At 38.2% G+C, this 288,358-nt stretch overlaps 7 protein-coding genes and 2 long non-coding RNA genes across 17 annotated transcripts; 3 read left to right on the top strand and 6 right to left on the bottom strand.

The window, feature by feature from the left end:
• Positions 1-3,201: 3,201 nt before the first annotated feature.
• LOC118280365 (uncharacterized) lies at positions 3,202-36,154 on the bottom strand. The gene is made up of 20 exons (XM_050702225.1): positions 35,973-36,154; positions 35,809-35,897; positions 32,573-33,795; positions 31,818-32,049; positions 29,990-30,146; positions 29,171-29,268; positions 27,560-27,675; positions 26,681-26,892; positions 25,446-25,958; positions 24,522-24,704; positions 15,149-15,365; positions 14,131-14,300; positions 13,594-13,750; positions 12,342-12,874; positions 11,791-11,938; positions 6,109-6,384; positions 5,103-5,272; positions 4,824-4,980; positions 3,868-4,400; positions 3,202-3,446 (listed from the first exon to the last, which is right to left on the bottom strand). The coding sequence occupies exons 1-20, from the start codon at positions 36,057-36,059 to the stop codon at positions 3,297-3,299; spliced, it is 5,421 nt and encodes a 1,806-aa protein (XP_050558182.1). The 5' UTR covers positions 36,060-36,154; the 3' UTR covers positions 3,202-3,296.
• A 328-nt stretch (positions 36,155-36,482) lies between these two features.
• On the top strand, positions 36,483-40,884 carry LOC118280508 (gastrula zinc finger protein XlCGF57.1-like). Its single transcript, XM_050702180.1, has 6 exons — positions 36,483-36,777; positions 37,120-37,258; positions 37,748-37,795; positions 38,210-38,266; positions 38,915-39,064; positions 39,510-40,884. The coding sequence occupies exons 1-6, from the start codon at positions 36,640-36,642 to the stop codon at positions 40,721-40,723; spliced, it is 1,746 nt and encodes a 581-aa protein (XP_050558137.1). The 5' UTR covers positions 36,483-36,639; the 3' UTR covers positions 40,724-40,884.
• A 2,649-nt stretch (positions 40,885-43,533) lies between these two features.
• On the top strand, positions 43,534-44,737 carry LOC118280398 (uncharacterized). The gene is made up of 3 exons (XR_007706661.1): positions 43,534-43,666; positions 43,880-44,075; positions 44,644-44,737. It is a non-coding gene; the product is annotated as an uncharacterized LOC118280398 (long non-coding RNA).
• Positions 44,738-51,111: 6,374 nt separating this feature from the next.
• Positions 51,112-71,320, top strand: LOC118280405 (zinc finger protein OZF-like). Its single transcript, XM_035600407.2, has 4 exons — positions 51,112-51,401; positions 67,422-67,605; positions 68,186-68,357; positions 69,482-71,320. Exons 1-4 carry the CDS (start codon positions 51,247-51,249, stop codon positions 70,477-70,479), a joined length of 1,509 nt encoding a protein of 502 aa, XP_035456300.2. The 5' UTR covers positions 51,112-51,246; the 3' UTR covers positions 70,480-71,320.
• LOC118280406 (leukocyte surface antigen CD53-like) lies at positions 52,873-62,924 on the bottom strand. Of its 2 annotated transcripts, none has more exons than XM_035600408.2 (5): positions 62,756-62,924; positions 60,456-60,638; positions 55,765-55,923; positions 54,877-55,086; positions 52,873-53,121 (listed from the first exon to the last, which is right to left on the bottom strand). In XM_035600408.2, the coding sequence occupies exons 1-5, from the start codon at positions 62,873-62,875 to the stop codon at positions 53,059-53,061; spliced, it is 735 nt and encodes a 244-aa protein (XP_035456301.2). In that variant the 5' UTR covers positions 62,876-62,924; the 3' UTR covers positions 52,873-53,058. The 2 variants fall into 2 exon arrangements, with proteins under 2 accessions (XP_035456301.2, XP_035456302.2); XM_035600409.2 differs by lacking the exon at positions 62,756-62,924 and adding an exon at positions 61,453-61,581.
• Positions 58,855-60,449, bottom strand: LOC126912038 (uncharacterized). Its single transcript, XR_007706653.1, has 2 exons — positions 59,222-60,449; positions 58,855-59,113 (listed from the first exon to the last, which is right to left on the bottom strand). It is a non-coding gene; the product is annotated as an uncharacterized LOC126912038 (long non-coding RNA).
• A 9,072-nt stretch (positions 71,321-80,392) lies between the features above and the next one.
• Positions 80,393-85,817, bottom strand: LOC118280307 (putative transmembrane protein 183BP). 2 transcript variants are annotated; one of them, XM_050702213.1, is made up of 3 exons: positions 84,097-84,189; positions 81,430-82,100; positions 80,393-80,850 (listed from the first exon to the last, which is right to left on the bottom strand). In XM_050702213.1, the coding sequence occupies exons 2-3, from the start codon at positions 82,021-82,023 to the stop codon at positions 80,557-80,559; spliced, it is 888 nt and encodes a 295-aa protein (XP_050558170.1). In that variant the 5' UTR covers positions 82,024-82,100; positions 84,097-84,189; the 3' UTR covers positions 80,393-80,556. The 2 variants fall into 2 exon arrangements, with proteins under 2 accessions (XP_050558170.1, XP_035456164.2); XM_035600271.2 differs by lacking the exon at positions 84,097-84,189 and adding an exon at positions 85,544-85,817 and having other exon boundaries at positions 80,394-80,850.
• Positions 85,818-89,919: 4,102 nt separating this feature from the next.
• On the bottom strand, positions 89,920-275,926 carry LOC118280272 (fasciclin-3). Of its 7 annotated transcripts, none has more exons than XM_050702189.1 (15): positions 275,678-275,926; positions 208,372-208,577; positions 112,323-112,419; positions 111,348-111,429; positions 109,443-109,566; positions 108,266-108,388; positions 107,240-107,431; positions 106,419-106,609; positions 105,539-105,680; positions 104,741-104,782; positions 101,916-102,029; positions 93,985-94,018; positions 93,612-93,662; positions 91,822-91,960; positions 90,434-91,205 (listed from the first exon to the last, which is right to left on the bottom strand). In XM_050702189.1, the coding sequence occupies exons 2-15, from the start codon at positions 208,421-208,423 to the stop codon at positions 91,059-91,061; spliced, it is 1,530 nt and encodes a 509-aa protein (XP_050558146.1). In that variant the 5' UTR covers positions 208,424-208,577; positions 275,678-275,926; the 3' UTR covers positions 90,434-91,058. The 7 variants fall into 7 exon arrangements, with proteins under 7 accessions (XP_050558148.1, XP_050558146.1, XP_050558147.1 ...); XM_050702190.1 differs by having other exon boundaries at positions 91,822-91,957; XM_050702191.1 differs by lacking the exon at positions 104,741-104,782 and having other exon boundaries at positions 89,920-91,205.
• Positions 228,282-232,789, bottom strand: LOC118273998 (uncharacterized). Its single transcript, XM_050702223.1, has 4 exons — positions 232,222-232,789; positions 232,168-232,178; positions 231,198-232,048; positions 228,282-229,385 (listed from the first exon to the last, which is right to left on the bottom strand). Exons 1-3 carry the CDS (start codon positions 232,556-232,558, stop codon positions 231,200-231,202), a joined length of 1,197 nt encoding a protein of 398 aa, XP_050558180.1. The 5' UTR covers positions 232,559-232,789; the 3' UTR covers positions 228,282-229,385; positions 231,198-231,199.
• Positions 275,927-288,358: the final 12,432 nt, after the last annotated feature.

The raw sequence follows: 288,358 nt of genomic DNA, 5'->3' as shown, positions 1-288,358 counted from the left end.
GGGCCATTCATTAAAGAATTGAGCATTTACCATTGACAAGGGTGCGGGAGCGGTGTTAAATTTCATTGTGCGTTTCAATTATTATAACTTAACTGTTACGATTAAATTAATATTGGAATTTATTTAATCGAAAAACTCAAAAAATCTTAGATGTAAAATGATAAAATGTGACTCCACACTAGGTGGGGGAGGTTCATTACCAATTGTGACAAGGACGGGGAGGGGGTCAAAAATCATGAAATTTTTAACGTAATTCATGTACCCCCAAAAGCTATCATCAAGTCTTAATTTTTTCATAATTTAGCATTTGTATTAAATTCCTTTAAGTAATATCAATTCCTGAAATCTGAGAAGTGAATGGGATGTTTCCATAGTCCTACACAGCTTGGAACAAAAAATTATTATAGGGTAATGACTAATTTTTATTTTAATGTCAGTCTTGTAGATTTAAAAAAAATATTAGACACGTATTTTTCATTTTCTTACAGAGACAAATACTTTCGAAGATGTATCGATTTGAAATTTCACGTGACAAAACTTCGAGGTACGTCTTATAAGTAGTAATGACGTATTTGCCCCCGCTCCTAAACTTTGATTCGTTTTTATCTATTAACTAGTATTGTTATCTTATACGACAAAATAAAAAAATACGTACCTAACTGACGGACTAAATAGAATTTTCATTTTCATACCTCGTCATCATCCCTATTATTACCTATTCAACAATATGTAGTTTCAAATATATTATGTACTATTTGTATATTTCTACACAATTCCAAAGATGCTATTCAAAAGAATTGAGCATTAACCAATTGACAATTCATTGTGCCTAAACATCTTAGTCGATTATCATAAATATTGGAAACGATTTAGTCGATTTTCAACTCGATGTAGCATTCGATTATTTTGGACAAAAAATGTTATAATCAGAACCGAATATGCATTACTTTTTTTACATTTGATGGGTCGACGTTTGGCCGCTATCTCGCCTGATGGTAAGTGATGATGCGGCCTACGATGGAGCACGTCTGCCCATAAGCAACCTATTCACTCGGGCTTTGAAGACACCCAGGTTATACCCATCAGGAAACACAGACTCCGGAATATTTATTTATTTTCGAGTCCTATGTAAAAGGGACACCTAAAGTTGTTACCTAAATATATCTAACAAATTTCTAAGTCCAGCACTGGGCGTGGGATTAAAATCTACACATATAAGGCAACTACATATTATCTTACATAATCGACTACATTAAAAACTGGTGTTCTTTTCAAATTGTATAGAAGAATTGGAAATATTATGAAAATTGTATTACATACTAATACCACTTCACTAAAAGACAGTCCACTGCTGGACTATGAGCCTCCTCTACATAAGAGGGGTTTGCTATAATCCCCACACTTGTCAGACTGGTTGGGGATCGCTGTTTAAAAGGTTCATGTTTATCCAACTACCCCTTTGATACCATTGGTGATTAGTAGTAATACAATTTTCCAGATTGAATACAAATACACATTACTTAGTGGTTTTTGGCTAAAAATATATGCATCTCTTTCTAACGGTGGTAACGTGTCCTACGTACTACGCCCGGCACTTGTCTAGTTTTACTTAGGGATAATACGACTCTGTCTCTTTCTTACTTTTACAAAATAATAATCAGAGGAAAAGAGATAGATATATTGTTTAGCCAAATCACAAATTTCAGGGATGATGATGTTTATATATGATAATTTCTCTGACAAAATCGGTGATTATTCATGCCAAATCACCATCCCCATTTTCCAAAAAAGTGTCTACATACATACATACAACTACAAAATACAATAGCATTAAAATTATTTGTCATGGATTCTAAATCACGACTATCACCACATTTGGTTGATGATCACCACTCTGCCAGTTGCGGTGATTAACGCGAAAACAACAACAATACGTTGTTATAAGCTAGGAAGACTATAATCAGTGCTTTGGACTGGCAAAGTGGTTAAATAACCAAGTATAAGGTGTTCTAAAAGTATCTGCCACGGCTTTAATGGGAGGTAGTGTTGTGTTTGAAGATTACAATAGTGAAGAAATTTCGTACCCCGGACCAGCTAATTCAATTTGAGAACATAAAGAAGTTAAATAAACATTGACTCTACTCTGCATAAAGTGGTTCACAAATACGCACGATGCGACAGAGACAGTGAAAGAGATAGCTCTTTCATAACAAACTTATACGTAGATTTTTTGTATGAAAAAGAAATACTCATAATCAATAATTTATATTCACTATTGTAATCTTCAAACACAACACTACCTCCCATTAAAGCCGTGGCAGATACTTTTAAAACACCTTATAAATAGACAATTTGAGTTATTGGTGTTTTAACCAAGGCTAGCGATTAGAAGTTTCACCTATACTAGCTACATAATATGTACTAAATACATATAAATGTACTCTTTCATCGTTTTTAAACATTTTAGCCATTTTCGGTTATTATTTTATAAATCCCCAATTTTGAAAACAGCACACACTTTGTAAGTCGACTTCAGGGACATGCTGTATAATTTCACGCTTTTTTTTATTCCTTCAAGGAGTTAATCTAAAGTAATTTCCATTCACAAGCCCTATGATAACGATCACAGCCTTCATTCAATTTCATCATCATTAATCACCATGTATGGTTAAACCATTTTATTAGAATCATGAATATGAGCCTCTAGCATGGCTTGAAACTAGTCGAGTTCCTCGTCAAACAGTTACGTGAGTAAGCCGATAACATAATAATTAACATAAACATTTCACATATTAATCGAATAACCCATCTTAAATTGCATTGTATTGAGTTTGGCTTTATATTCCGTACTCTGAATGCTATTGTAACAGCTACGATTGGGGTTGTATAGTTTTCACATTGAATAAATCGTCGGCTTATTGCAAGAAGTAATTATGTGACATATCCACTATTCTTAGATAAACGGTATTTTAGTTTGAATTAGGTATTGGTTGGTTGTCGATTTGCCAATTAATATTATCCTAAATATAACTTGATGAAATTTGTTTTTGCATTTTGTAGAATGTGTCAAAATAAGTCAAACAAATAGATAAAACCGTATTGAATGATTTTTTGCAGTTAATGATTTCTTGCAATAAGCCGACGAAATATTGAGATTTTATTAGATTGAAATTGCATTGACATTGAGATTGGTTTCAAGAATAAACGCCTTGATACACTTGGTGATTAATTCCACACAAAAAACACAAAGTGGTGATTAAAAATAAATAAATTTTACAACAATGGTGATTAATGATTTATCCCTCTATCGGATCGGACGGATCATAGTCCATGTCTCCGCAGTATTCGGCTAGGAAGTCTAGGAATAGAGTGAACTTGCCTGTGGAGGATCGAGACCACCGCGCTGATACTGACTTCATACATGTTGATAGACTCTCTAGGACGCTCTGTGGGAGAAAGAAAATATATTTATATGCATAATCATCATCATCATTTGCATGGATGAAATAATTAAAGATTAAAAAAGCAACGTCACGCCTTTTATCCCCGAAGGGGTAGGCAGAGGTGCACATTACGGCACGTAATGCCGCTATACAATGTACGCCCACTTTTCACCATTTGTGTTATAAGTCCCATGTAATAGGGGGTGCCATATACTGGACACAATTCCAGACTCCGTGCTACCACTGAGAAATTTTGCCCAGTAATACTTTGCCCGACCCGGGAATCGAACCCGAGACACCTTGTCCGGCAGTCGCATTTGCGACCACTCGACTAACGAGGCAGTCCACTAATAATTTCTACATAAACAAACAAAACCTCCCATGAATCGAACCCTTTACATAAAAAATACAAAAAAATACGTACCTGAGACCAATCCTGTCTATAAACAGCCAAGCACTGCTCAGTAAGCGAGTCTTCGCTCAAATAATCATGTTTCAACAGAAAAACTAAAACAGTAGCCATCGCCTCCCAAACATCGACACTCTTCCCATCACTGAGCAACATTATATTCCTCGGACACAAGATTCTATCGAAAAACTCTAAATTCACATCACTATCGTCACCCTCTTGGCCTTGACTACCCGACTTTTGGGGCAAACTCTCCGAGTTTTGCTGCAATTTCTCCGAGTCTTGTAACAAATTCTCCGAGTTCGGTTGCACATTCTCCGAGTTTGGGTTTAGTATGACGATTTTAGTGGGGACTTCCTCGTCGCTTATAGGCGTTGGGGCGCGTTCTTCGTCTTCGAAGTTTCGGAATTGTGGTGATAGTTCCTCTCGCCTCTCCGGGAGGGTTATTTCTTGAGGAGGAGACCTCTTTCTGTCCGGACAACACACGTTCCATATTGCGTGGAGTTTCAATAGAAATGACTCGTTCACTTCCTTCGGTTTTCTGCTTACTGTGGAAAAGAAGATATGGTTTATTTTAATATAATAGTAAGTAAATAATAATTACGCTACTGGTCGACTCCTATTTTTATATTTTTAAATGTTATTCGTATTTCATATGTAATATTTAAAAACATAATTTTAGATAATAATAAATAAATCACACACACAACGTCACGCCTTTTATCCCCGAAAGGGTAGGCAGAAGTGCACATTACGGCACGTATTGCCGCTATACAATGTACACCCACTTTTCACCATTTGTGTTATAAGTCCCATGTAATAGGGGGTGAACCTATTGCCATATACTGGACACAATTCCAGACTCCGTGCTACTACTGAGAAATTTTTCGAAAAACCAAAAAATGCCCAGTAATACTTAAACATGGTAAGTTTTAAGTACTTACTAATGATAAAACATTATTTAGACTCACCGTAGACGACACAGAGGTCGACACTGAGCTGCAGTATGGCGCGCTGCGTGGGGGGGCGGACGAACATGTTCCCCCCCCCGCACGCCGCCGCGCAGCTCGACAACACGAGGGGGAGGCAGGGGGACTCCGCCCCTTCTAGCAGGAGGCATACTTGCTCCTGGGGGGTGCATTATTAGAATTATATGACAGGTTTGTTATAATCTTGACGAGTGACAATCATGGGGATTAATTCTGTGTCTTAAGGCAAGGTATGGGGATTATCATGTTAAGAACACATACCTTCAAATTAATGACACAGGCGGCCGCGCTAACATGCTGAGCCGAGAACTGAGCCCCCGGCGTGGTCATAGCGCTGACATCCACTGAGTTCTTGTGACACGTGGTGATTCCTAAATCACCGAGAGCGACCAGCGTCTTTACTTCAGATTCTATATCTTTGCAGAGGACCGCTGTGGAAGAAAATATTTAATTAACATTTTTAGAACAGAAAAATATAAAATTAACATTAACATAATTTTATCACCGAAAACTGCCTCGTTGGTCGAGTGGTTGTAAGTGCGATTGCCGGACAAGGGGTCTCGGGTTCGATTCCCGATTCGGGCAAAGTATTACTGGTTTTTTTAAAAAAATCTCAGTAGTAGCACGGAGTCTGGAATTGTGCCCAGTATTTGGCAATAGGCTCACCCCCTATTACATGGGACTTATAACACAAATGGTGAAAAGTGAGTGTACATTGTATAGCAGCATTGTGTCGTAATGTGCACCTCTGCCTACCCCTTCGAGATTAAAAAGCGTGACGTTACTTTTTTTACAGCCAAAACTTTGTAATACATAAATTCCCAATCGTTAAAAGGGTCGGCAATGTACTTGTAACGCCTCTAGTGTTGCGGGTGTACATGGGCGTCGTTTGCTTACCATCAGGTGGTCCGTCTGCCCTTACTAAATATTAATTATCTCAGTTAGTGAGTGAGTTTGCAAATGTTACGCAATCACATTAAAACTACACTAACAATGTATTAGATTTTTAGTTTTAATTCCGCTTATACATATATTTTTCCTCCACGGAGCATTCTCTCTCCTTTCTTCTTTATCTATAAGCGGAATTAAAACTAAACATCTAATGTATTGTTAGAGTTATAAGTTTTTAAACTGACATGGTCACTAACACTTATTACGGGATATTTACCATGTTTATTATTTTTGATGAGTTGAGATCACGGATTAACTGGTAAATATCCCGTAATAAGTTGTAATAATAGTATCGTTAGAGTATCCCCGGTCTCACCGTGCGTGGTCCAGTTGTCGTGCAGCCACTTGGCGAGTTTGGTGGTGGCGGCGCGCACCACCAGCGCCACCAGCGGGGGGGGCGCCGCCGCCAGCAGCGCCGCCACGGCCGCCTCGCCGCGCCGCCGGGCGGAGCCGCGCCCCGCCTCCAGGGCCGCGCTCCGCAGGAGTTGGAGGTGCGCGGCGTATATCTGCTGCGCCGCCGGTACGAGACAAGCCACACACACAACATATATATGTACTGACTGCCTCGTTGGTCGACTGGTCGCTAGTACAACTGCAAGGCAAGGAGACTCGAGTGCGATTCCCGTGATGTGAGAGAGCGGTTACAGGTAACCTAGCATCAGACAGCGAAAATGACAAGATTTGAAATTAATATTTTATATAAGTTGTACCTTATTTTAGAACCGACGAACTAATATTTTTGCACCTCTCCCTATACTCTCAGAAAATGTAATGACATTTATAAGAAACATGACATTGATATATTTGCAAGTAAAATACATGTATTTAAAAGAGCCATTTATAGTTTACCCAATCTTTAGTTTTTATAATGTTTGTACTTAATTTCTAATTTCATTGCCATTGCCTTTAATTTCTTAATTTTTTAAATTGTTTTTTTTTATACTTATTGCTTGAACGGTCTAAAAATAATGTTGAGCCTACCTTTAATTTAAGAGCATACACTTTTCCCATATTTTTAAGATTATCTGTATGTATCTTAGTTGGTAAGCCTTAATAAATAAATAAATAAATATAGAGGAGAAGAGTATGGAGTATAAGTGTGGGAGAGCCATGCTTCGGCACTGCTGGGCCGGCTCGACCGGAGTGATACCACGGCCGAGCAGAAAACCGACGTGTAACAACGCTCGCGTTGAGTGAGCGAAGTTACCGGAGGCTCTCACCACATTACAGGTTACCACTTCCCCTATCTTCCCAATCCCTGAATCCCCAACAATCCTTAAATTCCTTACCCTCATAGGTCCGGCGACGAACTTGTAACTCTTCTGGTGTCCACTGACGGTGGCGATTGCTTACCATCAGATGATACATCTGCTCGTTTACCGGCTTATACCATACAAAAAATAACAGAAACTTACTAAGGTTTTTGAAATATTCTTCTCATATAAGCCATTGTATTTTTGTTTTCTTTAATGTACTTTATTTTGATTAAACAGAATAGAGGAGGTTTCTAGAGCCACTTGAAACCACTTTTTAGTGATAATTTTATGTGTGATCTTTAGGGTGAAAATAAAACCATGATTCATTTTAAAATTTGTTTTATTATAACTACACGCAAAAGCGATGTACATTTATTCTGCTTCGGACTTCGTTTTACAACGTTTAATTAACAGTACAACTGATTACAACGTAATAATATTTACAAATAACATCACACAACGAAATCTAAAATCGACTATTAAACTTAGTCGATTTAACAAACAGATCCATGAGAAAAACATACATAATATAATAAAAATTCGTATTTATTCGAGAAATGTAATAAATATACTTAAAATTTAATTTAATTACACATTTTAAATGAGAAACAATTTTATTATAAGTAACACTAAACACAACATATTTAAAATCTTCGTAAATTTATGTTTTTGTAAATGCAACGTAACAATTCAATACATATTTTAGCTGCATTCTTATTTCTATACAATAATTGCGTTTTTCATATAATCACATTAACTATTAAACCATAAAAGGCATGTTAGAGTGTGGTAAACTGTGATGTTTGATCATTCAACCTCGCTACATCCTTGTTGACTGGACATCTACACTACATGAGCTGTTTATTTGCACACTCGATAGCATACTGGATAATTTATTTATTTAATATTATTGTACTTAGTTTTTAAATTATATACAGTCTATATATTTACATAAATTTGGCAGTAATTTACAATAAATTCTAGGATTGTGATTTGGGGCATTGGATGATACAAGGGGGCCATCCATTAATTACGTCACACGTTAAGGGGGGAGGGGGTCGACGAAGTGTGACTTTATGTGACAAGGGGGCGGGAGGGGTCTTAGATTTCGTGACGTCACATTTCAATTATTATAATTTAACTGTTAAAACACGAACTTGGAATTTATTATTATCGAAAAACTCAAAAAATCCTAGATGTAAAATTATAACACGTGACATCACACTAGGGAGGGGGAGGTCTCACAAATGTGACCAATTGTGACAAGGACGGGGGAGGGGTCAAAAATCATGAAATTTGTGTGACGTAATTTATAGATGGCCCCCGAAAGCTACAATCACTCAAGTCTTAATTTTTTTCGTAATTTAGCATTTGTATTAAATTCCTTTAAGTAGTATCAATTCCTGGAATCATATTCATGAGAAGGAATACTAGGGATGTTTTCATAGTCTCACAAAAAAAGGTGAGCTTGGAACAAAAAATAATAATAGGGTAGATGACTAATTTTTATTTTAATGTCCGTCTTGTAGATTATTTTAAAACATTAGACACGTATTTTTTATTTTCTTACGGAAACAAATACTTTCGACGATATATCGATTTAAAATTTGCGTGAAATCACTTCTAGGTACATTTTATACGTAGAAATGACGTAGTGCTCCCACTCCTAAACTTTAACATTTTATCTAAGTATTGTTATCTTATATGACAAAATAAAAAAATACGTGTCTAATATTGTTTCATTACCTAACTGACGGACTAAATAGATTTTTAATTTTCATACCCCGTCATCATCCCTATTATCTATCCAACAATATGTAGTTTGAAATATAAAATGTACTATTTGTATATTCCTACACAATTTTTCAAGATGCTATTCAAAAGAATTGAGCATTAACCAATTGACAATTCATTGTGCCTAAACATCTTAGTCGATTATCATTAATATTGGAAACGATTTAGTCGATTTTCAACTCGATGTAGCATTCGATTATTTTGGACAAACATTTTTATAATCTGAACCGAATATGCATTACTTTTTTTACATTTGATGGGTCGACGTTTGGCCGCTATCTCGCCTGATGGTAAGTGATGATGCGGCCTACGGTGGAGCACGTCTGCCCATAAGCAACCTATTCACTCGGGCTTTGAAGACATCCAGGTTATACCCATCAGGAAACACAGACTCCGGAATATTTATTTATTTTCGAGTCCTATGTAAAAGAGGATACCTAAAGTCGTTACCTAAATATACCTAACGAATTTCTAAGTCCAGCACTGGGCGTGGGATTACAAACTACACATATAAGGCAACTACATATCTTACATAATCGACTACATTAAAAAACTGGTGTTCTTTTCAAATTGTATAGAAGAATTGGAAATATTGTAAAAAATTTATTACATACTAATACCATGTCTGAAGAGACAGTGCACTGCTGGACTATTAGCCTTCTATACATAAGAGGGGATTTGCTATAATCCCCACACTTGTCAGACTGGTTGGGGATCGCTGTTTAAAAGGTTTATGTTTATCCAACCACCCCTAAATCATTTCTCAACTAAGAATTACTTAGCGTGAGGGAGCACCTAAATTAACCGCTTACTTATACTGTTAGGTGTCACTTATAGATTGGTGAAACCCAAAACGTCGTAAGTGTCTCCTATCTTAACTTAGGGGTTGCTTAAAACTTAGGAGAGTTTGTTGAAAGCGGGCATTAATGTCTTTAATTATGTATGCATGTTGTGTAATGTATTTTGACTTTGACTTATGTTAAAAGTACCCGTAATTTATGATTGTAAGCTCCAGAACAGGTTGAAACTAGACGAGAATGTATAGTTTTTGACACCATTGGTGATTAGTAGTAATACAATTTTCCAGATTGAATACAAATACACATTACTTAGTGGTTTTTGGCTAAAAATATATGCATCTCTTTCTAACGGTGGTAACGTGTCCTACGTACTACGCCCGGCACTTGTCTAGTATTTCTTAGGGATAATACGACTCTGTCTCTTTCTTACTTTTACAAAATAATAATCAGAGGAAAAGAGATAGATATATTGTTTAGCCAAATCACAAATTTCAGGGATGATGATTTTTATATCTGGTAATTTCTCTGACAAAATCGGTGATTATTCATGCCAAATCACCATCCCCATTTTCCAAAAAAGTGTCTACATACATACATACATACAACTACAAAATACAATAGCATTAAAATTATTTGTCATGGATTCTAAATCACGACTATCACCACATTTGGTTGGTAATCACCACTCTGCCAGTTGCGGTGATTAACGCGAAAACAACAACAATACGTTGTTATAAGCTAGGAAGACTATAATCAGTGCTTTGGACTGGCAAAGTGGTTAAATAACCAAGTATAAGGTGTTCTAAAAGTATCTGCCACGGCTTTAATGGGAGGTAGTGTTGTGTTTGAACATTACAATAGTGAAGAAATTTCGTACCCCGGACCAGTTAATTCAATTTGAGAACATAAAGAAGTTAAATAAACATTGACTCTACTCTGCATAAAGTGGTTCACAAATACGCACGATGCGACAGAGACAGTGAAAGAGATAGCTCTTTCATAACAAACTCATACGTAGATTTTTTGTATGAAAAAAATACTCATAATCAATAATTTATATTCACTATTGTAATCTTCAAACACAACACTACCTCCCATTAAAGCCGTGGCAGATACTTTTAGAACACCATATTTAGACAATTTGAGTTATTGGTGTTTTAACCAAGGCTGGCGATTACAAATTCCACCTAGACTAGCTAGATAATATGTACTAAATACATATAAATGTACTCTTTCATCGTTTTTAAACATTTCAGCCATTTTCGGTTATTATTTTATTAATCCCCATTTTGAAAACAGCACACACTTTGGAAGTCGACTTCAGGACATGCTGTATAATTTCACGACTTTTTTATTCCTTCAAGGAGTAATCTAAAGTTATTTCCATTCACAAGCCCTATGATAACGATCACAGCCTTCATTCAATTTCATCATCATTAATCACCATGTATGGTTAAACCATTTTATTAGAATCACCACATATTTATTTTATTTTGATAAAGTAAAAATATGGCGAATATGAATCACCTACGGTAATAAAAGTCACGCAACACAACAGATTTTTTATAATAACTATCGTGAGACATACTAAATTAACTAAAAATCACAGTTTACTCGCGTACATTAATGGAGAAAAGCTCTACTAGTTTCGAGTACCAGTAGGCTGCGCGACGTCGTCGCGTCTGCGCACGCTGCTCATAATGAAGAGTCCCTCTGTGACTCGAAACTAGTAGAGCTTTTCTCCATTAATTTACGTGACTAAACCGTGATTTTTAGTTAACAATAGATTTTAATCAAATGGTGATTAAAACATTCAGAATGATGATTAACATAAACATGTTACATATTAATCGAATGACCCATCTTGAGTTGCAACACTAGCGCCCATTGCATCGTATTGCGTGGATATTGAATGAACTAAATGGTATTGAGTTTGGCTTTATATTCCGTACTCTGAATGCTATTGTAACAGCTACGATTGGGGTTGTATAGTTTTGACATTGAATCATTATTGAGATATTATTGCATTGACATTGATATTAGTTTCAAGACTAAACGCCTTGATACACTCGGTGATTAATTCCACACAAAAAAACAAAGTGGTGATTAAAAATAAATAAATTTTACAACAATGGTGATTAATGATTTATCCCTCTATCGGATCGGACGGATCATAGTCCATGTCTCCGCAGTATTCGGCTAGGAAGTCTAGGAATAGAGTGAACTTGCCTGTGGAGGATCGAGACCACCGCGCTGATACTGACTTCATACATGTTGATAGGCTCTCTAGGACGCTCTGTGGGAGAAAGAAAATATTTTATGTATACTCATTTCAACATCATTTGCATGATGCCAATAAAAAAGTTGAAAAAGCAAATCCTCCGCTAACGTCGGTCACCGGTGACCACCACGGCGTTCCTAACCCCTAAAGACCGGCAACGCACTTGTAACGCCTCTAGTGTTTCAAGTATCTATATGCGGTGGCAATTGCTTACTATCAGATGATCCTTCTACTTATTTACCAGCTTATACCATACAAAAGTACCTTTGTACTGTAATTACTTATAGGGAACTATCCTATTACTAAAAACCAGCCCCCATATACTTTAATTTTCTATTAATAATAATTTCTACATGAACAAACTAAATCTCCCATGAATCGAACGCTTCACATAAAAACATCAAAAAAAAATACGTACCTGAGACCAATCCTGTCTATAAACAGCCAAGCACTGCTCAGTAAGCGAGTCTTCGCTCAAATAATCATGTTTCAACAAAAACACTAAAACAGTAGCCATCGCCTCCCAAACATCGACACTCTTCCCATCACTGAGCAACATTATATTCCTCGGACACAAGATTCTATCGAAAAACTCCAAATTCACATCACTATCGTCACCCTCTTGGCCTTGACTACCCGACTTTTGCGGCAAACTCTCCGAGTTTTGCTGCAATTTCTCCGAGTCTTGTAACAAATTCTCCGAGTTCGGTTGCAAATTCTCCGAGTTTGGGTTTAGTATGACGATTTTAGTGGGGACTTCCTCGTCACTTATGGGCGTTGGGGCGCGTTCTTCGTCTTCGAAGTTTCGGAATTGTGGTGATAGTTCCTCTCGCCTCTCCGGGAGGGTTATTTCTTGAGGAGGAGACCTCTTTCTGTCCGGACAACACACGTTCCATATTGCGTGGAGTTTCAATAAAAATGACTCGTTGACTTCCTTCGGTTTTCTGCTTACTGTGGAAACAAATATATAATTAAATGTTAATATAATAGTAAGTAAATAATAATTACGCTACTGGTCGGTTCCTATTTTTATATTTTCAAATATTTCTTTTTTTTTGGATTTTATAAGTGATAATTGAAAATATAATTTTAAATAAATATATGATTATAATAATGAATGTTCAACAAGTTTTAAAACTTACGAGTAGACATAGTTATATAACAAACTAGGTAAACGCGCTAGTCTCCGAAACTATCGAGGAAGTTGAAGACTATAAAATATCACGCTACGATCAATGGGAGCCGAGCAGCGAGCAAGTATTAGATAATTTTATAAATGCGAAAGATTGTGACGTATTGGTATGTATGTTTGTTACTCAATAACATCAAAACGGTTGAAGAGATCGGGATGAAATTCGAAACAGGGGTAGATTATGGTCTGGCGATACCTATGGCAGAAGCTAGTTTAGATTATAAATAACTAGCTACTTTCGTGCGGTTACACCCGCTCTGCTTGGCTCCTATTGGTCATAGCGTGATGTTTTATAGCCTATAGCCTTCCTCGATAAATGCACTATTCAATACAAAAAGAATTATTCAAATCGGACCAGCAGTTCTGGAGATTAGCGCATTCAAACAAATAATCAAACAAACTCTTCAGCTTTATAATATTATAGATTTAGAAAGTATAGATTTACAGAAATAAATATCATTTATCATTTATAACTCACCGAAGACGACACAGAGGTCGACACTGAGCTGCAGTATGGCGCGCTGCGTGGGGGGGCGGACGAACATGTTCCCCCCCCCGCACGCCGCCGCGCAGCTCGACAACACGAGGGGGAGGCAGGGGGACTCCGCCCCTTCTAGCAGGAGGCATACTTGCTCCTGGGGGGATACATTATCAGAATTACATGTCATAATCTTGGCAAGTGACAAGCATGGGGATTATTGGTATTAATACACCCGCAGGAAGAATGGGGATAAAGACCAGGCATCAACACGTGCTCATTTGTCTTCGTACGAAGATCTTGGTCACTCTTCCCGCAGATGTCGCAAGAAAATACTTAGTATAAGTTCACACTTGATAGAGACCGGGCAGCAGATACTCTGAGATCTCCAACCCGTCTGCCAAGTGTGGGGATTATGATAAATTTCGTATAGATGAGCCTCATAGTCCATTAATGAACTGCCACGATATTTCCAACACGCCTGCCAAAAGTGGGGATTAAGACAAGTATGGGGATTATCATGTTAATGACACATACCTTCAAATTAATGACACAGGCGGCCGCGCTAACATGCTGAGCCGAGAACTGAGCCCCCGGCGTGGTCATAGCGCTGACATCCACTGAGTTCTTGTGACACGTGGTGATTCCTAAATCACCGAGAGCGACCAGCGTCTTTACTTCAGATTCTATATCTTTGCAGAGGACCGCTGTGGAAGAAAATATTAAATTAACATTTTTAGAACAGAAAAATATAAAATTAACATTAACATAATTTTATCACCGAAAACTGCCTCGTTGGTCGAGTGGTTGTAAGTGCGATCGCCGGACAAGGGGTCTCGGGTTCGATTCCCGGGTCAGAAAAAGTAAAGCTGGGCATTATTCGGATTTTCGAAAAATTTCTTTCGAGTCTGGAATTGTGTCCAGTATATGGCAATAGGCTCACCCCCTATTACATGGGACTTATAACACACATGGTGAAAAGTGTGTGTACATTGTATAGCGGCATTACATGCCGTAATGTGCACCTCTGCCTACCCCTTCGGGATTAAAAGGCGTGACGATACTTTTTTACAGCCAAAACTTTCTAATACATAAATTTCCAATCGTTAAAAGGGTCGGCAATGCACTTGTAACGCCTCTAGTGTTGCGGGTGTCCATGGGCGTCGTTTGCTTACCATCAGGTAATCCGTCTGCCCTTCCTAAATATTAATTATCTCAGTTAGTGTGAGTTTGCAAATGTTACGCAATCACATCAAAACTACACTAACAATACATTCGATTTTTAGTTTTAATTCCGCTTATACATATATTTTTCCTCCACGGAGCATTCTCTCTCCTTTCTTCTTTATCTATAAGCGGAATTAAAACTAAACATCTAATGTATTGTTAGAGTTATAAGTTTTTAAACTGACATGGTCACTAACACTATTATTAGAACTTATTACGGGATATTTACCATGTTTATTATTTTTGATGAGTTGAGATCACGGATTAACTGGTAAATATCCCGTAATAAGTTGTAATAATAGTATCGTTAGAGTATCCCCGGTCTCACCGTGCGTGGTCCAGTTGTCGTGCAGCCACTTGGCGAGTTTGGTGGTGGCGGCGCGCACCACCAGCGCCACCAGCGGGGGGGGCGCCGCCGCCAGCAGCGCCGCCACGGCCGCCTCGCCGCGCCGCCGGACGGAGCCGCGCCCCGCCTCCAGGGCCGCGCTGCGCAGGAGTTGGAGGTGCGCGGCGTATATCTGCTGCGCCGCCGGTACGAGACCAGCCTGGAACGAGGATAAAAATGCGTGGCAACATGTTGGTCCGGCTCCACTGGACACTCGCTCACACTAGACAATGCTCTAATACAATCACTAGTTACACGTAAACTTAAGGAAGCGTTCTCATAATTGATAGGTATCGAATCGCATCACTACATTGACACGACTCTCGACAATACACACATACGCACGAATAGCTGCGGAAATTATGACAAAATGAACTTGATACTTTGAAAGTTTGAATATTTTCTTACTTTCTTTCTTAATATTTTTTATTTTGTTTAGTGCGTGCGTAGACTCAAATGTTTTGTGTTATCTGATGTTCAATTCAATTCTACTGGATGTAACTTACGGACGACAAGAGCCAAGTGTGCCGAATTTGGGCTCGGATTATTCGATTGGTGTCATTTTCATAGTTTTCGGAAAGTAAGCGTTCGAAATCAAAAATCAAATGGTGCCAACGCAAAACTAACTTTTTACATGCTTTTATTTAGTTTCATATGTAAAGAATGTATGTATGTGTGTTTGTTTGTTTGTATGTTTCTATGTTACCAACCTCTTCCAACTCGATTTTTACCCATTTTAAACGGACCGATTTCGTTCAAACTTTGTAGACTTATCAAGGACCGGTGGCAAATTAATACCTCGTAGAAATTAATCGAGGATCTAGAATCCCTGACATGGACTCCTAACAACCCAGCTGAACCTGAAGAGATTTGAATATACTTTCTTAAGAAAAGATATTCAGCGTGATGATCATAACAATACTAAATTTTCCGCCGACTGTTAGTATTAATATTAAAATTATTGTTAGTATTAATATTACGGACCCAAAAACCATAAAAAAACTGTCAAAAAACCTTTTTTGGCGCTATCTAGGAATTTAATTTTCACTCCGTATTCGATATTAGCGACCTCAAAAATCACAACAATGACACTCATGTCGAAAAATTAATATATTTATGTCGGCGCCATCTTGAACTTGATTTTCACTTTATATTCGCTATAAGCGACCCCAATAACCATGAAAATGACACCCATGATGGAAAGTTGGCAAATCTTGTCGGCGCCATCTTAGATTTTAATTTTGACTCCATATTCGATACAAGCGACCCCAAAAACCATGAAAATGACACCCATGATGGAAAGTTGGCAAATCTTGTCGGCGCCATCTTGGATTTTAATTTTGACTCCATATTCGATACAAGCGACCCCAAAAACCATGAGAATGACACCCATAATGGAAAGTTAGCAAATCTTGTCGACGCCATCTTGGATTTTGATTTTGACTCCATATTCGCTATAAACAACCCCAAAAACCATGAAAATGACACCTATGATGGAAAGTTGGCAAATCTTGTCGGCGCCACCTTGGATTTTGATTTTGACTCCATATTCGCTATATACAACCCCAATAACCATGAAAATGACACTCATGATGGTTGGCAAATCTTGTCGGCGCCATCTTGGATTTTGATTTTGACTCCATATTCGCTATAAACAACCCCAATAACCATGAAAATGACACCCATGATGGAAAGTTGGCAAATCTTGTCGGCGCCATCTTGGATTTTGATTTTGACTCCATATTCGCTATAAACAACCCCAAAAACCATGAAAATGACACCCATGATGGAAAGTTGGCAAATCTTGTCGGCGCCATCTTGGATTTTGATTTAACCTCATGTTCAAAATAATATAACGAAACATTCTATATTCAGTAAAATAAAAAATATCTTACCTTGTAACTTGACAAGGTAAGACAGCTCGTACAGAATGTTTTATAATATCAAGATTGGTTTGTGAAGTATAATATCAAATATTTTGTACTCGTACAGCGATCTTTTTCAAGGCCATTTTTTGTAACAGGCGACAGCGTCCACTCACGACAGCGCTCGAGCGCAGACTGAAATTTCATTTGACATTTTCTATCCAATAAATCTAAATAGTAAACAAATAAAATAACCCTTATTGCTACGCTTTAAAGTTGATGTCTGACAGCAAAATAGGAGAAAAAATTAAACGGGAACTTTTATTTATTTCCGAGACAATTTGTAATATTTTCGTATTTTTTTCCAATAGTATAATTTTTGATTATGTCTGCTTCCCCGGGATATTTTTTGAGATTCAGAATTATGCGTGTAGTAGCAGTAAAATGTTCCTAAACTCAACCCTTTTTTGTCAATTTTGTGTGAAGAGTAAAGAAAAATCGTGTTTGCAATAATAAAATATAACTTTTTTCACATTACAAATCAATATTTTTGGAGATAAAGAAGTGATCTATCTATTGTAAATGTTAATTATGTTCAGTTAAGTTTCTTTTGGTCGTAATATGTACCGAAAAATAGCTTATTTATGTCAGATTTGAGAACGCGTCCTTAAAGTATAAATTTATTCCAATGTAGTCTAGGGATCCTGTGGCAACAAGCAGTTATTTTTTTTTATTTGAAAAATTTAATTAAAGATTATTTTTTATTTGTATAGAAGCATTACTTCAAAATTATAAGTGTACATATGTGGGCACTATGTTTGAAACGGTGCTTTTTTATTTTATATTCTTTACAAATTGGTTTTATAGTCCCATTAGTTTTGACGCTGTATTGTCGTTATATTGTTCTCACATATATAATTATACAATAGGTAAATGATCAAATAATGTATAAGAGAAATTGTATAAAAACTTTTTTTCTTAAAGAGTAACAATGGAGTTTCTTGCTCGTTCTTCTCCATTCGAAGCTACACTTTGGAACGAGCGCCTAGCTTCACTGACAGACTGACTGACGGACAATTCAATTTGACGTTTTAAAAGTGCCTTATTTAGGATTAATTGAAATAAATGCTTTGACTTTGACTTTGACGAAGTGTTATGGTGATTTAGGGAACAGAGAGTAAAGTTCCCTAAGTAAAGCAGTATCCTCCGACCAGGCGGTGATCGTGTCTGGCAGCTTTCTGCCCAACTGTAGTTCGTTGGGATTGTCTATCCATGTTTATTCGCATGTACTCTTGTAACGCTTAGCGTTTTGTAGGTAGATAAAATAAACTTAATCGCCACTGTAACGTTAGTGGTTACAGTGGGTAGATAGAAATTAAATGAAAAATAATTTTAGTTAGAATTTTTATATTAGGGTAGGTAGGTAGGTAGTTGTCGGTTGAGCCGGGAGTGAGTCCGAATATCGAGCGTAACGAATTCTAGTTCGCCGTTAGAACACCACTATCCTGGTCAGTAGCCGGTAGTGAGGGTAGGTCGCTCGCAGCTCTGCAGTAGTCTAGCCGTCGGTGATGCAGGGTAGGCCCGCTGACTTCGGCGTGAAGGTCACGGAGGTCACGAGGTCCAGCAGACTCGGATAGTAGCGAAGTAGAAGTGGAAGATGGAGGGTAGTCGGTTGGATGGTAGATGTAGGTAGATGATGAAAGCGGAGATTGTAGGTAGGTGCTTGAACCGTAGATTGTAGGTAGGTGCTGAAAGTAGCTGCTGGAAGGTAGCTGATGGAAGGTAGCTGATGGAATCCGGTAGGTAGATACTGGAAGGTAGCTGCTGGAAGGTAGCTGATGGAAGGTAGCTGATGGAAGGTAGCTGATGGAAGGTAGCTGATGGAACCCTGGAATTCGGTAATTGTCCGTCTTAGAAGGTGTCCGAATCCTTGCCTTGACTGCAACATCCCGATCCCACTAACACGGTCTACCAAAAGGGAAGCAGTGCTCTAGCATTAAGCAGCTATCGAGATGAGGCAGTCCAGGCAGCGTGGTACAATAGCAAAAGAAGTTACTTTAATGATTTGCAGAATTAATTAAATTGAAGTTAACAAAAATTAAAAGTATTAAAAATAATTAAAACATGTAGGTAGATTACACATTACTACGGTAGAATTAAAAATATTAGAACAAAGAGAATGTATGACCTAAGTCAACCGTCAATTTAGATTAACGGGGTATTTAGATATTTAGATGACAATATAGCAATTAGGTACTATATTAGCCCTTTAAACACATAACAACACAAAACATTACTAAATTACTTTTAAACATAAACTACTGGTATAAACATTATTAGACACATCTATGAACAAAGAACAATGGAAAATAGCAAATCATGCAGCGATTAGGTAGCTAATAAGCAGTAAGGATTTGTTTTGCAACACTCACCCGATCTGGGGTTACACTGAATTTAATAGTAATAAGCACTTGGTAGAAATTGAGGTACGGATAATTGTTTGATTTTATAAATTAAAATAATTGTAATTCGCGACACTGTTACGGTAGGTGACTTTCTTCTGTCGCGGTTGCGTGGTAGTTCGGGATGATTCTAGTCGGTTGCCTAATATAGCTTCTCGCCGGCGCCAGGGAATACTAAGTACTAGCGCGGCGAGTCGCAGTCTAGGTGGAGGGGATCGTGCCGAACCGGCTACCGTGGCGCGGTAGGTAGCTATCGCAGCGCGCGGCGCGCGGGTATTTAGGTATTTTTTTTGTAATGATTATTTTTTTCTGTTTAGACAGGGTAGGTGTGAAATTTATTATTTCTTTGTTAGAAAATAACGTGCAACGTTACAGTACCCCCCTTTTTAGCGTAGGATTTTCCCTAGAGAAAATCCGCTGCCTTCGCTCTTGCTAACAACTGACCTGAGTTACTCTTTCATTCATCTTCATTCATAATCCAATCATCCCTCACTTTTCATTATTCCTAACATTAACTAGCCGACATCACATTTGACATCTGTGCGTCAGCGTCCTTTCGACCTGAGTATTCTGTTTGTAGTGCACAGAACACTCACTCAGTTCAGTTATGGCTGATAGAAGATTAAGCTGTAATAGAGCGATTACTAACTACACATGACTACTAATTGATAGATTGAAGATTAGGAAAGATAAATAAATAAGTTATGTTTGTGATTAAGGCTTATTTATAGAGTAATCAACCGCTCTTGCAAAGGCTTATTTAAGGAGTTGCACCGCTCCGTAGAATACCAAAGGTGTAGGGCCTTTAGCATACATAACCGTAGGGATCTATGGGGTAGAACCATGATCAAGTTTTATTTATGACCATCGGTGTAGGGCCGATAGTCATAGTATATTTAATATGATAGTAATACAATGAATGGGGTAGGCCATCATCATATAAACTATTGGGGTAGACCAATAGATGTAGAATAGAAAAGGAATAGCCATGTGTAGTAGTAGTGAGTGGGTATAGAATTTAGTGTATATGTAGGTAGTTTTAGTTAAATTTAAAATTTTATTTAAAAATGTGTATATTTAGCTATAATATAATCCACGTAGTTTTAGTTATAAACATTTTAGTATTTAGTAGCTATTTTTAATAGTTTAAAAAGATTTCAATAGTTTAAAAGTATTATCCACGTAGTTTTAGTTATAAAAATTTTAGTATTTAGTTGCTATTTTTGATAGTTTAAAAAGATTTCGATAGTTTAAAAGTATTTAGTTGATAGTTTAAAATATTTAGTTTACTTTAGTCAATAGTTTAAAATATTTAGTCTGTTTGTTATTTACATAGCTGTTGTTACTCCTAATAAAAAAATTAATTTAGTTATAAGAAGGTAAAGTAGAAGATAGTCTGTTTCCGAAGTTCGACAACCGAACCACCAGCACCGCCACGAACAGTAACTTCATAGTCGTGTTCAGCTTTTTGTAGCGATATAAATTCAGTAGGGTAAGTCATGATAAAATTTTTGTTAAAAAACCGCAGCGAAATGTGTGTTGCAAAACGAAAAAGAAAATCTAAAAAGGCACAATATAAATAGGTAACACAATTTAAAACACAAATTATGCAAAATCAACAGAAAATCAGTCTACCAATGTGTGAAATAAAAAATTATTACAATAAAAAAATTTGAAGGTAGGTGTAGAAAATTCACAATTGGTATCCTGTGATTGAGAAATAATCTTAACACTACTGTTAGAAAGCCAACACCACAAAAACCACAAAATGAATAGCTTACCAAAACTCTATACGGCTCGATATTCTACCTAATTGGGCGCCATTGTAACGAAAAACACTAAACCACTAAGGTTTAGTAGGTAGTAGAAAATTAAACTTAAACGCCACTGTAACGTTAGTGGTTACAGTGGGTAGATAGAAATATAAAATGAAAAAATATTTTAGTTAGAATTTTTATATTCGGGTAGGTAGGTAGGTAGTTGTCGGTTGAGCCGGGAGTGAGTCCGAATATCGAGCGTAACGAATTCTAGTTCGCCGTTAGAACACCACTATCCTGGTCAGTAGCCGGTAGAGAGGGTAGGTCGCTCGCAGCTCCGCAGTAGTCCAGCCGTCGGTGATGCAGGGTAGGCCCGCTGTCTTCGACGTGAAGGTCGCGAAGGTCACGAGGTCCAGCAGACTCGGATAGTAGTGAAGAGATAGTGGAAGATGGAAGGTAGTCGGTTGAATGGTAGATGTAGGTAGATGATGAAAGCGGAGATTGTAGGTAGGTGCTTGAACCGTAGATTGTAGGTAGGTGCTGAGAGTAGCTGCTGGAAGGTAGCTGATGGAAGGTAGCTGATGGAATCCGGTAGGTAGATACTGGAAGGTAGCTGCTGGAAGGTAGCTGATGGAAGGTAGCTGATGGAAGGTAGCTGATGGAAGGTAGCTGATGGAACCCTGGAATTCGGTAATTGTCCGTCTTAGAAGGTGTCCGAATCCTTGCCTTGACTGCAACATCCCGATCCCACTAACACGGTCTACCAAAAGGGAAGCAGTGCTCTAGCATTAAGCAGCTATCGAGATGAGGCAGTCCAGGCAGCGTGGTACAATAGCAAAGGAAGTTACTTTAATGATTTGCAGAATTAATTAAATTGAAGTTAACAAAAATTAAAATAATTAAAACATGTAGGTAGATTACACATTACTACGGTAGAATTAAAATATTAGAACAAAGAGAATGTATGACCTAAGTCAACCGTCAATTTAGATTAACGGGTATTTAGATATTTAGATGACAATATAGCAATTAGGTACTATATTAGCCCTTTAAACACATAACAACACAAAACATTACTAAATTACTTTTAAACATAAACTACTGGTATAAACATTATTAGACACATCTATGAACAAAGAACAATGGAAAATAGCAAATCATGCAGCGATTAGGTAGCTAATAAGCAGTAAGGATTTGTTTTGCAACACTCACCCGATCTGGGGTTACACTGAATTTAATAGTAATAAGCACTTGGTAGAAATTGAGGTACGGATAATTGTTTGATTTTATAAATTAAAATAATTGTAATTCGCGACACTGTTACGGTAGGTGACTTTCTTCTGTCGCGGTTGCGTGGTAGTTCGGGATGATTCTAGTCGGTTGCCTAATATAGCTTCTCGCCGGCGCCAGGGAATACTAAGTACTAGCGCGGCGAGTCGCAGTCTAGGTGGAGGGGATCGTGCCAAACCGGCTACCGTGGCGCGGTAGGTAGCTATCGCAGCGCGCGGCGCGCGGGTATTTAGGTATTTTTTGTAATGATTAGTTGTTTTTCTGTTTAGACAGGGTAGGTGTGAAATTTATTATTTCTTTGTTAGAAAATAACGTGCAACGTTACACTCTTCACATGTGCGATGTATGGTTTATGACGTCATCCGTTGATTTGTTCGTCGATAGTCTATGTGCGACTTCTGTCATCTGTCACTTGTCAGAGTGTCGCCACAGTGATACATATATGTATTACTTATTTATTTTATTTTACACTATATGTACATTGGTTATACAAAGGTGGACTTAATGCCAATTTGGCATTTTCTACCAGTCAACCTTGGGGAGATGTAGAGAGACAACACTAGGTATAACTACAAGTTATATAACATACAGTAGGTAGTACTAGTAAATAGTAGTAACATACAGTAGGTGTAGTACTGATTGCCTCGTTAGCCGAGTGGTTACAAGTGGACTAGAGTTCGATTCCCGCGTCGAACAATATACTGCTAGGTTTACATTTTTCGAAAATTTCTCAGTTAGCACGACGGAGTCTCTTTTTTTAGGAAGGAAACCATCCGACTACTTCTCCCACCTTGGACGAGGCGAAAAGGAGTGTCAGACTCTTACTGACTAAAAACCACCCCGTTCCTACTCCTGCTTTTCGAGCCGGAGCCCTGGTAAACCCGCTAGATAGTCCGCAGCTCCGGATCAGGTATCAGCCCTACTGGGCCCCATCTGTGGTGGTCTGATGGCTCTTTGAGCACGCACGGGTCTGGTTCTGGTCGGGCGGCAGATCCACACTTACGATGACTAAAGCTCGTCCCACCACACACTAATCTGACACAGCAGCGAAGATGAAAAGACCACCTTACCCCCATAACACCGGAGCTGCGGACTACCTAGCGGGTTTACCGGGGCTCCGGCTCGACAAGCAGGAGTAGGAACGGAGTGGTTTTTAGTCAGTAAGAGTCTGACACTCCCTCTCGCCTCGCCCGGGCGTGAGAAGTCATTGGATGAATCCTCAAAAAAAAAAGGTAACATAGGCCATTCTCTTCAATTCAAAAAGAGGATGCAAAACCTGGTCCCACCTTCCAATAGCTATGTGTGTTACATCATTGGATAGCTAATTTTGAGCTGAATAAAATTTACTATGGCGCCAAGTTCCAAATCTTACTGCCACACTCAGAGTGGCTCATTAAATTAGTCCTAATAAATCGCTATCTCACCTGATGGTAAGTGATGATGCGGCCTACGGTGGAGCACGTCTGTCCATAAGCAACCTATTCACTCGGGCTTTGAAGACACCCAGGTTATACCCATCAGGAAACACAGACTCCGGCAAGGAGTTCCACTCCCTAGCAGTTCGCACAAGGAAGCTTGAAGCGAAGCGCTTCGTGCGAGTGGGTGGGATATCTACTATGAAGCGGTGACGCCTCGCCGATTGTCTTGTGGTTCGATGATGGAAAGACTAGGGGGAATCAAGTTGTACAATTCCCCCGCACACTCTCCGAAATGTATCCGGTAAAAAACGGAAAGGCTTGCGACCTTGCGCCTGTGTTCAAGGCTTTGAAGCCGGGCCTCCACAAGCGCATCATCGTTGATGAGCTTCTTGGCACGCCTTTCAATGTGTTCGAGCGCATCTAGCTGGTATTTAGCCGAGCCGTCCCAAAGGTGAGAACAGTACTCCATACATGACCGAACCTGCGCTTAAAAAACCCCAAATAAACACAAAGTTTGAACTAACCTGATCCCCCTGATAATTAGCGACCATCTTAGCCACAGCCCTGCTGGCCCTCTCGCGCACCTCCGTGAGAGTGTGGGCGGATAGTTCCCTCACACACGCCGAGGTAACGCGTTCGATTACCAGCTCGAGCACACGGCGAGTGGACGACGGTTGGCTCTTTAGTAACTCTTCTTCTAGGCGTGCCTGTAATTTAAACATTAATAATTTAATAACAATAATAAGAGAATTAAATTAATAATTCGACTGCACGGTTATTGCGGTGGCTGGGCAACTGGCTGCCGCGCTACGGGTAGCGGGTTCGATTCCCGCACGGAGCAACTCTTTGTGTGATCCACAAATTGTTGTGTCGGGTCTGGGTGTCGTGTGTATGTGAACTTGTATGTTTGTAAACGCACCCACGGCACAGGAGAAACTCTAAATGTGGGGCAACGTTTTAAAAACAAATGTTTGATCGAGACCTCGGTAATTAAACTTAGAACCTAGACTGTGTTTTTTATGGTATAAGCCGGTAAACGAGCAAACGGATCACCTGATGGTAAGCAATCGCCGCCGCCCATGAACACTTGAAACACCAGAGGCGTTACAAGTGCGTTGCCGGCCTTTTGGGTTTAGGAATTTAAGGATTGTTGGGGGATCGGGGATTGGGAAGATTGGGAAGGGGGGAATTGGGCCTCAGGCTGGGCTTATTACACGTAGCAAATCAAGATTAAAAAAAAAACATTGCCCCACCATTTTCTCCTGTATCGTGGGTGCGTTTACAAACATACAAGTTCACATACACATGACACCCAGACCCGAAACAACAATTTGTGTAACACACAAAGAGTTGCTTCATACGGGAATCGAACCCGCGACGTTGCACACCGTACCAAACGTAGCATACATTGATATTTACTCCCAAAAAACTATTAAAAAAGAACTAACCTGCAATTCCTTTTCCTTATTCTTGATCCGATCCTCAGGATTTAAAGTTAAGCTGACCGGAGTGATATGTCGATAACTGGCCATATCCTTTTGATCCTGAGACACTCTACATGTCGATAACAACACGTTCAAATCCCTCAAATGCGGGCACAACTCTATTATAACCGATTCATCGACTAACTCACAAGTATCGATAAGCAAATCGCTCCCACCACTAACGTTTAGTCGATTCTCATAGAACAAATCCTGAGGAAAATGCGGTAAATCGAATAACCAACCGAGAATCGATTTTAAATATATTATAGTGTTCTTTTTTAACGTAGTGTTGTTTATTTTTAGTCGATTCGTGTGTATTTCGAATAGGATTTTTAGTAAGTTTTGGTAGTATGTTATTCGTAGTGATGTGTAGTCTAGCATCGATAGATAGTGGACTATCCACGGTAAAGATATCGATAGTCGACCGTTTTCTAACGCGTTCTTTAGTATACCTAGCAGGTCTATGGCTGGTTGGCTCTGTAAAAAAGAAAATATATTATTTAGCTATGGGTGTTATACTTTAGAAGGGGTAAGCAGAGGTGGGGTTGTTGTAGTAGTTTCATTTTTGTTTGTCAATTGATAAATGATTGTAGTTGAATATTTTAATAATATAATTTATTTTGTCGTATTTGGGGATCGAACCCAAGACTCTGTGTTGAGTTTATACATAAAATTACATTTATGTAGTTGGTACATTTTCAATTCTTTTTTTTATTAAAATTTTAGGTCATGGACACATTTAATATGTATAAACCTTCGCCCAATTTTGGACTATGTCTAATCGGGAATCGAACCCAGAAGTCTATCCTACTAACATTCGGAGCTGCGGATACCTAGCGGGTTATTGGGGCTCCGACTCATTGAGTAGGAGATCAAAAAAATATATTACAACAAACTTTGTATTACTCGGGAATCGAACCCAAAAACCTTTCCTTCGAAATCGAACTTAAAAGCCTATCCTGCAAACATTACAACCACCTTTAGACAGAGGCAATAATTACAAAATAAAAACACAATATTGCCAACACAAAAAAATCAAAACCTACCATACCAAACCAAAAAAAAACTATTTTTTTTATAATGTCCCGCCATTAATCCCCTAAGGGATAGGCAGAGGTGCACATTACGGCACGTAATGCCAATGCACACCCACATTTCACAATTTATGTTGTAAGTCCCATGTAATAGATTATACTCACATAATTCCTCAAAGCTAAATCGTTAGCCAAAACCTTTTCTTTGGGCGTCGCATAGTTCACTTCTCTGCTGATCACCTTTGTCACTGCATTCTTATTCGTAGCGTCTATCGTGAACTGGGTGTACGGTAGAGACGCTAGAAAACCTAGGAATTTCGCTAGAAGACCTAGTTTCTTTGATAGAGCTAGGTATTCTTTTGTGATTTCGATGTTTGCTGTAAAAAAATAAATAGTTTTTTATTAATAAAACTATAAGTGCTTCTCCACAAGAGATATGCTATGCAGCTATGCTACGAAGATGTATTAGATAAGCTGTGAAACTATGTGACTTTTCCATTTATACCCGCCTATGTAGCTGTGCGACGAAGATGCGCAGCTCGAGTATGTCAATGTATCTGAGAGTAGGGAAGCCATGGCATAGCACATCCATAGGACGCAGATTTCTATATAATAAAACATAGCTTAGCATTGTCTGTCTCTACCAGGGCTAAGCTATGTGTGCTAATGAATATGAGGGCGTGTAAGTCAAGGCAGCTACTCGACAACAAGCAACCTGATTCGATAGCACATCTCTGGTAAAAAATGTTCCGTAATGGTTTGGTTAAACTTGGACCCGGTCTATACCAAATACTTTTTTTATTGAATTTTTTACTTTTTTTTATAAAGGATTCAGGACTCCAGACTCTACAACTACTGGTTCGATTTAAATAATACTTTTTTGTGCTAGATAGTCCATTTATCGAGGAAGGCTATTTCTATAAAACATCACGCTACGATCACTAGGAATCGAGTAGCGAGTTATTCTTATTAAATATTCCTGAATTCAGCGCGTTCAAACAAACAAACTCTTCAGCTTTATAATATTAGTATAGATGTACTTACAATTCCCTCTATCATCCGATGTGATATGCGTGCCGTCTAGAACACATATTTCCGAAGCTATGGCGTCTCTCAGATGTACGCGAAACGATTCATTCTCAGCGTTTATTATGAAATCTCTGGAACAAAACAAAATTATCATTAATATACGAATAAAAAAATACAGTAGATTACAATATAATAATGTCACCACCCCTACTCTTCCGGTGAGTGTCGTATACCCGAATAAGACATCACATATTTAACAGACTAGATAGCAGTACTGTATGATAAACCTGAGCGCTTACTCTTGAAACCAATTTGAATTCAATAAAATCTCAATAATGATTCAATGCCAAAACTATATACATAACTCCAATCGTAGCAATAGCATTCAGAGTACGGAATATAAAGACAAACTCAATACCATTTAGTTCATTCAATATCTACGCAATACGGATATAATGGGCGCTAGTGTTGCAACTCAAGAGTACGATATACAGTAGAGTCCGTTTATAATGACATCGAAAGGAATTGACAAACACGTCATAATAAGCGGACGTCTTACAAAGCGTTATGTATAAATGAAAATCTTTTTTATGTAAATATGTATGTATTAAGTATTTTAATACAGAAACATAGTATATTTGCATATGTGTAAGACCATATTAAACCAACGCCAAATTCCTTCGCGAGACATGAGTTAGATTCTCCATTTTCTAATCTGCAGATTATTGCACCTTTCTCCTCAATTGTAAATGCTTTGCGACGTTGAGATGACATTTTTTCCACAATAACAAACGAAAAAACAATGCGTAACCTTCAACTGTCAATTACTCACTGAGATTCAAAACAAAAACTAGGCACGTGCCGAACGTCGTCGGGAATTAACGAACATTATTGAAGGTAAAGAATCGTGCCGGTCATTATAACCGGACATAATTTATTAAAAATGGGTCATATAAAGCGGCATGTCACTGTAAGGGAAGTCATTATATCCGACTTTTTTATAAAGAATTTTATATGAAAACCAAACTTCGTCATGCAATTACGTTATAATAACCGGTTGGTCAATATAGGCGGAGTCATAATAAACGGATTCTTCTGTACTTATAAAAATGACTTATACCTAATTTATATAAGAGTAGGAGAGCCACGCTTCGGCACGAACGGGCCGGCTCGACCGAAGTGATACCACGGCCGAGCAGAAAACCGACGTGAAACAACGCTTTTTTTTTGAGGGAGGTAAATCATTCTATGACTTCTCCCGCCTTGGGCGAGGCGAGAGGGAGTGTCAAACTCTTACTGGCTAAAACCACCCCGTTCCTACTCCTGCTTTTCGAGCCGGAGCCCCGGTAACCCGCTAGGTAGTCCGCAGCTCCGGATCAGGTTAAACAACGCTTGCATTGTATTTCGTTGTGTGAGTGAGGTTACCGGAGGCCCAATTACCCTCCTTCCCAATCCCCGATTCTCCAACAACCCTTAAATTCCTAACCCCCAAAAGTCACCGCACTTGTAACGCCTCTAGTGTTTCAAGTGTCCATGGGCGGCGGCGATTGCTTACCATCAGGTGACCCATCTGCTCGTTTACCGGCTTATACCATAAAAATGTTGAATTTAATGTATAATACTTACTTGTAAAACATTTCCTGTTGGCTGAACTGGGGTAGTCGATGTGATTCGGGCGCGGTGGGGCAAGTCAAACGACGCTGTAGCTTGCTTAGCTTCGATTCCTGTGTTAAATGGATAAGGATAGATTTTATTCATGTAGTTTTATGGTAAACCCCGAGACCATTTGTTCGGCAGCCGCACTTGCGACCACTCGACCCAGGAGGCAGTGGATTTCACGATTGCCAGGTTCGGCAAAGTATTACCGGGCTTTATTCGAATTTTCTAAAGATTTCAGTAGTAGTATGGAGTCTGGAATTGTGTCCAGTATATGGCAATAGGCTCACCCTCTATTACATGGGACTTATAACACATATGGTGAAAAGTGGGTGTACATTGTATAGCGATATTACGTGCCGTAATGTGCACCTCTGCCTACCCCTTCGGGGATAAAAGGTGTGACGTTGCATTGTATTTTTATGGTAAACTACCCTTTTTTGAGGGGGGAAGATCATCCAATCCCGCTTTAAGTGAGGCGAGAGGGAGTGTCAGACTCTTACTGACTAAACACCACCCCGTTCCTACTCCTGCATAAAGCCGGAGCCCCGGTAACTCCTGTGTCGTGGGTGCGTTTACAAACATACAAGTTCACATGCACATGACACCCAGACAAGAAACAACAATTTGTATATCAAACAGACTTGCTCCATGCGGGAATCGAACCCGCTACACGTTGCACGGCAGCCATTTGCCAGCTACCTCGCCAACCGTGCAGTCAAACTGAAAAGCTTTACCCCTTTTTTATTTTAAAAGTCGGTTAATAAGAAACAATAACATATCCCCCACCTGTTTGCTAGCAGGCAAGCAGTGTTGGTACATGTGTGAGGTGAACAGATTGGCCAAGTGAGCGAGGTTGCAGGGCCCCGCCCCCGTACACAGGAGGGCCTTCACTCGGCCACGGAGGGACGAACGCGACCCTCCCGACTGGGTGTCTTGGTACCATCTGAAATTATGATTTAAAATTAAAATAGGCATGATTCCTACTAGTCAAATTCAATACTTTTTTAGAAACGTCAAAGACGATATTTCTATTATGACGTCATAAGTTTTAGACGTCAAATCATAGAAATTTAGCTAGAAAAAATCGAAAATTAAGTAGTTCATCAAATTTATGAATGAGAGTGTGATTATTTTTGAATATTTTTTTGTATTGAAAAGTTGTAATAATTTATTTTTGACCCAGTTATCATCCCTATTGTACTCATGTCTAAATGGTTCTTTTCCACCAGAGATGTGCTATGCTACGTTGCTGTGGATGCGTTTGGCTTCCAACAATCGTATTTATTGGTACATATAGCTTAGCAGTGGTGGAAACGGACTCGGTTATGTAAGCTGTTCTTTTTTTAACCCCCGACGCAAAAAAAGGTGTGTTATAAGTTTGACGTGTCTGTCTGTCTGTCTGTCTCTGGCATCATAACTCCCGAACGGATGCAGTGATTTCAATTTAGTTTTTTTCGTATGAAAGGGGACTTATGTGCGAGTGTTTTTAGACATGTTTGATGAAAATCGGTTGAGCCGTTTTAAAGTTATGGGCGGTGAAAGTGGGGAGATTAGCCGAAGGTTTGCAAATATACTGGGATGGGGTCTCAAATTAAACCGCACTGAAAGAAGATATTTAAAAATATTATTTTTTCGTATTAACAAAAATAAAAAATTAAATAAAAAATAAAAAAAATTAAAATTGAATTAAAAATTTAATAACAAAAATATAAAATTTTTAATTTAACGTTTTATTATAAACAAAAAATCTTGCACCAATGTAATCTTTAGCCTACTTATAGAAACAAAAACTAGTAATTAATAAGTCAAAAAAAAAATGCGAACGAGCTTGACCTTAGATGTAATCTTTACCTTAACAAGAATCGAAATTATAGTAAGTATATGTAATATACTAAACCTAACTTAACCTAACCTACCTATAAAAAGTATAAAATAAAAAATTAAATTAAAAATTTAAAAAACCCCGACATAAAAATTTATTTCCCTTTAAAAAGTAAAAAATAATAAAAGAAACTTAATCTTAAAGTACCTAAGAATGTACTAATAATTCTAAAAAAAAAATACGTCGCGTTGGGGGACCGCATGAATACGGACTGCACACCGCCGCCCGCGCTGCTATATTTCTATTTTCTGCGTTATAGTTAAGTACTTAAACATCAATTTACTTTAATGTTAACAACAAGCATGTGATACTTATGAACAAAACAAATCGAAGAGAAGTAAGAAATAATTAGGAGCGGTCCCCCAACGCGACGTATTTTTTTTTAGAATTATTAGTACATTCTTAGGTACTTTAAGATTAAGTTTCTTTTATTATTTTTTACTTTTTAAAGGGAAATTAATTTTTATGTCGGGGGTTTTTTAAATTTTTAATATATGGAAAGATGCTTGTTATGGACGACTTCCCTACTATCGATATATTCCTCGTACAGCTAGGTACATAACATAGTATCAGTGGAAACGTTCACATAGTTTCACAGCTTAGCTATTACATCTTCGCAGTATAGCTACATAGCTCATCTCTGTTGGAAAAGCACCCTAAGAGGATCTAAACAAATGATCAACTTTAAACACAGAAAACAACTACATAATTAAAATATTTTAAACAACTTACCTCCAAATCTCATAAAACATGTCCCTTTGCTTCTTAAAAGTTTGGAAGCTGAGCATCGAAGGGAAATTGTCAATATTGTCAGTCTCCGAGTTGAAACACACCACGCCGTTGGACTGGGACTCGCTCTGTCTCGACTTGTCCTGATTGTTCTCGGCCTCACACCGGAGCCCGTAGCAGTTTAGTAAGAATTTCGCTAAGTCCGGGTAAAAACTTCGCACTTTTTTGTTTTCACCTGTAAAGAGGAAATATTGAGTGTGTTATTGATTGAATGGTTATGAGAGCGCGTGTTTGATTTCTGGGTTGGGTATATGGTCGATGGAATCGTTGGTCAAGTGGTCGCAAGTACGACTGCCGGACAAGAGGTCTTGGTTTCGATTCCCGCATTCGGGCAAAATGTTATTGGGCTTTTTTCGGTTTTCGAAAAATTTCTCAGTCTGGATCGATACGCCTTTTATCCCCGAAGTGGTAGGCAGAGGTGCACATTACGGCACGTAATGCCGCTATACAATGTACACACACTTTTCACCATTTGTGTTATAAGTCCCATGTAATAGGGGTGAGCCTATTGCTATATACCGGACACCTCCAGACTCCGTGCAAATTCAAGTCCGTGCAAAATCTTCTAAAAACCGAAAAAGCTCAGTAATACTTTGCCCGACCCGGGAATCGAACCCGAGACCAACGAGGCAGTCGAGGTACACATCGAATAACGTTTAAGGAGACATTTATAACATTAAATAGAAATGTCTACATACCCAAAGTCTTCAACGAGCTCTTATCAAGAATAACTTCCAATATAACTCGCTGGTGCCAAAGTGACTTCACCGCAAAGTACGTACTATTATGTATAGTCTTTAGCAAATACCCCATGTCATTCTCTTTCAACTTATTTTGAGCTAACACAAAGTCATCTTCAAACTGCTTCGATATCAGAATCGATATCAAAAAATATATCTCCGTATTCAAACTTAGTATTAAATTATTTGTCATTAATATCTCATATATTTCTACTAGTAAATCCAGCTTGTCTTTACACATTATCTTGGTAACATCACTTTTGATGAAACTCTGGCTTTTTTCTATTGAGTTTTTCTGAGTAATTTTTATTTGCGGTGTAGCTATGACTTTCTGCGGTGAAGCTGTGTTAAGTATATTAAATTTCTCCATCAATTTATGGCGTTCCTGCTTCAAAAAGTTCCTTTCAGCTTCAAAGCTATTTGTTTCTTTAACTTGTATGCGTTGCTGTTTAAAAACTGAATTCTCTTCAACTAAAGACGGTGAAGTTTGTATCGATTCCACACTGAAACTGTTTAGAGAAATGCTTTTCTGTGACTTGTCTATGTTGGTGGGTTTAATCCGTCGCTTCTCAGACCTTAAAGAACTAGCTTTTCTAGCACCTATCTCCGGAAACATCTCCGAGTTAGTCAAGTCCAACTCCGGTTTACTATCATCATTCTCTATTGAACTTCTCCCTTTCTTCTTTTTACTACTCTTTGTAACATTCACCATATAATCTCCTAAACAGCTCTTCTCTTGAGATCTTGAGTGACGATGACTCAACCTCGGAGTGTCACACCGTTCATAATGTTCTTTGACAAAGCTTCGTGGAGTTACCGGACTACTGACTGACAAATTAGGGTAATCGGACGGTTTCATGCCATTTTTCATTGGTGTACTAGATAGAATTAGTCTGTCTACTCCAGTGCTAAGTCTTGATTCATCTGATGAAGCGGATTGGTTGATGGATTTGTCTTCGTTAAACAGTTTTGTTTTAACTCTCCTGCCGGTTCTCTTACGGTCCTTGCTTGGAGATTCATGGCTCCGTTGCCTATCAGTTTTGACTGATAGACTGTCCATTGTTCGGTCTTCGCTGGTAGGGTCACTGATGGACCTCCGGTGCTTGCGTCTGGTACTGAGAAGCTTCTCCGGAGTGCTGTGTTGGAGTATTTGTACTGCATTGCTGTTTGTTTGTAGGATGCTGGAAGAAGAGAAGATTTATAGAATATAATATGAAGGGAGTTTATTTATTCCAGACTAAGCATTGTTTTATAGTCAAACAACTGAGATAGAGAACCTTTTGAGATACCCTCTAAATGGAAATATTCTTATTAATGGAATTTATCAAAATTCTATCTTAGGGGATACATATGTCATAACAACTACCTGCATGCTAAATTCCAGCCCAATCCATTCAGTGATTTGGGCTGTGCGTTGATGGATTATGTCGAGTAAGTAGTCAACTCGGACCACATACCTACGGCCCATTTGGGACGAGTTGCAGAAAATAAAATAAAATAATATTTTTAGTGGTCAACTCGTCCCACGTCACTACCACAATGAGATAAGGTACAGTCAGTAGCAAAAGGGTTAGTGTGGAAATAATAAAGTTCTATTACTTTGTTGAAAACAAAAGATTTTCTAGGAACTTCATTCTATTCATAAATCCGACCTGTTATCATTTACTTCATTGTTTAAGCCACATGTTTACTATTCTTACTAATTTTAGATTACATATGAATTTATGCGATTGCAAAAAAAACCGTAATACATTATTTAACCGACATAAAAAGAGGTTCTTACTTCGTAAGGATTTTTTAATATAAAATAATCTATGAACAAAACGAAAGTAAAGAAAAAATTTTGTTTAATCTTGTGTTGCTAACTGTACCAAACATTGATAAAGTTTAAAGATTCATACAAAAAAAAAGTGGGACGAGTTGACCACTAAAAACTTAATTTATTTTTAATTTCCCCAACTCGTCCCAAATGGGCCGTAGGTATGTGGTCCGAGTTGACTACTTACTCATCATGTCATATGTCAGTCAGTAAAATAAATAAATCTTTCTCATTTAATTTTGTTTATTTATGTATAACATTATAAGTCAGCCAGTTTCTGCCAGCAGCTCTGCCCCATTCGAACTAGGACAAACATCCAAACATACAAACTTTCACATTTACAATATGAGTGTGATTCTATAACAATGAACAATTATTATATAGCTCAATGGGTACAGACAATAAAAAGTGGACTACGCCCTTGCTCAAGGTCCAATCTATCTTTGTATGTAATTGCAAAACCCAATGAACCGCATTTTAACCTTGAAAGGGTTACAGACAGACAGAACTATTATTAAACTATTTAATTCTAAACTATAGCATTTAATGTTGTCGTTTTTTATATATTGATCTGCGATCAGTTGCTAGACTATTATCAGATGAATCACTTATATTATTAGGTGTAGTTTTAACTTTTTCACACTTGACATTGTCGAATACTTCAATGACCAGTAGATATTGAAGTGTTGTTTTTTAAAGTGGTCTATTTCCGAACCTACTGTTGAAATAAGATGATAATAATATGAAACGTTGTATATTACTTAAACAAAATTTATGACGTGCTTTTACGGGGATGACGAACTATTGGCAACCATGTCAGTGACAGCACGCAGCACAATATTTTGGTCACGTCATTGCTTACAAAATCTGTCCTATGCCTCCAGTTCAGCATGAATTTTGCTTAGCAAACTACTAAAAAAATTAATGATTATTTTGATAGCACTGTTTATGGCACGTTCGCCATCACTGTCTTTATACATTAAAAAAAAATCTAAAACCAGCTGTTTACTATTTTCACAAAACTGAAATGTTCTAGATCTATCTAGGTAATTCTATATCCATCATTAGCCTTAAAAAACAATCTAAACTGGGAATCAAACCAATGCCTTCATATTTTATCAGTTACGCTAACAACCAAGAGCCTATTGTTGATAAATAAATACCATGGTATTTAATTTTTTTTGACTTGATTACCAAACCATATTGTAACCAAAAATACCACATTTACAGGGATTCGTGTATTAACTAATTCATATCTAACCTTCATAGAGGTTGTGGCGTGTCAATGAACCTAAATATATCGACCTAGTGCCCCAAAAATAAAAGATTCTTTTGTTGCAAAATCTAATGTTTACAAAATTTCAAAGTGACTTACCTATCGGTTTGGGTCCTCAAAAAAGATAAAAAACACGTCACAAAATCATTCTTGTTACAGCAATTCAATATACAGTCTTCAGATATGTCCTGAAAACAGAAATAACATGAAAATACTGCAAAAATATGCTACGATTTTCGTTTAGTTTTAGGTTATGATTTTACCTCTAAAGATTCGTCGTTTAGCCACTTTATTAATAACTTCGAGTCTAGTTTTCCCGTAAGGACACTTTCTATTATTGTTTCAGGCATTTTGATGTTTTAACATAGAATTAAAACGATTTTTCAAGAAAATATTGATTTTTGGCAGCTGCGCGCTCAAACTTCAACAGAGGTGCCATATTTTTATTGTTGCCATAGTAAATATTTGCTTACGTCAAACTAGGGATGAGCTATAAGCATAGAGTAATAGTAACAAATTAAAGAAATGAGAAAAATAGTTGTTTATCAAAAGATAAAATTAGTTTCACGATAAACTATTCTTGTAGTACATTTTTTCACTGTTAATAAAATACTTTTAATCGATTACTTGAAAAAGACGAGTAAGTTCAGTTAGTAACTTTCAAACAGTACATCACTACAACTGTCAAATACTTTCAACACGCAACCAAGAGAAACAAACTCGTCGAAATCTCGAATTTCTACTAAAACTCACCACTTACTTCACTAAACTCATACAAAAACGCTATACAAAATTCGAGTTACGTGTTAATCGAGAATACATAGTAATGGCTTCCTTTCTATTGTTATATTTTTGCGGTACCAAAATGCATTTAGTTTAATGAAGTTGTAACGTAAACTAAATAAATATGAATTAAATATTGCTGGCAAAATGTCTGTGATATGGAATACTAGTGGCTTATGTCGTTGCTGCCATGCCGAGGGAGATTTCAAGGGTTTAAATGAATATTCAAACGAGATAACTGGAGATGATTGTTATGTTTTGTTAAAAGACACGTTTGATATTATTGTGAGTTAAATATCTATTGTTATTATTCGTTACGAATGAGAAAAATACGCTATAAATATTTTCCTTGAGTACTCTAATTCAAATAAATGATATAACTTCGAATTTGACATGTATTTCATAAACTTAACTTTCGATACCTAAAACAAGTGATTTTAATAATATTTCTACTAACATTAGAAGTTGAGACGGGATATTTACCATGTTTATCTATGTTTATGAGTTTCCGATATTTCGGCACTGTTGCAAGCGCCATGATCATGGTAAATATCCCGTCTCAAGTTCTAATATAAGTGTTAGTGACCATGTCAGTTTAAAAACTTATATTTCTATTCCACAACACAGCTCCATCCTCTACCAAACTCCAGGATCCTGGTATGCAGTGTATGTGGTCCTCGGCTGAAGGATGCTGTGCAATTTAAGAAGCAGGTGCAACAATGTGAAGATAAACTGAGGGAGTTTGTCTATGGATGTGGGTTTAAAGGTATTATCACTAAATTAACTATTTGTACTACCTCTTTGGTCAAGTGGTTGCAAGTGTGATTGCTGGGCAATGGGTCTCAGGTTCGGATCCCGAGTCGGGCAAAGAATTGCTGAAGATTTTTTGATTTTTCAGTAATTTCTCAGTAGTAGCATGGCATTGTTGTTTCGGTTGTCGGTGTTATGTGTATGTGAAATTGTATGTTTGTAAACACACCCATGATACAGGATAAAATCCTAGTGTAGGGCAACTTTTCAAAAAAATACCTACTAAACCAATTGGAATATTAAGCTATTACTACCTAAAGAAAATAATTTTTCGAAAAACTGAAAAACGCTACTTTGTTTGACCCTGATAATAGCTAGTTTGGCCGATCTAGAAAACAAAGTTGTTACTTGCATGGTAATGGCAGTTGAGATTCTACAATGAAGCTTTAAAAATTCCAAAACAATTCAAATTTCAATACATCTTTGTTTTTCTTTTTACTTCCAGAGGCTGATATTCTACAGAAAGATATAAAAGACGAATTTGTACAAGATGGTGAGCTATTTATTTATTTAGGTAATTAATAGAAATTATTTTCTGTGTATAGGGTGACTGGTAATTAGTAAAGAATATTTAAACACATGGTTGTACTCATGATTGCAGACAACTTTCCCAAAGAAACACTTGTATACTCATTAGTTATATTTTTATCATCAGAATAACAAAACAACAAAATAATACCAGTCTCCCTATATAAATTATAACTTTTGTGAGACATATTAAATTAATTATTATGTATTTCGGCTTGCTCATGAATATGAGCTTCTAGCATGGCTTGAAACTAGTTGAGTTCCTTCAAACAGTTACATGAGTAAGCTGATAACATAATAATATTTTTTTTGTATCATCAATTTGCTTGACAGGTGTTCTTGCAATGGAATCCTAATATGATTTTATTTTATTTTTCAGAACTGAAAGAAGAATCAGTTCATGATACTGAAGACAGACTGGACATTAAATATGATGGTAAGAGACACAACATATTTTTAAATTATTTTTTTATGGTATAAGCCGGTAATCAAGCACACTGATCACCTGATGGTAAGCTATTGCGGCCGCCAATGGACACCCGAAACACCAGAGGCGTTACAAGTGCGTTGCCGGCCTTTTGGGGGTTAGAAATTTAAGGGTTTGTTCGGGAATCCGGTTTAGAAAGATTGGGAAGGGGGGTAATTGGGCCTCCGGTAACCTCACTCACACAACACAAGCGTTATGTCACGTCAGTGTACTGCTCGGCCGTGGTATCACTCCGGTCGAGCCGGCCCATTCGTGCCGAAGCATGGCTCTCCCACGATTTACACTACCTACTCAGTTGTACCTCTCTTCAGCTGTGTCCATATTCCGTCTAATATAGTAGTACTAACATAGTAGTTGACTGCACGGTTGGCGCGGTGGCTAGGCAACTGGCTGCCCTGCAACGTGTAGCGGGTTCGATTCCCGCACGGAGCAACTCTTTGTGTGATCCACAAATTGTTGTTTCGGGTCTGGGTGTCATGTGCATGTGAACTTGTATGTTTGTAAACGCACCCACGACACAGGAGAAAACCCTAATGTGGGGCAACGTTTTATAAAAAAAACAAAAAGAAAAAAACAAATATGATGATGACTTTTCAGAAACCAGACTCCCAGAAATAGAGGTGCTGATCCAGCCTATAGAAGATGATGACCAGCCCCTCTCCGTGCTGAGGAGTAGCAGAGCCAGGTCTGAGGAGAGTGATGTGGAACCTGACGCTGATTGGACAGCACCGCCGGAGTTGAGTGATGGTGAGGATTTTGTATTTATAATTGTTTGACGAAGTTGCTCAATTAGTTTCGAGCTACAACCGGGGCCTATGGTGTTTTTAACAAGTGTATTTACTTGTTAAAAATATTTTAATTAATAAACCGGGGCCGGGCCTATAAATATGAGATGATGAATCCCAACGACCAGTAACGCACTTGTATGTATGAGGCTGTCGGTAGAGGGCGCCTTAGACGTTCGTATAGAAACCAGATTGGCGATATTTTAAAGAAGGGCCAAATTAAAAGTGCCCTTAACTGACGAGCATACATGAAAAGACTGTTGATGAAGCGAAAGAAGTATGTAAGATTCGTAGCAATTGGCGTTCCATTGTCTCTGCCTACCCCCATGGGAGACAGGCGTGAAGTTATGTTTGTATGTAGTCAAGTACAAAAATCAAGTAATTGACAAAATTAATTCACATTTCAGATGAACAACAGAAGCATAAGAGCCAAAAAACAAAAAAGTACGCTTGCTCAATATGTGACAAGAAATTTTCATACAACGGCTCGTTTGAGGTCCATATGAAAGCTCACAACGGTGAGAAAACTTTCAATTGCCACATTTGTGGCTCATCGCACACTAATAACAAGGAATTAACCAAACATATAGCAAAACAACATATAGTAGACAACCAATACCCATGCCATATATGTGAGAAATCATTTGACAAACCCCGTCTTCTAAAAAAACATTTAAAAACACATTTTGAAGAGAAATTCAAGTGTACGGAGTGCCAAAAAGAGTTTCAACGGAAGAAAGGTTTAAAAGAACATATGAAAACTCATACCGGTGAGAGGAAATATAGTTGTACTATATGTAACAAGGCCTTCGGTCACAATCAGACACTGAAGTCCCACATGTATACTCACACCGGAGAGAAACCGTATGTCTGTGATGTGTGTGGGAGACGGTTCCCTCAACGGACTCATCTGAAAAGACATATCTATATTATTCACACCGGAATCAAACCGCACAGCTGCAATGTGTGTAATAAACAGTTTTCTAGCAAAAGCTACCTCGCTATACATGAAAGGCAGCATACCGGTGAGAAACCGTACTCATGTGAGGTTTGTAAAAAAGATTTCACAGCGTACACAACCTTGAAAGTCCACATGAGAGTCCACACTGGTTTTAAACCGTACTCCTGTGGTTTTTGCAGCAGACAATTCGCTCAAATGGCAAGTTTTAAACTTCACCAACGCACTCATACCGGTGAAAAGCCTTTTTCTTGTAAGATTTGTAAGAAACCGTTTTCTGATAATGGGTATTTGAAAATACATATGCGGGTTCATTCAGGGGAGAAGCCTTTTAGCTGTGATGTGTGTAAACGGTGTTTTAGGGAGACGGGGCAACTAAAGAGACATATGAGGATACACACTGGTATTAAACCGTATACTTGCAAGATATGTAATAAACAAATAGGTAATTTGTCGAAACATATGCGTGTTCACACTGATGACAAACCATTTTCTTGTAATGTATGTCAGAAACAGTTCTCAATAAATGGGAATTTGAAACTGCACATGCGTATTCACACTGGGGAAAAGCCGTTTGCGTGTGAGTTGTGTAACAGTCAGTTCACACAGAGCAGTGGGTTGAAACGGCATCGGTGTACGCATGGTAAGGATTTAGGTTCTTAATTGTGTAGAATACAGGGCCGTATTTAAGGCAGGGGCATAGCTAGCGCCGTTTCTACCAATGTCAATCTTTATTTCTTTATTATTACTATTATAAAGCTGAAGAGTTTGTTTGTTTGTTTGAACGCGCTAATCTCCGGAACTACTGGTCCGATTTCAATATTTTTTTTGTGTTAAATAGTGCATTTATCGAGGAAGGCTTTAGGCTATAAAAGATCATGCTATGACCAATAGGAGCCAAGCAGAGTGGGTGAAACCGCGCAGAAGTAGCTAATTGTAAATAAAGAGGTAACATTAGCGAAAAATTAAATAATAATTTCTTCCACAATATTCTAAATCATATTTTTAAAGGATAAAAGATAATATATAAAATATAAATCACTAGAAATACAATAAAATTGCTTAAAGTCTGTTTCTTTAATAATTATTGTTATTCCAATTAAAATAATTAATTGAACAAGTTGAACTTATAATAGTATTTATTACCGATGTTAAGACTTTCAAACACCCTCTATACCACGTAAAGACTTATTCAAACACCCTGTATATAAAATAAAATGTACTTAATTATAATTATAGCAAGTTGATATAATATGTATTTTTATTATAACTTTCGTGAGACATACTAAATTAATTATTATGTTATAGACTTACTCACGTAACTGTTTGACGAGGAACTCGACTAGTTTCAAGCCATGCTAGATCATGTTCATGAGCGCGTCGCGCTGCTACTCAGTAGCAGCCTCTAGCATGGCTTGAAACTAGCCGAGTTCCTCGTCAAACCGTTACGTGGGTAATGCCCGAATACTCAAACGCTACTCAATTTTAAGACGCTCTCAAATGTAGTTGTGTCAGTATCAATTCTTTATAAATTGACAGAGATAGCACGATATTTAAGTACAACTTAAAATTGGGTAGCGTTTGAGTATTCGGGCGTAAGCCAATAACATAATAATTAATATGTATTTTTATAAGCAAATGTTAATTTATTTTATAGTACATAATAATAAATGAAAATAGTGAGCAGGGCCGTATTTAGAGGCAAACTAGGCAAGTGTAGGGCGCCAGGTAACAGGGGGCGCCGTGAAACGCGCGTGCCCAACCCATATTGTTGCGGGCGCCAAAAAAATAAGAGGCCCTATGAGGTGCTAACCTAGCGTTCAATCCGCCTCTGCTCACCACAGGTCTTAGTGCGAGTTTATTTTACGCTTAACGAAATCTAAACGTTAATGACTTAAGCGTTCTGTACCCTTAATGCATTTCGGAGAGTATGTGGGGGAATTGCACAACTTGATTCCCCCTAGTCCTTGCCATCACCGAACCACAAGACAATCGGTGAGGCGTCACCGCTTGATGGTAGATATCCCACCCTCTCGCACGAAGCGCTTCGCTTCAAGCTTCCTTGTGCGAACTGCTAGGGAGTGGAACTCCTTGCCGGAGTCTGTGTTTCCTGGTGGGTATAACCTGAGTGTATTCAAAGCCCGAGTGAATAGGTTACTTATGGGCAGACGTGCTCCATCGTAGGCCGCATCATCCATCCAGTAGACACCATCAGGTGTGATAGCGGCCAAACGTCGACCCATCAAATGTAAAAAATAATAATAATTAAAAAAAAATACAAGTTTGCTCTACGTTTTAAGTAATGGAAACGATTGTGCGTTCGCTCTGATTGGTTGGTTTATTCGAGCCGGCAAATTAGATCGTCGAACGCGCTCTCGTTTCGATTAATAATAGTAAAGCAAAGTCATACTAAGGGTACTGTCAAAGTCAAAGTCAAAATTATTTATTTCAAATAGACCGGGAAGGCACTTTTGAACGTCAAAGCAAATATTACAATATTAAAAAAAAGCAAAATGTCTGTCTGTCTGTCTGTCGGTCAGTCCTCTAGTTGCTCTATTTGCTCGTTCCAAAGTGTAGATTCCTATGGAGAAGAACGAGCAAGAAACTCCATAGGTTACTCTTTTTCAATCAGGCGACTGATTGGCCTGCTCCAATGAACCAACCAATCAGAGGGCCAAATGTGGTAACAATTTGATTGCACGGTTGGTGCGGTAGCTAGGCGACTGGCTACCATGCAACGTGTCGCGGGTTCGATTCCCGCACGGAACAACTCTTTATGTGATCCACAGATTGTTGTTCCAGGTCTGGGTGTCATGTGTATGTGAACTTGTATGTTTGTAAACGCACCCACGACACAGGAGAAAATCCTAATAAGGGGCAACGTTTTTATAAAAAAAAACGTAAAACAAACTCGCACTAATCTCTGAGATCTCACGCTACAGTAGCACCATCTGCTGAGCAAAAAAGAAGTTATTGAACTGTAATGTATACCTGTAAGTTAAAATACTAATTAAGTGAAATAAATTATTTTAATTAATATTTTGTAGTTTGGTATTTTGAATCTTTTCCACCGCTGCTCTTCCGGTGGGTGTCGTATACCCGTCTAAGGGACTACACATTTGACAGAGACCGTGCAGCAGCGCTCTCTGATAAACCTGAACCTTTTGGGCTACAATCTCCAACCCGCGTGACTCATCCGCGCGCGCCTCAAAGAGCCATCAGACCACCCAGTAGGGCTGATGGCTGATCCGGAGCTGCGGACTACCTAGCGGGTTTACCAGGGCTCCGGTTCGACAAGCAGGAGTAGGAACGCGGTGGTTTTTAGTCAGTAAGAGTCAGACACTCCCTCTCGCCTCGCCCAAGGCGGAAAAAGTCATTGGATGACTTTACCCCCTCAAAAAAACAAAAAAGGCGCACTCTGTCCACTTCCTCACACATGACTTGTCTTCCAGATTTGCCTAAAAATCTTTATAGGTAGTATAATTTTGTTCAGTTAATTTCAAAGTGAAATTAAGCATATCGTGCGCAGACGCTTTCGCTGAAACAATGTGGGTAGCCAACGTTATATCAACATGAAAAATGAATTTTTAATTATTCTTTTATATTGTAAGTTTTAAGTCTTCAGTTTTTTATGGTATAAGTCGGCAAACGAGCGGACGGATCACCTGATGGTAAGCAATCAGTGCAGCCCATGGACATCTGCAAAATTAGGGGAATTAAAAGTTGCTGAGAACCGCAAAGGTTACCGTGGCTCCAACTTAAAGCCATCATTTGTCCTCTAAAAAGTATGAATTCAATAATTTCTTATCCTTTTTTTAGTATACCTAGCATTATCGGAGAACAATATTACGAATACTAATTCAAATAAAACTAAAGAGTTAGGTTATGAAGAGGACGTTTCAAAGAATTACTTAAATAATGAAATACAAGAAGTATGGCGGAAATATTTAATTGAATCAGAAGAATATATGCGGGCCAAAACAAAAACGACGACCAACCGACCTGTAACGCTACCGTAAGTATTATTTTTATGTAATAAGCCGGTTAACGAGCCCCCGCCCATGGACACCCGAAACACTAGAGGCGTTACCGACAAGTGTGGGAGAGCATTTAATGGGTCTCTCGCCTGATGGTAAGTGATGATGCGGCCTACGATGGAGCACGTCTGCCCATAATCAACCTATTCACTCAGGCTTTGAAGACACCCAGGTTATACCCACAAGAATCACAGACTCCGACAAGGAGTTTTACTTCCTAGCAGTCCGCACAAGGAAGCTTGAGCACGAATGCGGGCTTCGGCACGAATGGGCCAGCTTGACCGGAGTGATACCACGGCCTCACAGAAAACCGACCTGAAACAACTTGTGTTTCGTTGCTTGAATGAGGTTACAAGAGGCCCAATTACCCCCCATTCCCAATCCTCGACTCCCCAACAACCCTTTAATTCTTAACCCCGAAAACTTTACCCCCACTTGTAACTCCTCGTGTTTCGGGTGTCCCTTGGCGGCGTAGATTGCTCACCATCAGGTGATCCGTCTGCTCGTATACCGCCTTATACGATAAAAAAAATACTATTCTTTCAGCATGTCATCATCTACTGGAAGCTCTTCCAATATAATTCTAAAAGATTTACCTTCAATAAAAAGTACTACAAAATTGGTAAATGTAACTAAAATACATTTGTCAAAAAATACGAATTCAAGTAAAATGCAAGAAAATAAATTGATACGAGGAACTAACAACACTTTAAACATGTGAGTATCAACATCATCAATATCATCAACAGGCGCTGTGGCTGGGTAACCGGCTGCCGCATAACGTTAAGCTGGTTCGATTCCCGCACGGAGCAACCCTTTGGGCGTCATGTGTATATGAATTTGTATGTTTGTAAATGCATCCACGACACTGGAGAAAATCCTAGTGCGGGCCACGTTTTTTTTAAGAAAAAAAAAAGGAAAGTTAGTGACGATGCATGTGGACAAATTAATATATTAGTGCAGTTCTTCTCAGAGTAGTCGGATAGGAAATGCCGGTCTCATCTAGCTATTTGAAATATTGACGTGTAAAAGAGTTACATTGTAACCTATTTGCAAAATAAATATCATTGTATTTATACAGTGCTCGTCGTGCACCAGCTCCAGGCGATGATGAAGAGGACGCTATCACAGCACGATACGAACGCTTCCGCGAACCCTACTGGGAAGACGGACACTGGGTGTTTGAAAGGTGCGCCTTGTCCTGCAAAGTTATTTATTTCAAATAGAAGAGGGAAGGGGTTTCTATATAAAGGTGCTCCCACACAGCAGTTATATAACGTTATACAACAATGTGTTTAAACAAATTATAACAGTAATTGTAGAGTATGTTACACGCTATTGCAAATGTTATATTGTTACACATTGTTGTATAACGTTATATAACTGCTGTGTGGGAGCACCTTAAGGCGCATGTTCGGCCCTATATGGAATACTGCTCTCATCTTGGGGCAGGGGCACCCCAGTACCAGCTTCATCCTCTGGACCGCGTTCAGCGGCGTGCGGCTCGGATTGTTGAATGTCAAGAAGTTGCAAACCGACTTGACACTTTGGCAATGCATAGAGATAGCAGGTAGCTTCGTTGTGCATTTTCTATCGCTTATACCACGGAGCTTCCACCTGCCGCTTCTTTTCGCCATCGACCTACACGACAGCATTTCCATCCCCATCATATAGATGGTTGGCAGGCCACAACTGTGCGCTTCTCGCGAAACTTTCTGCCTCGCACAGCAAAACTGTGGAATGAGCTGTCGTCGGCGGTATTTCCGACGATACGATCTTCAAACCTTCAAGAAAAGAGCGTACTCCTTTTTAGCGCATGCACATTTGAAACACCAGAGACGTTACAAGTGCGTTGCCGGCCTCTTGGGGGTTAGGAATTTAAGGGTTGTTGGGGAATCGGGGATTAGGAAGATTGGGAAGGGGGAATTGGGCCTTCGGTAACCTCACTCACATAACAAAACACAACGCAAGCGTTGTTTCACGTTAGTTTACGGTAAGACCGTGGTATCACTCCGGTCGAGCCGGCCCAGCAGTGCCGAAGCATCGCTCTCTCACACTTGTAACGTCGCGTGTCGTCATAACAACAATATTATCTTTTTAGAACACCGTCCACATCGGCTGGAGCAACTGCACGAGTAAATTGTAAGTTAAAAATATTCATTTATTATTATTTCGGTTATTACGATTAATTACACATTATTTATAACATAAAAATACCTTAAAAAATTAATAAAACTAACTTAAAACTAAAATAAAGAAAAGAAAATTAAAAATAAAATAAAAATTCTCGTTAAGCGTCGAAGTACTCGTCCGCATCGCTGTCACTGGGGAACGTTTTTTTACATTTAATGGGTCGACGTTTGGCCGCTATCTCTCCTGATGGTAAGTGATGATGCGGCCTACGATGGAGTACGTCTGCCCATAAGCAACCTATTCACTCGGGCTTTGAAGACACCCAGGTTATACCCATCAGGAAACACAGGCTCCGGCAAGGAGTTCCACTCCCTAGCAGTTCGCACAAGGAAGATGAAGAAGAAGACGTTTCCAGAAGACTGGCCGCATTGCCACGTTGAATGGCAATGTGTATCTTCTGACCGAAGAAATAGCCAGCCAGCTAAAAATATTTAATTAAAATATGTAGTTACCAGAGCCGTATTGCCCCTACAGCAGACTAAAGTGCCTAGGGCGCCAGGTCACAGAGGGCGCCAATAGATGAGCGTGCTCATCCTATATAGGGTGACTGGTAATTAGTGAACGATATTTAAACACGTGATTGTACTCATGATTACAAACAACTTTCCCAAAGAAACTTTTTTTGTATACTCATTCATTAGTTAGTTAAATTTTTATTACCGAAGCATCCCACACTTAAACAGACAATATAAATATTTTTATATAAAAATTTGATTTGCAGTCGCAACTACAGACCCCAGGGATTGTGATCCATTTTGTTCACACTATTTCAAGAAGTGAGTAAATCTTACTATATTTATTCCATATATTTATTTAAAATACTCTAAAATTATATTTTTAAACGTTACTTTTAAAATACAACAAATAAAATAACATTACTTAAACATATAAAAATAGGAGCCGACCAGTAGCGGGAGCATGGTTCAAGCTACCGGTGGTTAGGGCTCCAGAGACAGAACCCTCCTCATAATACGTGCCGTTTCAAGGAGCCTTCTGTATCAAGCCCTTGATCCATCCGCTCAACGCCAGCCTCCTAAGATGGATGTCGACTCCGCCGCCCATGGACACTTGAAACACCAGAGGCGTTACAAGTGCGTTGCCGGCCTATTTGGGTATAGGGAATTTAAGGGTTGTTGGGGAATCGGGGATTGGGAAGATTGGGAAGGGAGGAATTGGACCTCCGGTAACCTCAATCACACAACGCAAGCGTTGTTTCACGTCGGTTTTCTATGAGGCCGTGGTATCACACCGGTCGAGCTGGCCCATTCGTGCCGAAGCATGGCTCTCCCACACTTAATTCACCACTGATTATAACCATGAATTAAATCTGTTTTAGATACGGTACAATTTGCTGTCATCGATACACTGTGATTGAGCGAACGAACGAGTACATGACATTTTCGAACATGTGTGAAATGTATAAATACAATTGTATGCAATACACAAAGCGTAAGTTATATAAGTTTTTAAACTGACATGGTCACTAACACTAGAATTGGAATTTAAAACGGGATATTTGTACCATGTTTTTCAATTATTATAAGTTTCCGATATTTCGGCACTGTTGCAAGCGCCATGATCACGGATAAACTGGAGTAAATGCGGGTGAATGTTTACGAACAGACAAATCGGTCTACCCTCTTTCTAGTTCGTTTTAATTAAATTCGAAATATCGGAAACTCATAAAAATTTAAAAACATGGTAAATATCCCGTTTTAAGTTCCAATTCTACAAAGCGTAAGTACCCTTTTTATACAACGTTATGCGTGTGTGTGTGTGTGTGAACAACTCAATTCTGAAGCAGATATCTTCAATTACTGACTGCCTCATTGGTCGAGTGGTCGCAAGTGCGTCCGATTCCCAAGTCGGGCATAGTATTACTGAGCAATTTTCGGTTTTTCGAATATTTCTCAGTAGTAACACGGAGTCTGAAATTGTGCCCAGTATATGTATAGCAATAGGCTCACCCCCTATTACATGGTACTTAAAACACAAATGGTGAAAAGTGGGTGTATTGTGTAAAGCGGCATTACGTGTCGTAATGTGCACCTTTGGCTACCCCTTCGGGGATAAAAGGCGTGATGACGTTGCATATCTTCAACCAGTTTTGAGCTTTTTATACCCTTTTTGTAAGTCTTCTCTGTCAGTGCCTTGAAAGATGCTACGGTGTCCTTACTTCGCCTAACGCAGTTACGAATCGAAGACAATCGGCGAGGCATCACCGCTTCATGGTAGATATCCCACCCACTCGCACGAAGCGCTTCGCTTCAAGCTTCCTTGTGCGAACTGCTAGGGAGTGGAACTCCTTGCCGGAGTCTGTGTTTCCTGATGGGTATAACTTGGGTGTCTTCAAGGCCCGAGTGAATAGGTTGCTTATGGGCAGACGTGCTCCACCGTAGGCCGCATCATCACTTACCATCAGGTGAGATAGCGGTCAAACGTCGACCCATTAAATGTAAAAAAAAATGCATGGTGATTACCGGGCACAGGAGTTTCGGGAGGTACCTGTTTCTGATTGGGCGAGAGGAAACGCCTTGTTGTCGTCACCGCCCGGAAGACACGGTGGAGCATACGGTGGCGGTGTGCCCTGCATGGGCTGAGCACCGCCGTGTCCTCAGAGATCTGGTCGGCGACGGCGACCTCTCACGTCCGATTTTTTTTTAAACGTTGCCCCACACTAGTATTTTCTCCTGTGTCGTGGGTGCGTTTACAAACATACAAGTTCACATAAACATGACACCCAGACCCGAACAATTTGTGGATCACACAAAGAGTTGTTCCGTGCGGGAATTGAACCGTGCAATCTGGCTCAGATTATGGAGTTAATTATATATTTTTTATATATTTTCAGGACCACGTAAGTAAAATGGCATTGTCTATTTATTTCTTAACTTTTATGTGCGTTGCATGCACGCTGCTCATGACGAAGAGTCCCTCTGTGACTCGAAACTAGTAGAGCTTTTCTCCATTAATAATACGTAAGTAATCTGGGATTTTTTGTTAAAGTATAGATTATGTTCCAACTCAAAAGCCTACAATCCAAATAGTTTAAACTCTAGGCTTTTTAGTTACCACAGATTAAATACATAGTGACTGCCTTGTTGGCCGAAAGATTGCAAGTGTGATTTCCGGGCAAGGGGTCTCGGGTTCGATTCCCGGGTCGGGCCAAGTATTACTGGGCCTTTTTCGGTTTAATGTGCACCTCTGTCTAACCCTTCGGGGATTAAAGACGTTATAAAAAAAGATTAAATACAATAAACTACACTTTGGAACGAGCAAATAGAGCAACTAGAGGACTGACCGACAGACAGACGTTATTAATATTATTATATTTGCTTTGACGTTCAAATGTGCCTTTCTGGTCCAGGGGGCCTACTCCGGTTCTTGAATCCGAAGTTTCGTTTAATCTTCGGCCGTAGGTTTAATTGATTTACTAATAGAATTACTTGAAATAACGTTTTATTTTTAATTTCATATCAAAACCTATTTATTTATCTTCATTTCATTCACGAAAGTTCGCAATAAATAGAATTGTAGTATGCAATCTGCGAAGTTTCGGACGAAACTTCGTTTTTCGTTGAATTAGAGTAGGCCCCCTGGTCTATTTGAAATACATAAATAATTTTGACTTTGACTTTGAAAATATTTTCAGAATGGCATCCCATACATAAAGGAATGTGTTTCAAATTGGAATCAATGCATTCAGGAAACATAAACAATGTGGTTCTCAGAAAAAGACAATACGATCGGACACAAGACATATCATAACTAATTACCACTGATAGGAATAATAATAATAATAAAGCCATTTATTCCATATCTCCAATGTAATTATTATATGTCATCGGCTTACTCACGTAACTGTTTGACGAGGAACTCGACTAGTTACAAGCCATGCTAGAGGCTTATATATTTACTAGCGGACCCGACAGACGTTGTCCTGTCTACACGTCTTTAATTTGAAAATTTTAAACTTTTTTTAATAAGCTAAAACATTCTGGACTTTTTTGATGAAAATTGTTATTCAAATGTTATGACAATATCTAACGTCATTAATATTTGACATTGCGATGGTAGCGCCGTCTGTCGGATCCAATGTAAAACATTCCAAAATCAACAACTACTAATAAATTAAAAACTAATTAAAAAAACATTGTCCAGCGGATAAAGTAATGTGAATCTAAACCATTCTCAGATCCCCTTGAACACACACAAAAAAGTTCATCAAAATCGGTCCACTCGTTTAAGAGAAGTTCAGTGACATACACACGTACAGAAGAATTATAATATAAAGATGAGCAGCATTCCGCGACATTTCTTTTTCCCCCTGGTCCTTTCCATCGTGTGGACTCTATGTTCCACCTACTACTACTACTTGTAACTGCTGGACAAGGGATCTTGGGTTCGATTCCCGGGTCGGGCAAAGTAATACAGGGCTTTTTTCGGGTCTTTTTAAATTTCTTAGTAGTAACACGGAGTCTAGAATTATATACGACAATAGGCTTACCCCCAATTACATGGTAATTATACAAATTGTGAAAAGTGGGTGTACATTGTATAGCGGCATTACGTGCCGTAATGTGCACCTCTGCCTACCCGTTCGGAGATAAAAGGTGTGACGTTGCGAATTAATCAAAATCGGCGCCAGTCGTGCTGAAAAAGCGAGTGAAATTGCTGGCAGAAGTAAATTAATACAAGAATATTAAAGTGTCAAATCAATAATTATGCTTCATTTTAGTAATTTTTTCCGATCAATACAATATTATTTTTTTGACCAATCTATAATGACCTTGAACACAAACAAATCTATATTCATATATGGCAACACTGGCCATAGCTGTCAAACGAGTACTTATACTGTGAAAAATGTCTGAATTTCGTTTCGCTATTTATGGCTTGCCGAAAATTATATTTATTGTGTGAATTATAGAAAATGTGAAGTGTATTGTTAAAAATATGGCTTTTGAGTACGTTGTGGTGAAACAAGAAATTGAGGACGTTACTGAAGATGGTGATGAAAAGGCTGATTCTTCGGAGACACTAGATTCCAGGGGACTGCCTCAGTCCGTGAATATTAAATTGGAAATAGAAGTGCCACCGCTTGCTATCAGGTAAATTATATTAATATAAATAATATTTAAAAAATACGAATAAAAATTTTCTGTAGACTATAATAATTTTCGTCTGACCAAAATATTGCCTTTGCCGGCAATTTTTTTTTAATAAATTAGCCGCGCAACTCTACATTTTTCTTAATTTTTTTTTACGGCAAATAAAATAAAAGATTATAATTTGAAAATAACAATATTACCGTTCCATAGTTTTGGTAGTAAATTCTCAAAGATATTAATTGCGTATATTATGTAGGTGTATTAGAATAAATCCTATAAGAATTTAATAATCAAATAAATATAAATATTAATTCGTGTTGGCCACTGGGTTAATCACTAAAAACCTCGACATCCATTTAAAGAGGCTGGTGTTAGGCGGATGATTAACGGCTTGATGCAGAAGGCAGATCTCTTGGCAACGGTACACTTTGTTTGGATTTTAAATATTAGAACATAATGCGGGATATTTACCATGTTTATTTATGTCTACGAGTTTCTCTCTCATACCAAATTCATATCAAATTAATATTTATCTTATATATATATAGAAAAAATTAAATTTGTAGGACATATTGTTCAATAGAATTGGTTTGTTTTATAAAACTGATTGAGAAAGGGAGACCTATGGAGTTTCTTGCTCGTTCTTCGCCATAGAAATCTACACTTATTTTGTTGTGGACTATAGGTATGCATCATAAATACAGGTCTTAAATAATTAAAATAAGTTCAGCTATGTCCCACCGTTGAGGCATACAATAATAAAATAGAAATCAGTATTTAAAACACAATTAGTCATACTAGTCTCGATAGATTATTAAAATATTCCAAATATAAAAATAGAATTGTCTTTCCAACTGCGTTTCAATAATATTCTCCACTTGGGAACCTTTCCATCCTAATGGCCATTGGTTCTTCATTATAAATAATATATAACTAATTTAAAACATTACAATAATTAATTTATAACATGGCTCAACTGGAGTTATACCAAGGCCTCACAGAAAACCGACGTGAAACAACGCTTGTGTTGTGTGAGTGATGTTACCTGAGGTCCAATTACATCCCTTCCTAATCCCTGCTAACTCCCAACAGGCCAGCAAAACACTTAATGCCTCTGGTGTTTCTGGTGTCAATGAGCGACGGCGATTGCGTACCATCAAGTGATCTGTTTACTTGTTTACCGGGTTAATCGGATATTTTCGAACCTTGCTTTTTATCTCACGGAAAGTGGGCGAAGCTACTGGCAAAAGGAAGAGGAAGGTTCAGTATATGATAATTAAAATCTTTCTTCGCCTTTGAATATCTGTATACTTCGAAACAAGAGCAGTAGAGCACATTCAGTTAGATTGGTTGGTTTATTTGTTTCGATTACTTTAAATGTCAAGCACACTCATACTAAGGGTACTGCAAATATTATCAGGCATATCTATCATAATAGGGTCAATAGGCATAAAACAAATACATTATACTTAAAAAAGATAATTTATTATAATTATAACATAATTAAAATAAGTACTTATTAACTAAAATTATGGCAAATTAACTTTAAATATTATTAAATAAATTAAACGTTTTGAGATGGCGTCGATGAGTTTATCATTTGTCCTTTTGTTTTAAAAGGTTACATGATAAAATTGTGTTTTATTTTATTTTTAATTTATACAGTCCTTCGCCCCCTTATCTGACAGCACATGAACAGGCCGAAGATGACACAGATGCACTGGAAAAGATAAAAAATATATAATTAATACCATGTACCAATAGTTAGTGCTTACTACCTAATACCTAATATATGGCATTTAGATTCTCACCCTATTTAGGCTACTATAAAGAGCTTGAAAAGTATCTGCCACGGCTTTAATCAGGGGTAGTGTTTAAAGCCGTGGCAGATAATTAGAACACCTTATTATTTAGACTACTTCAAAAAGTTAAATATTAGAATTTTTTCCTGACCGTTTAAAAATGCATAATTTCAAAAGCAAAAATCATAACGTGAAACATCTACTTTTTCGTGCGGAGATTCGGACTTGCGATAAGTTGCCACCCACTTACTGCGCCAATTGACAACTCCGTCAGTTTCCCATGAAAAATTTAAGATGAAGCAGAAAATTCCGGCTAACCCGATCGCCAAAAGCGGTGTTTAGGAGCCATCATGCAACTCATAACATAACTGGTGAAGGCATTACATTTAGTATTAGCTAACCTTGCAGACTTCGTACCACCTTCAAAGTTTTTTCTCGTATTTTATACATTTCCTGGACTTCCATTAATAATTCAAGACTTCTTCTTTCATTAATCAATTTGGTCTCTAGCTGTTCTCCAGTTTCAGCGAGACTAACGAACAACAATTGATTTTTATATAATAGAGATGTAGCACTGATGCCCGATCTCTATTAAATATGCAGTCCCTTAAGAAACCACGCAGACGACCTTAACCCGCTAGGTTGTCTGGGGCTCCGATTCGAACTAGGACTAGGAACGGGGTGGTGTTTAGTCAGCAAGAGTATATAAAACTCTCTCTCGACTCATCCAAGACAGGAGATGTTACTTGATGATCTTCAAGTCTTATAATAAAGTCGCATGATGTGAAACAGTGAGAAATAAGTTATGTAGTGTTATTATATATAACATAACTATCATTCAATATATTTACGGTTACATAATTAACTCAGCTTCGTTTATCTCCGTATTAAATTTCATCGCGAACGGTCCAGCGGTTTATGCGTGAAAGCGTGACAGACTGACAAACTGTTATTTTTACAGTTATGTTAAAATGTTTCGTGCGGACGTTTTTAGTTGTTACGTTTTTATGAATTATGGATTCTTTAAAAATATTGTTCATAGTTATAGAATGTTCATGACCTTTGTAAGGCTTGCGAGATGCCGAAGCCTTTTTCCACCAGGGATGTGCTATGCTACGTCGCTGTGGATGCGTTCGGCTTCCACCAACCATATTCATTAGTACACATAGCTTAGCACTGGCGGAAATGGACTTAGCTAAGCTATGTTTTATATGGAAAGATGCGTGCTAGGGATGTGTGCTATAGATGGCTTCGAAAATATTGCTACATCATATTCTCGAGCTGATTTTCCTACTAACTACTACGTAACTGTTTGACGACGATCTCGACACTCGCCGCCTCGTGTGTCGCGGAATACTGCTGAACGAGTCTCTAGCATTGCTTGAAACTAGTCGAGTTCCTCGTCGAACAGTTACGTGACTCAGCCGAAGAACATTATAATTAACTAGCTGCTTCCGCGCGGTTTCATCCGCTCTGCTTGGTTCCTATTGATCATAGCAAGATGTATTATAACCTATAACCTTCCTCGATAAATGGACTATCCAACACAAAAAGAATTATCCAAATCGGGCCAGTAGTTCTGGAGATTAGCGCGTTCAAACAAACAAACTCTTCAGCTTTATAATATTAGTATAGTATGTATAGATAAAAAAAAAGATGAATAGAGAACTCACTTCGACAATGATGACCACGACCAAGACTCCTCCGATAGCTTCCCCAAAGGTGTCGAAGTAGTCGCTCAGCTTGTCAGTGCAGCCTCCAAACGCGTTGGTGCTGTCACACTGCAACGGAGTCTCCGCTTCCGGATGGGGGCAGCAAGACACTGGGATTGGGCGACCTGCTGCTACATACGAGGAGGTACCGTTTGTACCGCAACATTGGAACTGAAATTTAAAAGGAGCATGGTTAATAGGTATTCATAGTTCAGTAAACACGGTTTAAGGCATTAACCGCCGAGAAAAAACTGTTGAAGGCAAATCTTCCGCTAAGTGGTCAACAGTGTGCGGGTCTGCGGGCGGGGAATAAGGGTAGCTCGCCGCCCGACCAGATCCAATCCTGTACGTGAGGCGCGTCGCGTTCCGCGCGCGCCTCAAAGAGTCATCAAACCACCACAGATGGGGCCCAGTAGGACTGATGCCTGATCCGGAGCCGCGGACTACCTAGCGGGTTACCGGGGCTCCGGCTCGAAAAGCAGGAGTAGGAACGGGGTGGTGTTTAGTCAGTAAGAGTCTGACACTCCCTCTTGCCTCACACAAGACAGAAAAAGCCATTGAATGACTTTCCCCCTTCAAAAAAAAGGGCCGGCAATACATTTATAACTTGTAACGCCTCTTCTGCTCTGCTCATAAGTATCGCTCATTGCTTACCATCAGGAGATCAGGGGCCTTAGTCTGCTATTACAATTGTGTCAGAATGGTCGATCACTGAGCAGTGCAAGAGGGATGGAGCTATACAACCTACATAGCTCCGTCTCTCTTGCACTGCTCAATGATCGACCATTCTGACACGATTGTAATAGCAGACTAAGGCCCCTGCATGCTCGTTTAATAACAAATACTAACCAGCATCTCCAACCCATTGAAAACTGGATCCAGATCCCTATTCTTGAACGCAGTGTCCAGCCATTTCGATATGGTATCCATGGTATGTCCCAGGAATGAGAATATCACCACTGTGATATAGATCTTCAGGGCTGCCAGTATCGCCATGCAGGCTGCGTACTGGAAACAGAAGGTATTTCGTTATAGAGACGGCATATCAACCAATTCTAAGGAATGTTTTCTGTTAATAAGCTCCTACATAACACGTTTCACGTCAATATTTTAAAATTATAAGGTACTAGCAAACCCGGCGAACTCCGTTTCACCACTAATAATTTTCCCTGTTTACCTGCTATTCTCTTGAATTTTTCCAAACTTTTCTTTGCTATAAACCTCACGGAGCCCGAGACCTTTCCAACGAATGCAAAACCGCGGAAATCGGTTCGTGCGTTCTGGAGTTATAGCGTCAGGAAGGAAAATCCGACTTATTTTTATATAACTATTAGAAATAACTATCTTGTATATCTACTCTCACAAAAAACACTAAAACAAACAGGTCACGGTCTCTTTTAAAGTCTAAACAACTCGTATCGTCACGCCTTTTATCCCCGAAGGGAAGCAGAGGTGCACATCAGGGCACTCAATGCCATTGTACAGTGTACACCCACTTTTCAGCATTAGTGTTATAATTTACTAGCTACTTCCGCGCGGTTTCACCCGCTCTGCTTAGCTCCTATTGGTCATAGCGTGATGTTTTATAGCCTATAGCCTTCCTCGATAAATGCACTATTCAACACAAAAAGAATTATTCAAATCGGACCAATAGTTCCGGAGATTAGCGCGTTCAAACAAACAAACAAACAAACAAACTCTTCAGCTTTATAATATTAGTATAGATAGTATAGATTTCCATGCGTTGCGTTGCATTCGTCTATTTCAAAATTAACGATATTTAGCAGTGTTAAAATGTATCTTAACAGCTATCTTTACCACAGCATTTAAACCGTTCTGTTCCGCCTCTAATTCGAGCTATATGCATGTCGAATTTCATCACAATCGGGTTAGCGGTTTGCGCGTGGGAGCGTACCAAACTAACAGATTAATTAATTAATTATTATTAAATGCTGTACTTGTATTTTGGATTTGTATTCTAATGTCCGTCGGATTGTTGATTAAAATAAAACATTAGACACGTATTTTTTATTTTCTTACGGAAACAAATACTTTCGAAGATATATTGCTAGGCTTCTAGGTACATTTTATACGTAGAATAGACGTATTTTCTCCCACTCCTAAACTTTGATTCGTTTTATCTAAGTATAATCATACATCACATCTTAAATGACAAAATAAAAAAATACGTGTCTAATATTTTTGCATTACCTAACTGACGGACTAATTAGATTTCTAATTTTCATACCCGTCATTATCCTTATTATGGCTTTATTAAGTGGTGATCTATAAACGAAAGTTATCTTTTGGTATTTTCTAAGTCGAGCAAAGTGTTATTGGCTTTTAAAGTCCGGCTTTTGAGTTCCGTATACAAATTCCCCTATGATTGCAATCTTAATGCTGACATAATTGGTATTACTTTTTGATTAAAAGATAGCTAAGTATGTGTTATCACCAATAATCTTTAATTAAGACTGTAAATGACTTTACAAAACTAATTAACAATGATTTCATGTTTTTGTAATTAAAAGTGGCTTTATAAAGGTCTTATGTGATACCAGTAAGTCTACAGCTAGTCTCAGGGATAAAACGCTCTATACATACATACATACATATCGTCCCGCCTCTAATCCCTGAAGAGGTAGGCAGAGATGCACACTATATCACGTAATGCCACTGTACAATGTACACCCACTTTTTCACAATTTATGTTGTAAGTACCATATAATAGGTGGTGAGCCTATTGTCATATGCATAAAGCGCTCCATAATTTCTAAGAAATAATTTAATTTCTTTAATATAAGAGGGTCGGAATTGTGTCCAGTATATGGCTATAGACTCATCCCTTATTACATGGGACTTATAACACAAATGGTGAAAAGTGTGTGTACATTGTATAGCGGCATTACGTGTCGTAATGTGCACCTCTGCCTACCCCTTCGGTTTTGGGATAAAAAGCGTGACGTTGACGTCGCATAATTGAGCGTCTGACGACGATAGTGATGTACAGTACTCTCAACGGATCTTGGCAGGTCTGAAATACGTGCAGAAGGCTCCACAATAAGTGTAAAGGGTCAATTGTATTTAGAAATGGTCAATCTCTAGCCTAGATCGCCGCCCCCGCACCTCGCATCATGCCACCATTTGATTCTAAAAAATACTTATTGCGCAGCTTTCTGCACGTAGTTCAGACCTGCCAAGATGAGTCGAGAGTACTGTACAGGACTTAACTCGTAACTAGCGCCACCTACTGAACGCAAATCGACGTCTGATATGGAAATAGGGATGATGACGGGGTATGAAAGTAAAAAATCTAAATAGTTGGTCAGTTAGGTAATGAAAAATTATTTATTTTGTCATATAAGATAACAATACTTAGGTAAAATTAATCAATGTCTAGGAGTTGTACTTATTATTCTGTGGTAGGGGCATTACGTATAAAATATACTTAAAAGTGATGGCATGTGATATTTCACATCGATATATCTTCGAAAGTATTTGTTTCCGTAAGAAAATAATGAATACGTGTGTAATGTTTTAAAATAATCTACAAGACGGACATTAAAATAATCATCTACATTATTGGGTAACGAAAAATTTCTAACATCAAATTTTATAGGTATCAAAAGCGGGAAAATATTTTTAGATATAAAATACACAGTATTCCTGAATGTTATCAACTGATAAGTTTAACTGTTTATTTACTCAGTGCTTTCGAGTAAGCCTTATCGCAATAGATAATGGTAATCTCCAAATATCGACTAATGTAGAAGGTTTTGTATTTGTGATTCATTCTTGTACTCATTGGTACATTGTAAACCAAGTTTCAATTGAAACTAGGTACACAAGTACGTGTGTCGCCTGCACAGTCAACCTCGCTACATCATTGTTGACTGGACATCTACACTACATGAGCTGCTGTTTACATGTGAACATTAGCTCATGACGATACCTAAGTACGTGTGTCGCCTGGACAGTCAACCTCGCTACATCCTTGTTGACTGGACATCTACACTACATGAGCTGCTGTTTACATGTGAACATTAGCTCATGACGATACCTAAGTACGTGTGTCGCCTGGACAGTCAACCTCGCTACATCCTTGTTGACTGGACATCTACACTACATGAGCTGCTGTTTACATGTGAACATTAGCTCATGACGATACCTAAGTACGTGTGTCGCCTGGACAGTCAACCTCGCTACATCCTTGTTGACTGGACATCTACACTACATGAGCTGCTGTTTACATGTGAACATTAGCTCATGACGATTCCTAAGTACGTGTGTCGCCTGGACAGTCAACCTCGCTACATCCTTGTTGACTGGACATCTACACTACATGAGCTGCTGTTTACATGTGAACATTAGCTCATGACGATACCTAAGTACGTGTGTCGCCTGGACAGTCAACCTCGCTACATCCTTGTTGACTGGACATCTACACTACATGAGCTGCTGTTTACATGTGAACATTAGCTCATGACGATACCTAAGTACGTGTGTCGCCTGGACAGTCAACCTCGCTACATCCTTGTTGACTGGACATCTACACTACATGAGCTGCTGTTTACATGTGAACATTAGCTCATGACGATACCTAAGTACGTGTGTCGCCTGGACAGTCAACCTCGCTACATCCTTGTTGACTGGACATCTACACTACATGAGCTGCTGTTTACATGTGAACATTAGCTCATGACGATACCTAAGTACGTGTGTCGCCTGGACAGTCAACCTACATGAATCACTGTTTATCTGTAAATAGCTCTTGACAGGCATTGAGTACATATGTCACTTGGATTGAAGAATGTACTTTACGTACTTGTTGACTGGACATTGAGACCTCTCGATGAGAGCCTATCTGCGTTATGGAATTTCAATAGGTCTGCTTGACCGGGGAAGTATCATTTAAGTGTGGGAGAGCCATGCTTCGGCACGAATGGGCCGGCTCGACCGGAGTGATACCACGACCACGTTAACGTATGTCCATGATTCCCTAATCCTCAACAACCCTTTAATTCCTAACCCCAAAAGGTCGGCAACGCACTTGTAACGCCTATGGTGTTTCACGTGTCCATGGGCGGCGGCGAATGCTTACCGTCAATGCCCAATCCACTATTTGATATTAATAGCACCATAGATTTTTTGCAAAACTTTTAATAGTGAAATTAAACAGATTCCTATATGGTCGACAACGCGTTTGTAATACCTCTCATTTATGTTATAAATCCCGTGTAATAAGTGGTGAGCCTATTGTCATATACCGGGCACATTTACAGGCTCCGTGCCACTATTGAGAAAATTCCGAATAACCGAAAAAAACGCATTAATACTTTGCTCGACCTCGGAGTCGAAACCAAGATCTCTTGCCCGCAATCGCAGTTGCAACCACTCGGCCAACAAGGCAGTCAGGTGGGCAGGTTATTTAAAGCATTAACCGCCGAAAGAAAACTGTTGAAGGCAAATTCTCCGCTAAGTGTTTAACGTGTCCACCCACTTTCAAAATATTGTTTCAAAAACATAATATAGTAACTTACGAAACCCAGCATGCACTTGGACTCCCTGATGGCGCCGCAGCAAGCGCAGAACGCTATCACGAAGACGATGCATCCTAGCACGATGACGGAGATGGTCAGGACCCTGATGTCAATGATCTGGTAGAAGTCATTCAGGTTGACGTGCACTGCTGTTCCCAGGCCGATGATTGCTAGACCGGCGAGCTGGAAATGGAAAAAGTTAGAAGTTAGAATTGTGTACTAAAAATGCCTGGTGTAGAATGCACGGTTAGTGCGGTGGCTGGGTAACTGGCTGCCGCGCTACGGGTAGCGGGTTCGATTCCCGCACGGAGCAACTCTTTGTGTGATCCACAAATTGTTGTTTCGGGTCTGGGTGTCATGTGTATGTGAACTTGTATGTTTGTAAACGCACCCACGACACAGGAGAAAATACTAATGTGGGGCAACGTTTTTTTAAAATGAAAAAAAAATGAAAAAAATAAAAGAATAAAGGTAGGGGACGTTCAAAGGGCTATTGCATAAGAACTAAATGAGAAGTAGTTTTTACCAATAATGTACCTAGATGAATCACACATTTATGTTACTTTGCGTTATGTATGGTTTCAAAAGTGGGGAGAGCCATGCTTCGGCACGAACGGGACGGCTCGACCGGAGTAATACCACGGCCGAGCAGAAAACCGACGTGAAACAATGCTTGCGTTGTATGAATGAGGTTACCGACGGCCCAATTATCCCCTTTTCTTAATCTTCCCAATTCCGATTCTCCAACAATCCTTAAATTCGTAACCCTCAAAAGCTCGGCAACGCACTTGTAACGCCTCTGGTGTTTCAAGTGTCCATGGGCGGCGGCGATTGCTTACCATCAGGTTATCAGTCTGCTCGTTTACTGGCTTATACCATAAAAAATATGAAAAAACAAATGTATCTTGAAATTCTCTTTTGAAACGTCCATAGGTACAGCTATGTGGTCGATCCAAAGTAGAAGATTTGTACGCAAAAGAAGAAGTAAGAAACCTACCAATAACATGAAATCACATAAACACCTTCCCTTACACCCATGGCCCACACAAATTGCACCGCCTCCATACATTTTAAACGAACTTTAGTAACTTGTATAATGCTTATACGTCCGCGCTTGACGACGGTCAGCGAAGAACTGACTTTATTGGAGAATAAGTGAATCTGAAGAAGGTGCTTAAAAAAACTATCTACTATCAAAGTACTTTCAATTTTCAAATGAATTTCAATGTTCCTAGAAACCTTAACAATGACTCGAGTCACAAATGTATGATGCAGCTACATAGCTTAGTATTAAAGGCTACATAGTTTCACAACTTAGCTATCACGTCTTCGTAGCTTGGCTATACAGCACATTTCTGGTAGAAAAGCATCTTAACACCAACATCCGATTTATAAAAAAATATCGGAAGAGAAGTAGATCTTACAAAGTTAGATTAGATGTCTATACTAGACTAAAATGATCATGAAGGCGGATGGAGAATTCGGAGCTGCGGACAACCTAACGGGTTTACCGGGGCTCCGGCTCGAAGCGGGAGTAAGAACGGGGTGGTGTTTTATCAGTAAAAGTCTGACACTCTAGCTTCGCCCAGAGCGGGAGGAGTCTTGAATGATTCTGCCCTCTTATGAAGAATAATTAAAAATGAAAAGACCATTTCTCAGAAACAAAAAATAGAAAATTATGCCAGTAGAGAGACCTATTGCCAGCAGTAGGTGAATCTGGGCTGACATATTTTTTTTTATATTGGTAATAGGTAGGCGTTTTTGCACTATCTCGCCTGGTGGTAAGCAATGATGCGGCCTACAAGCACGCCTACATAAACAACCTGTTCACTTAAGACTTGAAGATACGACATTAAATGTGGGAGAGCCATGCTTCGGCATGAATGGGCCGGCTCGACTGGAGTGATACCACGGCCGAGCAGAAAACCGAAGTGAAACAACGCTTGCGTTGTATGAGTGAGGTTACCGGAGGCCCAATTACTCTCCTCCCCAATCTTTCCAATCCCCGATTCCCCAACAACTCTTAAATTCCTAACCCCCAAAAGGCCGGCAACGCACTTGTAACGTCTCTGGTGTTTTATGGACGGCGGCAATTGCTTACCATCAGGTGATCCGATAGCACGTTTACCCGCTTATACCATAAAAAGAACACTGTAATAATGATGTAGAGGCTAAACGTAAAACGGGACAAGCCCGCCACAATCTCCCATACCGTTGCAACTCCTGTAAGCCAGGATCTACAGTAGATATAACCATGAAAACACCAAACTAAACATAATATAAATGACAAACAAACTTACAGCAAAAACGATGTTGACTATAATCAACACATATTTGACGATAAATTCCGCTAGGCAGCACATCCTGACTTCGTTCACTTTTCTACGCAAAAACGTTTGAGTCTGGTCGCTTTGATCCATTTACTAACAATTTATTTAACGTCGTACCACTATAAGTGGGCAGATTAGATATATTGATAAAATACATGATATGGCATGATAAAAGATATCGCACAACCGAAAGTAATGTTGGACGATATAGGTTTTTATTCCGACTTTGTTCATGTGGAATTCTCAGGGCATTTTATTGGGTCCGATGTATTTTCGCAATGTTTATTTGATCTGTGTACCGATGTTTTATCTATCAAAAATGGTTCAAAAGAGTAGATAGGTGAAATCTTCTCTACTAAGAAACATAGCTTAGCTGAGTCCATTTTCACCAGTGCTAAGTTATGTTAAGTAATGAATATGTTTGGTGGAAGCCAAACAACTGTGCGCTTCTCGCGAAACTTTCTGCCTCGCACAGCAAAACTGTGGAATGAGCTGTCGTCAGCGGTATTGCCGGACCGATACGACCTTCAAGAAAAGCATACGCCTTTTTAAAAGGCCGGCAACGCACCTGTTAGTACTCTGGTGTTGCGGGTGTCCATGGGCGGCGCTGATCGCTTACCATCAGGTGACTCGTTTGCTAGTTTGCCACCTTTTCCATAAAAAAAAAGAAAAAAGAAACGCATACACAGCAACGTAGCTTAGCACATCTCTGGTGGAAAAGCACCATTAATGTTTAGTTTATCGCGTTCATACCGACAGACTCGAAAAGAGATTTATTTTTGTTACTTATGAGCCGGTAAGGATATTCGGATTTTAGGAGTGTGTATGCGTACTGTGTAACCGTAGACCCAATGTTGTCTGGAGCTGCGGACTACCTAGCGGGTTTACCGGGGCTCCGGCTCGAAAAGCAGGAGTAGGAACGGGGTGGTTTTTAGTCAGTAAGAGTCTGACACTCCCTCTCGCCTCGCCCAAGGCGATATAAGTCATTGGATGATTTTAACCCCTTAAAAAAGACACATTATTGAAAATACACGTCTTTTATGAAAAATCTTGTACTAGATACATTGGTGATTTTAAACTTCCAATTAGAAGTTATGAATCCAGTTTTCCTCGCGATGTTTTCGTTCACCGTATGCCATTCATAAAAACCGTTTATAAATAGTCTGAAATGTGAAATTACGTTGAAGTTTTTTGCTTTGTACGTCATCTACCTGACCTTTCTTCGGTCAGGTCGCTTATTCGTCATAAACAAATAAAATCTTCGTATTTTTATGGTATACGCCGGTAAACGAGCAGACGGATCACCTGATGGTAAGCAATCGCCGCCGCCCATGGACACCTGAAACACCAGAGGCATTACAAGTGCGTTACCGGCCTTTTGGGTGTTAGGAATTTAAGGGTTGTTGGGGAATCGGGGATTAGTAGGCGTCGCATGTAGGCATTGCCGATGATGCGGTCCGTACGATGCGGATCAGTGGACGCAGTTGTATGAGTTTCTATACAAGACAAACTAAAATCCGTTGCGTGCGATGCGTACGATGCGGGCCTGTGGACGCTTATCTCAAAGTGGAAACATGATTATGTTATATGAATTAACGAAGTTATTTTAGGTTCTTATCATTTTGGAAAAGCCCGCAGCCAGATCAATAAAGCATATAATAAATATATGACTCACATACACGAGCGACGCTGACTCAATCGCTATCAGTTACTTTATAATTACAAAAACATTATCAATTTATAACAATTATAAAATAATAAGTTCCGTACATTATTCTACCCATCCTTGTTAACACATCTACACTACATGAGCTTTTTTTTTAAGGGGGAAAATCATCCAATGACTTCTCTTCTCTTCGAGAGGGAGTGTCAGACTCTTACTGACTAACCACCCCGTTCCTACTGGGAGTCTGGGATGCCGTCTCCTTCTTCTGCAAAGCAGTCATGCTAGCTAAGAAGAAAGCGGGGCGCGTGAGGGAACGAACTTCTTCACGCCCCAGCCGTCGCGAGAGACACTCCGGGCGTTGGGGATCACGCGACGATCTCCGGCCACCGTAAGTGCGGATCTGCGGAGGGCAAGCTTAGCTTGCCGCCCAACCAAAACCAGACCCGAACGTGCGGCGCATCGCGTTCCGCGTGTGCCTCAAAGGGCCATTAGACCACCACAGATGGGGCCCAGTATGGCTGATGCCTGATCCGGAGCTGCGGACTACCTAGCGGGTTTACCGGGGCTCCGGCTAGAAAAGCAGGAGTAGGAACGGGTTGGTTTTTAGTCAGTAAGAGTCTGACACTCTCTCTCGCCTCGCCCAAGGCGGGAGAAGAATTTGGATGATGTGCCCCCTTAAAAAAAGCATGTGTGGTCATTAGATAATTTTCTCCCCTTAAAAAAAGAAACCATTGCATCGTGCGTGCACATCTCATAACAAAGTGCTCGTATGATTCCTTAACTAACTAAAATATCAATGTTTGCTAAACACGGATTATTGATACCAATGATAATACTATAATATTACACCTTTTCCTCATTCATGTAGGTATATTTGGACCAAAATTGTATGGTATTATCTAACTTACACGGAATTTGATAACAGCTATCACACGTTACGTGAACAATAGCTGAATGTAATTACATCAATAATAAATTGTGTGGGAGAGCCATGCTTCGGCACGAATGGGCCGGCTCGACCGGAGTGATACCATGGCCTAACAGAAAACCAACGTGAAACAACGCTTGCGTTGTGTTTCGTTGTGTGAGTGAGGTTACCGGAGGCCCAATTCCCCCCTTCCCAATCTTCCCAATTCCCGATTCCCCAACAACCCTTAAATTCTCAAGCCCAAAAGGCCGGCAACGCACTTGTAACGCCTCTGGTCTTTCAAGTGTCCATGGGCGGCGGCGATTGCTTACCATCAGGTGATACGTCTACTTGTTTACCGTCGTGTTCCACAAAAAAAAAACAACCCTTAAATTCCTAACTCCCAAAAGGCTGGCAACGCACATTTAACGCCTCTGGTATTTCGGATGTCCATATACAACAAAATATTTCCTCTTGATAATATGTTTCTAGCTAGATCATATTATGTAGATTATGATGTGAATGAGTCAGTACAATGGAAACTTTAATTCATATCAAAAGTTTTTTCCAAGAAATTGTTAGATTGCGTTATCGATACACAATGCCGGTGAATGGTAATTTGTTTATCTTTATCTTTTCACCATCTCAACGACCTGTGATAGTCCACTGCTTTTTTGAAGGGGGCAAATCATCCAATGGTGGCTGACAGAAGTCGCACATAGACTTTCGACGAGCTAATCACATGTGAAGTGTACATGCGAATAAACATGGATAGACAATCCCAACGAACTACAGTTGGGCAGAAAGCCCGCCAGGCATGATCACCTCGCCTGGTCGGAGGATACTGCTTTTCTTAGGGAACTTTACTCTCTGTTCCCTAAACTACCAACAAAACGTATACGTATAGAGATTTACTCACTTGGTGTATGATAGATGTACATATGTTATACTTTCGTCACGTCTACCTGCTGAGCGTAGACTTCTTGTGGCTGAAATAATGAGGATGATTCTCCTTCTTCCTATTTTATACTAAGGCCGACTTCCTTCGAGGCTTTGAGGCCCGGCGGAGCGCCATCGCTTCATGGTGGATATCCCAACCACTCACACAACGAATCGGTTTTCTGTGAGGCTGTGGCATTCCGGTCGAGCCATTCCATTCCATTATACATAATAACATAACATAATATAAACACTAGAAGTAAAAACAAATATATTGTTCCCACTACTAGACTTAAGAAAATAAGTGGTTCGTTCAGATGTCAATGCATACGCTTTTACAATAAAATTCCCAGCGATATTCAAAGTTTGAGCCTGAATAAATTTAAAAATGTTATTAAAGAAAAACTGTATAGTAAAGCTTTTTATAAAATTAAAGACTACTTAGATGATAGTCAGGCTTGGGAGTGAGCCGCTATAATGTCCACACAGGTCATGTTGACATGTTTGTAACACAAGTTACATTTTTATACAATTTGACATGATATACATTAATATCATTCGATATTTTTTTGTTTTCACATATTATTTTTAAAATTGTTAGTTTGAGGACCGTGCGAGAGTTTGCCTAGTCATTTTACTTTTAGTTAATTATATTCTGACAGTGTGAGCATTTGTGTGGCCTACCCAAATGTTCTTTTGGTAGGTATTGTTCGTCGGATCATTCAGCAACAGCCGTCAGCTGAGCTGATTGTAAACTGACACATGCGTGCTGCCATCTGAACAGGTCCGCTCAAACTGCTGTGGTTCTTTCCTCAAAAGACCACTACAGAATAAACTTGCACGGTTCTCCGACATCTTTAATTGATTTTGTCTGGACTTTAAAAGAGACTATGACCTCTGAGTTTGTTTCGGCATTTCTTCTCAGAGTAGTCGGATAGGAAATGCCGGCCTCATCTAGCTATTTGAAATATTGACGTGTAAAAGTGTTATTTTATAATCTATTTACAGAAATAAATATCATTTATCATTTATCATTTATTCAAGCGTGGCTCTCCCACACTTAATTACTTGTTTTCTTATTTATAATTATAATTTATAATTAAGATTTCTATTCTTTGTTACAGCATAAAAACGGAACCTGAAGATGAGCCACAAACACCCTACGATCCTCCCACGCAGGAGCCTCCCAGCTTCGCCACGGGGGCTGTGGACCCACCACCAGACAACTCCTCACTGACTGAAACACAGAGCACCCTGCATCCTGCACCACAACCGAATGTGTTATATGTAAAGTCAGAACCGGATTGTGTAAGTTTATTTTTCATGATAACTGGAGGCCCCAATTACCCCCCTTCCTAATCCCTGATTCCCCAACAATTCTGAAATTCCTAATCCCCAAAAGGCCGGCAATGCACTTGTAAAGCTTCTGATGTTTCGGGTGTCTATGGGCGGTCTGCACCATCAGGTGATTCGTCTGCTCGTTTACCGGCTTATACCGTAGAAAAAACCTTGTAACAAGAAAAATCGTGCGTTAATCTTCTTTAAAGATCACCAACGCATTAGTAAAGGTACTTATAAAACTATACACCTTACCAGAGATGGCGAACTAACCAAGTTTACGTAACAACGTATAATTTTTTAAAGAAATGATTTTTTAATTTTAGGTTAATCCATTCGTGCTGAACTGGAGTCATTTGTGTAACTCAGAATCTTTAAAGTTGTTCTGAAAATAGCACCAGGACAGATTTTATGATCAATGACGGTGGCCAAAATATTGTGCTGATTGCCATCATTAGCATGTGTGCCAATGGTTCGCCACCCTTGCATATAACACACCCAGTGTATAAATCGAATGCCTCTGTGTGACTTTACACTATTTTGATTCCAGGAAGATGCCACGTCCCAGGAAGCGAACCTGCAGATAGCGGAAGACGGGCATCTATCAGACATACCGGAGCCAGAGGATCCGGTCTACGAAGGAACATCAGATCTGTCTGACTACCCCAGTTCGGATGACCTCGCTGAACTGAAGGCTACTACCTCACGAGTGGAGTATAAGAGTAATAAATTAATAAATACATTCTTTATTACCAGCTTAATGAATTATTATGTTATCGGCTTACTCACGTAATGTTTTGACGAGGAACTCGACTAGTTTCTAGCCATGATAGAGGCTCATAGTGCGCGCTTAGGCATACGAGCAGACGGATCACCTGATGGTAAGCAATCGACGCCGCTCATGGACACCCGCAACACTTTTCTATTGGGGGAACATCATCCAGTGATTTTTTTTATGAAACACCGCCGGTAAACGAGCATACTTATCACCTGATGGTAAGCAATCGCCGCCGCCCATGGACACTTGAAACACCAGAGGCATTACAAGTGCGTTGCCGGCTTTTTGGGGGTTAGGAATTTAAGGGTTGTTGGGGAAACGGGGATTGGGAAGATTGGGAAGGGGAATCGGGCCTCCGGTAACCTCACTCACACAACGAAACACAACGTTGTTTCGCGTCGGTTTTCGGTAAGGCCGTGGTATCACTCCGGTCGAGCCGGCCCATTCGTGCCGGAGCATGACACGTCCACACTTATTGGTTTACATGCACCCCTGTCTACAGTCATATGTCATGAATGTAATTTCGCAATATATGTGAGTGATACGATCAAGCATGTCCTTACTATCATTGTAGGTACAATCCAAAAGATATCTAATCAAAATATTTTAGCTTTAGTCATTCATTTGCGTACGAACCAACTGACTTATGTATGAATGAACTAGTTGATGCACGCAGCTTCGCGCGTGTAGATTTCGGACTTTGTCACTAATAGAAAATAGCCTAAATTACTCCTTAGTACATCAGCTACCTGTCAATCAAAATCCGGTCAAAATCGGTTCAGCCATTCCAGAGATTATCCCGAACAGGGACCGAAAGAAGCTGCGGACTACCTAGCGGGTTTACCGGGGCTCTGGTTCGAAAAGAAGGAGTAGGAACGGGGTGGTTTTTAGTCAATAGGAGTCTGACACTTCATCTCGCCTCCCCAAGGCGGGAGAACACTGTTGCAAGCGCCATGATCACGGATGAACAACCGTTATTTTATACATAGTTCATCCGTGATCATAGCGCTTGATCATTTTCTTTTCAGATATTATTCTTCTTAATCTAATTCCTCTTCTTCTTTCCAGAGTACTACGCAGTGAGTCCAGAAGGTCGCTTCATCTGCAGGATATGTCGCAAAACTTTCGCAAACAGCGGCAATGTAGTCCGCCACCTTTTACTGCACACGCGCAAAACGATGAAATGTCCCCAGTGTCCTGGACAGTTTCTCAACAAAATCAGACTAGACAGGCACATCTTTAAAAAGCACACACACACAGACCCAGACCTCAAAAGCTATGCATGCGACACCTGCCCAAAGAAGTTCAAATCCTCCTCAAACTTAATGCAACATAAAAAGACCCATTTAAAAGATAAACCGTTTAAATGCCCCAATTGTTCACACGCGTTCTCATTCCGCACTAATTTGAAGAAGCATCTTGATAGAAAAGACCGCTGTAAAGTTCAAACTAATGATCCGATTGTATGCACGGTCTGCGATAAGACCTTTGAAAAAGAATCCATGTTGAAATCTCACCTCAAAAAGCATGATACGGAACGCCCTTTTGCATGCGAAATTTGCAAAATGACCTTTAAATACAAAAACACCTTAATTCGACACATGATGCTGCATGAAGACAGCAGACCTTACTCCTGTCCGGTTTGCGGTAAAGGGTTTACGTGCTCCGGTCTTCTAAAACCCCATATGAGAGTTCATACTGGTGAAAAACCCTTTACATGTGAGATTTGCAAGAAGAAGTTTTCTCATAAACATAATATGCAACGTCACATGCTTGGGCATGAAAAAGTGAAGCATACCGTTTGTGATATATGCCATAAAGAATTTCCTAGGGAGAGTAGACTCAAATACCATATGAGAACACATATAAATGAGAAATATTTCCTCTGCCATGTGTGTCCTAAGAGATTTTCTCATAAACAGAATGTTTTGCGCCATTATACTAGAAAGCATCCTGGGCAGACCTATACGTGTAAAGATACTGATGCATCTATTGCTCTGAAGGTCTGGGACACTATCAAGAGTAAATATGGACCTGACGATGAAGCTGAAGTCATTATTAGTTGAAGAGGCTTTGTCTTTAGTCTGGGGTGTCTAATTCTAGTATTTTTATGGGCTGTTATAAGCGGAGGGAAGTGGAAGCGGCTAGTATTCTTCGTATCGTCACGCCTTTTTCGTCCCTGAATGGGTTGGTAGAGGTGCACATTACGGCACGTAATGCCTCTTCTTTTTTCGTGGGACAAGCCCGCCACAACCTCCCATACCGCTGCAACTCCTGTGCACCAGGATCTACAGTAGATACTACCATGCAAACACCGGAACACTGAAGTCCAACGTCACAGGGACATGAATGACTGTCTTGGATCCCGCAACGAAATAAATCAGAAGATATTATTAAGTGTTTGCATGGTTGTATCTACTGTAGATCCTGGTGTACAGGAGTTGCAGCGGTTTTGGTACGTTATGGAACATTGAAGTCGCGTTAGAGGTAATCCCAAATTATTGAATTTAATAATCATATGTAATTTGCAATTTGATCGAATACCAAACGCTTATATGTAAGATACGCATTTGATTTTAATTAAAATTTTGAACGCCGTACTCAGAGTCATTTAATGATTACTTAACCCAGTCCTTAGCAATTGTTGTAGGAACAAAATCGTTACTAAGGAATAGTTTAAGTAATCATTAAATGTCTCTGAGTATAGGAGTAAGAGGCTTTGTTGCTTATTGTAAATAACGCCATCTCTTATAAGTATTAGGAACTAATAATAAGTTTAAAAAATTTCGCAGTAGCAATATATACACCTAGTAATATATTGGCACATTTACGGTTTTCATAGTTTACCTAACTTGTTTAGTTTTAAGTTTACTGACCAATGAACCGTTGTTTTACGTGCGTGAGGGAGGAAACACTAATACAATAATAGTATAATGACACTTACGACCTCTCCCGATGAATATGGAAATAAATAGATTAATATGCACTTTTAAACACGTAAACCATATAAAGTCAATTTCGCATTTTTTTTCAGATGTGCCAATATATTACTAGGTGAGCGATATATGTAGATAATTATTATTAAAATCGTTTATTAATTTAGACTGAATACAAAAGTTTCTATTATGCAATAAAAATAATATCAGAATTAAACACAGTATTGTATAGTATTTTTGTTCTTAAGTATATTTATAATTAGTTCAAAATCGATGTGAAATGTTTAAAAAGAACTTGCAAAAGTATGACTTTGTTTTATGGTATAAGTCGGTAAACGAGCAGACGTATCATCTGATGGTAAGCAATCGCCGCCGCCCATGGACACTTGAAACACCAGAGGCGTTACAAGTGCGTTGCCGACCTTTTGGGGGTTAGATAACGCAAGCTGCAGCACAAACCGACGTGAAACAACGCTTGCGTTGTGTTTCGTTGTGTGAGTGAGGGTATCGGAGGCCCAATTAACTACCTCTCTTTCCAATCTTCCCAATCCCCGATTCCCCAACAACCCTTAAATTCCTAACCCCCAAAAAGCCGGGAACACACTTGTAACGCCTCTGGTGTTTCAAGTGTCCATGGGCGGCGGCGATTGCTTACCATCAAGTGATATGTCTGCTCGTTTACCGGCTTATACCATAAAAAAACAAACGTTGTTCTATACCTATGATTTGTTTGCAAACATTTCACATCGATTTTGGCTTAAGTATAATAGATTTAACTTTGAAAATGTTAATTTATAATTAGAAGGTTAATTAGTTAACTAATACAATAATTTAATTATGCAATATGTTATAATAAGTATAGAATATTTAAAAAATATGTAGTTAGGTTTAAAGTTATACCAAAGAAATAGAATTTAAATAAATAAAGTATTACCTATATAAGTTTTTAAACTGACATGGTCACTATCACTATAATTGGAATTTAAAACGGGATATTTAAATATCGGAAACTCATAAAAATTTAAAAACATGGTAAATATCCCGTTTTAAGTTCCAAAAAATTAATAGGTCTAAAGTATTACCTATACAAACGCAATTTTTTACTATGATTTTTGTGATCTCATTTTTTGTCTTATAAACTATGCAACTGATTTATTTTATTTTCAATTTAATTGACAATAACGGTTTACACACGTAAATTATTGAGGAAAGCTCTACTAGTTTCGATTTACGGCGGGACCCTTATTCATGAGCAGCGTTATTTTTATTTTTATTTTGTAGTCCGGAAACTATGCAATATGTAAAGGCTAAATAACATCACAAAGTACATTTTAGAGTATTTAGCTGACATTATCGGTAGTGTTTCTTATGCCCGTTTGCACCACCCCTAAACTATGTCTTAACTAAGAGTTACTTAGCGTGAGAGAGCACGTAAACACTACTTGTAGGTACTGTTATGTGTTACTTATAGGCTGGTGAAAACTATAATGTCGTAATAATCGTTACTTAAAATTAAAGAGAGAGTGGTGAATTTTCTCTGTAAACCACGGGCATTTTTTATCTATCTATATAATATCTCTAGTAAGCCAATCTACAGAGGGCTTAGTATGTGTTTCTTTTACATTTAACGATATCAAAACGAGAGCGCGATTAATGGACGGCCCCAAACGAGAGCGCGTTCAGCGTTCTGATTGGCCACCTTAATTTAAGCAACCAATCAGTGCGCCACACGCACTCTCGTTTGTGGTCGTCCATTAAACGCGTGCGGTTTTTTTAACGATTATTTACTCCTCTCCCCTCTTTTGGTGAGATTTTATAAAAATAAATACACGTGATATTTCATAAAGCCCCCGTCCCCTCTCGTGATTTTTTGTCGAACCCCCTCCCCCTAATTGAGTCTCACTTGATGTGAATTAATGGATGTCCCCTTTCGATCTCGTTAAACGTAAAGCCAACTCATACTAAGAGTACAGATTGGTAGATTCTGAAGCTGTGTATAAAAATTATGTAATTTAAGAATGTGACTTACCGCCGTACTCAGAGTCATTTAATGATTACTTAACCCAGTCCTTAGCAATTCCGGAGCTACGGACTACCTAGCGGGTTTACCGGGGCTCCGGCTCGAAAAGCAGGAGTAGGAACGGGGTGGTTTTTAGTCAGTAAGAGTCTGACACTCATTCTCGCCTCGCCTAAGGCGAGAGAAGTCATTGGATGATTTTCTCCCCTTTTTCGGAACAAAATCGTTACTAAGGAATAGTTTAAGTAATCATTAAATGTCTCTGAGTACGGCGGTTAATATAGTAATGTTTGTTGTTAATGATTTGTATTAAAGTTATGTAAGGAATTGCCTGTCTTGTTCTTATTTATTTCATGTCTGATTATTGTAATTATATGAGGAATAAAGTTGAAGCGTTTTGTGTGAATATGATACTGGTTTTATTTATTAATTTAACAGTACTGTAACCTTCATCATGGTATTGATCATCGGCTCCTTCGCCATTATAATTAACTCCTATACTATACTCTTTCTCTCTCTTCTTTCTTAATCCATTATTTAGAGTGCTTTTCAGAACACTAGATATATGCTATGTAGCTATGCTACGAAAATGTAATAGCTAAGTTATACAACTACCGTGACTGTTTCCACTGATACTAAGCTATGTAGTTATACTAGGAAGATACCCAGCTCGAGTATGCGATGTATTGATGGAAGCCATCAGAAAAACCACAGCACGCATCTTTCCGTATAAAAAAAAAACAGCTTAATTGAGTCCGTTTTAATCAGTGCTAAGCTATGTGTACAAATGAATATGATTGGTGGAAGCCAAACGCAGAATACCACATGATTATCATCAATGTCTTAGCTTAGCCTAATGAGTGGAACTAATACCTATTTCCAAAAAATGCCCTTTCTGTAAAAAAATATGTTCCAAATACCTTTTTCTTATTATTTTAACGTATGAATATCCTTATGGATAACTTTTGTCTTACGATGTCCGTCAGACAGCAGGTTATGTCGGATTCTTACCGACTAAAACCACACACTCCTTCCCTGAAAACAAGAGGGTCACTGAGTACTCGAGTGAACGAACTCACCAGTGACACTAATTGTCATTGTTACCGCGTCCTATCTTTCGGTGTTGATATTCTCCGGAGCTGCGCGACTACCTAGCGGATTTACCGACGCTCCGCCTTTATCAGGCAGGAGTTGGAACGGCCATCCTTTCTCCGTCATGTTCCAAATGCCTAGTCGCCCACATTAGAAGTCATTAGAGGATTTCCCTAGCTACCGACTTTACACAAAGGAGGATACCGAATCCTAGGTCCCACCTTTCTCAATAGCTATGTGTGAGGTACATCATTTTTTTAAAGGAGGAAAATCATTCAATTAAGTACTTCTCCCGCCTTGAGCGAAGCAAGAGGGAGTGTCAGACTCCTACTAACTAAACACCACCCGTTCTCACTCCTGCTTTTCTAGCCGGAGCCCCGGTAAACCAGTAGTCCGCAGCTCCGGATCAAGCGTCAGACTTACTGAAAGTCACCTATGGTCACTCTGACGCTTCGAAAAGCACGCACGGGTCTGGTATCCTTGCTCAGGAAAAATAGAAACCGGCAGATTGTTCCATTCCCTGGCTGTACGGATTAGGAACGTGGATTCGAACCATTTCGTTTGCACCCAAGTCCACTCTGTAGGGATGATAGTGGGCCGACTTTCTACTAGTCCTATGTTGAAAGGATAGCGATAGGATAAGGCCGAATAGATATGCTCTTGTGTCGGCCTTATAGTGTTTTTACCTCTTCCCTTTTTGCGAGAGTTTGTTTAGTCATTTCACTTTAAGTTAATTATATTCTGACAGTATGAGCAATTACGAGACCTACCCAAATGTTCTTTTGGCTGATATTGTTCGTCGGATCATTCAGTAACAACCATTAGCTGAGCTGATTGTACTGCCATCTGAACAGGTCCGCTCATACTGTTGTGGTTCTTTCCTCTAAAGACCACTACAGAATCAACTTGCACGGTTCTCTCACATTATCCTCTATTTCATTGTCTGGACTTTAAAAGAGACTATGACCTCTGAGTTTGTTTCGGCATTTCTTCTCAGAGCCTCATCTAGGTATTTGAAATATTGACGAGTTAAAGTGTTATTTTATAACCCACTTACAGAAATAAATATCATTTATCATTATAAGGCAGCGAACGAGCAGACGGATCACCTGATGGTAAGCAATCGTCGCGGTTGGAAATGAAATAAAACAAGTGAATAACAATTGGAATTATATTTTTTATGATCATATCACATAACACTTCAATCAAAATCAGAATAATACAATAGAACATAACGACTTTTATTTCCTTGAAGGGGTAGGCAGAGGTACTATATACAATGTAACATTCACTTTTCACAATTTATGTTATAAGTCCCATGTAATAGGGAGTGAATTATAATTGACAAATTAAGTTCAAAATTTAATTTGTGATTAAAATGTCTATTATTTTAAACACAATTAAAGTTCGTCGAGTGATTGCCGAACTGGAGGTCATGAGTTCGATTCCCGGATCGGTCTTTACGAATATCCTGTACGTAAATAGGAACAAGCAAGCCTCATTCCTTCACCGTTAATTTGAAATAGAAAGTATGTACTAGGTATCGAACCCAAGACATTTCGCAAAGCAATCGCACTAGTGAGTATTCTTAATTTTCTATAGTCAAAATTAAAAATAAAATAGTTGCCTTAAGGTAAGCGTCCACAGGCCCGCATCGTACGCATTCCGTATGACGTCATCGGTACGCATCGCATGTAGACATTGCCGATGATGCGGTCCGTACGATGCGGATCAGTGGACGCAGTTGTATGAGTTTCTATACAAGACAAACTTAAATCCGTTGCGTGCGATGCGTACGATGCGGGCCTGTGGACGCGTACCTTTAAAAAACAGAATTAACAAATCTCTTTCATAGCTTAAACAAAATTTTATTGATGTTCAAATTAGTCTTTTATAAAGTAAGTATTTATGTTTTAAACATAAATAAATAACATACATAACACACACATACAAGCAAATAATCCAATAAAATATACATACAAGAATAATTTCTCAACCCTTTGAAGAGACATTTTGACATAATATTTGAATTAGTCATACCTACTTATTTAATTAAAAACATTAATTCTACTACATACATAAACACAGCTGACATTTATACTCGATTTCTGAAAAACTGATCAATATAATATTACTTTAAATTTTTTATGGAATAGGCGGAAAGCGAGCAGATGGATCACCTGATGGTAAGCAATCGCCATCGCCCATGAACACTTGAAACACTAGTGTCGTTACCGGAAAAAAGTAGTAGTATACATTCTACTTTTTTAAGGGGGAAAATCATCCAATGACTTCGCCCGCCTTGGGCGAGGCGAGAGGGAGTGTCAGACTGAAGTTTTAGGAACAAAATCGTTATAAGTAAAGGAATAGTTTAAGTAATCATTAAATGTCTCTGAGTGTGGCAGTTACTGACTAAAAACCAGCCCGTCCTTACTCCTGCTTTTCGAGTCGGATCCCCGGTAAACCCGCTAGGTAGTCCGCAGCTACGGACTACATACACTTTTCACCAATAAGGCTACAGCCCACTAGATGGCACATATCTTGGTCCAGAGCTTGGTCTTCGTAAGTCAGCTTTACTTACATAGATCAGCTTTACAGAAATCGAGTTATTTTATATATTTAAATATCTAACATTGACCCTTCTTTCCGATATAAACATCACAATTCCGTTCCTTACAATGTCATATAATTATTATTAAAATCAAACATGCTATTGAAAATTAATGAAATAGGTACCTATATAGGGTGACCGGTAATTAGTGAACGATATTTAAACACGTGATTGTACTCATGATTACAAATAACTTTCCCAAAGAAACTTCTTTTAGTTTTCTTTTTACAGCCTACACAGCGTACGATTTAACACATTGAACGCCGTGGTGGTCACCGGTGACCGACGTTAGCGGAGGATTTGCCTTCAACAGTTTTCTATTGGCAGTCAAAGACTTAACTGTACAGTTAAATCGTAAGGAGTGTAGCATGCACTAGTCACATTTTAACATGTCGCTTAGTAAGTGGTCATAACCTGTCTACACCATTTTACTTAAAATATCATTGTTTATAACTTCTAAAGTTGGCACATCAAAGATATGTAGGTTCATATAGTAGTCACATTTTAACATGCTGCTTAGTACGTGCTTATAACCTGTACACAATATTATAACTTCTTAAATTGGCACATCAAATATATCTACTAAAGGTAAGCGTCCACAGGCCCGCATCGCACGCATTCCGTATGACGTCATCAGTACGCATCGCATGTAGACATTGCCGATGATGCGGTCCGTACGATGCGGATCAGTGGACGCAGTTGTATGAGTTTCTATACAAGACAAACTAAAATCCGTTGCGTGCGATGCGGGCCTGTGGACGCTTACCTTAAAACACATACTTGTAACATCAATGTATGTTTAATACATTATTTTACTAACAATTGAGTATTTTATTGACAAAAACATATTTTGGCAAAGTCTCATCAAGATTAATTCGCTTTTCAGTCACACTGAAAGGCATTTTTCTTAAGTATACATATATTTTTTTATACAACAACAAATTACATATATTTACTTCTACTATATACATAAATAGTATATTAGAATATACATAAAAATATATAAGGTGCTCTAAAAGTATCTGCCACGGCTTTAATGGGAGGTAGTGTTGTGTTTGAAGATTACAATAGTGAATGTAAATTATTGATTATGAGTAATTTATTTTTCATACAAAATATCTACATATGAGTTTGTTATGAAAGAGCTATCTCTTTCACTGTCTCTGTCGCTTCGTACGTATTTGTGAACCACTTTATGCAGAGTAGAGTCAATGTTCATTTAACTTCTTTATGTTCTCAAATTGAATTAACTGGTCCGGGGTACGAAATTTCTTCACTATTGTAATCTTCAAACACAACACTACCTCCCATTAAAGCCGTGGCAGATACTTTTAGGACACCTTATATAAATATTTTATCCTTTTTAAATATAATTTCAGACCCAAATACTCATTCCACCATACTTGAAGTCATTTAATGGTTACTTAACCCAGTCCTTAGCAATTGTTTTCGGAACAAAATCGTTATTAAGGAATAGTTTAAGTAATCATTAAATGTCTCTGAGTATGGCAGTTTATTTAGTAAATATTTTATACATTAAATATATAATATAATACAAATATAAATATGTATATGAAGATATTTTTTGTACAAGATTGACAGCTACAGTTTCTGATTGGTCGAACATTTTCTAATAGACAGTAGACAATTTGACAGTTAACATTTTAAAAACATTTGAATTTACAACATCGATATATTTTTTTAACATTTAATTTTTAATTAGCTATTACACTTAGGGGGCTGTTTTAAAATGTCTAACAGTAAATTTTAAAACTGACAATATTTTAAAGGTAAGCGTCTACAGGCCCGCATCGCACGCATCGGACGGATCGCATCAAACGGATTAATTTTTCAGACTGCGTCCACTGTATCGACAGCGATCGGATTGCCGACACGAGTATCAGCAATCGGATTGCCGATCCCACTTTCATTCGGATTTTTGGCATCGGCATTCCGTATGACGTCATCAGTACGCATCGCATGTAGGCATTGCCGATGATGCGGTCCGTACGATGCGGATCAGTGGACGCAGTTGTATGAGTTTCTATACAAGACAAACTAAAATCCGTTGCGTGCGATGCGTACGATGCGGGCCTGTTGACGCGTACCTTAAACAGGTACTAAATGACATACATATTTTAGAAAATATGTATTAAATAGAAACATTGATTTATTTCAAATATTTGTTATACATACATACAATAATTGCACCATTTTAGCTATAAAAACGAATTCACTTTGAATTTCTATGGGGGTATAAGTGACCGCCTCTATATTTAAGTACCATTAACAAATTAAACACCATAGGGGTATAAGCGGCCGATTTACCTTCAACAGATATTTGTTGGTAGTCAAAGTCTTAAATGAAAACATAAAATTTTTAAAAAGTATTTTTGAAAAAAACAATCATTTTTTCAATACAACAAATTATTTCTTGTCAAGTTCCAATACTATGTAGGTACTAATTAAATCTTAGAATAAAAAATCTGAGAATTAGTATTTTAAAAGGTCAATAACACATTAGATTACTTCACTGGTCAAATGGGTTTCGGGTTCGATTCCCGGATTTAGCACCCTTAAGGATTAAAAGGCGTTATGCCATAGTATGTATACGTAGTCCAAACAATTGACCAAGGAAGCTCTAATAACATTACGCCTTTTTCCCTCAGGGGGTAAGCAGAGGCACACAAAAAACCCTCTTTTCACCACTCATATGAGCAAAGAAAACTGTCAATTATATATATCTGACTGCACAGTTGCCGCGCAACGTGTAGCGGGTTCGATTCCCGTACGGAGCAACTCTTTGTGTGATCCACAAATTGTTGTTTCGGGTTTGTGTGTCATGTGTATGTGAACTTGTATGTTTGTAAACGCACCCACGATACAGGAGACAATCTTAGGGTCGATTTATATCAGCGCAGAGTCGAAGCGCATTGAACCGTCTTTCCAAAACTGCACATAACAAATTCAACCTTAACTCCACAGCGTAAGGGTAAATTTATACTAGCGCAGTGTCAAAGCGTTGTTCGCGCGCATTCGCGCGAATTAGGACGAATACGCGCGCCTTTTTAAAATCTCAGAAGTAATTTGTGCGTTACGCTGTGGAGTTAAGGTTGAATTTGTTATGTTCAGTTTTGGAAAGACGCTTCGATGCGTTTCGACTCTGCGCTAGTATAAATTGACCCTTAATGTGGGGCAACGTATTTTTTTAAAGAATATCAAAAAAAGATAGATTTTTTAAAAAAAACGTTGCCCCACATTAGTATTTCCTCCTGTGTCGTGGGTGTGTTTACAAACATACAAGTTCACATACACATGACACCCAGACCCGGAAACAACAATTTGTGGGTCACACAAAGAGTTGCTCCGTGCGGGAATCGAACCCGCTACCCGTTGCCCGACAGCCACCGCACCAACCGTGCAGTCAGATGACGAATGATCACCTACACAAAACAAAATTAAAACTAAAAACAACATTTAAAACATCTCACGACCCGTCTTCATCATCGAAAAAATCCTTCAACAGAAGTGGGGGATCTTGCCTGGGTACGAAATTACCAGAGTGGGGGTATTGAGGGTGCCACCAGTCGCAAACCAGGACCCTGACGACGGCATCCAGGATCAGCTCGTGTTCAGGAACTATGCCTTTGAAGGTATAGCAGGAGCTACTGAATCCAAGGTACAGGGTGTGATGGCGGTAGCCGTGTGATAGCGCCATGGTGACGGCTGATAGCGTCATGCCTTGTAGGGGGGGGATCCTGTCGAAGCCTTTGCATGTTACCTGGAAATTTTTTGAAGATTGTTTTAGTTTAAGCATTTTTTATGGAAATGAGCAGAACGTATTACCTGATGGTAAGCAATCGCCGTCGAGCCACGGACACTTGAAACACCAGAGGCGTTACAACAATCGGCTTAGATAGAGTGATTCAAGAGGAAGGATTTATGCGATGTATAATACATGCGTAATATATCACCATTGGTCGCTAGGTTCGCTATTATTTATAATAAAACATGGGCAAGCTTTAGTCTTCTTCTTAGTTTCAACATAAGTGTGAGCTCGCCATGCTTCGGTATGGGCCGGCTCGACCGGAGTGATCCCACGGTCGAGCAAAAACCGACGTGATACAACGCTTGCGTTGTGTTTCGTTAGTGAGTGAGGTTACCGGAGGCCCACTTACCCCCTTCCCAATCTTCCCGATCCCCGATTCCACAACAACCCTTAAATTCCCAACCCCCAAAAGGCCGGCAACGCACTTGTAACGCCTCTGGTGTTTTATGTGGCGGCGGCGATTGCTTACCATCAGGTGATCCGTCTGCCCGTTTACCAGCTTATACCATAAAAAAATACAATTACACCTACCATCAAAACCTGAGCCCCCTCCTCCGGATTAGCATCGATCCGTCCCATCTCTTCAATCAAATCTTCATCCACACTAATCCGTTTCTCATACATTTGTGGTCTTTTCAACTTAAAGTACACATTCCAATACGTAAGACCCCTATTATACCACACATTTACACACACCCAGCTCACAAGACGATTCGGAGGGATCTCCTTACGAACTATCCTATAATTCAACACATCATAAGTATGGTACAACGACCTTATAACCGTCTGCCTCAATCCATAGGACTTTAAACTCTCAAAACGCAGTTTTTCAGGCAATTTCGGATGATTTTCGCAATGCCGTTTGTATTGTAACATCCAAAAGGCTTTAGATTTGGTTACTAGGTAGGCTGATTTATTTATCCTTGCAAATGAGGCTATGTCTTCCGGTTTTATGTATTTTGAGAGGAGATAAAATATGATCTCTGGGTATTCTTTGCCCGGTCGGTTGTCTAAAGGCGGTTCTGTGTTTTTCTTTTTATTTTTGTATACTAGTGTTATTTGGCCGTCCTGAACTTCAGGCTCTACTTCGGAGTCTTCAGGTAATTCGTCCCAGTTTCGTTCCATGGCTGGGTCTATGATAGCTGGTTTTCTTATTTCTTTAACCGGTTTTGGTGCGTTCGCACAGTCGTTGAGGGTGAAATCTGGAAAGATTGGATTTATTTATGTATTTTTTCTTTTAATTATGAGTTTATTAAGACATTTATGAGCTAACTCCCATATAGCACAGAAGCGCTGAATAGTAGCTGAATTACTGTTCACAATGAAATCTTCAGCTGAATAAACCTACTGAATAAGAGCGTTAGAGGCGCCTACTCAGCTGATATAACTCTGATTTGGGCACAAATTAATCAGCTGTTAGCTGAATAATGTAGCTGGTTGCACTATATCAGCGTTATTTGGGCATTATTGAAGGTAACAGTCGCCCCAAGAGCTGAATAATGACCGATTATCAGGGTATATGTTACTTTTTATACACCACAAGGGCTGAATAATAGAGTACTTGTTCCTTGTTTATCACCACAAAATACACTCCAGGATATTAGCAACTCTTATATGGAGCTGACAATTCACAAGTGGCAAAATTGTGAATAATTTTCACCCTACTACTTATTATTTTGATATGTTTTGTATGAACCATTTTGTAAAGTGTTTATGGGCAAATATTTATCGGGAAGAAAAACTTTGTTTTTCCTCATGTGCATGAAATTCGAATGGGAAAGAAAGTTTACTGTCAAATGCTATATAATTATAGACGAATATTTTCACGCGCTCTCAAAATAGCTCTGCTTTCCTGAAAATTATAGTATTAAAAACGTTGATGATAATAAAAAATTAAGTCTATTTTTTTTCATTTGTAATTTGAGAATAAGCTGTAAAATGAAATCATTACGCTTTCTATTCAAATTCTTTTGAAATTTTTGTTAACTAAACAATAACCAATTGTTATTTATTATTTATACATAGGTTAGAATCTAAAAAATGGCAGACAAGCAATGTGTACCATTTTAATTAAAATTAAACGGCATGAGCTGTTGAGGTGTTCACTCGTGGTACATGAATCAGTGACGAGCTGTTACGAGTTGTTCTTGTGTTACAGAAGTCAGCTACAGATTCATGTAAAGCTTGATAGTGGGTAACCCATAGTGATCATGTAGGCTTTATAGAAGCTATTATACGATTGCGTGTAACAAGCTGATTAACATTACACAAGTTCCACTGTGTGCAGCAAAAGGCATTATATCTTTGTTATTTGAAGCCACAGAATAACTGATTACATCATAATAGCTCACGTGATCTTTCTTAAAATGCAAGTCGTCTAAGAGTTCAGTTGTGGTCTTCAATTCAGAATATAGCTTAGTTAAAGTCCACAAAAGTACTTCAAATTGCTTAAAGCTGTATAATACTGAACTTGTTACCTATATTAACGCTGCAAGCGTTGCAGCGGGGTCTCCGTGACGCGTAATAACGTTCTTATTCAGGTGGAAGCTCACTCTTCACCTATTGCAGGTCGAGTGTACTGTAATAACTCCTTATAAGTGCTAAAGTAACCGAAGTTATCTCGTGTGACATCTTATAATGCAGTTTTGTGCTACTTGGGCTACCTATGCTATACTTATAATGTCGTGTTAGCCCGGTGGTTTAACCCATTGCAGCACAAAGTTCCATAAATCGGACGCTAGAAAATTCTATATATTGTGAATAATTAATTAAATAATAAATAATTCAATTAAAATCAAAATAAGTGTTATATAAAACTTAATCCTGTAATGGGTTAAGACGTCCGCTTCTCATGCATGAGAGTGCGGGCTCGAAACCTACCAAAGGTCAATTCCAATGTTACTTTTTCCGAATTATATGTACTTTCTACGATTATTTAGATTTAGACACCACTGACAAACGGTGAAGGAAAACATCGTGAGGAAACCTGCGCTTATCATTTCTATTGTGCAAGCGTGGTGATTAATGCTCAAACCCTCAAACCTTCTCCGTGTGAGAAGAGGCCACTTATAGGCTGATAATGGATGCTTATAAATTAAATAAATTCAGCTGTTTTTCTACATTAAGCTAAAAAATCCTACAATACTAAAATATTTACACGTTTTATCCTGAAATTCAGTTTTAGTTTACGGCTCTTACCTTTAAGAATGGTAAAGCCCAGTTTATGGTATGTGGAAGCTAGAGGGCAGTAGTGTCGTCAGTCATTCATTCTCTTCTAAGATGACCAACCTATTAAAAATGGTTGACAAAGTTTGGTCATTTTGTCACAAACAATTTTCAACCTAACGTTTAAAGAAATAAGAGTGATAGTAAAAAGCGGAAGGAACATAAAATAAGTACCTATTAATAATTTTCACCTATTATAACTACAGTATGGAGATCACTCATATGATTTAAATGAAACTACAAGTATTACTAGTCCACAGAAACATAATACAGCTAAATATTTCAATGAAAACCGAACAAATTTACATTTTCAAACAAAAATAAAATAATTATATTAATCAAGTATTAAATTCTGTATGTTCCTTGATCACAGAAGAGCTGTAATGTTGTAGGTTGTCTAGGAATGTTACGGAACTGCGGCGCAGCTGTTGCAATGCCGTATTTGTAAACAGTGAACACTTTTTGGCTTACCTACTGGGCCTATTTCGCTCATTTTTTGTATATTGTCAGCCAAGATGATAACAAATATGTGGTTTAAATTAAGTCATAAGAGGTCTCCCTATATGGTGTGTTTCTTTATAATATTCTTTTTTTAAAAAAAACATTGGAGGATTTTCTCCTGTGTCGTGTGTGTGTTTACAAACATACAAGTTCATATACAAATGACACTCGGACCCAAAACAACAAATTGTGGATCACAGAAAAAGTTGCTCCGTGCGGGAATCAAACCCGCTACCCGTGGCGCGGCAGCCAGTTGCTCAGCCACAGCACCAACCGTGCAGTCTACTATTCTCTACAGGTCTCAACTTGTCGCGAACGGCTAATAGATGCATTGCCTTATCTTATGCAATCCTACTAAAATTATAAATGCAAAAGTTTCTATATATGTTTGTTACTCCTAAATTTCAAAACGGCTGAAGGGATCAAGATGAACTTTGAAACAAGGGTAGATTATGGCCTGGAATAATGCAAAGGAAGAATGCGGACGAAGCCACTGGCAGAAGTTACTTATATCAATAAATCAAGGTAATTAGGGAGGCATGACGGGCACTTGAGATTCTTTGACTGACTTTTAAAGTAATTTTTATTTGTATAATATGTGCTATTGTATTGTATTTTACAAAATATAGGAGATTAATACTTATAAGAAAGTACTATTGTCGATATCCAATTGGAAATTTCAATTACCTACATATTGTATTTTATTATATTTGAAATATTTGTATTTTAAAACTCGATTATAAGATGTGTATGCTAAATTTATAAACGTGGTCTCCGTCAGTATATGCTTAAATAACAACTAATCTAAGCTCAAAAAATAAAAATAAAAAATGCAAAGAAAAAATAACAAAAAAAAAACAGGTGTCACAGCTGGGCAAGCCAGTATGCGACTTGTTATTCAAAAAACAATCTTATTTACCTTGCAATACATTCTTTTTTCCTTTATTCTTAGACATTTCGCCAGATTTTCAAGGGGGTAACTTGTAAAAAATAAAAATTATACACTTTTGTAACAATTCACATGGTCGTTTCAACTTATGGACGTTTTCTTTTCTTTAGTTTATCATTATTAATGATTATTGTAAGAGGTTATGCCGTTTAAAACGCTATTTTAGCTAAAAACCTCAAATATTTACGAATTTCTCAACTTTTGAAATAAGTATGAGAATCTGACAACTTTGTTAATGTCAAAATAATCAAATCGATAAGGTTGGTGTTGTTAGATTAATTGTATAAAAACTACCAATTTTGGTAGGTTTTTGAACAAACTTTATTTTGTTAGGGAATGAAATTGCAAATGAATTTGAGTAAATATGTATTTATAAATTCTGATTAAAGGATTATATTGTTAAATAAACAGATAAGTTAGATTGATTTCTTTTATTTTATTATTTTCTGATTTTAGCTCACTTAATTGCAGCATTTACACAAAATCTTTAATATTTATATTGTGTTTTTATATAACTCTGCATGTCTCAGAGCTTCAACTTTAAAGTTATTTTCTACTAAAACCTGTTTTTTATACTTATTACAACCCCGTGTGGGGTTTTTCCTGGAAACTACCTCCAAGTATGTAGATTAGATTTTGCATAGATATCGTAGGTACTGCAGTGTATTGGTCCAATAGACATTTTACACGAAACAATTGTTAAGTAGGTACTTAACAATCTTCTTTAGACGTGATATAGATCGCCAATATCATTTTTGTAAACGTTCTTGCACCCTAAAAATTCCTTAGAAGTGATATAGATCGCCAATATCATTTTTTAAACGTTCTTGCACCCTAAAAATTGCTTCTGTGTCGTGTGTGCGTTTACAAACATACAAGTTCACATACACATGACACCCAAACCCAGAACAACAATTTGTGGATCACACAGAGTTGAATCAAACCTGCTACACGTTGCACGGTAGCTGGTAGCCCATAATGTCGACCATTTAAGTCAATCTATAGGTATAATATATAAAACTGTTTCGTTACTGAGTGAGTGATTGACTGAGTGACAGACAACACACAGCCGTAGCTATTGGACGTACTATTAGCTATTGGAATCTGAAAATTGGTATGTGTGTTCCTTGGGAAGTGTAAGGGAGCAGTAGAGGATTTCCCTTAATTCTTGCGGGAGCGGGAAAAACGAGAATCATCTATTTATGCGTACGAAGACGCTGGCAGAAATTAGTATTTGTCATAAACAACATAGTAAAAGGTAAAAAATAAAACGATCTTCATTAAAAATGACACATTTTTTATTTAATTTAAGTAATATAAGAGAAAATCGTCATAAGTACACGAAAAGCTTTCAATAAATATGAAATGTTGGTACAATTATATAATCTGTGTACAGCAATGCGAGGACACCCTATATAATGTCATTTGTGAACAGCTGCGGGAATAACAGCACCCTTTATATGGTTTATACAAAAGATAGCATTTTTTTATATTTTACCAGCGTTTTTAAAAGTTTTATTATATTTCAATGAATTGTAATTTAAAAATGTAATACTACATAGCTGCACTCGAGAATCAAACCTGTTACTTCTAACTAAAAAATCACGCTTACTATTTAAGGTAAGCGTCTACAGGCCCGCATTGCACGCATTCCGTATGACGTCATCAGTACGCATCGCATGTAGGCATTGCCGATGATACGGTCCGTACGATGCGGATCAGTGGACGCAGTTGTATGAGTTTCTATACAAGACAAACTAAAATCCGTTGCGTGCGAATTATAAAACTAATGCGACAATTGCTATTTACTTTTAAAAACGCTGTCTAAATATAAAAAAAAATATAGTTAAAAAGTTATAAAAAATCTTAGTTTATATAATATTTGTATATAAAAGTTTTATATTACTTACTATTGAACTAAGCACCTATGTATGTATAGCACAATATTTTATGTGAAAACTTAAAATTAAAAATTACAAAAATAATATTTTTTAAATTAAACTTTTTCTTTTATATTTAATATACATCATCTGGACGGATTTGTATTTGATAGTATATTATGTGAAGAAAAAATTTTAATTATTTTATCGTTAAAGGGTAGGCAGAGGTGTTCAAATATGAGGTACAATGTAACACCCATATTTCACCAGTTATGTTATAAGTCCCATGTAATAGAGCTGAGGACTACCTAACGGGTTACCGTGGCTCCGGCTCGAAAAATAGGAGTAGGAACGGGGTGGTTTTTAGTCAGTAAGAGTCTGACACTCCCTCTTGCCTCGCCCAAGGCGGGAGACCTCATAGGATGATTTTCCTCTCTTAAAAAAAAATGTAATAGAGGGCGAGTCTATTACCATATACACAATTCCAGGTTTTGCAATGCCGATATTACTGTGAAATTTTCGAAATACCGAAAAAAATCTTAATAATGTTTCGTCAAACTCAGGAATCGGACTTAAAACTCTTGATCGGTAAAATAAGTTCTTTAAATAATTAAAATTTTCTCTTCACACACATTTTTAAACTCTGTTTCGACTCCTGACTTTCTTTACTAGTAAAAATAAATTCATTTTTTATATCCTAAGTTATAGAGATGCCGTTTATTTTCACATTTATGATAGTTTTTGATGATATATTATATTATATGCCCAAAATATTTTATATAGTTACGAAATAAAGTGTTAAAATAATTTATATTGATGTATTTTTCTTTTAAACTGCGATAGATAGTATTTCGAACTATTAAAATACTTTGAGCTTTCTACATTTTTGATATATTAGGAACTAAAGTTCACTAAATTGACAATATAATTATTTAAATCAAAACAAATGAAACAACAAAATTACGTACATAAAACATGTTGAAAATAACGCCATCTAGCGCCTAGAATCAGAATTACAAATTCCACATACGACCACTAGATGGCATTACAAGTAGGTTAAAATATGCCGTAAAAAAGTTTTGCGTAACTTTTATAAAAGTTTAAAATGCATTTAATTATTGAGAATAAACAGTTTTGTGCATTTATCAGGCAGTGAGACTTGTAATAACAATGAATTAGACAATATTTGACATCAATATATTAAAAATTCTTAAATGCTAAACTTTATATTTTGTACGTACAAAAAATTCTGCTTAAAGGCAGTATACACAAGCAAATGGTTTTATAAAATGGCGACAAATTCGTACAAAACATCAAAAAACGTTTAAAAACTACTGAAAATAGAATGAAATGTTTTACTTTCTTTCATAATAACCCTTATTAAAAGCAAATAAAGCTCAAAATTACTTGAATCGACAGTAAATATTAAAATTGTTGTAAATATACTTAAAAAAAGACCTATTTTTGTACTAAAATATCGCCATTTTATAAATAAAACTAATATACAAAGTAATAATATCATATTTGAAGCACACACGTTTACAAATACCTCTTAATGTTTAATAATAATAATTAATATAATATCTTTAAATAGTTTCTGAGATTTATACCTCATAAACAAGTTGACTTTAATAGTTTAAGAGTATTTAATTGTTATATTTTTCTACACCACCCTACTCTTTCCGCGGGTGTCGTATACCCGACTAAGGGACAACCCATATTATCATATTTTATTTATATTTTTCTAATAACTTTTTTTTTTAATTGATGGGTCGACGTTTGACCACTATCTCGCCTGATGGTAAGTGATGATGCGGCCTACGATGGAGCACGTCTGCCCATAAGCAACCTATTCACTCGGGCCTTGAAGACACCCAGGTTGTACCCATCAGGAAACACAGACTCCGGCAAGGAGTTCCACTCCCTAGCAGTTCGCACAAGGAAACTTGAAGCGAAGCGCTTCGTGCGAGTGGGTGGGATATCTACCATGAAACGGTGACGCCTCGCCGATTGTCTTGTGGTTCGATGATGGAAAGGACTTTCTTTTAGGAAATTCAATACTTAAACTACAAGTCAACTTGATATTTCACACTTAAACTTAAAACTTAAAAATCTAAATGAAAGTAACTCTTTTCCTTACTTAAATTTAAAAATTAAATTAAATGTTTAATGTGACAAAAAAACTAAAAACAAAAATAATCAAAATAAATACATGATAATTATTAATATAAAGTAGAAATTTGTTTCGGTGGATGATTCCAATACTAAATAGAATAGAAAATAAATATATTTTGTCTTTTTTTAATTACATAATATATTATTGTTGTGATGTAATGTCGTTTTGTATACAGATTTATGAAAGGGCGCGAATGTGTTAATCTATGGGACTCTAGGTTCGAATTGAACATTTTATTTGTTTCATAGATAGTCCATATATCTAGGAATGTTATAAAACATCACGCTATAATAAATTAGAGCCAAGCAACGGACATAACTTGTTTTGACTTGTGATATTTATAATCAATTTAAAGATTTTTGTATCTTCGATAATTTGTAATAGTGAATGTTAGGATGATAATATGAACATGTTTTTAATGGATGAGTATGTATGAAATGATTTTTTTAATGAAATAGTTGGCGAACTAACAAAGCTTTGTATAATGATGTTGATGATGGTAACTGTGCTTTAAATGTATTTTTAGGGAGGAGACATATTACTAATGATTATGAGATGAATAAAATGAATGTGATTATCAAAATGAGAATGATATTGAATGAATTAATGAAAAAACTTATAAATGAATGAATTAAATAAAATAACGTATGAATGAATGAATGAATGAAAGCATGAGTGCATGAATTAATAAATTAATGAATGAATTTGAATGAACGAATGAACGAGTGAATGGATAAATGTATTTATGAATGGATGGATGATTTAAATTAATGTATGAATGAACGTATGAACAAATGAATGTATGTATGAACGAACTAGTCAATGAATGAATGAGTGCATGAATAAATGAATGAAAGAACGATGGAATGAATGAATGAATGAATGATAAATATGCATGTATTCTTCACAAAAAATACAGATTCTACATCGCGCCCTTTACATTAAATCTTTAAATTGTTGTGATAAATGAAACTACATTAGGTACAATAAAGGTATTTCATGGAACGGCTTAATTCTTACAAATTACTGAAAAAATGCATAATTTTAATTTATTTTGTCGCGTAGTTTCGTAATAAAATACTATCTACGTCTTTTTTGCTTAGAAAATCAATTAAATAAACCTAATTATATGAAGAGTAATTTCCATTTACCTATAAAAGGTAAATTAAAAATAAGGACGGTTGATAAAAACCAACTATTTTAAAAAAAGATAGTAAAATAAAACTCCATAGGTTTAACGAAACCTAAACAAAAATAATTGAAAAACCAAAGCTTTTGGTTATTACATTATAAACCACATATTAAACTTAATAACTGGTTAACGTAACCAGTGATTAATGAAAGAATAATAATAATTTATAGTTGGTTTTTCTTAGCCGTTGGTTTTTTTAAGTTTAAATTTAAATATGGTTGGTTGTTACATTAATGTCTAGTTGCTTTCTTTAGTGTCTTTAGGCTGGTCTGTGTATACGATCTCTGCGTATTCCGTGGAAGGAGGGGGTGGTTTCTCAGTCGAGGTTTGCTCGCCGAGCGCCAATTCTGCGTATACTACGCCCTTCTTGTCGTCTGATAGAGGCTGGGGAGGTGAAAATTTAGTTAGTGGGTTATTTAATAGATACAATCGAAATGTTATACTTACTATGTACTAGTATCATGTCTACAACACAGTGTCATCTAATCAGTACCCTTGTTTTACGTTTAACGAGCGTCGAACGTGTTCTCGTTCCTTTTTTTAGCTTTTATAAGTCTGCTTTTGGCCAACGTAAAACGTTTGCTTTTGGACAACGCAAACTCGTACTATGGATGCTGTATCCAAATTACTTTCGAATAATTTATGACTTCATCCAAGAAATAAGTATAAAATCGATTACATGTGTACCAAAAACCGATCTTTTGGCACCAAACTCAACACTTTACCCTCTAAAATCTTATCGAAAGACCTAAAAAACGAAGTCGAGGATCGAACTCGAGACCACATCGTTTTTTTTTAAATGGTACATCAATGATGGATAGACCATGGAAATCCTCTAAACCAAAATATTACAAGAGCATTTCCTGTCTTTTAAGGCATTTACAGCCGAAAGAAAACTATTGAAGGCAAATCTTCCGCTAAGCAGTTCCCGTGTTAAAAGGATTCCACTCTTTTCTTTCTTTATACTAAAACTATGTTAAAGTACAACATGTAAACCAACCTTATCCTCAGTATCCACAGTCTGCGCCTCAGTAGCCTGCACCTTATCCTTGGCCCTCGGGAGGACTGCCCTCACTCGAGCACTCAGCCCAGCCAGCCGCGACCTCTCCCGCCCTCCCACTGCACTCTCAGTGTCGCTACTAACGAAACAACAATGTTCAATGGTTGTCGGCAACCACACGTTTTGTGGTTAAAAATGGTTGGTTATTAATGCTATTAAAGGTTTATGGTTTTATTTGTGGGTGGTTTCTAGTGGTTTTTTGTGTGTATTTTTATATTAGTGGGAGTATTTCATTAAGATGTTTATTTTCAAAAGAGGTGATAATCTTAATTTGATTCGCAGTACTCAGAGTCATTTAATGGTTACTTAACCCAGTCCTTAGTGATTGTTTTAGGAACAAAATCGTTACTAAGGAATAGTTTAAGTAATCATTAAATGTCTCTGAGTACGGGAGTAAAACTTAATACTTTAGATGAGAACTGTACTAATAACTTGGTAATTTATTCTATGTCTATTTAATATATTTAAAATATTTACTAGTTGTATAGTAGTAGTAGGAGTTTAAATTCTAAATAAATTTATGTTAGCATTAATAAACCAATGACAGTTTAAAACCAGCAACCAATGATTACTAAAATATATTTTTTATATTAAAAATCTGTACCACACCATAAATAATTATAATATTATAAAAAAAGTAACAACCCAAACCCATATAAAATAGCCATGTACACAGCAATAAAAATATATTTTGTAATGTGTGGAAAACCCGTTATTTTAGAATACATAATATACATCCATCTAGATTCAGTGGTGGGCTATGGGGCTACGGTGCGCGAAATTATGAAATGTTCTTAAAGTATCTGCCTCGGCTATAATGGAATGTAGTGTTGTGTTTGTAAGGAAATAGCAATAGAAAGGAAATTTCTCTACGACTGCGCTGTTACTGACTACACACAACACGACGGTCGCCGCATCGTGTGTCGCGGAATGCTACTCATAAAAATGAGCCGCTAGCATGGCTTGAAACTAGTCGAGTTCCTCGACAAATAGTTACGTGAGTAAGCTGATAACTTAATTATTGATCATATACATATGATTTGTTTTTTGTTTTTAGTCTTTTATTACTCAATTGTAATGTTGGTTAACGCTTTTTGTAATACGATGTATACAGATACGACGAAAAGCTGTCGGTAATACGACATAAGTTACGGATAGTTTTCTTTTGTTTTTCCTTTAGATTATTCACTCCAACTTGGAAAAATTTTTTCACTCCAACTTGGAAATGATTGACCCACCACTGATCTAGGATAGAAACTCTTTTGTACAAGTTAATTGACTATACAAGTACATAAATTATAATACAGACATAATAATATACAGTAAATAACACACACCGCTACCAATGTACTACTTTGGATATAAAAAGCTAAAATGAGTTACTAATAAAAACACACATCATCTACTCAATTTCAACCCAAAATGAAAGCTCTAAGGACTTTACTCGCTAGTGGCTCCATCTAGGGAACGCAAAAACATACATATAAACGTCAGTTAGGAAGTAACTTTTTTAGTTTTATTTAAGAATTTGAGTCCTGGGACTGATTCCAGATACATACGGAAAAATAATTAAGTTTTAGTTAATATTTCTAATTTTTAACGTATCAGTATCAACTCTTTCTATATTTTTTTTTTATTTATTTCATTTTGGGTTGATTTTTATATGAATATTGTTATGATAAATAAATATGTAGTGAAGCGAAGCTATTTCCAATTATTGTTAGACGTACGTTCTAGGAAGCGGGTTGCCAGACTCTAAAAGCACATCCCCGGCCGGCGTCCTTGCGGGAAAAAATATTTTTGTATATGGCAACAATTTTGAAAAAATATTTGTTTGTCGATCGAAACAATATTTTTAGGTATGGCAAACCCAGAAATTTTGTTTCGCTCTAGAAATATAATAGTTTATTTTCTTTTTAGTTTTATACAATCAAAAAATATATACAAAAGTTAGCACAATTCAAAGAACTCCAAGATTTAAGAAAAATATGTATAATACAAATATTTATAAAAGAATAACTGTTTATTTACACAAAGTAGGAAGTTATATAAACACTATTTATACATATAATTGGTTATTATATAAAATAAATAAGTACTTACGATTCTCCGGAACTTTTCCTCTCCTGTCTCCTTCCTGTAAATTTAACATTATATTTATGTATATTTGTGGCCTAAAAACCTTTACTTTAGTTATTACCTATGTAAAATAATAAAACTTTAACCCTAGGGGTACTTTCTGGTATCACAACTCTTGAGATATTTTTTACCACGACGGTTCCTGAGAGAGCTATGCTTCGGCACGAATAGGCCGGCTCGACCGGAGTGATACCACGGCCGAGCAGAAAATTGACGTGAAACCACGCTTGCGTTGTGTGAGTGAGGTTACCGGTGTCCCAATTACTCCTTTTCCCAATTCTTTCTAAGGCATCTTTTCTAATAAGAATCAGATATTGAGAATTTATTATTTCTAATTAATGTCTAACTGGTTATGTAGTCATCATGTGGCATAAAATAGGAAAAACAATATTACTATGCTAACCGACCGTTATTTCGACATCGTTTTGATTTTTGACATATTTTGATGTTGCCAGGTTACTAATTTATTTTTCTACCAAGTATTTACGCTACTGTGTAGTTACCAGAATAAAAAAAATGTTGGTATAATCAGTATACTCGCTAACAAATTTACTTTTTATTGACGTCAATAAATTAAGGGGTTATGTCCAATATTCGGGGAATAATTAATCCGAAAATTCAACACTAAGTTTTAACTAACATAGCACTGGTTCAGAAATAAATGATAAAAAAATGAAACATCAGAATTCTTATTTAATAAATACTTTATATTTCAATAATATTTAGTCGTAACCGTTTACTTATAGACATTGATTGATATTTATTTATTTAGTGACAATACTAAATTATTAAATCCCATAAAAAAATTAACATACGACATCACAAGAAAACTCACGATAATAAAACTTCAATACTAAAAAAATGCCAACATTTTAGTTAAAGAAAGGCATTTTAGTTTTTATATTTTAGTTAAAAAAAAAGCTTTTTTAGTTTTCTCATTCTGTCGTATGTCTTTTTAGTAAAAAATTCGGCCAGACATTTAAAAAGATAGAAGCTTAAAAATAATTTGAGCTTACTGATTGGAAAAGACGCAATATTTTGGCAAAATTGTGCAAAATGGCAGTGTCCATAGTTTTTATACAACTAAATGACCTTAAATCTGTAAGAGCAGCTAATTAAAAATACACTATAAACTAAAATGGTACAAAAATAAATTCTTAATTAATAATATTTAATTATTTAATTACAAATACTTAAAAATCACAATCTTGGTGACTTATTTAACTAAATATTACAAAAAAGAGAAGAAAAAATATCAAATATTGTATCGAATTGTACAATTTTAATAAAGATTGCTGATTTTTAAAGGTACGCGTTTACAGACCCGCATCGTACGCATCGCACGCAACGGATTTTAGTTAGTCTTGTATAGAAACTCATACAACTGCGTCCACTGATCCGCATCGTACGGACCGCATCATCGGCAATGTCTACATGCGATGCGTACTGATGACGTCATACGGAATGCGTACGATGCGGGCCTATGGACGCTTACCTTAAGTGTGATTTGTATTAAGATTAAAGAGATTTTTAAATGTACCAGTGTATAACAAAGCTGGTAAAATAGTTATTTAACTTAATAATAAGTAGTTGTTTGTTTATTACATAATATATACAGAATATTTATGGTGGAACGAACACATTTTTAACTTATATATTAAAGGTAAATTAACCAATGGTTAACCCATAAGACGAATATGGTCAAACATTGCGATAGTTGAAAGGGTAATTGATCTGAGCGACCTTTTTTTTTATATTAATTTATATACATTTTGTTTCATGGAATAAGCCGGTAAACGAGCAGACGGATCACCTGATGGTAAGCAATCGCCGCCGCCCATGGACACTTGCAACACTAGAGACGTTACAAGTGCGTTGCTGGCCTTTTGGTGGTTAGGAATTTAAGGGCTGTTGGGGAATCGGGGATTAGGAAGATTAGGAAGTAGGTAATTGGGGCTCCAAGAACCTCACTCACACAACGTAAGCGTTGTTTTACATCGGCTTTCTGCTCGGCCGTGGTATCACTCCGGTCGAGTCGGCCCAGCTGTGCCTAAGCATGGCTCTCCCACACTTATAATATATATTCAGAATCACCGATTTTTTCTGCATCGAATGATGTATATAACTTAATATCACAAAATAAAATATGTTTCTTTGATCAATTAGCCTCTCAACCATCGATTGGTCTCTCTACCTTTCTTAAAATCTAAATGAAATCATTCGAAAATTTAATTAAAAAAAAACCTATTAAACAAACTTTTTTTTTGTAAAACAATACTTAGTTAAGTAGTTGAAGTTAAAAATTAATATAAGTCTCTCGATTTAAAAGAGATTTTTTAATAAAAAACATGTGTTCCGAACAGTAGTCGTCGTTTTTCCTATTATTTTTTTTATATATTTATTAAAAATTGCCTTAAATTTACGCGTTGGGATTTCGTTGTTACACATACAATATGTTTATATATGTATATGTATAATATTTCGAAAGGTTTCTTTATATTTTACATAATTTATGAGATTCTTAGTTCGTACATGTATAAAAAAACCTATATATCAAAAAAAAAACTGTCACATTTGCAAACGAGAAAAAAAAATCGATATTATATATTTTTTTTGAAATGTCAAAAATTTAAGCAAGCGTTTTTTTTAATAAAATTATATTATAATAAGAATGTCAAATAAAGTATTTCTTTCTCGTGTGCAACGTTTTCAAAAAAACCTGTAGTTAATATTGAAAAATTGAGGTTTACATGTATGTATGTAAGTATGATTAAAAATTTTTCGTCAAATTACAAATTACAAATCAGTGCTAATTTTATATTTTTCAAAAAAACCTATCTAGAAGTCACTGGCATAATAATATAGGTATATTTTCAAAAAAGCAGTCAAATATATTTCGGAATGTTCAGCAAGTCTTTTAAAATAGTCACGAAGTATTATTATATGTCGTAGTTTAAAAATTAATTCGTTAGAAGTCATATTTTAGGCCAGGTGACTTCTAGACGGGTTGACTTCTTTACCTATTATTATTATAATAATAATTTCTTTCAAAATTTCCTTCTTAATATTTTAGAATTTTTATTATTATTATTTAAAAATTGCATACATTTTTTTATTTTTAAATACAATATTTAGTAATAAGTAACAATTTTTAAACATGTATGTGTGGCACTAAGACACTGACAAAACGAAAGTCCATATTTATAGTGTAACTGTCACTTAAACAATTTAATTATCGTTGAATTCATATATCGGTGAAACTCGAAAAAACTAAAAAAAAACAAAAAATTTTTTTGTGACAACTAATATTTTTTTCCAATTTTCTATTATAATTTATAACTAATATATCCAAAAAACTCAATTTAACATTTTTTTCTATGATTTTCGCTAGATATCAATTAAAATATCTACGAAACACATTTATTTAAAGAAAAAAATAGACACAAAACAATCAAAATTTAGGCAAGACAATGACAACGTATTAAAAAAAACATACTAACCACCGTACTCAAAGTCATTTAATGATTACTTAACCCAGTCCTTAGCAATTGTTTTCGGAACGAACGTTTTTCGTTGAACGAGAATGAAACAAGTGTGCGTTCGGCGCTTTTATTGGTTGGTTTATTCGCGCCAATCAGAAAGCCGAACGCGGTCTCGTTTCGTTTTCGTTCAACGTAAATCAAACTCGTACTAAGGGTACAGAACAAAATCGATACTAAGGAATAGTTTAAGTAATCATTAAATGTCTCTCTCGGCGGTTAGATTACAGTAACCACTTACAATCAGGGCCCTTAGTCTGCTATTACAATTGTGTCACAATGGTCGATCATTGAGCAGTGCGAGAGGGATGGAGCTATACAACCTACATAGCTCTCTGAACTGCTCAGTGAACGACCATTCTGACACAATTGTAATAGCAGACTAAGGCCCCAGATGGACCGATATTTTCACAGAAAAATTACAAAAAATCCGAGTTTCACCGTGTGACAGTAACCTGACTTACGCTTAAACGGCCGTGTCCGGCTTTTTTTCCGGATGCTTGGTATCACCGTTGCTAATATAGTCACCGTGGTCGTGGGAGGGATTCTCCGAGCCCTTGATGTCGTCGTGAGATGGAAGGGGGGCCTCCGAATCAGCCCCGTCAGGGATGTCGGTGCGGTGCGACCGACCTGCCGTACAATACATTAAGCGATCAAGAATCTGGAGTTTTTTTTTTAATTAAAAAAGCCGTGTGTGTGCAGTGCCGGACAAACGGGTTGTGTGTGAGTTTGTGAGTTATACTTTGGGCCGTTGGCTTATTTAGTTTTTTGGTTTGGTTTGTGATTGGTGTTATATGGTTTTTTAATCTATAAAGTGTCTTATGACTTTTCGTAAATGTCTTAATAGTGAAAGAAATAATAAAGCTTTTCTGTCCCCACTGTTTAAAAGAACAATAGACTAATTGCAGTACTCAAAGACATGTAATGATTACTTAAACTATTCCTTTGTAACGATTTAGTTCTGTACACTTAGTACGAGTTTGTTTTACGTTGAAGGAGAACGAAGCGAGAATACGTTCGGCGCTCTGATTGGACAGCGCGAATGAACTGACCAATCAGAGCACAGAACGCGCTCTCGTTACGTTCTCGTTTAACGTAAACCAAACTCGTATTAATGGTATTGAAAACAATTGCTAAGGACTGGGTTTAGTAACCATTATATGACTCTAAGTACGGTGGCTAATATTGTATGTCATATTGATTGCTCAAATATAGGTTGTCTGAGAGACTTCACGTAGACTTTTACATATTTTTCATGGAAGTAATTTAGATATTCAAAGCAAATACATATAGCTTTGTAATAGGTTAATAACAACCATTCTTTTCCATAGAAGTAATATAGATATTTAAAGAACATCAATAATAGGTACCAATACCATTTACCGTTTTGATATGTTTTATTACTAAAGCCATGAAATTAATTATAAGTCTGTTAAATTAATTGTAAACACAGCCTATTTTCTGTATAAAGAACTAGAACCCTTTTTATTAATTTTTATTTTAATTAATGAATATGAAATGTTAAATAATGTTATGAATATTAACCATTGAAAAAACACCAAAATATATTTAGAAAAACCAATTTAAACCTGTTAGTCATTTGGAAAAGCGAAAACATGAACTTAAATAATATTAAAAAACCTTTTTTTTAATACCAAAATAAGCTCAACGCCCAAAAATCTACCAGAAGTGCGAACACGAGTTTGTTTTTAAAACCACCACCTTTATAAACGCCACCTATTAAAAATAGTGAATTAAAATTGAAAAAAATCAGATTTCATGCAAAACATTCTCAGAATTTTTCGAAAAAAAAGAGTCATGCTTTTACAAAAAAAAAAGTGAAAAAATTATTTTAAAAATATCATTCACATGCGTCCATAATCGTCATTATATGGCTTTGTTAAACACAGAAAATTAAAAAAAAAACATGCATTTTTTTAAGTTTTTTTTTTCGTTCTTGATCGCTCAAAATATTGATAGCATTCTTCGCTTAATATAAATAAACGCTTACAACAGGTATCAATCAACTACACGAAAGCAGGTATTTTGCCAAAATTTTTGCATCTTTTCGTAAAGAAAAATTATCTAATACTATAGCGGCCAAACATTTTACTAGAAAAATAAATTCAAAATGGAGGATTTTAGTCAAATAATATTATTATAGATCTATTTAAATCTGTCAACCAGTGCTAGCCGTAAAAAACAGTTAGTGAAAAACGTGATTTTTTTACTCAACCGGTAACATCGGGTTTTTTTAACCCTATAGGGTAACTTTGACCCAAATTCTACAACCAATAGGAATCCAGAACAATGTGTGTGTTCTTTCATTGGTCTAAAATTTTGGGTCAAAGTTACCCTCTAGGGTCAAAGAAACCCGATGTTACGGTATATATTTTTTTTCTAATTTTTTTCCAACATTACCTATCGACCAACAGCACGTGAGCCTGCCAGAAAATAGCTTATTAATAATAATTAATAATAATTAATTAAATAGTTGATAAAACACAGGGAAAAAGGAGTAATTTACGCATGCCTAGAGTTGTAATACAAGCGATTGGAAAGCATGGACAAAAATCACAATGCATGGGAAATATTAATAAAAAAATAACCATTATTTTTTATGCTAAACTAGTATATCTTGACCTGTCTGAAGTTAGGTGCATATCTCACTGATAGCCGAAATTAATAACCGATCATTCGAAAAAAAATACAAAAAATGGTTTTTGACAGTTTTTTTTATATGTTTAAACATATAAAAAAAACTGTCAAAAACCATTGTAACAACTATGTAACAACCATGTGTAACACCTATCATGAGACATACTAAATTAATTAAAAATTATGGCCTACAAGCCAATCAAAGTATGCTACGCGCACCGTCACCGCGTATGCGTCCCTCTGTGACTCGCTAGTAGAGAATATTGCAACGTCACGCCTTTTATCCCCGAAGGGGTAGGCAGAGTTTTTACATTATGGCACGTCATGTCGTTATACAATGTACACCCACTTTTCACCATTTGTGTTATAAGTCCCATGTAATAGGGGTGACCCTATTGCCACATACTGGGCACAATTCCAGACACCGTGCTACTACTTTCGAAAAACCGAAAAATGCCCAGCAATCCTTTGCCCGACCCCATTGAAGCCGAGACCCTTTGTCCGATAGTTGCACTTGCGACCACTCGACAAATGAGGCAGTCTTCTCTGAATATTTTTGCGAATAAACTTCGATTTTTAGTAAATTTTGAAGTTTTTACGACGACCTTACTTCGATATCGATTCGATAAAGTAAGGTAAACCTAGCTTTACTGACAGACAGACTGACGGACAATTCAATTTGATGTTTAAAAGTGCCTAATTTGGGATTAATTGAAATAAATGCTTTGATTTGACTTTGACTTTAAAAAAACAATCTTTGGTTCAAAGATTTTTGACTAAGATCGGCTAATAATGGCACATGACGATTATTTTAACTAACTTCAGACAGGTCAAGTTACACTAGTTTATACTATAAAGGAAAATTCTATCCCTTTTTATTAATATTTCGTGTATTTTTGTAGCTAACGATGACGGATATGTTATAGTCGTAGGCTCCTGTATTATATGTCTTAAAAACGTATTTTTTGCAACCGAACATACAAGAATCGTTAACATGAATGGAGCAAATATATAATAATTATTTGAATTCTGATTTAAATTGTATTTCAAGTAAAATATAAAAAAGTAATAAAATGTAGACATTCACAGACATGAGTAAAAATATCAACATAATAATGCATGTAAGAAAATTTTCAATAAATAAATTATCATGCCAATATATCATAATTATAATACATGCAAATAAAAAGAACTATATATCGTCTTTTCATATCAAATATACTATTTTGTAGTACCTAGAATTGGGCATTTTTTTCCAATAAATATTCCAAATTGATAAATACTGAGTATTTATTTATGCATTGTCACGCCTTTTATCCCAGAAGGGGTAGGCAAAGGTGCAGATTACGGCACGTAATGCCACTGTACAATGTAAACCACTTTACACTTTCGAAATATATTGAGAAAAGCTCTACTAGTTTCAAGTCACACAGGGACTCTCCCTCACGTTCTACTAGTAGAGCTTACCTCAATGTAATTAAGTGAGTAAACCGTTGTTTTAGTTAAACGAGTATTCATAAGATTTGATTCAGGTATTTTTTTTTAATAAACACTCAAGTAATATTGCAATATTTACTCAGTATTTTATCAATTTTGAAGTATTTACCCAAAACACTACCCATTTCTATTTAAAAAAGTAATTGCTCCAATAGATATCAACAATTCAGAGAAAAATATAAAAGAAAAATGGCGACTTACCGGCAAAGCACCATCTATCGGTGGCGAACGCGAACACGGCGAGGAAGATGGCGATGAGCAGAATCAGCACAGCTACCACGATGCCCACTATAGCTCCTGTGTCTAATTCCACACCTACAATGTAAACATATATGTTAGAATTGAGAAATATATGATAAAGACCCTATTTTTTTGTAGTGAAAGATTTATTACGGGGCTTTTTGGCAACGGACGCCACAGAAATGCATTAAATATTACACAATAGGACTTATTACTTTGTTATAAACCTTATAATACACAATTAAACTAATATAGCATATTCTAATCTTGGTTATTTACTAAAGAACTTTCCACTTTTTATCAATTCAAAAATTTATTTTCAAAGTCAAAGTCAAAGTCAAAGTCAAAATCATTTATTTCAAATAGACCAGGAAGGCACTTTTGAACGTCAAAGCAAATATAATAATATTAATAACGTCTGTCTGTCGGTCAGTCCTCTAGTGAAGCTATTTGCTCGTTCCAAAGTGTAGATTCCTATGGAGAAGAACGAGCAAGAAACTCCATAGGTTACTCTTTTTCAATCAGGTTCACAATACAATTCTTGGTTACATTGTTTCGATTACTTCAACTATGTGAGAACAACGACATAACTTTATGGCTTTGGATTTAAATTCCTTTTTGTTTTGTCGCGGTAAAGTGATTGTTAAGTCTTATTGTGTTTAAAAAGTTTAAGAATCGAACTTAAAATCCTTTTTCTTTTGACAGAAATTGTGATCACTCGACTACTTAGGCCGGTCTTCTAGGAACGTTCCCCAGTGACAGTGATGCGGACGAGTATTTCGACGCCTAAAGGAGAGAATATTAATTTTATTTTTCTTTGTCTTAGTCTACTATATTTCACCCCTTAAAATCTTTCACTATGCAAATAGGATCTTAAATATCACCCAAATAAAACAAAATCAAAATTGTAAAATAACACAAAATCATGAATCGATGTCGCAAAGAAATACCCATTAATTGATGGCATTTTAAAAATACAGACGATAGGAGAAATATTGTATTAGGAACGTAAGAAATATGAAGTAAAGTGAATGATGTTTTAAAAAATAGTTTAGTTACAAATAGGTAAAATGATATTGTAATATAGAGGTAGAAAAGAAATGCCCAGATGACATTAAATTAAGATGAATTTTCGATACTTTTAACATTTATATTCTTAAGTCTCAGTTAGCACATATAGTTAAGAGCATAATATTTAGTGACTGGTAATTAGTGAACGATATTTAAACACGTGATTGTACTCATGATTACAAACAACTTTCCTAAAGATACTTTTTTATATGCTCGTTAGTTTTATTTTTATTGCAATAACAAAACAACAAAATTTCGTCAGCACGCGCGCGATATGTTCCAAAATACATACTAGTCGACTAGTCGAGTAGGCGCCGCGCTGCTAAAAGCTGATCATACGAAGGCATACGCACGCGAAATTTGTCTTCTTTGGGAAAGTTGTTTGTAATCATGAGTACAATCACGTGTTTAAATATCGTTCACTAATTACCAGTCACCCTGTATTTATTGAAATTCAGTAATAGAAGCTCATAATTTGACTATCTAAAAAGCCGAATACAATTAATTTGGGAATTGAACCCAAGCAGTCAACTAAAATAAAATTGTAACGGCAAAACCACTAAATTAGCAAATATTTGTAGACAATTTATTGAATAACATACAATCTACTATCTAATAATAATCACATTCATTTATTATTCTCAAAATATTTCATGCAATATTGAATAACTAAACGAATCAAAAAATGACCAAAAAATAATTAAAATTTCAAAAATACTTATTCATGCTAATCATGCCTCATATTACAAAAAGAAATCTAACATGAAACGAAATATTGGAACAATTTTTTTAAAGGGAAAATATCACGCAAATTTCAAATTTGACAGGATCCATGCTTTATAACAGAATAAAATTTGAAAGATGGAAAGAGAAAGAGAGAGAGAGATCCAAACAGAGAAATTTAGAAAAATAGAGAAGGATAGAGTATATTTAGAAAACCCATTAAGTATGTTTTTTCAATCAAAACCAAAAAATCGTCAAAAATATACAATTATACATACATACTTTTTCAAATCTACTGTCAATCTCCTACACTATTTTATATAACATTCGAATTTTACAATTAGTTTTCGAAAAGAGTGATCAAGTTAGTTACTAGGACTTATAACATAACATTTTATTTCATATTATTATGTTCCAGATTTCTTTTAATTTTTTTGATTGGGGAAAATCATCCAATGATTTCTCCCGCCTTGGGTGAGGCGAGAGGGAGTGTCGGACTCTTACTGACTAAAAACCACCCCGTTCCTACTCCTGCTTTTCGAGCCGGAGCCTCGGTAATCCGCTAGGTAGTCCGCAGCTCCGAATAATTTCAAGTGCCATGAATTAAAACAATTTAGTTATTATAGATATCGAAATCCAGCCAAACATTATCAAACCTCATGCTTGCAAACTCAACCCAAATTTATTTATTATTAACCTACTTCCTTGTATAAAAACTTTGGCATAACCATACTATGATAAAATTGAAATATATAACAAAGCAAAGAGCACACGCCTCTCAAAAATAAGAGCCCCGGCGTGACTTGAAAATAATCGAGCCTTCCTCAACTACTTCTCGTGGCTAAGCCGTATTTAATAAACATCTTTTAAAGACTATTAACATTGATCACTCTTTCAGAAACTCTCTTCAAAAAGATTATATTACATAAAAAAACAACATATTTCATTCCACTATCGTTCATTATGTCATTCCTGTATATTATATGTCTTACCATATATATCTAATACCAAATATGAAGACTTCGCTTTCCGAGCTGTTGGGAATATAAAACTAATCAATATCTTAAAATATAATATACTATATCACCAAAATAACTGACATTAATAATAGGGTAGATGAGTAATTTTTATTTTAATGTCCGTCTTGTAGGTTATTTTAAAACATTACACACACGCATTTTTTATTTTCTTACGGAAACAAATACTTTCGAAGATATTTATCGATTTGAAATTACTGAAACAAATACTTTCGGAGATATATAGAAATATCGCGTGACGTCACTTTTATGTACGTTTTATGCGTAGAAATGACTCCCACTCCTAAACTTTGATTCGTTCTATCTAAGTATTGTTATCTTATATGACAAAATAAAAAAATACGTGTCTAAAATTTTTTCATTACCTAACTGACGGACTAAATAGATGTTTAATTTTCATACCCCGTCATCATCCATATTATCTAAAGACTTTTAAATACTCTAAGGGTGTTACGTCCACACCTATCGATCGATACTCCATCGATGGCATCGAACGACAACGGTCGACATTAATCGACCGATAAGTGTAGGATCTATCGGCTATCGATCGATTGGTGTAGTAGAAACTATCGATCGACATCGACTAATCCATTCCACCATCGACATATAGTATCTATCGGCTATTGATCGACATCGACCAATCCATTCCACCATCGACAGATAGTATCTATCGGCTATCGCTCGATTGGTAACACCCTAACTGCTCAAAAACTGTAGATATTTGAAATAAATAAATAAATAAATGGAACATACCAGCTGGTTCATCCATGGTGCTGATCCTGACGGCAATCTCCTCCCTGCCGAAGTCGTTGGCTACTCGCAGGAAGTAGGTGCGGTCCACGTCCTCCTTCGTGATGCGAGCCAGGATCAGGGTGATGTTGAAGTAGCCGTTACCCTGGGAAACATAAGATAGGTTAAGTGATATTCTGTTTTTTCTTTTATGGTATAAGCCGGTAAACGACCTGACGGATCACCTGATGGTAAGCAATCGCCGCCGCCCATGGACATTTGAAATACCAGAGGCGTTACAAGTACGTTGCCGGCCTTTTGGAGGTTAGGAATTTAAAGATTGTTGGGGAATCGAGGATTGGAAAGAGGGGTAATTCACTCACTTACACTAAGACACAAAAAACACAGGTTTTTGGTGTGAATGAAAAACATTAAAGTAGTTTCCGAGAAATAAGTGTGGGAGAGCCATGCTTCGGCACGAATGGGCCGGCTCGACCGGAGTGATATCACGGCCGAGCAGAAAACTGACGTGAAACAACGCTTGCGTTGTGTGAATGAGGTTACTGGAGGCCTAATTATCCCCCTTCCCAATCCCCGATTCTCCAATAACCCTTAAATTCCTAACCCCCAAAAGACCGGCACACTTGTAACGCCTCTGATGTTTCGGGCGTCCATGAGCGGTGGTGATTGCTCACCATCAGTTGACCCGAAAGCTCGTTTACTTAGTCCATAAAAAAGCAGTACATGCCGATTGTAGCAGCGCGACAATGCTGTTCATGAATATGACCCTAGCATGGCTTCCAACTAGTCTTTCTTCCTCGTCAAACAGTTACGTGAGTAAGCCGATAACAAAACAATTAATTTAGTATATCACACTAAAGTTACAATATAAAATTTCACTCACCAAGAACAGAGGAGCCTGTGCGATAATCTCCCCGTTCTCCGATTGCCTGGGAGCCTGCAGGACCTGGTCTCCGATGCTCCACTCCGCGGTGGGGGGAGGGTTGGCCTTGACGGTCACATTCAGCTTGCCTTCAGCTCCGAGCTTCAGGCCAAAGATGGTGACGGTGCCTGATTCTGGGCGTTTAGGTGGGTCTGAAAAACAGAATAAGATTTTAGATTTGGTCTAAAATAGGATTAGATTAAGTGACGTCAATGTCATACCTTTTATCCCCAAAGGGGTAGGCAGAGGTGCACATTACGGCACGTAATTCCACTATCCACTATATGCTATATGCGGGTTGGCGATTTCAAACTACTAATTAGAAACTAGCAACCCGCCCCAGCTTCGCATGGGTGCAATGGTGATATATAATGCATGTATTATACATATAAACCTTCCTCTTGAATCACTCTATCTATTAAAAAAACTGCATCAAAATCCGTTGCGTAATTTTAAAGATTTAGGCATACAAAGGGACATAGGGACAGAGAAAGCGACTTTGTTTTATACTATGTAGTGATTATAAGCCCAGGTTTCCTCATGATATTTTTCTACGCTTATTTTTATACTAGCTACTTCCGCGCGGTTTCACCCGCTCTGCTCGGTTCCTATTAATCGTAGCGTGATGTTTTAGCCTATAACCTTCCTCGATAAATGCGCTATCCAACACAAAAAGAATTATTTAAATCGGACCAGTAGTTCCTGAGATTAACGCGTGCAAACAAACAAACAAACAAACTCTTCAGCTTTATAATATTAGTATAGATTAATATTTTACTTACAGTTCACATTGAGTTGGATCCTGAATTCCTTGGGTTTCTCCAAAGCCTCGTGTTCAGCTCTGCAGACCAGGAACTTGGCATCGTCCTCGTCAGTCAGGGTTCTGGTGACATTCTGGCTGATGGTCTTCAGGTCAGATCCTGGCTCCGATGTGATGACGGGCTGGTGGGTGCCGTGGAGGAGTTCTTCCGATCCTGGTGGTGGAAAAATGGGTGATTGTGAGTTTCAGACACGGTTTATGGTACATGGATATATTGTAGTCGCGAGCGAAACAGCTGGAAGAAGCTAATGTTACATAAATAGTAGAATAGACATAACACGCAACGTCACGCCTTTTATCCCCGAAGAGGTAGGCAGAGGTGCACATTACGGCACGTAATGCCACTATACAATGTACACACACTTTTCACCATTTGTGTTATGTAAAAGGTGAGCCTATTGCCATATACTGGGCACAATTCCAGACTCCGTGCTACTACTGAGAAATTTTCGAAAAACCGAAAACAAACCCAGCAATACTTTGTCAGACCCGGGAATCGAATCCAAGACCTCTTGTCCGGCAGTCGCACTTGCGACCACTCGACCAACGAGGCAGTCTCAATAGACATAACTGAATCAATAAAAATGCTTTTAATCATTTAACACATTGAACGCCGCGGTGGTCACCGGTGACCGACATTAGCGGAGGATTTGCCTTCAACAGTTTTCTATTGGCAGTCAAAGACTTAATTTCCATCATCGAACCACAAGACAATCGGCGAGGCGTCACCGTTTCATGGTGGATATCCCACCCACTCGCACGAAGCGCTTCGCTTCAAGCTTCCTTGTGCGAACTGCTAGGGAGTGGAACTCCTTGCCGGAGTCTGTGTTTATTGATGGGTACAACCTGGGTGTCTTCAAAGCCCGAGTGAATAGGTTGCTTATGGGCAGACGTGATCCATTGTAGGCCGCATCATCACTTACCATCAGGCGAGATAGCGGCCAAACGTCCGCCCATTTAACATAAAAAAAAAATTTGGTCTACTTACCCAAGAACCAGGTGATCTTGGCAGCTGGTCTTCCGTTGGGCACCACACACTGTGCCATGAACGTGTCTCCTTCCTTGAAGGGGGGCTGCGGCGAGGAGTTCAGCTGGATCTCACCAGGTGCTCCTGAAAAGAGAAAGAAATATACCATCAATTATGAAGTTGTTGTAACTCTTTTGTAAGTGAACTAAGACTTTTATTGTGTTTCTCAACCTTAACTACAGAGTTCCCAAGAAGTCTATAATAAGAAGTAAAATGAAATTTGAAGAGCTATGCAGGTTTTTTCTATGTTATTCACTTCGACATCAATTGGTCGTGATAGTCCACTGCTGCCTCAAACATAAGAACTTTGCCCCACACTAGACTTTGGCACTGCTGGGCCGGCTCGACTGGAGTGATACCACGGTCGAGCAGAAAACCGACGTGAAACAACGCTTGCGTTGTGTGAATGAGGTTTCCGGAGACCCAATTTCCCTTCCCAATCCCTGATTCCCCAAGAACCCCTAAATTCCAAACCCCCGAAAGGTTGACAACACACTCACGCCTCTGGTGTTTCAAGTATCTATGGGCGGCGGCAATTGCTTACCATCAGGTGATCCAAAACCCTCGGCCAACCTGATGGGTTATTATATTAGCTTTGACGACCTTTAAAAAATCTTTTTTCATTGAAGAACCCCATATCGATTTTGAAAAACGATGGGATTTCATACCATAAAAATCAGGTTGTGAATGAAGAAAAGTCGGTTAAGTGTAAAAAGTCAAAGTCAAAATTATTTATTTCAAATAGACCAGGAAGGCACTTTTGAACGTCAAAGCAAATATAATAATATTAATAACGTCTGACTGTCGGTCAGTCCTCTAGTTGCTCTATTTGCTCGTTCCAAAGTGTAGATTCCTATAGAGAAGAATGAGCAAGAAACTCCATAGGTTACTCTTTTTTACCGACTTCACAAAAAGGAGGAGGTACTATGTTCGGCTGTTTGTATGTTTTTTTTTTGTATGTTTGTTCATCGAATACTCTGTCAATTGTCGACGGATTTTCAAAAATTTGTTTTTGTTCGAAAGTAGATAGTTCTGAGGTGGTCCCATTGTCATCAAGTTAGGATCTGATGATGGTATTCAGATTCACAATACAATGCTTGGTTACATTGTTTCGTAAATAAAAAGGGGGTATACTCACTTGCAACCAGCAGTCTCATGGAGCCGACCAGCTCGATGTTCCCGGAGGGGGGAGGCAGCACGCACGTGATGTTGCCGTTCCACTCCTCCTTGATGTTCTTTATCAGGGCGCCGCATTGACCGGCCTGGGGGGAAAGAAACATGTTTTATAATTTTCTAAATCAGATTTGTATCTTACTAATAATGTACTTTGTAATTTGTAACTTACTTACTTACTTTTGTAATTTGTACAAAAAAGTAAGTTTGTAAGTTTTTACAAATGCGAAAGTTTTGTCAGTTTATCAAATTGTGTTTTTCTGTGTATGTTTGGTACTCAATCATATCAAAACGGCTGAAGTAATCGGAATGACATTTGGAACAGGGGTAAATTATGGTCTAGAATAACACATAGGATACTTTTATCCCACGTGAACCCCGCAGAGGTGGACAGATGTAATTTCGAAAATATTTTTATGTTACCATTCGAACATTTATAAGGTGTTCTACATGTATCTGTCACGGCTTTAATGGGAGGTAGTGTTGATTACAATAGTAAATATAAATTATTGATTATGAGTAATTCTTTTTCATATAAAACATCTATATGAGTTTGTTATGAAAGAGCTATCTCTTTCACTGTCGCTCCGTAGCACTTTATACAGAGTAGAGTCAATGTTTATTTAACTTCTTTATGTTCTCAAATTGAATTAACTGGTCCGGGGTACGAAATTTCTTCACTATTGTAATCTTCAAACACAACAATACCTCCCATTAAAGCCGTGGCAGATAATTTTAGAACACCTTGTATTTAGTTCAAACTTGTAACTATTAATTAATTACACTTAAAATGTGACCTACATAACAATTACCTATATGTATAATTTTATTTATCAAAACAAAAGAAGTTGACTTTGAAAAACCCGCATTTGATACGAATTGGTAAAACCGAATTAACTTAAATAGATAAATTACAATTTAATTGCTTGACATACATACATGTAAAGTAATATAAAAAGATAGTGACTATGTATTTTAGTTCAAGTATAAACATAATTATACTGAATGTCAGCGATAACAAGCGAAATTGTAAGTGAATTTTGAAAGTAGTTATCGTATCGTCACGCCTTTTATCCCTGAAGGCAGAAGTGCCTACGCCTAATGTATGTCAGACAACTCACCACCTAATACATGCGACTTACAATATAAATTGTGAAAAGTGGGTGTACATTGTATAGCCGCATTATGTGCACCTCTGCCTACCCCTCCGGGGATTAAAGGCGTGCCGTTATGTATGTATAACATCAACAGCGGGCGACAGTCCACTGCTGGACTATGGGCCCAGTTTAAAAGGTTCAGGTTTATCAGAGAGCGCTGCTGCCCAGTCTCTGTCAAATGTGTAGTTTCTTAGTCGGGTATACGACACCCGCAGGAAGAGTAGTGATGGTGACACCAGACGCATAACAGCAACTAGGTAGTAGCATTCTTAGATAAAACTTGTAAACTGAAATCTCCATCCCGATTGTCAAGCGTGGAGATTATGGCAAGCCCTTTATTAAGGTGTTGCCACACCAATCGAGTGATCGTCGATCGATAGTAGAATGGATTAGTCGACGTCGATCGACGGTTTCTACTACACCAATCAATCGATGGCCGATAGATACTATCTGTCGATGGTGGAATGGATTGGTCGATGTCGATCGATAGTTTCCAGCCAGAATATAATCAATCTACGTCGACCGATGCCATCGACCGGCAATCGACCGATTGGTTAGTCGACCAATCTATTAATGTTGACCGATATCGATCGATGCCATCGATGGACTATCCATCGATAGTTAGGTGTGGTAACACCCTTAGATATCCTGAAGACCAGCAGTGGACTGTTACAGGCTGTGATTGATGATGATGATGATGATGATATGCTTACCTTCAGCCCTTGGCCGGTGTAGACGACGTCTCCTTGCAGGTTCTCAGGTATCAGCCGGTAGGACGTGGTGCCTACTGTCATCCTGAAATACAGAGAAAGAAACCTCATTAATTTATATAGATACTTATTAAGGAAATACTACGGCGGCCCAATTACCCCCTTCCCAATCCCCGATTCTCCAACAACTTAAATTCCTAACCCCCAAAAGGCCGGCAACGCGCTTGTAACGCCTCTGGTGTTTCGTGTGTCCATGAACGGCGGCGATTGCTTACCATCAGGTGATCCGTCTGCTCGTTTACCGGTTAGGTAGATAAGGTATTCTCTCATTATTGAATTCACGATCTGTTTAAAGTCCGATCGGAGTCCTTAATCATGAAATCATGAGCTATAAACTGTGATAGTGTTTTCTCGCATTATTGGGATGCTCGATTAGTTTAGAATCAGATCGGAGTCTTTAACCATAGGTTTTAAACAATGATTTTGATTCGATACCTGTGTCAAGCCCGTTCAAGACCTACCTAGGTGACCAACACTGTGATTTAGGGAGGACTTTGTTACTTCTCTCAAGACGTCTATACGATATATCGATTGCTTACCATCAGCTCTATACCATAAAAAAATTATTCAACAATCATCCTTTAGCACTAGTCATTAGTGAATATAGCACCTGTGAAGTGAATTTCGGAGAGTGTGCGGGGGAACTGCACAACTTGATTCCTCCTAGTCCTTTCCATCATCGAACCACAAGACAATCGGCGAGGCGTCACCGTTTCATGGTAAATATCCTGATATAATATACTGATGGGTATAACCTGGGTGTCTTCAAAGCCCGAGTGAATAGGTTGCTTATGGGCAGACGTGCTCCATCGTAGGCCGCATCATCACTTACCATCAGGCGAGATAGCGGCCAAACGTCGGCCCATTTAACATAAAAAACCTTAAACAGTAATAAATAAGGACCATTCTGCTACAAACCTGCAGGAGTCGATGGGGTATGGCACTTTGCACAGTACGCTGAGCTGGTCTCCAATCCTCCGTACTGCCTCGCGAGGGGTGATGTCCACATCCTGGCCTGTGAAGATGAGAGGAATCACGTTAGAAACATTATACAAAGAAACTATCTTTTGCCCGCGACTTCGTCCGCGGAAAATTAAAAAAAAAATGGGTTGTACTACCCCTAGGGGGATGAAAAATAGATGTTCGCCGATTCTCATAGATAACAAGAAGATAATTCTCCGGATAAGCACAAAAAAATTCATCAAAATCGGTCGAGCCGTTTCGAAGGAGTATGGCAACGAAAACCGTGGCATGAGAATTTTATATATTACTAGCAAACCCGGCGAACTCCGTTTCGCCACCAATAAATTTCCCTGTATTCCTGCTCTTCTTTTAAAATTTTCCTGAATTTTCTTTGCTATAAACCTCACGGACCTTTCCAACGAATGTAAAACCGTGGAAATCGGTTCGTACGTTCTGGAGTTATAGCGTCAGGAAGGAAAAGCCGACTTATTTTTATATTATAGAAAAAATGATAAAACATTATAAAAAAGATTTGCACAGTTTTTTTTAAGTGGTGGAAATGCCTGCATGATTGCGGCTTTACCGGGGCTCCAGCTAGAAAAGCAGGAGTAGAAACAGGGTGGTTTTTAGTCAGTAAGAGTCTGACACTCCCTTTCGCCTCGCCCAAGGTAAGAGAAGACATTGGATGATTTTTCCTCCCTTAAAAAACCCAACCACTATACCTACGGAGTATTCAACAATATTTTATTAATAATATTTGATCCGTTAAAGCCTGGAACACATCAAAAATATCGAAGTTTCGCATATAACAGTTTATGCATATATCGAGTGAAATCCGGCCGAAAGCGGATACAGCCGGATTGAAGCGGATCGCGCCGGAATAAACCGGTAATAATAATAACATAAATGGCCGATGTAGTGTAGTTTTTATATACGTTGTGAATTTATTTTATTTCCTTAACAGTTTTTCTGTAGATTTTATATTTAATATTAAATAACTATTACTATATACTTATAAATCTACATGAAATACTTTTTTTTATGGAATAAGCCGGTAAACGAGCAGACGTATCACCTGATGGTAAGCAATCGCCGCTACCCATGGACACCCAAAACACCAGAAGCGTTACAAGTGCGGTGCCTTTTGGGGGTTAGGAATTTAAGGGTTGTTGGGGAATCATGGATTGGGAAGGGGGGTAATTGGGTCTCCGGTAACCTCACTCACACAACACAACCGTTTACGCCGTTTTTCTGCTCGGCCGTGGTATCACTCCGGTAAAATGAACAATTGATAATATGAACACCTATAGAGTATAGTCTCTGCCTACCCCCCAACACAAGTGTAGTGGGAACTCTCCCCAGACGAAGTTGGCACAGTCTAAGTTTATCTATTCTATGAACATAGTGCAGATATATTGTGTATAATGGAATACAAGGCATGCTCTGTGATTCTGCTTGTATTATTGTTGATTTATTTATCAACCGACTTCACAAAATAGGGAGGTTCTCAGTTTGATTTGTATGTATGAATGTTTGTGCATGATTATCTTGTGTTTGTCTGAACCAATTTCAACTTAGAATTTTCAGACTCAGGACAATGTTTTAGGTATATTATCCGACTTAAAAATGGAGGTTTGCTATTTTAAAAGAGGTTTACAATTTTTGTTTGTCTATATGTCTGTCTGTTTGTTTTGACAAATCTCTGAAATGGCTGGACCGATTTTGACGGGAATTTTATTGGCAGGTAGCTGATGTATTAAGGAGTAACTTAGGCTACTTTTATTACTCACAAATTCCCTTTTTGCACGCGAACGAAGCCACTGGCATCAGCTAGCTTTATATTCTGAATTACTATATTTTTCCAATTGCCCATCCCGGTAATCGGATTCAGGACCTGAGTACGCAACCACTGCACCTAAATAACTTATGTCCGAATACTCAAACGCTACTCAATTTTAAGACGCTCTCAAAACTAGTTCTGTCCCTATCAATTCTTTATAAAACGACAGAGATAGCACGATATTTAAGTACAACTTAAAATTGAGTAGCGTTTCAGTATTCGGGCGTTACGAGATTCAACGTATCGTCTCAATATTGCACCTTGTTCCAAACTCAGGCTGCGCTAACTTCCTTGTTCATGCTAAACTGTTATAATAGGACGATGAACTAGTCGCTGCGTTCGGCTTCACTTGTTTCTAGTTTATTTTAAATGTACTTCCGCGCGGTTTCACCCGCACTGCTTGGCTCCTATTGGTCATAGCGTGATGTTTTATAGCCTATAGCCTTCCTCGATAAATGCACTATTCAACACAAAAATAATTATTCAAATCGGACCAGTAGTTCTGGAGATTAGCGCGTTCAAAAAAGCAATTAATCAAACAAACTCTTCAGCTTTATATGCAAATTGTATGGATAAATGTGATACGAATAATTAACATTAATGTAGTCAGTCCATGGCAGTCGACTGGTGGACTAAGGAACTCTTCCACAAATAGTATTAGATAATAATATCTTCTTCTTTAGATATTAGTCTCGGTGGAGATCCACTTTTTTTAAGGGAGAAAACGCATCTAATGACTTCTTCCGCCCTGGGCGAGGCGAGAGGGAGTGTCAGACTCTTACTGACTAAAAACCACCCCGTTCCTACTCCTGCTTGTCGAAACGGAGCCCCGGTAAACCCGCTAGGTAGTCCGCAGCTCCGATACAGCATCAGCTCACTGGGCCCCATTTGTGGTGGTCTGATGGCTCTTTGAGTGCAAGGATATGTTGGAGATCGCAGTATAAAAGGTTCAGGTTTATCAAAGACTACTGCAACCTGGTCTATGTACAATAATTCCTTAGTCGGGTATAAGACGGGAAGAGTTAGGGTGGTTGACAAATGTAGGTACCTTTTCTCTACTCAGCATACATTTAGATAAAATGAAGTACGAAATGAATGTATTATTGAAATGTATGAAAGTACATTATTTATGCAAAGAGTCGCTTCCGACAGTAAAATTCCAAGTTTTATTAAGAAAATATTTAATATCGCCATGTAGGGGAGTGTGTCTCAACATTGTGTGGCTCGAGGATCAAATATGGCTGCTGAGAACAGAGTGTCGGGTTCGATTCCCGAGTCAGTCAAATCAAGTTTACTAGGTTTAGGGTTTCTTTGATATGTTTTATGTCTGACATGTTTTGTAGTCTCGGTTTTGATTCGTGAGTCGGACAAGTCGTATAATTTAGAATTGCGGTAATTAAAAAGGCCTACGAATCTGGTTTTTCTGCAAAGGGAACCGCGTTTAATTCTTTTTTACCGCCTTAATACTTTTTGCCTCTTCTACGTTAAGTCTGAAAAATACTATGCTGAAAACCGCATCAAAATCGGTTCAGCCAAACGCGAGATAATCGCGCACAAACATACACATACTATTTTGAAGTCGATTAAAAATGTCAAAGAAGCGGTATTATAAACGTATAATACTTTACCAGACTCGGAATCAAACTCTACACCTTCGGCAGTCAAACTCACGTCCACGCGACATTAAAACAAAACATAAAAATTGTTTCTCAGAGAACATTTACAAAAATACGACAGCGGGTCACAATGACCCCGCGGCTTCAGTGTAGGGTTGGAAACAAATATAAATACCTGAGCAATGTGTAATAATGCTACATTCCCGGGATCCCGGGCTCCGGGACTGTGTCGCGGCCCCGGGATCTTGTTGCGGGACTAGTGATGCTCAAAGTTTATGTACAATATAGAAACAGAAGAAAGAAATAAAGAAAAACAGTTTATTTGTACCATTTAAAAAAAAAAAAAACAATAAACATAAAAAAGTATAGAGGTATACGTGTAACAAAATACCCATATACATCAAGAAGCACTGAAGAATACAGGTTGAATAGAATCTCTACACAAAGTTTCAGCTCAAAATACGTTTAAAAAAAAATTGGTACCAAATACTTGGTGTCGCATGGTTCTTGATTTTAAATCATCATACAAACGTATCACAACACTACAGGGGTCACTCGCTAATATTACGAAACATTTCTTCTGTAAATCTGATCGCCTAGTACTTGTATCTACCTAATTTTGATGTTCGGTTTCTGGAATTTTATGTATTGGAAAAAATCATAACTTCGTTCCATGAAAACATGAGTTTAAAAAACCCTTCCCGTATCGTTTGTTATGTTATCTAGAAACCGTGCACTTGATATGTATACCCCTTTTTGTTACACCGTGTATATATTATATGCATGTACTCGTACTTTCTAACATTAAGACACCACTGACAAACGGTGAAGGAAAACATCGTGAGGAAACCTGGGCTTATAATTTCTAATTATAAGTTTGAAATCGCCAACCCGCATTGAGCAAGCGTGGTGATTAATACTCAAACCTTCTCCATGTGAGAAGAGGCCAAAATTCTGTTGATGTGTATGTGATGATGTGGTGTAATTGTCTTAAAGTTGAGCAAGGAAATTAAGGTCGTTGTTATTGACGAGTGGTTGCAGTGCAATGTGTAGACAATTCCATTCCTGTACGGAAACATTTTTAAAGTGAACAACAAATTCTGATCTGCATCTACTCGTGATGTGTATATAATAAGCAATTAATAGTCTATTTATTGGAGCCAAACAGATTAATTAGTAATTCAACTAAAGGCCGATTAGCCGTTTATTTGAACGGCTGAATTCCTGTAAAACCAACAAAGTCGCACTGAGAGACATTTAATGATTACTTAAACTATTCCTTAGTAACGATTTTATATTGGAAACAATTGACTCTGAGTACGGCAGTTAGAATTGCCGCAAAGAAATCGAATAGCCATCACAAAAATAAACAGCCACATAAACCCAGATACTTTATAAACTAAATCACATTGTGGACACCTCATCTCCGTAACAACATCATGGAACTGCAGTATATCACAGACACACTGCATATTATTATATGATACTAGCTTCCGCCCGCGACTCCGTCCGCGCGGATGTCGGTCTTCGCGTGGAAGTTTTATTTCTCCATTTTGAGTAACTCTGACAATGACATCTTTTAAATATCTATTGGACCCAAATACGGCTAGGCCCTAAATAATTAAAGAGATCCCCTCTTTGAGCTACTGCTGTTGAGCTCGTGTTCTGTAGAATAAAACTGAAAAAATCAGATTTTTTTTACGTATTTTTGCAGGATAAAAAGTACCCTATTTTATGCCCAGGATAATAGGGTATAATTATACCAAGTTTCATCGAAATCGAACCGTTACTTTTCACGTGATGCCTGAACATATAGACAGACAGACAGACAGACAGACAGACTGACAGACAGACAAAAATTTTGTTAATCACATATTTGGATTTGGTATCGATCCAGTAACACCCCCTGCTATTTATTTTTTCAATATTTTCAATGTACGGAATTGTCCCTTCTACAGATTTATTATATGTATAGATATAATAGTGCATGCAGGCATCGCTCGCGGCAGCACATGATATTGTTTGCTCGGCGCTCAGTGCTGAGCATTTTTATACGATTTTATCTCTGTTATTGATTTTGCAAGTTGAAACTTTAAGGTATTAAATTCTGTATAGTTTTTGTTGAGTGAATATATGCATGGTGTTTAGTTTTATTACATATACAAGTTGTTTAAGTGTGAGAGCCATGCTTCGGCACGAATGGGTCGGCTCGACCGGAGTGATACCACGGTCTTATAGAAAATCGACGTGAAACAACGCTTGCGTTGTATGAGTGAGGTTACCAAGCGTCAATTACCCAACAAACCTTAAATTTCACATCCCAAAAGGCCGACAACGCACTAGTAACACATCTGGTGTTTATTAGCGGTGGTGATTGCTACCATCAGGTGATCAGTCAGCTCGTTTACCGGCTTATACCATTAAAAAAAGATCTTTACTAAACAACATATTTCTATATCACATTTACAAAAACAAAAAAGTCCACATCACTTTTCCACGCAGATAAAGTCGCGGCAAGAAGCTAGTCACTACAGATTTCTTTAAAAATTCCTTGTAATTCACATCATGTAGTATTGTCCACTCGGATCCTTGTTCGACCAATGTTTGTTGGACCCTACATGTGGAGTATATTGGGAAGTGCTCGGAGGTCGACCCGACACGACATGGCCAAGTTTTCTAAACGCAGGCACCATGTAGCCGGCGGCTGTTCGGATATTGGAGACTGGGTTGTGGTGCTCAAAGTTTTTAAAATAGGTATCTATACTAATATTAATATTATGCAAAAACTATTACTTATACTTATACTAATATAAATATTAATATTATAAAACTGAAGAGTTTGTTTGTTTGAACGCGCTAATCTCAGGAACTACTGGTCCGATTTGAATAATTATTTTTGTGTTGGATAGCGCATTTATCGAGGAAGGTTATAGGCTATAAATCATCACGCTACGATCAATAAGAACCGAGCACAGCGGGCGAAGCCGCGCGAAAGTAACTAGTATAATATAAAGTTAATACATATAGCGATCAGATTGGTGATATATTAAAATAAGGCCAAATTAAAAGTACCTTTAACCGACGAGCATGCATGAAAAGACTGATGACTGTTGATGAAGCGAAAAAAGTGTGTAAGAACCGTGACCATTTGCAAAAACTATGATAGTTTCGAGTCACAGAGGGATTCTTCATCATGAGCAGCGCGCGCAGATACGCTGTGTGAAGATAGGTCTGTCTTTTTTTAAAGAATATAAATCATCTAATGACTTCTCCCGCTTTGAGCGAGGCGAGAGGAACTTTTCTGCTAGAAGCTGCGGACTACCTAGCGGGTAACCGGAGCTCCCGCTAGAAAAGCAAGAGGAACAAGGACTAAGGACAAGCAGGAGTAGGACCGGGGTGGTGTTTAGTCAGTAAGAGTCGGAAACTCACTCTTACCTCGTCCAAGGCGGGAATAGCCATTGGATGGTTTTACACCCTAAAAAATATTCCTCTAGTGTTACGGGTGTCTATAGGCGGCACCGATTGCTTACCATCAGGTGATCAGAAAGGGTAGACATCATTTTGCCGGCCTATGCCATAAAAGGAGGAGATTCTTAAACCAGAACTTTACACAAAGTTCAAAAACAACAATTTCTATTTATACATATACAATTCTCTACAAAATTATAATTCAAGACGCATTTACTAAATATACCGTCCTTACTTTAACTAATTTAAAATATAAATAATCATTAAGAGCCCTACTTACACCCGATAAAGGCGGAGGGGCTAAATTATTCCCCATTTCTGAGCAAAATGGGAATCATAAGACAGCTATAATAGGGCGCTGTGTTATCAAAACACTGAATATTACGTTTCCTGTGTATTTATGCTTATGTCTTCATTTTACTGATGAGGAGGTGACCCTGGGGTTATATGATGCTAATGGAAGGAGGGTCTTAGTTGTTGTTCAGTAGGTCAAAGTGTTATTTGAAGTTTGTCATCATTTATCTTATAATTAATGCAATAAGGCTAGAATAGACAGTGTTAGTATTACGTCATTCAAAAAAATCTGGTATCGTGGTAGCCTGGAGGTTTAAGACGCCCGCTTTTCATACATGAGAGTGCGGGTTCGAAACTTACCAACGGCAAGTACCTACCAATGTGACTTTTTTCGAGTTATATGTACTTTCTCAGATTATTTAGACACCACTGACAAACGGTGAAGGAAAACATCGTGAGGAAACCTGGGCTTATAATTTCTAATTATGAGTTTGAAATCGCCAACCCGCATTAAACAAGCGTGGTGATTAATGCTCAAACCTTCTCCGTGTGAGAGGAGGCCTTTGGTCAGCAGTGGCCACTTATAGGCTGATGATGGTGAAAAGTGGGTGTACATTGTATAGCGGCATTACGTGCCGTAATATGCACCCTTCGGGGAAAAAAGGCGTGACGTTGCGATTCGATTTCGGCGTGATTCTGTCATTATTATTACATAACACAATATAAGTTTTTAAACTGACATGGTCACTAACACTATTATTAGAACTTATGACGGGATATTTACCATGTTTATTCAGTTAATCCGTGATCATGGCGCTTGCAACAGTGCCGAAATATCGGAAACTCACCAAAGTGAATAAACATGGTAAATATCCCGTCATAAGTTCTAATAATATTATTACATAACACAATATCCCGACCCTCAAAAACACTAACGGACCTAAAAAACATGAAAAAAAAATGCTGTCGGAACATCCGAAACTTTCTTTGGACGTCTGTTCAACGAGACAAAACAAAAGTTTTGTGAATTTAATTCCACAACTCGTCGCGAGTGCTCGCAGGGTAGAAACTACAAACTTTGAGAACCACTGTTCCCGACAAATACTTGCTCGCGGGCAGCGCCGCGGTACCAAACTAGTTTAACGACCGAATATTACTTTTATGAGGTTTTATTTGTTTGTCTACTAGGTTGTAGGTTGTAGGTAGACGAGTAAAAGGTCTTGGGTTTGATTTCTGATTTGGAAAAATGATTAAGGATTTTCACAGATTTTTGAAAATGTCTCTCTGTGGCTAGTATATGGCAATGCGATTGTTGAGGTATTGGGTTCGATTCCGGAGCTGAGCCGGGGTAAAATATGACTGAATAATAGCATGGAGTTTTAAGAGTTGCGCCTGGTAGTAGGTATATGGTAATAGACTCACCTCCTATTACATTATCCTGCCCGCGTTAATGAAAGACTAGTAGGCATTTTAGAACTTTACGCGCTCGTGCCAATAAAATTTTGTTATTTTGTGATAAAAATAAAACTAGTGAGTATACAAAAAGAGTTTCTTTGGGAAAGTTGTTTGTAATCATGAGTACAATTACGTGTTTAAATATCGTTCACTAATTACCTGTCACCCTATATGTCTATCTCTGTCCACCTCTTCAGGAGTTAAAAGCTGTTAGAATGTTAGAACAATTTTGAACTTAATATTTTGTAATAATGTCGAAATTTCATTGACAGTTTATAGTTTGTCTAGTGTCTACAATACCAAAGTATGGGTAAATCGAAAAACTTACATTGAATCTTGTGATCACGATATAAAAGTTAGTCGTTTCTTCTTTGTATTTTTATTTGTTCAATAATGTGTTTCAGATTGGCGGGTTTTTAACTACCTTCAAAAAGGAGGTTTTCATTTTGACCTGTATGTTTTTTTTTAAAAAAAGTTGGCCCTACACAAAGATTTCAAAAGGAGATGGCTAAATGACTGACCCAGGCATAATAACAAGAATACGAATTTCACGCTAACCCGTATTATTTAAATATTCACTTATGAATTATTTTGTGTTTAACTAATTCTTATAACTTGGTGAACAAAAATTAACAAAAAATAAGTTTCATAATTGATTTTTTTCTGTTGTGGTTTGACATGACAACACGGAAGTAGGTACTGCAAGCTATTATTAGGACATTAGTTTCCCCGAAAATCAAATCGAAATAATTAAACGAACATCAATTTTTAATAACGGTAATATAATGACTTTTTTCTGAAACCAAATAATTGTAAATGTTTTGATCGACACAAAATATATATTTTGTATAAGATTGCACAATCTTACTATATATTTTGTGTCTGTCCTTGGTTACTTTGTGTTCATTATCTAGTATACGCAGAATTGTTTACCTATCTACCTCATATATAAATAACTTTCGGCTCAGGTTCATCAAAACGCCTTGGTAAAAGTTCAGAGCAATGTTATATTTGGAAGTTTTTGTAACGTTGTTTGACGTAGGAGCGCTACTTTATTTTCAGGATTGCGCAGATATGCCAAGTTTCTGGACCTTCTTAACTACAAAATATCAATATTTAATTATGCGGCTTTATTTATTGCTAGGTACCATATTTATACAATATTTATTTGTACGGGTTACGACGTCCATACTTTGGTTTAGCCATGTCCTTTTCGAAAAACCGGAAAAAGCCCAGTAATACTTCGCTCGACCCGGGAATTGAACCCGAGTCCTCCTGCCCGGCAGTTGCACTTGCAACCACTCGGCCAACGAGGCAGTCTTATCCTTATAATAATTAGCCTTATAATGATAAATAAATAAACATTACTTCTGAATAAGCCCCAACAAACATTGGCTCGCGCCCAAACACAACAAAATAACAACTACGGAGCTACCTTTTCCAGCTATTTTGATCCAAAAATCCCTTAATCGGCTTACGGACCTCAAGAATTGGGAAACAAAAGATCTCGGAAGATACGCCACGGATTAAGTAACTTCAAGTTAGTTTCGTAACATATGTATGTATCGTTGTGTGAGTGAGGGTACCGGAGGTCGGAGGTCTAATTCCCGACCTCTAAATCCCCAATCCTTAAAAGGTTACACACTTATAACTCCTCTAGTGTTGCGAGTGTCCATGTGCGGAGCTGATTGCTTACCATCAGGTGATCTGTCTGCTCGTTAAAACCTATGCTCGTTAAATCATAGACTAGCTACTTCCACGTGGTTTCACCCGCTCTGCTTGGTTCCTATTGATCGTAGCGTGATTATTTATAGCCTATAACCTTCCTCGATAAATGTGCTATCCAACACAAAAATAATTATTCAAATCGGACCAGTAGTTCTGGAGATTAGCGCGTTCAAACAATCAAACAAACTCTTTAGCTTTATAATATTAAGTATAGATTTGACTATACTACCACCAAAACTTATACTACAATATCTCTATCATACATTAAGGTACGCTAACATCACCCCCTCTATGTGTGTCGGGGGTATACAGAGAGCGACAATCACGTGTGAAGCCCCACACGTCACACGTCGATGTGATTGGAGCGATGATATGACTTCGTTAAGCAATTGTTGATGTGGACTGTGATACAGTAGGGTATGGAGACTATTTCGGTGTTCATTTTTTGGGTGTTAAAATTATTAACCAGTAATATGCGCGATGTGGCCGCGTCTGCGGACGCTGCTCATGATGAAGAGCAAAGGAAAGAAAGTCCCTCTTTTTTTTGAGGGGGAAAATAATCCAATGACTTCTCTCGCCTTGGGCGAGGCGGGAGGGAGTGTCAGACTTACTGACTAAAAACCACCCCGTTCCTACTCCTGCTTTTCGAACCGGAGCCACGGTAAACCCGCTAGGTAGTCCGCAGCTCCGGATCAGGAAACTAGGTACCTATTCTTGTTATCATTAGAACTTAAGGCACTGCTGAGTGCCGAAATATCAGAAACTCCTAGACATAAATAAACATGGTAAATATTTCGTCTTAAGTTCTAATGTTAGTGTTAGTGACCATGTCAGTTTAAAAACTTATATAGGTACTCTCGATTTCACCTGTTCTACAGGAGCCGCTGTTAGTGGTAGCGTAATGTTTTATAGTATTTCTCGATAAATGGACTATCCAAGAGCAGGATTCCGAAGCTGGTGTGGTGATTAATGCCCATTGCCTTAATCACCATGATTACTTAATGCGGGTTGACGATTTCAAACTTAATTAAGTCCAGCATTAATCACGGTGTTTTCTTTCACCGTTGCCAATATTAGTATAAATAATACTAGCTTCAGTTAGCGGCTTCAACCGCATTCCCTTGGGATGAAAAGTGTTATTCTAGACCATTATTTACCCATGTTCCAAAATTCATCCCAATCCCTTTAGCCGTTTTGACGTGATTGAGTAACAAACATACACACTAACTTTCACATTTATAAATAACATAAGTAAGATTTCTTTTTCAATTTTCTCCTTCCATATCTAACCAGAGCCTCCCACTCCTATACTAGTGTGATATGTGATATGATGATCACGCTATATCATACACAGTATGTCCCTCTAGCGGCCATTTCGCACAACTGTGACAAAATACGTGTCGCTATATGCCTCCCTAGCGGCCTATAATGACCAACTTTTTGACAATTTCATTCAATATATCGTGTTACTGAGTAATTGTTATATGTAGGGCTGTTGGTTAAAAGGGGGTAAGCAGAGATGTGCAGTAGTTGGGTGAAAGAAAAGATTTTTGAATGTAATTTGTTGAGCAAGGCCACCATTTTGTGAGGAATGGTATTGTGAATCTGATTGAAAAAGAGTAACCTATGGAGTTTCTTGCTCGTTCTTCTCCATAGGAATCTACACTTTGGAACGAGCAAATAGAGCAACTAGAGAACTGACCGACAGACAGACGTTATTAATATTATTATATTTGCTTTGACGTTCAAAAGTGCCTTCCTGGTCTATTTGAAATAAACAATATTGACTTTGACTTTGACATTGACCAAAAACTAAATTAGATTTAGATTTCAGCCATGATCGTCCCACTGCAGGGCAAAGGCCTCCCTACCCTCCTTCCACTCCTCTCTGTTTAAAGCTTTTTGCGGCCAATCCTTGTCATAGATGCCGAGTTCTAAAAACTAAACATTACAAAAAAATCTACTACGATTAATTCACAAGTATTCCCTAAAAATCTTTTGCAACAGCGTGTCGTCTCCACGCCGCCCCCAGTGCCCCCATATTAGCTCACTCGAACATCATAAACTTGATTGTGTCACACTATACTACGCAGACACTCGGCTTTGCTCGTTATCTCGCACTTTTGTTATTGCCAATCATACTATAAATAGATATAATCAGACGATATCTATTTGATAATGGGTATCAATTAAGTTGTTTCTTGTTAAAATTATAATTTATTTATTTTATAGGTTGACTATTATATTATGGAATAGACGGCAAACGAGCAGACTGATCACCTGATGGTAAGCATCGCCGCCCATGGACACTCGCAACATCAGAGGATTCACAAGTCACAGGTGCGATGCCGGTATTTTAAAATAGAGTATGCTCTTTTCTAATGTTTGACTGCACAGTTGGCGCGGTGGCTGGGCAACTGGCTGCCGTGTAACGTGTCGCGAGTTCGGATCTACTAATCGTTGTTCCGTATCTGCGTGTTATGTGTTTGTGAAATTATATGTTTGTAAACGCACCCATGACACAGGAGAAAACACTTTTATCGCCACCGCACATGGACACCTCTACACCAACACCAGAGGCGTTACAAGTACATTGCCGGCGTTTTGGAGTTAAGGAATTTGTTGCGGAATCGGGGATTGTGCAGATTGGGATGGGAAAGTAATTGGGCCTCCGGTAACCTCACTCACACAACGCACGCGTTATAGCACGTCGGTTTTCTGCTAGGCCGTGGTATCACTCCGGTCGACCCAGCCCATTCGCGCACTTTCATATCCATCCACCCATCGGTCACAGGTTCCAATTCATTTCTTGACAACAACAATTTAGGAACCAAAATATTTGCAAAAACAATAAGAGGTAAAAATATAAGATGTTATTTCACGAAAAAACGTCCGAACCATTTCCTACACAAATAAAATCATCTCTGCCCTACTCCCTCGAAACTGCCGTGATGTTTGAGTATAAGCAGAGTTCTCGTATAAAGTGCTATTCCACACGAGACCGGGTTTAAAAGCTTAGTCTAAGAGCTTTAGTCTGTACTGACAGATATACCTACATACTTTGGTAGTATATGTATATGTGTGCTACGGTTGGGGCGGTAGTTGAGTCACCGGGCGCCTGTGCAACGTGTTACGGGTTCGATTCTTGTGCCGGACAAAAAGTGATAGGTAATGGAGTTTTCTGAGGAAAATGATTATTTTTATACAGGAGTTAGGAAGTTGAGTGATGTTTCACTGTCGTGCTTTGGTGAGCACTTGTGACAATTGGTTTTTTTGTTTTTTATTATTATCGTCACACCTTTTCCATCTCCGAAGGGGTAGCCAGAGATGCACATAACGGCACGTAATGCCGCTATACAATCTACCTTACTTAAGTTTCACCATTTGTGTTGTAAGTCCCATGTAATAGGGGGTAAGCCTATTTGCCATAAATACTGGGCACAATTCCAGACTCCGTGCTACTACTGAGATATTCCCGAAAAAAACCGGAAATGTTTTGCCCGACCAGGGAATCGAACCCCAAGGGGTCTCCCTTGCCCGGCAGTCGCACTTACAACATATTCAACCACTCGACCAACGAAGCAGTCGTTTATTTATTTATTAACCATTACATAACAAAAGCATTACTTTTATTGCAATATCACTTAGTACTCTGCTAACCCCCGAACGTCATAAAAAGGAACATAATTGCCATTCGCGTAGCAATCGAATTTGCCAACCCTAATCTCTAGGGTTGCCAATAATACACATATATCATTTACAAATCGTACAATTTGTTTTTATTACGTGGCAACCATTGGTGGATTGTTGCAGGGTTGGCACGTGGTTGTACCTATAACTGTACTGTACCTATGATTCACAATAAAAACTGAATTGAATTTATTTAAAATTGAATTAGTTTTAGTTGAATTAGACGTCATTTTATTAGTAGATACAAAACTAACTACAGTCCAAAACAAAGCCAAATTATGAACTATTTTTTTAAATCGGTTTTTATACCTTAAACCTTCTCCCAAGTCTGAAAAATACAACCGGAGCTGCAAACAACGGGTTTACCGGGGCTCCGGCTTAAAGCAGGAGAAGGAACGGGGTGGTTTTTAATCAGTAAGAGTCTGACACTCCCTCTTGCCTCACCCAAGGTGGGAAAAGTCATAGGATGATTTTCTCCCATAAATAAAAAAGAAACTGAAAAACACTATACTCAAAACCGCATCAAAATCCATTCAGTCAATCGCGAGATAATCACGCACAAACACACAAGTCAAATTGAAAACCTCCTTTATTTTTGAAGTCGGTTAAATTTATATTATTATATTTTATGACTTGCTACGTACAACCCGCATAGTGTACGTATCTTCACGACCCTCTAAACAACAAGGCACTTCACTAAATAAAACTATTTGTCATAATATCGTTTCCGAAAGCTCTTAATGTGATTACGGACACCCCTGGTGTAACCTAACCTTTTTAGTGATGACCCTTACTGGTACCTACTTGAGGAAATGGTATGAGTTAGTTTTAGTTGAGGATAGATAGGGTAGAGTGGGGTAGGCAGGGTTTTATTTATTTTTTTATTTAAACGTTGCTCCACACTACGATTTTCACCTGTGTCGTGGGTTACAAACATACAAGTTCACATACACATGACAACCAGACCAGTAACTACATTTTGTTGATCACACAAAGAGTTGCTCCGTACGGGTATCGAACCCGCTACAATTTATACATACACGGAATGGGACCGCCTCCAATTTTCTTTATTTATGACGGGTACCTTCTCCTAAGTCTGAAAAATACTATGTTGAAAACCGCATCAAAATCGGTTCAGCCAGACGTGAGATAATCACGTAAAAACATACATACATACACATACATACACCTCTTTTTTCGAAATCGTTTAAAAATACCTAGAAATTCAAGAAAAAAATTCGACGGCAAAAAATATCGTAGAAAAAGAAAATATCCGTATATTTCTGGCGATAAACCCTACCTATCCCTTTATTGGTATGGGATACCACTCAACGTGTTTATTAGCTGAAACGGCTGCCACTATGTGGTTGTATTACTTACATTACATTCTATGGTGGATAAAAGACTTTCTGAATACTTAGGAATAGCAATAATGTTGGTATGATAAGGTATAATGCGTATCCATACATATTACACCACCCTGATCCTTCCCGCGGGTGTTGTATACCGCTTTTTTTGGTATGGGACAAGCCCGCCACAACCTCCCAAAACCGTTGCAACTCCTGTGCACCAGGATCTACAGTAGATACAACCATGCAAACACCGGAACACTGAAGTCCAACGTCCCAGGGACATGAATGACTGTCTTGGATCCCGCAACGAAATAAATCAGTCGTAAACCCGACTAAGAAACAACACTAGATAAAGACCAGTCAGTTCTAAAATATTTAAGTCGTCACAATTGCGACTGTCGAGCAAGGGATGTCGGATTCGATTCCCTGGTCGGGCGAAGTTTTACTGGACTTTTTTCGGTTTTTCGAAAATTTCTCAGTAGTAGCACGGAGTCTGGAATTGTGTCCGGTATATGGCAATAGGCTCACTCCCTATTACATGGGACTTACAACACAAATGGTAAAAAGTGTGTGTACATTGTATAGCGGCATTACGTGTCGTAATGTGCACCTCTACCTACCCCTTCGGGGATAAAATGCGTGACGTTGCTAAAAGGTTAACAAATATTCGAAAAATCTAAAACCTTATTCTCATTGCGAACTCCAAAAGACATCAAGAAAATGACTATTATTACAATACAAATGAAATTGCCTCTCAAACTCCTCGCTAGATGGCGTTGTTAACAAATATTGCTGAAACAATTTTGTTTTAAAGATACTCTGTATAGCTGAATATGCGTAAAATTTTATTTCTTTTCTTTAGTTATTTGCATTTATATACGTTTTCTATTTATTTTATTGGAGATTTGGTATTTATATTTGAATAAAGGAGTGCTGTGTTGAATTGGGACTCTAATACTAAAATTTTAAGGTTTTTTTTTTAAATACGTACGGATTTTCTCCTGTGTCGTGGGTGCGTTTACAAACATACAAGTTCACATACACATGACACCCAGACCCGAAACAACAATTTGTGGATCACACAAAGAGTTGCTCCGTGCGGGAATCGAACCCGCTACCCGTTGCGTGGCAGCCAGTTGCCCAGCCACCGCACCAACCGTGCAGTCATAGTTCAATGTGGCATAATGGAGACTGGTTTCTAAATTATACACGTGGGAATCAAACACACTACTTTATTTAAGCCTAATAAACAAATAATATACCAAAAACAAATTATAATATTTAACACCAGAAATCGAACTCAAATACCCATCAACCACTTGAATCTACAATACTATACAAAAAGAATCAGTCCACAAAAAAATCAAATTTTCATCAAAACACAGCTACAATGACGAACCAATAAAAGACCCCTAATCCTAAGACCCCAGACCCCCTACACTACAAAGAACCACAAAACGCAATAAAAAATATTAAAGAGACACCCCTTATACTTCTCAAACACACTAATTGCTAATCGACCCCACCCTGTATATAGGGCGCACTTAATAAAATCACTTTTGAAACACCCTCTGTGTTATATTGCGGGTTTTTGATTACGTGTCGCCAGGGCCGTATTGAGAGGTAAACTAGTCAAGTGCCGGGCGCCTGTAGGGCTACTCCGGTTCTCGAATGCAAAGTTTCATTTAATCTTCGGCCGTAGGTTTTATTGATTTACTAATAGAATTACTTGAAATAACGTTTTATTTTTAATTTCATATCAAAAGTTATTTATTTATCTTCATTTCATTCGTTCATTTTTGTTCACAAAAGTTCGCAATAAATGGAATTTAAGTACGTTTGCGGACGAAACTTAGTTTTTCATTGAATTACAGAGGGGCGCCGCGAGACGCAACGTGTCTAACTGCACATAGAGTGACGAAGGCGCCAGAACAAATAGGGATGATGACGGGGTATGAACAATAAACATTTCTTTTATGGTATAAGTCGGTAAACGAACTGACAGATCGCCTGATGGTAAGCAATCGCCGCCGTCACTTGGACACTTGACACACCAGAGGCGTTACTAATGTGTTGGGGGTTAGGAATCTAAGGGTTGTAATCAGGGATTGGGAAGATTAGTAATTGGGCCTCCGGTAACCTCATTCACACAACGATCATTAAACATCTATTTAGTCCTTCATTTAAGTAATGAAAAAATATTAGACACGTATTGTTTTATTTTGTCATTTAAGATTTCATTTCCAATCAAATATAGTATGCATATCTTCGAAAGTATTTTTCAATATTAGTTTTAAAATAAATGTTTTAAAACAATCTACAAGACGGACATTGAAATAAAAATTAGTCATCTACTATATTAGGAGCTTACTTAGGGCGCTCTCTAGGTTTTAGTCCGTCTCTGTGTGTTCCCCCTTTGACAAAGCAAGTAAGGGATTGTCTTTTTAAGGTGCGGAGTTCGATGCTAATTTCAGTTCTTTTTGTATCCATTGTTTTGGAAAAATTACTTTGTCACCATTAGGGGATTTTAAGTAATTTAGATTGATGATAATGGGTGTGAAGAACAGAATTTTGAAATGTGATATAACTGATGATGTTTATAATTTTATTTAATAGTAAGTATTTGATTAGAAATCGAATCCAATTATTGTATAACAAACCTTAAATTCCTAACCCTCAAAAGGCTGGCAACGCACTTGTAACGCTTTTGGTGTTTCAAGTGTCCATGGGCGACGGCGATTGCTTACCATCAGGTGCTCCGTCTGCTCGTTTACCGGCTTATACCATAAAAAAAGTAATGGACAGTACATGACTGATAATATATGCATGACAGTAATGAATAGTTCACACGTGTTTAAAATTATTACTTAACCAAAATAAGTAATAAAAATGTGACAAATAGACCGGTTTGTAACACATTCATATTGTTACAAAGTGGACAGTAGCCAGGGGTGGTGTGTTACTAATTGGGGGTGCATATATTATTTATCTGACGGTTTATATCGGACAAATCTTTTGTGGTCATATTATTGCGGTTGCTATTATTATTTGCAGTAATAATAATGCAAAAATATTGGTGAATGCATTCTTCGGAGTGGTTTCTGGGACATTTATTACATTTAGGAACGAGCACCTAGCTTCTATGGCGGACTATTTCGACGTTTTTAACTGACTTCCAGACATACAAAACGTAAATGTCAGGAACATACATAAATAAACTAAATCTATACTAATATTATAAAGCTGAAGAGTTTGTTTGTTTGTTTGAACGCGCTAATCTCCGGAACCACAAGTTGGATTTGAATGATTCTTGTTGTGTTACATAGTCTATTTATCGAGGAAGGCTATAGACTATAAAACATCACGAGTAAACCGTGATTTTTTGTTAATTTAGTATGTCTCACGATACGTTATTACAAAAATAAAACCAAAATCTCACAAAAACTTTTGTCATCAAAATATGCAAAATAATATCTTCTGAACCAGCTACTAATAATACCATCTCAATTATAGTGACTCTCCCGGGAATAGAACCGCAATACAGATAATGTACAATCATATATTCACCCCTGTGTTGCGTCGTGGGGTGGACAGAGACTATAGTTTGTGTGCTATTGATATATAATGGGTATCTGTCTAATTGGGGACCATTCATCATTTATTTATCGATATTTTATTTTCGTATATCTAGTGATTTTGAGAGTCGATGTGCCAGGTTTGATTCTCGTGTTGAACACGGCATAGCATAGCAATCATTGTTATTATAACGATTTCGAAAATTGTCTTATTTAAACCTTTTTACGATGTCAGATTGTATGGTTTGTACTCATATTATTTCGCATACTTGCTGATTCGTTGTGTGAGTGAGGTTACCGGAAGCCCAATAAGCCCTTCCCAATCCCCGATTCCCCAACAAATTCCTAACCCCCAAAAGGCCGACAACGCACTTGTAACGCCTCTAGTGTTTCGAGTGTCCATGGGCGGCGGCGATAGCTTACCATCAGGTGATACGTCTGCTCGTTTACCGGCTTATACCATAAAAAACTAAACTACAACGTTTAATTTTATTATAACTTTCCTAAGACATACTAAATTAATTATTATGTTTTGGCTTACTATATACTATGAATATGAGCCTCTAAAATGGCTTGAAACTAGTCGAGTTCCTCGTCAAACATCTACAACGTTTACTATAAAAATTGCAAACAGCAAAATGTCAACTCAAGCATCGAACACACACATAAGGCACCACAGATAACACAAAACAATTAATAATAAAAAAAAAAAACAAAAGAAAAAGACACTCAATAAAAACTAGAGTGACAATACCATTTCGAAAACCAAGGGACAAATAACAAAAAGTCTCATAAATCACTATCTAACCACGTGTGGCCACTACACTTATAATCCCGGACAAATCCCTGGGCACAAAATAATACGTATTTGTGCACGGATTAGCGCGCCCGTGTCCAATTACGGGGATCAAAGCGGTTGCTCCCCATCCTAGCATTCAAATAGACTGCCGGCAATTCTTTTATTACACACTCCTGTCGTGTGATGTGGTCACCCTATTTTAAATTTTGCGTGTGTAAGATACAGTGTGTTTGGGAATTGGTGTAGTGTGAAATTATTTACGTTGTGAAGTTTTTTGTTATATTTTTTAATATTTATTTATTTATTTATTAAGGCTTACCAACTAAGATACATACAGACAATCTTGAAAATATGGAAAACAACAGTTCGTGTATGCTCTTAAATTAAAGGTAGGCACAACATTATTTTTAGACCGTTTAAGCATCATAAAAACTAAAGATTGGGTAAACTATAAATGGCTCTTTTAAATATACATATTTATTTTTTAGGTAAGTGTGGGAGAGCCATGCTTCGGCACGAATGGGCCAGCTCGACCGGAGTGATACCACGGTCGAGCAGAAAACTGATGTAAAAAAACGTTTGCGTTGTGTGAGTGTGGTTACCGGAAACCCAATACCCACATTCCCAATCTTCCTAATCCCCGATTTCCTAACAACCCTTAAATTTCTAACCCAAAAGGCTGGCAACGCACTTGTAACGCCTCTGGTGTTTCGGGTGTCTACGGGCGGCGGCGATTGCTTACCATCAGGTTATCCGTCTGCTCGTTTCAATAAAAAAATCTATTTATGCTTTGATACGAATAAATGATTTGACGTTGACTTTGACTTTAAAATAAAATACACAAAAATCAACTCAAAAACACGATCCCAAGGCCCATATCCAGCCAATCAACATAACCGACTGGACAACCGACTCAAAATTAAGTTAACTAGGTACAAAATAATTCGATTCAACCAAACTTCAGTAAGTTGATGATATAATTTACGTATCTGAACTTTCTGACTAGTTTGTCAGAACTCAGAACTTGTCAGACTCGCCGTGATTTCGTTACGATTGTGTAATTAGTTTCGATTTCGCAAAGCTGTTCTGACTTTAACTTTGACTTGTATTTAATGAGATTTTTCGTTAAATTTATTATCTTTTTGTGTTTAGTATTGTTGAGAGGTTGGGGTTAAGATTTAATCGGTGTTTTAAACTGTTTTAAGTGTTTTTGATATTGAAATCTTGTTTAAATTATTATCGCTATTCACCATTTGTGTTATAAGTCTCATGTAATAGGGGGTGAGCCTATTGCCATATACTGGACACATTTCCAGCCTCCGCGCTACTACTAAAAATTTTCGCAAAATAGAAAAAAGCCCAGTTATACTTTGCCCGACACGGGAATCGAACCTGAGACGCCCTAGTCTAGCAGTAGTATTTGTCCTTAAATAAATAAAATTTATAATAGCAATTACAGTAATTGAATCTAATATATGAATAAATCTAAAGACCACTACAGAATCAACTTGCACGGTTCTCTCACATTATCCTCTATTTCATTGTCTGGACTTTAAAAGAGACTATGACCTCTGAGTTTGTTTCGGCATTTCTTCTCAGAGTAGTCGGATAGGAAATGCCGGCCTCATCTAGTTATTTTAAAGATTGACGTGTAAAAGTGTTATTTTGCAATTAGAACTTAAAACGGGATATTTACCATGTTTTTCAATTATTATGAGTTTCCGATATTTAATCATTATTATATATTTTATTTCAAACATGGTAAATACCCCGTTTTAAGTTCCAATTATAGTGTTAGTGACCATGTCAGTTTAAAAACTTATAAGTGTTATTTTGAAACCAACTTGCAGAAATATATATCATTTATCATTGAATAATTTCTTTAAAACATTTGCAATTTATTACCGAACATGCTGTATCTTCGATATTTGCATGTGGTATACAACACAACTATAGCACTTATTTGTCCCTACATTATAACGACATGAAGTGGCCACACTATTGTATTGTGTGTGTGTGTGTGTGTGCAGTGATAGTATTATTATTAATTTAAATAATTATAAGTGTAAGTAGCAACTGTCGAACACGATGTCATATTTTTAATTATTGTTTTTCGGCTATACAATTTTATTGAACGCAGGAATCGAACCCAACATCTTTACAACAAGAATCTTTACCTGTCATTACAGAGGCATACAAGCCATGCTAAAGCCTCTAGCATGGCTTGAAACTAGTCGAGTTCCTCGTCAAATAGTTACGTGAGTAAACCGAAAATAAAAATAATTATTTCTACACAACTTTAGACGTGAATATTTATATATAGTCAAAGTCAAATTCAAATCATTCCAATGAAACCATAAATAGCTACCTATCAAATGTAAACAAATAAAGAAATAAGTCAATCTGTCCGTCAGTGAAGCTAGATGCATTTTACCCAACATCAGAATAGAACCCCGAACCATACAATAAACTATATCAATACTAACGATACGAAACCATGATAGTCTATTTTACCATAAACACCGTGACAGAAATACAAAACCTCTTACAATTCGGTGGCAACCCTCAAAATAAGTGTAACGACAGCGTGACAGCCCTAGCAATTGTCTCTATTGTATCGGAGACAGAGTCGTTAGATGATAGGGATGGGGGAATGTATCGATATTTTTGTTTTAAAGTTTTCTTAGGTTGATTTATAAAATGGTACTAAAATTAAAGTTATTAGCACTTAGCTAAACTAAAGTTTTGTAAGGTTGATTATAAGTATACTTAACAATTTTATCCCCTTAAATGGGTAAAGGGTAAAATATTTATTTATAATTTTCGTTGCAATAAAAATTGCTTACCTCTATTTAAGCAATGAATCCAGAATTGAATTCGAATTAATTTACTGATTAAAGTAAAAGTTTAGTTTAATATTAATTAAAGGTTTTATTTTAAACTTAAATACGTATGTATTAATTTACTATTTATACTTTCTCACCACCTCGAAGAAATGTCTTCTTAATCCATAATTACCGTACCTGGAAACAAAAGTAAAATAACAATTAGAACATTGCTTCAAATTGAAAACGAACGAAAATAAAAAAAAAACTGTTGCACTATAATCCGTACAAAAAAAAAAAAGAATCCAGAAAAAACTCGATAAAATTTCATTACATTTTAAAAACATCGATATTTTCAACTACCGATATGACCACATCCCTCAATCAATGATCCCCAACAGTTGCCACCAAGAGTTGTCACAATAACCACTCGAATCGACAGATGCGGTTATTTTTTTATCTCGTTACTATTTTTTTATAATCCGCACTATCAATAAGGGGGGTCCCTTTGTGGTTACATTCACTACGGTGATTATTATAATCGCCCCAATGATCTTTATTCGTAATCTGTCACTGTAGTTTGCAATATGAGAATATTTATTAAGATTTTTTTATCAAGACTGTAGCACGGAGTTTGGAATTGTACAAAGTATATATATATATATATATTTTTTTTTAATTGGGACAAGCCCGCCACAACCTCCCATACCGCTGCAACTCCTGTACACCAGGATCTACAGTAGATACAACCATGCAAACACCGGAACACTGAAGTCCAACGTCCCAGGGACATGAATGACTGTCTTGGATCCCGCAACGAAATAAATCAGAAGATGTTATTAGAGGAGAAGAAAAAGAAAACGATAGTTTCCAAAGTATATGGGAAATTACAACACAAATGGCGAAAAGTAGGTGTCGTACATTGTACAGCGGCATTACGTGCCGTAATTTGCAACTCTGCCTATCCCTTCGGGGATAAAAGGAGTGACGATACGAACGACGAATTTTTGTCTTAGTTATTTGTCCCTAAAAAAGGCCATTGACGCATTTGTAGCTGCTCTAGTATTGCGGGTGTCCATGGGCAATTGCTTACCATCAAGTGATCATCCGTTTGCTCGTTTTGCTTCAAAACTCCATAGGTTACTCTTTTTCAATCAGGTTCACAATACAATACTTGGTTACATCATTTCGTTGGTTCAATTATGTGAGAACAACATGTAAATAATCTTCAAAAATAAACATAAGGATTCCAACACTTACTACATAATTCTAATTAAAAGTTTTAACTTAAAACTTTCGACTTAACATTTGAACTTGTAGTTACCTAACTACAGTTACCGTTGACTCAAACTACACCCCGTATGGTAATTAACCTGAACATTTAACTGGCATCTTCATACAGTCTTAAGTTAAACTAAAGTTTTCTATGTTTAACTGTGAAGGGTGTTTTTCCACCAGAGATGTGCTATGCTACGTTGCTGTGGATGCGTTTGGCTTCAATCATATTCATTGGTACACATAGCTTAGCACTGGTGGAAACGGAATCAGCTAAACTATGTTTTTTATATGGAAAGATGCGTGCTATGGAAGGCTTCCCTACTATCGATACATTGCATAATCGAACCACATCACATCATCAGCCTATTAGTGGTCACTACTGACCAAAGGTCTCTTCTCACACGGAGAAAGTTTGAGCATTAATCACCACGCTTGCTCAATGCGGGTTGGCGATTTCAAACTTATAATCAGAAATTATAAGCCCAGGTTTCCTAACGATGTTTTTCTTCACCGTTTGTCAGTGGTGTCTAAATCTAAATAATCTTAGAAAGTACATATAACCCGGAAAATGTCACATTGGTACTTGCCGTTGGTAGGTTTCGAACCCGGACCCTCATGCGTAAGAAGTGGGCGTCTAAAACAACCCACACAAAGTCATAATTCAAAAACCTACACATTATAAAATGACCGTGTAAAGTCTTCAAAATGTGAAAAGATCAAAAGCCTTACAAATTACACACATCACATGAAATATGTCATTAAAATATTCTCGAACAGATACTTCTCTGCCTACCCCTTTACTTTATAAGTACCCTTTTCCGAAAATTCTTCGGATTCCATTGAACCCCTTTCACCAGGGCAGGGCTTTAACACCGACGTGTTAAAATTAGCTATGAATTAATTTCCTTTAACTGATTTAAAAAAGCGGTTGTTCTCATTTTGTATGTAAGTATGTTTGTCCGTGATTATCTCGCAATCGGCTGAACCGATTTTGATAGGGTTTTTAGAAGTGTTTTTTACACTTAGGAACAGGTTTTAGTATTAACTTCAATAAAGATTGGAAAGGGGGCGAATTGGGCCTCAGGTAACCTCACTCACACAACGTAACATAACGCAAGCGTTGTTTCACGTCGGTTTCCTGCTCGGCCGTGGTATCACTCCGGTCGAGCCGGCTCATTCGTGCCGAAGCATGGCTCTCCCACACTTCTTATTACTTAAGTAATTTACTATGTCTCTCGATAGTTATTATAATAAACAAAAACACACAACCACTCCGTTTTCAAACAGTCGGTTAAAACACTCGCAATTCAGTTTGAAATTTTGTCAAGTAAAATTGACTAAGACTAGCCCTACTTTAACAAGCCCTTGTATCTTCACGCTTCACTAGAAGGGGCGGGGTAGGCAATGGAAGTATGCATGTGTGAAATTACCAGTACTTAGTGCGTACTGGTGCAGCAATAATATTCTACTAATGTGGTGACTGTCCAAAATGTTGTCTAGGGGTGAATTTGTAACGGGAGCTGCGGACTACATAGCGGGCTTATAGGGACACCGGCTCGAAAAGCAAGAGTAGGAACGGGGTGGTGTTTAGTCAGTAAGAGTCTGACACTCCCTCTTGCTTCGCCCAAGGCGGGTGAAGTCATTGGATGATTTTGCCCCTATCAAAAAGGGGGTGAATTTATTGATAGCTATTAATAAATTTATTTATCTATTTTTTTACTACTTTTGAGCAAATACGTAATTTCTACGTATAAAATGTACCTAGAAGTGACACCATGCGACATTTAAAATCAATATAATATCTTCGAAAGTATTTGTTTCTGTAAATACGTGTGTAATATTTTAAAATAATCTACAAGACGGACATTGAAACAAAAATTTGTCAGAACCGGAGTAGGCCCCAAGTTCTTAGGACACCCGACGGAAGAATACCGTAGCAACTTATCTAGTACTAGCTACTTCCACGCGGTTTCAGCCGCTCTGCTTGGCTTCTATCGCCTATAGGCTATAAAACATCACGCTATGACCTGTGCATTTATCGATAAATGCACTACCCAAAACAAAAAGAATTATTCAAATTGGACCAATAGTTCCGGAGATTAGCGCGTTCAAACAAACAAACTCTTCAGCTTTATAATATTAGTATATATTATGTTATAAATTGAAATGTATATATGACAATATCCATAAGTATGTATGTATTGTACAATAATGCGGTAGGCAGTAACAAATGACAGTCGACGAGTTGATATTGAAGCTCGCATTCGGTGCAAATTAGAATTCATTGAGGAGAGACTGCCTGTCACACCGTAGCGTAATGTTGATGTGTTAACTTCTAAGAGAAATTGAAAATAATAAAAAAAGACATCATCACGCCTGTTATCCCCGAAAGGGTAGGCAGAGGTGCACATTACGTGATGCCGCTATATAATGTACAGCTACTTTTCACCATTGGTGTTATGACTCCCATGTAGTAGGGGGTGAGCTTATTAGCCTATACTATACTCTGGAACAATTCCAGACTCCGTGTTACGGCTGAGAATTTTCGTAAAAACCGAAAAAAGCCTAGTCGCACTTTGCCCGAACCAGGAATCGAACCCGCGACCCCTTGTTTGCCAGTCGCACTTGCGACTACTCGACCAACGAGGCAGCAACTAAAAATGAATTAAGTAAAATTATAATTATCCGTCAAATAGAAACTTTATCAGTCACTGTAAAACACCCCAAAATATTACAGTACGGTGTGACAGTAAGTCCTTTACAGATAAATGAACAGGCTCATTTTTCCACCCGCGCCGCGACGCGACGCCGACAACCGCTTACATAAGTATAAGTACTCACAATATTTACTGTACACTCCTGTATTTAAATAACATGTCCTAGCTAAATTATTGCTATCTATTTCCCAAATACTGACTCCATTTCAGTCTGTGAAGGTTCGTATGTGAGACACGTTTTGATACCCACACACAACGACACGCCTTTTATCCCCGAAGGGGTAGGCAGAGGTGCACATTACGGCACGTAATGCTGCTATACAATGTACACCCACTTCTCACCATTTGTGTTTTAAGTCCCATGTAATAGGTGGTAAGCCTATTGCTATATGTATATGCTGGGCACGTTTCCAGACTCCGTGCTACTACTGAGAAATTTACGAAAATCCGAAAAAAGCCCAGTAACACTTTGCTCGACCCGGGAATCGAACCCGAGACCCCTTGTCCGGCAGTCGCACTTGCGACCACTCGAACAACGAGGCAGTCACGTTTGATAGCTTAAATATTTTAGTGTAAGGGAGTCATGCTTCGGCAGTGCTGTGTCGACTCGACCGGAGTGATACCACAACCGAGCAGGAAACTGGCACGACACGCTTGTGTTGTGTGCAGCCGTGTGACTCAGGTTATTTTTTAAGGTTTAAACCGATAAAAGAGCTAGAATTGGAACTTAATTCAATTTTTGATGAGTTTCCAATATTTCGGCACGTTGCAAGCGCCATGATCACGGATGAACTTATATCGATAAAAGAGCTGTCAGAATGGACACTTGAAACACCAGAGGCGTTACAAGTGCGTTGCCATCTTTTTGGGGGTTAGGAATTTAAGGGTTGTTGGGGAATCGGGGATTGGGAAGATGGGGAAGGGGGTAATTGGGCCTCCGATAACCTCACTCATACAACGAAACACAACGCAAGCGTTGTTTCACGTCAGTTTTCTGCTCGGCCGTGGTATCACTCCGGTCGAGCCGGCCCATTCGTGTCGAAGCATGGCTCTCCCACACTTAGACACTCTACGACTAAACTCCCCAAAAAATAAAACACAAACTTCTACCTTACCCAACTTAAAACACTTTGGTTTAACCCTTAAACTGAAAAAGGTTTATATTAAACCCAAAAATTCACTTCACGCAGAGATTTGGTAACCGCACTCTTTTTAAATACCGGTAAAGGGTATTACCCCAAACCGGGGCGTGAGGTTAGCATTGTAATGAGATTACGGGACCCTTAAATCCCGTATGAACGGCAACTGTCACACGGGAGGACCCTAAACGTGTTGCAAAAAAATATACCTTATGATGCTTTTTGGTTTTTTAACTGTATTACATTTGGGTATGATGTGTGGTTTAAGGCACGTTCCTTTTTTTAATGGGCCTAACATTGGGTGAAATGTCAAAGTAAGAGTATTATAAAACTCCTCATATTATTATTTATTAAACTTTTACATCTACTTTTATGTTACCTCTTAGGAGTTTAATAGACGGACAGAATAAGCAACTCTACGCTGCGCTTGAGTGGAGCCCACTCAACGTCAACAGACGTCGCGGCAGGCCCAGAAGGAGATGGCGGGATGAACTTGACACCTACGATAAGGATTGGCCACAGAAAGCTCTGCATAGAGAGGAGTGGAAGGAGGGTAGGGAGGCCTTTGCCCTGCAGTGGGACGACCATGGCTTAAAATAAATAAATAAAAATAATGATGTTACCTCCAAGTTTGAGCAATCGTGGTGATCAATGCTCAAATCTTCTCCGTGTGAGAAGAGGTGTTTTGGATAATTTCAGAATCGCATATTCTTATTACATTTCTTCTGAGACCTCCCAAATAGTAACACTTGAAACCACTTGAACACCAAGACACACACAAAAAATATACTTAAACAAGTGGGTTCGCCATAATCTCTATACTTTGCCAGGTAGTTGAAAATCGCAGTTTAAAAGGTTCAGGTTTATCAGAGAGCGCTGCTGCACTGTCTCTGTCAAATGTGTAGTCCCTTAGTCGGGTATACGACACCCGACGGGAAGAGTAGCGGTGGTGACAAACGTATTCTACTCTGTTATCGACAGTCATTACATATATCAAGTACACAATATGAACACAACCGGAAATGACGTCACCGTCAATGCAGGGACCATAAACAAATGCACAGAGCTTATGGACCGAGGATCAATGACTTCCGGTTCCCGCTGAGAGGAAGATATTAGCTAGGGTAGGGGGTTCGATTCCCGTCTTTTGTTATGTTAAAGAAAGTGGCTATTATTGTTCGGAGGGGGGATTAAAACGATAGGCGCTTGTCTGCGCTGATTTAGTAGTTGTAATCGTAATGTTTAATGGGTACTTCAAAGTCTTACTGCCGTACTCAGAGACTCATTTAATGATTATTTAGTAACGATTTCGTTCCGTCAACAATTGCTAAGGACTGGGTTAAGTAACCATTAAATGTCTCTGAGTACAGCGGTTAGTAAAATACATAGAAATTAAAATTAAGATTGTTATTTTCTTAATATCAAGTTGGTCTTATAGTTGTTTCTGCCAAAATGTAAGTATTTTTCCCGAGCAGCGGACTACCTAGCGGGTTTACCGGGGCTCCGGCTCGAAAGCAGGAGTAGGAACGGGGTGGTTTTAGACAGTAAGAGTCTGACACTCCCTCTCGCCTCGCCCAAGGCGGGAGAAATATTTGGATGATTTTTCCCCCTTAAAAAAATTGCAGATTTATTTTGAGAAAGTTAGGTCCATTCGAAAATTAAGTAGATCATCAAATCCATGAATAAAGATGTGATTATTTTTGGATATTTTATTGTATTGAAAAGTCGTAATAGTTTATTTTTGTCTAAGGAAACTGGCCAATTGGAAAAAACTTCTCAAATCACTTCGTGTACATTTTAAAGAAGCAAGAAGCAGGAATATTAAACATGTCATATTGCACACGTATAGTATGAATAATGTGTGTATGTGTGTGTGTGTTTTGATACATTTTTCTGAGAACGGCAACACGGTCGCAGCGTTGTGCATAAATATTTGTGGTTTGTGTCCATTGGACGATGACGGACCGTGAAATGTCATATTCTGTTTCATTACATATATCCTACTAGCGAACCCGGCGAACTCCAATTCGCCACCAATAAGGTTCCCTGCTTTTCTCTTGAATTTTTTCCTGAATTTTCTTTGCTGTAAACCTCACGGAGTCCGAGACATTTCCAATGAATGCAAAACCGTGGAAATCGGTTCGTGCGTTCTGGAGTTATAGCGTCAGGAAGGAAAACCCGACTTATTTTTTTTAATTACAAGATATCTCTTGTAATACTTCATTATTTTTATTCACAATAGGGTGATCAATTTTTAAATTAGATTAGATTATTTTAAAACATTAGACACGTATTTTTTATTTTCTTACTGAAACAAATACTTTCGAAGATAATATATATCGATTTAAAATATCGCGTGACGTCACTTCTAAGTACATTTTATACGTAGAAATGACGTATTCTCCTAAACTTTAATTTGTTTTATCCAAGTATTGTTATCTTACATGACAAAATAAAAACTACGTGTCTAATATTTTTTCATTACCTAACTGACGGACTAAATAGATTTTTAATTTTCATACCCCGTCATCATCCCTATTATATTATTATCATTGCAGTGTCATCCGTCATTTTAATTTGTAAAAACATATATTATTAACATAGAGATTCAGCGACCCCACAGTCAAACTATTAAAACGGTTTTGTGGGGCTTAGTATATTGTAATGTAATTTATATGGAAAATGAATAAATAAATAAAATAAATAATAAATAATCCAAAGTTCCCGTGTCGTGCAACAATGTACACACACAAATAACGGAACGCCCGTCGTACGATAGTATGTGTCACGAGTAACTGCGCGCCGTACGTGACGGGGGCTAGGCAGAGAAGTAACACACTTCATAACTGCTACTTATTGTAATAACCGACTCTATTACTTGGGGAATAAGGTTGTGAATAAAATGGCCACGTTCATTTTTCGGTGATACAGTGTTTAAAGATTATTATCGGGAAGTTATTACAAATATTTCATTCTTATAGCGCGTAATGCCGCTATACAATGTACACCCACTTTTCACCATAGTCTCATGTAATAGGGGGTGAGCCTATTGCCATATACTGGGCATAATTCCAGACTCCGTGCTACTACTGAGAAAGTAAGAACGTTTCCCAAAACCGAACAAAGTCAAGTAATACTATGCACGACCCAGGAATCGAACCCGAGACCCCTTGCCTGGTAGTCGCTCTTGCGACCACTCGACTAACGAGACAATCAGTTAAAGAACATCTGTCTGTCAGTCAGTCCTCTAGTTGCTCTATTTGCTCGTTCCAAAGTGTAGATTCCTATGGAGAAGAACGAGCAACAAACTCCATAGGTTACTTCTTTATCGAAAAAAACTTCAACTTTCTCACGAAAACTAAATAATATAGACATTTAACCTACTTTACAAACAAGAGAGGTTATGTGTTGCAACTGTCAAGTACGTGACAAAATCGCTTTTCAAGCAAATTTTATTGTCTGCTATTGCTGAGGGAAATTCGACCTTAATGACTGTGATACTGTTAGAATTGAAGGTCATTTTTCAATGTATGTAGTTTTCTTTGTTATATATATTCACATAAGTATATAGGTAGTTGTTATGTTATTGTTTAGTAACAATTGTTTAGTCATGAATGAAGTTTATGTATGTATCATCTCGACTTATGTAGCTTTATGAGTTAAGCAGAAGTACTGTGGAGGGCAGATCCGCCTGATCATTTTAAACTCTTTAAGTGGGAGAGCCATGCTGCGGCACGAATGGGCCGGTTCGACCGGAGTGATACCACGGCCGAGCAGAAAACCGACGTGAAATAACGCTTGCGTTGTGTGAGTGAAGTTACCGGAGATCCTATTACTCCTAATCTTCCCAATCTCCGATTCCCCAACAACCCTTAAATTCCTTACCCCGAAAAGGCCGGCAACGTATTTGTAACGCCTCTGGTGTTTCGGGTGTCCATGAGCGGCGGCGATTGCTTACCATCAGGTGATCCGTTTGCTCGGTTACCGGTTTATACCATAAAAAAAATTGTTTGAACCCAGCAAAAACATTACCTCATAAATGTATCATCTAATAGAAAAGCGATAACGTCGTAGCTTAGTTTTTTTATAGTATAAGCCGATAAACGAGCAGACGGATCACCTGGTAAGCAATCGCCACCGCCCATGGACACCTGAAACACCAGAGGAATTACAAGTGCGTTGCCGGTTAGGAATTTAAGGGTTGTTGGGGGATTGGGAAGATTGGGAAGGGGGGTAATTGGACCTCCGGTAACATCACTTAAGCAACGCAGGCGTTGTTTTTCTGCTTGGCCGTGGTAACACTCCGGTCGAGCCGGCCCATTCGTGCCGAAGCATGGCTCCTACACTTAAACAGTGTATTCTCTTCAGCTACCTAGGATAGAAGTAGAAGAATACGCTCTAGAATAACACATAGGCTACTGTTTATCCCAAAAAACCCGGGTAAAGCCATGAGCAGAAGCTAGTACATTATAAAACTTCACACAGAACATACAGAGTCCCACATAAATCTAATATTCTTAGCCAACCACAGTAAACTAGTAAGTTCAACTGGAACTGTAGCGGAGCTATACAGGCGCGCAGTTAATTTCCTGCCTCCAACAGTTTACTTGCAGTTACATATACTATGTTCATAATAACTGACATGTATGTATTATGTATGCTGTAACTTGCTTTAGTGCGACTTCGAAACCTACCAACGGCAAGTAGCAATGTACCTTTTTCAGAGTTATATGTACTTTCTAAGATTTATTTAAGGTAAGGGCCTGCATCGTACGCATTCCGTATGAAGTCATCAGTACGCATCGCATGTAGGCATTGCCGATGATGCGGTCCGTACGATGCGGATCAGTGGACGCAGTTGTATGAGTTTCTATACAAGACAAACTAAAATCCGTTGCGTGCGATGCGTACGATAGATGCGGGCTTTTAGACACCACTGACAAACGGCGAAAGAAAACATCGTGAGGTAAGCTGGGCTTATAATTGTCTCTCCAAATCGATTTTGATCACGGTGGGCAGTCTATCTAACTAGACTATCTAATTAGTCAAGAGAGATATTTAATTACCGACGATTACTTAACCCAGTCCTTAGCAATTGTTTTCGGAACAAAATTGTTACTAAGGAATAGTTTAAGTACTCATTCAACGTCTCTGAGTACGACTGTAAGTTTCAGTACGAGAAATAGTTTCCAAAGTAATATTCAACTTACTTCCATGCAGTTGCACTTGGCTGCATGTCAAGGTATATAAAACCAGTTTATTAAGACCCCGCTTTGTACGATCTCTCCGTACATTCGACGGTCAGTTTATACTGGTTACTAAGAGCTATGAAACACCAGTTTACCATGGTCTCGCTTTATATGATCGTTCCGCACTTTCAAGGCTCAATTTATATTGGTTTATGAAGCTTGATGTGAACCGTTCAATGTTATGCTTTCTTGGTAAAATTTATGAGCTCCTAATATATGTATGTATGAATATATTCAAGACTGCTATTTGGATGGGGAGCAGTCGAATTTTGTATGAATAATTTTGTTTATTCGAGCCGTCTGGTGATGTCAGAATGGAATACTTATGTCACACTCTCAGCTCTTCTTGCGGGTGTTACCAACCCGGGAATACAAAAAAAAGTTAGCAAGTCTTCTGATTTATTTCGTTGCGGGATCCAAGACAGTCATTCATGTCCCTGGGACGTTGGACTTCAGTATTATTGTAGATCCTGGTGCACAGGAGTTGTAGCGGTTTTGGGGGGTTGAGGCGGGCTGTTCCCAAATCTAATAGTATCAAACAGTAATTTTTTGCGGGGGGGGGGGGGTAATTCATCCAACGACTTCTCTCACCCTGGGCGAGGCGACAGTAAGTGTCAGATTCGTACTAAACACCACCCTTCCAACTACAAAACATCGTGAGGAAAATTGGGCTTATAATTTCTGATTATAAGTTTAAAATCACCAACCCACATTGAGCAAGCGTGGCGATTAATGCTCAAACCTTCTTCCGAGAAGTGGCCTTTGGTCAGCAGTAACCACTTATAGGCTGTTGATGTGATGTGGCTCGAGTATGCGATGTATCGATAGTAGGGAGCCTAGCACACATCCATAGCACGCATCTTTCCATATAAAAAACATAGCTTACCTGAGTCCGTTTCCACCAGTGCTAAGCATTACGCGTGCGTTGTCGTGTCGTGTGAGAAGAGGCCTTTGGTCAGCAGTGGCCACTTATAGGCTGTTGATGATGGGCACAGCAATCTACCAATTGACCCCACTTCACAGAATTAACTGAGATAGTTATAGAACAATGGAAATCAATAACTATGCCAGTTGAAGCTTACTTAACTTTAAGTAACTTAAACCCAATCGGGACGGTTTTAATTAACCGAATACCATCGGTTTAAACCAGTGGTTCTCAACCGGTGAAGATAATATGGGTCGCGAAATTATCAAGAATGTACACAAAGCAACTCAATATGGTATACACCAACACATCGACACAACTATCTCTATACAATATACATTATACATGTGTAGGTAATTTCATAGTAGTGTGCACAAAAACGTTTGTCCAATACGCACCCATTGGAATATACTATACATTTTGTGTCGGTATACGTATTTTTATAATTTAATAGATGGGTAAGGTGAAAAATATTTACAATTGATGATATGATTCACACGACAAAACTAATGACAAGTAAGTAATACTTAAAAAACCAACTCCTGTACACCAGGATCTACAGTAGATACTACCATGAAAACACCGGAACATTGAAACCCGGCACGTCCCAGGGACATGAATGTCTGTCTTGGATTCCGCAATGAAATAAATCAGGGGAAGGGATAAATAAAACAACGATTGCGTTGTGTGAGTGAGGTTACCGGAGGCCCAATTATCCTCCTTTCCAATCCCCGATTCCCCAACAACCCTTAAATTCCTAACCCCCAAAAGGCCGGCAACGCACTTGTAACGCCTTTGGCGTTTCAAGTGTCCATGGGCGGCGGCGATTGCTTACCATCAGGTGATCCGTCAGCTCGTTTATCGACTTATACCATAAAAAAGATACCTTGGCTTTAAAATTTTGTTGCAAGATTACACTTGCTATGTATGTATGTTTATATATTATACATAGCAAGTTAAATAAAACGTTGAGAACCACTGGCTTAAACCCTCATCAATTGGTTATTAGATCGGATTAACTATTTCAGTTAATCCTGACAGGATTAAGTTGACTGAACCACTTGTTCGAGTATTAATGTAAAATATTGAACATGTTCGGTCACGGGGTTCAATCCCTGAAGGGGTGGGCAGATACCAGATGTATACCATGTTAAATGTATTAAGTATTTTCACCATTTGTGTTATAAGTCCCATGTAATAGGAGGTGAGTCTATTGCCATATACTGGAGAAAGTCAGATTCCGTGCTATGTGTTTTTTTTTATATCGTCACGTCCTGTATCCCCGAAGGGCTTGGCAGAGGTGGCACGTAATGCCACTGTACACTCACTTTTCACAATTTATGTTAGAAGTCCCATGTAATAGGGGGTGAATCTATTGCCATATACTGGACAAAGCCAGACTCCATGCTACTACTGAGAAATTTTTGAAAAGTCGAAAAATGCCCAGAAATACTCTGCTCGACCCGGAAATCCAACCCACTTGACCAACGAGGCAGTTTCTTATTTATAATATTGATTTAATATATCATATTAAAAGTAAATGACTTCATCTTACTATCCTACTAATATACAAATGTGAAAGTTCATTTGTATATTTGTTACTCAATCATGTGATAACAGCTGAAGGGATAAAGATGAAATTTAGAATAGGAGTAGACTATAGTCTGGAATAACACATAGGCTACTTTTCATCCGGAGCTGCGGACAACCTAACGAGTTTATCGGGGCTCATCACTAACGATTTGCAGGAGTAGAAAAATATTCGCAGTGGTGTTTAGTCAGTAAGGGAATCTGACACTCTCTTCGGTCGCCGCAATTGCGGGAGAAGAACAAATTACGGATACGATTTTCCCCCTTAAAAAAGAGCGCACTACTTATCACCTAATCATACAACACAACAGTTCGTCCGTTTGTATGCAAATATGCATGGACGGCGCTGATCGCTTACCATCACAGTGCACCCGTCTAATCGTTTGCCCTTATTCCATAAAAAAAGGGTTAAATTCAACTTACAATACTAATGAATCCACGCGGTTTCGCCCGTATCTAAGCTCTGTATGTTTCCACAAAACTGTAATAGCGAATACTTAGTGCATTAGTCACTATGCACGCTAGACGTATTATGACCCTACGTTATTATTGGAGGGGGTAGGCAGACTAGCCTATAGACACACACACACACACACAACGTCACGCCTTTTATCCCCGAAGGGGTGGACAGAGGTGCATTATTGTTACGGCACGTTGCCGCTATACAATATAATATACTTTTCACCATTTGTGTCTATAGGCTGTCCCATCATAGACATGGGACATGAGCCATAGTCCCATGAATAGGGGTTAGGCCTATTGCCATATCCTGACACAATTCCAGACTCCGTGCTACTACCGAGGAATTTTCGAAATACCGAAAAAAGCCCAGTAATACTTTGCCCGACCCGAATCGAACCCGAGACCCCTTGTTCGGCAGTCGCACTTGCGACCACTCGGCTAATGAGGCAGACTAGCCTATAGAAGGGTGTATATTAAACAATATATTATATTAATATACACCCTTATATTATTGTTTAGTCAAGTGATTCAATTGCGGTTGATTAGTGTGAGGCTGTGACTCCGTGAGGTCTCTTAAATAGATTTTTGAGTGAGAATTCGGTGGGGTGGTACTGGTCGCTCTAAAGCTCAATTAAAAGAGAAAGTTCAAGATTTATAAATCAGCAACAACTTTTTTATTCGACCCTACATTTTGCTTTTTTAATCCACGGGTTTCCAATAACTTCCGCCTTGTTTCGGGGCGAGAGGGAATAGCAGATTCTTACTGACTAAGTCCACTACGCCTGCTAGACGATCTAGAGCTATGGTAAACCCGAGGTAGTCCGCAGCGCCGGGTAGTAAATAGCTCCGGTCCTATATTTTGCTTAATCCAAGAATCGAACCTCAAACCGCGGGAAGCGGATCGGAAGACGTAACGTGGGCAGACCTCCCACTAGGTGGACCGACGACATCGTCAGAGTGGCGGGGAGCCAGTGGATGCAGGTGGCGGCTTGTCGTTCTACGTGGAGGACTAAGGGAGAGGCCTTTGTTCAGCAGTGGACGTATCTCGGCTGATGATGATGATGATTTCTTTTCTTCTCCTCTAATAATATCTTCTGATTTATTTCATTGCGGGATCCAAGACAGTCATTCATGTCCCTGGGACGCGCCGGACTTCAATGTTCCGGTGTTTGCATGGTTGTATCTACTGTAGATCCTGGTACACAGGAGTTGCAGCGGTATGGGAGGTTGTGGCGGGCTTGTCCCAAAAAAAAAATGATGATGACACAAATACCAAACAACCCAATTTGAAAAACGCGTGTGAACTCCTTGCCATGTAGGCGTAACAATTTATCCACCGAAACTAGTGCAGGAGCTACTCAATGTAAGATGTCCCATAATTAAGACTATTAAACCGTCGCCTGTAATTGATACTAACATGAGATTGGCCCCAATTGGCCAGGCTACACCAGGGGTGGTGAACCTACGTGTCAATTTGGTGTTTTTCTTGGGTATTCAGTTTTTGAGGTCATAATATTTGTGACGTAATGCCTTTTCATCGTAGAAGGAAAACATTCTCTTTTCACCAGTTATGTTTTTTTATGGAATAGGTGGCAAACGAGCAGACGAGTCACCTGATGGTAAGCGATCAGCGCCGCCCATGAACACCCGCAACACCAGAGGAGTCACAGGTGCGTTGCCGGCCTTTTAAAAAGAGTATGTTCTTTTCTCGAAGGATTATGTTATGGGTCTCATCATGTAATAGGTATATTGTCATGCTGAATACAATTTCAGATTCCGTCTTAGTAGAAAAGGAAGTAAAAAACTATAAAGTCAATAATACTATTTCCGACTCGAAATCAAACTCTAGTCAACAGCCAAACCTGCGGGAACTCGACAGTCAAAAGAAATCTACATATTTATTAGATTTATTGGTAGATATTTTCAACATTGCAACGCCTGAAAAAGGCCGTTAAGCTGCACATCATATTTAAATTAAGACCTGTAATACCTTAACATGCAAATAAAGAATTTGAATTTTTTTTTGGAAATCGTTGCCCCACACTAGGATTTTGTCCTGTGTCGTGGGTGCGTTTACAAACATACAAGTTCACATACTTACGACACCCAGTCCCGAAACAACTATATGTGGATCAAACGAAGAGTTGCTCCTTGCGGGAATCGAACCCACGTTGCACAACAGCCAGTTGCCCAGCCACCGCGCCAACCGTGCAGTCAAGCAAGTCAGATTTAATTATTTTAGCAGAATTGCACGCTTCTCTCTATCTAGGTATCTCTGAAAAGAACGACTTGCAATTTTTTGATCAGTGATATCAACAAAATATTGTGTTAAGTGTGTGTGATCAACAAAGCCAATGGTTCACTACCCCTGCTCCTAGACTAATTCACACGAGTTTTTTTGACATAAGTCATCAATTGGCGTTGGAGATGACGAGCGGATCATGTGACCAGGCTCTCGGATTATTTCGTAGCATGACTGACATCTTTTTCGGATGTTTTAATTGGAAATTGTCTGTGTGTGTGTTCGTTTGAGTGCCTGTGTACTTAACGTACCGATAAAGGAAGGATTAAAGAGGAAGAATTAACTGGAATTCCGAAAATTGCGAATACCATAAATGAAAACGATTGTACAACATTTTGAGTATTTAAACGTCCATAAAAACGATCTCATATGGAATTTCAAACATAAAACCCAAATATTTTTTTATAATACTTCAGCTCGCCTTTTAGGGAATCATAAAGAAAAACATAATTAAGAAATTTTTTTTCGATAAAAAAATCAAACGTAACTCCAAATCTTCATCTCAGAAACTTTAACTTCAAGATATTACGTAATATTTTTTATTTTAATAAACATATATCAAACTCTATTATTATTAAATACACTCAATATACATATCGTACTATTTTCAGTATAATAATTAATAAATGAACCGAAATAATTAGTTTCACTGGTACCACGACTATGAACCACATAAAAACCAATTAAACCTACAAAAATAAAATTAAAACAATACCCAAATAAACTAAACACCGAAACACTCAAAAACTAATAAACCGAAATTGATAAAACCACCCATAAAGTATAGCTGAACCGATTCACGTTCAACACTAAACGAGTTTGTTTATCGTCCACTCATTGTCTATGGTCGCGCTCTACTTGTCTCTGACTCACTTCCGCCAGCCATAATGCCGTATTTATGGTGCATGTATCTTCAAGACTTCGTTTTGTAAAAGGTATAGGTAGGGCAATGATATATTGTGTGTGTTTCGGTTCAAAAGACTTTTCGAATGGTAAAAAAAATTTATGGTATAAGCCGGTAAACGAGCAGACGGATCACCTGATGGTAAGCAATCGCCGCCGCCCATGTACACCCAAAACACCAGAGATGTTACAAGTGCGTTGCCTTTTGGGGATTAGGAATTTAAGGGTTGTTGGGGAATCGGGGATTGGGAAGATTAGGTGAACAATCCGCCGGTAACCTCACTTACACACTGCAAGCGTTGTTACACGTCAGTTTTCTGCTCGGCCGTGGTATCACTCCGGTCGAGCCGGCCCATTCGTGCCGAAGCATGGCTCTCCCACACATTTTTTACTTTAGTTCTAGCATCTCTGCTTACCGCTTTGTAGAAAAGATGTTTATGTATTTACCTGTAACAAAAATAAAATAATTCATTAGATTATTATGTCTATTAGAATCTTATCTTACTAATATTATAAATGTGAATGTTTGTAGCGTGATTAAGTAACAAATATACACACAATAGTTTTGTGTACATTTGTCAAAACGGCTGAAGGGAGAGATGAAATTTGGAACACAGGTAGATTATGGTCCAGAATAACACGAAGAATATTTTTTATTCCACGGAACTGCGGCCGAAGCCACTGGCAAAAGCTAGTATCGAATATTTATAAGTGCTATTAAGGTACTAAGCTAACATCTTTTTAAATTAATAATCCAATAATCTTCCACCACCGTACTCAGAGTCAATTAATGGTTACTTAACCCAGTCTTTAGCAATTGTTTTCGGAACAAAATCGTTACTAAGGTATAGTTTAAGTAATCACTCAATTACTCTAACCCTAAAATCAAACCTAAAACCTTTTAGAATCGCATTCACAATTCGATGTTCAACATAAGGTAACCCAAGAATCGAAGCTGAAACTCATTATTCAGTAGTCGAAATTACCGATCGAATATCACATTGAAATAATATTTGTACCAAAAATAATAATATTTCAGTAAACAACAGAATTAAATACAAAATGTTCATTGTTTGTTGTGACTAATGAGTCAGAAAAACAAAGCATATTATTATTCAATAATACACAATATGTGTACAATAATACCCATTTCTGTGTACTACCGTGTTTCGCGGAACACAATAGAAATTAAAAATAAAACACACGGATTTAATAAAATCCTTATTTTAAAAGCACTTTTTGAAAAACATTTTCACGTGAAATTTTCAGTGTAAACGAAATTGTGTTGTATTTTTTATGCAATACGATTAAGTTTTCTTTATTATGCATTGTGTTGTAGCTACATACGTCATACATACATATATGTATGTATATACAAAGAGGAGATGCCATAATGTAATTGTGCACTGTGACACAAAACACGGCCCTGTCCAATGATATTATAAGTAAAAAGGTGTAGATAGGTTATAAGCGCTCAGAAAGCGACACTTTAAAATGTGGACAATTGTGTGTAGTATGGGACCGCTAGATGGAAAATAGAGAGGGGCGCGGTTTGTAACGTCCCGCGCTCCCCGTAAAGTGTCACGCATTATGTTAAAGGGAAATCCAGTTATGGCATGTCCTCTTTGTATTTGTAAAAAACCGACGTGAAATAACGCTTGCGTCGTGTGAGTGAAGTTACCGGAGGCCCAATTACCCCCCTTTCTAATCTTCCCAATCCCCAATTTCCCAACAACCCTTAAATTCCTAATCCCCCAAAAGGTCAGCAACACACTAGTTACGCCTCTGGTGTTTCTGCTATCCATTTGCGGCGCCGATTGCTTACCATCAGGTGATCCGTCTGCTCGTTTACCGGCTTGTACCATAAACCAAAAATTAACACTGTTATTTTATGAGTCCCATGTAATAGGGGGTGAGTCTATAGCTAACAAATGACGTAACGATTTCATGAAAAAAAAACCATCAAAAAAACAATCTACATACTACCTTCTATTTTTTAAATAAATCATAATAAATCTAGGTATAACCTTGACGTTCCTTAATTCTAGACGTTAAGGTTCAAAATTCCATATCACACGTTTACCCATAAATAGGTAAGTGGCGTGATAATAGTACATATAGCTGAAACAGTGACCTTTACATATTTTAATGTACTGAATATAAAAATATCGTGAAACAAGAGTAATTTTATATAACCACGATATATGTAGTTAGATTTAGATTATATGAAACATTGGTATGTGAATTGGTATAATGTTATTTCACATAATAATTTAGGTTTTTTATTTATAGTCGGTAAGACTGACTAAACACCACTCCGTTCCTGCTTTTCGAGCTGAAGCCCCGGTAAACCCGCTAAGTAGTCCGCAGCTCCGGATCAGGCATCTGCCCTACTGGGCCCCATCTGTGGTGTTCTGATGGCTACTATGTGGTGGTCGGGCGAAGTATTACTGGGCTTTTTTCGGTTCTTCGAAAATTTCTCAGTGGTAGCACAGAGTCTGGAAATGTGCCTGGTATAGGCAATAGGTGAAATGTGGGTGTACATTGGCATTATGTGCCATAATGTGCACCTCTGCCTACCCCTTTCGGGGAAAAAAACAAACAAAAAAGAAAAACGTGGATCATTCTATCTATCACAATAATACGAAGCGGGGAAAAGTTGACGGAACTCACACAAGTACAGTCGGGTGTAAAAGCGTTGTCATGTCCAACTATACAGTATGTCGTAGCGAACTTGTTATAAAATTTAACGACTACGTTTTGTTTCAGCATCCGGCAACTTTCTAGCACTTTTGTAAGCGACTGTGCGATGGAATAAAACGCGATGTATCGAGGGATAAAATAAATGCTAGTATGTATTTTTTATTTTATGGTATAAGCCGGTAAACGAGCATACGGATCACCTGATGGTAAGCAATCGTCGTAGTACATGGACACTTGAAACACCAGAAGCGTTATGAGTAAGTTTCGGCCTTTTGGGGGTTAGGAATTTAAGGGTTGTTGGGGAATCGGGGATTGGGAAGAGGGGTAATTGGGTCTCCGATAACACACTGGAATCGTTGTTTCACGTCAGTTTTCTTTGAGGCCGTGGTATCACTCCCGTCGAGCCGGCTCTCCCACACTTAATGTTACTCATTTAGACACCACTGACAAACAGTGAAGGAAAACATCGTGAGGATACCTGCATCGCCAACCCGCATTGAGCAAGCGTGGTGGTTAACGCTCAAACTTTTCTGTGTGAGAAGAGGCCTTTGCTCGGTAGTACTCTCATGGCCTGTTCATGATATTGCGTTTTGTTATTACATTTTCATTTCTATAGCACTTTTGCACGCGACAGTACTATGTTTGAAACAAAACGCGTTGAATCGAGAGGTGTTCAGGACAAACGTAACACTTTAGTTCTAGACTACGAGAGCACTAGGACCTAGCAGTTCACTGGATTTTGCTGTTTATTGCAATGTTTCTGCTCGGGAGAGTATTGAGAATTCCGGGAAAATAATGTGCTTGTATGCATGTGTATGTAAGGGACGTAGTAGGCGGCGCTCTGTAGTTTCTGTATACCATCAGATGTATGAATGTGATGGAAGCTAAAGAAGTATGTAAGGAGCGCAGTAGGTGGCGCTCTGTAGTTTCTGTATACCATCAGATGTATGAATGTGATGGAAGCTAAAGAAGTATGTAAGGAGCGCAGTAGGTGGCGCTCTGTAGTTTCTGTATACCATCAGATGTATGAATGTGATGGAAGCTAAAGAAGTATGTCAGGAGCGTAGTAGGCGGCGCTCTGTAGTTTCTGTATACCATCAGATGAATGAATGTGGTGGAAGCTAAAGAAGTATGTAAGGAGCGTAGTAGGTGGCGCTCTGTAGTTTCTGTATACCATCAGATGTATGAATGTGATGGAAGCTAAAGAAGTATGTAAGGAGCGTAGTAGGCGGCGCTCTGTAGTTTCTGTATACCATCAGATGTATGTATGTGATGGAAGCTAAAGAAGTATGTAAGGAGCGTAGTAGGTGGCGCTCTGTAGTTTCTGTATACCATCAGATGTATGACCTATTATTGGAAGCAAGTATAACAGTTCACGCATAAGACCATTTAGTATTTAGTTTTAAGTAAAATTTCCGTGGTGCTTGGCGACTGGGCTTCTCCCAGTTGTGCAGTCTCTTTTGTGCCTTAAGGCTTAAGTCAATCTGTCTCCTGCATTAAATTCACCGAGGGAAGTGGAAAAAAATACCATTAGCTGTATGAATGTGATGCAAGCAAATTACGATACCGAAGTACGTGTCGCCTGGACAGTTGGGCGATACCACTGTTATAATAAACAGTAAGTGGACTGGCCCACTCCCTCGTGACCTCATTGTGTCGGCTCCAACACGACATGTATTTTTATTTCATTACTGGTAACATTTCAGCAGTTTGCATTTGTTTATGGGTCGTATTTTTATTTAGGTTGGCTTTGCCTTCGCATGTTTTAAATTAAGGGTATTTTTATGGAGGTAAACGAGCAGATGTATCACCTGATGGTAAGCGATCGCCGTCCATGAACTCGCGAAACACTAGAGAAGTAACAAGGTAATAGGCTCACCTCCTATTACATGGGACTTATAACACAAATGGTGAAAAGTGGGTGTACATTGTATAGCGGCATTACGTGCCGTAATGAGTACATCTGCCTGCTCCTTCGTGGATAAAAGTGTGATTTTGCATATCTAGACTCAAGCGTAGAAACTATGGCAAACCCTCTTATATAGAGAAGATCCCTAATCCAGCAGTGGAACGTTATCCTCTGTTGCGACCGGTGCTCAGCCTACTGCTGCGCTGTAAAGGCGCTGATTGTCAGTCAGTACCAGCCAGTATGATCCATACAACTACATGATTATCAATACTTGACCGCACGATTGGGGCAATGCTGCACGTTTTTATTAATATCTCCGTTCTGACGCATTTTACGAAAAAATATTTATCTACAAAATGAAACTAAAAAAAAATCCTACAATTTATGTATTGATAACTTTTTCATAAAATCAATAGTATTTGTCGTGCGAGCGCCCCAAAGTATTATTCATCTGCACCACTACGTGTACAAACAAAACTCCCGGAAAACTTTCCAGGTAACCCCCTTTTTATCTACCAAATGACTGGACTACTATGATATTATGAAAATGACTGAAACTACAGTAGGCTTTCAGTGTTTCGGGCGACATCGTTAAAATTGAGTAAGTCAAATAAACTAGGTGTCATACATTAGCGAGGTCAGAGGTGTGTCCGGTCGCTGCCACCGGGGTGCGCCACGGTCGTCATGTAATAATACCTCCGGGGCACTCTTTCGGAGGTAAACTGAACATAATTGAGTTCTACAGGAAGTTATTTGATTGTTGTAGGCTTTTTGGCGAATGTTTCGGGTGTTAGGGTGTTGCAAGTTCGATTCTTGGGTCAGGTTCAACTTTATGTATTGTTGGGTATGCTTACAAGACTTTAGGACCTTCCTCTACATAAGATAGTCTGCTATCTCCACGCTTGGCAATCGTGTTTAGATATATTTTTTATGGTATAAGCCGGTAAACGAGCAGACGGATCTCTTGATGGAATATTGGGAAGTTGGGTAATTGGGCCTCCGGTAACCTCACTCACACAACGAAACACAACGCAAGCCCTGATTCTTCTCTTCTGATTTATTTCGTTGCGGGATCCAAGACAGTCATTCATGTCCCTGGGACGTCGGACTTCAGTGTTCCGGTGTCTCCATGGTTGTATCTAAAGGGTAACCTCACTTGTTAGAGAACACAACGAAACACAACGCAAGCGTTGTTTCATGCTAGTTGTCTGTAAGGTCGTGGTATCACTCATTTACTTATTGCTACCCTTCCCTAATCATGTGGCCTGTCCAACCCCCAAAATGAGTACGTATTAATAAAAACATCACCTATTTTATAACAGAACACTCCTTTAATACAAAGTAGGTTAACACAAATAATTAAATTCACACGTACCGACTGAACTAATTATTATAATTTGATTAAATAATTAATTAGCAAAAGAAAAACAAATGTCAAACTATACTAGGATGTCACCTGACACGGTCTGCGTGTGCACGACAAATAAATATAATAGTATGTTCAACCATTTTGCTTATTTAAAGAAAATTAATTGCTTATATGCATGTCATAGGAAAATTGGGTCATTTTGAAAAGGCTATAATATGTATAATGTAATTTTAGTTTATATGGGAACTTTATTTTTTAAATAAACGTTGCCCCATATTAGGGTAGTCTACTGTGTCGTGTGTGCGTTTACAAACATACAAGTTCACATACACATCACACCCAGACCCGGAACACCCAGTTCCGGTGATTAGCGTGCTCAAACAAACAAACCCTTCAGCTTTATTGGTGTAGATGGATAGAAGCGCGTTATAGGCGTGTGGTGACGTAAGAGTAGAATACATCAAGTCACCACCCATACTCTTCATGCGGGTGTCACATACCCGACTGCGAAGAGATTATATATTTGATCAGCAACTTTGTAGCACATTCAGGTTTATCAGAGATAAATGTTTTAAACTATAATCCCCAATCTGATTGCCAAATATGGGGATTATCGCATACTACTCTTGTATAGATTAGGTTCAGAGCTCAGTATAAGTAGGTAAAAAAGTACAATGACTGCAAATATTAAACGTGACCGCCTCAGGACTCAAACCCACAAACCCCTACTCGGCAGTAACACATCATTAGCTTAAAAACCAATTAAAATTATACACACCAAACTACCAAGTCAATAAAGACCAAATTCCCTTACCACAACTTCCTCAAAACCAACCAAAATGACACCACAACACTCATTAACGCGTAAAGGATTATGCACCCTCAATGCATTACCTTAAGCCTTTCAGCTGAAATTTCAGGCTGTGCCATAAAAACAGTGATTATGACTTGCTGAAATCTGTTTGCGGGTGGAAATGGATGTTTGTGTGTTGTGTATAGACGAACCCAATTAGCAGACACACACACACATACATACATACACAGGGTAAAATGCTATGTGTATATGTGATGACACCTAATTTGTGTTGATAGTAAAATGTTTGGTCAGAAGTCCCATTTCGACTTTTCTATGTAAATTATTATGGCGTTTTTCATTTCAGATTAAACGTGGTGGTCACCGGTGACCGACGTTAGCGGAGGATTTGCCTTCAACTGGCAGTCAAAGACTTGCTAAATTTTGCATGGTTTTAATTTCAAAAGGTATTAACTTTAGAATACCTCTTTAGTCGAGTGGTCGCAAGTGCAGTTGCCGGATAAGGAGTCTCGGATTCGATTCCCGTGTCAGGCTAAATAGTATTACTGGACTTTCTTCAGATTTTTGAAAAAATATCTTAGTAGTAGCACGGAGTCTGGAATTGTACCCGGTATATATTGTATAGGCTTACCCCTATTACATGGGACTTATAACACAAATGGTGTAAAGTGGATGTACATTGTATAGCGGCATTACGTGCCGTAATGTACACCTCTGCCTACCCATTCGGGGATAAAAGGCGTGACGTTGCTTTTTACTCAAAATATTCTTGCACTTGTACTTCTGAAACATCCCTGTACAGTGTCCCCGTGTTAATGTGTATCCGTGATGTCAAAGAGATATTTACTGAGCGTATCTTTGTGGCTTAATCCGCGGGGGATAGGCAGGGATGCAGGCTCCGCTGTAATTATGTTGCCACTGTCAATGTACATACATATAAATGAAAAGAACTCTATTAATTTGTCAGTTTTTTTAAGGGGGAAAATCATCCAATGACTTCTCCCGCCTCCGATAATTTTACCGTTTTTTTTAAGGGGGAAAATCATCCAATGACTTCTCCCGCCTTGGGTGAGGCGAGATAGTGTCAGACTCTTACTGACTAAAAACCACTCCGTTCCAGCTCCTGCTTTTTGAGCTGGAGCCCCGATAAACCCACTATTTTTTGAGGGGGGAAAATCATTCAATGACTTCCTCGCGCCTTGGGCGAGGCGAGAGAGAGTGTCAGACTCTTACTGACTAAAAACCACCCCGTTCCTACTCCTGCTTTTCGAACCGGAGCCCCGGTAAACCCGCTAGGTAGTCCGCAGCTCAGTATTAGCTCAATAACACCACAACTACCTATTCACTTTTATATACCACAGAAAAATGAAACTTAATATAATAAATAATCATCAAAATCACTTTACTCGACCCAAGAATCGAACTCAAACACCATTACTTGAAATAACCACTCCACCATCGTTTCAAATCACTTCGCGTGTCATAAAAAACCCATTTTATATTTAGGTGTGACGTGACTGAAGTTAGGGAACACCCTTAAATCAAGCCCCTAACTTTATAGGGGGGATCAAGAATTAATATACTTTATACAAAGTTATATTTAACATTTTATTGACAGTGAGTGTGTTTTTCCACCAGAGATGTGCTATGCTACGTTGCTGTGGATGCGTTTGGCTTCCACCAATCATATTCATTGGTACACATAGCTTAGCACTGGTGGAAACGGACTCAGTTAAGCTATGTTATTGGATGAATTCCACCCACAAGAAAGGCGTTATTGAGAATTTCAATTTCTTTTTTTATGTTGGAAATCGAACCTTGAACTTCACTTTCAACTGTTGCTATAACTTATAATTCTATTGACTTTAATTGCTAGTCATAATCCATTCAGAAAGCTACCAAAAGGTCACCCATCCTATTCCCACCGCGGCGACGGTAGCTTAACCTAAGTGCAGTGTATGTGTTAGCTATTTCTTGCCCATAGTCTGTAATTAATCGTACTTGTATACTCGCAGTGAAAGCAGTCGACTGAACTATCGAGTTTAACCGGTCACTAGTGATGGGACATGTCGATATTATCGATGAGCTATAGCTTTATATTTTTATGGTATAGGTCGGTAAACGAGCAGACGGATTGCCTGATGGTAAGCAATCCGCGCCGCTCCATTGCTAGGGGAGTTTTTTTTATTATCCAATTACTACCAACGACTACCAACGCACTTGTAACTTCTCTAGTAATTCCGGGGCTGCGAACTACCTACCGGGTTACCGGGGCTCCGGTTCGAAAAGCAGGAGTAGGAACGGGATGGTTTTTAGTCAGTAAGTGTCTGACACTTTAAAAAAAATAGACACCGATTCTTTTCTTAACTTTAGATGGTTTTTGACCGTCAAACCGAACACTTGTCTGAAAATAAAACGTAGTAACGTTGCAATCTTTATTTAATTTCTACCATAAGAATTATTATTTAATTTCATCGATAAGAATTGGATCCTTTACGATAATATCGATATCGATACCTCCCATCACTATGAAGTCACAGGGCGTTCGCTTCTCACGACCGCAAACATGTTGAATGCACTAATCAAGTGATGTGACACACGCTATGTACAAACATACATACATAGCTACTATAATACATATATATTATGTACTAAGTATAAAAGCTATATAAAAGGTTTTCGCACGCAATCTATAAAATGCCTTTTATTATTTACACATGGGTTCAACGCTGCAGTCACAGCTTTTCTACCAGAGATGTGCTATATAGCTATGTAATGAAGATGCAATAGTTAAGCTATGTAGCTATGCGAGGAAGATGCGTAGCTCGAGTATGCGATGTATCAATAGCAGGGAAGCCATCCATAGCACGCATCTTTTCATATAAAAAAACATAGCTTAGCTGAGTCCGTTTCCACCAATGCTAAGCTATATGTACCAATGAATATGATTGGTGGAAGCCAAACGCATCCACAGCAACGTAGCATAGCACATCTCTGGTGGCAAAGCATCCTTATAGTATTTTTTTTTTAGAATAGATACGATGAAGAAAACCATTGTAGGGGAAAATTTAATTAAATAAAAAGTCTGAAATCGTCCATCCCACTTTGCTAATCAGACTGACTGAGTATTGGGATTGAGTTTGATACCCCGACGATGCAAAGTATTATTTAGGATTAAGGATTTTCAATGAGAAAATGAGAGTTTTGCAATCTGAAAGTTTTTGAGATTTGCTGAGGCGCAGTAGCTGAACAATACGGTAGATTACTAATTTTTATTTCAATGTCCGTCTTGTAAATTATTTTAAAACATTACACACGTATTTATTATTTTCTTACGGAAACCAATACTTTCGGAGATATATCGATTTGAAATATCGCGTGACGTCACTTCTACGTATATTTTATGCGCAGAAATGACGTACCCCATCCCATAAACATTTGATTCGTTTTATCTAAGTATTGTTATCTTATATGACAAAATAAAAAAAAAATACGTGTCTAATATATTTTCATTACCTAACTGACGGACTAAATAGATGTTTAATTTTCATACCCCGTCATCATCCCTATTATCTTTGAAAAGAGTGCGTGCAGAACACATCTGCCTACCCTACTTATGATAGACATGATGTTACAATTGCACGTTGATGACCCCCCTCTGACGTTGACGTCAACATGATCAGTTACAACACGCATGCACGCACCATCAAGTTATACAGAACCAGTATAAATTGACCCTCGAATGTAACTGGACTGCCTCGTTGATCCAGTGGTTGTAAGTACGACTGCCGGGCAAGGGGTCTCGGGTTCGATTTCCGGGTCAGGAAAAGTATTACTGGACTTTTTTCGAAAATTTCTCAGTAGTAGCACGGAGCCTGGAAATGTGTCCGGTATATGGCAATAGGCTCACCACCTATTACATGGGACTTACAACATAAATTGTGAAAAGTGGGTGTATACAGTGGCATTACGTGCCTTAATGTGCACCTCTGCCTACCCCTTCGGGAATTAACGACGTGACGATATGTATGTATGTATGATTTTTTTGTCCTCAAGGTTATTTTCTCTTTCTATAACTTTGACTGAATATTAGTTTTACATTGTTCTCACATAGTTGAAGCAATCGAAACAATGTAACCAAGAATTGTATTGTGAATCTGACTGAAAAAGAGTAACCTATGGAGTTTCTTGCTCGTTCTTCTCCATAGGAATCTACACTTTGGAACGAGCAAATGGAGCAACTAGAGGACTGACCGACAGACAGACGTTATTAATATTATTATATTTGCTTTGACGTTTAAAAGTGCCTTCCTGGTCTATTTGAAATAAATAATTTTAACTTTTGACTTTTTTTGGCAAAGCGAGACCATGGTAAACTGGTAGTTGTAGCCAAATGAGTACCCAGTATAAATTGACCGTCGAATGTGCGGAAAGATCAAACAAAGCGCGACTACGATATACTGGTTTGCATAGCTCTACGAATAACCAATATAAACTGACCGTCGAATGTGTGGAAAGATCATACAAAGCGAGACCATCTTATACTGGTGGTATATAGTTTGTTTTGTAGTCATAAGTAACACGCATACACTTGCGTTACACACGCACATGGGTAATTGCAGACCACGCCTTATATAATTAGGTGAATGACATACATATTTGACATAAATATTCTCACGGTAAGCTGCGGACTACCTAGCGGGTTTACCGGGGCTCCGGCTCGAAAAGCAGGAGTAGGAACGGGGTGGTTTTTAATCAGTAAGAGTCTGACGCTCCCTCTCGCCTCGCCCATGGCAGGAGAAGGCATTGGATGATTTTTTCCTATCCCCTTCTTTGATAAATGTACTATCCAACACAAAAAGAATTATTAAAATCGGACCAGTAATTTCGGAGATTAGCGTGTTCAAAGAAACAAAAATTTGATTCATCATTCAGATGTATACTATACCAGCTGTTTCCTTAGTCGGCTTTTTTATGGTATAAGCCAGTAAACGAGCAGACGGATCACCTGATGGTAAGCAATCGCCGCCGCCCATGGACAACCGAAACACCAGAGGCGTTACAAGTGCGTTGTTGCCTTTTGGGGGTAATTAGGCATCCGGTAACCTCACTCACACAACGAAACACAACGCAAGCGTTGTTTCACGCCAGTTTTCTGCTCGGCTGTGGTATCACTCCGGTCGAGCCGGCCCATTCGTGCCGAAGCATGGCTCTCCCACACTTAAACATAATATTACAGCTATGTATGTATAATTATCTTTTAATAAACACATACCTCGACATAACATGTCTAAAAACAATTACAGAAAATAACCCATAAACATTTTAAAACCGAAAATGAGGTTTCAACTTCCAAACCCGCCCATAGACACCGCTACTCGTTCCATTTCCCCAACCATAGACAGAAATTACTTTTTAACATTGCGTGTAGCACGCAAGATGGCGGCCATGCGACCGAAAATTTTAAACGCATCCACATTTATCTCAATGATCTTCAGTCTAGACTGAAATTATTTAGGCTAGACACGTTTAGTGTTTATTTGTGTGCCTAGATTAGGTCATATTTTAGATTTTAATTACTTGTAATGACCATTTAAGTTTTTAATGAGAGGTATTAATTTCATGAAGTTGCTTTAGGCTAATGTCTAATGGTGATTATAGTTATGGTGAATATCTGTTGTTATAAAACAAACTCAATATAAGATTGCAAATACGATTCCTGTGTCGGGCAAAATCAAACTGGGATTATTAGAATAACATAATATTAAAGAACTTGTTTGTTTGTGTGGCTTGTTTATTTGTGTGTTTCTATAAAAAGAAATGAAGGCTTTTTAAACTTGACAAAAATTGATTTTAAATTATTTCACACCATAAATTGCTTAACCTAAAAATCGAATTTTACGGTTCCATTCGCACTAAGCAACCAACAAGCCGTAACCGTAAACACAACACAATTCATCACCCAGGCATCGAACAGCGAATTCATTAAGAGACCCATTAATTTGTCCCCTAAACAATTCTTTTTAACCGTCACACATTAAGTAGAGTCCTTAATAAAAGGGGGAGAGTTAAAAATTGTCTCTCATTAGTAACAGTTTACTTTTAACTGTCCAGTTAGCGCAGTGGTTCTCAACTGGTGGGCCGCAAGACGTTAATAGACCGCAAAATAAATAAAATGAATACGAGATATACCGTATGGGGAAACCTCTTATGACTTAATATAAACCACATATTTGTTATCATCTTGGCTGACGATATACGAAAAATGAGCGAAATAGACCCAGTAGGTAAGCCAATTCGAATAGACCGTTACATCTTATAGCGCGGGAAAATATACTTAAGTATCTGTTACATTTGCCAGCTGACAGCGTCAACATGACAGCTATTTCTGTCAATACCACAGGTTAAATAAACTAGTGACTTTCATTTAGTTCTTCAAAATTCCACTACACACACAAACATTGCAAGTTAAAATAAAAGCTTATAAAAAGGTTGGCAACCCCTGACTTAGCAGGTTGAATGGGACCTTTTTATTGGGGTAATCTATCTAATTCTAAGTAGATAGTAGGTAATAATGTAACTGCACTTTTGGGGCAAATTAACTGAACAGTTTAATGTAATTAACAAGTTCTAATGATGACATTATTACAACTAGTTAAGAGTTTGGATTTTGTAGGGTTAATTTTTATTAATAAGTCGGTAAACGAGCAGACCGACCACCTGATGGTAAGCAACCGCCGCCGCCCATGGACACTTGAAACACCAGAGGCGTTAAAAGTGCATTGCCGGAGGTAAGGAATTTAAGGGTTGTTGAGGAATCGGGTATTGGGAAGGGGGTAATTGGGCCTCCGGTAACCTCACTCATACAATGAAACACAACGCAAGCGTTGTTTCACGTCGGTTTTCTGTGAGGCCGTGGTATCACTTTAGTCGAGCCGGCCCATTCGTGCCGAAGCATGGCTCTCCCAGACATTACATATACCTATTTATAATGATGAAACCATGAAGCAAATACAAAGAGGAGATGTCATAACTGGATTACCCTTTAACATAACGCGTGACACTTTACGGGGAGCGCGGGACGTTACAAACCACACTCCCATTTATTTTCCATCTAGTATTGTCCACATTTTAATGTGCCACTTTCTGAGCTTATAGCCTATCTACACCTTTTTACTTATAATATCATTGGGCAGGGCCGATTTGTTTTGTCACAGTACACAATCACATTATGGCATCTCCTCTTTGTACTTGCTTTATGGATGAGACTCATTAGTCATAAAATATCTGGTGAAAAGTGGTGTTACATTTTACAAGTGCAAATGAGCATATTAGCCCATTAATTACATCAAAACATGGTCCCCTTTCGCATCTGTTTTTCCTACCTATTACATCAAACGTATCTATTTATCTGTCTGTGATAAACTACAAAACTACTAAACAGATTTGTATGCGATTTTCTTCAGTGGATAGAGTCATTCTTGAAGAAGTTCTAAGTGTTTTATAGAGGATGATTTGTATACCGAAGGGCAAAATTGCTAACGGAAATCTGTTTCGGAACTAAACCATCACATTAGATGTACAATACCATGTTTATCTTATATGTTTACATAACAAATCAATTGCTGTTCGTTAGTCTCGCTAAAACTCGAGAACGGCTGGACCGATTTAGATAATTTTGGTCTTGAATTATTTCTGTCCCAAGAATGTTTAAAAGGTGAGAAAACAGTTGATTACACGGTTGGCGCGGTGGCTAGGCAACTGGCTGCCGCGCAACGTGTAGCGGGTTCGATTCTCGCACAGAGCAATTCTTTGTGTTATCCACAAATTGTTGTTTCAGGTCTGGGTGTCATGTGCATGTGAACTTGTATGTTTGTAAACGCATCTATGACAGAAGAAAATCTAGTAGGGAGCAACGTTTAAGAAAATAAAATAAGTGTTTGAGGCGGAACGGAGTCTGCCGGGTTGACCCGGCAGACTCCGTACCGTATTAGATAAAAAAATAAAAAAACAATCTATACGACCGTTTACATACATACATATAGCAATAACTATTCTTTTCACACGATAAACAGACAGACAGAACTTTCACCATGTTTTATACATACATAGTGACGTTTTTATATGATTGATAGATGTATTGACGAGTGAAAGTATCTACCTATATATCTATAAAAACTTGTATGTATGTATGTATGTGTAAAAGGCTACTCTTAAGCTAGACGCAAACAGTTGTAAAAATGACCTCAAATTTTGGTGTTAAAGGTTAGATTTATAATCAATAGAGATGTTCAATTCTTCTGTTACCTGTGACTGATTGACTGACAGACTATACACAGCTGTGCCTACTTTTTTTTACATTTAATGGGTCGATGTTTGGCCGCTATCTCACCTGATGGTAAGTGATGATGCAGCCTACGATGGAGCACGTCTGCCCATAAGCAACCTATTCACTCGGGCTTTGAAAACACCCAGGTTATACCCATCAGGAAACACAGACTCCGGCAAGGAGTTCCACTCCCTAGCAGTTCGCACAAGGAAGCTTGAAGCGAAGCGCTTCGTGCGAGTGGGTGGGATATCCACCATGAAACGGTGACGCCTCGCCGATTGTCTTGTGGTTCGAAGATGGAAAGGACTAGGGGGAATCAAGTTGTGCAATTCCCCCGCACACTCTCCGAAATACTAAGGGTATTGAGCAAGTGAAACCACATGAGTGTAGCTAGTCTATGTTATATGTTTTCCTATTCCTAATATCTAATTCCAAACACCATCTATTTATAGACGGCATCAAGTCGTGGCAATATGTCGGCGCGGTGTGTGCCCAAGTAATTTCTGTTTGTGTATATCTAGTTCATTAACTAATTTGATTGTGTCGCGTCATACGTGATGCTGATTTCATCTTATCTTAGGATGACGTCGGCTTATTAACTTGGCTAGCTTAGAAACGCAGCTTCGCCCGCAATACATGAAAATTTCATGAATAGGGTAGATGACTAATTTTTGTTTGTAAGTTTTGTTTTCGTTTTCTTCTCTAATAATAATATCTTCTGATTAATTTCATTGCGGGGTCCAAAACCATGTCCCTGGGACTTCAGTGTTCCGGTGTTTGCATGGTTGTATCTACTGTAGATCCTGGCTTACAGGAGTTGCAGCAGTGTGGGAGGTTGTGGCGGGCTTGTCCCAAAAATATAATTTTTGTTTCGTGTCTGGATGTCATGTGTATGTGAACTTGTATGTTTGTAAACGCACACACGGTACAGGATAAAATACTAGTGTGGGGCAATGATATTTATAAAAATAATAACTCATATTGATCGTAACGTGATGTTTTTACAGCCTAATAGCCTTCCTTGGTAAATGGACTATCCAACACAAAAATAACTAAGCTATTAAATTCGAGCCCACATTTTGTAATATTATTATTATGTATATCAAGCGACAACCTATTTCACCTCGGTCTAAGGGAATTAAGGTTTCACAGACATAATTACTAAACGTAATAACCATCAAATAACTGTCAGAGCAACGTTTAATATAAATATTGAATCGCTCCAAACTTTGAACTACCATCCCAAAGGATATTACAATATTCCCTATTTTTAAACAGCAATAATTATAATCTGTACAATACAGCTGTTACTCCCGACGGAATCCGCAATAAAACGCAAAATATAGTCGATTTTAAAACGGGAATTTCGCGCGTTCAACCTCTATGCTCCCCAAAGGCATAATGGCCATAATCCTTTGCCTGTTAATGAGAGCGGCGGCCATCTTGCCTCACTGACAGCTGTCACTATTCCCGCCTTTTCGCCTGTCATTTGACGTTTTATGGAGGGCACTGGGCAGTGTTTTTCGTTGAATTGGTCGCGTTTTTTGAATTTTTATTCGGGAAATTGTTATTTTTGGATTTTAAGTGCCGTAGCACCTGTCTGTTATGTTGGGTTCGAGTGTGCGGGGGCGTTGTTAATGTGTTTTATGTGACATGTGTGTTATTAATTACGATTACTGTACATATTGACAACTGTTTTATTATTCGATCTGTTGCATAGACTGTTGAGCACTGGAAACTATATTTTTTGTGTCACCGTGCGATACAGGTGCGTTGCCGGCCGTTTAAAAAGGAGTATGCTCTTTTCTTGAAGGTTTGAAGGTCGTATCGGTTCGGAAATACCGCCGATGACAGTTTTGCTGTGCGAGGCAGAAAGTTTCGCGAGAAGCGCACAGTTGTGGCCTGCCAACCATCTATATGATGGGGATGGAAGTGCTGTCGTGTAGGATACAGGCTCATATTCACATTACAAAGGACTTTAACATAAATGGTGAAATATTACTGTCTTCTTGGCGTTCCGTTGCCTCTGTCTATCCCCATGGGAGACTGGCGTGAGGGTATGTATGTATGTATTTATTACTGTCTTTAAACTGAAAAGTTTTAAGTAAGTAATGTTAATGTAATTAGACACACACACAAAGTTTCGTGTGTTTAGTAAGTAAATGAAAAAGTTGTTAATTATATTACTACTTAGTTTAAGAAGAGTTTTAAAGTAAAGTGTCATTTAGGAAGATTTATTTCAAGATTTTTTTATGGAATAAGCTGGTAAACGAGCAGACGTATTACCTGATGGTAAGCAATCGCCGCTGCCCATGGACACCCACAATACTAGCTAAGTAACAAGTTAATTATTATGTTATCGGCTCACTCACGTAACTGTTTGACGAGGAACCTGATTAGTTTCAATCCATGCTTTTTTTTAAGGGCGAAAAATAAACCAATGGCTTCTCTCGCCAGGGCGAGGCGAGAGTGAATGTCAGACTCTTACTGACTAAAAACCACACCGTTCCTACTCCTGCTTGTCGAGCCGGAGCCCCGGTAAACCCGCTAGGTAGTCCGCAGCTCCGGTTCAAGCCATGCTAGAGGCTCATATTCATGAGCAGTATTATCGCGCTGCTAGGAATTACAAGCGCGTTGCCGGCCTTTTAAGAAGTAATACACTCTTTTATAGATAATCTATTTATTTAGTAAGTACTTTGGATATCAATATTAAAAGGTCTTCAATATCTGGTCCCCTATAAAAGCTACGTTTAGTCAATATTGAACAATTTCAACCTAAAACCGTTTTACTTCGTCCAAAAGACGCCACGCGATATTAAAATACGTTTTTTTACAAAAAAGATTACAGCAGGTAGAGTGTTAAATTTCAATATCTTCTCAAACAAAAATCAACCTTACACTGTAGAGAATAAAATTCAGATTCTTTAAAAGTTTATCACTTAACCCACATGCCGCGACAGGTGGTCAGAAAGGCCCCGATCCTTTTATTGTAAGAATATATTTTTTGTTCTTTTTTTTTATTTGGACGTATATTTGGGTACATTTTGGCCAGCGGGTATAGGACAGGCGGAGTTTATGTTTAAATAACGATCTAGTGGCGGGAACAAAGGGTTTATGGAGTTGGAGATCAGATTTTCTAAGTTATTATGTGTCTGTTGGGTTATAAGCAGAAATAGTTGCTATGGCGACTTTATTTATAACATATCTGTCTCTCTTTTTAATTGTTTCCTCATCACCATCAGCCCGTAAACTGTTGGACAATAAGGCTTCCATTAAATAAGATGGTTTTGCTATAATCTCCACGCTTGGGCAGTGACTTTTAAGTGTACTTCGTCACAAATGGACCGGCTCGACCGCAGTGATACCTCGGCCTCACAGAAACCCGACGTGAAACAACGCTTGCGTGGTGTTTCGTTGTATGAGTGAGAATCTTCCCAATCCCCGATTCTCCAACAGCCCTTAAATTCCTAACCTCCAAAAGGCCGACAACTTGTAATGCCTCTGGTGCCTAATTCAAATGACCTATAGACATTTGACGATTGTTTACCATCAGGTGATATACGTCTGCTCGTTTACCGGCTTATACCATAAAAAATACAATTCCAGGCAAAATTGAGAGCATATCCTATACTCGACAGGTAGTTATCCAGGCATCTAGGTACCCTAGGTAGTTCGTGTGTAAATCTGAAAGCTATCGAGACTCAATCCGCACTTTTGGTCTTATTTTGTGTCCTAAATCGAATGTGGAGCCATCTGCAATGCTTTTTGCGATACACACCAGGGAATTCTATTTGGACAGTGTCCATCTTGCTTGCTGTGTGAGGGTGTGGTTTTGGATCCTTTTGAGGTCCGTTTCCAAGCCTTTTTAACTGACTTAAATAGAGAAAGAGGTAATCAGTTTTACCTGCATGTGAACTAGAAAATATCTTTTTTGCCAGAATCCACAACTGAACTCGAAATCACTCGGCAGTCACACCTTTTTTTGATGGGGTGACATCATCCAAAGACTTCTCCCCTTGGGTGAGGCGGGAAGGAGTGTCAGACTCTTACTGAATAAAAACTACCCCGTTCTTTCTCTTGCTTTGAGCCGAAACCCCGGTAACCTGTTAACCTGTCCGCTGCTTTTAACCTGTACCCTTAGTATGAGTTTGCTTTACGTTGAATTAAAACGAAACGCGAGCGTTCGGTGCTCTTATTGGTTGGTTCATTCACGCCGGCCAATCAGAGCGCCGAATGTACTCTACTAGTGAAATAGTGGGTCTAGAGAAAAGCTCTAGTAGTTTCGAGTGACAGAGGGATTCTTCCTCATGAGCAGTGTGCGTACTAGTCGAAACTAGTAGAGCTTTTCGCCATTAATGTAGTTGAGTAAACCGTGATTTTTTTAGCTAATTTAGTATGTTTCACTATAGTTATTGTAAAAATATAGATTTTTCTCTCTTTTAACCATTCACCCAACGATGCACTTTTCACACGTTTTTTAACCACCAAAGTCATATAGGAAGTTTTATTATTATTACCAAAAAAAAAATAATAACCTGCAGTAGGGAACGAAATGGTCAAGCGTGAGTTGCCACAGGCAGACCGTAAAATAGGGCGGGAAATAAGATGGACAGATAACGGATTTTTTTACCGTAAAAAGCAAAAAACTTTGGTCAACCCTAAAGTGGATGCATTTGTTTTATTTTTGTAGTAGGGGGTCTAATGTACCCATTTATTGTGGACACTATTGCATATTAAAGTATACCTTACTAGCTTTAAAGGACTTTGAACCTTAGTATTTTGTTTTTAAGGTTGTAAAGACTTTTGTTAGTATAGCTTAATATGCTGCCACCATGTTTGTTGATTATTATAATATTAAATTCTCACACTTATAGCTGATTTTTTAAAATATTTTGTACAATAGGTATAGCTTGAAATGCTTGCATCTGTTGATAACTTTTCAACTTTATTCCTTTACAATTAAAGTTGGAATTCCTTTAAAAGTTTTATACAATAAGGTATACGTTGATGTGCTTTAAGTATTAATTCATTTGACTCGTTGTGTGGTAGGCAGGTTCCCAGGATATGAAGAATTGGTGATATGATTAATTTTGTACTGTTGTTTCGTTTTTAAGTGGCGTGAAATTAATGTTCTTTATAAAGGTAGACTCAATAGGGTAGATGACTAATTTTTATTTTAATGTCCGTCTTGTAGATTATTTAAAAATATTAGACACGTATTTTTTATTTTCTTACGGAAACAAATACTTTCGAAGATATATCCATTTTAAATATCGCGTGACGTCACTTTAGAGTACGTTTTATACTCTATAGTGACGTAGTTAGCTCCCACTCCTAAACTTTGATTCGTTTTATCTAAGTATTGTTATCTTATATGACAAAATAAAAAAATACGTGTCTAATATTTTTTTATTACCTAACTGACGGACTAATTAGATTTTTAATTTTCATACCCTGTCATCATCCCTAATCTAGATTTGATACTTGTAATATGTAAAAAAATTGCAAGAAGTACAAAATATGACTGTGAGGTTAAGCAAACGTCACACGGATTATAGTCTATAATAATAACACATTTTACCTACGGAAAAGCGAGTGAAGCCGCAGGCATAAGCTAATAATTTCTAATTATAAGTTTGAAGTCGCTAACCCGCATTGAGTAACCATGGTGATTAATGTTCACTCCTACTCCGTGTGAGAAGAGTCTTTGGTCAGTAGTGGCCACATACGCGCTATAAAAACGACGCTAGGATCAAATCTTAAACGTAAGGATTCATGAGTAAAAAGTGTCATGTTCGATTCCCGGTTCAGGTAAATATTAGGAATCACATTTAGAATTATTTTATTTACCCTTCTTAATGAACAGTACTGATGATTATAATGATAAGAATCAGTCACATAGATAATTAATTACACCTACATACGTTCATTCACCTTCCATTCGAAACACCCCTGCCATACCTCTATTGTCTATAAAAGCGTGATGTTTCTCTCCCTCCTAACCGAAGCATGTCCAACCGGAAACGCTATCCGTTATAATCACTCCACTTCCGGTTACACAAACCACGTAATGGTTTTTTAATAACTAGACTTTTCGACCAAAACTGTTATAAAATAGAAATTTGGGTTCAAAAAATAACCGCTAAAATTGCCGTATGGTGACAGTAGAGTGGAATACATTTGTAACCAACCCGACTCTTGTCGCGGGTGTCGTATACCCGACTAAGGGACTACACTTTTGACAGAGACCGGTCAGCAGCGCTCTCTGATAAACCTGAACCTCCTTTATACTGCAATCTCCGGTGCATCGCCTAAAAGAGCCATCAGACCATCACTGATGTAGTCCAGTAGGACTGATACCTGATCCGAAGCTGCGGACTACCTAGCAAAGTACCGGGGCTCTGGCTCGAAAAGCAGGAGTAGGAATGGGGTGGTGTTTAGTCAGTAAGAGTCTGATTCCCTCTCCTCGCGCCCAAGGCGGAAGAAGGCATTGGATGATTTTCCCCTACAAAAAAAAAATAAAGCGTATCTTTTGAGAGGGAGCCTTTTGTCCAGTAATGGACTCTCAACCATTTTTTCGACATCGAAAACCATTTCTCATTGGTTTCGTGATTTTTTTAGTCACTCATAATCAAAATAGTTCAGGTTCGCTTCGTGAGTCATACAAGATGATATTAATAGCCATGAGAATGATGGATGCAACGTCACGCCTTTTATCCCCGAAGGGGTAGGCAGAGGTGCACATTACAGCACGTAATGCCGCTATACAATGTACACCCGAAAAGAAAGTCAAAGTCAAAGCATTTATTTCAATTAATCCTAAATTAGACACTTTTGAAACATCAAATTGAATTGTCCGTCAGTATGTCCGTCAGTAAAGCTAGGTACTCGTTCCAAAGAATGAAGGAACAGACTATATAATTTTGAAAATGTCCTAACATCCAGTATTACATGGTACGGAGTTTGGAATTGTGGTCAGTATTTCGCAATATACAGACTTCAATTCACCACATGGAGCTAATAACATAAGTGGTCAAAACTTGGTCAAAGCCAAACCATTTATTTCAATTGGAGTAACAAAAGTCATTTTCTATGTCACCCATAAAAAACCTAGCAATTATTTCTGTCTGTCTATCAAGCTATTTGGTCGTTTTTAAATAAGTGTATGGAAATAGACGCAAACAAGCAGACGGATCACCTGATGGTAAGCAATCGCTGCCGCCTATGGACTTCTGAAACACCAAAGGCGTTACAAGTGCGTTACCGGTGCGTTTTGAAGGTTAGGAATTTAAGGGTTGTTGGGGAATTGGGGCATGGAAATATTGAGAAGGGGCCTCCAATAACCACACTCACACAACGCAAGCGTTGTTTCACGTCGGTTTTCTGCTCGACCGTGGTATCACTCCGGTCGAGCCGGCCCAGCAGTGCCGAAGCATGGCTCTCCCACACTTTACTACCGAACCAGACGGCTTCTGACTATGACATAATGCCACTGCCTTGTCCCCATTGCATCTAGCGTCATATACACTATGACAATACAACAATAACATCTGTGGGAATTTATTACGTAAAGCCAAAACATCAGTCTTTTTCTCCTTCAATTTTTTTAAGTGTATTTATGTATGTTTTGGTCTATCGCCTTAACATCACATCAACAGCCTATAAGTGTCCACTGCTGACCAAAAGCCTCTCACATGGAGAAGGTTTGAGCATTAATCACCACGCTTGCTCAATGCGGGTTGGCGATTTCAAACTTATATTCAGAAATTATAAGTCCAGATTTCCTCACGATGTTTTCCTTCACTGTATGTCAGTGGTGTCTAAATAATCTTAGAAAGTACATATAACTCGGAAAAAGTCACATTGCCCGCACTCTCATACGTAATTTTATGTTTTCAATACATTTGTCTTGAAAAATGTCTCCCAAACACCTTTGCCGTGTGTTCAGTGATGTATCAGACGACTACCCGTGAAGCAATACATAACCAGTTTAACATGATCTGCCTTTATATGACCTTCCCGCACATTTGAACGTCAGTTTATATTGGTTACTCATAGAGCTATATAAACCAGTTTATCATGATCTCCCTTTTGTATGACATTCCCCCACAGTCGAGGGTCAAGTTATACTGGTTGACATAGAGCTATAAAAACCAGTTTATAATGGTCTGTCTTTCTATGATCTTTTCACACATTCGACGGTCAGTTTATACTGGTTATGCTTATATGTTTAGCTCTGTACTTACGTGAGTCCAATTTCAACCATGAACGAATGCTTGAAAGGGTGTGAAATGTAATTGAAAATAAAATACTTCCCCTACCACAAAAACCTTCTTTTTGTTTAGAAAAACAACGTCACGCCTTTTATCCCCGAAGGGATAGGCAGAGATGCACATTACGGCATGTAATGCCACTGTACAATGTACTCATACTTTTCGCAATTTATGTTGAAAGTCTCATGTAATAGAGGGTGAGCCTATTGTCATATACTGGACACAATTCCAGAGTCGAGTTCCTCGTCAAACAGTTACATTTGTAAGCCGATAGCATAATAGTTTTCAAGACCAACGACCTTTAACGTAAATCTTCAAACATTCAAGAATAAAACACTAAGGAACGTTATTTTAATAAAAGAAAAGTCACTTATCTATAGCCTTCAGTGGACACTTTCAGTAAAAACACACTGAAATTCAGTCGAGTAGAGTTACAAGCAGGGGCGGATTGAACATAGAGGGCGCCCTTTTTGTTTAGGGGGAAAATCATCAAATGACTTCTCCCGCCTTGGGCAAGGCGAGAGGGGTAAACCCGCTAGGTAGTCCGCAGCTCCGGATCAGGCATCAGCCCTACTGGGCCCCATCTGTGGTGGTCCGATGGCTCTTTGGGTCTGGATCTGGTCGGGCGGCGAGCTACCCTTTTTTTTTTTTTTTTTTTTTTTTCAGGGGGAAAATCATCCAATGACTTCTCTCGCCAGGGCAAAGCGAGAGGGAGTGTCAGACTCTTACTGACTAAAAACCACCCCGTTCCTACTCCTGCTTGTCGAGCCGGAGCCCCGGTAAACCCGCTAGGTAGTCCGCAGCTCCGGATTAAGCATCAGCCCTACTGGGCCCCATCTGTGGTGGTCTGATGGCTCTTTGAGGCGCGCGCGGAACGCAACGCGCCGCACGCACGGGTCTGGTTCTGGTCGGGCGGCGAGCTACCCTTGCTCGCCGTCCGCAGACCCGCACTTACGGTGGCCGGAGATCGTCACGCGATCCCCGACGCCCGGAGTGTCTTTCGCGTCGGCTAGGGCGTGAGGAAGTTCGTTCCCTCACGCGTCCCGCCTCCTCCTTAGCTAGCATAACTGCTTCGCAGAAGGAGGAGACGGCATCCCAGTCCCCCTCGCTCCGCACCATGGTCTGAACCAAAGCCGGACGCGAGAGGTCGCCGTCGCCGATCACTTCCCTGAGGGCACGGCGGTGCTCAGCCCACGCAGGGCAGACCGCAACCGTGTGTTCCACCGTGTCCTCCAGGCGGTCTTCGCAGTGATGACACCCGGGCGTTTCCTCCCGCCCAATCAAAAACAGGAACCTACCGAAACTCCCATGTCCGGTAAGCACCTGCGTCAGGCGGTAGGTGAGGACGCCATGGCGCCTCTCTAGCCACTCCTCAAAGAGGGGACTTACCGCTGCAATGACAGCGAGCCCAGCCCTCGGTTGCGACAGTCGTTGCTGCCAATCCGCCATGAGATCGCGCCGGAGCTCGTCCCGCCACGCACTAATCTGGCGCGGCAGCGGAGTTTCGCCCCGGCGACGCGCGTCGGCGCGCAGACTAAAGACGCGCGCGAGCACTTTCGCCTCCAAATCCCACGGCGGTAATCCGGCAAGGAGGTTCGCCGCCTCCCCGGAGATCGTGCGATATCCACGGATCACTCGGATGGCCATGACCCTCTGGGACGTGAGCAGCGTCCGAGTTGGCCGCCGCATCAGGTTCGGCGCCCACACAGGGGCGCCGTAGAGGGCCATGGACCGCACGACCCCCGCATACAACCTCCGGCAGGAGGCATTTGGCCCCCGAGGTTGGGCAGGAGCCGCTTAAGCGCAGCCCCCGTCCGTTCCAACTTAGGAGCCAAACGTCGGAAATGCTCCACGAAGTTCCATCGACTGTCGAGGACGAGTCCTAGGTACTTCATCGTCGTCTCGACGCCGATGGTAACCCCTCCTGCCGTTATTTGGGACCCACCTGGAGGTGGCGCGTTCCCGCGGCCATGAAAGCACATGGCCTCGGACTTGTGGAGCGCCACCTCGGGCGAGCTACCCTTGCTCGCCGTTCGCAGGCCCGCACTTAAGGTTGCCGGAGATCGTACAGAGCGCGCTAGACAAGCACCTCTTGGGCGCCCGTATTTTGTTCTGGCGCTGTTGTCACTCTATGCGCGTCTCACGGCGCCCCTCTGTAACCTGGCGCCCCAAAGTCAAAGTCAAAGCATTTATTTCAATTAATCCTAAATTAGGTACTTTTGAAACGTCAAATTGAATTGTCCGTCAGTCTGTCTGTCAGTGAAGCTAGGCGCTCGTTTCAAAGTGTAGCTTCGCATGGAAACTTGTCTAGTCTGCCTTATCTACAGTATCCTCACGCCTTTTGTCTCTGAAGGGGTAGGCATAGGTGCACATTACGGCACGTAATGCCATTATACACTTACTTTTCACCATTTGTATGTAAGTCCCATGTAATAGGGGGTGGGCCTATTGTCATATACTGGGCACGATTCCAGACTCCTTGCTACTATTGAGAAATTACGACCAATAGGAGTCGAACAGTTGAAAATTATGTATATAAATACGAAAGTAACTCACGTCTGTCTCTTCTTTACGTCTAAACTATTGCACCGATTTGAATAATTCTTTTTGTGTTGGATAGTCCATTTATAAAACATCACTTTTTTGATGGAGGAAATTCATCCAATGACTTCTCCCGCCTTGGGCGAGGCGAGAGAGAGTGTCAGACTCTTACTGACTAAAAACCACCCCGTACCTACTCCTGCTTTTCGAGCCGGAGCCCCGGTAAACCCGCTAGGTAGTCCGCAGCTCCGGATCAGAAAACATCACGCTACGTTCAATAGGAGTCGAGCAGAGAGGATGAAACCGCGCGTAAATAGCTAGTGCACTGCATAGTACGGCTCTGGAAACGAGTGAAGATTTTAATTCAGTTGGAATATTCATGGCTGGTGCCTGACTTCAGAGGTTACTTACTTGCATAACTAGCTCTAGTGTCATGTAGGGGGTGAGCAGAAGTAGAGGGTTCAGTAGATCTAAGTTACCTACTGTATGTCTTGCTGAAACTATTCTTGAATTACTGTTGATATGGAGAGGTGACGTACCTGAAACAAATAGTTAAGTTATTATTAGTGTCAAATTTATACAGGGTTTTTTAAAGTTCGATATTCGGAATATACTTTTAATTTAAACTAAAAAACAAACAAACACCAGAGATGAGTTATGTAGCTATGCTACGAAGATGTAATAGCGACACTGTGAAACTATGTGCCCGTTTCCAATGATACTAAGCTATGTAGCTGTACAAGGAAGTCACATAGTTAGATAGCACATCTCTAGTGGAGAAGCAGCCTTACCGTGGGTTAAAAAGTATTGTATCACCAAAGTCAACTCATGCCCTATCTGTGTACAAAATTTCATCAAAATCCGTTCAATAGTTTCAGCGTTATTTATTTATTTATTTAAATAGGTTAGCCAACAATTATTACACTAATTCATAACTATAACTAAAAAGATAAAAACATGTGCGAGTATAATAATCACTTAAAGGCTAACACAGCATGCATAATAGTAACAGTTAACAATAACTTATTTATATAATATTATGAAATGATAATTTGTGACAAAAAAAGTTATTGATGGACAATATCAAACATCCAAATAAAGAAACTTTCACATTTATTTATTTTGTAATAAATTGGTCATTATAAAATCACACTAATACTGAATGAAGGCGATGTTTAACATACTATGTATTTACCTATAAAAAGCCTAACACCTGTCTACCCCTTTGCTGCTTACCAGGTGTAATATTACGTATGTATTGTCCGTCAGTCTGTCTTCAGTTATATTTGTACCAAAGACAATGGAATACGATTTTAGAAACCGCATCATTCTTATGCAAAGCTGAGACGGTGTGGGGCTGAGAAACCAGCGTTTTCTGTTTTCGTTGACATATTGAGTTGAATTTATGCTTCTGTGCATAGGGTTGTCAGATCCAGACTGATCATTTCCTGGACATTTCTAGGGCCACGAACGGAATCTGAGTTTTGGTGTCCCATCCGAGACTAAACTGTAAAAGTGGGAATTAAGTAGGTACCTAGAACTCACCCTTCCCGCCCCTCAACTCACGCAGCGCGACTTGCGAGCACATTACAACATTTTATTGTATTACTAGCGGACCCGACAGACGTTGTCCTGTCTACACGTCTTTAATTTGAAAATTTGTCGGATCCAATGTAAAACATTGTCCAGCGGACTAAATTGTGAATCTAAACCATTCTCAGATCCCCTTGAACACACACAAAAAATTTCATCAAAATCGGTCCAGTCGTTTAAGAGAAGTTCAGTGACATACACACTTACAGAAGAATTATATATATGATTTATTATTTATTATATTTTTATTTTTGTGAAAAAATATAATATTAATATTTTTTCATTCCGGGACTGCAAAGTAAAATTACTGGACACGGGACAGCACACAATATTCCGGGACAATCCCGGAAATCCCGGCCATCTGGCAACCCTATCTGTGGACGATTAGTGAATAAGGTATGATGGCATCAAATTACTCGTCAACACTTACATCTGATAATTTTTTTTTTATGCTGTGCTATGGTGTTAATGTCCTATGTCCAAAGTTGTCCGCAATAATATTGGCACTGCTATTATATTACAATACTTGTAGCCGATTAATTAATATTCACAATGCAATGGGCAGCGCATAGCTTTGTCGTGGCTCATCAGAACAGCATTGTTTCAAGTAGCGGGCTAGGAGATACGCGATTTTTTAAGTCTTTCGCCCTAATACTCGAACGCTACTCAATTTTAAGTTGTACTTACTCACGTTTTTACGGTTGACGCCTTTAATCTCGAAGGGGTAAGCCATGCTAGAGGTGCTCATTATAGCACATAATGCCAATGTACACCGCAACATTCATAACGCGGCGATATGTAAGTCTCATAGCATAGGGGGTGAAACTAGTGCGAGTTCCTCGGGCACAATTCCAGACTACGTGCTGTAAGTCGATAACATATTCGAATAACCGAATTTAGTATGTCTCACGAAAGTTACAATAAAATAATACTCAAATGCTACTTGCAAACACTCGGCCAACGAGGCAGTCGAAAAATATCGTGCTATCTCTGTCATTTTATAAAGAATTGATAGGGACAGAACTAGTTTTGAGAGCGTCTTAAAATTGAGTAGAGTTTGAGTATTCGGGCGTTTGACTGCCAATAGAAAACTGTTGAAGGCAAATCCTCCGCTAACGTCGGTCGCCGGTGACCACCACGGCGTTCAATGTGTTAAAGATGTTTGTTGGAGCTTTTAGCTTTTTTATGGTATAAGCCGGTAAAAGAGCAGACGGTTCACCTGATGGTAAGCAATCGCCGCCGCCCATGGATACTTGAAACACCAGAGGCGTTACAAGTGCGTTACCGGCCTTTTGGGGGTTAGAAATTTAAGGGTTATTGGGGAATCGGGGATTGGGAAGATTGAGAAGGAGGGAAATTGGGAGACCGGTAACCTTACTCACACAACGCAAGCGTTGCTTCACGTCGGTTTTCTGTATTACTCCGGTCGAGCCGGCCCAGCAGTTCTGAAGCACGGCTCTCTAACAGTATGATTTTTGTGTTCCATTATTTCCTTTGACAACCACGAACAAAGCCACAAGTTATAAACTAGCTAGGCATATAAAAAACCATAAAACCTACCGCATTAAAAGATATATATCATGGAGAATGGAAACTATACAGAATGACATGCTCACTCCATTAGAATAATAGCTTCAACACAAAACAGCACTTTATTTACTTAGCTAGTCTAGGTATTACTTAGTGGCCTAGGTAACCTAGGTTTTTATACTTTAAAGTCTCTTATAATGTAGTCAAATCTACATTATATAACTCCTACGGTACTGACTGACTGACAGACAACGCACAGCCGAAACTACTGGACCTAGGAAGCTGAAAGTTAGTATATATGTTTCTTAAAGAGTGTAGTAATACTCCCGTATTAGGGTGCTTTCCACCAGAGATGTGCCAAGTAGCTATGCTACGTAGATGTAATAGCTAAGCTGTGAAACTATGTATGTGACCGTTTCCTACTGATACTGATATTAAGCTATGTAGCGGTCTGAGGAAGATGCGCAGCTCGAGTATGCGATGTATCGATAGTAGGGAAGCCGTCTATTGCACGCATCTTTCCATATAAAAAAACATAGCTTAGCTGAGTCTATTTCTACCAGTGCTAAGCGATGGGAACCATGATAAATATGAATGGTGGAAGCCAAACGCATCCACAGCAACGTAGCATAACAAGTAGCTGGCAGAATGCTATTGCTACTCAGGTATTATCTTAAGGTCTGATTCACCTGATTGATTCTGATTCCTAAGGTTGCTTATGGGCAGACGTGCTCCATCGTAGGCCGCATCATCACTTACCATCAGGCGAGATAGCGGCCAAACGTCGGCCCATTTAACATAAAAAACCATCAACAGCCCGTGATAGTCCACTGCTGGACTATGGACTTCCTGTACAAAAAAAAAGTTTTGATTCACACTAGTGACATCTCCTAAACAAAATACGGTAATAGATCCCATTATAATGTTATTATACTCATTAGCAATAAACACCAAAAACGACTGGTTAAACACATATTCTGTTATATGTAACGTTAAATTAATAGTTTGGTGGTGGCACAGTAATTAGTAATTAAACTGATTATTTTCAACCGCGTTGTATTATAACATCGGTAAATATTCATGTTATTGTAGCACATAATCCATTGTGTCATCACGCCTTTTTTGTGGTATAAGCCGGTAAACGAGCAGACGGATCACCTGATGGTAAGCAATCGCCGCCGCACATGGAGACTTGAAACACCAGAGGCGTTACAAGTGCGTTACCAGCCTTTAAAGAAGTGCGGGAGAGCCATGCTTGCATGAGTGGTACCACGGCCGAGCAGAAAACCGACGTGAAACAACGCTTGCGTTGTGTGAGTGAGATTACCGGAGGCCCAATTCCTCCCTTCCCAATCTTCCCAATCCCCGATTCCCCAACAACCCTTAAATTCATAACCCCCAAAAGGCCGAGTTGGACAGAGTATTATTCTAAGTTTCCTATACGAATAAAATCTAGATAACTAGTTTATACTAATTAACATTAACTATAAAAAAAACTGTGTACAAAACACATACTACTCTGCCTATCCCCGTTCCGCTACAAAAGCCAGCTCGCTAAAAGCACAGCGCACTTCACTCAACAGCTTAGAAGCTTTTCATTTCTGTTGTGTTGTAGCTTCACGCTTTTATCCCCATGGGGGGTAGACAGACGTGATAATGTCATTCATGGTTGAAATTTTTTAATCTTTAAAGGATTAATGTTCGTGGCGGATCGTGGGCGTTCTTTGCATGTGGTGTAGGTTCAAAACCTAATGAGCCACTGCTGACCAAAGGCCTCTTCTCACACGGAGATGGTTTAAGTATTAATCACCACGCTTGCTCAATGCAGGTTGGCGATTTCAAACTTATAATCAGAAATTTTAAGCCTAGGTTTCCTCACGATGTTTTCCTTCTAATTATGGTGTCTAAATAATCTTAGAAAGTACATATAACTCGGAAAGAGTCACATTGGTACTTGCCGTTGGTAGATTTAGACGCACCCTCATGTATGAGAAGCGGGCGTTTTAAACTTTCGGGCCACTATAAAGTAGCGTTTGTTACTAATTATTTTGGTGCCATCACCAAAATAATTAGTTACAGAAGACAGAAGTAGATTATTTACAGAAAATTGCACAAAAATCAGACGTATGTACGATATGTGAAACATGAGCATTGTTTTCGAATAAAGAGATTTTAATTAAAAATACCAATACCATGGAATATAGACGTATGGAGTAATAACTTGAAACGGGAATCGAATTAGTTACCCTCTTTTTAAGGCGGGAAAATCATTCATTATATCTTCTCCCGTCTTGGGCGAGGCGAGAGGAAGTGTCAGACTCTTACTAACTAAAAACCACTCCGTTCCTATTCCTGCTTTTCGAGCCGGAGCCCCGGTAAACCCGCTAGGTAGTCCGCTAGGTAGGCTCTGTATTGCTATTAAACATTTAACGTTATATTTATTATGCTTAATGGCTTATTAGTATTAATTATTATGTTATCGGCTAACTCACGTAACTGTTTGACGAGGAACTCGACTAGTTTATGTGGTAGTAGTAGTTTAGAAGTAGCAGCGCGACAATCGCCGCGTCGTGTGTCATGAATATGAGCCTCTAGTATGGCTTGAAACTAGTCGAGTCCCTCGTCAAACAGTTACGTGAGTAAACCGATAACATAATAAATAATTTAGTATGTCTCACGAAAGTTACAATAAAAATTACAGCCTAACGCCCGAACACTGAAATGCAACTCAATTTTAAGTTGTACTTAAATATCGTGCTATCTCTGTCATTTTATAAGGAATTGATAGTGACAGAACTAGTTTTGAGAGCGTCTTTCATTCGGACATTAGTACTTCAAACCTTAATTATTCAGTAGCAGTACAATCGCTGCGTCGTGTGTCGCGTAATGCTGCTCATGAATATGAGCCTCTAGCATGGCTTGGAACTAGTTGAGTTCCTCGTAAAACATTTGCGTGAGTACCGGCTTACGATAACATAATAATTAATTTAGTATGTAAACTGACTTTTTCATTATAGCCAATATACAAGAGTTTACAACTAAGACACCAGATGACGCTAGTGGTAGTACAAATTATTTTGTTACATCAATTTAACAGTATATCTCATGAAAGTTACAATAAAAATTACAGCCTTAGTACTCCAAACCTACATACTCCATGTGTAGCGCCATGCGAGGCTACCGACACATGTCTGGCGCAGTGCCAACACACGGTGCATCAGATATCCACGGCATAATAACAAAAACATCGCATTTCACGATTAATTAACATTATTACATTAAATCATTTGTTTTCAGTTTTCAGGTGAAACATGATTTAATTCTTTATTATTGACTAGCGACCCGCCCCAGCTTCGCATGGGTGCAATGGTGATATATTATGCATGTATTATACATATAAACCTTCCTCTTGAATCACTCTATCTATTAAAAAAACCGCATCAAAATCCGTTGCGTAGTTTTAAAGATTTAAGCATACAAAGGGACAGAGAAAGCGACTTTGTTTTATACTATGTAGGCAGTGCTAACTAGGTCCTACCAGCGTCTTTGCCCGCGTTCCCGTGGGATAAAAAGTATCCTATCACACAAGTCAGCTCATACCCTAACTACAGGATTGACGCAATGGCTGGACAATCAGCTGCCGTGCAACGAGTAACGTGTTCGATTCCCGCACGAAGCAACTCTTTATTTTTGATCCACAAATTGTTGTTTCAGGTCTGGGTGTCACGTGTATGTGAACTTGTATGTTTGTAAACGCATCCATCCACGACTTAAGAGAAAATCCTAGTGTGAAGCAACGTTTATAAAAACCCTGTTTGTATACCAAATTTCATCAAAATCCGTTCAGTAGTTTCAGCGTGATTGACGGACAAACATCCATCTCATTTATTCGTCTGCTCTTTGAATACAAAACAAACAATAAAATACTTATTTAAGCTTTAAACATAAATAATCTAAAAATAACTTCTTAAGTTCAAGTGTTCAATTCAAAATTGGAACACTGCCAAACTGTATGCGTATGCGCATGCAATGTTAATGGTATGCATTTTATACTCTTGAAACTCTTCAATTGATGAGGAATGGGGTAATTATGGAAAACCAGAACTGCTTCAGCGGTCGAGTGGAGATAAGTATGATTGTACAGCAAGAGGTGTCTGGTTTGATTCTTGGGTTGGGCAAATTTTTATTGAGGTTTTTGATGTTGGAAATTTTGTGTTTGAGGCTGAAATGGTTTAAAAATAGGTAACAAATGTAATAAAGAATATGAGCCTCTAGCATGGCTTGAAACTAGTTAAGTTCCTCGTTACACAGTTACGTGAGTGAGCGGATAACATTATAATTAATTTAGTATGTCTCACGAAAGTTATAATAAAATTAGCACAAATGTAATTAAGTACATTGAAATACACAGTACTGTACTGTACAGTAGGGCTGATGCCTGATCCGGAGCTGCGGACTACCTAGCGGGTTTACCGGGGCTCCGGTTCGAAAATCAGGAGTAGGAACGGGGTGGCTTTCAGTCAGTAAGAGTCTGACACTCTCGCCTTACCCAAGGCGAAGAAGTCATTTGATGATCCCTTCAGTCAGTTTTACGTGATTCAGTAACAAACATACACACAAACTCACAAACTTTCACATTTATAATATTAACTAGCGACCCGCCCCAGCTTCGCATGGGTGTAATGGTGATATATTATGCATGTATTATACATATAAACCTTCCTCTTGAATCACTCTATCCATTAAAAAACCGCACCAAAATCCGTTGCGTAGTTTTAAAGATTTAAGCGTACAAAGGGACATAGGGACAGAGAAAGCGACTTTGTTTTATACTATGTATAGTAATAAGATAAAAGTCTAACAAAATAATAAGTTTTTTATAAAACCTAATGCCTAGGTCTTAAGTGACTTGATACCTAGCTTTGTATAAAGCTCTAGACTCCAGGGAAATCTAGGGGCAATCAATTTATGTAATGTTTTGAGAAAGTAGTGCTCGTTTGTACAATGTAATACTTTGACTGCCTCGTTGGTCGAGTGGTTGCAAGTGCGACTGCCGGACAAGAGGTCCTTGGTTCGATCGGGCTAAAGTATTACTAGGCTTTTTTCGGTTTATCGAAAATTTCTCAGTAGTAGCACGGAGTCTGGATTTGTGCCCAGTATATGACAATAGACTCATCACTTATTGACTTATAACACAAATGGTGAAAAGTGGGTGTACATTGTAATTGTACTGCCGTAATGTGCACCTCTGTCTACCCCTTCGGGGTTAAGACGCGTGACGATACGATATTTACTTTGTATTTATTCTTAGCCTTACTAAGGCTAAGGCGACCTAGCTTAAAACATCGCACTTGTAACGCCTCTAATGTTTCGGGTGTCCATAGCCGGCTGCGATTGCTTACCATCAGGTAATCTGTCTGCTCGTTTACCAGCTCAAACCATACGAAACAAGTTTCTTAAAATTTAAGAAAGCTTGATAAAATATACTTTAGTATTTTAGCGACGCAAGCTGTCTTGTCAGTGCAGATAATATTGGCTAACCCAGACGATACATAGTCTATATATAACGTAAAGACATGTATATATATACTACTGAAGTATATAAAGCTTGTCTGCAACTAGAGGTGAACGCCCCGTCAGTCAATGCACTCGAGAAATCTTATTTAACTTATTTTACTTCAAAGAGTAAAATTATACTGTGCTACTACTCAAGAATTAAATTTTAAAATCATCAGATTGACTGGTCCATCTCTCAATTATAATATCACATATACTTTTTATGAGATATACCTTGCTTTTTTTTTACATCAACAGTCTATAAGTGGCCACTGCTGACCAAAGGCTTCTTCTCGCGCGAATGTTTGAGCATTAATCACCACGCTTGCTCAATGCGGGTTGGTGATTTCTAACTTATAATTAGAAATTATAAGCCCAGGTTTCCTCACGATGTTTTTCTTCACCGTTTGTTTAAAGGGAAAAATCCTTGAATGACTTCTCCCTTGGTTCGCCTTGATTAAGGGCGAGAGGGAGTGTCAGACTCTTACTGACTAAACACCACCCCGTTCCTACTCCTGCTTCGAGCCAAAGCCAGTAACCCGTTAAGTCTTCCACAACTCCAGATCGGCAAACAAGCAGACGGATCACCTGATGGTAAGCAATCACCGCCGCCCATGGACACTTGAAACACCAGAGGCGTTACAAGTGCGATGTTTGTACATTCTCTTTAAATATCAATATCAGAATCTGATGTTTGAAGTCTCTGATGATCAGAGACACTCTTCTAAACAAACCTAGGTATGTACTTAAGACATTGTGCGAGTGAGACAGAGAATAATAAAGAAAGAAATATTAAAAATACCCCATCTATGGTAATTGTGTGACTCATTGGGAAATTGTACCCACTCCCCTCCGTACTTGAGTATGCAGATATGGTATAATGTATTCATTGCAGACTTCTATATAGTTATAATAAAGTCTAACTGCCATACTCAGAGTCATTTAATGGTTACTTAACCCAGTCCTTAGCAATTATTTTCGATACAAAATCGTTACTAAGGATTAGTTTAAGTAATCATTAAATGTTTCTGAGTGCGGCAGTAAGTCAAAGTCATTTATTTCAATTAATCCTTAATGAGGCTCTTTTGTGACGTCAAATTGAATTGTTCGTCAGTCTGTCTGTCAGTGAAGCTAGCTAGCTCATAATAATACTAGCTTTCCTTTTGATACGTTAAACGAATTGTCCGTCAGTCTGTCTGTCAGTGAAGCTAGCTAGCTCGTAATAATACTAGCTTTCCGCCCGTGACTTCGCACGTGTAATGCAATACGTTAAGGTTATGGCACATAATTATAAAACTTCCTTTTGAATCACTTTATTAAAAAAAACCGCATCAAAATCCGTTGCGTAGTTTCAAAGATCTAAAAGCATACATAGGGACAGAGAACGGAGAGCGACTTTGTTTTATACTATGTTGGAATAAATTATAATTTCTAGCTAGCTGCAGTTGTGAATCATTGAATCATTGACCGACGTTGTTTCACGTCGGTATTCTGTGAGGCTGTAGTATCACTCCGAATAGAAACAGGGTAGTTTTTAGTCAGTAAGAGTGTCAAATTTTTATCTCCACAACTTGAGCGAAGCAACTGACAAAAGCTAGTATGGCTTAAAACAAAAGTTGTTCAATCTATTGCACTGTGTGTAGAACACAGGTACTTTGAATGCAATCCCTCTGTAATGTGTTCGCTTTGTGCGTCTTTGTGGGGTGAGCAGAGGTGCTGCCGTTAAATGACTAAGGAATGTGAGGATTTGTATGTAAATTGCCAAGTAATTTGCTTTTAGAAACACTAATTAGGTATTTAGTTATTTTGTAGTTAGATTGTTTAGTTTGGTTTCTTTGTTTTTGAGTAGGTTTCTAAGTTCTTAATTGTTTTAAGAAAAACTTTACCCCGTTCTAGAATTTTCTCCTGTGACGTGGGTGCGTTTACAAATAATGTTCACATCAAAGTCAAAGTCAAAATCATTTATTTCAAATAGACCAGGAAGGCACTTTTGAACGTCAAAGCAAATATAATAATATTAATAACGTCTGTCTGTCGGTCAGTCCTCTAGTGAAGCTATTTGCTCGTTCCAAAGTGTAGATTCCTATGGAGAAGAACGAGCAAGAAACTCCATAGGTTACTCTTTTTCAATCAGATTTACAATACAATTCTTGGTTACATTGTTTCGATTACTTCAGCTATGTGAGAACAATGTAAAACTAATATACAGTCAAAGCGACAGAAAAATACATACACATACACATGACACCCACACTAGAAACAACAATTTGTGGATCACGCAAGGAGTTGCTCTGTGCAAAAATCGAACCCGTGGCACCAACCGTGCAGGCAAACAACGTTACTAATATTATAAATGCGAAAGTTCGTGCGTAATTTTGTTACTCCATCACATTAAAACTGCTAAAGGGATCAGGATGAAATTTGGAACAGAAGTAGATTATGGTCTAGAATAACACATAGGCTAGTAAAGTATACTTAAAGTTTTGCATACATATCTACGAAGCAGCAATACTAATATGCTACAGTCCTGCTGACCCCCGTAACATATAGTTGGCCCGCGTCCAACCCCCGCCGGCCCAATATTGGAATACTTTGTCCGAGAGATATTATTTAACTAATACATAAAGTATTTGTAGTCGTGAAACTCATGTTTTCTTCAATTCAACATTGCTTTTGAAGATTGTGGCTATGTTAGGTTTGGTAGACTAGTTTAGGGGTAGGCAGAAAGGTGTTAATTGGAAAGACGCACTTCTATGTGGTCGATTAGAAATAAATGCTTTGATTATTGTATTTCGACAATTAATAAAGTCAAGAAAGGCATTTTGAACGCCAAAGGCAAGGAAAGTGTAACGGATTCGATTCCCGCACGGAGCAACTCTTTGTGTGATCCACAAATTGTTGTTCCGGGTCTGGGTGTCATGTGTATGTGAACTTGTATGTTTGTAAACGCACACACGACACAGGAAGAAACACTAGTGTGGAGCAAAGTTATAAAGAAGAAAAAAAAGTGATTTCATTTCAAGGCAGAGTATAATATATTGTTTTACCAGCTCTACTCCTCCCGTGGGTATTATAGAAAATATAAGCAGTTTAAGCACAAACAAAAAAGTTATTTCAATACATCAAACTAATCACAACATGACAATAGAATTCCAACTTTAACATAAAGTAAAAACGTTGTAAATCGATAAAAGAAATTCAACAGATATACGTTGATTTGCTGTTGTCTAAACAATATTTGTGTTTAACGTAGCATAAAAATCGTCACGCCACACTACTTGGGGGATCGACAGAGCATTGTTTAAAGTTTAAAAGTGTATTCTCATTTCTATTGCGTAAATACGGAAATGATTTGAGTGATGTAGTTTTAAAGTAGAGTAGAATACCAATATTGTCACCAACCTAACTCTTTTAGTGGGTGTGTGAGGCCGAAGTAACTAAACACTTGCCGCCTGCTAAACGTGGATATCTATTTTTTATAGTATAAGCCGGTAAACCAGCAGACGAATCACCTAAGCAGTTGCCGCCGCCTATGGACACTCGAAACACCAGAGGGGTTACAAGTGCGTTGCCGGCTTTGGGGGTTAGGAATTTAAGGGTTGTTGGGAAATCGGGGATTGGAAGTTTGGAAAGGGGGTAATTGGGCCTCCAGTAACCTCACTCACACAACGAAACACAACGCAAGCGTTGTTTCACGCCGGTGTACTGCTCAGCCGTGGTATCACTCCGGTGGAACCGGCCCATTCGTGCCGAAGCATGGCTTTCCCACACTTATCTGTGATGATGGACTGCAAGTATTCGGCTTCCTGCAGTGGATGTGATGAGGTACCAGTTTCGGAGTACGTGTGCCGCATGACGGCTCGCCGGCGGCTGCATTTGGAGCGTGACGTACGAGCAGACAGGGTTGATACAGAGACGTGTGAATATTGTTTATGTTATTTATTTTTTAGGACTGCCTCGTTGGTCGAGTGGTCGCAAGTGCGACTGTCGGACAAGGGGTCTCGGGTGCGATTCCCGGGTCGGGCAAAGTATTACTGGGCTTTCTCAAAAATAAAATTTCTCAATAGTAGCAAGGTGTCTGGAATTGTGTCCAGTACATGGCAATAGGCTCACCCCCTTTTATATGGGACTTATAACACAAATGGTGAAAAGTGGGTGTACATTGTATAGCGGCATTACGTGCCGTAATGAGCACCTCTGCCTACCCCTTCGGGGATAAAAGGCGTGACGTTGCTTTTTTGTAATTTTCTTTTTTATTAACAGTAAGCTGAAAGATAGATGTGGTGTAGCTTGAAAACTGCGACATCAGTACTCTTAGTATGAGTTTGCTTTACTTTGTACAAAAACGAAATAAGCACGCGTTCGGCGCTCTGATTGGTTGATTGATTCATGCCAACCAATCAAAGCACCCAAAGCGGTCTCCTTTCGTTTTCGTATTAAGGTAAGTTTAAAGATTTAAGCGTACAAAGGGACATAGGGACAGAGAAAGCGACTTTGTTTTATACTATGTAGTGAAGAAAACACTGGCAGCAGAGGCAGCCCTAGGTATGAGTGATTCACCAACTATGTAAGCAGCGTTTGTACGTAACTCGGTAACATATCGCTTACTTAAACCAGTGGCATCAGTAGTCCTGTCTCAGACAGACATAGTTCTGGCTTTAATATCACAGATCACTACATAGTATAAAACAAAGTCGCTTTCTCTGTCCCTATGTCCCTTTGTATGCTTAAATCTTTAAAATTACGCAAGGGATTTTGATACGTTTTTTTTTAATAGATAGAGTAATTAAGTGTGTTTTTCCACCAGATATGTGCTATGCTACATTGCTGTGGATGCGTTTGGCTTCCACCAATCATATTCATTGGTACACATAGCTTAACACTGGTGGAAACGGACTCAGATAAGCTTATGGAAAGATGCGTGCTATGGATGGCTTCGCTACTATCGATACATCGCATACTCGAGCTGCGTATCTTCCTCGCACAGCTACATAGCTTAGTATCAATGGCAACGGTGACACAGTTTCCCAACTTAGCTAATTACATCGTAGCATAGCTACATAGCTCCTATTGACGGTAGCGTATCATAATAGTTAGTTTAGGATTCGAAGATTTTTAGATTACCTTAGTCATAATTTTAAATGCGAATGCTTATGAGTTGGTGTGTATGTTTGTTGCTCAATCACGTCAAAACGGCTGATGGGATCGGGATGAAATTTGGAACAGTGGTAGATTATGGTCTGGAATAATACGTAAGATACTTTTTATCGCACGGGATCTTGGACATAGCCGCTGTTAGACGCTAGTAATTTTTAAAAATAAGTTAGAACTATATAAGTTACTAGAATTGGAACTTGAAACGGGATATATACCATGTTTTTCCAATTCTAGTGTTAGTGACCATGTCAGTTTAAAAACTTATAAATAAGTGACGTCACAAAGAAAATAAATTCAATGTTAATGACGTTACCCCAAACGAGAATCGAACCGACGACCTTCGCGAAACAATACACGAAGCATCCTTTTATAAAATTGACATTGAAATGAATCATTGTTCCGAAGCGTTTCAAATTGTGAATGGACTGACCGATTAGACGCATGTTCGGTTCCCGGTTCAGTAACAAACAATAGCATAACTGTATATAACAGTTTGGTGTAATTAGTTATAGAAATTAGGAGGGCTGGTTACTAGAGTGTAAACATGACTTAAGTAAAGGGGTTAGGCAGGGTAGTGTTTGAACAAAAAACATTACATAGGTACATGAGCCTACGGCTTTGTCCCTTAGTATACAGAGATTAATGAATTAATGAACACGACATTAATCTAATGTCGTGTTGGCCCGAAGGTTTAAGACGCCCACTTTTCATCAAGAGGGTGCGTGTTCGGAACCTACCAACTACAAGTACCAATGTGACTTTTTCTGAGTTATAAGTAAGTACCTAGGTAACACCACTGACAAACGGTGAAGGAAAACATCGTGAGGAAACCTGGGCTTATAATTTCTGATTATAAGTTTGAAATCACCAACCCGCATTGAGCAAGCGTGGTGATTAATGCTCAAACCTTCTCCGTGTGAGAAGAGGCCTTTGGTCAGTAATGGTCACTTGTAGAGGAAATTCAGGAACGGAATGCAAAACCTGTTGAATTACTTATTATAAAATAATAGACAAGCCAAACAAACTTGTATATTAGTTACCAAAAAGCCAAACTTTTATTCACACACTTGTTGCCACCTTGGCTCTCTGCCAAGCCCCTTTGCTAAAGCAATGGTCATACAATAAATAATTCCACTAACATAACATATCATTATACCTTTTGTTCCCTGAAAGGATAGAAGGGAATATAAGGCATAAGACCTTTTTTTATCTGTCACCACCCCTACTCTTCCCGCGGGTATCAACTAAAGGTCTAGGTTAGTTAGGCAATTTGCCTAACTGTTGTTCGTTGGTATTTCCTATCTATGTTTACAAATGTCTGTCTGTCTGTCTGTCTGAAAAAAACTTTACTGGAAACCGCATCAAAATCAGTTCTACCAAACGCGAGATAATCATCTACAAACATACATACAGGTTTAAAACTGAGAACCTTCTATTTTTTGAAGTCGGTTAAAAACAAACTTTCACACACACTTGTTGACACCCTGGAGCTCTGCCAAGCCCCTTTACTAAAGCCGTGATGATACACAGAACGTTCCATTTCACTCAAATAAGTGTTATAACTAGTTAAAGAACTTATGTCGTAGTTGTGTATCAAGAAACGTTACAATTGAGTTATACTCGAGTTGTTTAGGGATGGGACGTGTCGATAGAAGTGTAGTAATAGTATCGATAGTTTTTGGTTAATGTATATTATTTATACTGAGCTATAGAACTTTGGAACAAAAGGTTACCGGGGCTCCAGCTAAAAGCAGAAAAAGGAACAAGGTGGTTTTTAGTCAGTAAGAGACACTCTGACACTCCTTCTCGCTACACCCAAGGCGGGAGAAGACATTGGTAGATTTGCTACCTTAAAAAAAATATATGTTCACTGACGGAGAGACTGGCAAACCATTATTTATTTCTATATTTGTTGACATTTCAAGAGCACTTATTTAAGGTTATATTGTTACCGTAACAGTAACCAGTATTATAATATTTCAACCTTAACTCCTAACTTAGTAATTGCGCTTTCCATACTTGCAATAATCGACTTTTTAAGAGTGGGAGAGCCGTAATTCGGCGCAGCTGGGCCGGCTCGACCACAGTGATACCACGACCTCAAAGAAAACTGACGTGAAATAACGCTTCAAGTGTCCATGGGCGGTGCTTACCATCAGGTGATCCAACTGCTCGTTTACCGGCTTATACCATAAAAAAAACACAGAAATAGGACTTGTTATAAAATATAGCATTACATAAAATATACTTGCAATAATCGGGTAAACAAACCAAACCTAATTCACAATTACAACAACATTATAAAAACAATATTTCATAAACAAACAGACAAATAAATATGCAAAACTTTTCCTCCAAGCAGTATCTTACGTAAAACATTACAACTATAGCTATAGATCATTTGTAAATCCGTCCGTCCGTCAGTTTGTCCGTCACGCACAATTAAAGAATTACGCGATACTTCGTAGTATGCATTGTTACATGGGGAGAATCAATTTTATGTCCCAATTCTTGACGACTCGTTGTGACGCGCAAGACGGCCAATGGACGCAATAGACAGATATTTTGTTTGCTTGTTCATTTATTTTTTTAGAGTATAGTAAGTATGAGTTTGTTTCTCGGGGTCGGGCAAAGTATGAATGGCATTTTTCGGTGTTTCGAAAATTTCTCAGTAGTAGCACGGTGTCTGGAATTGTGCCCAGTGTATAGCAATAGGCTCACCCCCTATTACATGGGACTTATAACACAAATGGTGAAAAGTGTATGTACTTTGAACAGGAGTCGTAATGTGCACCTCTGCCTATACATTTAAGGATAAAATAGGCGTGACCAAAAGATTCGAATTAATGTGTGATGGCCCAGAGGTTTAAGACGTCCGCTTGTCATGCATGAGTGAGCTGGTTTTATTTTTCTTACAAAAACTTACTTTTGATTTAAAATCGCTTGACATAATTTCTAGGGTACGTTTTATACGTAGAAATTCGTATTTACACTCCTAAACTTTGATTCGTTTATTCTAAATATTGTTACCTTATATTACAAAATAAAAAATACGTGTCTAAGTAAAAAAAAAAAAAAAATTTCATTACCTAACTGACGGACTAAATAGATTTTTAATTTTCATACCCCGTCATCATCCCAATTTAAAAAAAAAACTATACAAATAATAATAACATTAGAACTTAAGACGGGATATTTACCATGTTCATTTATGTCTATGAGTTTCCGATATTTCGGCACTGTTGCAAGCGCCTCAGTTTAAAAACTTATATACAATAATAATATCGATAGTGACCACAACACTACATCCGAACAAAATGGCGTTAATGAAAAACCCGAGTGCGGTATATCGCGCCGCAAATTGTACCAATTTATACGTTTGTCACGGTACGCTCAGACGATAAGTGAAATAGTTTCGACTGGGGCCGTATTATGAACTTTTAAACATCCATGCAAGTTCCAGGCAATTCACTTCACGCCCGTAAACTGCCTGGTTAAAATTCGTATTATGACATACATTTATTAGGCCGCCTTCTGAATTGTTTACTCTGTCTATGGCTGGTTTGTAATGTTTGCCGGCGACGTTCGGAAGTATACATTTTTTATTTTCGGTAAGTTACGGTTTTCTTTTAGTATTGAAACATAAGATAATATATTTGTTGTGAAATATAAATCAAATAATATTGACCTTGGATAACAATTTAAATTGGACTTGTACGTTATGTGATATAGATATAGTTTCCGAACGCAGCTTGTACACTGCAGTTGATTCAACTCACTCAATCTCAATCACATGTTGGAAGGAATTGTGTACTGTGAGGAATGATCATCATTATCATTTAATTCTACTTTTACATTGAAAATGAAACAAAAAAAATACGTTTGTATCGATACAAATGCGCGGCACCGGCGCGTTTAAAAAACGTGGTGTGCATAGGCCATTAGAAGGAACAGGCACTAACCTTTTAAAAACTAAAAAAGGGACAGGAGGATATATAAATAAAACACCAATATTAGTATAAAATATGTATTAATCATCTTCAATAATTAGGAGAATGTCATCTTAGAATTGTGTAGGGGGTCGGGGTACGTATATTTTTTGCTTTCCCAACTGAGATACCATATTATACAGGCTGAGATGCACGCCACTGACGAATAACTGATAAAATCGCCTCATCTTCCAAAACTCTTCTGCCAACAGAGTTACTGCGAACAGTCGCAATCGTACAATTTACACAGCGATCCATGTCGTCAATATCCGATTGATAGGCTTAAACAGTTGTCCAAAATAGAGAGTCAGGTAATTTAGAGATGCAAGATCCGTCAAAAGTCCTTTATAAAGCCGAGGTCGTGGGGTTTAACAATAAAACATGGAAAATACGTGCGCACTCAGAACGAAACACAACGAACGAGTGTCATCTGTCAATCGGTGACTGACTGATGTCAGACAGAAGTGTTTTAAGAAGTTTAAATCACAGAGTACCGTTATACATAAATTATTATTTAGTTTTATAACTTAAGTTTTCTCGCTTCCTAGATAGAAACAAGGTACCATATTTTGTGATTTCCCTTAGAAAAATATGACGGTTTTTTAAATATACATTTCAACTAGTTAACTGCTGGGCCCAAAAGTCCCCTTCTCCTTTATTTGCAATTTTATTCGGTTGTAACAAGTACTTGTTGAATTTTTATTTTCGATTTTCAATTTTTGTTTTCTTATTTCTATGAGTAGCCGGTGCACCTCTTCCTTGGTAATGCCACGTCACCCACGTGAACATTCATGCCTGAGGTGGTATATTCTCCATTGTAGTTTCGGATTTCGTCAGACAATAAAAGCCTCTTCTGTTGATGTCGATGGGAAGTTTTGGCTCATCTTCTGGATGTTTTTGCAATTGATGTTTTTTTTATGTTTTTTGCACAGACATGAGGTTTAAGCACATCGCAAAGATTCGGATCCTCGGTAAGCCTATACCTTTTAACCAATTCACGGTCATCGATCGAGAATGGGTCACATTGTTAGCGTATTTTACGCTGTATGGCCATTTGGCGCCTCGGCTCCTCGTCACTACTTGCCAAAAAATCAAATATTACCAATTCCTCACACATTATGATAAAAACACTAAATAAAAACCCTAAAACAAACTTTTCAAGACTAAGCAATTCAGTTTAAGCTGCAAGTAAGACGCTTTTATTGAATTGTTTTGAAAGTCGTAATTTGACAACTAACATGGGAATTGAAACGTCAAAATAGCGTTCATAATACGCGTAAACGCCAGCCAGCCAGCCAAAAGTCGTGCAGAAATCGGTCTGTGTTGTCACGTGACCACTGACTGGCTGGCAATAGTGTTCATAATACGAATTAGCCGGGCAATTCATTTCACGGCGTAAACTGACTGGAAATAAGAGTTCATAATACGGCCCCTGTACAGTTTTACGAGTTATATTTCATAGTTTTTTAACTTATTCTTGTAATGTATTGAGATGGAATTTTTAAGGGGGGAAAATCATTCAATGGCTTCTCCCGCCCAGGGCGAGGCGAGAGAGAGTGTCAGACTCTTGCTGACTAAAAACCACCCCGTTTCTACTCCTGCTTTTCGAGCCGGAGCCCCGGTAAACCCGCTAGGTAGTCCACAGCTCTGAATCAGGCATTAGCCCTATTGGGCCCCATCTGTGATGGTCTGATGACTCACCCTCGCTCCGCACCATGGCCTGAACCAATGCTGGACCCGGAGAGATACCGAAACAAACTCAGAGGTCATGGTCTCTTTAGTACATAACATAACTACCCACCGTACAGTTGGAGGGAAGCCTTAATTATGTTCTATTATTTACCTGAAACAATAAGAGAATAAACATTAGATAAGTAAGTACATAAATTAAACAACAACGTTATTTTTTGTTAGAAGGTATATAATGCAGTAATTTTAATAAATCGAATTAAAAAATAGAGACTGACTTGTATGTAGACGACTAAGTCACGCCATTTATCCCCGGAGGCGTAGGCAGAGGTGCACATTACGGCACGTAATGTAAAATGTACACCTACTTTTCACTATTTGTGTTAAAGTCCCATGTAATAGGGGGTGAGCCTATTGCCATATACTGGACACAATTCCAGACTCCGTACTACTGAGAAATTTTCGTAAGTCTTTGACTGCCAATAGAAAACTGTTGAAGGCAAATCCTCCGCTAACGTCGGTCACCGGTGACCACCACGGCGTTCAATGTTTTAACCGAAAAAGCCCAATAATACTTTGCCCGACCAATGAGGCAGTCAGTTAATTATTCCAGTGTCCACAAAAAACATTAACAAATAGTTTGTGAAACACCATTTGTCAGTTTTATTAGTATTTTGTAGAACGGTTACATTGGGAGAGGTGTGCTTGGCTGCCTCGCTGTAATGGCGGCGAGTTTGCACGTAGTTGCACGTGTCCATTGTCATACGACACGACACGATACGGTACGGTAGGAGATGACGGATAAGTATTTAGAAGTGGTTGCGCTGAAAATTTTATTTAAGTAATGTCATTTCTTAGGTAAAAATTGCACGTTCGGTGTAGTAGCTGGGCAATCAGCTGCCTAGTGATTAAGAATGCTTTAGATCACAAAACAAGACATTATAAAACAAACTGATCATCAGAGCGCATAGAAACAATTTTGTTTTTTTGCCTTGTATAAGCCGGTATACGACCAGACGTATCACTTGATGGTAAGCAATCGCCGCCGCCCATGGACACTTAAAACACCAGCAGAGGTGTTACATTGCGTTGCCGGCCTTTTGGAGGTTAGGAATTTAAGGGTTGTTGGGAAATCGGGGTTTGGGAAGGGGGAAATTGAGCCTCCGGTACCTTCACTAACACAACGAAAAACAACGCAAGCGTTGTTTCACGTCGGTGTACTGCTCGGCCGTGGTATCACTCCGGTCGAGCCAGTCCAAGCATGCAAATTGAATGACGTACCGTACCGTACGAAACAATGTACACAAACTACAACACCAAGTCCACTGTAAAAACATTTCGTTTCACAAGCAATAAGTCTACAATTTCCATTCGTGCCGCCTTTAAACAACTACAGGCGCCTCCATGGTAATTTTGGAAGAAGAAAGTTAAAAAAAGCGAAACAAATAATCTATTTTTCCTTTCGGCCTCTTGCAATGTTAGAGTAACTTGAGCTTTGTAGGACGAAGCTACATTATACTGTCACTTTACTTAAAAACTCTCACATTATCCTCTATTTCATTGTCTGGACTTTAAAAGAGACTATGACCTCTGAGTTTGTTTCGGCATTTCTTCTCAGAGTAGTCGGATAGGAAATGCCGGTCTCATCTAGTTATTTAAGAGATTGACGTGTAAAAGTGTTATTTTGTAACCAACTTGCTGAAATAAATATCATTTAAAAAGTATGCAGTATAAAGAAAATGGGAAGAGGAAAAATAGAGGTATGTCACCTACTATTTTATGGGAAAACGAGCAGACGGATCATCTGATGGTAAGCAATCGGCACATATTGGCACCCGCAAAGACCCACTACGAAGATGTAATAGCTAAGCTATGAAACTATGTGACCGTTTCCACTGATACTAAGCTATGTAGCTGTGCGAGGAAGATGCGCAGCTCGAGTATAAGATGTATCGATAGTAGAGAAGCCATACATAGCACACATCTATAGCACGCATCCATAACACGCACCCATAGCATCCATAACGCGCATCCGTAACACGCATCCATATTTCCATATAAAAATCACAGCTTATCTAAGTCTGTCTCCACCAATACTTAACTATGTGTACCAATAAATATGATTGGTGGAAGTCAAACGCATCCACAGCAACGTAGCATAGCACATCTCTACCTAGCGAGTTTACCGGGGTTCCGGTTCCAAAGCAGGAGAAGGAACGGGGTGGTTTTTAGTCAGTAAGAGTCTGAAACTCCCTCCTCCGCCTCGCCCAAGGCGGAAGAAGTCATTGGATGACTTTCCCTCCTCAAAAAAAAAACATAGCACATCTCTGGTGGAAAGCAACCTAATCCTTTTTATAACCTGTAAAAGATAGCATATATGTATACATATACATATACATACATATATATACCTATATGAAACCACCTACATCTCCCCTTGATATCAAAAAGGTGTAAGCACATTTCATAAATAATGTCGGGCCATATTTCAATCGACGTATTTTTTTTATATTCCGAAACGTATCACGTATATACGTCATATCCGTCGCACAGATGGGAAATGACGTCACATTTCTTATGTCACTTATACAGGGTGGGAATAAAGGGTGATGTATTGGGTACAGGGTGGTTGAGTTTTAAAAAGGTTTTCTGGGGGTGGGTTGGGTGAGTGGGAAGGTATTGGAATGGTTGTTTTTTTTTAAGATGTGAAATAAAGGTTATTAAGTTAGTTTATTTTTAAATAGTGTGAAATATGACTGTTAGGATAGCGTGTCGAACGTGTCGCGGGTTCGATTCTCGCACGGAACAACGTTTTGTATGAAACACAAATTGTTGGTGTCATGTGTATGTGAACTTGTATATTTGTAAACGCACACACGATACAAGAGAGAATCCTAGTGTGTGGGCACCATTTTTATTTATTTTTTTAATGAAAAGAATGCTTTCCATTTAAAAACAATCAGCGTTAACCATAAACATATATTATATCACCCCAAAAACATATACCAAACGAAAAAAAAACAATATCCCACTCCCATTACCTAGAACAAAACAAAACCAGTATTTGAACAATTACCTAGGCAACCTAGGTAACCTAATAGCTAGGTCTTATTATGCTAATCACGTAATAGTACCGGTGAGTCAGTTTCGTGACCGACTGCCGTTGCAGTAACTGACTCATCAGTTGCATTGTCGGTGATGTAAAAACCGCGTAATGCAGGTATACTGCATTTTGTATTGTTACCGATTTGAATGGATTTTGGCTATTGTTTCAGTTGTTATAGCTATTATCACCATTTATGTCGTGGTGGCCTGTGTTTAAGACGCTCGCTTCAGGCTTTGCACCGTGGGGGCTAAGCAGATTGCACACTACAGTTCCATTTATTGGGAACCTTTGCGAACAAAAATGAACGAATGAAATGAAGTACTTTCTAAAATTCTTTTGAGTGCACGGTCGACGAGGTGTCTTGGTAACCGGCTTCCGCGCAAACGTGTAGTGGGTTCGATTCTTGCACGGAAGCAACTCTTTGTAAAGTGATCCACAAAAACCGTTGTTCCGGGTCTGGGTGTCACGAGTGTTCCTCGATGTGAACCGGTATATTTGTAAACGCACCCACGACATTAGGAGGAAATCCATGTGTTTGATTTGAAGAATGTTTAGTTTTAAAAAAATTTTGGCTAATAGACTCATTGATAAATGGTGAAGGAAAACATAGTGAGGAAACCTGGGCTTATAGTTTCATAATTATAAGTTTGAAATCCGCCAACCCGCATGTCTGAGCAAGCGTGGTGATTAATGCTCAAACCTTCTCTTTACGCTGTGAGAAGAGGCATCTTTGGGTCAGCAGTGGACAGATATAGGCTGTTGATGTACGAAAAATGTACGTATTAATCATGACTTCTACTGAAAAAGTACACCCTGTGCCAGTACCGGTTTATGTGTCGCGCAGAATGCCTGTTCATGAATATGAGCCTCTAGCATGGCTTGAGACTAGTCGAGTTCCTCGTCAAACAGTTACGTGAGTAAGCCGATAACATAATAATTAATTTAGCATGTCTCACAAAGGATTGGTCACCAACATACAATCAAACTTGATTGGTTCAATAATATCATTGACATTGTATGATGATTCAGGAACCTGAGTCATAGGATCCTATGACGCACCATCACGTTGTAATAGGTTAAGGTTATAAGTTTTTTTTAAGACTGCCTCGTTGGTCGAGTGGTCGCAAGTACGACTGCCGAACAAGGGGTCTCGGGTTCGATTCCCGGGTCGGGCAAAGTAGTAGCACTGAGTCTGGAATTGTGTCCAGTATATGGCAATAGGCTCACCCCTTATTACATGGGTATTATAACACAAATGGTGAAACGTGTGTGTACATTGTATAGCGGCATTACGTGCTGTAATGTGCACCTCTGCCTACCCCTTCGGGGAAAAAAAGGCGTTGGGTTGCGATACATTGCATACTCGAGCTGCGCATCTTCCTCGCACAACTACATAGCTTAGTATCAGTGGAAACGGTCACATAGTGTCACAGCTTAGCTATTATATCTTCGTAGCATAGCTACATAGCACATCTCTGGTGGAAAAGCACCCAAAGGCACCATTTCCTTATAAAACTAAAAAGCATAAAGAACCTAGTTAAAAAAATCAGGACGCCCGCAGATCATCGTACCCTATCTCTGCAAATGAATTTCGACCTTAATTAAACTAGTAACTAAGTAAAAAATCGTTCACCAAAATGGTATATCTTGATCTGCTTTGTCAAACGAAATTCGACCATATTTCAACTGCTGTAAAGTTGAAAATATTTACAGAAGTAGTATATCTTGATCTGCTTTTACAAACAATATTCGACCATATTTTAACTGACCAAAGTCGAAAATATTTACAAAAGTGGTATATCTTGATCTGCTTTGTCAAACCAAATTCGACCATATTTCAACTACTGTAAAGTTGAAAATATTTACAGAAGTAGTATATCTTGATGTGCTTTGTCTCAAACGAAATTCGACCATATTTCAACTGCTGTAAAGTTGAAAATATTTACAGAAGTAGTATATCTTGATCTGCTTTTGTCTATATCTGAGTCATAGCCTAGACTAGCCTTAGTCATTAAGTACGTGACCTAACGGAGCACGGTACGTGGGTTCGAGTCCAAATCAATTACATCTAGCCTTTGTAATTAAAGTGTTTTTTTTAACTAGTTAATTTAGTTCAACTCTGCTGGTTATTTGAACCGTATTTGAAAAAGTGCAACTTGCAACGTCGCGCCTTTTATCCCCGAAGGGGTATGCAGAGGTGCACATTACGGCACGTAATGCCGCTATACAATGTACTCACACTTTTCACCATTTGTGTTATAAGTCCCATGTAATAGGAGGTGAGCCTATTGCCATATACTGGACACAATTCCAGACTCCGTGCTACTACTGAGAAATTAGAATTGGAACTTAAAACGGGATATTTACCATGTTTTTCAATTTTAATGAGTTTCCGATATTTCGGCACTGTTGCAAGCGCCATGATCACGGATAAACTGTTTATAGTGTTAGTGACCATGTCAGTTTAAAAACTTATACTGAGAAATTTTCGAAAAACCGAAAAAAAAACCCAGTAATACTTTACCCGACCCGGGAATCGAACACGAGACCCCTTGTCCGGCACTCCCATTTGCAACCACTCGGCCAACGACGCAGTTATAGAACCACCTAATAATAAAATCATGGCATGATAAAAAAAAGGTAACTTTACGACCACCTCTGCCTACCCCAACATACCCTTGACACTGCACTTCACGCTATTAATGGAAAGGAAGTCAGCAGGTATGTTTACGTTGGCATTCCTGTTTTATGTCAGGCGTGAGTTGTGTTTGTGTTGTATAATAGTAACACCCTGTGTTGTAGTAGAGGAGTTTGTCTATTATAGTAGGGGAGCCCACGATGGTAAATTTTGATTTACCAGAGCATCGTATGGACCTCCTTTTTTTTAAGGGGAGAAAATCATCCAATGACTTCTCCCTCCTTGGGCGAGGCGAGAGGGAGTGTCAGACTCTTACTGACTAAAAACCACCCCGTTCCTACTCCTACTTGTCGAGCCGGAGCTCCGGTAACCCGTTAGGTAGTCCGCAGCTCATCGTAGGGACCTACTGGATTTTAAATACAGTGTGGAAATCACTCATATGTTTTAACTGTCGGACAAGGGGTCTCGGGAATCGATTCCCGGGTCGGGCAAAGCATTGCTGGGCTTTTTCGGTTTTTCGAAATAGTAGCACGGAGTCTGGAATTGTGCCCAGTATATGGCAATAAGCTCACCTCCTATTACATGAAACAAATGGTGAAAAGTGGGTGTACATTGTATAGCGGCATTACGTGCCGTAATATGCACCTCTGCCTACCCCTTCGGGGATAAAAGGCGTGACGTTATAAGTAAGTAAGTAAAAAACCCAACTTCCAAAAAACGCTCGAAGCCAATTAGAAAAAAAAATGGTAAAAAAAAAGTATAGAACAAGCAACCTGTAGCTACCTCTGTAAATGTTTATGTTACAAGTTAAAACTGACTTCGTAAACATACCGACAGAGTTGTCTGTGCTCGGTTACCGAAAAAAAAATATGATAGGGCTGTCAAGATATCAAACGGAATTATGTTTTTTAATTTTTTTTTTTTGTTTGTTCAAAAATGGGTTTCATTCTATGAAATTGTTGTTGTTTCAAAATTGTAAAATACAATGTAGGTATCTAGATAATTTTATTTTGTGGTTTTTACAAAGTGTATATCCGATAGTCAATTTTATATTTTTTACCTACTTTAATACATTTACCGACTTCAAAAAAGGAGGAGGTGATATTGTTTTTTTTTTTATTGACTTGAATCGGTAAAACTTGTTGACTGCCTTGTTCGGTCTAGTGGTCGCAAGTGCGACTTCCGGACAAGGGGTTACGTGTTCCATTCCCGCGTCGGACAAAGTAACACTGGGTTTTTTTCGAAAATTTGTGAGTAGCACTTTTACCAAATGGCGAAAAATGGGTGTACATCGTATAGCGGCATTATGTGCCGTAATGTGCAATAACATCTACTCTAGGAAACGGCGATTACTTACCATCAGGTGATACGTCTGCTCATTTACCGGCCATAAAAACAACTCCAAGCATGACTGAAAATTCAGAATACCTAACCAAGTTCCATATTCAGATTCACACACTCATCTTTGGCAACTGACTGAGTGACTGACACTGAACTGATGCGAGCAGAATGCATAATGCATGTCAGTATTGACTGACGGTGCGGTCTGATGTGTGCGGTGCAAGGACCTAGCTATATTGATTGAGTTATGTCTGTGATAGACATACATACATACATATCGTCACGCCTTTAATCCCCGAAGGGGTAGGCAGAGGTGCACATTATGGCACGTAATGCCACTGTACAATGTACACCCACTTTTCACAAGTTATGTTGTAAGTCCCATGTAATAGATGATGAGCCTATTGCCATATACCGGGCACATTTCCAGACTCCGTGCTACCACTGAGAAGTTTTCGAAAAACCGAAAAAAGCCCAGTAATACTTCGCCCGACCCGGGAATCGAACCCGAGACCCCTTGCCCGGCAGTCGCACTTGCAACCACTTGGCCAACGAGGCAGTATTTGTGATCGACATTTGGTTATAAAGAGGTAAGTAGGAGTGGATTCAGACTATTTTTGTTTATAAATCACATATTTGTTATCACCTTGGCTGGCGATATACGAAAATAAGCGAAATTGGTCCAGTAGGTAAGCCAAAAACTATATTGTTTGTTTGTTTTTCTTTTTAAAAAAAACGTTGCCCCAAACTAGGATTTTCTCCTGTGTCGTGGGTGCGTTTACACACATACAAGTTCACATACACTTGACACCCAGACCCGAAACAACAATTTGTGATTCACTTAAAGAGATGTTCCGTGCGGGAATCGATTATGCTTCTGTGGACGAGTACTACTTGTAGTTTCATTTAAAGCATATGAGTGATCTCCATACTGTATATAACGTAAGTCAAATTATATCAGTGTAAAAACCGGCTTTTAAGAATTCTATTTAAATATACTTCGGCTAGCTGACGTCTGAGATAAAAATACATACATAGCATACATTATGTATATGTATATACATATAATTATCATAAATATGTACAAGACCATTCAAGTTCCTTTGACATTACGTCATACAACATATAACTATGTCATACAATTCCGTATAATACCTCTCTTACTACACTCAACATAGTAACATAGTAGCCTTTTATTCTCACAAGTAGACAGAAAAAAAACACTCGAATTAAGAACCTCCTCCATTTTTGTAAGTCGGTTAAAGATCAAATGTTTCACTTTTCTCCGTTATTTTAGGGTTCCGTTTCTGTCTGTCTGTCCGTCCGTACGATAGGACTAAAGACATCAAGGTTTGTAAAACCATTTTCGTCAAATCAATCGTTTGAAAGATAGACTAACTTATAAAATAAGAGAGAGTTACAAGTATATGCTGAAGATTTCAATGGAAACTTTCAACGAAAATTGGTTTGAACCAGATAACATTATTAGTTTTTAAGAAATACATAATACATTTAATAAAAACAAGTATAAGTTTATCGTTCATACAAACACTATGTAAAACCAAGTTATTTTATAACTTTTATATTATGTCATCTACTTGCTGTTACGGAACCCTTCATGGGCAAGTCCGACTCGCACTTGGCCGGTTTTTTAATAGATAGAGTGATTCAAGAGGAAGTTTTATATGTATAATACATGCATAATATATCACCATTACACCCATGCGAAGCTGGGGCGTGTATAGTCTAGGACAATATGTCAATTTGCCGCATAACTCAACATCAAGCTGAAATTTCCCGAAGGAGTAAGCACAGATATTGCTTGTTGTAATATTAATACATAATATACACTATCTAAGCCCAGCCCAGAGGTCATTCTTACGTTGTTTTTTATTTTCTCATATAAGACAACAATACTTAGATAAAAACGAATCAAACGTACTCAAAAGTGACGTCACGCGATATTTCAAATCGATATATCTTCGAAAACATTTGTTTCTATAATAAAATAAAGAATTACATTGTGTAATGTTTTAAAATAATCTACAAGACGGACATTGAAATAAAACTTTTTTGTTTTTTTTTTGTTTTTTAAACGTCTTTATTATTATGACTACTTACACATTATTTACAACTTAAAACACCTAAAAAAAGGAATAAAAACTAACTTGAAACTAAAATAAAAAAAATGTCATCAACTTTATTTCACTTTAAAATTTCGGTCGGTGACAACCCTATGCTTTAAAAAAAAGTGAACAAAACCATTCCCAGTGTTTAGGACACGGCGGAAGACATTGTTTGTGTCTGTCTGTCGATGACAGAAATTATCGTTTTAAACATAACACAGTAACACGGGTCCGGCCGGGATAATAAACTAGTCTTGGGTGAATTAACAAGGGTAAGGTATAACGTCACGCCATTAATCCCCGAAGAGGTAGGCAGAGGTGCACATTATGGCACATAATGCCAATGTACACCCACATTCCATAGTTTATGTTGTAAGTCCCATGTAATAGGTTGTGAGCCTATTGCCATATACCGGGCACGTTTCCAGACTCCGTGCTACTACCGAGAAATTTTTCGAAAATCCGAAAAAAAGCCCAGTAATTCTTTGCCCAACCCGGGAATCGAACCCAAGACCCCTTGTTCGGCAGTCGCACTTACAACCACTCGGCTAATGAGGCAGTCAAGAAAAAAACATACCGGCCGAATTGAGAACCTCCTTTTTGGGAAGTCGGTTAAAAACCGAAAATTGCGCCTACAATATCATGTTACCGCATAAAGTAAGGAAAGACAGTCTAAAAATAAAACACATAATACAGAAATATGAAGAAAACACAAGATGCTTAAATTGACGAAAATGTACAATAGGCTCACTGAGTTGTATGCCTTCGCCCGCGGAATACAAATGCGACAGAAATAAATATTACAAGTCTATTCCCAATATGGCGGCGCGGTGTCTTCCCGCCAATATCTTTATTATTGTATATTTAAAGTCAAAGTAAGACTGCCTCGTTGGTCGAGTCGTCGCAAGTGCGACTGCCGAACAAAGGGTCACGGATTCGTTTTCCTTATTGGGCAAAATATTAGTGGGCTTTATTCGGATTTACGAAAATTTCTCGGAGTCCAATAGAAAAATCGGTCCACAAATGGCAGAATAATCGGTGAACAAATTAAAAAAAGTAACTTAACCGAACTTAGTACCTCCTCCTCTTGGAAGTCGGTAAAATACAGTATGTTAAGTAACAGAGGGCGTTCCTTTAAACTCGTTAATCTATATCTATACTAATACTATACTAATATTATAAAGCTGAAGAGTTTGTTTGATTGTTTGTTTGTTTGAACGCGCTAATCCAAAAATAGTGGTCCGATTTGAATAATTATTTTTGTGTTGGATAGCTCATTTATCGAGGAAGGCTAAAGGCAATAAAATATCACGCTTTGACCAATAGGAGCCAAGTAGAGCGGGTGAAACCGCGCGGAAGTAACTAGTACTGTATATAACTACGCTATTTTGCTTCATTTTGCCAAGCCAAGTAAGAAGTAATTTTTCGTCTACCACAACATACTAAAGCCTTATGACGCATAAAAACAGTCGTAAGCTGCAGCGTTGAGCTGCTTCGGCCAACTTCGGCTACCTTCGGATAATGTCGGCAGTCAACTCATAAACCTCTAAATTGGATGTTATGGGAGTCAATTTTTATGTAGATATGCGTAAAACAGTTCCTCAGTACTTTATTTATAACGCTTAACTTTCTTTTTATAGTATAAGCCGGTAAACGAGCAGATGGATCACCTGATGGTAAGCAATCGCCACCGCCCATGGACACTTGAAACTCCAGAGGCGTTACAAGAGCGTTGCCGGCCTTTTGGGAGTTAGGAATTTAAGGGTTGTTGGGGAATCGGGGATTGGGAACATTGGGAAGGGAGTAATTGGGCCTCCTGTAACCTCACTCACACAACGAAACACAATGCAAGCGTTGTTTCACGTCGGTTTTCTGTGAGGCCGTGGTATCACAGCCCATTGGTGCCGACTGCCGAGGCATGGCTTGTTTCAAGTGTCCATGGGCGGCGGCAATTGCTTACCATCAGGTGATACGTCTGTTCGATCACCAGCGTGTTTCATATAAAAAATATTGGTTTAATGAAAGAGAAAACTAAAAAGTAACTTTAAAATTATGTAACAGTCACCATAATTCGTGCGTCATGACCGGGTCAAACATTTTAATCACAAAAAAAGTTAAAAAGAAGCCAACATACCTGACACAACAACAGCCAAAAGCAATCCAAAAAGAGCGGGAACAACAGCCATCTTGAAAATCACTATTTCAAATTAACCAATCACAGATCACTTATAGAACCAGCATACTAGGCGATGCGTTCGAAACGGACAATTAACCGGTTTGAACCAGAACTTTTTCTGTCTTGCTCACACTTGCGGCGAAAGTATTGTTGTCTCCTTCACTCTGTAACAAAAAAAGAAAAAATTAGAGAGAGATAGACACGGTGTTTTCTAACGTAATAGGAGGCTGTAAGGAAGAATAGGGAAGATGACTAATTTTTATTTCAATGTCCGTCTTGTAGATTATTTTAAAACATTACACAAGTATTTTTAATTTTCTTACGGAAAAAAATACTTCCGAAGATTATATCGATTTCAAATAACGCGTGACGTCACTTCTAGGTTCATTTTATACGTAGAAATGACGTAAATCCGAACGAAAGTTCGCAATAAATAGAATTGTAGTATGCAATTTGCGAAGTTTTTTCGTTCCTTCGTTGAATTAGAGTAGGCCCCCAGTAGCCCAGTAATATTAGACGTATGAGTAAAATCGCCGGTCGTAAAAAACAAAGCCTTATAAAGCCTCTTTGACCAACCTCTATACCCACCGGCTGTTTGTCTATGATGAAGCCATCAATTTAGAGGGAGAGGTTATATTATTAAGACAACTCAGTGGCATGGAGTATGATCTACAGAGTACAGATCCATTTTATTTATTACTAACGACCCGCCCCAGCTTCGCGTGGGTGCAATGGTGATATATTACGCATGTATTATACATATAAACCTTCCTCTTGAATCACTCTATCTATTAAAAAAACCGCATCATAATCCGTTGCGTAGTTTTAAAGATTTAAGCATACAAAGGGACATAGGGACAGTTCCTTTTTCTATTTAATGGTTATATCTCGCCTGATGGTAAGTGATGATGCGGCCTACGATGGAGCACGTCTGCCCATAAGCAACCTATTCACTCGGGCTTTGAAGACACCCAGGTTATACCCATCAGGAAACACAGACTCCGGCAAGGAGTTCCACTCCCTAGCAGTTCGCACAAGGAAGCTTGAAGCAAAGCGCTTCGTGCGAGTGGGTGGGATATCTACCATGAAACGGTGACGCCTCGTCGATTGTCTTGTGGTTCGATGATGGAAAGGACTAGGGGGAATCAAGTTGTGCAATTCCCCCGCACACTCTCCGAAATGTATCCGGATATTTTATGTATAATAATATATATTAAATGTTTTATTTTATAATTAAATATTTAACAATGTAATCAACAAGGATGAAAATAAATAAATAATAATAATATGTATTCCATAGTTGTAGTATGTTGCCAATATCAATTACTCCATGATTTATTCAATCCAAATGCTGGGTACAAAAACAGCGCCAAATATACACTGAAAATGTAATAACTTTTTAATTTACTCTCTAGCTAGTGTGTCATTCTGTCAATGGACTGTCATTCTTGATATTTTTTTGAGATGGCGGTGTATTGGATTCGTTTCTATTTAGTAATTTTACTTTTAATAATATCTTTACAAGGTGCAATGATGGGTCATCCCACGCCCGTTTATCTACCAGTAAACATCGACGACGAAACTTTCAACGCAATCATCACACAAAGACCGGACTTAAAGTACATCTTAAAAGAACAGAGAAAGAACCAACTTCTTCACCACAATCAGATGCCTTACTTACTGAAGAAGAAAAATGGAAGTACTGAATATGTAAAGGCCAAGCAAAAACCCATACTGTTGGTCGAAAACGATGACGATGACATTACCAAACCTTTGAGCGACTACAATGACGGTCGCACTACAGTGGATATAGACCCGACACTAGTGATCGAACCGGACCGCATGATGTATCAAAAGTATAAGAAAAGACGGTCAAACTCAACAGCTAAACGAAGATTTAAAGGCCCGTCCAGAAGAGGCTGGGAACTGCGATGGTGGCCAAGAACCCATGAGCAATATGCCTGGGATAACTCCTGGTGGGCAGCAAACTGCTACAACTGTTGGGCATACAACCGCGGCGGCATTCATCGCAACCATTTATGTCATACAGCGTTCCATTCACAAAATTGGGTGTATAGGACACAGAAGAGATATTTTCGCACAGTTTGTTACTACAACTGGGAGTATCGGCTGGAAATGTATTGGAAGTATAAAACTTACTTGTGGTACGGCGAGTATGAATACTGGCACACGCGTGGGTTAACATTACACCGAATGGGACCATTTACAAAAGGTTGCATGAAGAGGTATTCGGATGTCGGTGAGATATTTACCGTGCGTGCTTGTCGCGGCTATTGGCCGCAGTATATAGGTGGTATTTTGGAAAATAGACAGATTAGAATGGATTTTTGGATTTCGCGTCATGACAATAGTACTTGTAGAGTATCTCACCATGCATCTATTATACCATTTCATCGCGGGATTTCTCTGTTCGGTCGCTTCCATTCCTGCTCGTGCCTCGGCCGGTATTGCAACAGTTGTACCGCCAACAATGTTTATATGCCGTTACTCATCATTGCATTTTTGTTAATTAGTAATCAAATAAAGATATATTTATTATAACATTTAGAGAAAATACCTACTCTTTTTTTTCCAACGTCACGCCTTTAATCCCCTTTAATGAATTAATTTTCAGTTAATCTATCCGTGGTGGATGTCTATGGATAGGTCTTTAAAGACATTAAGGTTTCTAAAACTATTTTTAGTCAATATCAATCGGTTGGAACGAGCTGTCATTATAATTTTTTAAGAAACTTATATTATTATGTCATCTACTATGCTACACACTACAGCTATGTTTTTTTTATGGAAAAATGCGTGCTATGGATGGCTTCTCTACTATCGATACATCGCATACTCGAGCTACATAGCTTAGTATAAATGGAAACGGTCAAATAATTTCACAGCGTAGCCATTATATCTTCGTAGCATAGCTACATAGCACATCTCTGGTGGAGAAGCAGCCTAAAACTAATGTTTCAGTGTCGCCCCTCCAGCTACCATTAAGCAATACATTTGTTTTACAAGTTTCCCCTTTAATCCCCCCCCCCCCTACTACACAGGGACAATTCAATTGCAGAAGTAAAGGACACTTGTGGCCATCTTGGCTTTTCAAATTATTATTAATCTAATTTTACTTTATCCTTGAAATTATGACTTGTGTGTAGCAGCTCATGTAGTGTAGATGTCCAGTCAACAAGGATGTAGCGAGGTTGACTGTCCAGGCGACACACGTACTTGGGTATCGTCATGAGCTAATGTTCACATGTAAACAGCAGCTCATGTAGTGTAGATGTCCAGTCAACAAGGATGTAGCGAGGTTGACAGTCCAGGCGACACACGTACTTAGGTATCGTCATGAGCTAATGTTCACATGTAAACAGCAGCTCATGTAGTGTAGATGTCCAGTCAACAAGGATGTAGCGAGGTTGACTGTCCAGGCGACACACGCACTTAGGTATCGTCATGAGCTAATGTTCACATGTAAACAGCAGCTCATGTAGTGTAGATGTCCAGATAATACGAAACTCATTACTCACCTATATTGTAAAGTCGGTGTATACCTAACATTGACGTCGGTGCATTGACTCGGTAGTTAGTGTTTATTTGTATGTCCCACCCGTTCTCACGAACATGTGCGGTGCCGATAGCAAAATAAATTTGAGAGAGCGCAGTGTGTTGACTGAACGTGACTGTTTATTTTGCTGACGATACAAAATCGGTTTTTTTATTTAGATTCACAGAGGATTTTATGTCTAATTTTGGTTTCGGTAGCGACTGCTTTTAAATTAATTTACAGGAGTGAACGACTTTACTAGACACTACAGACACCCAATATATTATGTCACTTGTGCATGTAATAATGATATTATCAAATATCGCGTTTGTTATTTCAACGAGTAAATAAACATACGAGTGCGTTTATTTATTTTTGTGTGATGAAACAAATAAACAATGAGATATATACAAGTATATAGAAGTTTACAAATAAATATAGCTTGATTTTTTTTGTTTATGGGATAGGTGGCAAACGAGCAAACGAGTCACCTGATGGTAAGCGATCAGCGCCGCCCATTGACACCCGCAACACCAGAGGAGTTATAAGTGCGTTGCCAGCCTTTTGGAGATATAGAAGGTGGGTTTTAATCTTTTGATCTCCCATACACATTTAAATACGATCCATTTGAATACCTAAACTCTTCAATTGTGAGTTAAACAAGCTGATGTTTCACAAAAATTAAGCTACACGAAGCGCTTCGCTTCAAGCTTCCTTGTGCGAACTGCTAGGGTGTGGAACTCCTTGCCGGAGTCTGTGTTTCCTGATGGGTATAACCTGGGTGTCTTCAAATCCCGAGTGAATAGGTTGCTTATGGGCAGACGTGCTCCATCGTAGGCCGCATCATCACTTACCATCAGGCGAGATAGCGACCAAACGTCGACCCATCAAATGTAAAAAAAAAATACCAGTGTAACCTGACCGTCGAATGTACGAATAGACCATACCAAGCGAGACCATGATATACTGGTTCTTTACAGCTCAAGTTATAACCAGTATAAACTGACCCACGAATATGTGGCAAGACCATACAAAACGAGACCACAATAAACTGGATGGTAATTCCTTGATGTGTACCACAAATAAAATTTCAATTGCTTTAAAAGTTAACTAATGTCTGAGCATGCGCATCCCGGTTATTTTCGATGTTCCATGCGTTGAAACAAAGGCGTGTTATTTTGGTTGCGATGGATACAGGCTTTTTTTTTTTGAGGGGGGAAAATCATCCATTGAATTCTCCCGCCCTGGGCGAGGCGAGAGGGAGTGTCAGACTTTTACTGACTAAAAACCACCCCGTTCCTACTCCTGCTTTTCGAACCGGAGCCACGGTAAACCCGCTAGGTAGTCCGCAGTTCCGGATGGATACAGGCTGAAATATAATTCCTGAATGACAGACGTGCGTACATACGCAAGCTAACATCGACTTTCCACCAGGTGTGTTATGATTCCCATGTAATAGGGGGTGAGTCTATTGCACGTCTATTTTTAAATTTCTTATAAAAAAAAATTTCCTCTTCACTAGGATTTTCTCCTGTATCGTGGGTGCGTTTACAAACATACAAGTTCACATACACATGACACCCAGACCCGGAACAACAATTTGTGGATCACACAAAGAGTTGCTCCGTGCGAAAATCGAACCCGATAACCGTCACATGGCAGCCAGTTGCCCAACCATATCGATAGTAGGGAAGCCTATAGCACGCATCTTTCCATATAAAAAAAAACAGCTTATCTGAGTCCGTTTCCACCAGTGCTAAGCTATGTATACCAATGAATATGATTGAAGCCAAACGCATCCACAGCAACGTAGCATAACACATTGCTGGTGTTAAAGCAGTCTTTCGTATGATTGGTTATTAGCTTTTTTATACGCTTTGAGCTGTGTTGGTTCAATGACCCCGATCAATAGCTGCTAAGCAACTGAGTGACAACAATGACGTCACAACATGGCGCCTAAAGGGGTGGTTACAGGGCAAAGCAGGTGAAGTTTTTGTTATTATAAAGCATATTCAGGGGGCCTACTCTAATTCAACGAAAAACGAAGTTTTATACTACAATTCTATTTATTGCGAACTTTGGTGAACAAAAATGAACCAATGAAATTCAGATAAATACACTAGGTTTTGATATGAAATTTTCGTAAAACGAACATTTCAAGTATATTTGTTAGTAAAAATCGAACCAACGACCCCGAAGATTAAAGCGAAACTTCGCATTCGAGAACCGGAGTCGGCCAAAAGTGTGAAATCACTGTTTTAAAGTTACGTATTAGATTAGTTTGACTTATATTAGTGTTATATTGTTTTCACATAGTTTGAAGCAATCGTGTTAAACAATGTAACCAAGTATTTTATTATGAATCTGATTGAAAAAGAGTAACCTATGGAGTTTCTTGCTCGTTCTTCTCCATAGGAATCTACAATTTGGAACGAGCAAATAGAGCAACTAGAGGACTGACCGACAGACAGACGTTATTAATATTATTATATTTGCTTTGACGTTTAAAAGTGCCTTCCTGGTCTATTTGAAATAAATAATTTTGACTTTGAATAAGAAAGTACTTACAAGTGTAGCCTAGACGTCCTGTTTTCACCACTTTATATAAAACAAATGAAAAATATGATATCTATCCATTCCATATACTTTCATTTTCTAATAACTACTCTGAACAGTACATTATGTGCAAATTACTTGTTAGGGTTCCGTATGTAAAGAAATAAATAAAAGCTTCTGCCAGAGGCTTTGACCGCGTTTGTAGTATAAAAAGTATTATTATTTGAGTTATTTATTTAAAATTTCTAAAATTACATTTTTAAATACTACAAAATACAAAATAAAACAATTTTTTTAAAAATAGGAACCAGTAGCGGGAGCATGGTCCAAGCTACCGGTGGTTAGGGCTCCAAGACAGAAACCTCCTCACAATACGTGTAGTTTCGAGAGTTGCTTCTGCATCAGGCCCTTGATCAATCCGCCCAACCCCAGTCTCCTAAGGTTTGTCGAGGCTGTTAATGTACTTATTATGCCTATTTTTCCAGTCCATAATCTACCCCTGTATCCAAAGGAGGATGCCAGATGTTTCTAAAGGTCCCACTACAATATGAGTTAATACAATAGTTTGATGAATAACTTAGCGGACTACATTGATTCTGGAACAATGGCGCCATAATAAAAATTGTATTGGCTTGAAACTAGTCGAGTTCCTCGTGAACAGTTGGAGTAAAAGCCGATAACCTATGGAATTTCTTGCTCGTTCTTCTACATAGGAATCTACACTTTGGAAAGCAAATAGAGCAACTAGAGGACTGACCGACAGACAGACGTTATTAATATTATTATATTTGCTTTAACGTTCAAATAGTAAATGACCATGGAAATAGGTTGACTGAAACAATACACTATTATTGAAGAAATTTCTACTTCAAGTAGGGTTCATGCTACGTCCTATTGTCATTAAACTATATTAAAAAAAAACCGACTACAACCCCCCTTTATTTAAATAAATTTAATGCTAAAACCATGGGGGCCTACTCTTATTCAACGTATACCTTCATATTTTAATAACAGATTAAACTACAATTCTATTTGTTGCGAACTTTTGTGGGTGAACAAAAATGAACGAATGAAATGAAAATAAATAAATAGGTTTGATATGAAATTCCGTAAAACGTTATTTTAAGTAATTCTATTAGTAAATCAATAAAACCTACGGCCGAAGATTAAACGAAACTTCGGATTCAAGAACCGGAGTAGGCCCCCTGGTCCGAAGTTTAACAAACACTTTTCTGAAAACCGCATTAAAATCGGTTCAGTTTATCGCGAGTTAATGACTGACAAACATTCGTATTACTTGCATACAAGTCAAACTGTAACCTAAACGCCGGCAACGCACTTGTAACGCCTCTGGTGTTTCAAGTTTCCATGGGCGGCGGCGATTGCTTACCATCAGGTGATCCGTCTGCTCGTTTAAAAAATATATGGCAGCCCTAACTCCAGAAGTCTACAATCAGGTCAGCAGTGGTTCCTGATAAACTTTACGAGAACATGTTTGATTGGAGTTATCAAGAGCCTGGCCTGGATTTGTAGTACTTACTAATCTAGGTACACCTAGGTTTTATAGGTAACCTAACATCTATACTAATATTATAAAGCTGAAGAGTTTGTTTGTTTGTTTGAACGCGCTAATCTCCGGAATTACTGGTCCGAATTGAATAATTATTTTTGTGTTGGATAGTGTATTTATCGAGGAAGGCTATGGGCTATAAAACATCACGCTATGATCAATAGGAGCCGAGCAGAAAGGGTGAAACCGCGCGGAAGTAGCTAGTAATGTATAATAGAGTTTGTCTCGAGTGTTTGAAAATAAGTTTTTAAGGGATACCAGACAGAAGAGGAAACGGATCACCTGATGGTCATCAGCCCCGTTAGGACACCCAAAACATTAGAGAAGTTACAAGTGCTTTGCGGTTTTTTAGGGGGATACACTTTGGGAACGGCGGAATTAGAGTCAATCGATCGAAGATGGAATGGATTAGTCGACGTCGATCGAGAGCCGATAGATACTATCTGTCGATGGTGGAATGGATTGGTCGATGTCGATCGATAGTTTCCAGTCGGAATATAAGAAATTTACGTCGACCAATGCCATCGACCGGCAATCGATCGATTGGTAAGTCGACCGGTATCCGTCGATCAATTAAAGCTACCACACCAATCGATTAATGTTTTTACATCACCTAACTGACGGATTGAATAGATTTTTAATTTTCATACCCTGTCATCATTCCTTTTGTATGGTATATGACAAGAAAGTTATTTCCCCATAAGTTTCCCATGGCCTATCATTAAATTGTCCACAACTACAATAACTGTACTTCAAAAATACACAAAGAAGTTTTGTACTAACATTTTGTAAAAGCACATCAAGCTACACTACACTATCGATCATCTGCAAAGAAGAACAAACTTTAACGCAAGAGCATAAGATGGGAAATTGAATTTGAGAGAGTAGGATAGTTTGACGTGCTGTCGTGTGACGTCATTAAGTGCCATTTATTATGCATTAAGTAGGCATAACGGGGCTTTGAAGACATTTGTCAAAATAACCTAATTCCGCGCGGTTTTTGCTTGGCGCCTATTGCCCATAGCGTGATGTTTTATTTAGCCTATAGCCTATTCCTCGATAAATGCACTTTCAACACAAAAAGAATTATTCAAATCGGACCAGTAGTTCCGGATTAGTAGTTCAATCAAACATCTTCAGCTTTATAAGTATATGGCGTTTGTATTAAAAAAAGGTTTATTTGTAACTATTAATCGTTTTATTATAACTTTCGTGAGACATACTAAATTAATTATTATGTTATCGGCTTACTCACGTAACTGTTTGACGAGGAACTCGACTAGTTTCAAGCCATGCTAGAGGCTCATATTCATGGGCAGCATTCCGCGACACACAACTACTGCCGCACTCAGAGTCATTTAATGATTACTTAAACTATTCCTTAGTAACGATTTTGTTCCGACAACAATTGCTAAAGACTGGGTTAAGTAAACATTAAATGACTCTGAGTACGGCGGTTAAAGACGATATTCTACTTTTAACCGACTTCAAAAAATCGAGGTTTTCAGTTTGACTTGTATGTATGTGTTTGTGCGCGATTATCTCGCGTTTGGCTGTACTGATTTTGATATGGTTTTCAGCATAGTATTTTTCAGACTTATGAGAAAGTTTTAGGGATATGTCCTGATTTAAAAATATGGAGGCGGTCACAGAACAGTAGAAGTAGTATGTAGGCGGGGCACGCGTAGCCCCTGATAAGTACAGATATGCTTATTTTGTCATTTAGGTTTGTACGCATATCTGTCTTTTGGACTGTATAACGAAAGACTTGGAAAAAAGCGTCAAAAATCGTAAAAAAATATAAAAATGACGAAATGTGTATTTTATAGTGAAAAGATGAAAGCCATGACAAAAATGTGCTATTAGTATATTGTATCATCGGTAAGTGCTGTCTCTTGAAACTAGTGACATATATTTTTTTAATCTACATAAATATAAGTTTATGCAGAAGATGATAGGGTCTACTTTCTTTCAAACACAAACCTGTGTTCTAGAAGATTTCTTCGTGACATCTAAAATTTTGCTACTCGTTTAAGCCGATAACAAGCTGTCGATATAATTAAAACTTTTTATTACGAATATATAAATCGAACCCAAAACATAAATGTGAAAGGCTGCCAAGTTCGATAATTAGGAATTTTAATTTTCAGTACCCCGTCATACATTCCTCAGTTTGATATAACAAGTTGGCAAGTTTTCACAACTTTGTTAAAGCCTACTAAACGCAATGAGTAAGTTATAATTTTCTATTAAAACTTGCCAAGTTATCATTTTTAACTGAGGTCTGTGTATGGAACTTGGTACTTATTTAGATCTCACTTCTTTTATAGGCGAAGCATTCCAATATTATCGAACTTGGCAGCCTTTCACATTTATGTTTGTGGGAGCATTTATTTTTGTAAGGTTTACTTTTTTTCTTATTTTACTTTACTGACTAAATACAAACCTTCGTAACGAATTTTAGGTCGGTACGACCATTGGAAGATCGATAATTTTTTTGTTTTAGTTCCTTAGAGGTATGAATTTAGACCTTCATTATTTTTAAAACCGACTCACACTTGGCCATCAGATTTTTTCCTTTATTGATGCATTACCTCCATGCCAAATTTCAAGAGACCATTGGAAGTGGTCTAGGCTTTTGAAGTGAGTCAGTTGTCAGTGTATAGTAAAAATAGCGATTTTCTGACGTCAATATCTCAAGACCTACAATAGGTATTAATGAAATTTTGTATTTTAGATAAGTAAGTAGAGCTCGACAGATACTAAAATTTCATATGCGTAGACAAATAGATTTTGAGTTAAGGTGGGTCGATTGGCCCGAAATGGTTCGTGTAATATAACCCACGGCCGGTGTGTCGGTTTTTTGCTCGAACTTGGCGGAACACTGCCGACTAGATACAAAAAGAAATCGATAATAGTAACTATTAAACATAATTATGTTGTTTTAGATTTCCGAAGGATCCAGAAATAAAAGGAAAATGGATTGACTGGAAGACAAAATTGGCACTCGCTAGTACAATTTGTTTGGACCATGATACTATTATATTATGAGTACCTATAACCGAAAAAAAATGCGTAATTTTGACTACAAATAATCAGTTAAATTTCCAGATTGTGCAGGCAGAAATACCTAATCACGTTATGAATATTGGCCACCAACTGAAGGGAAGTAACTTTGAATGTTCAGTTTTACTTTTCTATTGTTTGTAACATACGACCGTTATAAAAAAAATACTTTATATTAAAGTTGATATTTTTCAGCAATACAAATTTTGTTAGAGTACTACGAAAGTGACTCTTTCCGGGATATGTACCTGAGTTAAGATCAAATTTGGCAAGGTGGTGATTAATGAAACTTTGGTCAGTAGTACTTATATGCTATTGATGTGATGATAGCATCATCAATAGCATATAAGTCAAACTGGACTGACAAAGAAGTGTATCTATGTAGATAGTATCAAGCGTGTCGCGGAAAACTGATCATGAATATGAGCCTCTAGCATGGCTTGAAACTAGTCGAGTTCCTCGTCAAAACATTACGTGAGTAAGCTGATAACATAATAATTAATTTAGTATGTCTCACGAAAATTACAATAAAATCATAGAAAACAAATTATTTTTAATTTTCATACCCCGTCATCATCCGTATTATTCAAAAACCTAATTAGAATTCCTTGACATATCTTACATTGATAACACATGTTTGTAGCGTAATACTGTTCATATGTTTGTAAAATAAAACAAAAGACGTCGCCTGTTTCCTTGAGAAACGCGACATGTGTCGGATATATCATGGAGGGTAGGCAGAAAAGGTTGTCAGACAATATTGGAGGACGAATTCTATAGGTAATGATGATAAAGTAAACATAGTTGAAGCAATCGAAACAATGTAACCAAGAATTGTATTGTGAATCTGATTGAAAAAGAGTAACCTATGGAGTTCTTGCTCGTTCTTCTCCATAGGAATCTACACTTTGGAACGAGCAAATAGAGTAACTAGAGGACTGACCGACAGACAGACGTTATTAATATTATTATATTTGCTTTGACGTTCAAAAGAGCCGTCCGTCTATTTGAAATAAATGATTTTGACTTTGACTTTAAAGTACCTTATCATGCCCAAATAAACGACTGCACTGAATTCAGTCGAACTGTTTTATGTTCAAAATATGTTAAATTGTAGTTAATCGTTTAAACGTTCTGTTTGGGTCAAGCCCACCACGAACTCCCATACAACTCCTGGATCTACAGTAGATACAACCATGAAAACACCGGAACACTGAAGTCCAACGTCCCAGGGACATGAATGACTGTCTTGGATCCCGCAACGAAATTAATCAGAAGATATTATTAGAGGAGAAGAAAACGATAGTTTCCACTTCCCTCGGTGAATTTAATGCAGGAGACAGAATGACTTAAGCCTAAAGGCACAAAAGAGACTGCACAACTGGGAGAAGCCCAGTCGCCAAGCACCACTAAGACTTAAAACTAAGTGGGTCCTATGTATGAGCTGTTATACTTGCTTCCAATAATAGGTATGGCAAAAATGCTTAAACGCACGGAAATTTGTTCTAGACTCCACAAAGTCCGTGTAATAAACAATAAACTACACCCGATAAAACAATTAAATTATCTAATATAGTGTTTCGACACGTTCATTAAATTGAAACTAAAACGCTGATAACACCTAAATGACTGTACCGAACTCAGTTGAGTTTATTAAGTGTGGGAGAGCCATACTTCGGCCTCACAGAAAACCGACGTGAAACAACGCTTGCGTTGTGAGTGAGGTTACCGGAGGCCCAATTACACCTCTCCCCAATCTTCCCAATCCCCGATTCCCCAACAACCCGTAAAATTCCTAACCCCCAAAAGACCGGCAACGCACTTGTAACGCCTCTGGTGTTTCGAATATCCAGAGGCACAGTTATATTAAACTAGCTACTTCCTTGCGGTTTCATCCGCTTTGCTCGGCTCCTGTGGGTCATAGCATGATGTTTCATAGCATACAGCCCTCCTCGATAAATGCACTATACAACACAAAAAAATATAATTCAATTCGGACCAGTAGTTCCGGAGGTAAGCGCGTTCAAACAAACAAACCCTTCAGCTTTATTATATCAGTATAGATGAAATAATAAATAATTGAATATCACGAACAAAACCGCGTGAACCGACTTGTATACCCGACCCAGTTATATGATTGCCAACTATGCATAACTATGTACTGATTACTACATAATAGTTATATACTTAGCACTTACTGGGTCGCAGCGAGGCTAATTTAATAGGACTACTTGAGATTTATGATTTTTCACATAAATATACATATTTTTGTATCGTCACGCCTTTTATCCCCGAAGAGGTAGGCAGAGGTGCGCATTACGGCACGTAATGCCGCTATACAATGTACACTTTTTACCATCTGTGTTATAAGTCCCATGTAATAGGGGGTGAGCCTATTGCCATATACTGGACACAATTCCAGACTCTGTGCTATTACTGAGTTTTTTTTTTAAATATACCTAGCAATACCTTGCCCGAGCCGGAAATCGAACCCGAGTCTCCTTGTCCTGCAATCGCACTTGCGATCACGAGAAATTTTTCGAAAAGCCAAAATATATCGAGCAAAACTTTGTCCGAGCCGAAAATCGGACCCGAGACTCCTTGTCCTGCAGTCGCACTTGCGATCACGCGACTCGAAAGGTCACCGGCCTATAATGAGAGGTTACAATATTTTTTGTGGCAACATTCTTGATCTAAGATGGCGGCCGGCCCTAATTGCGCAGGAGTTGCCAACAGGATGTACTGTGACATTTTAGATGTTAGATGCATGTCTTGTCTGTGGTCTATTGTGATGATGTCATTTTTTTTTTTTTTATTAAACCAGCAGACGTTATCACCTGATGGTAAGCAATCGTTGCCGCCCATGGACACTTGAAACACCAGAGGCGTTACAAGTGTGATGCCTTTTGGGGGTATTCGGTATTCAAGAGTTGTTAGAGAATCATGGATTGGGAAGATTGGGTATGGGGGTTATTAGGCCTCCGGTATCCTCACTAACACAACGCTTTTGTTTCACGTCGGTTTTCTGCTCGGCCGTGGTATCACTCCGGTCGAGCCGGCCCAGTAATGCCGAAGCATGGCTCTCCCACACTAAAAATTCTCAAAGAGCCATCAGACCACCACAGATGGGGCCCAGTAGGGCTGATGCTTGATCCGGAGCTACGGACTACCTAGCTGGTTTACCGGGGCTCCGGTTCGAAAAGCAGGAGTAGGAACGGGGTGGTTTAGTCAGTAAGATTCTGACACTCCCTCTCGCCTCGCCCAAGGCGAGAGAAGTTATTGGATGATTTTCCCACCACAAAATTGCTTGATGAATCAGAAACGGTAATTATGAGAAACAGTATGGCGGATACATATTTCTCGAAATGACCAAACGAGCTGACCGCTCACTTTCTTCGCAATCGACTACTTAGAATCGATGTAGCTCGGGAAAGTGGATCCGATTAGTCACCGGTCGGGTATCGAACGAGGAATGTACCTTACACACTGGTACCACGAAGGGATAAGCAGATTTGTTTATATGTATGATAATGTTCTTTAAACAATAGGGATGATGACGGGGTATGAAAAGTAAAAATCTATTTAGTCCGTCAAATAGGTAATGGAAAAATATTAGACACGTTTTTTTTTATTTTGTCATATATGTATAAGATAACATACTTAGATAAATTAAAGTTTAGGCAAAGACGTCATTTCTACGTATAAATCTAATTTGTAATCTGGTATCCTCAAGATGTATTCCTTCACTATTTATCAGTGTTGTCTAAATAATCTTAGAAAATACATATAACTCGGAAAATGTCACATTGGTACTTGCTGTTGGTAACCGCCGCCGTATCCAGAGTCATTTAATTTTAACTTAACACAGTCCTTAGCAACTGTTGTCCATATAAAATCGTTACTAAGGAAAAGTCATCATTAAATGAGTGAGGAATAGTTTAAGTAATCATTAAATGAGTGAGGAATAGTTTAAGTAATCATTAAATGAGTCTTTGGGTTCGGCAGTAAGTTTCGAACCCGCACTCTCATGGAAGTGAAGTGGGCGTCTTAAGCTTCCACCACGACGGATAATTTGGAAACCAAAATCTAAATCTAATCAAAGGCTACATAGAAATATCTAACAAACCGGTAGCTCCATGGTCCGTCAGTAGGACACGGCTGCAACACCACTGCCCTTCGCCGGTGAAAGGCAACCGGCGCTTGCGCATCGCTACACCATGCTAATGTCGAAGGTTTCAATTGCAAATATTTTGTGGTTTTTGTTTTATTCCCCCATGGTATTCTAACCAAGGCTCGGAACCGGTTTAAAAAATACCGGTTAATACCGGTTTATATCGGTTTTCCTCCGAACTTTTCTTAAGAACGTGAACATTAAAGAACTTTATTTTAACCAAAATTAACCGGTTTATTCGACAAGGGGCATGTCGGTACACGCGTTGAAATATTATTATTGAAATAAGCTGAACAGCGCGCGGCGTTTCTTTGATGTGCGTCGTATTAACCGGTTTTTATTGCTCTAAACCGGTTAATCCGAAAAAACCTTTATGAAAATACTGTTCGACATACCGGTTTAAAAAAACCGGTTTCGCGAACGAAACCCAATGTAAAGGTTTTGCGTACAAGTACATAATAACGGTTTGAAAATTTAACCGGTATCCGAGCCTTGATTCTAACTATTGTTATTCAATTGGCTACTAAACCCCATTTCTAGTCAAGTTTTTATTTTTTAAATAACTCCAATATTACACTGCATCGTTGGTTGAGTAGTTGTAAGTGCGACTCCCGCGTAAGGGGTCTCAGGTTTGATTCCCGGGACGGGCAAAGTATAACTGGGCTTTCAGCGGTTTTTTAAAAAATTCTCAGTGGTAGCAAGGAGTCTGCGTTCTCAGTACGTGGCAATAGGCTAACCCCTATTACATGGAACTGCCTACCCCCATGGACGACAGGCGCGGGGTTAATTATGTATGACTGGCAACAGTACTTATGCAGGTGACCCGGCTGCTCGCTTGGTAAGCGATGGCTCGCTCGGTAAGCGATCAAGCGCTGCCCATGGACACCCGCAACACCAGAGGAGTCACAGATGCGTTGCCAATCTTACTAATAACCTTCTATTTTGAAGTTAATAACAAATGAATTCGGAGCTGCGGACTACCTAGCGGGTTACCGGGGCTCTGGTTCGAAAAGCAGGAGTAGGAACGGGGTGGTTTTTAGTCAGTAAGAGTCTCTCTCTCGCCTCGCCCAAGGCGGGAGAAGACATTGGATGAATAATTGGATTGATTGGATGGTCAACACTTAAAAAAAATGTAACAAATGAATCAGATAGATTATTTTTGTCCAATACCATTGGATAAACGGTTAAAATGTTTTTTGCACTAGTAGCAGTATCGACTGGTGCTCAAACTATCATTAAGATACTTTTTGTCTTGAAACTTTAGTTTTTTTTTTTGTTTCCGCAGTTTCTATCAGACTGATTTGATTCCTTTTCTCGTATTTTGGTCTGTTTTTTTTTTTAAGTTTTTTTCTTTATTTTCGGCAGTTAAGCTGTACCAGTAATTGAGTTTGCTGTTACAAAACTTAATTTTTATTTTATAATAGTTTTATTAGGATTAGGATTTTCCTTATTATGCAGAGATTATGAGATAATAGGGTAGATGAGTAATTTTTATTTTAATGTCCGTCTTGTAGATTGTTTTAAAACATAAGACATGTATTTTTTTTATTTTCTTCCGGAGACAAATACTTTCGAAGATATATCGATTTTAAATATCGTGTGACGTCACCTCTAAGTACGTTTTATACGTAGAAATGACGTATTTACTCCTGCTAAACTTTGATTCGTTTTATTCAAGTATCGAAGTATTGCTGAGCTCCGGGTTTTCGAGTATTTCTGAGTAGTAGCACGGAGTCTGAAAATGTGCCCAGTACATGGCATAGGCCCACCACCTATTACATAGGACTTGTGGGTGTATATTGTACAGCGGCATTACGTGCTATGTATAATGTGCACCTCTGCCTGCCCCTTCGGAGATCAAAGGCGTGACGATAAACGAATGAGTACTATGGTTAAACCAACTTGGCTAACTAAAGCCACGCTCACAGCCGATGAGTCACAATCGTAATAATCTCTCAGTGACCTGAATGCAGAGAAATGCATACTTAGATATGAATCAACATCATTTTACAGATACACTTACTTTTAGTGTTTGCCCGCAAATTGTTTTGGCCTAAAGAAATACTGTGTCCGAATTATCTTGAATGAGATTTTTGGTTTATAGAGCGCTGTTTTTTAGTGAGACGGGACTTTTTTATGTTAAATGTATACCGTATATAGGTCTAGACCTCTAATAACTTAATTTAAACCACATATTTTTTATCATCTTGGCTGACGATATACGAAAAATGAGCGAAATAAGCCAGTAGTTAAGCCAAAAAGTGTATTATTCTCTTTGAGCTAAGAACACGCCACATGTCCGTAACATTCCTAGAAAACCTACAACATTACAGCTCTTCTGTGGTCAAGTGCCACTGCCGTGCGACCACTGAGAAAATTACGAAAAACCGAAAATAGCCCAGTAATTTTTTGCCCGACCCGGGAATCGAACCCGAGACCCCTTGTCCGGCAGTCGCACTTGCGACCACTCGACCAACGAGGCAGTCATCATTTAATCATAACCTACATTTGAAAACGTCATCGTATCGTGCCATAGATTATAAAGTACGGAGTACTCCAACATTGCGTGACGTCACATGTCATAAAATCTTCGACCTACATCTAGTGGACATTACTCTTCATAAGCTGACATACAATGTAACTACACGACAGACGAATATACACCTTATATGGATGAAAAAAGGAGCTATTGTACATTTATTACAAGTTAAAATTCATTTTTAATAGCTATCCTTTTGTTAGAAGTACTTTAGGAATGCGGGAGAGTTACACTGATTTCTATTTGTAACATAAAATTGTATTTAATAGTTGTAAAGGTCCCGAGGGTCCAATTTAAAAGTAATAAAACACGCTAGCACGCACACACCCTCATAATACAATATTAGTTAGATACCTAAGTACGTGTGTCGCCTGGACAGTCAACCTCGCTACATCCTTGTTGACTGGACATCTACACTACATGAGCTGCTGTTTACATGTGAACATTAGCTCATGACGATACCTAAGTACGTGTGTCGCCTGGACAGTCAACCTCGCTACATCCTTGTTGACTGGACATCTACACTACATGAGCTGCTGTTTTGATATAAATTGCTAAACAAAAATCGATGGATTATCGACGCATTCAATGCTTATCTCTGTTATCAATATACGAGTAGAAACACCCATTATTTATCATTATCACATATCAAGTGCGTTAGTATATTCTAGTGTTTTCATTGGTAAGTATTTGCATTGATTTTTCGTACTGAGCTGACTAACTATAGTACATACATACATACATACATACATACATAACCTCACGCCTGTCTTACATGGGGGTAGGCTGAGACAATGGAACGCCAATTGCTACAAATCTTACACATTTCTTTCGTCATCATTCATCGTTCATCAACAGTCATCATGCATGCTCGTCGGTTAAAGGTACTTTTAATTTGGTAACTAACTATAGTAAGGTTAAAAAGTAGCCTACGTGTTATTCCAGACTATAATCTACCCCTGTTCCAAATTCCATCCCGATCCCTTTAGCCATTTTGACGTGATTGAGTAAGAAACATACCCACATGCAAGTGTACAAGTGGATAAAGACTTTTACAAACATTTTCTACCTTATAACTCATAATAACAACACAGTATAATAATGTAATCATTAAACAATACACCAAGTCTGGCAACCCCCGTTATAAAGCAAAGCAAGTATGGCAACACCAAGGTCGCAATGAATCAACGACGCTCACCTAAAAGAGAGCTCATCGACGCAAACAAAAACTTTACTTTACAAGGTCAAGCAACAGTTATTTTAATTACATTTTAGTTAGTTCCAAACTTTTTAAATAAAGAACGGCCGGCGATTGTGGCAACACCGGCTGGGTTAACAGTTCAACGATTGGTCGGTTGAATTTCTTCATTTAAAACGTTTTGTGTTAATATAAGCTGAAGAGTTTGTTTGTTTGAACGCGCTAATCTTCAGAACTACTGGTCCGATTTTAATAATTGTTTTTGTGTTGGATAGTGCGTTTACCAAGGAAGGCTATAGGCATAAAACATCACGCTAGGACATGGACATCAAATGGTGAACAGTGGGTGTACATTGTATAGTGGCATTGCGTGCCGTAATGTGCACCTCTGCCTACCTCTTCGGGGATAAAAGGCGTGACGTCGCGTAATTTAGTATGTCTCACGAAAGTTATAATAACATAAAGAGACAATACTCTCAATAATCAATCAAGATAAAATTTATAGACAAGCATCATTCTTAATTGTTATAAGGTCCAATATTGTATGACACAAAAACTTTGGCCCAAAAAGTGCCATTAAAAAGCTATCAAGGAATTATCCGATAGCTGGAATATAAGCTATTGAATGCTGAAGTTTTTTCAACCAAACATTTTACGTTAAAACCGTTTCTGTGTCACAGATACTACTTAATTAATGAAAATATAATAATACGTAGTACGTACAACATTGGATAATTACATAATTAAACGAACTTACCTGAAGTGAAGTTCTATTGTAATTATACGAAGAGCTTAGTCCGAGATATCTTCTATATTCACTATGTAGTCTCACAATCCTCGCATTGTGTGTGCCGCGAAATTTAGAGGAAGCGAAAAGCTTCGTATCCAAACAGAAAAAATGCAGTCTGCTGTCAACACTGTATCTGTAAGTCATTCTTTTCAGAGCATTAGTTATAAGATTATGATTTCCAACCTGACTCTCGGGACATATTATATAATCTATGATTATTATTAAGGGTTGGGTGGGAAATTGATATCTCGGACTAAGCTCTTCGTATAATTACAATAGAACTTCACTTCAGGTAAGTTCGTTTAATTATGTAATTATACTCAAGCTTAGTCCGAGATATCTTCTATATTCACTATGTAGATGTTTAGAGAATTGTTGGAAATCATGAAATAAAATGGTTTCTTATGCAATTAAAAACAAGGTTCAAAAATAATCAGTTTAATGTGATTTACCACATCAATTCAATAATTAAATTATTATCAATTAAATGTTTCACTAATTATAATTAAACATTAAACCTTAACGTTACATATGGCTCTTGAAAAATTATAATTATCCTCATCGGTACATAAAGGTTTATTATAATGATTCGCAAAAACGCTTGAACCTGTCGACCAACCCGCAGCCTTAAATATACAATCCAAAGTTACGCCTTCTCTACGCGCCAGAGACGTGGACGCATGACGTGTGGAGTGAGGAGTAAACTTTTTTACGTCAATCCCACATTCGGCCATTACTTGCCTGATCCAGCGACTTATTGTTTGATTACTGGCGCAGTTATGTGATTTTTTATAAGAAATAAGTAGTTTGTCCGAGTCTACGTCTCTGAGAGAACTAGTAAGGTCTATATAATGTTGGAGTGTCGAAACGGGGCAAATTTCTGGATTCGTATCCAAAGAAGGAAGCTTTATAACGACTTGGTCCTTACACGGAGTCGTTGTTTTTAAGAAGTCGGTAATCGTTATTTTGACACCAGTGTCCGTGAACTCTATGTTGCTCAATCGGATAACGGACAACGTTTGAATCCGCTGAGCCGTTGTGAGAGCCAATAAAATAACTAATTTCTTTGTTAATTTTTCTAAGTTAAGGCTGCTGTTTGGTGACCAATTCTGAATATGATTTAAAATGACAGATGGATCCCATGTGTCGTTATACTTAGGGCGAGATGGTTTTATTTTAAAAACTCCCTTAAAAAATCTCTTTATTTGTAAATCAGTTCCTACACTATTATCTATAATAAGAGAAAGCGCTGAACGACAAGTATTGAGGGTAGCGTATGAGGCGCCCTGTGACAACATTTCTGTGAGAAATTTTAAAATTTTAGGTATAGACAATTCATAAATGTTTACCCCATTACAAAAATACCACCATTTTTTAAGCGCTGTGTTATATTGTTTTATGGTGTTTTGTGATAAGGAAGCTACCATAATTTCTATTGTTTCATCAGGAGTTAATTTTCTCTGGAACGCTTCCCTGATAAGATGCAGGCTCCCAGGGAAAGACTGTTGTACAGTGGGTGTAGTGTTCTGAAAGGTGATATTAACAATTCTTTTGATGGCTTGAATTGTAACACTTCTGAAATTGCTAGTTCAGCTATGAATGGATACCAGGGTTGGGAGGTCCATAGAGGAAAAACTATTATACCTGTTGCCTTATCACAAATAATTTTTTGTACACATTTTGAAATTAAAGAAAATGGAGGAAAAGCATAAAATAACTTAAATGTTGACCAGTCTACAGTGAAAGCATCAATATTCTCTGCATATGGATCTCTATGCCAAGATATATATCTCTGACATTTTTTATTTGCTCTAGTTGCAAACAAGTCCACATCTGGTTCTCCCAGTGACTTGGTAATTTTTAAAAAACAATTACTGGCCAATTCCCATTCTGAATCTACATTTTTTATTCTGGATTCTTGGTCAGCTTCTTTATTCTCTTTTGACTTTATATAGGAGGCAAACAACCATATTCTACGGACCTCACACCACTGCCATATGTCCCTAGCCAGAGAATTAAGTTTTGGAAATTGTATACCACCCATTCTATTTATGTATGCAATTGCTGTGGTATTATCTATTCTTAACAATATTTGACAAGAATGTAGATCTTTTGCAAAACATTGTAAACCCAGGAAGGCCGCTAGAAGTTCTAGGAAGTTTATATGGTTTTCCTTATCCTTCTGAGTCCAAAATCTATTGGCAACCTGACTATTACAGTATGCTCCCCAGCCTGTCCCTGATGCATCTGAATTTATTTCTAAAGAAAAATTGTACTGTCTAATTGGATTATTTGATATTTTAATTTGGCTTTGCCACCATTCCAAATCCGTTTTACAATTATCATTGATATTCATAATTGCATCAAAGTTATTGTTTTCTGCACATAAGGCCTGATATTTTTGTTGTTCAAATATCTTAGTGTATAAAAAACCATAAGACACAGCTGGGCAACATGCTACCAGGGTGCCAATCAGTTTTGCAAATTCTCTTATAACACATTGATCCATCTTTATAAATTTCTTAATCAATAATGAAATTGCTTCTCTTTTCTTAGAAGTCACAGACAATGTCATTTCCTTTGTGTTTACTATGAAACCTAAAAATTCAGCAATCTTAGTTGGGACAATGACACTCTTTTCCTTATTTATAATAAAACCTAGGCATTCCAGTAAACTTATGGTCATTTGACAATTTTCTAAACACTCTTGGTAAGAATTACCAATACATATAATATCATCAAGGTAAATAACTGATTTATACCCTTTACTTCGAAGATAATTTATAACTGGTTTCAGTAACTTAGTGAACGTGAAAGGAGCAGTACTTAGGCCAAAAGGCAAACAGTTGAACTCATACATTATATTTTGGAACCAAAATCTTAGGTATTTTTTATCTGTACCCATTGGAATCAAGAAATATGATTCTTTTAGGTCAATGGTACACATAAAATTATTTTTTGAAATTAATTTACAAAGAGTCCTCATATCTTCAATTTTGAAATGTTCTGGTGTAATAAATCTATTTAAACATTTTAAGTTTAAAATAAATCTAACTTCTCCATTTGATTTTGGTACAGTGAAAATCTTTGAAAAGTATTGTCCTTCCACAGCTTCACATTTTGTTAGTGCTCCGAGTTGCAAAAGTCTACTTATTTCTTTTAATATTATAACATTGTCTCTAGCCGAAAAATTAGAATTTTTTGGAACAGAATCTTGGTGAGGAGCCTCAAAAAAAGGGTATTTTATAGCCTTTGAGCCATGACAAGACCACTTTATCCTGAGTTATTTTTACCCAACAAGAGTGGAAAAACTTAAGTCTACCAGCAAAAGTATTTACCTCTATGATTGTCGAACAGGCGCCTTGGCTGGAGGACGTGGTGGGGGTCTCGGCTTGTAGTTCTGTGTCTGGTGATACCTGCCCCCCCCTCCCTGTTTGTACTGCGTCATACTGGCTCGAGGAGGGCCCTTGTAGTTTCCCTGCTTTTTAGGAAAACTCTTGGGGAACTGAGTCGGTTTGTATGTATTTTTCCTGTTATTATTGGGGTTTATTTGTTTAAGAATCGTGCCAGCCGATTTTTTAATGGCCGTAGCCGATTTTACGTTTTCATTAAAATTTTCACCGAATAGATATCCATCTCTGTCCTGATGTTCTACAGTTTTCCCCACATTTTTGTCTAAGCTTGGAATAATCAACTTCTTCCGAGTTACCGTGTCCTGGTAATGCAGGTCTGTCAACAGCCGAGTGACGTCACTAATTGTTGAAATTAACTTTATTTTGTCTACATCACCCCTAATCAGTGTGTCAGTAGCGCACAACAAGGCCGCTGTTGCTATACCCATTTGTTGTTGACGATCCTGTACCCGTTTGTCTCGGGCCTTCATGGCATCGCTCAGCAATCCTTCTAATTCTTTATTTAGTTTTGGAGCATCTAAAAGCTTCACGTTGGCAGGTACTAGATATTTTTTCATTAATTCCTCCTTTGTTTCTTGATTTAAGCCTTTTGTTAAAATACCTTCGATCCTTTTCACCAGCTCCGGGTGAATATCTGGGCCATATTCCTTTTCTGTGGATAAGGTCTGCCCTAGAGCCCTTATAATTGAATCATCCAATGTTGAAGGGACTTCATCTTGTGTATTGTCTACACATTCTTCAGCACCTAGAAATAGACCAAACCATGTTTGATTCAGCTACCAGCTGTATCTTATCGTGGTACGTGTTTGTAATAATACAAATAAACATAATGACAACAGTTGAATGCCACCCCGTGGCATTTAGTAAGGAAAACTTTTCTTTACAGAAAACTAACTGACACAAAGCCTGAGAGAGAAAGCATTGAGTCATTTATGAGATAGGTACTAGCGTTCTAATGCAACAGCGCTGTACAGGGTGGGATATCCCCATGGTGATCTCACTCCCCCGGAGTGCCTGTATAACATGTACCACATGTCATAGAAGACAGGAAAGATCAATAAACAGGTTATTTCCTGTACAAAAAACTTGCCTGCAAGTTCCGTGTCGGGTATTTCAATATCACCAGCGTCGCTTTCTGCCTCATACGTCGGTGTTGGCGATGAAGACGACGAAGAAGACTCGCAGCGAACTTCGCTCGATTTTCTTTTCTTTAATTTCCGTTTCAGCTTTTTAACCTTTCTTCTAAGGTACTTTTCTTCATTGCACTCGCGTTTCCTTTTCGGCATTTTTAGATTAAACACTTTAAAACTTCAAAAAACAAAATTAAAATTTTATTTTGACAAGCACACAACGGCGCGAAAAAAGTGAATGACTTACAGATACAGTGTTGACAGCAGACTGCATTTTTTCTGTTTGGATACGAAGCTTTTCGCTTCCTCTAAATTTCGCGGCACACACAATGCGAGGATTGTGAGACTACATAGTGAATATAGAAGATATCTCGGACTAAGCTTGAGTATAATGACAAAATTGTTGTTATGTAAGCCGGTAAACGAGCAGACGGATCACCTGATGGTAAGCAATCGCCGCTGTTTATGGACACCCGAAACAATAGAGGCGTTTTAAGTGCGTTGACGGTCTTTGAGGAAATTAAGGGTTGTTGGGCCGGCTCGACCGAAGTGATACAACGGGCTGACGAAAACCGACGTGATACAACGCTTGCGCTGCGTTTCGTTTAACCCTTAAATTCCTAACCCCCAAACGGCCGGCAATGCACTTGTAAAGTTGTAACGCCTCCGGTGTTTCAAGTGTCTATGGGCGGCGGCGATTACTTACCATCAGGTGATACTGAAGGTAGAACTTTGGGAACATTGAGAAAAGGCGTAATTTGGCTTCCAGTAAAGCTAAGTCACACATAATATAAAAATATGAAATGATTAACCGCACGACCGGTCAAGAAAATTGTAATTTCTAGAAAAAATCTCATACAAAAGGTCAATTGGATCTATTCATGAAACGTTAATGTCAAATAATATAAGATAGGCATTATATACTAAAACGGTCACGTATCTTATATATAGTCGACAGCACATCAATATATACCAAATCATCCAATCATTATAATACATTTTCAACTTTATAACAATACAATAAGGTTTATAATTCGATATTCAGGATAGGTATAGCTTGATCTGCGGCTGTCTTCTTATGTAGGTAAGAGCAAAAAACTACATATTTTCGACAAAAGATCGATTTAATATTATAATATACTCGATAATTTTATGATTTTCATGCTTTTTAACGAATAATGGACATCGTTAAACATTAATAAAAGATTTCCTTTAATAAAAGATAGACGTTCACGCCATTTTTTATTCCCAAAAGGAGAAGGTGCTCATTTAAACGAAACACCCACATTTCGCCAGTCAAAAGTCCATGTAGTTCACAATAGGGGTTTTTTTTGAGGGGCAAAATCGAAAAGGGGGTGTCAGACTCTTACTGACTAAAAACCACCCCGTTCCTACTCCTGCTTGTCGAGCCGGAGCCCCGGTAAACCCGCTAGGTAGTCCGCAGCTCCGGATTAGGCATCAGCCCTACTGGGCCTCATCTGTGGTGGTCTGGCTCTAGTTCACAATAGGGCAGATGACTAATTTTTATTTTAATGTCCGTCTTGTAGATTATTTTAAAACATTACACAGGTATTTTTCATTTTCTTACGGAAATTAAATATTTTCAAAGATTTTAAATAAGTAATATTAAATATTGATTAGAAATATCACGTAACGTCACTTCTAGGTACCTACGTTTTATACGTAGAACCGCTTTAGTTACGCTCAAAACCACTCGATCAACAAGAGCTATCAAAGTAACCTTACTAGCTCAAACTTACTAACAGTTAGGTACGTTACTTCAATTTTATAGCAAAACCAGTTATTTTAAAGTGAAACCTTTGACAATAAACTACTGTAACACTACACAATATACTTCAAAACATATTCAGATCACATTTTTTGTTAACAAACGTAATATAACCTACAAACTTACAAAGCGAATTTCGCAAACAAAAGGTTAACAATAATAAAGTTGTTATAACAAAGGAAATTGGACCTTAATGACATAGATATAAAGGTTATGATAGATGCAAATGTAATATGGCGGGGCGGGGTCTTTAACCTACGGTAACGGAGTTACACCGTTAGTTTCCCGCGCAAACAATATGGCCGCCGCACCGTGGCAAAGGCTCTCGTCGCGTAAGTCCTATATTTTTTTTATTGAATAAAAAATGCCAAATAATTGATCTGTGATTGAGTTGTAATTATTATTTTATGTTTTAATGTTATTTTTAACACAAAAAATAGTTTTTCTTCTCTTTTCTGATATTTGACCAACGAAATGGAGTAACCTAGAATTGTATTGTGACCTGATTGAAAGAGAGTAACCCATGGAGTTTCTTGCTCGTTCTTCTCCATAGGTATTTACACTTTGGAACTAGCAAATAGAACAACTAGAGGACTGACCGACAGACAGACATTTTGTTTTCTTTATATTGTAATATTTGCTTTGACGTTCGTTTTAAAAGTGCTTTCCCGGTCTATTTGAAATAAATAATTTTGAATTTTGTAAGGAAAGTTTTTACCTACTATTTTTAGTATTTTTCCGTTCAATTTTGAAATTCCTAATCTAAACTGTCCATGAACTTTTGAAACACGTTTCTCAATTATTAATTTCGTTGGAATTAATTAACAATCTCAGCGAATTTGTCAAGCTTCGGCTATTTTGCACTATTGTGAAAGTTAGGTAGCTAGCACCTAACCGTTGCCATAGTTACCAATTAATGAGATTACGACAAATTGAGATCATACTTTTGTTAGTATTTTCAGAAATTACTTTTCCTCTCTCAACAAAAACCATTTTAACAGTTGTCCCAAAAAATATTTAATGAATTTCGAGGCTTTTTAGCACCATATTAAGACTTATGCTTGTGGGGACTGATCCGGAGCTGTGGTCTACCTAGCGGGTTTACCGGGGCTTTGGCTTAAAAAGCAGAAGTAGAAGCGGGGTAGTTTTTAGTCGGTAAGGGTCTGACACTCCCACTCGCCACTTAAAAAACAATTGCTTTTGGGGAGAAAGACTAGAGAGCGTAGAATACTTTAAGTCATTAAAACTACCTCGGAGGCCACCTTTCAAGGATCACCGGGTCTTCAAAATAAACCAATATAACATTAGGCCTTTTTTGATGGGGGAAAATCATGTAATGCCTTCTTCTTGGGTAAATCGAGAGGAAATTTCAGACTCATACTGACTAAACACCACCCTGTTCCAACTCCTGTTTTTCGAGCCGGAGCCCTAGTAACACGTTAGGTAGTCCAAAGCTCCCAGTTTCGCATCGGATCACATTTAACCTAGCAACTAATATAATACCAGTTATAAAAAACCAGTATTTCACACACTAAACTGTAACATATCCGGGCTGACAAAAGACTGGCATGGCAAATTAAAATCAGTCTCATTCACACCGCCAACGCATTGTTGGACCACAATGATGATGGTCAGTTGACGGTGACGAGCCGACCTAGTTGATAATCAAATAATGCAGTTAAATATAGTGGGGTTTTTTATGGGAATGAGTATTTTGGGATTTCAGTGTCGAGGAAAGGGACAAGCCCGCCAAAACCTACCATACCAAAAAGAGCAAATAGCTTCACTAGAGGACTGACCGACAGACAGACGTTATTAAATTTATTATATTTGCTTTGACGTTCAAAACCTCCTGATCTATTTGAAATAAATGATTTTGACTTTGACTTTACCGCTGCAACTCCTGTGCACCAGGATCTACAGTAGATACAACCAGGAAAACACCGGAACACTGAAGTCCAACGTCCCAGGGACATTAATGACTGTCTTTGATCCCGAAATTAATCAGAAGATATTATTAGAGGAGAAGAAAAAGGTGTCGAGGAAAGTGGATTTGGGTTTGTGGAATAGGGGGCAAATGCAGACGAGTCACCTGATGGTAAGCGATCAGCGCTGCCTATGGACACCCGCAACACTAGAGGAGATACAAGTGCGTAGCCGGATTTTTTATAAAGGACGTACTCTATTCTTGAAGGTTTGAAGGTAAAAATAAATCGTTGATAAACATATAGAAGCCTATAAGCCTTGTAATTTCACGATTGATGTTATATCTGTATCACGATTGGTTTGATGAAGGAATAGTTACCTGAAACAAAAGAAAATAAATCATTAGACTATTTGAAACAAACAAGATGATTTAAAATTAGATTTTCAGAGTGCCACCATAAAAATTGATGCTTCAACATAAAAACATACAGTCATACACACATACGTAAACCTCATGCCTACCTCCTATGGGGGTAGGCAGAGACACCACGATTCTTCATACCCCTTTCGCTTTATCAACAGTGATCAGTCTTTTCATGCATGCTCGTCGGTTAAAGGTACTTTTAATTTGGCCCTATAATATATCGTCAATCTGATCGCTATATATCCGTCTGGGGCGCCCTCTACCGACGGCCCCATTCATATTCGCCTTGTAATATACAAGTCGGAATATCTTTAGTAAATCTGCTTTCATTCATCCTTTCTATTCTTTTAACATAAACACTATAAGTTCTACCTACCCTCCCCCAGTTATCACATCATCAACCCAAGCAACCATAGACTAAACAAATCGATTACAAACTTCACCTATAATGCCAGTGTTGCGTGTTTAACGACCGTAGTGTTGCCAGCTTATCGGGCAATAAAAATCTAACCCATTTCTTATTCTTGACTTACGTACCAAATGCATTGGTGTTGACTTTCCGTAATTAATCTTTATTTTCTACTAGGGACCCGCTCCAGCTTCGCATGGGTGCAATGGTCATATATTACGCATGTATTACACATATAAACTTCCTCTTGAATCACTCTGTCTATTAAAAAAACCGCATCAAAATCCGTTGCTTAGTTTTAAAGATTTAAGCGTACAAGGGACATAGTGATGAAGTCATTGTGTAAGTGAAGTTACCGGAGACCCAATTACCCCCCTTCCCAATCTCCGATTCCCCAACAACCCTTACATTCCTAACCCCCAAAAGGCCGGCAACGTACTTGTAACGCCTCTAGTGTTTCAGGTGTCCATGGGCAGCGGCGATTGCTTACTATCAGGTGATACGTCTGCTCGTTTACATTAAAAAAAAAAGTACCGAAGAGCAAGAAATCCCATCGTTACTCTTTAAAAAAAGTATTTTTTTACAATCTGTCTGATAAATTATTTGATCATTTACCTATTATGTAGGAACAATGTAACGACAATACAGCGTCAAAACTAATTGGACTATAAAACCAATTTTAGAATGAACCATGAATATAGCAAACCCTCTTATACGGAGGAGGCCCTTCGTCCAGCAGTGGACTGTCAACCCACTGTTTGTAAAGAATAAGCCACCCAGCCACAATCTGCTTAAATTGCGGCTTTCTATTACAAATACAATAAGGATAAAATAAAATATGAAATTATAGAAACAATAACGACAATAATTTCTACTTGACATTTCGAGTCAGCCATTTTTCCAACCACCCCTCTCCCCATCCCAATTAATTACATAAAACCTCAAAATAAAATACCTCCTTGTCTTTGTATTATCTTTTGGCGGCAAAAGGTATCTTTTATTTTAATTTACGGCCGTTTAATACTTTCGTAACAAAGAAATATATCTTTTTAATTACGAAAGATAGATTCGTTTTTAATTCGTTGTTACGCTGTATTTTAATTTCGGATTAGTGTTACGTATTATTTTGTAATCCACTTTGATCTAAGGCTTATAGGGATGATGACGGAGTATGAAAATTTTTGTTTTTCTTTGAAATAAGCCGGTAAACGAGCAGACGGATCACATGATGGTAAGCAATCGCCGCCGCCCATGGACACTCGAAACATCAGAGGCGTTACAAGTTCGTTGCCGGCCTTTTGAGGGTTAGGAATTTAAGGGTTGTTGGGATATAAGGGATTGAGAAGTTTGGGTTTGGTAATTGGGCCTCCGGTAACCTCACTCAAAACGCAAGCGTTGCTTCACGTCGGTTTTCTCCTCGGCCGTGGTATCACTCCGGTCGATCCGGCTCATTCGTGCCGAAGCATGGCTCTCCCACACTTTAACAGTGAGCAATCAGCACCGCCCATGGACACCCGCAACACTAGAGGAGTTTTTTTTTTACACATAATGGGTTGACGTTTGGCCGCTATCTCACCTGATGGTAAGTGATGATGCGGCCTACGATGGAGCACGTCTGTCCATAAGCAACCTATTCACTCGGGCTTTGAAGACACCCAGGTTATACCCAACAAGTTACAAGCGCGTTGCCAACCTTCTACAAAGGATTAAGCTCTTTTCTTAATATTTTTAAGATTCTATCAATTTAGGAAATACCGCAGACGACAGTTCATTCTATCCATTCCTGTTTTCATTTGAACATCAAGCAATAATTTATTGCGAATTGAAAATAACTTAGGATTCCTAAAGCCGTTCCCTGTAGTACTGTAGCTGTACAATTTAAGTTAAAACTCGATTCGTTGTCGTTTGCATAACTATCTACTATTGTAGACTGGAGTCTGCTAAGGAAGTTCTTGAGATGAAATAAAATATTCATTTCTAGTGCCGGTTGTTAAGTTGATTGAATGAGCAAGTGCAACTGCAGTGGACTAAGTTTTAGATTCTATTCATCATCATTATTAGGTGACAGTCTATTGGAAGATTATGGGTCTCCTCTGCAAAAGAGGGGTTTGCTGTAATCTCCACGCTTGGAAGGGTTCATCAAAGACGCTGCTGCCCAGTCTCAGTTAAATGCCTGATCTCTTATTATAGTCTTATATATTGCTATTATACTATTTTAATCATTATTACACCCGCGGAAAGAAAAGAGGTAGTGAAGTGATAAGTTTACTGTAAGCTGTCTTGGTTGGAAAAAGCATTGTTAAGTAGTGCAGTCCCGCGTCGTGTGTCGCGGAATGCTGCTCATGAATATGAGCCTCTAGCATGGCTTGAAACTAGTCGAGTTCCTCGTCAAACAGTTACGTGGGTAAGCCGATAACATAATTTTGTTTTTGTCTCACGAACATTATGATACATATAAAAAAAATCTTGGATTCAACACAGAGTAAGTCTCTAGAGTATTTATTTAGCAAATCTGTCTGTCTGTCAAGCATGGTAATTATAACAAATATTCTTCATCATCATCATCATCATCAGCCGAGAGACGTCCACTGCTGAACGAAGGCTCCTTTATCCTCCACGTAGAACGACAAGCCGCCACCTGCATCTACTGGCCCCCCGCCACTCTGACAATGTCGTCGGTTCATCTAGTGGGAGGTCTGCCCATATAAATATTCTTTACAATGACCAAATATTTTACAACCCATTTCACATCCCCCCACACTGAAAACATTGTCACAACAAATACATACATAATATTTAATGTAATACGCGATACACTTTCGGGAACCGTTTGACATCAAAAGCAGATTCATTAAAATGTTAATTATTAAATTAACATGATTTCCAAATTCGCGTTAATTAAGTATAGGGGGAGGGGGGCGCCGGTTGTGTAATTGACAATCGATGCTTTTGGGGGATTGGGGTAGGAAAGAGATATAGAGCGCTGGCTTGGGGAGCTTGATGTGTAAGTCGTTGGAGTATAAAAGTCAACTCTCGAGTCTTATTTAATAGATCCTGAAAGATCATTATTATTACATAACGAAAGAGTAGACAGATGTGCATATTTATAGGTACTATATAATGTAACACCGACTTTTCACCAGTTATGTTACATAATCCCATGTAAAAGTGGGGTGAGTCTATTGTCATTAATGTTAAATCCACCTAGATACTAATCTTCAGAAAACGCGTGTACGGGCGCCTCGCTGATAACAGCTGATCATGCGAAAAGGTGCGCGCGCGAGGTTTTGTTTTGTTATTGTGATAAAATTAAAACTAATGAGTATACAAAAATAGTTTCTTTGGGAAAGTTGTTTGTAATCATGAGTACAATCACGTATTTAAATATCGTTCACTAATTACCAGTCACCCTATATACTAAATATCTCCTATGTCTGTCTACCTAAAAGTAAAGTATTGCAGTTAAACAAGGTGTATTTACAGATTCGTATTGATTGGCATTTGTCGCGAATTCTTATACACACGGTTAGTTTGTTGTTCACAGATTCTCACACACATTCTTAGTACAAGTGCTATTTCCTAAGAATGCACCAAGTTTTCCATTCCACACAATCTGTTACAAAGAACTAACAAAACAAACTATAAGACATTCTTTCTTTTTTGGAGTCGGTTAAAAAGAGTAATATCCTATCAGACGTTCTGGGCGCTTGAAACCTATCTCAATTTCAATCCAACAGTTGGCACGGTGGCTGGGCAACCGGCTACTGTGCAACGTGCAGCGGGTTCGATTCCCGCACGGAGCAACTCTTTGTGTGATCCATAAATTGTTGTTTCGGGTCTGGGTGTCATGTGTATGTGAAATTGTATGTTTGTAAAAGCACCCACGACACAAGAGAAAATGAAGGAGAGGAATAACGTTATCTTTTAATAAATAATTCTTATAAAAAAAAATCTTTTAAGAAGTCAATGGTTCTATCTCTTTCCACTGAGGTTATCGCGACCCGGCCCTATTCAAGAGTAGGAGCGAGGTGGTGTTTAGTCAGTAAGAGTCTGACACTACACGAAATACGGATGCAATGGGCGCTAGTGTTGCAAGTCAAAAGTACGAAATTTCACAATATCAATGTCCATGGATCGGGATTGGATTCAAGAGTAAGCACCCCCTTAACTTTGCTCTTAAAATTCTGCTACTCATCAACTATAGATAGTTAAGACCAGTTGAACCGAATACTAAATCACCTAAGCCTTTAACTATGCACATGTTGAGCGCTCTCCAACTAATTCATACTCAAAGTTAAAATGTTCCGCTTCGATTAACATATTGGCGGAAATTAAAGATTTTCTTAAATATGTTTTCGAAATAAGATAACAAATATATTGCACTAATAAATTGCTAGAAATGCAGGATACGGTGGAGTCTGCAATACTGTGCTGATACCGTGGATTTTCATTAATTTATTGAAGTAAGTTTTATAGGCGGGAGAAGCCATTGGATGATATTCCCCCTAAAAAAAGGATTGTAATATATACGCTATGGCCAATAGGAGCTAAGCTGAGCTAGTAGTAACTACTAACCTATTTTTGTTACTTAAAATGTATCGCTTCTCTCGCCTTGGGCAAGGCGAGAGGGAGTGTCAGACTCTTACTGACTAAAAACCACTCCGTTCCTACTTCTGCTTTGCGAGCCGGAGCCCCGGTAGCCGCTAGGTAGTCCGTAAAACTTTTCTATCGATGAAAATTCTCATTCTATTATTATTAAAAAACAAATTCTACTAAAGAGCTACCCGGAGCGTTTTAGTTCACCACCTAACCCCAATCCTCTATCTCTCGAAAATAGATTTAAATAACTCTACCGTGGCGCACCGAACTTTGCTCTAACACTCCCCAACTTTACCGAAAGTAAACCAAACAGATAGAAATATCCCATTCAATACCAACAAAGATTAAAATACTTATTTTATTCTTTGAAACTTTCCTTTACTGAGCTGAACAGCTGACGCGCCGTCGCGAACGAATCGCGCCAACAAACAGGAAGGAATATTTAAAAAAGGAACCCTAAGAGAGTTTCCCGCGTGTCATTGACAGATGCGTCCAAAATGGCCGCGGCTCCAGTGTTACCAGTAATAAATATTCAAAGATTTACTGCGTGTTGTGTGTTTTAACAAATGGTTGTTGGTTCGTATTGTGTTTTTTATTATTGAAATTAATTTAGTGACTGCCTCGTTGGCCGAGTGGTTGCAAGGGGTCTCGGGTTCGATTCCCGGGTCGGGTGAAGTATTGCTGGACATTTTTCGATTTTTCCCAATTCTCCATAGTATCACGGAGTCTGAAAATGTGCCCGGTATACGGCATTAGGCTCACCACCTATTACATGAGACTTACAACATAAATTGTGAAAAGTGGTTGTATGTACATTGTACAGTGGCATTACGTGCTATAATGTGCACCTCTGCCTACCCCTTCAGGGATAAAAGGCGTTGAAGATATAAAGAAATATTAATTAAGTTTCGTGTGTTGTGTATGATGCTGTGTGTTCTAGTCGGGAAATAGGTTTGTTGCTGTGCCCCAGGGAGCAGTTATTGAGGAACGAAGGTGTATAGGGAGCCAGTTCAACAATACATCACTTTATACCTGGTTTCCTACATAAATCAATATATTTTGGCGTTTTCTACGTAAGCTGGGGTCTCAGGAGACCGCGCTGGAGTGTTGGAGTAATTTCCATTATGTTTTTTAGTAATATTATACTTATTTGTTGATGTAAAAAATGTTAAGAAAGTACTGAACATATCCTATTTCTATCCTAGTGTAAGATTGAAGAGATATTAGCTATTATATTATTTTTGATACGTGACCATCCCGCCTACTTCGTTGGTCAAGTGGTCGTAAGTGCGACTCGAAGGGGTCTCGGGTTCGATTCCCGAATCGGACAAAGTATTACTGGTCTTTTTTCAGTTTTACCGAAAATTTCTCAGTGGTAGCACGGAGTCTGGAATCGTGCCCGGTATATAGCAATAGGCCCACCCCTATTACATGGGACTTATAAACAACGGCATTACATGCCGTAATCTGCACCTCTGGCTACCCCTTCAGGGATAAAAGGCGTTGCAAAAAAAAAGAAATTGAAATGATTTTCACCAAAAATAGCCTCTTCGAACATACTATGTAAATCTTTAATTTCTGGTCTAGATTTTAGATACATGACACTACATTAGTCCCCAGTTTTATATGTGATCCAATTCTCACATCAAAACCCGATAAGATCTCTTTATATTTCCCTTGTTCATCCACAGCTTGCATTAAATAAAGATCTACCTTTCATTTAAAACAAACCCTTTTAAAATAAAAGACATAACCCTTATCAACTCGGCACAGGCTATACAACACAATTCACACCTCACCTCATTATTTTTTACCCTGGCAACTCCATTCAAATTCCATTTTTTAATTTTAAATCGACTAACAAACACGGTGGCGGCTTGTTTTCTTTTTTAGTCGATTTTTTTCACAAAGATGGCGACCGTTGACGGTGTCTCTATTCATTTGCTCATAATTAATGTTAGAAGAGCAATTAATTTGTTGTGACGTCATAGCTGGGAAGGAGGATCGGGAGCGTATTGCAGTTTATAGGAAAAATGACTTTATAAACATGTAGTTAAGGTTTAATTGATGCCTAATCCGGAGCAGCTGACTACCTAGCGGGTTTACCGGGGCTCCGGCTCGACAGGCAGGAGTAGGAACGGGGTGGTTTTTAGTCAGTAAGAGTCTGTCACTCCCTATCGCCTTGCCCAAGGCGTGAGAAGTCATAGGATGATTTCCCCCCACAAAGGGGTTTAATTGATAAATTGGAGAATTATGACGTTCCAGGTGTATTTGAAATGAATAATTTTGACTTTGACTTTGGTGTTTTGAGAAGATGCCTGTGGATCGTGTAGTATGATGAATTTAATGTAATTATATTCTTGTTGCTTGACTACCGAACGAGAGGTGTCAAATTAGATTTCCGACTCAGGCGATATTTTTAACCGACTTCAAATAAAAGGAGGTTCTCAGTTTGACATGTATGTATGTATGTGCGCGATTATCTCGCGTTTGACTGAACGGATTTTGATTTGGTTTGTTTGTAGGTATTTTTCAGGCTTAGGAGAAGGTTTTATGTATATTACACGGCTTAAGGCGATTCCTTTCTTTTTTAATGTATTATTTTTTTGTTTCTATCTAACGTGTTCCGTAAGTAAGCTCACCACGACACAACAATATTTGCTTAACACATTGAACGCCGTGGTGGTCACCGGTGACCGACGTTAGCGGAGGATTTGCCTTCAACAGTTGTCTATTGGCAGTCAAAGACTTAAACCAGAAATATTCCGGTTTGACAATCGTATTAAAATTTCAGCTCAAAACTCTAAAAAGATAATTAAACGAAAACTCCTGAAATTTTACTTAATATAAGATATCTACTTAAATAAGTTATTACTTAATATTACCGAGAGGTAATTAATGCCCAACTTAAACAGACTCACTTCAACTTAATTGAAAACATAATTTTAATTTATTTGCTACTACTACTAACTACTAATATAAAATGAGTTTTTGTTTATGTGTTTGTTGATATTTTCATAAAAATCTATTTCTTCTTTTAATCGACTGTAAAAAAGAGATTTTCAAGTCGTTTTAGCTGTTGGGCCGGCTCGACCGAAGTGATACCACGGCTTCACAGAAAACCGACGTGAAACAACGCTTGCCTTGTGTTTCGTTGTGTAAGTGAGGTTACTAGAGGCCCAATTACCCAATTCCCGATTCTCCAACAACCCTCAAATTCCTAACTATAAGTTTCGTAGCAAACATCAGCTAGTTACAATTTTATATTCATAAACAGATAATGAATAACGGCAAAAATAAAAATGGCACCACAAACTTGACACATGTCATTTACGGGAAAATAACTTCATAGCTATTTAAAAACTCATTTAAAAACAAGTAAACCCGTAGAACGAGATACTAGTTACAATGTAAATATTTGGTAAAACGCGCTTTACTTGAACAAACATAAGCACATCAAAGTACACCGTCTTACTTACAAGCAATTTACAACCTTAATTCTCTTGAAATATGGCCGTAAATCGTTTGATGAAGTTCTTCAGGTTGGTATACCTTGATGTGCTTTTACACCTGAACACAGCTTATCGCGAATTAATTAATACTTCATTACTTAAAGTCGACTTTATTTACTTATTTTATAAGTTCCTGGTACTTTGGCTAACGGAAACGAGCGCTTTATCCTAAAGCTGCTTTTCCACCAGAGATGTGCTATGCTACGTTGCTGTGGATGCGTTTAGCTTCAATCATATTCATTGGTACACATAGCTTAGCACTGGTAGAAACGGACTCAGCTAAGCTATATTTTTTTATACATATTTTACAACCCGCATTGAGCAAGCGTGGTGATTAATACTCAAAACCTCGGTGTGAGAAGAGGTCTTTGGTCAGCAGTGGACACTTATAGGCTGATGATGATGATGATTAGTTAGTGTTAGTTAAAATCTATCTCGTTCCTCTGAAATCACTACATAGTATAAAACAAAGTCGCTTTCTCTGTCCCTATGTCCCTTTGTACGCTTAAATCTTTAAAACTACGCAACGGATTTTGATGCGGTTTTTTTAATAGATAGAGTGATTCAAGAGGAAGGTTTTTATATATGTATAACTAGCTACTTTCGCGCGGTTTCACCCGCTCTGCTCGGTTCCTATTAGTCATAGCGTGATGTTTTATAGCCTATAGATTTCCTCGATAAATGCACTATTCAACACAAAAATAATTATTCAAATCGGACCAGTAGTTCCGGAGATTAGCGCGTTCAAACAAACAAACAATCAAACAAACTCTTCAGCTTTATAATATTATAGTATAGATGCGTAATATATCACCATTGCACCCATGCGAAGCTAGGGCGGGTCGCTAGTCGTCCATAGAAAGTAATTTAGTAATTAATTCTATTCAGTCTACTATATAAGTACAAGTAGGTAAAGTAAACAGCATCTTACCTTTTGATCCGAAGATATTGAAGTAAACTAATAAATGGAGATGGACATAAGGTAAGGTACAGACGGAGCGACTTTATGTTGCTTGCGATAGCAACTGTTTAGTTGGTGAAGGTGGTTTTGGGTAGTGTAGTTTTTGATGATAAAGAAGTGTGGGTGTTTTTACGTTGGCGTGTTGGCGTTTACAAACATACATACACATCATCACGCCTTTAATCCCTGAAGGGGTAGGCAGAGGTGCATATTATGGCACGTAGTACACCTACTTTTCACAATTTGTGTTGTAAGTCCCATGTGTGGTGAGCCTATTGCCATAACAACGTGCTACTACTGAGAAATTTTCGAAAATCCGAAAAAAGCCTAGTAATACTTTGCCCGTCCCGGAAATCGAACTCAACACCAGAAAAAGACTTTAAAAAGTTGCTGTTGCCAGCAACAGTTGCCGACACCGGCGACTCGTCCAGACACCGAGTCAATTATCTTAATTACCGTTTCGTTTCATTAAATAGAACCTTTCTTTTATGGAACTCTCTTTGTTTCACAATTAGCGACCTAACGTTAATGGAATTAGATACTTTTTGCTATGAAAGCCTTGTTTGTTAGAAACTAGACTGAGATATATTGAAATGTTGTTTTTTTTTATGGTAGCAGACATTTATTTGATGGTGAGTCATCGAGGTCGACTTTGGACACCCGCAGCACTAGAGGAGTTGCCACAGTTTCAGCATATGGGAAGGTGGATTGGGTCTCCAGTGAAAAATGTGTGTAATATTTACACACATTTTTTATGGAATAAGCCGGTAAACGAACAGACGGTGCACCTAAGCACCTTCAAGAAAAGAGCGTACTGTACTCCTTATTAAAAGGCCCACAACGCACCTGTGACTCGGCGCTGAACATTTGCCATCAGGTGATCCGTCTGCTCGTTTGCTTTGCCCTATTCCAGAAAAAAGCACCTAGTCTTCTAGAGAGTAATTACAAGTGCGTTGCCGGCCTTTTTTGGGGTTTAGGAATTTGAGGTTTGTTAGGGAATCGGGGATTGGGAAGATTGGGTAAGGTAATTGGACCTCCGGTAAGCTCACTTACACAATGGCCGTGGTATCACTCCGGTGTATTATTCTAATATGTATGGTGAAACTCCCAGTAGTTATATGGATTTTTTGAAGTTTGTATATTTACCTGAAACAAAATAAAAATAAATCATTAGTAAATAACTCAAATTATGTACCTTGCTTAAAGACAGGCTTATTATCCCGTAATAGCGTTCCGATTGGTCAGCGTGAATGAACTAACCAATCAGAGATTATTTTAAACGTAAAGCAAACTCATACTAGACGTACTTGATTGATCGGCGCGACTAAACCAACCAATCAGAGGTCCGAATGTAAACAAACTCGTACTAAGCCCTCATATTAAGAGAAACCTACTTAATAAACAAAATAGCGACAGTTGTCTACTAAATAGCAACAATAAAACAAAGGTTTTAGTAGGTTTTCCAAGAAAACGGTCTCATTTCCATTCTGTCGTGATGTCACCTGTCTTTTATGACTTAGGATGCCTAAAAGGGACTGTAATTTGTACCTAAGTTTATGTTATTTTATGCAATGTCAACCTTTCATCCCCGAAGGCGTAGGCAGAGGTGCACATTACGGCACTTAATGCCGCTATACAATGTATACCTTCTTTTCAAAGTTTGATTTCAAATTCCCGTGTAATAATGCACAATTCCAGACTTCGTGCTACTACTGAGAAATTTTCGAAAAGCCGAAAACAGCCCAGTAATACTTTGCCCGATCCAGGAATCGAACCCGACACCTCTTGTCCACTCCGCGAGACGTCAGTCGCACTTGTGACCACTCGACTAACGAGGCAGTTCCGCTTACACTATAAGATATATTTTTAACTAGGTATAACACAAACTGTTTTGAAACTCAACTAACATAAATAAATAAATAATAATATTATTCCAATCAAATAAACTTATATAGCATTATAACAGCTTTACAAAGACCATACATATTACACAAAACGCACATGAATTTCCAAACAGCAACTATTTCATATTGAACGCTAATTAGTATCAAAATGAATGGTAAAATTGTGAACAAAACCACATAAATAAAGCTAGCTTTCACCCATAATATTATACATGAAAATCATTATTAATCTGCCCCCCCTCCCCCCTCATTAGGCACAACGAGTGTCAAACAATAATCGTTTTGTAATTAGTCGATTATGCAAATCATTGGCTCGGCCCCTCACTAGCGTGGGTATCACATAGAGTATGGAAATAAGGGAGCGCAATTTTGATACCTTTTTTAGGAAGAAAAATTCCTTGAGTGAATCGAGAGGGAGTGTCAGACTCTTACTGACTAAACACCATCACGTTTCTGCTCCTGCATAAAGCCGGATCCCCGGTTATTATCAGCAAGAGAGCTTTCCATAATATTTACGCTTGGCAAGCGAGTTGCAGATCACAGTTTAAAAGGTTCAGGTCTATTAGAGAGCGCTACTGCCTGGATTCAGTCAAACGATTTTTGTATGGTATAAGTCTGTAAACGAGCATACGTATCACCTGATGGTAAGCAATCGCCGCCGCCCATGGACTATCGCAACACTAGAAGCGTTACAAGTGCGTTGTCGGCCTTTTGGGGGTTAGGAATTTAAGGGCTGTTGTTGGGAAATCGGGGATTGGAAAAGTAATTGGGCCTCCGGTAACCTAACTCACACAACGAAACACAACGCAAGCGTTGTTTCACGTCGGCTTTCTGCTCGACCGTATCACTCCGGTCGAGCCGGCCCATTCGTGCCGAAACATGGCTCTTCCACACTTAAATGAAGTCCCTTAGTCAGCTCTTACTACACCCACGACAAGAGTAAGGATAGTGACACAAGTATTCCACTCTCTCATCACCGCGTCTGCCCACGATAGAACTTACTCTTTGATACAGAGTATAAAACAAAATAAAACGCGGCAAATGTATTTTCTAGTTTGCAACCCTCATTTATCATAGCCCACGTGTTACACAGGGTTGCCAACGCCACTTGAGGATTGCGAAAACAAAAAACGTTTGGAAACAAAACTTTTTTTATTAGTTTTTCTGTGCATAAGTATAAGTGTTATGCATTCATTTTGTGTTTAGTTTCGCAAAACTTGTTTGACAGACATTAAACATGTTTTTTTGAGTTATTGGTGCTAATATTTTATCTTTGTCTACGTGACTTTTTTTTGTTAAGCAAGAATTGATATTGTCTTGTAGTAGCTTGCAAAATTACTTGTGTAGGAGTGATATTCCACAAGAGATGTGCTATGCTATGTGGCTGTGGATGCGTTTGGTTTCCACCAATCATATTCATTGGTATATGTACCAGCTTAGCACTGGTGGAAGCGGGCAGCTAAGCTATGTTTTTTTATGGAAAGATTCGTGCTATGGATGGCTATCGATACATCGCATATTCGAGCTGCACATCGTATCGTTACAGATCGTAATAATTGACTAATTAGTGCCAACGCACTTGTTACGTCTCTGGCGATTGCTTACCATCAGGAGATCCGACTGCTTTTACCATATAAAAAAATCCAAACCTACTCCTGTGCACCAGGATCCACAGTAGATACAACCATGCAAGTCCAACGTCCCAGGGACAATCATCTTGTATCGAGCAACGAAATAAATCAGAAGATATTATAACTAATTTCATCTCAGAAAGTAGTCCACTATGAATCTAGGAATTTACATCAATACCAAACCCTTTTTACCGACTTCACAAAAAGGAGGAGGTACTATGTTCGGCTGTTTGTATGTTTTTTTTTTTTTTTTTGTATGTTTGTTCATCGAATACTCCGTCAATTGTCGACGAATTTTCAAAATTCTTTTTTTGTTCGAAAGTAGATAGTTCTGAGGTGGTCCCATTGTCACCAAGTTAGGATCTGATGATGGAATCTTAGAGAAATCGAGGGAACTCCTCAAATATTATAGGGAACTATATAGTGATTTTGGTATATTCATCTAGAATTGAAGCATTTACAGTCAAAAAGTAAACTTTGAAGAGGTGGAACTGATGAAGAAGACCAGAAATGGCCAATGGAACTTCATACTCACATAGAAATCACAATAAAGTTAATTAATACTCCGTCAATTGTCGACGGATTTTCACAATTCTTTTTTTGTTCGAAAGTAGATAGTTCTGAGGTGGTCCCATTGTTACCAAGTTAGGATCTGATGATGGGATCTTAGAGAAATCGAGGGAACTCCTCAAATATTATAGGGAACTATACAGGGTGTATTTTTAAAAACGAGACGCATTCAAGGAGGTGACTCGGCTATCGATTCTGAGTCCAAATCAATAAAAAAAATGGGAATTTTTTTTTTTTAATTTTTTTGTAAAATTCGCAAATCCGTAAGTGAGAACTACGCCTATCACATTTCGAACGTTATGTAACTAGCTTAAAACGCGGCATTACACGCACACAAACTCAAACACGTATTTGACATTATTACCAATTCCCTAAAATTCCAATAAGAAACGCGAACGCTCCACAAGCTCCGCCCCCTAGCACCCTCACCCTGTGGCGCGCACGCACACGCATTCAGTTTATGTTTTGGCACTGCCGGTGGCAGTCGCTTGCGAAATTTCTTATGCATGACCTTGAACTCCCGTCTTATTAATTATCAAAGTTTAGTGTTTATGATGATAACAGACACTTAGTCTAGGTAGTTTACTTTCCCGCCACCGGTAGAAAAATTCTCCGTCGAGTTATTCAAATGTTCGTCTTAACCAGAAAATACCTACACAGGCATGACAATTACGTATGCTGACTATTACCCAGTGACTGTAAGAAGTTTAGTGCTTGAAACACATTCAAAATAAGTGTCTTAGTGTTACAATAGTCAATCAGTGACGTAGTGCATACCTATGTTACTGTGCATAGGTAGATTACGAAGACGAACAAAATCTCCGGACTCCGAGTGACACAGGTAGATATTTATGTAATTTATTTACTTGTACATTCCGTCCCTAAGGATACCCACTGGCCCATTACTAAGTTTGAAATTGTTTATTAGTTACACCAATAGGAAACGCATTTAGTATGTACTTATTACTAATCAGCTGATCAGCTGGTAACTATCGTAGGTATGTATGCGGAATATCAATGCATAAATAGGAAAGACAAATCCGCCCCTAAGGCTACCCACTGACCGACAATTTTATAATCCACCGATTTAAAACACGAATAAACATTTGGACACTTACCTACTCGTACAATGCGTATTTTGATATTAACTTTCAAATTACATTAGTAGTTTTGGCTCTCTAAATATCATTTTTTACATAACTACTGAATTCACATAACTACGTCTCACCCAGACCCGATACAACAAATTGTGGATTAGGTACTTATACAGAGTTGTTCCATGCTGGAATCGAACCCGCGACTCGTTATGGTATCGGTTGTTGCCCGCCACTGCGATATTCTGATTAAATAGCTAGACCGCGAGCAGAAACTAGTTTATTTTAGATCGGATTAAGAACGCATCAATAGGATTGATGAATTTAAAGAAATTGTTCCAACACACAAAAATGAAACAAACAGCTGAGCGATATTCAGCAGGATTGCAATAAGACGTAATAAGTAAATCATTACTTAACTAGTACCTACGATGAATCAGCTGATAACTACCGCAGGAACATACATGAAATGATAATAAGTAGGTAAGTAGTATACTAATTGTTAGAAATTAGTTAGGCAATAACAAACTAACAATAAAGTAGGTGATAGGTACGTAGTACGTACGTAGGTTATGCGGATGAAACCATTTTTAGATTTAAAACTTTGAACTGAATGTATCTAGGTAGACAGAATACGTTAGTAAACTACTTATCTAACATCACGCCCGCAAACAGCTGAGCGCTTGGACTACCTACTTACCTATGTGTGTTTATTATCCCGATCTTACGATTCTAAGTTTGAAATTGGTTGTTTTACGTATTCAGCAGGATGCCAATAAAATTTAATTAATACATCATAATTCATTAGCTATTATGAATCAACTGATAAATACTGTACCTATGGCGCAGAATAATAAGTAAACTTATAGTCAGTTACTAATTAATGGTTAATAGTAACGACTTAATTCAAATAGGAAACAAAATTTTACATCATTCGATTTAAAACACGAATAAAACTTTGGGTTGAACTTACCTACGTACAATGTGTTTGTTGATATTAGTTAGTAGGTAGTGGTACCTAAGATTATGCTCGCAAACAGCTGAGCGTTTGGATTAGATCCCTACCTACCTTTTCATAGCGATGTGTTTTCATAATTCAGACCTTAAATAACTAAGTTTTAAATTATTAGTATCCAACAGGATTGCAATAAAACGTAATAAGTAAATCATTAGGTACGTAGTGTTATGAATCAGCTGATACCTACGTTTTCTTTGAAGATACGAGTACTACTTTTTTATTGATTGTTTCTGCACTCTAAGATTATTGAAAATGTGTTAACAATCAAATCATTAATAAATGTTGGTGATTATTTTTCTTTTCGCTTTCTAACTGCCTACTCGCGCGGCGTCTCGCGTAGCCCCGCCCACTGACCTTCGACGCTGTCTTGTTACGCTGTGTGCGTGACATGTTGGCCGATTCTGAAATATTCAGAATCGCCGGTGACGAATTATTCTGAAAGACGGCCAATCTTAAATAATTTATTATAGCTGTGTTTTTAACTATTGGCCAGAAACCTTATTTTAAATTGAACATTTTTTACTTCCGTAACATGCTCCCGAGTTCTGTCATGGTTTCAAATCTGCACCCTGTATAGTGATTTTGGTATATTCATCTAGAATTGAAGCATTTACAGTCAAAAAGTAACCTTTGAAGAGGTGGAACTGATGAAGAAGACCAGAAATGGCCAATGGAACTTCATACTCACATAGAAATCACAATAAAGTTAATTAAGTGACTGTGACAATACAAATAAATAAAGTAGTTATTGAGATAGAGAATTTTAACCGACTTTTTTAGTTGCGATACTGAGTATCGCAACTAAAAAGTGTGAAATAAAATACTTTTTACAAAAAAATAAACCGACTTCACTAAAAAAGTTAAAAATAACTTTAATTTCGGAAGTCGGTGTAGCAAACAAATAATACCGAGAAACACCGACTTCCGAAATTAAAGTTATTTTTAACTTTTTTAGTGAAGTCGGTTTATTTATTAAATAATCCCTAATTACTTTAATACTTGTTTCAGTTTGTTTAAGATAAGTTTTAGTGAAGGATTTGAAACTTGAGTTATCCCTTGAGGGGATTAAACTAGGGTCGAACCTAGGGTTCAATAAATCTATAGACTTAAATCTAAGTCTGGATTTGTGGCTAGGTTAGTGTATCAACTTAAATACTAGCATCTGTCTGCGGTTTCCTCCAAGTTCCGGTGGGTTAAAAAGTAGCCTATGTGTTTTTCCAGACCATAATCTATCCCTGTTCCAAATTTCATCCCGATCCCTTCAGCCGTTTTGACGTGATTGAGTAACAAACATACACACAAACTCACAAACTTTCGCATTTATAATATTAGTAAAATAACCTCTCGTTTGTAAAGTTCAAACATTTTTGATACTTATAATAGTACATTTTATGTATTTAGTTATATTTTAGTTTTTGATCATTTTTTAATTTATCATACCCGACCATGTGATTGTTGCACAATACAGCTCAAGAATATGGCCCCTGGCGAGGCTTGAAATTAGTCGAGTTACATCTAAGTATACCAAATAAAGTAACACAATTACCAATATTATTTCAAACAGAAAATCAACCACAATTTCCTTCAAAAACAATACCAACTAAAAATATATAATATACAATACATATTTTAAACTCCCTGCCACCCCTAGCCTCTCAAATGGACAGACTGTCTCGAGCCCCAAGTCCTAATTACTTGCGAGTTGCGAACTCCTTACTAGTTTATATTCAAGGTAACGCTTTACAGAGCAAGTCGGGCGGAAAACATAGCTTGGTAATGATCGCTCCATAATAGACGACTTTGAGGTTAGGAATAAATTTTAATGGGTTTAAAAACGTTGCCTCATACTAGGATTTTCTCCTGTGTCGTGGGTGCGTTTACAAACATACAAGTTCACATACACATGACACCCAGACCCGAAACAATTTGTGGATCACACAAAGAGTAGCAGCGCGACAATCGCCGCGTCGTGTGTCGCTGAATGCTACTCATGAATATGAGCCTCTAGCATGGCTTGAAACTAGTCGAGTTTCTCGTCAAACAGTTATGTGAGTAAGCCGATAACATAAAAATTAATACACAAAGAGTTGCTCCGTGCGGGAATCGAAATCGCTACACGTTGCACGGCAGCCAGTTGCCTAACCACCGCACCAACCGTGCAGTCAAAAAGAAATGCTTTTGAATAGGGCTCTTTTGCGGGATTACTTTTTTGTCTCTATTGATGTTTTAAGTCTTTTTATTTTAAAGGTCGTTTTGTTAGTGGTGCGAGCAATTGGTTTCCGGTTGAAAGATGGGTATTTTGGGAATTTTTCTTTTATGGTGGTATTAGCTAATTTAGAAGAAAATTTTAAGCATCGGCATCGTTTCCTTGTTTTGTTTTAAGTTACTGAATTGTATTTTGGTCATCAAAAATATCAAATGGTAGTTATTAAGGCATGATTGATTACTTTTTATGGCGTAGCGCGACAAGCGGACAGACGGATCACCTGATGGTAAGCTATCGCTATCGCGGCAGCGAGCAACACTAGAGGAGTTACAAGTGCGTTGCCGGCCTTTTTAACAGACTTTAAAGAAAGGACATCTCCTGTTTGACCTGTATTGTAAACTATGAATGTGTGTATGTTTGTACGATTATCTCGCGACTGGCTAAACTGAGTTTAATGCAGTTTTCAGCATAGTATTTTTCAGACTTAAGAGAAGGTTTTAACGACTCTACTTAAAAACAAATGGAAGTGGTAAAGATTGTAGGTGAAGGCGGTTCTCTTTTTTAATGAAAAATGATTTTAAAACAAAATCTAGGACTCGTAGACATTTGTTTTAACTTTGATTTCTTCCCTTCTCTTTCTCTTTTTATATTCAAGCGTTGTAAGGCACATAATGTAGTCAAGTAAGATAGGCTGAAAGTTTAGTTTAGTTAAACCCTTTCCAAACTTAATTTAAAGAATAAACCTCCAATATTTGTTGGACTTAGACGGACTTGTTACGTAATTGTTTCAAAGTGATTTAATTTTCTTTTCTGAATTCGTTACATTGTATTACGTAGTCTTAGATTAATCTTACTAAACTTGCTTTATTTTAAGATTTAAAAAAGAAAGCCTTGCCCAATCTTGAGTTTTCTTCTGTGTTGTAGGTGCTTTTACAAACATACAACTTCACACCCAGATCTGAAACAACAATTTGTGGATCACACAAAGAGTTGCTCTGTGCAGAAATCGAACTTGTTACACTTTACGCGGCAGCCGGTTGCCCAGCTACCGTCTCAACTGCAATTAGAATTTGATAAGTCTAGAGATAGGGAGAGATAGAAGTTTTACTTCCCCGTTTGTCAGTGGTGTCTAAATTATCTTAGAAAGTACGTGTAACTTGGTAAAAGTCACATCCCAAATGTCAGGCTCAATGCAACGTCAGGTCACGCCTTTTATCCCCGAAGTGGTAGGCAGAGGTGCACATTACGGCACGTAATGCGGCTATACAATGTAATGTATACCCACTTTACCATTTGTGTTATAAGTCCCATGTGATAGGGGTTGAGCCTACTGCCATTTATATCAGACACAATTCCAAACTCTGTGCTACTAATGAGAAAATTTCCGACAAATCGAAAAATGCCCAGTAATACTTTGTTTGATACGGGAATCGATTTCGAAACCCCTTGCCCGGCAGTCGCAATCGCAACCACTCTACCAATGAGGCAGTTTCAGTTTCGTGTTAGAAAAGACTCCAGATCCTACTACAAAGATGGGACTTAATCTAATTATTTTGTTTCTTTTTCACCTAAACCTTCAATGCGTTGTTAATCTGTGCGGTCTTTGCCTTTTGAGGTTAGGTTACGTTTAGTGTGTGCATAAAACAGTGAGTTGACCCGCACTAAGTGATTTTGGTCGAATAATTAATTCGCCCGGTCACTTATTTAGATGTGAGCCTGTCTTATATTATTGGCTTATGTATTATGTAAGGGACTTAGTGGAAGGAGAGTTTTGAAGGTAAATCGCCTTTTTTGTGGTAGGATTGTTTTAGCTGCTCTGCCTAACCTGACTGCCTTGTTGGTCGTGGTCGTAAGTGCGACTGCCGCACAAGAAGTTTCGGGTTCAATTCACGGGTCGGGCAAAGAATTACATGTGATTTTTCGGTTTTTTGAAAATTTCTCAGTAGTCTGAAATTGTGCCCTGTATCCATATACCTACGGTACCTATATAAAGCCATCAATAGGCTCACCACCTATTACATGGGAATTATAACACAAATGGTGAAAAGTGGGTGAATACTGTTAAGTGGAATTACGTGTCGTAATGAGCACCCCTGCCTAACCCTTCCGGGATAAGGTTATTTAAATACTTTCTAAGATTATTTAGACACCACTGACTGACATGGACTTATAATTTCTAATTATAAGTTTGAAATCGCCAATCCGCATTGAGTAAGCGTGGTGATTAATGGTCAAAACTTTTTCCGTGTGAGAAGAGGCCGTTGGTCAGCAGTGAATAATTTATAGGCTGTTGATGTGATGTAATAGCATCCGTACCACTGCAATATTAAACACATCATCAATGCAATTCTAACTAATAACGATTAATATTTCACCGTAACGATGTATTTGCCAAATTCCCTATAAATGGCAGCTAGCATATCACATATCACAGTGCGCTCAAAGATTCACTAATAATATGATAATTGTCTATTAATAGCTACATAGCACATAATGCATAGTTTAGCATTCTCTGTGTGGCCAATATGCTTTGAAATTAACATGAATTACTAACATATCAATGATAGATGAATCACATATATTATTCAAACCTGAAATTGATGTTGTCACTGTCGTTATTCTTTTCGTGGGTGTGTTATACCGGACTAAGGTAACTGTGTTCTCTGATAGTCCTGAAGTTGCAGTTTTGATCTCCAACCTGTTAGCTAAGAGTGGAGATTCCTTATCATCATCATCATCAGCCGGAAAACGTTCACTGTTGAACTAAGGCCTCCCCTTAATACTTAACGGAGTCCTCCCCCTTAGTACTCTTTATGTGATCCAAAAATTGTTGTTTCGGGTCTGAGTGTCATATGTATGTGAACTTGTATGTTTGTAAACGCACCCACGACACAGGAGAAAATTCTAGAGAGGAGCAACGTATTTAAAATTGTAATTTTGAAATCTTCAATCCGCATTGAGCAAGCGTGGATTTTTTTTATTACGGAATGAGCCGGTGAACGAGCAGACGGGTCACCTGATGGTAAGCAATCGCCGCCGAAACACCAGAGGCGTTACAAGTGCGTTGCCGGCCTTTTGGGGGTTTGAGAAATTTATGGGTTGTTGGGGAATCGGGGATTAGTCAGTCGATCGGTGGTGATTAATACTCAAACCTTCCCCGTGTAAGAAGAGGCTTTTGGTCAGCAGTGGCCACTTATAGATAGTTTTGATAAGACCAAAATGAAAATAAAACGTAACATAACCTCGAAAGGCAAAGAGCGGTGCGCTTAAAGATTAACATCGGTGGTGTTACGTGAAAAAACACAAAGTAATTTATAATTACATAAACATTGTAGTTACACATGAGACAATAGTGCGGAACGTCTAGCCGCCATAGACAGTCACTTTCCATGCCGCCATACTTTTTATTTTTACCCACAAACGTGGGAAAATTTTATTGTTCTGACAACACTGTTGTTGGCGGGAATGGAAATTGTTATGTTGGTACTTAGAGCAGTTTGACGTTTTTACTTATGTCATCTGTCATGTGTGTGTGTTTTTTTTTTATGAAACGAGCAGACGTATCACCTGATGGTAAGCAATCGCCGCCGCCCATGGACACTTGAAACACCAGAGGCGTTACAAGTGCGTTGCTGGCTTTTTGGGAGTTAGGAATTTAAGGGTTGTTGTTCGGGAATCGGGGATGGGGAAGATTGGGAAGGGGGGAATTGGGCCTCCGGTAACCTCACTCACACAACGAAATCCAACGCAAGCGTTGTTTCACGTCGGTTTTCTGTGAGGCCGTGGTATCACTCCGGTCGAGCCGGCCCATTCGTGCCGAAGCATGGCTCTCCCACACTTGAAAAAAATGTGTGTGTATTTTGTTATTACGTTTTGTTGATAAAATTAAAGTATCTTATTGATAAAGTGCTTGTAAAGATAAGAGAATGATTCATTTTAATGTAATGTCTTGAATTCATGTACGACAAGTTCACATGTACTTAACAGCAGCACAGCTGTTGTTGATATTCTAAGTTTTGAGGCACTAATGTCCAGGACACGTCTTTTGACAAATGCATGCAACGTACAAATTACGATAGGCGGCCTACAATTGTCACTTCGTGGACAGTATTTTTTTATGGATTTGTCGGTAAACTAGCAGACGGATCACCTGATGGTAAGCAATCGCCGCCGCCCATGGACACTCGAAACACCAGAGGCGTTACAAGTATCTTGCCGATTCCTAGGAATTTAACTGTTGTTGGGAAGATTGGGCCTCCAGTAAACTCACTCACACAACGAAATACAACGCAAGCGTTGTTTCACGCCGGTTTTCTGTGAGGCCGTGGTATCACTCTTACTTTAAGTTTTAACAACGACTTGGGTCTGACTATTATATTTTCAATAACTACCTATTAAATTAGCTTTTCGCATGAACTTTCCGAAACTAAGCCAGTATAGCTTATTCACACGCAAGCAGGGGTCTCGGGGATAGTCTCCCAATCCCCACCAGTAGCTGGTGTCCGTGGAACGCCATGTTAATGGAGTTTCCATTACGGGGATTACAGAGGTACAGTGTAGGAACTACTAACTTATTTATACACCCGACATTACAGTGCGTGGCGGTAAATATTGCACATCGACTTTTGGTAAGGGACTATTTTGTCTTTTGCCAAAAGTCTTGTTTGTTGTTTGCAATTCTGCCACGTTGGTCGAATCGGTTGCAAGTTCGGCTGCTCGACAAGAGGTCGAGAGGCCGAGACCTCTCAATAAAGGATTACTGGAATAAGGATACCCATAAGATAATAAGGATTAGTTACGGCCTAGGCTTTTCGAAAAATTTCCAGTAGTAGCACGGCGTCTGGTATTGTGCCCAGTATATGTCAATAGGCTCAGCCCGACTATTATATTATTACAAGTTTCAAACCTTTTATCTCAAGACTTTCACACCTTCAAGAAACGAGCGTACTCCTTTTTAAATGAAAGCAACTCAAATTTGAGTCATCTAGTTTTGCGGTTGTCCATAGCTGGCGCTTCGCTTACCATCAGGTGAACCGTCTGTCCGTTTACACCTTCTATTCCATAAAATGAAAAAAAAACTTGGCCGATTGTCTTTCCAAAGATGTGCAATATTTATCGCCAGGCACTGTACGAGGTAGGAGGAAATTTTCTTAAGAATTTTTCCTGTCTGTGTCTTTGTAACTGAAATTTCGGTGAGATTAAGGTAGATTTGATGTTGATATATTTCTCTTTGAGTGAGTTGTTTTATTGTTATTTGGAATATCACGCCTTATGTCCCTGATGGGATCCAAGGACCATATTTTTTCCAGATCGAAATGGGGCATTTATTCATACTACTACATCTTTCTCGCTCGAGGCGGGAGACGTCATTAGATGATTTTCCCACCTCAAAAATACAGAGGTCACATTATGCCTTTTATTCGACAAGAATTAAGAATGCTAAATTTTCGAAATTTATGTACCTACGTTGTGTTAGAGTATACTTTTGATAGGTAAAATTTCAAATTTTCAGTAGGTAATAGAATTTGTTATCATGCTATGGACACATGTCCGTCCTCAACTCTTCATAAAATGCCTTGTTCACACTAGGCTAGTGTTGCCAACTAGTGCAGTCAAAACTCTCTTTCGCTTATCCCCCAAAATCAAACCGACAGAGAGCTACTAATACTCGCTATAATCTTCAACAAGGCATAATTCTAAAAAGTAACGAATAAGTCTATAGATTCCAAGAAACATAATTATAATCAAGCTAAACATAACATTAACAATTTACAACAGAAAATGAATAATACGTAATACATTACTAAGCTACATCGTATTTAAAAAGGTCGTTCCGTTGAAGAAAGCGCGCCAAACGCCATTACCTCCGTAATACATCATCCATAGACAATAACCGCCCACACGTTGCTTCACATTCATATTTCGAAAAAGGAACTCAATGCTACCAACCTACTCGAAACGATGAGTCAAAAAAAACAAAAAATGTAAGTTAAGTACATTGCGTATTTTATGCGTCTTATTTTAAGTCGTTTAGTGTTAAGTTATGGTATAAGCCGGTAAACGAGTAGACGGATCACCTGATGGTAAGCAATCGCCGCCGCCCATGGACACTTGAAACACCAGGGGCGTTACAAGTGCGTTGCCGGCCTTTTGGGGGTTAGGAATTTCAGGGTTTTTGGGAATCGAGGATTGAAAAGATTGGGAAGGAAGTAATTGGGCCTACGGTAACCTCACTCACACAACGAAACACAATGCAAGCGTTGTTTCACGTCGGTTTTCTGCTCGGCCGTGGTATCACTCCGGTCGAGCCGGCCCATTCGTGCCGAAGCATGGCTCTCCCACACTTATTTAAAAAAAACACTCAATAATACTTAACCTAACCCTAACAAACCTACTACAAAATTTAACTTAAACAAAAAAGTAATAGGTACATTTTTACAAACAAACAAAAAAAAAGAGAAACAATATTTTAACCTGTTGCTGTGTAGTAGGCTTTTTAATGTACTAACTTTTTTAGGGTCCCGCGCGATCCCCGGGGTAAAGAAATTAGGAGTTGCTACCATGATTTATTCACAAACTTTTATTTCTCGTTTTACCAAAGAAATGGTTTACAATGTTGTAAAAACGTCAACGGGTAATGATAATATACATAATTATGTTTCGTCTGGTTACACTTCACTACATAGTATAAAACAAAGTCGCTTTCTCTGTCCCTATGTGCCTTTGTACGCTTAAATCTTTAAAACTAGGCAACGGATTTTGATGCGGTTTGTTTTTAATAGATAGAGTGATTCAAAAGGACAGTAGGGAAGCCATCCATAGCAAGCATCTTTCCATATAAAAAACATAGCTTAGCTTAGCTGAGTTCGTTTCCACCAGTGCTAAGCTATGTGTAAGCAATGAATATGATTGGTGGAAACCAAACGCATCCACAGCAACGTAGCATAGCACATCTCTGGTGGAAAAACATCCTTTCTCTTTCAAGATAAAGACGTTTTAAAGTACAATTGAGTGATTTCCGACCGATAAAGATATCATCTATTTATTTAAAACTAGCTACTTCCGCGCGGTTTCACCCGCTCTGCTCGGTTCCTATTGATCGTAGTGTGATGATCTATAGCCTATAACCTTCCTCTGTAAATGCGCTATCCACACAAAGAATTATTGAAATCGGACCAGTAGTTCCTGAAATTAGCGCGTTTAAACAAACAAACTCTTTAGCTTTATAATATTAGTATAGATTTCGCCCCAAACTATCGAAAACGCGGTCAAATACTAACATTAATTAGTATAACAGATCTTAAATTAACATAATTATCTTGCTAGTTATCTACTTAATCAGAATCTGAGGTGACAAACCCTCCAATCGCTTTGGAAACACTAATCGAATCGTGTATCGGTTTGGTTGACCATAATCCGAGCATCGATTAATGTACAACTCGATTCGAAGACGCACCAAATCGATTAACGTTTAATCAAAACGCGCGGATGCGTAAACTCGCGACGCTTCACGGTTTACTATAGTGATGTGATGTTTGACAACTGACAGAATAACAAATGGTAATAATGCTTATACATATTTATTATAACTTTCATGAGACATACTAAATTAATTATTATGTTATCAACTTATGTCTGAATACTCAAACGCTACTGAAAATTTGATGAACTACTTAATTTTCAATTTTTTCTGACTAGTTTTCTACAAATAAGTCTGCTATTTGACGTAAAAATCTGATGACGGCATAATAGAGTATTTCATACAAAGTTCATAGAAAATATAGTTTTCGACGTTTCGAAAAAAGTATTGAATTTGACTAGTAGGAAACATGCCTATTTGACACCAAACTAAAATTAATTACACAAAACACAACAAGACACTGGATTATTTCACGTAAAAATTCAAATATGGCAACCTACAGACCCAATTAAAAACTTGTATTCCCGCGCTTGCCGCCATTTTTTCCATTCCTTTTTCAAACGTAGCTTTTTTTACGGGCGCCCGGTAGCGCAAGATAAGAGTACGGTAGAGGCTCAGGGGAAGAAAAATATTCTTTATTTTCTTAACTAATGTGTTTCTCGCCGTGTTTTTTGTTATTACCAGTGTAATGTCTGCTTTATGTCATTTAGTAGCTCTCTGATTTGTTGGGCGCTTCAGAATTAGTTTATGAGGTTAATATTTAAGACTGTTTCGTTGGTCGAGTGGTTGCAAGTGCGACTGCCTCAAAGTCGGGCAAAGTATTATTGAGCTTTTTACGATTTTATCGTTAGAACTTAAAACGGGATGTTTATTAGTTTTTTTTTTTATGGCAAATATCCCGTTTCAAGTTCTAATGATAGTACTAGAGACCATGTCAGTTTAAAAACTTATTTTTTCGGTTTTTCGAAAATTTCTCTGTAGTAGCACGGAATCTAGAATTGTGCCCAGTATATGGCAATAGGCTCACCTATTACATAGGACTTATAACACAAATGGTGAAAAGTGGGTGTACATTGTATAGCGGCATTACGTGCCGTAATGTGGACTTATTCGTCAACTCGGCCGCAATAAACTCGACCGCGCGGTCGAGTTGGGAAGATTTAAATCTACCTATTATTTCATTGTGCATCTCGACCGCAGGAACATTCACTATGCGGTCGAGTCGACCCGGGTAATCTCGACCGAGTACAAAATGTACATTTGAGTAGAAAATGTTTATGGCATATCATGGAAAGATTTATTTTGTTAGGCCGATTAAAATGCGTGCTGTGCTAACACAAACATCGTAGATGTTTCATTAGAATCACCCTTTTGTTTTGTAAAATGTAGCATTTTAATCATGACCTTACATATATCCTGATTAGTTAAAATAGTTTTGTCTCTCTCTCGCAACTTGGAATTTTTATCGGTGGAAAGAAAATTAAATGAATCTTTTTATCTGGCCTTAATTCTAATTTTAAGTTATTTTATATCATATAATATACCCAAAAGAACAAAAATTTTATTAGAAACGAAACACTTTTGTATATCAATGTACAATAATGCCTCATATTTTCAATGTCGGTCGAGTTGACGAATAAAAGATACGAATAAATAGCTTCATCAACTCGACCACGTGATTCGGCCGAGATGCATAATAAAAAAATAATTACGTTTGAATTTCCCGACTCGACCGCGCGGACGAGTTTATTGCGGCCGAGTTGACGAATAAGTCGTAATGTGCACCTCTGCCTACCACTTCGGGGATAAAAAGGCGTGACATTGTATATTTAAGAAGTAGGTAGGAATAAAGTAAATGACGTTTTCTAAATAACTTAACTTAATTAAAAATGATAAGAAAGTTGTTTTCATTCTAGTAACGTTAAAACGATCTATTTGCATAAAATTAATGAACGATTAATTAAAAAGAATTGGCACAAAAGACTAGTTAGTTATCCAAAGACAAAAGTTTTATCGAAAAAAAAAAGAAACAAAATGCTAATCTGTCAAATTACGGTTTGGCGCGAATTGCGCGCCAAAACTGGTTCCAATTGTATTTGGCAGATAAAATGGAAAAGTTTTATTGTCGGAAAAGGAAATTACCTGTTTATTATCAGTTAATGTGTTACAAATACTTTCGGAAGCGTCGAAAACAATAAATATGTAGAAAAGCAAATAACAGTAAAAAAAACCTATTTTTAAAAAGAGTAGGGGAGGTAGGGGAGGTATGGGCAGTCGGGAGACATGGGCACCCCCCTTTTATTCTGATCCTGTCATAGGTTTTTCTTTTTTCTTAATTTGGTAGTTTACTTTACCGTCTGGCAAAACTATTCATCCATAGACTATCTGTTATTACCGTCAATTGTCAAACACAAACACATTTGAACATTATGCGCTCGTAAAAGTAAGTATTTTGTTGTGGATTCGGATCGTAATACAGAGAAAATTAACGAAAGGTATGTGTATTTTTTATTATATATCTATTGTATATTTACTAACTAATAAATTAAACTAAAATTCACGTTTCAATACCTAAACAAAAAAAAATGCCGGTATATTGTGTTGAAAATGTGTACAGAGGGAGCATTGGGCATTCGGATGTGAGGGAGGTTTGGGCATGTCCAATGCTCTCTTCTTTATATTGCGTACAGGAGGTTTTTTGAAAATTATAATTACCTGCTTTAATTAAACTATTTGAAATATTTTTAATTACAGGAAGATTAAAAAAGAAAAGTTTACGACGAGAAATTCCCAAAGATTTGATATTACGAGCCATAGAAGAGGTATCAAAAGGATCAAAAATAAAAACAACAGCTGATAAATATAAATATAAGCCTTTATGGGTTATAACTAATTTAATATAAGTCGTGATATATTTAAGATGTTTTTTTTTGTTGTTATTACGTTTATTTTTGGAGTCTATTATAGATGTTAAGTGTTTTACAGGCCATGCCCAAGCCTCTCACCGGGTGTGCCCATATCTCCCCACCATAGGGAGCCTTGGGCACTTTTGACTTAATTTTTTAATTACCTCCTAATTGGGAAACTGATTATTATTATAAGAAAGTTCTTTATAAGATATCTAGCCAAAAGTATGGAGCAATAGGAAGTGGCAATAAATATAGATTATCTACAAAATCTGGCTTTTTATGCATTAAATTGTGAAAAAGTGCCCATCCCTCCCCTACCTCCCTTAACGATAGAGTTTTTTTCTCGTTCTTCTCCATTCGAAGCTACACTTTGGAACGAGCACTAGCTTCACTGACGGACAGACTGACGAACAATTCAAATTGACGTATCAAAAGGCCTAAATAAGGAGTAATGGAAATAAATGCTTTGACTTTGTTTAAAGTAATCGAAACGGGAGCGCGTTCTGTTCTCTGATCGGCCTGCTCGAATAAACCAACAAATTAGGGGCCTTAGTATGAGTTTGCGTTTGTTTAACTTTACGTCCAACGAGAGCGCATTCAGCATTCTGATTGGCCGGCTCGATGAACCAACCAATAAGAACGCGGTAAATGCTCTCGTTTCGATTACTTTAAACGAAAAGCAAACTCATACTAAGGGTACAGATCTGTATTTATTTCAAATTGTGGCTACACGAGGTGTGTTCAAATACTAAGGGAACGATGGCAGGTGCTTACAACCTTTTTTTTGTTGCTTTTTTTGTCAGTTTCGAAATCGAAAGATCGGCTAGTTATTATTATTATTTTATTTGGTTACAAAGTGAGTTTTGGAGAGTATTGTAACATAACTTTACACCTGTGGATCTAAGGGTGTTGTTTATAGAAGTTACCTGTTGTTAAGGTATTCAAAGTTAAATATTACCTTTATTAGGTTAAAGTATGTTATAAAAACAGTTCTTGCGTTTTCATTAGTTTTGTAACAACAACAGCGTCACGCCTTTTTATCCCCGAAGGGGTGGGCAGAGGTGCTCATATGATGGCACGTAATGCCGCTACACAATGTTCACTCGCTTTTCACCATTTGTGATATTATAAGTCCCATGTAATAGTGGTTGAGCCTATTGCCGTATACCTACCGGCAACATTTCCAGACTCCCTGCTACTACCGAGAATTTTTACGAAAATCCAGAAAAGACCCAGTAATACTTTGCCTAAACCGGGAATCGAACCCGACACCCATAGTCGCGACCACAGGCATCAAAAAAGCCTCCATATTTTTTCAAATCACATTCTTTAGTCAACCAGGAATACAGGTAAAATATGACAGTACCTATATTATTCACAGATAAAGTCAAAGCAACATGAAAAGGGTAAACTGTAGTGAGAGAAGGAAACATTTAATATTTTTCTTACTTTTCCTACCAAGTAAATACAGAGAGCGGCAGAGACAGACAGACTCGACAGAAACCTATTTAATTGTGACATAAAGTAGTTTAAGCGATAAAAGAATCAGCGAAGTTTTTTTATGGTATAAGCTGGTAAACGAGCAGACGGATCACCTGATGGTAAGCATAAGCAATCATGAATACATGAAACACTAGAGGCGTTACAAGTGCGTTGCTAGCCTTTTGGGTGTTAGGAATTTAAGGGTTGTTGGGGAATCCGTTTCTACTCCTGCTTTTCGAGTCAGAGCCCCGGTAAACCCGCTAGGTAGTCCGCAGCTCCGATGAGATATCCCTTAAGTTAATACCGAAGCTGGTTTCAAGACAGTTTGTTCCTATCATATCATCGATACAGAGACAATGAAGCATTGAAGACCATTGATAACCCGACTGACCATACTTCAAAGGTCATTAGAATAATTAATATTAACTAGCTACTCCCGCGCGGTTTCATCTGTTACTATATTGATCGTAACGTGATGTTTTATGGCATATAATGTTATATGTCTTCCTCGTTAAATGCGACTATCCAATACAACACAAAAAGATTTTATTTTTACAATACTGTATATGACTAACATTTATTTTAATGTTCGCCTGTACATTATTTAAAAACATTACACTCACATTTTTAATTTTCTTCCAGTAACAAATACTTTCGAAGATATTACATATACATATTATTAATTTGAAATATCGCGTGACGTCTCTTCTAGGTACGTTTTATACGTAGAAATGACGTATTTGCTCGCACTCCTAAACTTTGATTCGTTTTATCTAAGTACTTTTATCTTATACATGCTTACAACAAAAAATACGTGTCTAATATTATTTCTTTACCTGACTGACGGATTAAATAGATTGTTAATTTTCATACCGTCATCATCCCTATTAGAACCAGTAGTTCTGGAGATTACCGCGTTCAAACAAAACAAACTCTTCAGATATACAGAAATAACATCTGCCTACTCAGTTAAGGAAGTAGGCGTTGTTTTAAATTTAAATGAGAATGTGAGTACTATAGTATATTGTCCTTCGAGTTCACGGTAGACGGATACCAGCTTGTGAGTCATTGTGGACGAACTGGATTCGCCAACGCTGTGACCAGGCTTGGGACATTGTTCCTTTTTTGTCAAAGGCCTTTGCCCTGTACTAAAACTGTTATAACAACACCAGGATTAAAATAAACTGTAATGTTTTGTGGGACAATCTCCCAAAACAGTTATAACTTGCGTCAGGAACTACAGTAGATACATCAAGTGTCCACTGCTGACCAAAGGCCTCCTCTCACACGGAGAAGGTTTGAGCATTAATTAGCACGCTTGCTCACAGCCGGTTTAAACTTATAATCAGAAATTATACAATTACCGGGCACATTTCCAGACTCCGGAAACTGACTTACTGAGAAATTTTCGAAAAACCGAAAAAAGCCCAGCAGTACTCCGGCCGACCCAGGAATCGAATCCGAGACCCCATGTCCGGCAGTCGCACTTGTGACCACTCGACTAATGAGACAGGCAGTTTTAGATCTCGCAACGAAATATGTAAATCAAAACACATAATTAGAGGAAGAAACTGTACATCAAGTTTTAAAAGGCATTTACTCAAACCGTTGTGTACAAAAAAAAAGTATAATAACTCTTTGCCTGACCCTTGAATTCGAAATTCGAATCACGGTGTGGGTGAAAGCCACGGGCTTGTAACTCGCCGGCCATAATCTCTTAACATCTTGTCCCGACAACATCCCAAACTGGTTTCACTGAATTATTTTTAAATCTTCCTAGGACATCGGTGCTCTCGCTCTAGCGTCGCCCGTCTCTGTCTGGCACAGAGCTATTCATTGCTTAGAGATCGTTTAAGTAGTTTATTGGCTTAATAGTTACATTGGCCGGTGAGTGTGGTGAATGATCTTTCCATCTATTAATAGTGGTAGATTCTTCCGTTTATTTAGTAGTTTTGTTTCTAACTACGAAACTGTTGGATTGATTTCTATAAAGTTCCTATTTCCTATCTTATAGTTAGTAAGCGACGCCTCTGGTGTTGCAGTTGTAACTACTTAAGATTACAGTGACAACCGTAGTAGTATAAAACATATACATTTTAGGTAGACAATTAAAAGTTTAAGTCTTTCGTTACTGACTGACTGACTGACAATGCACAGCTAAAACTACTGGATGTAGGAAGCTGAATATTAACGCGTATTTTTTTTACATTTGATGAGTCGACGTTTGGCCGCTATCTCACCTGATGGTAAGTGATGATGCGGCCTACGATGGAGCACGTCTGCCCATAAGCAACCTATATTCCTTGGGAAGTGGAGGAATAGGAATCACATTTTTGTGTGATGGCTAGTCGAATATAAAACATAACCTCTTTAGTCTTTGGTAAACGATGTTTGCTGCCATTTTACATACCGGATATGTTATTTTGGCTGAGAGCTATAACTTTAACTATACGTCCAATCAGATATAATTAGATAAAATAGATGTACGTTTCCTGTTAGGTATAATTAGAATGCGTTTCCATCCATATAGTTTTAAAAAGCAAAAAAGTGAAATGGGGTAAAATCATGCAATGACTTCTCCCGCCTTGAGCGAGGCGAGAGGGAGGGTCAGACTCTTACTGACTAAACACCACCCCGTTCCTACTCCTGCTTTTTGAGCCGGAGCCCCGGTACCCGTTAGGTAGTCCGTTTATAGTAGGACAATTTATAACTAGGTTTAGTTCTTTTATTGAGATTAAGTGCTATAGTTAAATAAGACTTAAAATCCAAATAACACCGAAGAGAATCGTTAAATATACAACCAGGAAGTTTCAAAAGAATACCACATTCACTTGAGTTGCCACAGGAGAAAACACATCTAAGGCAACGCAAAGGTGTGACCACTTGAAAAAAAACCGCGATGTTTCACGCAAGTCCGTTAAAATGAACTTAAATCTTCAAATGCGGTTAGTAATCACACGGTATAAAGCATTTCATCAAAGGCCTATAAGTGGCCACTGCTGACCAAAGGCCTCTTCTCACACGGAGGTTTAAGCATTAATCACCACACTTGTTCAATGCGGGTTGGCGATTCCAAACTTTTAGTTACAAACTTTACATTATTAAAAATTGCAAAATCCAAAATTTCATGAAAGAATCGATACTTTTTTCGTAATATTCTACATTTTAATTAAATAATAAAAGAGCAAAATGTGCATAAAATACACCTCTTTTTAATAAGCGAGAGGCGTCGTACAAAAATTCATATTACCCAGTACCCTATGTAGGTACCTATAATAACATATTTTGATTAAAACAAAAAACAAAAGAAGGTAAAAGTACAATTTTACCAAAAAATTTGAGAGCGAAACCATCCAAAAAAACCAGTATAAACTGACCTCCGAATGTTCAGAAAGACCATACAAAGCGAGGCCATTATATACTGGTTTAATATAGCTGGATGGTCGGCCAGTATTAAATTGACTGTCTGATGTACGAAATGGTCATACAAAGCTAGACCATGATAAACTGGTTAATATGGTTTGAAGAATGTCCAGTATAAAATGACCTCCGAATGTACGGAAAGATCATACAAAACGAGATCATGATAAACTGGTTACCTATAGTTTGAAAATGGCCAGTATAAACTGACCGTCGAATGTTAGGAAAAATCATACTAAGCTAGGCCATGATATACCTACTGGAAAATATAGCTTGATAAAACCAGTATTAAATGACCGTCAAATGTTAGGAAAGACCATACAAAGCTAGACCATGTTATACTGGCCCTTTAGCTATACGGTTACCAGTATAAACTGACCTCCGAATGTTAGGAAAGTTCATACAAAGCTAGACCATGATATACTGGACTTTTAGCTCTATGGTTACCAGTATAAATTGACCTCCGAATGTTAGGAAAGATCAAAAGCTAGACCAAGGTCTGGCTATTTTGTGAATACCAGTAAAACTGACTTCCGAATGTTACGAAAGATCATACACAGCGAGACCATAGTAAACTGGATTTTTATAGCTTGATAGACGACCAGTATAAGCTGACCGTCGAAAGTACGGAGACGTCATACAAAGCCAGACCATGATAAACTGGTTTTAGCTCTTTACAGTTTGATAGTAGGTACACAAGCTTGATAGGTAGCCAGTATAAACTGACCTCCGAATGTTTGGAAAGATCATACAAAGCGAGTCCATGATAAACTGGTTATTATTTAGTAGCCGTGTGAACCAGCCTACCAGGTAAACGCAAAATAAATAGATACAGGAACAATTTTCCCTGAAAATACTGAAGAAAGTGGTCTGTATAAAGATGTATCGGTAAATAGGTAGGAGGATACCTACATACTAAGGTAATTTTCTTTTTGTTTTTTCGTATAAATAACAAAATTACTAGCCATCAGATCTGTGGCCGCGGTTTTTTTGAGAGGGGAAAATCATCCAATGACCTCTCACGCCTTGGGCGAGGCGAGAGGGAGTGTCAGTCTCTTACTGACTAAAAACCACCCCGTTCCTACTCTTGCTTTTCGAGCCGGAGCCTCGGTATTACAGAATAGCCGAGCAGGTGTTGTAATAAAACAGTTTTTCACAATAATATTTTGTTTTATTTCTCACTTTGAAAAAATAACGACATTACAGCAGTAAAAATCAGAGCAGGGACAATGACGCAAAAATGGAGGGAAATTATTAAGTGTCAAAAGTGACATCTATGGTAGAACGCGGAAGTTTCAAATTACTTCAACAGCAGGTAAAAAATATTTGATTATATTATTCGAAAATCCGCAATTTTAATTAAGTCTTTTAATTATAAGCCTCCTCTACATAAGAGGGTTTGCGATCTCTAACAGTATAAAAGGTTCAGGTTTATCAGAGAGCGCTGATGGTCGGTCACTGTCTATAATGTGTAGTCCCTTAGTCAGCTCTCATGACATCCACGAGGAGAGTTGCATTAACCCCCACTGTTTTCGGAACAAAATCATTACTAAGGAACAGTTTAAGTAATCATTAAATGTCTCTGAGTGTGTCAGTAAGGTTATTTTTACAAAATATGAGCGTTAGGTATTATTAGTATTAATTAATAGATGTCTCATCTCCGAAACCGCATTCATCTAAGAATTGTTTGATCAATTCGGTCCGTATGACGAATCGTCAATAATGATCGTTGTGGTCAACATATATCTTAGAATTACCGCAAATCTAGCTACTAGCTATGTTAGATCATCGGCAATCGTCATACTAATATGTAGGTAGGTATAACTCAGAATTGCTCACTCATAGGTACTTTTATTTTAACGTTGATAAGTCTGCGTTTGGCCACCAACCCGCTTACTGCTAGGACGGCGAAGCGAAGATGTGGCCGAGGATGGAGCACACAGACTTAGAAAGTACCTATTCACTCTGACCTTGAAAAGACCCGGGTTGTATTTCTCAGGAAAAATAGAAGCCGGCAGATTGTTTCATACTCATACTATTCTTATGCAACTAAGTCCCACTACTTAATATTTATGCAACGTCTTTTATCCCCGAAGGAGTAGGCAGAGGTGCACATTACGGCACGTAATGCCGCTATACAATGTACACCCACTTTTCACCATTTGTGTTGTAGTCCCATGTAATAGGGGGTGAGCCTATTGCCATACACCGGGCACAACTCCGTGCTACTACTGAGACATTTTCGAAAACCCGAAAAACCCTGTTTGACGTGTAAAAGTGCTCTTTTGTAGCCTTTTGTCGCCAGAAAAATAAATTTATTTCAATGCTTTGCCAGACCCGGGAATCGAACCCGAGACCTCTTACCCGGCAGTCGCACTTGCAACCACTCGACCAACGAAGCGATTATTCGTCATAAAAATATCAAGGTAGGTATAACAACTGTGAATAGCTCACGTATTTATTATTCTTATGCAACTATTTCCCCACTACCTACTATTTACAATGTATAGTGTATTTTGTCCACGACAAATACTTTAATAGTTTAGCAGTTTTTTATGTGATTCTGATCAACCGTTAAGCGATACTTCAAGGTTTTGAATGCGAAGTTGCAAACGGAAAACAGGTGATATTTTTATACCAAAATACAGTATGAGGAAAACCTCTTATGACTTAATTTAAACCACATATTTGTTATCATCTTGACTGACAATATACGAAAAAATTGCGAAATAGGCCCAGTAGGTAAGCCAAAAAGTGCATTATTCTCATTGAGCTAATTTGAACACTCTTTACAAATACGGCATTATAACAGCCGCGCCGCATGTCCGTAACATTCCTAGACAACCTACAACATTACAGCTCTTCTGTGGTCAAGAAAGAAGTTGATCTCCATACTGTATATTTATGTAGACGCATAACTCCTGAACGACTGCATTAATTAGGATAAAATTCGACAAATTTCACCAGTAACTTGGTACTTCGATTAGGATCTTTCTTAAATCTGAAATTCGGTTTGCGTCGTGTCGGAATTTTCGGGTCGGCCGGCCGGTAGGTACCTACGTGTTAATAAAAATCAAATACTAACTTTATTATACCCTACCTACACTAAAGTTACATAACATAGGATCCTTTTTACACCTTTTATTTCTTAAAGAGGTATCCTAAGTACACATTTTATAAATATTAACAAAACTATCTTATGCCAGTGAATTCGTGGGATAAAAAGTCTAACTCTAACGCTCAAGTCAGATCATACGTAAGTTTTAGCGTAATTGACCGACAAACATCCAAACAACATTTTTACATGTGGTTAGAGGCAAACGAGCAGGCGTATCACCTGATGATAAGCGATCATCGTGACATGGACACCCGAAAGACCAGAAAAGAATCTTACAATATTAACCGTCGTACTTAGAGTCATTTAATGGTTACTTAAACTATTCCTTAGTAAATAAAGATTTCGCTCTTGAAAAATATTGCTAAGAACTGGGTTAAGTAACCATTAAATGACTATGAGTCCGTACTCAACTTTGATTCGTTTTATCTAAGTATTGTTATCTTACATGACAAAATAAAAAAATACGTGTCTAATATTTTTTCATTACCTAACTGACGGACTAAACAGATTTTAAATTTTCATACCCCGTCATCATTCCTATATAACACTATCTTTATGTATTTATACAGCACGAAATACATATACGTGCCTAATCTGCAATGTGTAGTAGTAACTTAGTAAGACTGACACAGCTGCTACTCGATTTCGTAGACCACCCAATCAAGTTTTTATAACTACATAACTTAATTATAGTATCCTTATAAATATAATATTATAATGCTAAAGCGAGTATTTTTGTCTCTATTTTAGATACATACGGGGCAACTAGGAACAATGTATCTATAAGTATAACTATATGTACAAGTATCTAAGTACTATATTTATTAGTTTAGAAGAGACTTTTTTTAAAGGGGGAAAATCATCCAATGACTTTTCCCGCCTTGGGCGAGGCGAGAGGGAGTGTCAGACTCTTACTGACTAAAAACCACCCCGTTCCCACTCCTGCTTTTCGAGCTGGAGCCCTGGTAAACCCGCTAGGCTCCAGGATCCGGATCAGAGTCTATAAGAGGCTGGAGGCTATAGGTACAACCGAAATTAAGAAACGATTTTAATTCAAAGATTTTTAGCTAATTAGGTTATTAGATAGCTCGCGACTTTACAGAAAATTTTATATGGTACCATAATATGAAAAACGTAATATTAATAGTGGTCCCTGGCCTAACAAAAATATTAAAAAATAGCCCTTGATCAAGAATAGGTTGGGAACGCCTAGTCTACATAATACCTAGATGTAATAGCTTAGATATTGGGATACCTAGGTACCGACTAATGTAACCGACTTCTGTCTGGCAATCGCGTGTTATGTGGACATTATGCTACGATACTTTAGTTTTATAAGTAACTAGGTACATACACACGTACACAATGTTAGATTTAGATATAATACCTAGGTGTGTATGTAGGTATTATTAGAACCTGGTACATTGCATAAATGAATATGAATTGTAGATTATACCTAAGTTAGAAGAGAGTTTCGCTTCAAATATTTGAATCAGATAGTTATCGAAAAATTAACAAGAAAATTGTCCTTTATGGATTAGCTCCGTGCTAAAAATCATCCAGACTTCTCTCGCCTTGGCCGAGGCGAGAGGGAGTGTCAGACTCTTACTGACTAAAACCACCACGTTCCTACTCCTGCTTTTCGAGCCGGAGCCCCGGTAAACTCGCTAGATGGTCCGCCGTTTCGGTAGCTTCGAGCTGGAATCAAAATCACGACTCGTCCAAAAGCGACTAACTTAACCACTGCGTCAACGCTACCTAACTACATATAGGAATAATCATTATCGTTCGTTTACTATGAATTCATCAATTAATTTTAGTTCAGAAGTTGATTTAAACGATTTAATAAAGCCATACACGTGTTCATTTCATAACGTACGAAATAATACTTACCTACCTACCTAATGTAAAATATCCCGCTACTAATCTGTGAGAGAAACCGGTAACTCGCAAATATATCTAACTTGATAATAATAGTTGCACCATTTGATTCCTACCTACTAAGACCGATATTCCACGCTCATTTTAAGCAAATTTACCGTCGATGTAAAGTTAAATGATATCTAGAAAACGTTAAGCTTCATTGTAGCTCAGATAACGCTATGCATGTCTGCAAAAGCTCATCAGAACATCGATAAACGCTCAAAGATACGTAAAACGTTCCAAGACTGCGATAAAACTTGTATAAACCCCGGCTAAGTTCAAATAAGTACTTATAGAGAAAGTTCTAACCGTATTGCGACTAGAACAGACGAACTTCTATAGACTTTCACCGACCACCAGCTAGATAAACTGAAAACCTTTAATTAATTTCGCCCGATACTACAGTCACGCGCGTAAAAATTTACTCGAACTCAACACTCAAGACACACCCATAACGTATTTTTATTCATCTTTATTTAGACAAGGAAGTTCTCTAATGATGAGTAAGTAAATTAGAATCCTCCTACTCGCCGTATTTGCTACGTGGGCTAAAGTAAGCAAGCTAGAAAACGTAAAAAAAGCAAGTTAGCACTTTGTGAAACTACCTTCGAACTAGATTGCACGTAACATTGCGAAACACTTTTTTATTAACTTCAGAGCATAAAATAAGATTGGTAAACATTCGAAATTCGTGTAAAACGTGTACGCGGAACAAAGACATTCCAATCGAATGATTAAACTTCAAATATTTGCTTCGAAAATCGCAATCAATTTCGACGACTATTTCGCAAATCGCAAAAACCGTTGCCATCTTGAAATTGCTATTTTTTTTTCTTCAATAAACATAAAAGTGGCAAAGGTAACCGGCTTTTTGACACCTATACGACTTCACTGTACAGTAGTTCGTTACTAAGAAACGAAATGATAACAAAAGAGTTTTATTATCTGTATTTTGATTACCTCGATTGATAGCGCAGGGATCCGATTACACACAAAACACTATAAAAGTTATTTTTCAAACACAAAAAGTTTAGTTTTGGAACTGTAACAAGAGTATTTTATGGTTGAACGCGGCACTGCTCTGTTCGCCCACGCCACACCTCAAGCACTTTCCCAACCGGTTTTGAACCACCACGTAAAAGTATCACGGACCGCGGACCGGGAGCGACGCGTGCTCTCCCAACGAACGACACTGTGGAACTGGCTCGGCAAAAAAAGATAAGCTGTGTTGTCAGCGTCCGTGACGATAAAACGTACGTTTGGCAAATGGTACAATTTAAGTTTTAGTATAAGTATAATGTAATGTTTTGGTTAGTATAGGTAATAATATAATGTAGGTAATTTGTGTTTATAGTGTATTGTTAAATGAAAATATCCGCCGTGATATTTTTATTAGTTGTTAAGAACTACACAAGTAGGTATGTGTGTTTCAATTGTTTATTCAATTATGTATTTATTAATTGTTAATTTTACACTAATTTTATTTTATTATCTTGCCTTTTATTGGCACATATTATGTACTCTATACCTCTTATTAGGTACTTTCGATTCTAATTGTAACAGACGATAATTCTATTAGTATAATGCATTATAAAATAAAATATAAAATTATATTAACCCGTTTAACCTTTTCTATACGATAGAGTTCTAGTTATTAATTTTGAATTTATTCTTTTAATATAAATGAAATAATAAATTGTTTCACAAATCCTACGAATTTACGTCTGTCACAAAAACCAACTACATACGTAAAATTCTTGTACGAGATTAGTAACTTAACTTAATTTTTAGATATAAAAAATAAATAAAAATGAAATAATTTATTACAAAAACTATTTGTTTTTATTTCATTAGGAACATAAAAACAAATAGTTCATAGAACAACAAACATAACACAGGAACCACAAAAATCTATTTCTAGACAATATTATTTTCAACATGTTTTTGTGGGTAATAAAATATAAAGATTTTTACTATCATTAATCATGATATTAGAAATTACATCTAAAATCGCATTACTAATTTAATATCAAAATAATTCCTATCACATCGCACAACCCATTGTACTAACCAATCCACAACACCCGCAAAGAAATTCCAAATTCAAAACATACCTAAAAACGTGGCAACCCGAAAATTCAACTTTCATCGCGCGCTCGTGCAACTTCGTGTAACTCCGTGTAAGTTCGGCTCCATGGTTCACGACTCCAACGGTCAGTCTCACAAAAGAAAATAAAAGTAATTTTTATATTTTTTGTCTAACAGACAACAGACAACTCTTCCTTTATATGGTTTTAGAACTATCAGGTAACAAACTATACCATCCGCATTCTTTTACGCCGACATTTTAACTTTAGACGCTTCAAAAGTTATCATAAAAATGATTTAAATCGTCAACGTATTGCAAAATGTCATTATAACACACATATTCTGAGATAAACGGTATTTTAGTTTGAATTAAGTGTTGGTTGGTTGTTGATTTGCCAATAAATACCATTTATTATACTAATCTATACCAATTTATAAAGCTGAAGAGTTTGTTTGTTTGTTTGAACGCGCTAATCTCCAGAACTACGGGTCCGATTTGAATAATTCTTTTTGTGTTGGATAGAACATTTATCGAGGAAGGCTATAAAATATCACGCTATGGCCAATAGGAGCCAAGCAGAGCGGGTGAAACCGCGCGGAAGTAGCTAGTCCTAATATAACTACGTTGATGAAATTTGTTTTTGCATTTTGTAGAATGTGTCAAAATAAGTCCACTATAGATAAAAACGTATTGAGTGATTTTTTGCAGTTAATGATTTCTTGCAATAAGCTGACGAAATGTTTTTTTTTTAAATGTGCGGAAAACCGTCTAAATGTGTCAAAATAAGTCCACTATAGATAAAAACGTATTGAGTGATTTTGTGCATATAATGATTTCTTGCAATAAGCTGACGAAATAGTGTATAATGAAGTACATAATAATTAATGCTGTGGGACGACACATAATTGAAAATAAAAAAATAAATAATAAATAAGCCGACGAAATATAAACAATAAATTTTATTTTAGAACTCTCCATAGCTACTTTTTATTGGGCAACATTGAAATTCGAAATTTGAATAATTGTACGTTTTTTTTTGTTCTACCCTTTTTTCTGTTTTCAACGGTCGACTAGTTTTATGTTCTTATTTTAAATAATGCAGGTGACAGTTTATGTCTAGTATTTTTTTCTGTCTACCCTCTTTTAATAATTGTGGTGATATTTTTATAGTTATTTAATGTTTAATAATATTTAATATTACGCTCGAGTGCTTGTCAGTGTTATTGTGGAGCAAGACCAGGGGTTCGATTTCCGGGTAGGAAAAAAATTATGTTAGTTTAATTCGAAATTATGGATAGTAAATTAGCAATCGTAATAGATTCGATTTCGTTATACTGTTTTGTAACTACTGTTATTTTTTTCCTGTAAACGAGCAGATGGATCACCTGTTGGTAAGCAATCGCCGCCGTCCATGGACACCCGAAACACCAGAGGCGTTACAAGTGCGTTGCCGGCTTTTTGGAGGTTAGGAATTTAAGGGTTGTTGGGGAATTGGGGATTGGGAAGATTCCCCAACAACCTACGATACGTAGAGGAGGCATATATTTTACCGCCTTATATTATTCTAGCTACTTCCACGCGGTTTCACCCGCTCTGCTCGGCTCCTATTGGTCATAGCGTGATGTTTTATAGCCTATAACCTTCCTCGATAAATGCGCTATCCAACACAAAAAGAATTATTCAAATCAGACCAGTAGTTCCTGAGATTAGCGCGTTCAAACAAACAAACTATCAAACAAACTCTTCAGCTTTATAATATGTATATATGTATATGTATTAGTATATTAGTATAGATTATAATATTAGTATATATAAAAAATAAAATAAAAAAGGGGTGAAAAGTGCAGTCCCGTCGGCATTTGATTCCTATATGGAATAATTTTGTATTTTATGTGATTTCTGTGGTGCGATTGTGATCTACTAATTGTTTTTTTTTTGGGTCTGTGTCACTTAAAACTGTATTCACTCATGATGACATGTGCATTACCCACCATATTTAACCGACTTCTACAAAAATAATATGAGGTCGTTGCTTTACAAAATTATTTCGCGTAAAAATACTTAACCCAGTCTGTGACTAGATTCTAGATTCTAGTGCCTAAAACTAGATCTTAATAAACCACAGTTAGTGAAATTTAACTATGTAAGAGTAATTCGAAAGTGTAAGTAAGTAGCGTAGTAGTGTAAATAGTGTAGTACCTATGTATTTATACATACTAACATAGCTATTTAGATTTTCAGTTACATCTCTAGTGTAGTCTAGTCTATCCGGAGCTGCGGACAACGTAAAAGGTTACCGGGGCTCCGGCTCAAAGCAGGAGAAGGAACGGGGTGGTTTTTAGTCAGTAATAGTCTGACACTCCGTGTCGCCTCACCCAGGGCGGGAGAAGTCATTGAATGATTTTCCCCTTCAAAAAAAAAAGTGTAGTCTAGTCTATTTTTTCTAGTATAAGCCGGTAAACGAACACACGAATCATCTGATGGTAAGTAATCGCCGTGTTCGGCGCGTCCTGTTCTCAAAGAACCGTCAGACCACCACAGATTTAAGTGTGGGAGAGCCATGCTTCGGCACGAATGGGCCGGCTCGACCGGAGTGATGCCACGGCCGAGCAGAAAACCGACGTGAAACAACGCTTGCGTTGTGTTTCGTTGTGTGAGTGAGGTTACCGGAAGCCCAATTCCCCCTTCCCAATCTTCCCCATCCCCATTCCCGAACAACAACCCTTAAATTCCTAACTCCCAAAAAGCCGGCAACGCACTTGTAACGCCTCTGGTGTTTCAAGTGTCCATGGGCGGCGGCGATTGCTTACCATCAGGTAATACGTCTGCTCGATTACTGTTTCATAAAAAAAAAAAAACCGATGGGGCCCAGCAGGGCTGATGATGACCCGGGGCTGCGGATTGCCTAGCGGGTTACCGGGGCTCCGGCTCGAAAAGTAGGAGTAGGAACGGGGTGGTGTTTAGTCAGTAAGAGTCTGACACTCTCTTTCGCCACTATTCCACGCTAAAACAGTTAATAATATTGAATAAAAATTTATATTCATCAATGTTAAGTACGGCCGAATCGCCCATCAACGAGATTGTCCTAAATAGCCGCAGTCACTCATAACTTTCTCGCACAAAAACTGTAATAACTTCACACTTACTTTTGTTTTTTAAAAAATTGGCGATCAAAGGAATTAGCGACGGAACCTAATGGAAGTGTGGTTTGCTTGTGTTTTGGGGTTCCGTAGCATTAAATTGGGGTAATGAGTGGAGAGAATTTATGGGCCGGCTCGACCGCAGTGATACCACGGCCGAGCAGAAAAGCGACGTGAAACAACGCTTGCGTTGTGTGAGTGAGGTTATCAGTGGCCCAATTACCCTTCTTCCCAATTATTGATTCCCCAATAACTCCTAAATTCCTAAATCCCAAAAGGCCGGCAACGCACTTGTAACGGCTCTGGTGTTTCGAGTGTCCATGGGCACATGCACATGTGGTGGTGTTTAGTCAGTAAGAGTTTGACACTCCTTCTCGCCTCACTTAGGATGGGAGTACTTATATAAATTCTTATCCTCAAGCGTAAACTGGAACTGTGTTCTTTTTTAAACGACTTCCCAAACATGAGGAGGTTCTCAATTCGGCCGGGACGTATTTTTTTTAATAATAGATGTATATTTCTGTGTTTATAATTAATTGTCATGTACGGAATCGAATAAATAACATGGCAACACCAACATGCTGAACAATTTACGACAACTTTTATTTTCGTCTAATTACTATAAGACATACTTATTCTGAAGTGATTTTTTGAAAAGTATTTCCTTAATGAGTGTCTTTGATGAAGCTATAATAATATTATGATATCAAGTTATTTAACTTTTATTTGGCTCAAACTTTCCAATTTTTATACAAAGACACTTATTTACTTACTTTATATATTCAGAGCACAGTCGGATATTTAACCGACTTCAAAATAAGGTTGGTTCTCCTGTGTCGTGGGTGTGTTTACAAACATACAATTTCACATACACATGGCACCCAGATCTGAAACTATGTTACGTTGCTGTGGATGCGTTTGGCTTCCACTGGAATAGGATAATCACGGTTGGTGTGTTGGCTGGGCAACTGGCTGCCGTGCAACGTGTAGCGGGTTCGATTTCCGCACAGAGTTCTTTGTGTGATTTACTTCATAAGTGACCATAGTTTAAGCCACACATGTTTACTATTCTTAGTAATTTTGGTTAACACATGAATTTGTGCGATTGCTAAAAAAATTTAGGTAGTAAATTATTTAACCGACACTAAAAAAAAGAGGTTCTTACTTCGTCAGGATTTTTTAATATGAAATAATCTATGAACAAAACGAAAGTAAAGAAAAAAACTATAAAAAAATATTTTTAATCTTGTGTTGCTAACTGTACCAAACATTGATTAAGTTTAAAAATCCATACAAAAAAAATAGTGGGACGAGTTGACCACTAAAAACTTAATTTATTTTTAATTTCCCCAACTCGTCCCAAATGGGCCGTAGGCATGTGGTCCGAGTTGACTACTTACTCGTTGTTTCGGGTCTGGGTGTCATGTGTATGTGAACTTATATGTTTGTAAACGCACCCACGACACAGGAGAAATTCCTAACGTGGGGCAACGTTTAACAAAACAAAAAATAATATCCAATAACTTTTCCAGCCTTGGTCGAAGCAATAGAAGGAGTGTCAAACTCTTACTGACTAAACACCACCCCGTTCCTACTCCTGCTTTTCGAGCCGGAGCCCCTGTAAATCCTCACTTCTACCCCTTAACAAACTATGACTCAAGATGATTAACACAACATGGTCCAAATACAGTTGTTGCTCTTAATTAGTTCCCACAATACGCGACAGGTGGTCTATCTAGACTTAGATTAATTAACTGTCTAGATCTAGTCTGGGATAGGTCATTTAGTCATAGTACAATGTAGTTAGGTTCTAGGTCAATTAGGTACTGTATCTAGGTATTAATAATGTAGAATACGGTAGATGACTAATTTTTATTTCAATGTCCGTCTTGTAGACGTATTTTTTACTAGCTACTTCCACGCGGTTTGATGGGCTCCTATTGGTCATAGCGTGATGTTTTATAGCCTATAGTCTTCCTCGATAAATGCACTATCCAACACAAAAATTATTATTCAAATCGGATCAGTAATTCCGGAGATAAACGCGTTCAAACAACCAAACAAACAAACTCTTCAGCTTTATAATATTAGTATAGATATAGATTTTCTTACGGAAACAAATACCTACTTTCGAAGATATATCGATTTGAAATATCGCGTGATGTCACTTTTAGGTACGTTTTATACGTAGAAATGACGTATTTGCTCCCACTCCTAAACTTTGATTCGTTGTATCTAAGTATTGTTATCTTATATGACAAAATAAAAAAATACGTGTCTAATATTTTTTTATTACCTGACGGACTAAATAGATTTTTAATTTTCATACCCCGTCATCATCCCTATTATAAATAGCGAGGTTACACAGTAATATATAAATATAATAACAAAGAAAGCATACAAAATACAATGTCCAGCCACGCACTTTCAAATCTGTAGCAATTAGCTAAACAATGTATGGTGCTGTTCGATTCCCAGGCTAGCACTATCACTTTCCTATAATATTATGGGAAATACATTTTTAAATGCCCGTCTTTATTCATGGAGGTAGATAAGGTACTTTAGACACAACAAAGTAGAAAATAAAACAGTATCTCTTCTCTTTCCCTGGGTGTAGTATATGGTGCTGAATATAATATTATTCATAAATCAAATACTTTTTTTTATGAGACATGCCGGTAATCGAATCGTATTACCTGATGGTAAGCAATCGCCGCCGCCCATGGACACTTGAAACACCAGAGGCTTTACAAGTGCGTTACCGGCTTTTTGGGAGTTAGGAATTTAAGGATTGTTGTTCGGGAATGGGGATGGGGAAGGTTGGGAAGGGGGAATTGGGCCTCCGGTAACCTCACACACACAACGAAACACAACGCAAGCGTTGATTCACGTCGGTTTTCTGCTCGGCCGTGGTATCACTCCGGTCGAGCCGGGCCATTCGTGCCGAAGCATGGCTCTCCCACACTAATTACTATTTGTGCTTCTCATTGCAAATCAAAAAGTTTCCAGTACCGGCACGGACGGGAACGAAACCATTGACCATAGTGCCATCTATTGAGCTTATGTGTAAACCTTTTCAATTTAATGCGAATTTTAATACCGCCACCACCACCACAAGGACTAATGGTCAAATACTCAAACGTCACTAAATTTTTAGACGCTCTCAAAAATAGTTTTATAACTACAAATCTATAGGTACTTACTAATATATATTATGTATTATAAAGCTGAAGAGTTTATTTGTTTGTTTGAACAAGCTAATCTCCGGATTACTACTGGTCCGAATTGAATAATTATTTTAATGATGAATAGTGCATTCGAGGAAGGCTATTATAGGCTATAAAACATCACGCTATGACTAAAAGGAGCCGAGCAGAGTGGGTGAAACCGCGCGGAAGTAGCTACATAGTTCTTTATAAAATGACAGAGATAGCACTATATTTAAGTACAACTTAAAATTGAGTAGCGTTTCAGTATTCGGGCTTAACTGCCGCACTCAGAGACATTTAATGATTACTTAAACTATTCCTTAGTAACGATTTTGTACTGAAAACAATTGCTAAGGACTGGGTTAAGTAACCATTAAATGACTCTGAGTGCGGCGGTAAGTACAGCTAATTTCACTTTCTTACAAATCAAATCTTTTATATATTTTGATGGATTCATAATCGAGATTAATTCGCTACGTCATCGTGAGTATAAAACTAATTTAACTTTAACCTACAACGAAGAACAGTTATTACAATAAAAAACTGCAACTTATTCATTACAAGCGCTTTCGAAAATATCAGAATAGAAGTCTGTCAGTGAAGCTCATTCCAAAGTGATTCGAATGGAGAAGAATGAGCCCACACTTTATTAATCCAGACCATCATTTCATCCCGATCCCTTCAGCCGTTTTGTCGTGATTGAAATAACAAAATTCCCGTGAAAATTTAAGGTCAGCCGCTTTCAATGCCCCCCATAAACTCCCCCTACATACAGGCTAAGTCTCAGCTACGTAGGTCCAGTAGTGTCTGCCAGTCATTCAGTGACGGAGAAATTTTACCTATACCCACTATACTACACTTTGACGACGCAGAATAGAATGAGCTGTCGTAGGCGATATTTCCATACCGATACGACCTTCAAACGTTCAAGAAATGAGCGTATTCATTTTTAAAAGGCTGGCAATGCATAGTGCAATGTTTCCATTGGCGGCGCTGATCGCTTACCATCAGATGAGGAGGCCCAATTCCCCCCTTCCCAATCTTTCTGGATTCCCCAACAACCCTTAAATTCCTAACCCCCAAAAGGCCGGCAACGCACTTGTAACGCCTCTGGTGTTGCAAGTGTCCATGGGCGGCGGCGATTGCTTACCATCAGGTGATATACACTGTTTGTCTGGTGAAAACAACACTATATGTGAGTAGTACTTAGTATCGATGAAGATGTCTGTACACGGATCAATTCCAAGTTATATTTATATTGGCGACGTAAACACAGCAACATTGCAGCCGTGTGTACGCTGCAGTTATGTAAATGTTTACAGAGATTGCATTACTGCACCACTTTCTCACATTATAACGTGCATCGACTGATAAGTAGATGGTAAGCAGAGGGCATAGATTTTTTTAACGTTGATAAGTCTGCGTTTGGCCACCAACCCATTTACTGCCCCTAGCGGGTTTACCGGGGCTCCGGCTCGAAAAGCAGGAGTAGGAACGGGGTGGTTTTTAGTCAGTAAGAGTCTGACACTCCCTCTCGCCTCGCCCAAAGCGAGAGAAGTCATTGAATGATTTCCCCCCCTCAAAAAAACCCGCTTACTGCCAGGACGACGAAGTGAAGATGTGGTTGAAGATGGAGCACACAGACTTAGAAAGTACCTATTTACTCTGACCTTGAAAATAACCCGGTTGTATTGCTCAGGAAAATTAGAAGCCGGCAGATTGTTTCATTCCCTGGCTGATAGCTTTTTTTTGACAGCGGAACATCATCCAATGACTTCTCCCGCTTTGGGCGAGGCGAGAGAGAGTGTCAGACTCTTACTGACCCAAAACCACCTCGTTCCCACTCTTGTCTTTCGAGGTCGGAGTTTCGGTAATCCGCTAGGTAATCCGCAGCTATACTATACAGAATGTTGATTTGTAAAAAAGTTAATACCTTTTGAAGGTCACAAGTTATAAGTAGATACTACTAAGTCTGGTAACTAAACCATTACCCAATTACCAGAGAGTGTCAGACTCTTACTGACCCAAAACCACCTCGTTCCCACTCTTGTCTTTCGAGGTCGGAGTTTCGGTAATCCGCTAGGTAATCCGCAGCTATACTATACAGAATGTTGATTTGTAAAAAAGTTAATACCTTTTGAAGGTCACAAGTTATAAGTAGATACTACTAAGTCTGGTAACTAAACCATTACCCAATTACCCCCTTCGCAATTCCCATTCCCCAACAACCATTAAATTCCTAACCCCCAAAAAGTCAGCAACGCACTTGTAACGCCTCTGGTGTTTCAGGTATCCAAGGACAGCGGCGATTGCTTACCATAGTTACCATCAGGTGATCCGTCTGCTCGTTTACCGGCTTATGAAGCAATCGAAACAATGTAACCATGAATTGTATTGTGAACCTGATTGAAAAAGAGTAACCTATGGAGTTTCTTGCTCGTTCTTCTCCATAGGAATCTACATTTTGGAACGAGCAAATAGAGCAACTAGAGGACTGACCGACAGACAGACGTTATTAATATTATTATATTTGCTTTGACGTTCAAAAGTGCCTTCCTGGGGCCTTAGTCTGCTATTACAATTGTGTCAGAATGGTCGATCACTGAGCAGTGCGAGAGGGACGGAGCTATGTAGGTTGTATAGCTCCATCCCTCTAATTGAAAATACATAATTTTGACTTTGACTTTATACCATAGAAAAAAACCACTATGGTACTCATCTAGCTCACCCAGTTCTCGATACCTTTCATTTCTCCGTCCCCGTGTCCTCACAATCCGCGTTAATCCGGCGAGTACTCAGTACTCAGTACTCTGCAGGCTCCGATACAGTGTTATACTTTCACCGAGCGAGTGTGGTGTAAGGTGCAGGGTGTGGCGGGAGCGGGAGCGGTAAGCGATTAATGTAAGGAGTAAGGATACAGTTGACAATTTGTATTATTATGAAATTGTACGTGTTATAATAATGAGTTCTAAGTCAGTTTCAATTCAAGTTTCCTAGGCAAAAGTATAGCACTCTAAAGAATTTGCCACCTCGAGTGGTCAGGTTAAAACTATCTGCAAGTCAATAACTGCAGTGTCTTTGCATTATACTTTACATAATATTATATGTATAATCTTCGATTTGAATAATGTAACCGCGAAATTGCAAAACTGCAAAAAAATGCAAACATATATTTTTTGCATAAATTGCAAAAGAATAGCGAATGGAGTTTCTTGCTCGTTCTTCTACACAAGAATCTACGAATTGGAACGAGCAAACAGCTTCATTAGGTACCGGAACTCACCAGGGAGTTTCTGACTGCTTCAATTTTAATCCATATGAATTTGCAGTTTTTGGATTCGGTCACTTTCAATCTAAGGGTGCGACCGACATTAGAATTTATTTGCGAATTTAGATTTTATTTTGTAAATAATTTTCCTTCACAATTGGTGTATTAATAACTTAATATCACAAATTGTACTCTCCGCTCCCCGCTCCTCACTCAGCCCACCACCAATAACCATCAATCGTTCACCTTTGCATTGTAGAACAAAACTTTCGGCCGCCGACCGCCGTGAGAGAGTAGCAAGCTCAGTACTTCCTAACTCTTAGATTCAATGATTACCACTCTCCATTTATTAATTGCTAATTAAGTTTACCGATGACTTGTTGATAAAAGTCATTCGTGTGGAACAAAGGTTGGGTTTGCTTCCTAGTGAGAGAAATGGTATTTTATTTAATGGAGAGAGTCTGTGGTGTCACCATCATGATAGTATCATTTGATCATCTACACGACTTCCACTGCCTCTTACAGTCCTCCCCCAATGACTATCGATACATTGCGAAGTTGGAAGCGACCTGCGTACGTTTCAAGTGTGATATGACCGAGCAGAAAACCGACGTGAAACAACGCTTGCGTTGTGTTTCGTTGTATGAGTGAGGTTATCGGAGGCCCAATCTTCCCATTCTCCAACAACCCTTAAATTCCTAACCCCCAAAAGGCCGGCAACGCACGTAAAGCCCGTATATGTTTCGGATGTCGACGGGCGGTGCGATTGCTTACCATCAGGTTATCCGTCTGCTTGTTTACCGGCCTGTACCATAAAACAGTTATATTCATGTACTTTCTTATATTTAGGTACCGCTGACAAAACGTTGAAACTTGGGCATATATTTTTTTTCTAATTATAAGTTCGAAATCGCCAACTCGCAATGAGCAAGCGTGGTGATTAATGCGTAAGAAGAGGCCTTTTGTCAGCAGTGGGCACTTATAGCTGTGCTTATAGGCTGTTGATGTGATGTGTTATGTGTACAAGTGAAGTTACTCATAACATATTGTAATTTATGGACCGACTTCCTCCACGACGACATGACGCAGGAAATACCAGCACTTATCTAGATTCTACTAGTTTTTCTGCACCTGCATACTTAGGTGTGAATAATTTTAGTTGAATAACTAAAGTGACTGTTTCAATGCTTATTAATAATAGTTTTACTATAATATTATGAATGCGTAAGTTTGTGTTTTTGTGTGTGTGTGTTTGTTACTTAATCGCGTCAAAAGGGTTGAAGGGATAGGAAATAGTAGCCTATATGTTATTAGATAGGCTTTTGATTCCACGAAAACGCGAAATTGCTAGCAGAAGCTCGTATATTGTAATTTAAGACTTTCCGAGTATTTGCCAGTGTGTTAGTTGACTGACCCAGTCCTTATCAATTGTTGTTTATACAATATCGATACTTAACAATGGTTCAATTAATCAATATCCTTAATATTTTTTTAAAGGGAACCGCCTTCAGTTTTCTTTATCGCGTCAATTTTTAAGTTAGATAATATCCTTTCTCCCAAGTCTAAATATTATGCTGAAAACCGTATTAAAATCGGTTTAGCTAAGCGCAAGATAATCGTGTACAAACATACATACATACAGGTCAAACTGAGAACCTCCTTTTTTAAATTGGTAAATAGGAAGTCAGAAATAGGTATATATGTATCCAATTTAATATCCACCCATTATAATTTAAACAGTAATCATAAATCAAGTTTAATTTAAGTTTTGTAAAAGAATATTTGCACCATCATTAAGTACTGGTTAATGTAATTCCTACCATTTAATTTAATTCGAAAGGTAATAAAAAGTAATTGGCTGTACGCATTCATATTTACACCTCTTCTCGAGAAAGTAGAAAAAGTTTAACCGTAATACAGTGTTGCGAGCGTTAA

The sequence above is a fragment of the Spodoptera frugiperda genome, chromosome 21 (assembly GCF_023101765.2).
Source record: "Spodoptera frugiperda isolate SF20-4 chromosome 21, AGI-APGP_CSIRO_Sfru_2.0, whole genome shotgun sequence".
Taxonomy (NCBI): domain Eukaryota; kingdom Metazoa; phylum Arthropoda; class Insecta; order Lepidoptera; family Noctuidae; genus Spodoptera; species Spodoptera frugiperda.
The sequence above is the reverse complement of the archived record's forward strand: the minus strand, read 5'-3'. Positions and strand labels throughout refer to the sequence as shown.

Bases quoted from the DNA above. Each gene is read 5' to 3' on its own strand.
- LOC118280365 (XM_050702225.1), bottom strand. From the start codon at position 36,059: ATGCCTGAAACAATAATAGAAAGTGTCCTTACGGGAAAACTAGACTCG. The intron at 30,147-31,817 runs GTAAGTTGTTTA...TCATAATTTCAG, and splicing joins ATGTTTTATGAGATTTGGAG to ATGGTACCAAGACACCCAGT. The intron at 4,401-4,823 runs GTGAGTCTAAAT...TCTTTTCCACAG, and splicing joins CGACCTCTGTGTCGTCTACG to TAAGCAGAAAACCGAAGGAA.
- LOC118280508 (XM_050702180.1), top strand. From the start codon at position 36,640: ATGTCTGTGATATGGAATACTAGTGGCTTATGTCGTTGCTGCCATGCC. The intron at 38,267-38,914 runs GTAAGAGACACA...ATGACTTTTCAG, and splicing joins ACTGGACATTAAATATGATG to AAACCAGACTCCCAGAAATA. The intron at 39,065-39,509 runs GTGAGGATTTTG...TTCACATTTCAG, and splicing joins ACCGCCGGAGTTGAGTGATG to ATGAACAACAGAAGCATAAG.
- LOC118280405 (XM_035600407.2), top strand. From the start codon at position 51,247: ATGGCTTTTGAGTACGTTGTGGTGAAACAAGAAATTGAGGACGTTACT. The intron at 51,402-67,421 runs GTAAATTATATT...TCTTTGTTACAG, and splicing joins GTGCCACCGCTTGCTATCAG to CATAAAAACGGAACCTGAAG. The intron at 68,358-69,481 runs GTAATAAATTAA...TCTTCTTTCCAG, and splicing joins CTCACGAGTGGAGTATAAGA to AGTACTACGCAGTGAGTCCA.
- LOC118280406 (XM_035600408.2), bottom strand. From the start codon at position 62,875: ATGGATCAAAGCGACCAGACTCAAACGTTTTTGCGTAGAAAAGTGAAC. The intron at 60,639-62,755 runs GTAAGTTTGTTT...TTCCATTTCCAG, and splicing joins TAGTCAACATCGTTTTTGCT to CTCGCCGGTCTAGCAATCAT. The intron at 55,924-60,455 runs GTAAGTTACTAT...TTCTGTTTCCAG, and splicing joins CCAAGTGCATGCTGGGTTTC to TACGCAGCCTGCATGGCGAT.
- LOC118280307 (XM_035600271.2), bottom strand. From the start codon at position 85,580: ATGTCTAAGAATAAAGGAAAAAAGAATGTATTGCAAG. The intron at 82,101-85,543 runs GTAAATAAGATT...CAATCTTTCCAG, and splicing joins AAAAAAGAATGTATTGCAAG to ATTTCACCCTCAACGACTGT. The intron at 80,851-81,429 runs GTAGGTGTAATT...AAAAATTTCCAG, and splicing joins AGGGGGCTCAGGTTTTGATG to GTAACATGCAAAGGCTTCGA.
- LOC118280272 (XM_050702189.1), bottom strand. From the start codon at position 208,423: ATGGCTGTTGTTCCCGCTCTTTTTGGATTGCTTTTGGCTGTTGTTGTG. The intron at 108,389-109,442 runs GTGAGTATACCC...TTCTCTTTTCAG, and splicing joins CATGAGACTGCTGGTTGCAA to GAGCACCTGGTGAGATCCAG. The intron at 93,663-93,984 runs GTAAGTACTTAT...TTTTCCCGCAAG, and splicing joins AGGAAAAGTTCCGGAGAATC to GACGCCGGCCGGGGATGTGC.
- LOC118273998 (XM_050702223.1), bottom strand. From the start codon at position 232,558: ATGCCGAAAAGGAAACGCGAGTGCAATGAAGAAAAGTACCTTAGAAGA.